The sequence below is a fragment of the Xylocopa sonorina genome, chromosome 8 (genome assembly GCF_050948175.1).
Source record: "Xylocopa sonorina isolate GNS202 chromosome 8, iyXylSono1_principal, whole genome shotgun sequence".
Lineage (NCBI taxonomy): Eukaryota > Metazoa > Arthropoda > Insecta > Hymenoptera > Apidae > Xylocopa > Xylocopa sonorina.
Window position 1 is genome coordinate 7,203,019 of NC_135200.1, and position 288,358 is coordinate 7,491,376.

The 288,358-nt window shown below is 43.0% G+C and overlaps 15 protein-coding genes, 2 long non-coding RNA genes, 2 other non-coding genes and 1 pseudogene across 23 annotated transcripts; 12 read left to right on the top strand and 8 right to left on the bottom strand.

Annotated features, from left to right (window-relative positions):
* The first annotated feature begins 80 nt into the window (after window positions 1-80).
* On the top strand, window positions 81-153 carry Trnav-aac (transfer RNA valine (anticodon AAC)). Its single transcript has one exon. It is a non-coding gene; the product is annotated as a tRNA-Val (tRNA).
* Window positions 154-446: 293 nt separating this feature from the next.
* On the top strand, window positions 447-519 carry Trnav-aac (transfer RNA valine (anticodon AAC)). Its single transcript has one exon. It is a non-coding gene; the product is annotated as a tRNA-Val (tRNA).
* Window positions 520-11,878: 11,359 nt separating this feature from the next.
* Window positions 11,879-101,143, bottom strand: LOC143426188 (uncharacterized). Its single transcript, XR_013102125.1, has 5 exons — window positions 101,002-101,143; window positions 96,063-96,163; window positions 67,530-67,593; window positions 14,051-14,179; window positions 11,879-12,233 (listed from the first exon to the last, which is right to left on the bottom strand). It is a non-coding gene; the product is annotated as an uncharacterized LOC143426188 (long non-coding RNA).
* Window positions 101,144-101,922: 779 nt separating this feature from the next.
* On the top strand, window positions 101,923-107,741 carry LOC143426174 (polycomb group protein Pc). Of its 2 annotated transcripts, none has more exons than XM_076899410.1 (5): window positions 101,923-102,475; window positions 103,972-104,015; window positions 104,095-104,218; window positions 104,541-104,978; window positions 105,159-107,741. In XM_076899410.1, exons 1-5 carry the CDS (start codon window positions 102,416-102,418, stop codon window positions 105,792-105,794), a joined length of 1,302 nt encoding a protein of 433 aa, XP_076755525.1. In that variant the 5' UTR covers window positions 101,923-102,415; the 3' UTR covers window positions 105,795-107,741. The 2 variants fall into 2 exon arrangements, with proteins under 2 accessions (XP_076755525.1, XP_076755526.1); XM_076899411.1 differs by having other exon boundaries at window positions 104,556-104,978.
* Window positions 107,742-110,145: 2,404 nt separating this feature from the next.
* L(2)05287 (WD repeat-containing protein l(2)05287) lies at window positions 110,146-117,000 on the top strand. The gene is made up of 15 exons (XM_076899397.1): window positions 110,146-110,501; window positions 110,800-111,001; window positions 111,091-111,269; window positions 111,354-111,473; window positions 111,573-111,760; window positions 111,863-112,021; window positions 112,103-112,296; window positions 112,376-112,560; window positions 112,658-112,821; window positions 112,927-113,113; window positions 113,189-113,367; window positions 113,439-113,611; window positions 113,770-113,955; window positions 116,586-116,704; window positions 116,786-117,000. The coding sequence occupies exons 1-15, from the start codon at window positions 110,371-110,373 to the stop codon at window positions 116,976-116,978; spliced, it is 2,559 nt and encodes an 852-aa protein (XP_076755512.1). The 5' UTR covers window positions 110,146-110,370; the 3' UTR covers window positions 116,979-117,000.
* A 321-nt stretch (window positions 117,001-117,321) lies between these two features.
* On the bottom strand, window positions 117,322-118,658 carry LOC143426176 (uncharacterized). The gene has a single exon (XM_076899412.1). The coding sequence runs from the start codon at window positions 118,616-118,618 to the stop codon at window positions 117,341-117,343; it is 1,278 nt and encodes a 425-aa protein (XP_076755527.1). The 5' UTR covers window positions 118,619-118,658; the 3' UTR covers window positions 117,322-117,340.
* A 467-nt stretch (window positions 118,659-119,125) lies between these two features.
* Ppk13 (pickpocket 13) lies at window positions 119,126-122,086 on the bottom strand. Its single transcript, XM_076899013.1, has 8 exons — window positions 121,728-122,086; window positions 121,401-121,592; window positions 121,128-121,209; window positions 120,800-121,051; window positions 120,499-120,726; window positions 120,109-120,293; window positions 119,871-119,998; window positions 119,126-119,411 (listed from the first exon to the last, which is right to left on the bottom strand). Exons 1-8 carry the CDS (start codon window positions 121,835-121,837, stop codon window positions 119,305-119,307), a joined length of 1,284 nt encoding a protein of 427 aa, XP_076755128.1. The 5' UTR covers window positions 121,838-122,086; the 3' UTR covers window positions 119,126-119,304.
* Window positions 122,087-123,962: 1,876 nt separating this feature from the next.
* Dat (Sodium-dependent dopamine transporter) lies at window positions 123,963-139,776 on the top strand. The gene is made up of 12 exons (XM_076899138.1): window positions 123,963-124,206; window positions 128,203-128,376; window positions 133,081-133,215; window positions 134,227-134,545; window positions 134,873-135,011; window positions 135,716-135,850; window positions 137,613-137,716; window positions 137,985-138,222; window positions 138,503-138,631; window positions 138,719-138,919; window positions 139,039-139,206; window positions 139,469-139,776. The coding sequence occupies exons 2-12, from the start codon at window positions 128,214-128,216 to the stop codon at window positions 139,679-139,681; spliced, it is 1,944 nt and encodes a 647-aa protein (XP_076755253.1). The 5' UTR covers window positions 123,963-124,206; window positions 128,203-128,213; the 3' UTR covers window positions 139,682-139,776.
* A 4,015-nt stretch (window positions 139,777-143,791) lies between these two features.
* Window positions 143,792-145,904, top strand: LOC143426072 (ankyrin repeat and MYND domain-containing protein 2). Its single transcript, XM_076899198.1, has 3 exons — window positions 143,792-144,018; window positions 144,334-144,711; window positions 144,791-145,904. Exons 1-3 carry the CDS (start codon window positions 143,818-143,820, stop codon window positions 145,349-145,351), a joined length of 1,140 nt encoding a protein of 379 aa, XP_076755313.1. The 5' UTR covers window positions 143,792-143,817; the 3' UTR covers window positions 145,352-145,904.
* A 149-nt stretch (window positions 145,905-146,053) lies between these two features.
* Window positions 146,054-148,771, bottom strand: LOC143425781 (carboxylic ester hydrolase-like). Its single transcript, XM_076898774.1, has 8 exons — window positions 148,563-148,771; window positions 148,006-148,306; window positions 147,591-147,788; window positions 147,198-147,376; window positions 146,961-147,126; window positions 146,559-146,894; window positions 146,354-146,477; window positions 146,054-146,258 (listed from the first exon to the last, which is right to left on the bottom strand). Exons 1-8 carry the CDS (start codon window positions 148,761-148,763, stop codon window positions 146,087-146,089), a joined length of 1,677 nt encoding a protein of 558 aa, XP_076754889.1. The 5' UTR covers window positions 148,764-148,771; the 3' UTR covers window positions 146,054-146,086.
* A 2,075-nt stretch (window positions 148,772-150,846) lies between these two features.
* LOC143426044 (aquaporin AQPAn.G-like) lies at window positions 150,847-167,842 on the bottom strand. The gene is made up of 4 exons (XM_076899152.1): window positions 167,510-167,842; window positions 165,419-165,612; window positions 152,216-152,359; window positions 150,847-151,354 (listed from the first exon to the last, which is right to left on the bottom strand). The coding sequence occupies exons 1-4, from the start codon at window positions 167,526-167,528 to the stop codon at window positions 150,956-150,958; spliced, it is 756 nt and encodes a 251-aa protein (XP_076755267.1). The 5' UTR covers window positions 167,529-167,842; the 3' UTR covers window positions 150,847-150,955.
* Window positions 167,843-184,107: 16,265 nt separating this feature from the next.
* On the bottom strand, window positions 184,108-186,427 carry LOC143425991 (uncharacterized). The gene is made up of 3 exons (XM_076899092.1): window positions 186,319-186,427; window positions 184,633-184,765; window positions 184,108-184,193 (listed from the first exon to the last, which is right to left on the bottom strand). Exons 1-3 carry the CDS (start codon window positions 186,412-186,414, stop codon window positions 184,108-184,110), a joined length of 315 nt encoding a protein of 104 aa, XP_076755207.1. The 5' UTR covers window positions 186,415-186,427.
* A 7,668-nt stretch (window positions 186,428-194,095) lies between these two features.
* LOC143426179 (aquaporin AQPAn.G) lies at window positions 194,096-202,215 on the top strand. 2 transcript variants are annotated; one of them, XM_076899420.1, is made up of 5 exons: window positions 194,096-194,290; window positions 199,281-199,538; window positions 200,083-200,367; window positions 200,785-200,994; window positions 201,602-201,705. In XM_076899420.1, exons 2-5 carry the CDS (start codon window positions 199,281-199,283, stop codon window positions 201,638-201,640), a joined length of 792 nt encoding a protein of 263 aa, XP_076755535.1. In that variant the 5' UTR covers window positions 194,096-194,290; the 3' UTR covers window positions 201,641-201,705. The 2 variants fall into 2 exon arrangements, with proteins under 2 accessions (XP_076755535.1, XP_076755534.1); XM_076899419.1 differs by lacking the exon at window positions 201,602-201,705 and adding an exon at window positions 201,776-202,215 and having other exon boundaries at window positions 194,098-194,290.
* Window positions 202,216-203,415: 1,200 nt separating this feature from the next.
* LOC143426166 (uncharacterized) lies at window positions 203,416-208,728 on the bottom strand. Of its 3 annotated transcripts, none has more exons than XM_076899396.1 (3): window positions 208,512-208,728; window positions 206,418-207,621; window positions 203,416-206,330 (listed from the first exon to the last, which is right to left on the bottom strand). In XM_076899396.1, the coding sequence occupies exons 1-3, from the start codon at window positions 208,662-208,664 to the stop codon at window positions 204,052-204,054; spliced, it is 3,636 nt and encodes a 1,211-aa protein (XP_076755511.1). In that variant the 5' UTR covers window positions 208,665-208,728; the 3' UTR covers window positions 203,416-204,051. The 3 variants fall into 3 exon arrangements, with proteins under 3 accessions (XP_076755511.1, XP_076755510.1, XP_076755509.1); XM_076899395.1 differs by having other exon boundaries at window positions 203,416-206,333; XM_076899394.1 differs by having other exon boundaries at window positions 203,416-207,621.
* Window positions 208,729-209,438: 710 nt separating this feature from the next.
* Window positions 209,439-214,357, top strand: LOC143426382 (sodium/potassium-transporting ATPase subunit alpha). Its single transcript, XM_076899820.1, has 9 exons — window positions 209,439-209,738; window positions 210,059-210,371; window positions 210,817-210,945; window positions 211,056-211,462; window positions 211,954-212,223; window positions 212,308-212,622; window positions 212,873-213,281; window positions 213,416-213,704; window positions 213,784-214,357. The coding sequence occupies exons 1-9, from the start codon at window positions 209,439-209,441 to the stop codon at window positions 214,352-214,354; spliced, it is 3,003 nt and encodes a 1,000-aa protein (XP_076755935.1). The 3' UTR covers window positions 214,355-214,357.
* Window positions 214,358-214,706: 349 nt separating this feature from the next.
* Cpap3-b (cuticular protein analogous to peritrophins 3-B) lies at window positions 214,707-217,713 on the top strand. The gene is made up of 4 exons (XM_076898893.1): window positions 214,707-214,863; window positions 216,404-216,721; window positions 216,805-217,201; window positions 217,516-217,713. Exons 1-4 carry the CDS (start codon window positions 214,827-214,829, stop codon window positions 217,631-217,633), a joined length of 870 nt encoding a protein of 289 aa, XP_076755008.1. The 5' UTR covers window positions 214,707-214,826; the 3' UTR covers window positions 217,634-217,713.
* Window positions 217,714-218,999: 1,286 nt separating this feature from the next.
* On the top strand, window positions 219,000-222,413 carry LOC143425856 (protein obstructor-E). The gene is made up of 5 exons (XM_076898902.1): window positions 219,000-219,326; window positions 220,622-220,816; window positions 221,455-221,639; window positions 221,907-222,139; window positions 222,241-222,413. Exons 1-5 carry the CDS (start codon window positions 219,278-219,280, stop codon window positions 222,275-222,277), a joined length of 699 nt encoding a protein of 232 aa, XP_076755017.1. The 5' UTR covers window positions 219,000-219,277; the 3' UTR covers window positions 222,278-222,413.
* Window positions 222,414-235,685: 13,272 nt separating this feature from the next.
* LOC143426383 (uncharacterized) lies at window positions 235,686-240,937 on the bottom strand (annotated as a pseudogene).
* Window positions 240,938-245,025: 4,088 nt separating this feature from the next.
* LOC143425986 (uncharacterized) lies at window positions 245,026-245,327 on the top strand. The gene is made up of 2 exons (XR_013102101.1): window positions 245,026-245,155; window positions 245,259-245,327. It is a non-coding gene; the product is annotated as an uncharacterized LOC143425986 (long non-coding RNA).
* A 1,456-nt stretch (window positions 245,328-246,783) lies between these two features.
* On the top strand, window positions 246,784-249,826 carry LOC143426384 (terpene synthase-like). Its single transcript, XM_076899821.1, has 6 exons — window positions 246,784-246,858; window positions 247,756-247,916; window positions 248,032-248,176; window positions 248,896-249,016; window positions 249,089-249,241; window positions 249,630-249,826. Exons 1-6 carry the CDS (start codon window positions 246,784-246,786, stop codon window positions 249,824-249,826), a joined length of 852 nt encoding a protein of 283 aa, XP_076755936.1.
* Window positions 249,827-288,358: the final 38,532 nt, after the last annotated feature.

Below are 288,358 nucleotides of genomic sequence, written 5' to 3' on the forward strand. Positions count from 1 at the left end.
AGGTAGATGCAACAAGATAGATATCGTTTAATGAATTTAAACAAAAATTCGAACGTTCGCCTGGCGAACGCTAAGCATCAGTTTCCGTGGTGTAGTGGTTATCACATCCGCCTAACACGCGGAAGGTCCCCGGTTCGATCCCGGGCGGAAACATTTTTTGACTCCATTCCTTTGATTTTTCCATTCCTTTTGACGATATAAAATAACAACTGTTTCAAAGATGTATGCAAACGGCGAACACTCTAAGCTCCTTGCGAATCATTCCTCGTGGACTGTGATCATTGATAACTTTTAATTTTGAGAATTTCACAGTTTATCTTGCGCTGTATAATATTTAAACTTTATCGTTCAACTTAGAGTAGCGCATTTTTAAATATTTCTTGGAACATCGCGATATGTATTTAAGGGACTATGACTGCTAAATATGGAAAATCGCCTGCAACGTAGTTTCCGTGGTGTAGTGGTTATCACATCCGCCTAACACGCGGAAGGTCCCCGGTTCGATCCCGGGCGGAAACATTTATTTTTGCATCAAATTTCAAATCGCAAGAATCACCAACTTTATCCTCACGCTCCACTAAAAGTAATGCTAGAAACTCGTGCAATTCTCTGATATTCTCCAAGAAAAATTTTTTAAAAACCCCTTCCTTCGATCAATAACTAATTACAATACCTTCTCCACAAACATTCGCATGCCAATTTCATTCTCAACCAAAAATCCAAGCAAATTCCCATCGAGATCGCATTCTCATTCGCAACATCGATCGAACAACCCTTAATCGGCGAGTAACATGGAACGCCATTGAAAAAACCCACCCCTCGATTCCGTCGTGGAACTGGGACTGTCGTAGTCCCAGTTACCCTCGAAAAATCGGGACGAATCGCCAAGAAATCTGAACGTTTCGCGTATCTGGAGGATCGCGCGACATCCGGCAGGGAATTCGAGCCCGCGGATTATCCGGGACGGGAGGACGCGGCGAGTACAACGGGTGGTGGTTTTCGAGGGTGCAGCAGGAAAGATATCGGAAGGAAAATCGGGCCGCGAGCCAACCAACAGCGAATCAGCGGGCAGAGCCGCAGCGTATCGGGGTCACGGCACGTTATTTCAAGACCTCTTTCGCTTCGGTGCCGGCTGCGCGATAAAAGAGAGCCCCGCGATGATTAACTGGTGGCCAGGAAAACTGCTGGTAGACCGTGTAGAACGCGGGCAAAAATCGGAGAGAAATGATCGAAACGGATTGAAAGGACGAACGTTAATTGTGTTTTCATTGATTCGCTGGACGAGAGAGCCGGACGAGCGTGCGAGAAAGGGTGAATCGGGAGATAAGAGCACTATTTAACTTCATATTTCGGCCTGTGGACATCGTACGAAGCGTCGCACAATTTTGTGCAGTGCACTGCGTTTTGTACGTCCTTTAAATTTAAAATCACCGCGAAACTAAAGTTTTATCGAATGGATTCGTAGAAATTCCTAACCAGACCCTTCTAAGTTCATATAAAATGTATATGTTAGGAGTTTAATACGCGGAAGCAGTTTGCTAAGCTCGATTCTTTCACGTTCGCCCCAATTGTCGAGGGGCTGCGATAATAAGCAACGACTCGTTTACCCTCGTACTGCACCGACATTATTGGATAATGCAGAGTGTATCATCCGTTTATATAATTTATAGTGCATAAGCACAGCACGGTATTGTATAATAAAACTAATGTGCAACGGAACTCCATTTATCTGACCTCGCCGAGGGACAAGCGGTTCATACAACTAGGTCGTTCGTGTAATAGAAGTTCATTGATTGCTCTCCTGCTGACACAGCCAGGATTCTTCGTACTGAAATTACGATCCTGCGGTAGACTCAGTCAACCAGACGTTCGACTAAATGGAACTCCGCTCAGATCCAAACGGCATAATGCAATCCAAACTCCGAAACCTTAAGGAACCCCTGTTTCTTTGCTTCGTCAAAGAACTCACCCCTTCTTTCAAACCATCCACGCGTCTCTAAAATCAATGTACACTTGTTTACTATGGTATACGTATATAAAAGCGAGCGGCACGCTCGAAGTTCCTTCGCCAAATCGCGACGAATAATAAAATACGATTTCGAGGCGGGAACAAGGAAAAAGAAAGAGCAAACGGACGGAAATAAAGAGTTTCGCGTTGTTCGTGTCGCCGCAACAACGCGATCGTTATTACTCGGACGAGATTAGCCGCTTTCGCCGTCATTCGCTTATCGATGATCGGCAATTCACGAGCCCGGTGGAGCGTCTCGCCGGCTTATCGAAAAGTAACGCGTTCCCCGGTCTCGACGTGGCTCGATTACGCCTCCTCGGCCGTCCCCGTGGCACCCCGTAAATATCGTCGCCGAGATCTTAATAAACCAGCCTCGGGGACGCGTTCCTGTTTTTATCAATCGAACGACGCGCCAGCCGATTTGTGGAAGCCGATACGACGAAATACGCGGGGACGATTCGTCGCGCGCTCCTTCCCTCCTTCCTCCTGTGTCTCTCCTTTTTTTTCCCTTCTTTTTCTTTCTTTCTCCCTTCGCCCTCCGTTCCGCTTCTTTTTTCCACCGCCAACGGACCGCGATAAAACCGAGCGAATTTACGGAGTCGCGCGTGAAACTCGCCGGTGCGCCGTTCAGGAAGGTGTTGGCGCTGTTACGCCCGACGCGTGAAATAATACGGTCGAAACCCCGTGGTCCCTCGGGAATAATGAGCGGTGTGCTTCGACAGTGGCCACGGAAACCGCGTCGACCAAAGATATCGACGATATCGACTGTCACCAGGTCGATTCGCGTTTAAAATCAGCGACGATTGCTCGTTGAGATCATTTCTCTGGATGTTCGACGATTGGTGCTTTTCTCGAGGAGTATAGGTAATTAAAATGAGTTGTTAGACGGTTCTGTGGCGGCTGCACGGTTCGCCTGGTACCTCGCGTTCGCGAAAACGCTGAAAAGTCGCGGGGCAGAGGAGGTAGGACGTGAAAAAATGCGCGCGACGGGGGAGTTCCGAGCGAGTCCATTTGACGGAGGGATCGAAACGCGAGGAAGAAGGCGAGAAACGGGGCGCAGGGGGCGCGATCGATATCCAGACGCGTCCTGGCCCACGCGTGAAATCAATGCCTGTTGGCGCCGCTGAGGGCCGGTCACCATATTGCGGCCGATTCGAGCCGCGGAGAAGGTCGGAGTAATAAAAGAGCTGGTAGGCGCGGCTGCTCGAACCGGTAGTCGCGTCGTACCGGATGAGATTAGCTTCTCTCTTCCTGTCGTTTCCCTCGCTCGCGATTCTTCTCCTCGCCTCGTCCTTTTTCCGTCCGAGAAGGACCCGAAGCTCAAGTCCTTTGGTCGTCGTTCGCGTTTCGAAGAGGTTCTGCAAGTTCCTCAATGTGTTTCTCTCGTTTTCGTGAAAGTAAAACGAGGGATGAGGATTGTTTAATTAACTGTTCGAACGTCGAGGATTATCTTTGGAATTATTTTATCAGGAAGCGATCGATGAGGCTCGAAGGGATCTTTTATCATGGAACAAAGTGGAGGAGGATCGAGGAACGCTTACGAAGTGATCGAGAAATATTGTTGGTTCCCACTACTCGAAAATTTGTATTATAGAGAAATTTCGTCGGAAAAGCAGCGTGATCGCGTTTATTTCGTCTCAGCTAGCCACTGCTACGGCTGGTACAATGGCGCATCTCGACATAAAACTTGAACGGATCGTGCTGCGTGGCACTTAAGCCGTTAATACGCTCGCTGCGGTCTCAAAGTCGATGCACGGTGAACTTAATGGCCAAAATGCTGAGGTCAGAGCCGCGTGAGCCGCGACGGACGTGTCGAGTCGGGGCAATAAAGTAGTTCCAGGGAGTTTTACTATCGCCAGTAAAACCGCGCGAGATTTACGAATTCAGGAAAGGTTTGGAAAATAGACACGGGGGAATTTTTGCCGTCGCGGTTCTAGCGAGAACCTTCGCGAGGCATAAATGAAGGATCGAGCGGGCGAAGAGAGTCAGCTTTCGAAGAATCCTGTCGCAGACGCGGTTCAATAATTTCGTTCGGTTCGGGTAAATTTCACTCGAAATGGTGGACGAATATTGCGAAAATCTGGAGCAGAACTTGAACGCTGATAAGATTGAAAAATTCAGGAACCGAGAGGAACGATTTTTAATTCCAGAAGGATCACGCGTGCATTTATAGATCTACTGGAACTCGATAAATACCGAGGATCATATTTAAAAGACGGAAACGGGTTCGAAGGGATCGTCTAGCAGCTTTCACGAATTTTTAATTACTCCCAGGACATCGCGAGGCATAGACGCGCATAGACGCGAAACGTCAGGCAAGCACAGACCGATTTCCCTGGCCGGCTGCCAGAGCGTAATGTATTCCTTCTTTTGAAGTCGCCAAAGTCCTTTCCGTTCCCCACGAATCGGCTGGACAGCGAACGATCTTCGTACACGTGAACCATTCCCGAACTCAAATATTTAGCTCGTGGATAACCCTCTCTGATCGTGGAAAGGATATCCAATAATTCGACGATCGTAAAGAACAGCAATGGAGGAGAATATTAATAGAAGCATCCGTCGAGAGTTGGCCAAGCGAGAAACGGAAGCGAACGTTGGCTAATGTTCCAGCAAATAGTGGAATCCGTGTTAACCGCGACGAGTCGCTAACAAATTGAACCCGCCACGGATAGAAGAAAAAGGGGACGGTCGATTTTATTCGACGAGCAACAATGGATTCGAACGAACAGCGAGCGACGTTCGCTAGGTCACGTTCCACAGCCGCCATGTTAACGGAATGCGGCCGGGATTCCTGCATAAATTTCCGAACGCCCTCAACCAAAGATCAACGAGCGTTCGTCACGATAACGCGATGAATACCCATAAACGTCTCTTTTACGCTCCACTAAATCCTGAACACCATTCAATTCGAGACACGATCGTACGAAAACGCACGCGGATTCGTTCACCTGCACAGGTCGCGTCGCTCAAGTTCACGGGAAGAGTACCCTGCAAAAATATGGCATTAAAATCGCTAATGTCTCTAAATCCTAAATCTCGTCATCCAAGATTTAATAGTCCAACTTAAAATCCTAATCTCCTTCGTATCGTTCCATTTAATTATCGATTGGAAACCTTCGCGCTCCCTTCGCGCGTACTAAAACAACGAATCGACAGCTGTAGCGACTATCGATTAAAAACAGGGATCATCTCCAAGTCCAAGCGGATGGATCGTTAAGAAGAATCGTTCGATCGTTGTGCAACGTGCGCGAAGATCGCAGAGGATCTCGAACAAGCGACGCGAGGAGGCGTAAAGGAAGAGCAGTGCGAAACGGTGAGGGGGAGAAATAAAAAAAGGCGCAGGGAGAAACGAATGGAAATGGGCGAGAAATTCGGAAGGGAACACGAGGCGAATAATTAATAACCGCAGGCGCGAGGAAGTGAAGGAATCCTCGGATATATATTCGACGGCGTGGATCCCGAGTTTCGAGGCGAGCGGCCGCGGCGCGTCCGCCGGAACCGGTTTTTTTTACGCTCCCGCGGCGCGCTGAAAATTCTCGAAGCAATGGCGCGTGTCGCGTGACGAGCCGGACAGATAGGCCCGCAAGGCCGCGCGTAATCGCGATTACGTAAAACGACGGATCGCGGCCCGATGTGTTCTACGTAGCCGCGGGACCGGATCCTGCGTTTTCATCGCGCGTTCCTTCGAGCCGAGCGCGGCGTTCGGTACGGCTCGCGCTTGCGGATCGCCTCGATTTCCGATTCTAAGTTCGTCTCAAACTTGAATCTAAATAGTCCCTTGTATCCTAACATTCGCATTCGTTTAACAGGCCAGAGTCGCTTCGAGTGTTGCAAACTACTCGCGTTTCGATTCGTCGATAAAGTCGCTCGAATCGAATTTATGACTGCGAACTTTGGCCGAATTATGTCGCATCTTGCACACGAATTACTCGAATCCACCTCGCGGTTGTAAATCCGCTCGATCCACTATCGAAGTGTGCTCGTTTCAACTGATCGCGTCAGTTCTGATAACTCGAATTCGAGTTGCTCGAAACGAATCGCGCGTTTCGAGATCAGCACCGAATCCATCGCGCGAGATCGCTCTGGAACGTCGTCAGTTCCATCCATCGCGAGGCATCGAATCGAAGGCGAAGTCGAGACGACGATGGCATTGGTTTCCAGTCGGCTCGTACGAGCCAGTCACGGGTTTCGACCAATTAATTCCTCGACGCGACAGCCTTCTCTACGGGAAGAAATCGCTCGCAAGCGCAACCGTGATCGCGCCGCGTCTGAATTCCATCGGTATTGGGGACAGCTGAATAAATTCCGCGGCGATGCAGCCGGTCGCACGCCCACTCGAGCCGAGCGACGCATCGGCTCGGCTGATTATCTTTTAGTAGCCGATAACACCGTGTATCGACATGAGAACGGGGATCTACCGGGTGACCCACGGCACCCAGCGCGAGGATCGCGAGCGGCAACGCCGATAATCGCCCGGACGGGGACCGAAATAATGGCCTCGGCTCCTCCGCTCCAGCCACGTTCCTCTCCGGCTTTTACGACCGTCCCGGACCACCATCAACGTACACAGCCGTTCACTTGCCGTCGAGACAAATGGCCGATTCAAATATCCTTCTCATCCGCTTTCCTCCTCTAATTGCTCCGTATTTTTCCCTCGTTTCTGTGTGCACGTCCTGTGCCCACCGGATGTTCACGCGAACGCGAACTCTCCAAGAAGACGAGACTCTCTTCGCTGCGATTCGATCTCTGAGAATTATTCTTCTACTGGTTTAATAAATATATTCGTGACATTGTTGCTTGGTTCGTTGGTGACGAAACGATGGAAATGGTTACGGTATCTCGAATTCCACGCTATCTAGAGTTTCGTTTATCGCGTGAATGTCAAATGAAGTGGAAGAAAATGTCTGCGAATATTAGCGTACTACGCTCGGCTTCGTGTCTACGCCTCGTTAATTGCAACACTGTGGCCCACTTGCGTGCAACTACGAAGTCACTATTGCAACAGAGTAGATCCATGAATTTCTATCGCGCAAACTATAATCCACTCGACTGTGTACGCGAACTGTTTGCCCTCGAACGAAATTCGAGCGACTAAAACACGCGGTGCCCGCGATATTTTTTCGCCAATTTCAAAGGACACACGTAACAAAGAGTCGTTCGATAAAAAAAACAACACACACACGCACAGTTGTCAAACCATTCACGTCGCAACCATGAAATTGATTTTGTTGTAAAACCGTTCGGTTACTTCGAGCCAGCGGCTCGAGATTAAACGGTGAAAAAATATATCGAAGAGCGCGATGCCAGACGGTTGGATCCGTAAACACCGCCGATCCGCCGCGTAATTTTCTTAACTACGTCAAGATGGAAGATAAGCGGCGATCGCGGCTGTCTCGAGACGCAAGAAAGTGCGACGAAGCTCTCTGTGGCACTTCGACGATCTCAAAGTCCTTCGTAAAGTTGCTGAAAGGCGCAGATTTTCCTGAGAGACGCTCTCGCGCGAATCAATCCGCCTCGTCCATTTTCTGTTCACGCTCGCCACTCGCGGGTCGTGGCGAGCTTTTAAATTTAAAAGAAGAGGGACACGATTTCCTGCTCGAGGGGAAACGCGGAAGGTAATGATAACTTCCGTTCTCTCGTGATAAATCGGCCCTCCAGCCGCCCTTTATGTTTGTACAACAACTCGAAGGGACCGGTTTCCCCGTTTTACGCGTGTTTATTTGTCGCCATCGAGGGTTTCGCGAGGGCTCCGACGATTTATGACGCCACTTGGAGAGGTGCTCTCCTCGTTTGGCGCCGCTCTTTCCAGCCGCGTTCTATCTAATTTCTTCCTTTTTATTTTCTTCGCGATATTACCTAAGAATAAGGTAGAAAGCGGAGTGCATTGTACTCTGACCCGATTGCGATCGGAATTTTTCACCGTGCCGATGGCTGAACCGGGTATCCACGTTTAAAGCGGCTGCGATGAATCGTTTTAGAGACATCGCTACCATAATTCGATAATCGAAATATTTTACAATTATAAAAACGTACACTTTTCACTGTTGGACATTTAATTAGAGAATTAACATCCCATAATTTACTTGACACTCGTAAAAGCTTAGAAACGTTCGAATCGCCAGATTCAAGAACGCTCTCGAAGCAATAGTTAAATCGTTTCTTAAATTTGAACACAGAAAAAATAGACGTTCGATGAATATCGATATCGCTCGTTTATCGAATCCGCGCGAGCCAAGGGAAACGCGTCGATTTTACGCGCGCGTTGGCGGCTCTGTCGAACGGTTATCCATAATGGTAGAATACGGTAGCGCGTTTGTACTTATTTGTCGAGGGTGTCCCGAGGGTTGCCAGGCATTGCTATTCACGAGCGTTTTTCGAACGCCGATCGACGCTATTTCGAGAGGGCGGGAATCCAGGCCGCTTTCGACCGTGACACGCGCATCGTGTTCTCGATTTCTGTCGATGCGTACCAGTTAACTTGCCCTTTTCAAATTAGAATACACGGCAATTGTGTACGCGCTCGCTATTAATTACGTTATCCTTTAATGGAAATCAAATGGATACGCTCGTTACGCGCGTAGACGTTCGAACGAGCTTTAATTGGGTCAAACAGAGCAGCGCGATTTTTAAATACGCTTCGATCGAATCTAATCAAATCGAATCGACTGTATTAAATTATATCGACTGTGGCGTTGAACCGTGAAATTGTTGGGGAATTCAATGTCGCGACTCGCTCTTGAACAAATATCCTCTATCGAACTAAATTATTAACTGTCAAACAAATTCGAGTAATTTTTACCTCTCGCGTTACGGGAGATCAATTTGGAAAAGTGCTGACTACTCGAACGGAAGCGAACAAATCGCGGGGACCGCAGCGAGTCTAATTGAACCGGTGTGCAAAAAGAAGAAAATGATTTCGAGGAAATATGGAGGACGCGCGACCATCAATTCGGCCTTAAAACAGCGGAGCGGCCCGTAATTCGCGAGTGGTGCTCGATAAATTCACGAATCATGGGAAACGACCAATTCTCAGCATCCGGTGACTTCCAATTACGTCGCATTGTGTCCGGGAATCCTCCTCTTCGTTCCCGCTTCCGTACGTCAAAGAAGAGGAAACAAAAAGGGGAAGAGAGAAAGAGAAAGAGGAAGAGAGAGAGAGAGAGAGAGAGAAAAGAAAAGAATTCGATCGCGCGTCCGTATTAGAGGGTTGACAATGAAGACAGGGGGCTGAACCGCTGAGATTTAGGTGCGCGAGACCGTGTGCGTGTGACTCAAGTGGGCTAACTTTTGATGCGCCTTTAAATAAGGGTTCGACACACCTTGTGACACATGTCACTCACGCGGGAATCTGCGAGTCATCCCGGGACAGGACCTGGGGCCATTGTTTCTCTCGGTTTCTCACGTGGAACAAACCGTGTACCGCAGCTCTTCTCTTTTTCCACTTTCGAATCGTTTTACTTCGATCTTCTCAACTTGTTCTTCCGATGTACTCATAAAAATGCGATAGAGGAATGCAAGAGACGTAGCTTCATATTTTCTCGTAATTCACCTCGAGCTTTCAGTTCCACTTTCGAATTCGTAACTAAAGAGCTACTCGAGTCAGAGTTTAATTCCTCGCACTTGAAACTTAGTGATCTTCAAAGTGAGTGATCACGAGGGAGACCAAAAAGTCTCGAGTGAAACGCGCGCAAACGAGCGCAGGAGGGATATCTCGACGCGCACCCTTCGTGTGCGGCGGAGCGCCTTCCGCTCGTTTCTTTCTTCTTCGTTTTTCCTCTTTGCTCGTTTTCTCGTCGCGTCGTCGTCCCTTCGCTCTCTCTCTCTCTCTCTCTCTCTCTCTCTCTCTCTCTCTCTCCCTCTTTCTTTCTCTGCCCTTCGTTGCTCGAGATCTCGCGAGATTTATTAACACGCGTCGCGCCTCGCGGGTATACGCGCGCGCGCGCGTTACGAATTACGGTCGGCTGCGAGCGAGCGACCGCGCGCGCGTGAACGCGCCTCGGACCGCTCGCGCGAGCACTTGCGTCGCGTTATTTGCACACAATGCGACTTATGAAAAATATCTGTATTAAATAACGGCGTTTTCGACGTGCCCGTCTCATTGTTCCCTCGTGGGACGCGGTTAAATCACCGGTGGGCCCGTTCTGCTCCTCGATGGACCCCTCTCGTGACCGTTTACACGGTTGAAGGCGGAGGATCGGTGGACAGCAGCGGTCGTTGACGACCGTTCGATTGCGTGCGGAGAAAAATACACCTCTAGAGTTACTCTATAGTAAAAGTACCTGTGTTCTGTTAGTAAAACGAAAACGGTTCGATTATTCGTCGATATTTATCTTATTCTCTTCAAAGTGATCTTCATTGCAAGCGATGCACATATTTCAACGCTTCTCTCAACCCTTCAAAATACATTTCATAGGCAGATTTTGGAATCGCCATTAGCTCATTCTGTGAATTCCTCTTTATCTCCTCGATTGTCTCGAAACGCTTTTCACGATGAGCGGTAACTTGTGTCATGGGAACAGGAAAAAGTCGCGCAGAACCACGTCAGGTGAATACAGAGCTCGCGGGACGATATTAACGTTGTTTTTGGAGAAAAACTGATTTTGGCAATATCTCAAGCGGGGTTCGTTCAAAATTTTGATCGCAAGGTACCCTCTAATTTTATTATTATCACGCTACAGCCCTCTAACAAGTACCATAAACAGATGTAATGAAAGAGCTGCCCAGAAATGTTCATAAACCAAAGAAAATACGATACCCACCCTGCGCGATGCAAATATGTATAAAAAGAAAAATAGTAATTGACCACGCTGTCCCAACAGAGGATCCTCCGCCCCATCCCCAAGAGAAAAATCCCCTCGCCGCACGCAGGACATTGGGGCGCAATTAGAAATTCCCACAGTGAACAGGGGAGGCCACCCTACCCTTATCCCGTCCGTTCATCCCTCTCTCTCTCTCCCCAACGCTCTCCCATTTTCATTATCTAAACGCAGACTCTGCTCCCTCCCTTCTCCACCGCGATGGCCACTCTTTCGACGTGGCTCTCTCGTAGCGCGTCCACGGCGACTAATTGGAAGCGGACCAGAGCCCTGGAGAACCGCTCTCGCCCGTGGAACGCCTACATCGGGGGCCTCGACGGCGTCAACGCGGGCAGCCGAGAGGGAAAACGCGGCGGGTTTTGTATTTAGCGCGGTGAAACCAGCGGCACCGTTAACGCGCTCGTCTTTGCCGGCGAGGTCGGTTCCGTTACGGCTGCTTTTGTCACGGACACGCTCGTTTTTCTGACCGATAAACGACGGGACCGCAGGGGCCGCGCGCTAGGCTCGATAGAATCGTACGTTCAACCTGTCCACCGGGTATCTCTCCTCGGCTCTCGCCTCCTCTCTCGGCCGGCCAACGCTGCGGAACGGCTCGAGACTTTCGTTCGCCAAACCGATCGACTCCTCGGTGAAATTGAACGTGGAACACGGGGAATGGAGGAGGATGCGCGTTCGATCGCGGCTCGTCGAGCGCTTGCTTTGATGTCGAAGTGTTTTGTTGATACAGAAAGTGCATTTCGACGCGAAGGTGCGTTGGCTGAATTATTCTAACACGATCCGCGTGAAACACAAAATAGTCTCGCTGTTATTTTATTTCAATAACGAAACACGCGTCGTCGTGAAAAAAAAGAACAGAGCCGATCGATCGAAGTTAAATACATCTCACTTACCTCTCGCAACGCGCGACTCCTCCCGCGGAAACCGAACGAAATCGCGAGAGGAAGCGGGCTGGGTTTCGAAAAAATGCCAATTAAAGCTGTACCGTTAAGGACGCAAAAGAAAACGAGACCGTTTCGAGTGCAGGAAGAGGTTCCCTGAAAAATGGCAAAAAACCGAGGGGGGCGTGGCTTAATGGAGAGAAAAATCGGTGGTTATTTGCGACAAAAGCAAAAAGGCGAGGGCATCTTTTAACGTAATAATGAAGGGGTACGCGGTGGGCACCGACAAAGGAGAGTCGGCCCGCCGTCAATAAAACTCCTCTAGTTGAGCGGCGGAGGCCGCTTTAATTAAGCGCATTCGTTTTAATTCGACTTAAAAGCGGCTGTTTAATTTGATTTTTCTGCGCCACGACAGAATACCCTGGCCGATGCACGCGGCCAGCCTTCTTCTTCGGCTCTCCCGTCTCTCGTCCCGTCGCGCTTGACCTTGATTTATTCAATAAATTTCACTGCACGACTCGGCTCGCGTTCCTGGAACCGACAAGAACCGACGCATCAGAAAACAGCGGAAACCTGCCGCCACGAGATGTCCGCGATCGGAATTTTTGCGAACCACATTGTGTCCCAAGAAGAATTGCCCACGGAAAAGGGCAACGTAAGATTAAAATGATCGTCGTCCTTTATACTTCGCCATATCTCGCGAAGCATCCCCTGAGCAGTGGTCACACACATACGAGTGCATCTTTTCGGTGATCAACATCGATGAGCGTCGTCTTCCTCTCCTCTTCAATTTCGTATCGAGGACATCCTGCAACGATTTTTGATACTTATTTCGAGATAAACATTAACGTCCAGCAGGGATATTAATCTTGAGAATTATCTGATTCGATGAGCTTCTGAACAAACGCAGCGTAGTTCCTTAAGACCCCCTTCGTGGTCCTATGGGTGGTCTTTAAGGGTGGCGAAAAGGTCGAGTAGATTCCTTGCTCAGAGGGAATTGGTTCTACAAAAAGATAAGAATTAGTAAAAGACAAGAAATATTTAATTATTGATAACTATATATCCTTCGTTATTCGTAAACTCTTCCATCGATACTCTGTAAAATAAAAGTTTCGCGTACCTTAGATTTCGAAAGGATGGAGAACCAAGTAAGAATAATCGGTCGGCGATAAAACCAGGAATACCTTGCCGCTGGTAATTGAAGGAAATAGAGGAACAGGAATGGCCGCAAATATTTGCAACGCGCGGACGAACGCTCGTAAATACAGAATTAACGCGGGAAAGTAGAACGTGGCGAGATGGAGGAGGGAAGGAAGAGTAAAAAAAAAGTGGAGTAGAGCGAAGTAGAACGTTGTAGGATAAAAAAATTCGCTTCTCGAGGAAGTAGATGCAAAACGGCTTCGCTCTTGGCGAGATGTTACCAATCGGGAGTGGAAAAAAATTGTTTACGGAAGAAACGGGATGGCGGGAGATTGGAAAGTCTGAACGCGGAGCAGCAACTTCTGCGAGAGACTTGCAACGAGTGGAAGGTCGAAGGAAGCGTTCGTCCCCTGGGCAACAAGTTCAAACCGTTCTTAGTACTTATTTCAGTGACAATTCATTTTTTGGAAACGACAAGATTCGCACTGGAATTCAAGAATTTTTGTGGAGATACAATGTTCAAATTTGCCTCGAGACAATGCTGCTTCAATATTCAGCGAATTTGACCATAAAAATTCTTGCCAAGCGGTGAACGACCAGCCGCTTAAATAATAAAAATGCAGAAAAATCCAATAACCAGGTACCAGCGGAACCACCTGTTTCTTAACGTTCCACGCGAGCCAATTTCAACTGCAGCGCGTAGAAAAAATCAATTAGGATAATTACGAACGGAGAGGCAAAATAGGGGATGAAAAATAACGATCGTGACGCTGTCGAAACAAAAGGAACAAGTACGAAAGACGGAGTCACAGAGGAAACAGGAAGAGGAGCAAAAGGACTGCTAGGAGAAAGGATGGTAAGAGCCAGGGGGTGGAGGCACGGTGGGGGTAGGAAAGGTAGGAGAGAAAAGAATTGGAAAAAAGGAAAAAGGGCAGGAAAAAGGAAAAAGTGGAAAGAAACAAAGAAGTGCGGGGACCGCGGGGAAGGAGAACCTCTGGAGAAAGCGAGAGAAAGATGGGAAAAGGGAGCTGATTGGGAAGGGGCGAGAAGAGCAGAGGGAGCCAAGGAGAAAGAGAGAAAGAGAGAGAGAGGGAGGGAGATAAAGAGAGAGAGAGAGAGAGAGGGTACGAGAGAAATCACGCTCTCTCCTACTTTAACACGCGGTTCTTATGAATCGAGGGGAGGGCGTAACCCAGATTACTGCTCACCGGACTATAATATTACGCGAACAGATCGGCCTGAGTGTATACCGGGTGATCCGCGAGAAATACCGCTCCTGGGACCTCGTCCTTTCTATTCTTGGCCAGTGGTTCTCAACGCCTCGTATCGTCGTTCATCTAGAAGAAGATTCGAGAAAAAAAGTTTCATCAAATGTAAATGTAAATCCCTTTGGGGGATCAAAAGTTTCAGAATACTTTTTTAGCGAAGATTATTCACACCAAGTATATGAACAATTATGAAAATTTAGAAGATCGCAAACTTGTTACTCGGCGAATTTTTTTATGTTCGACTCTGTCTGTTCAAAGCGAATCTTTCAAGGGAGAAATCAACCCCTTTTAAGCAGAATTTTAGTTACTTATTTTAAGGGAAAATTGTAACTAATTCAAGTTCGTCGAATTAATCTAAGAAGCTGTTGGAGACTTTCAAACGGTGTCCAGAAGGATTTGCCAACATTGCAGCCGGTTTTATCAGGGGTCGTAAAACGCACTGATACAGAGTATCGTCCTTCGACCCCTGATGAAGCCAACTGCAACGGTGGCGGAACGCTGGGATACTAATCCTCCCGAACACGATCTTACACCCTCGAAAGCCTGGGACAGGGTTGACAGTGCGAGCCGTGAAATCCTCAACAACTACAAACAAAGAATTACTCGATAATAAACTTTCTGGTATGCTTCATTCTTCGAGTATCTTAAAACGAAACATCCCTTAACTCCTACCTACCAAAAAATTAAAAAATCAGTGATCTGATCATGAATGATCACTGTCATTTATGAATCAGTCATTCATAAATCTACAATTTCCAAGTCGAATGCAAACATCGTACACAACAAAGATTATTCTCTGATTCCTCTGAAAAATGAAATCCTGGCCAGCGAGGAAACACCGAATTTTACCAGCGACAGGGCCACGTGTCACAAAACGCCACACGTTCCCCACCTTTGCCCGTGCGAAACAGGTTTCGCAAGGTAGCCCATCCGCGAAATCCTGCTGGCTCACCCGGTGAATACGTATTCCCGAAGGATACGGTTCGAAACGAGACAGAGTGGCCCCTCTCCGTCGGCCTCCCACTCTCCCTTTAGACGATCTCCGTCTCTCTTCGACCAGCAGTCGGTCGTTCAGGTAGTAGTGTCAGAATTCTGGTGCAATACGAAGGGGTGGGAACCCTTGGCAGTCCGAATTCCCAACCCCGGCGCGACCTTGCGCTTGCACATGCCTGCGCGCCACACCAGTGGATCTCCTGCTTCTGCCTCTGTTCACCCTCTCCTCCTCTCTCTCTCTCTCTCTCTCTCTCTCTCTCTCTCTCTCTCTTTCTCTCTAATTCTGTCGGAAGTGTGCGCACGTACACTACCATTCACAAGTATTCGAAACGGCTGGTCAACGTGGTACGTAAACGCCGTAGAAATGTGTGAATTAACGACGAATTAACGGCGATACAGTCAACCCTCTTGTAACGCGATTAATCCGTTAGATTTGTTTCTGTGGGAAATACTGTGACTGAATATGGGAATCTCTAAATTCGCGTGGACAAGCGAATTTCTTCATCTTCGAGATTCTTGTCCCTTCGGTTCTCAACGTGTACCCTTTCGAACTATGCAAGTTTGGCTCAGCACTTTGTGCACACCTTCGATATGTCGCCGCTAAAAGGAGTAACTTGAAAATATACGAAAGTAACAGTCGATTAACAAATCAGTTGCATAATCTTCCACAGTAACGAGGAATCTTTCCACGTTTATCGCGCTCGAGTTGCATCTAATCTTGGACTCGCGAGTGTCCTCGATCGAAGGTAGAGAAGCAAGTGTCCACGGGTATACTTTTGACCGATAGTGTAGAGACGCGGTTGCGTGTGCGATCGCACGCGTGCGGCTGCGTCCGTGTGTGGCACGTATGCACCGCTAAGTATGCACCGCCGCTTGCGTTGGGCATTCCGGCGTGCACTTACGCGCACGTTCGTGCCGGATACGCTCAGCTTGTGCGTCTCGTCTGGCGAACGACTGCAACTCCAGACTGTGTTATGGTTGGGATACTCTACGGAACGGACTCTCTGCAACTTCTGGTGCAACCTCGAGTGTTCCCATTTCGTTGAATATCCTCGAATCAGACTCAACTTCGCCATTCGACAGGGTGGCGAACGAAATATTTCGATGACGAGAATAAAACTAGCAGACCATCCAAATCCAAGATAAATTCGTTCACCAACGACTGACTGAGCGTATAAAAAACGAAAAGACAAACCGTAGAGAGGGACGCGAGAAGATTGAAGAGAATCGCGTGGGCACCCGAAACGCCACGGTCAAAGGTTCCCCAGAAACGGGGCTCGCCGATCAGACGTCCGATCGAGCGTGAATCGGATCGATCGATCGATCGATTGGCGATTCCTCGGCTCGCACCTGACCGGCATGGAACGACGGTGATCGAAACGCGGGCATGCACGCGCCGTTCACGTATATATTCGCCATGCGCAAGTGGGAACGTACACAGACGGCCGCGAGTTGGGTCGCGCACGGCTGACCCAGATCGCGGAGCGAAGCGCGATCGGAACCAAGCCCGCTCTAGATTTCGCCGCGTTCTCAGTCGCCCAGCGCCGCGTGTCATCGCGCGAAATATCGTCCTCTTCGTCGTCGTCCCAACTGGCGATCTCGACTCGTTCGATTTGGGCTTCTCGCTCGTGCGAACCAAGAGCTGGATGGAAGGCACAGATAGCGGCGAGCAACTGCTTCCTTCTGGTTCTTTTTCTGTAACACGTTCACTGCCGCGCCAAAATCACACGTTTCGAGGCGGTTTTAACGATGATATAATAGATACACGGTACAAGAACTAGCGATATCTCGTACAAGTGTAAAACAGAATTTGATTAAACCTTGTCGAGCGAGCGACCCGTTTCGAGCAGCTTCGTCAACGCGTACGTATCGAGAAATAAATCTGCTACGAAAAACCGGCCTTGTTCAATTAAAATCGTACTCACGGCGCCTCCCATCAGACGTCGACGCTTCCTCTCCCGACAGCTTCCCGTGTTTTTCCACGAAAATTTCCCTGTCACCGGGATCAGAGGCGCGCGTTTTGTTCGTGGACAAGCGCGTCGGTCAACGGTGGTCGATTAAAAAATATCGAGAGTCCCGATAGGAGAAGGAGAAAAAAAAGGAAGGAAGAAAAAGCAAAAATAGGGGATGGAAGAGAGAGAGAGAGAGAGAGAGAGTATGGAACGAGGTCGAAGTCGAACGGAAGACAAGATTGATTACCAACCCGGAACGTATGGAGGGTCGGGGACAAAGCGGAGACAAAACAGATCGAAACACCATCCACGGGTTGGGGCGGGTTTCTATTTGAGCACCCTCCGCGATGCTCGAGTGCCTTACTAATTCGATTAAACGTCGCTCCCGACCTTCCGTACCTTCGACACGTGACAGTCTAATTAGCGTGCGATTATTTCTGTAATACGCGTGGGCCGTCGATGTTGCTCCCGTCGCGAAACAATACTGGCACTGTGCCGGTGTTTTCGTCGAATTTTCGTTGCTTTTTCTTTGGGGTTGATACACAGGGGGAGTCGTATAATTGGGGCGGATTGTTAATTAAATATTTGCGCACGCTCGTTTACCGGTAAACACGCGCTCTTTTGGTGTACGGTTCTTTTTTTCACCGTGTAACAGGTCGCTACAAAGGAGCTTTTTCTGCGGAACCGTTAAATGGAAGGTTCGCATGTTGGGGTGGATGACAGGTGACAGGTTCGCAAACGAAATTTCGGTAGTACAAGCAAATTATTTCAGTGATCTTCTGTACGGAAGTTCGTAGAAATGCGAAAGAGGACGCACGCGTTGTTATTTGTATAATTGTGCTCGATGATCCCGTAATTTGCTAATGGTCGCTGGTAAACTAGTCCTCGGAGATTTTGCTGAAAGTTCAGTCTGTTAATTAAAACAATTTTCGAAAATATAGACGCCAAATCCACTGGCAAGTATCGTTAAGAGACACTTTCGCGTGACAACTTGACACATATTCCCCACTTAAAAGTTTAACGAAACTACTGAATGCGTGCACAGAGACTTTCCAATTGAATCAGACTAAAGGTACAGAAATAAATAGTAACACGTTTGAAACGATACACAATAGAGCATCCGATACATTTTTATTCGTATCTGCTCGTGTTTGCCCCTAAATTGATCCCAGAGGATTACTCGAATCCAGAATTAAAAATTGGTATAGAGAGAGAGAGAGAGAGAGAGAGAGCGAATTGAAAAATACCGCGCGAGAGCACACAATTCAGAGCTGGTATAAATACCAGCCGGGTAGAAATGAAATTTAATAAACAAACGCGAAGCGGCTGGATTCGAGGTTCGCTGCGATCAACTGCGGAAAAGTTTTCGCGCACGATGCATCCATGCGTCATATGCAGTGCACCAAGGCCGGTGCATGACGCACTGACGCATTATAACCACTTTACCAGTTAACCCTGCATAACCCGGTACAACTCCCAGGTAACGTTCCAAACGGTCATATTTCGTCTACGTTCCGGTTCGAACCTCAGCGCATGAATCGCACTCCCCAAGTAGAATCGAAATAAATCCAACCCACCGTCCATTTCTCCTCTAATAATAAATCCTCGATATCCCACTTTCGTCGTCCCCCCTCCTTTTTTATTCCACCAATTTTTCATGTAAAATACAATCGTTCCAGCGTTCAAATCGCGTCATCTGTGGGTGATATCTCATTGCGGATGGTTTTGCAAACTGCGCGCAGCGAACTGGAGAATGAAAAAGAGACGCGAAATTGTTGCACAGGCGATTCGACGTTTCGTGTAAATAAAAGCAACTACTTTAAGTTATGCACATGTGTAATCGATGTACGCGGGAACGGAGGATGCGATTTTTACGATGCTCCAAGTGTACGCGTTCGCGTGAAATCGACGAGGAAACGAACAAGTAACGAAGGGACCTCGTTCGCCAAGGAACGAGCGACAAAATCAATTAATTGCAAATGAGAGGCACGCGGCTCCGTCTCCACGGAAATAAAAGGTCGATAATTGGCGACGCACCGCTCGTAATTAGCGGCGCGTGCAAATGCCACATGCAAATAAGGATAACGCGTTTAATCGTCGACGCGCGTTTCCAGCCGATGGATCGGCGAGCAGGGCTGTTGCGCAACGAAACAGCCGATCCTCTGTTCTCTCTCCGCCTCGTTTTTCCTCCTTTTTTCTCTTCCCATCTTTTCCCTTCTTCCCTTCCGTCGTTCGAGAGCGACGCGTGTGCGCCATCGGCCTCGCCCGTCGCTGCCGCTCTTTGTGCTTTCCTTTGTTTGCTCGGAAAAATTGGAAATTTTTACTTTAAACAGAGATCCTTCGGCCCGTTTCCACACCGAGAGATCTTTTTACTACCGCCATTGTGCCCGCGATTGCCGCGTTTCGGTATCGTTCCGATAAATCTGATGAGAAACGCGTGCGAGATACCTGTTTCGAGTACAAAGCAGACACAGAAAAATGTACACGCGAAATTGAATTCTCGTAGGGGTTGAAATTAAAGGCACGCGCGTTTAAAATAACACGGATACGATTTTTAATGCGAGAATTTGCGGCTTCAAGTAGAACGCGAGAGGGGGAAAAGATTATCGCGATGGGATGCGAGGAAAATTGAAAATTCACGAGTCGATACTGGTGAGAGAAATGTTGGACTTAACGGAGCTAATCGAAACTTCGAACTCGAGCAAAGAATCGCCGTGGAATCGCAAAATTACGGGACGTTGCGTTCTCGAGGATCGTTCACAGGTTCAGGGTTTCCATGTTTGGTGCCCGCTGAAGGGAGACTCGAAGATTCGAGCAGCTGTCGTAGAGACATCCTGCACGGGGGCACAGTTGGGCCGCGTTTATGAGTTGGCCACGTAGAAATGGCCGCCACGCTGCCCGGCCCGGTGGGCACACGCCATTTTCCTCGGTATAATAATTATTTACCCGGTGGCGGGCACCCTTTCGTTGCTCGCACGCTACCGCGCTCGATTTGCATTGTCCTTCGAATTCTCGTGGGGCGAGACTGCGATATCGCGAGAATCTTTGGTGTACGTTGAGAGTGTGCGAGAATCGAGTAGAAATTCGATTGGAATTTCCTGCTGGCGATTCTGATGCGACGTGGATGTGGCCAAAGGGGTTGATTCCCGTGACTGAGGTTTTTACAGCGATATTCCGGGCTTTTTGCATATTACGTATTGGAAATGTAAAGGTACGTGGCCATTTCGAAATGAAACAGCCAAGAGTCGCTCTTGAAAGTTAATTTTACTAATTACACACGATGGCGAGGAACGTGTGTGAATATATATACATTGATAGACGTGACACGTTACTACCTTTATAGATGGATCAATTTTATCATATCTACGTGATTTTATAAATATGAAAGTTCATATTTGAATAAAGTAATGAACAATACCAATACCATAGTCTGCATTTACTCTATTCTCAATATCTCGAAAAAACTCCAATTTTTTCAATGTATCATCTTGCACGTGTACATGTCTAGTCAACGTTGAGGAGAACTCGAAACGCAAAGAAGAATCTTGTAAGTCGATCGACTTAAGAAAAATGTCCCAGTCGAAGCGTAAACCCCAAAACAAACCCCATTCCCGACTCAGCCCCGCTTCTAATCTCGTTTCCCCAACGATCACGCGAAACACACCGAGACAAACGCGAAGAAACGCGTTACGACCCCTCTATCCGTTTAACATTAGCCCCTTATCCCATCGAGATAATCCAGATCGCGATCGGAACACGTCTCTGGAATCGAAGGGCAAGAGAGAGAGAGAGTGAGAGAGAGAGAGAGAGAGACGGAGAGGAACGGCCCGCGCGATGCTTGGAATTTAATGGACGGTCCGACCGCTGCCAATTACAGAGGCCACCATTGCACAACGGCTAAATAATAGCGATCGTACGGATCGCTATAATTAATGGGTGTTCGCGGTTTGATCTGCTTATCGCTTCGCCAACTTTTCGTTCCACTCTTCGCGCGATTCTTGCTTGTTCGACGAAATTGGTGTTGAAACGTTTGTTTCTGAAAAATGTTTTCGTTTCCCTGATCGGTACATTTTTTAATGCAGGTTCAAATAGCATTTCACTATCCTCATTCATACATCACTTCTGCGACCGCAAACTATTTAAATCCACCGTATATTCCTTAGTTCAACTCGAAGCTAAAACTGTCAAGATAGTGTCAAAAGACTTAATTAACAATTTCCATGAAAAATTGTGCAAATTACCAAATATCTATGCATAAAGATATTCTGTTATACCATATATCTCCTACTTTTGTTTTCTTTTTGGCACAAGTAAATATATTCCCATATTAAATCCCTGCAACGTGTTCTCCAAAATGGACGCCATTAAGATTCGAACGGTTCCCTAAACAGCGTCGCGAAGAAAATTCCTGCGGATCACGGTTATCACTTCGAAGGGGAGGATATCCGAGAAACGCGCAGAACCGCTGGGAGAACCTCGCATAAACTTCGGATCAGAGTCGAGTTGAAGTTCCTCTTTGAGGGTAAACTGCTGTTGAAACGACGGAGATACACCGAGTTTCGACGTATCCTGGTGTATCCCGCGCGCTGCAGGGGCTTAAAAAGCTCGATCCTCCGCCACAAAGAGGATAAATGCGACTGACAGCCAACGAAGTTCGAGGGGTGGTGGGGGCGGAGGGTAGAGGGACAGGAGAAAGGAAGGAAAGAGAGGAAGAAAGAGAGACGAGGCGGTGGAGGCGTATTCAGGAGCGGCGTGGTAAATAGGTTAAACGGCAGGTCGAGAGGGCAGCCAATTTAAATCACCGCCAATTCCGAGCAGTCCGATTCGATCCGGCTCTGGATCCCTTTGAATCCTCCGTTTCCGCCTTTTTTCACTCCTGTTTCGCTACTCGCGGTGCGGCTGCACGTTTGCTCGCGTTGTTTATTCGTCGTTCTGTCGGTCGCGTATATGTTCGCGTTCGAAATAAACGTAGCGTTCGATTTGTCGTCGCAGTTTGATTTTCGAGCGAATATTTGCATCCCACTTCTCTGTTACATCTAACGTAAAATAATTAAAATAGTTCAGGAGAAGCTATCATTGGGGTATCCTTGACGAGCTCACCAGAAAATGATCAATGCGTTTTCTTTAAAGAATGATTATCCAAAAGTACTCTATCTTCGTTTATAAATTTCGAAGCAGTCCCGTTCGTTGATTAACCGAAGCCAAAGATCGCCGACGAAGAAATTAATCCGAGATTGAAAAAAAAAAGAGGGGCACGGGATAGAAACGGCAGCTCGACCGACGCGACTTCTCGATATCGACTCTGTAAAAAGCGACGACGGGGAGGACGGATAGAGGGGCGTTGGGGAGGAGGGTCGGACGTTGAATACGGATGACGAAGAGGATGAAGAGGCCGGAGGCCCGCGAGATCTCTCGTTGGCACCGAGCCAGCCGTCCTCCGCATCGTCATCGTGTACTTTCCTCGTGCACGCGTAATAAAGATCGTCTTGCCGCTCGAAATGGCTATCCCCGCTCGGGATTTCTGGACCAGGCCGCCCGTGCCACCGACTGAATAGTCGGGGGAACTGAACTCGCGCTGATACTAGCCGCAATTTTCGCCGGGGATTAGGCACGCGAAACGATTTCGATCCGATGAGCGAGTGGGAACTGGGCCACCACCGCGAGGAATCGTTCTTCTTCTCTGCCTTTTTCATTCTCACAGTGGAATTTATGGATCGCGCGCGCCTTTTCATTATGTTCCATCGACTGAAACTAAGCAAACGTGTGCATCGAAATGTTTATACAAAATTGTTTTCTATGGAAAATTGAACGAGTTACGAGTAGTATTCTGAAAGTAAACGATTGCACGTTGAATGAAATTTTAGCGTTTTGCTGGCTTTTTTTCTTCGCTTCGACTTGAAAGGCGATGCGCCTGGAGCCAGAAGGAAAAACGGGGGAACGAGATTTTCGCGAACGTTTACACGGCAGAGATTGGCCGCGCAACCTCTTTCTCGCAAACGAGCCTTTTGTCGAGGGTGAAATTTTCGATACCGCGATCGATGCACCGCAATGAAAATTCCAATCACCGGCTACAGCGACGTATTTTCAATTTCTCCGCAAATATGTCCAGCGAAATCGGGTCATCGAACGACGGGACGATCACGAAGTCAACGTGAACCCTCGCCGCGCGCGGGGAAGGGTTTAAAACGGTCTGGGGTGAATCGAAGGACATAATGACTGGATAATTGTGTCCTGGATAACCGTCAATCGTATCTCCGACGTTCTGCTCGATTGTCGGGTAGGAAATGATATAAAACGAGCTACCTACGTTCTTCGAAATGTATTTCTGAATGGTACGATAATGCGATAATTGCTGTCGGTCGTTAACTATTCCGTATAATGGCTATAGAGTTTACCAGAGATTTGTTAACGATTTAAATATCGTAATCGTAGCGTATTTCGTCTTTTATATTTTCCAATTTCATGCACTTTGGCATAATTTTAGTTTCTGCGTGGAAGATATAATAAATTTTGCACGATTCGTGCAACTTTGTTGTATGAATTATGCTTTAATTAATCCGCGGTTTGTTTGGGGAGGAAAATTGTACGGACGAAGCGGCGAGGTCCGCGAAATATGCATACGTATACATATTACACTGAGATGGATATTGCATAGAAATGATAGGAGGTCTTCTCTACATTGCGAACGAAATCCGGTATCTCCAGGAATCTGTACGAGTTTCGTCTGCATTGCAGCTAGCTTCATCAGGGATCCGATGACGCACTGACACCAGATGTGGTGCTAACCTAACCCAGATCCACGATGAAACTGTAGCTGCAACGCTCGAGCGTACGAATACCCTTTCTAAAAAGGACCCGCTTCGTATTCACCGGTTTTACGGGAAACCGGCTACGATCGAGGGAAGAAACTTACGATTCCATCGATAAAGAGATTCAATTACAAATTTCTGGAAAATTCCTAGAGAAATAGAAGAGAAAACGAGGCACCTAAAGTGTCCTCGGAGTCGAATTAATATCGATCGATGTTCCAAGGACTGCTCTTTTCAAATTCTATCCAATTAAATAGAAAAAGGACCGACGATCCTAATTATTACGTCTAACAGATGACCGTATGATACGAAAGAATTCGAAAACTACCCCTCTTCGCAAATCCTCTTAGACGGATGGAAAAGGTTGGAAATACACGGTGGATATTGAAACGAATTTACATTCTCCTAACGCAACCTAAAAATAGAGGGTTGTTTCACTCCTCGCGCGCTAAGCATACATATTCTTAATTTCTAACATTATTCTTAAATTCTTGCGCATCGCGTTCACGAGCTAACTAATAAATACGAAACCTAAATACCCGCAATCCAATTAGGAGATGAAGATAACAACGTACAACCAACACGTATACTTAACCTGAAAATAGGATTGTGCAGACCGCGCAGGATCCTCGACTTTCTGTAAATTACTCAACTTTGAACGAGCCAAGTTCCAAAGATTCTCAACTATAACTTCTACAGAGTCCATCTTCGACCTGCCCATTAAGAGGATAACGAGGTCGAACAAGTGGCTAATATCGCGATAGGTTTTTCTTTCGACGATTTTGGACGATACACAAGCGAATTACAGTTATAATATAACAGAGAGGGAATATGTGAGCGAGACTGCCATAAATTAATTAATCGAGTCTCCCCTTTCTTCCCTAAGCTAAGCAGACTCTACCCCTATCCCAATTCTCCAATTTCAATCCTGAACGTAAGATATCAAAGAAGATACTCGAGTTGTAACAGATCAGAGCTCGTCTGGGAAAGAAATTAGCGTACAGTATGCAAAAGCCATCCCTGATTTATAGAAACAATGTTCAAACTCGTAAAGCAAACGGCGATCGTAGCCTTCGCGACGGTCACAGCCATAATTTGTGGTCCAAGTACGCCAAAAAAAGGTGCGCGAGACCGTGTTACAAAGAAAGGGACAGCATCCAAGGTGGCTAAGGACGCATTTGGCGTACCCAGAGTACAGCACGTCGAGCGATCGCGTTAAAATGGGTCGTCCGCGTTCACTGCAACGGCGGAACCGCGTCGCATGCGCAGATTCGCGTGCCGTCAGCCGCGCGTACGCGCGCCGGCCAACAATCTGCTTCACGGACATCCGCATAACCGACTCGTTATCGCGATAAAAGTGCTTGTAATGCCGGCGTGTTTAGCCTTCTGCATACCCGCGCGATAGACCCTCTCCTTCGAGGAGCCAGGTAACCACGGCCGTAACACATATTTTCCAATCGAGATTCTGAAACGCTTGCGAGCCTCCGTTCCACGATTCCTCGCTGATAAATCGAAAGCTGGAATCGAACAGTGTACACTGACGACGGGAAGTTGATAATTCGTTGGCGAAAAATTTGTCCAACTTGTCAGAGTGCTTCCAAATGGAGAGCTTTTTCAATGAACGAGGATTCTTTGATACGCTAACCCGTTCCAACATTTTTGGATGGAGGTTTTTTTATGCAGATTCATTAACCTACATCGAGAACTCGAACGAGAGCTTCCGAGTAATTTTCGTGCCTCACTTTTGACTCGTTACTGATACTTACTCATTGTTAACTGTTATTGAAACGAGACGCGGAGGATCGAGCGAGCGGGACTCGTACAAGAACGAGAGCGATCTCGAAGCGAGCGGAAACGCCGTTCATTCTTCAAGTTTTCCGGTGTTTTCGCGTGCTCATCGCGGCAGCGTCGGGTTCGTGGCGTATAAAACCGCTCGGTGTATACGCGGCGCGGATGGGAGCGACAGAGAGAAGAGGAGAGACCGCGGGGAATTATACTTGCATGAGCCAGTCCTCTCCTCCGACCCTCCGGCTCGAATGGTAATTAAAGCGTGCGAGACTTTCTTGCGAGACGCTCTTAATTTCCAGCACCGGTGGGGGTGCGCTTCGGTTCCTCCGCGCGCCTCGAAGGGTGGAAACGATCGAAACGCGTTCCATTACTCTTTTCTCGTGCAAGATTATCGAAAAAGCAAACTTTTCACAGACACGTAAAATTATCGCGATGAGTATTTGTAAAACGCTCAGTGTGCCACAGAATACAATTCAAGAAATTCGTTGCTTGAATCCTCACTAAAAAGGGACAACCATAAACGCCTGTTGGAAATAAAATTAAACAATCATCTCGACAAACGAATGCCACGTCCGAGGCAGAAAAGAAAAGAAACACCTTCCCACAGCACGTTAAACGAAGAATAACTTTCCCTTCCCAAAGAATACGTCTCTTTACGAACGATTCGACTTAATTCCACCGGAGACTCGTTTTACGACAGTTCTTACTGGTTTCCCGGGCGTTTCAGCGCCGCGCGGAGACGAGGATCGTGACTGAGCCGCATTTGCATAATAAAGATCCAATTAGCGCGACGAATCGTACGTCAGAAGAGGCAGAGGCCAGGGGCGAGGAGAGGCGGTGGGGTTGGACGGACGCGAGAGGAGAACGGCAGGACCGGTCCTGCGGCCGGAAGCCTCGAATTTGTTTTTGTTTCCGGCGCGGTACAAAGTTGTACGGCCGCGATCAACAGGTGACCAGTTGAATATCGGCCGAAACGACGTTTCGACGAGCCGAAGGGAAACAACCACCGCGGCGAGGATATGAAACGTGGATCCCGTGGAACACCACTCGCACCACGTATCGATGAGACTTAATTGACATTGACGGATGAAGGATCCTGGCTCGTTCTATCGCCAACGATTTTCGCCTCGAACGTTCCAACGTCGAGAAAAACGGCAGTTGGATGGTACCTAGGGTTTGCGATACCATTTGCGACATTACTTTTACGTTGGAAGACGAGAGTAATCGAGAGTAATCGTAGCTTTTCTGGTATGTTTTTAGATGCAATTAATTATCGTAAATAATCAGTTTGTTGGATATTCAACGCGTGCAGATATCGTGCAATTGTATCTACTGTCGAACAGTCGACCTTGCGCAAAATAAATTTTGCATAAAAATTGCCGCATAAAATTGTTTTCAACGTTTCGATCGTAACGCGTTTCATAGTGTCGCGAAGGCTGGGTTAGGTTAGATAGGTTTAACAGGTTTCACAGGCCGATTGTTACCAGTAATTACCAGCAGTTAGAGGCAGTAGCGAATAATCAGTGGTAGCCTTTAACTGGCTATAACTGCATGTATCTTCGTAGTTCCATTTACATGCTGCCGATCGATATCGAAAAGTTCATTGTGTAGCGAGTTGATTTATGCATGCAAAGAGTTGAATCCTCCGAAGAGCAGCGATAGACATCGCGGTATACGTTTCTATTCGATTTCTACTCTTTACACGTATAGAGAGAGAGAACATGTCTATCAAATTAACGCCATGAATTAAAATAAGATGTACTGGAAATCTGTACGGTTAAAATTCCTTTTAATTGCTTCCGACTGAACGCGGTAGAACCAAAAGTTCATCGAAGCGCTCGAAAAAATCTCTCCTCGCAAAGATCGTGCAACAAGTGAATTTACTTTTCTCCCAACGACTCGTTATTATTCTCGAAATGAAGAACACGCTCGAACCCAGGCTCAACGACAGAAACGCAAGCGAAAAAAGTGTAGACGAGAGCAATAGGAAAGAGCCATAAGCCGCGCGGCAACGGCATATTTTCCACGAGTTCGTTTTACACGGTTTTCACCCCGAAAACATCTGCCAGCGCGATAAACGACCGAGAGGAAGAAAAGCACCGGTGGATCGGTTCGTTACGTCGACGTATTCCGGTCGATCGACTTCCCTTGCACGGGATGGTCCTGGCCGGGGCCGTGGCGGCAGAAATTCCAAGGGACCCGAGAGCACGAGAGACGAGATAAATCACGGTGCCCGGCTGCCTTCCTTTTTAGCTCTCTTTCAGCTCGTTTCTGTCCACGTGTCCGCGCGTGTGTTGTACGCGCGTGCAACCGCGGGACCCAACAGCCCGCTACGCGTCCGCGTACTCGTTGATTTACTGCCAAATACGCCCGCGACGCGGAAATAACGGACGGTGAAATAAACGCCGCGCGTTTCACCCTTTCCGTTCCCCTGTCCACCTTTCTCGTTTCGTTTCTCAAGTTTCTTTCAAGGGGATGAAGATCGAGCGTGGCTCGAATATCTGCTTGTCTGTCGTTCGATGGCAGCGTTTAAATGGACCGCTGGTAACACATTAAGAGATACAAACTCAGGGTAGACTGCCAGCACCTCTCTTCTCGTGGTTAAGGGTTGATTTCGAGTTAAACGATTAATCCAATTTCAAAATCTCCTCAAATTACTCCTCGATCGAAGGTTACCTCGAAAGAAACCTCATTGAAAATGTAGGGGACTATCCGATAACTGTCGTTCGCCCCACCCCGTGGTGCGAGGAAAAATAACCGCGAGTGGGAGAATTGATTTCACTCGCGAGCGGATCGCCACGGACGAAGAGAGGCGACGAAGAGAGCGAGGGCACACCGTGTGGCAGAGAAAAGGAGGGACCGAGGCGCGCGCGAAACGGAGGTGGCGAACGGGCACGAAAGACGAAGAGGGAGTAGGACGGAGGCCAGCGCAGAGGTCCGAGCGTTTCATGGGTGCGCGGTGAGGTCGTGGAGGAGGCACGACGAGCGCGTGAGGGATCGTTCCGCTCGGGAGGGGCCCGCCCGAGGGGCCAGGGGGCCCTTATCGGGTTCTAGGATCGCGAGGCTCTCGCACGTACGCCAACCGCAACCGCTGCGGGTCTGCGAGGGGGACGGGACCGGAATTTTTCAACAACCGTCATTTTTCTTTCCGTTTCTCTCTTCCTTTCCTTTCGTTCTTTCTCCTCGCCACGCCGTCGATCTCCGATCGATCGTCTATCTACGACTAACAATACGCGCGACTGCTACTTGTCTTATCTAGAATTCACGTATCGGAGAGGAGAATTGCTCGTCCAGCGCGAGGTCATCGGTTTTCCCTGACTGATACGTTTCAGATAAAAGTCGCGTTCACGTTTGCATAACTGGATAACGGGAGCGTACAATTAAGGTATTACACAGCGAGCGGTTACGAAGTGTCGCGCGTGTATCACCTTTTAGGTTTAATGATGCAGTGGAAACTGGTATTATTCGCTTCGTTATCATTGCTATTATCGCTAGTTTCATTGTATAGTATACCACCTTTCTCCCCTTCTCTGAGTCTCTCGCATCCGAAAACATTTCTCTCGACGCATCGTGTCCATTTTGCACGCGCAATTCTATCCTGGATCACGCGTGAAACTCCAAATACGGACACGTCGAGGGATCGATTTTCGCTTCGATCGGTGCTAAGCGAAAATTAGCTGGAAATTCCAGGATAGTCAACTTTCGACGGCTAATTAGAGGTTTCCGGGCGGTACGCTTGGGTCGGACGTGCGCGACTGCCCGTGCATCTAATTAGGGGCACGGTGAATTTGGATTAATTAGAACGCGAATCACGCCAAGGAATGTCCGATCCGCGTTGCGGTTATGTAATCGGCGTCGAATGCCCGAGGAGCGGTCCCGCGGTGAGCGAGAGGATATTACTGCTCGATGGGAAACTGCGCGATCGGTTCTACGGGGGCCTCTTTTAATTTAGAAACCGGATGAACAGCCGTACGCTCGATTATTCGCAACGCGCCGCTACTTTTCCTTTCAATTATGAAGATATTAGCGGGGAATTGCGAGCTAGTTAAGCGGTAATCGAGCCTTTGAGGAATGAGCCTTTTAATTTCCGTAAGCGGTGCAATATATTTCGTACGAGCGGACGTTCAAAAAATCGCGGCTTGCGTTTTACTAGCGCGTAATTAAATGCAGAATCCCGTGTAGCTGGTTCGTTTAGTCCCTCCAGCACGTCCCTCCAATCGTCCAGTTATATGTTCAGATTATTTGCTCGAATTGCTTGCAAATAATCGTTTACCATCAAACAGTTTCACTTGAAGAAGTCTAACGAAGCGGTTCTGTAAAGATACCCCTTCAAGCTCTTATATTTCTACGTTCTTCAGGGATAATAAGAAAAATAGACGGAAAAATTAGGGAATCGTAACCTCGGTCTACGCGGTGTACGTCTCTAAGTGCAAAAGCTATTTAAACGTGTCGATATATCACTAAACTTGGACTACGTGAAAGTACATACATATGCGTCAGTCTGATTAATTAGGTCGATATGTAAGTGTATCTCTGCGAGCAATGCGATCGTGTCAGTCAATTATTCTGACAAGTATATACCGTAGTAGTCGCGGAAATTGCTTCACCTCCATAGTATCAATTTTTCATTTACGATCGTACGAGAGATAATCGTCTGCGTCATTAAAAATCTATTGCATATGCAGATCACGAAAAGTTATTAGAAGACCACGTTAAAATAAACGAAAATGCATATTTTCACGAAGCAATGCAATTATATTATCCATCACTGGTCCCATAGCCTCGTGCTAAACCATACACGCGTGAAAAAGTTAAAACACAAGTCGTCAGTCGATCCAAAATCGAACTTGGGTGTCAGTCGATTAAGAAAAGATCGAGTCAGCTGAACGACAACCTAGCCTAATCTCTCTTAGCTATGATCATCGAATAAACTCAATCGAAGTTACTTAAACGTATCTACGATCACCCGCCAATTAACTACATTCAAAATTCCGAGCACTTGGCAAAGAATAGAAATCGAACGGCTCCGCGAGTCCTCGTTTCGACAGCGCTCCTACATCATAGAGCCCATCGAGCTCTGGCTCTCGCTCTCCACCAGTCAGTTTCATCTCCCTCGCCCCTTCAGCGTCACTTCGACACCCTCGTGGAGCCGCTATCCTCGTCCCAGCGTGCTCGTTCTCTTCAGGAACGAGGGTCGTACCCGCGGGTTCCACTCCCGTTCAGCCGGTTCCCTCCTTTGAAAGCTCTCCTCGTCGAACCACGGTTCGTGGTGGCATCGTCCTGCTCGCACCTTGGTCCTGAGTAGCGCTGACTTCAGACGAACCTCGCGAGTCCTTCCGTCCTCGTTTCTCGAACGAGTTTCTTGCGTTGGCGGAGCTCCTTCGTTTTTTACAGGTTCCTCAGCTCCTTTTTTTATTCCTCATCGATCCGTCAGTGGTGGTTTCTCGTGGCTCTATGAAAACGTTTGAGTCTACCATCGTTTTTTAAATCGATATCCCGTTGGTCTTCTCCCTTTGAACCTTGCGCAGTTTTTGTGACGATCCGCGATTCGTTCGTTTTGCGTTTCCATCGAATTTCTTTCGCTCGAGGAAAGTATACGTTGTTTTTTCTTGCGATACGATGGAATAATTACAGTGTTGGAGTACTGATAATTGTGGCTTTTAGGTAACGTATGGTTTCCAAGGAAAAGAAACTACGTGGAGCGAGTTCACGTAGCAGAAAATAAGAATGCTCTTATTAGGGAGTATGTAATGCATTTTCATCGGTATTGACTAAACGAGAATTTGTTTTACTTTGATAGACGAAAGGGGAATAAGTAAATTATGCATAACATATAAAAGTACTTAAGACTAAAAACTAAAGCTAAGTAAAAACTCAAAACTACGCATCCCTCGGCGATCCAGCAGCGATCCAACAGCGATCCAGTGCCAAGAACATAGATTTAACTTAACTTAAACTATAACTCAACCAATGATACAATTTTCAATCCAACTGAAAGTTTCAAAGTCCTGAAAAGGGACTTGGAAAGTTTCGACTGAATTGCAAAAGACTTAAAACTAAGCACGTAGTCCTTAGCTTGATATCGTTTTCGTAAGACCGGTCTCACGAAAACGTTACCAAGGGCCCAGGCCCACCCCGTGGAGGTGACTACGCAGGGACCCAATACTACAGCTCCTGTTAGATTATTAAACTGCATTTAAATTGTATCAATATGATATGGGTAGATGGCACACGCTAGCCAGCTGATAGTCCTTCGCAACATCCACATCCTGAAACCATTATTAACCGTACTAGCCAACAGTTAAAGCCTCAATTTGTTCACTTACCAAGTAGCAAGCAACAGTCGTTCACCACTCCTCTCCACCGTTGACCACAAGTGTCCAGGACCGTCGTTCACCACCCTCAGCTCTTCCACTGTTGGCCACTACCGACCATCAACCTTATCCATTATCTCCACCGTAGTCCACAGTACTCGTCCATTATCGTTCATTGTTATCCACAACACTCGTTCACTATCATCCACTGTCTTCCACAACACTTGTTCACTACCGTCCATTATCGTCGACTGTCATCCACAACCCTCATCCACAACCGGCTACTATTTTTGGTGCCTCTACTATTGACCACCATCGTCCACAGATGACCACAGCCGTCCACCAGTGTCTTCTACCCCCAACCTCGTCCTTGTCACTTCACCATGCCGTTCAGACAGCAAATGATACTATACAGCCATTGCACGACCTTCAACTACCTACCAATGGCTCCCCACTCCAAACCCCCCTTTCGTTATGTCTCAATGCGTAATCATTTATATATTCATTATAAAAGCCTGTAATTTATTAATTTTCATATTTTTTTATTATATCCTTATACTCTTGCCAACTTGTTGCACCGCATACGTTGCACTATGTAGTACATACACGCTTGTGTAGCAATATTATGTAAATGAAACCTATCTATTCTACTAATTCTCTAATTATATCCCCTCTGGCAATCGTTGGTTTTTTTTTTAATCTTCGCTTTTTACTGCTTAAAGTCTATACTGTAATCTCTAAAATCTATGCTAGATTTTGGAGAAGGTATTGTGATTTGAAGGGTGGATGGGATTAGGGTTAACAAACCTTTTCCAAGACTTAGAAACCTCATATTCCATTACAACTAGCATAAAACGCTACAATACTGTACAATCAAATTTTTCTAAATAAAAACGTTATCAACGCTACATAATCTCCGTGTAAATCTTATTAATAACAAATGCGATTCTGGTAATAATTTAGCTCGTCTAAGCGCAGATCTGCTTTGCAGACGGGTCGCAATTTGTGCTGGATTTCTTTCTAACCAGAAACAGATCGATCTCTAATGAACGCGAAACCAGCGAGCAAGCGATCGAGGCAGATCATTGAAACGTCGATCGAATGTAATGAACCGAGACGTTCGTCACTTGGAAACTCATTTGCTCGCGAGCGAACGCTTCGGGCGAGTAGGTAAGCGGGCTCGCGAGTCTACGTGACGATCGCCGACCCGTGCACTGGGTCAAAAGTGCTCTCCCGCCGTCGAGACGCGATGAGTTTATGAATAATAAAAACCCACTGCGGACCCGTATTTTCGGAACCGCGTCGCCCCAGCGAACCACCTTTCAAACACTCTCTTAAACCATTTAAATGAACCGGAAACTGCGATTTCGGAGATCTCGAGGAACCAACAGATACACGCCCACCTCGATTCGAAGTGCGCACCCCTTTCGAGGTTCATTTGGGCGCCATTAAAGACTCACATTGCGGACGAGTACGATCTCAATTTAAATGGCTGCGCGAATGAACCTTCGCTTCTATAACTAACTCCGAATTTTAATTTCGAAGAGTTATTGTAGACCCACGATCACAAGTATCGATTTCATAGATAGCTATAAGAGTTCAATGTGCTCCTTGCTGTTTTCAGAGAAAAATCAGCGAATTATCGCAGAAGATCTGCGAGTCCTTTTAAAAACTCGCAACGTGACGTAAAATAAAGTGGAACATTTCTCGTACGCGTTGAATTATGTTAAAAAATCGGTGGGGACAAGGGAACGGTAGCGGCTAGGTGGCTTGGTTCGAATAAAAAGAGAATCGTCTGGCAAAGTGGCTTGGTCACGTGGTGGAACGGAGGATTTCGCGGCGGCAAGTCGATGACACCTGGATTCGCGACGCACGGGGATCGATCGAAGTACCGTTTCCAGAACCGATAGTCCGCCCGTCACGCTTCGCGATTGTGATTTATCGTCGGCAAACTGTTGCTTGCCACGCTGTCGCGGACACTCGGCTCACGCCGGGACGAGGGACGGGCTCGATCGTACACTGGTTCGATCGCGAACGACACGGATAATTACTTAACCCTGCCTACGGTCTTCGAATCGTTTCCAACCCAGCCAGTGCTCTCCGTCTTTTCCTCTCGTCTCTCTTCTTTTTTCCCTTCCAGTTCCTTTTTCCAGCCTGGCGAGACAGGCGTGCAAATACTGCTACTGTTATTTCTAATTAGAACTGGTCCGACTAATCTGAATATCGACGGATACATACGAACTTTTTCCAACAGCCGTGTAAACGCCGCGTGTACCGTTAATAATTCAATTAGGAGCACGGAAATTTAGTACGCGCGAAGGGAAAAAGTTTCAGTTCAGTATAACGAACGAGAGGGCACGGATACGCGCTGCTGACAGTGGTCTGTGTCGTTTCGAGTGCAACAGGGTCAACGAAATTCAACGATCGCATACGAAATGGAGAATTCTTCGGACACTTTCGCCGGGATTGTTCACCGAACTTTCATTATCGACACGATTTAATATTCCCCTGGAACGAGTTGCCACTTGAAACTTACGTATTCATTTATCTTCTTCGCTTATCGCTCCACTATTGTCTTCGAGCATTGTATCGCAACGTGGATTCGCTTTCACGAAAGTCAATACACCTCGAAACGTACGACGCGATTCGATCACTCGCGCCATGGTTCCCTGAACGCGTTCGCTGTCTGCTGTCGCGGCGAGAATCAGACGAAATTTCGTTCGATTCTAGAAAAAAAATTCGATCTCAATGAACGACAGCGATGCAAGCGTCCCCTGCGCAATTATCGAGGGTTCGATTAAACGCGGAGGCTTCGATCGCGTAGGAACGCGTGCACGCGCGAAATGTTCACCCCCGTTTTAACCGTGGCCGGCTGCTTTATTCACGAGAGATGCGAGATAAGAGGGTGAACAGCGCGCAGCGTGTTCGGGCACGTGAAGGATCCTCTAGCGCGAGCGCAGTCATGCGAATCGAGCAGATAGCGTCATCTGCTCGCACGAACAAGGGATAGACACGCATCCCCAAGGTGGTTGCTCGAGACATTTCTCGCTACCGCAGAGAAACCGCGAAATTAGTCGAAAGAATCGAGTATTAAATCACCAATGAAAATTTGTTAATTTAGAAATGAATGGTTTAAAGATGATAAGACTCCTTCTGGGGTTGAACGTCACAATGCATGCAAAAGAAAGTAATTCTCATTTCTGAAAGTATAACACTTTCTCACAAACAGGGTCTGATCTACCCTTCGAGTAAAGGGGTGAGTCTGTCTTTGTGCAAAGCTGAGCTTGGAGCCGCAAAGCGTCCACTATTGGTTTCCCAAAATATCAGCTGAACTTCCTATCGCGAAAAGAACACCTTTTCGTATCCTGAGAAAGAAAGAGTCAAATAAATATCCTGCCTTTTAATTCTTTGTCGAAGAAAATGGTAGCGCCGTTTCTAGCTTCCGTCGACAATAAACAGTCCGCTAACAAGTCGCTAGCTGGAACTAAGAAGAAAGATAGAAAAGGTCGCGATAACATCAACGTACGCACACGTCCCATTGGCAAGAAATCATTTGGAGACACGGTGAATACAACATCCCGTCCTCGGACGGGACAGCGCGACACTAGAAAGGGTTAAAGGCTCGTGAAGCTGAACGAGGAGAGGGTCAGCGCGACGTTGGACATAAATCTGCTGGCCGTCGTTCTCGGTGGTGGCCACCGCGACCGCGTCGAAGGGCAGCTCTGGGACCGACGAGGACGGTGAAAAAAGGAAGGGATGAAGCGGAAGAGAGAGACGAAAGGGGGAAGCTGGTGTCAGGGAACGGAAGGTAGAAAGGACGGGGACGGCTTTGCGACCGTACAAGCTCTTTGGTGTCATAATTAGGGATGGACGTTGCCTGTTGTTGGAAGCTTTTCCAGTACCTTTTCGTCGGGGACAGTAGGGACGAAATATTTGTTTAGAAACATTATCGTTTAACAATCTTATTGAACATCGCATCCAACTTTTGACAAACTTGTGAAAAAATTGATTCGTTAAAGCATTTTTTTTATCGTTCTATCACGAAGTTAAGTATGGAAAAATTGATCAGACTTCTACACGCTGGAAACATTGTATCTTCGCATTGTTGGGTTTAAAGTAAAGGGGATGATGCATAGTTCGGACGTGTGAATTAATTTATAAATCGCAGAGGAGAGGAATGAAGCGGAATAAAATTCTTAAAGAAAGTACCGTGCATGGCGGTTTGAAAATAATCTGCGATCGTCTTGAATAGCGCCGCAAAATGGAAAGTGTATTGAGTTTGCGGTAATAATAGACAGGCTGAAATAAACACTGCTTTCGGGTGATAATACGAGAGCTAATTAAGTGATTCCGGAAAACAAGCCGCTGCTAATTGCTGCTAATTTCGATGAGGTAATCTGACCCTGACCCTCAGCCTACCTGGCTGATGTGCCACACCGTTCCAGGTGCCATTTAAGCCGCATTTACCCACTGCTCGTTTCGATCCCTTAAAAAGTTACATCAATTATGAGAAGCTGGTGTACGATGAATTCCAACGATCGAAGCCAATTGTAAAACAATGTTTCATCTTAATTGGATCAATACGAAAAGCCTAATAAATGTATTATACAAAGTAGAAGGAACGAAGAACAATGTAAAATGGCTGTAAAAATTACCAACAGTAACGTCTAATTATACGAAGTCTGATCAATCTACTTCCAATGGATAATAATGTAACTCAATTTTACACTTAACAACTAACGCTAGCTTTAAAGGCAAGTTGCAAAAATCCTGTATCCAGCTTGCAGCTTCCACGTAAACTAACCGCGTAGCCCCAAAGAATTAACCCTTCGCGCTCGACGACTTTTTCGGTCGGGCGACGCTGCAACTCGAGACGATTTCGCAAATTAACACACGAAAGTGTTATATCTTAATATATTATCCGTGTTCACACTTTGAAAAACATAATTATCGGAGTTCAAGTTCCGTAGTTTCGTTTGGTGTGATGTTTTACATAAACACTTACCAAGATACTCTGAATTGCTGGAATCTTACTGGTCCATCGCTGCTACTTCCGGATTCACTGTCTATTACTCGAATTTTTCTATTCCTCACACCCGGTACTACATCACTGTCACGAATAGATACCTTTCTGATCGATTCGAAATCAAATTCGTTTTAAAACTTGAAAACGAGTAGCGCGAAACTTGGCGATACGTGTGCTCGCCACAATCGTCGAAACTATACTAACGCTGGATATATTCAACTCGAGGACTACAAGTCGTAGACGACTTTTATCTTAATCCCCAATGTACGTCACAATGTCACTTTCGAACCGAAAACAGAAACATCCTGCAGGACCTTATTCTCGAACCGATGCTTCGCTTCTATGAACTGGAGATAACGAAATTCAGCATAATAAACAGAAAGACACTGTCGCCTCTCGCTCGAGTTGCCATGCGAAACATCGTGACGAGCGAGACTCGCCGTTCGAGCGCGAAAGATTAAGAAAGAAAACCAAACCCTAAACTGCAACCCCATCGAAGAAGCGTCGCAAAAAGCGCAGAGGTGTTTCTCGAACGGAAATTCCGACGCAACGCAGCGACTGCAAGAAACGGAGGAGAAGAAACGTCCTCTGGCTGGAGAGCGCGGACGGCGAGGACAAGTCGAGGGTGAGATTAGGTGAAATCGACGCGCACGGAGACGAGATGAAACCGGAGGCATCCGTACGAGAGAAGGCATCCACGAGACGGACAATCGCGCGTGGATGGAGAAGGATGGGACGAGGGGATCGGTAGGCGCCTGGTCGTTTCGCTTCATAACGACCTTCGGACGTTGTCGGTGTTGCTTTTCCCGACCCTTCGAGGTAAAAGAGAGTCGTCGACTACTTGTCCTACAATGAGGACCGCCGCCACGCCAGGAGGTGGTCCCTGACCGGAATAACGAGCCGAGAAAGACGGAGGCACGCGGTCCGTGGTGTCCTTCGGGCCGCGTCGCCTTGCTCCGCGGACGTCGAGGGGACGGTAACGACCCTTGAAATCGTTTGCACCCCGCCTGAGGTGGGACGCGCCGCTGCAGCTCCTTTTCATTCCGCTCTCATGCAAATCAACTGCATTCTTTTCTTATTTCTCTTCCTTCGCTTTGGAAATACTCTCTCGTTACTTCGTTCGGGTTTCGTTTTAGGGATGATCGAATGCCGCGGGGGTTGGTTCGATGTGCTGGCTACGAACAGTTTTCATTTACCATTCTTTATAAAAGTTAAATAACACAAATTAATACTCACATAGAAGAACTCAGACTTTGCTCAGCTTTGAAAATACGGAATCCTTTGAACGATAGGAAAAGGATTTCAACCGCCCTCCGCAATAATTGCAGATAGTGCAGAGTAATCAGGAGAGGTACCAGCCGATCGCACCTCGCGACGAGGTAAGCGACTGCGCGTCTATAGATAGACACCGGAAGGACGGTGATGTTTCCAGTGCCGCGTCAAAGTGGATCCTCGAGGAGCGCGATCACTCGCGGCGGAAGTCGCGGCGCACACGCGCGTCCGTGTCCCCGTTGCGCGGTGGCTTAACGACATTTCACCGCGGACGTGGCAACGGCGTACATACATTAACGTCCCCGCAGAATTGTGACGGAGAACCCGGGGCGAATTTACGGCCGCGGAGGCACCTAGCCGGCCGTTACCAAAGCGCGAACGAGCCGTTCGACCGCGCCATAACGCCGCCGCTTCGTTCTAAGCGCGAGCGCGCCGCCCCATAACCCGCCGGCCGCGGTCGAATAACTGAATCCCGCGTATTCCGAGAAACGGGGTCAGATAGTAAAACTCCACGCTGAATAATCAACCGGCTGATACCGGACGCGTTTACGCGCGAGCCCGCCTGGCCGCTCCGTTTCGCGACCCGCGAGCCCATTCGAATTTCGCGTCCAAACGTCGAGAAACCGACGCGACAGAATCTCGCACGCTTCTCCGCGTGATTCGTTGTTCGTTTCTTTCCGTTAAAAAATAGTGGAACTAAAATACCTCTGGTATTGGAGTTTTCTGATACGAAATCCCGGAAATTGGCATCTTGGAACGTCAGCGTCGTGATACATTTTTAATACGAGGAATTGAATTAGAAAATTGTAGGTAAAGTTACTAGCGAGTGTAGTCGTTGGTAATAAATTAAAGGAACAGATGTTCCCGTTATTTATTAAGAGGAAATCGTAGATACGCATCGCCATTGCTGACCCAGATACATCCACCCGTTCTCCAGGAGGATGATCGCCAAGTAATTTCGTTCCGCGGTGTCTTTTAGCACCGCCGTTCGCGTTTAACGATATTCTCTTGTTTTGACTGCTAAAACGTAACCTACTTTTGCAATATCGGCACAGCCGTGCCCGGTTAATTATTTAGAACGAGCGGTGCAATTTTTGGAACACCGTCCGCGCGAATGCTGCTGGCTGATCCTGTTTCGAGCGGATGATTAATACTGTTTTATCTTCGTTTCGTCGTTACGATATGGAACTGAAATAACCAACCGATCCAGATGAGACGACTTCCTTTGTAGATGATCGCGTCGTGTATACTAAGATTGCAAAAGTCGAAGAGCATTTAAAATTGATCTTAATTAAACGTCGAACTCGCGATCCTTCTTATCAATAAGATATTAATCCTATTCTTAAAGTAATATATACTATAAATCGATAATACTAGTATGAGACGTTTAATTTATCGCGATTCAAGTTAAAATGATCCTCTCGATCGAATACTTGAATAAATAAAAATGTTACAAGCGATGTAAGGAAAGACTCCGATGTTCGACTAAAAGATGCAACCGAATTTACTCTGCGAGAGATACAAAAATAACTGGTTCCTAATTCATAAGACACGAATTTTAAAGATGCATTCGCTCAAGAATGGATCTGGATAATTGGAGAGGAGCAACGAACCCCGGACAAAAGTATATTTGCAGCATCTGGCGATCGAAATAGACCATAAATTTCTCATTTCTTCGGACAATGCGTCCCACCCGCGCAACTGTCAAAAAGATATTCCCAACGGAGCTGAAAAGCAATACGCGATCAGCCGTTTCGGTCACCGCACTTTTCATTCGGCCATTGATTAACCGACCTCGATCAAATGGGTTTTTAAATGGAACTCGAACGAATACCATTCGTTCTCCTCGTCGAAACGTTCGGTATCACCCGCTATTAACAACGACGGAGAACGTTTCTTGGTACAAAAGTTCAACTATACATTATCGCGTACTTGTCACGCACACGCACCTTTCAATGTTTTTCAGACACTTTGCCAATTGGTTACTCAACAGTGTCGATCGATACGCGCACGCGCTCCTGTGGCGTTCAAGATCCTTCGATGAAAATTCCAAAAGCGAGCTCTACATCCTAACTACCGATAATTAAAGTCAAAATGCTATTTTGTCCCAAGAAAAAAGAAAACCCCGTAAAACATAGGCAGTGTATCTTTTTGTATACAATTATCGTCGCAAAAAGATGATAGAAAATTCTTAAATGCGGTACGTGTATAGTTTGGTAACCAGTTCTAACAGCTCTGGCGTTAATTAATCTCCATGGTTAGTTGACCGTTCGAGGAACGATCGATTAAATGGCCGGCAAAGAAGCGCGCATCCACGCGCATAAAACAGATAGGTAAATACGGCTGGAAAAGAGCTTCCTCGGTGTAAAACCGCGGTCCTCCTGACCTTGTTAGAGCCGCGTCTCGGTAAGATCTTCAGCACGTACGGCAGGTTTCAAGAGCATACTTGCCACCTGGCCAGCCGAAGTATCCTCGCCTCTTCCTTTACCTCTTTTCCTTCCCATCACCGTTCCCGCCGCTGCTTCCTTTCGCAGTTACGCGACAAAAACTAGTCGCATGCTTAGCTAAATGCCCTCCCGTTTGCTCCTTGTCCTTGGCCCTCGTCCTTTCAGAAAGAAGCCGAAGCGTTCGCCTCGGCCGCGAACGGCGTTCCATCGTGATCGACCCACGGAAACCGTCCAACGGGGAAAGGACGAACGAATCCTCGAGGGACGACTTCCTATCGCGTTCTGAACAGCCTTGCGAATTTTATTCAATCAGAAAGTCAACGGGTACACGCGTACGAATTATTTTATGCTGGCTCCTCGAATGTATAATAGTTCTTTGGTGTCTTTCGAAACGGTTGTATCTTGGGTCGCGGCGAAGTCCCTCGATGGGTCTGATCGATTTTAAAGTAACTTATTGTCAGGTTGAAGTTAGCGTTGGTTGAAAACATAGGAAGAATTATAGGAATATGCGTTTGATACGAAGATACGAGTATGTTTGTCAAGACGGTGAAGAATTCAGGAGACTTAATCCCGCTGGCCTCGTTTTCGAACAAGCGTTAAGGCGCGAAGTAAAAGATAACGCAATTATTTTTGCATCAGCCTAACATTTCGCGCGATCGCAACCTGAAAATCGCTGGATAAAAATGAACGCGGTGCTTTCGGCACACGTGGAACCTTAATTATGCGACTATCTGGCATCTCTCGAGTCACGTTCGCCAACAGCATTAAAAATGAAAAACGAGGCTCAGCATCTGCGAGGTTATAGATAACGTTCGAGGCGAGACATCTCGCATCATGAACAAACGAATCTGTTTTCCGTTTGTTCGGACAACCCAAAGCAGCGATCGACGAATTTATCAATCGACAGAGGCAAATATAAACCGCGGGGCGATCGAGATTTATTTCGACAGCCAATTTTTCTAAACTCAAACTATAAAAGTAGATGCACTTTCTCTTAACTCGGTAAACTTCAATTCAAGTACAAATTACAACCTACACGCTGCTCACATTACGCACCCCTAACTCGAAAAATAAAATTTTCAATCGAACGTCAAACGCAATTGGACACAGCAACCAAATCTGCCCCTTAACCAGTTAAGTGCATTCGACGTGTATACTCGTCGTGTAAAGTAAAAAATTACCATTCACTATAAAAACTCGAAATCTCGATAAAATGTAATAAGAATATTATTTGATGGTATGTTCGCTTTATATACGTAGCTTGAAGTTTCGTAAACTATTTTCTTATTTTTCTTATTTACTCTTGCTATCTTCAATTTTTCTTGTTTATGTATTTTATTATTCTTTGACAATTTTCAAGCTCTTAGTAAGAATAACGTATTCAGAAACGAATTGTTAGATTTCCTGTCGAATAAAAAATGTAATCCTTCCTCGTTTCTCGTAAAATGTATAATAGTACTGTTTGTAATACTGTTTTTAATTCCGCACCCTGTGCTGATCTTTTCGAACTAAATTCCACCAGTTAACTGGTTAAGAAAAACCTATCTCTCTCTCTCGAAACTAGCGATCCACGTGAGAACCGTCGATCGAACGTCCGAGTTAAAGGTGAACTTAGCCGGGGAACGAATAAATTCGGACGAGGCGAACAACGGCGGGGGACGAAACCAACGCGCGAGAGGATCGAAGGAGGAAATGGGAACGTTGAACCGTTATGTCCCATCGCGAGGTGGAGTGTACGCTCGCTCCGTGCAGATCGCCAGGTACCGAGGACTGCAGTCCCCGGACTCTTAGGATCGTGACGTAATTCCGTCACACGCCATCAAACACCACCATCGCCGTTTACGCTTCCTTCTTCGTCGCCGGACGGGCAGCGGGCCGAGACGCGACGAACGGACATTAGTTAACGACGAAGATTGATCTGCCCCTCGTGACTCGCGATCTGATGCGGTAGCCGCGCGGCTGACGATTGCTCAGGGGTTGATTAAGGTGTTAATTGGAAGGGACGAGCCGTGGTAGCTTCGCGTTTGAATTACCGCCACGATCGTCGGTTTCCCAGGGCAGAAGCGAAAGATGAAATTAGAATGGTTCCGTCGATCCGTTGGTTTGTCGCTTCAGACAAAATGGTAGACGCGCGCGTGCATTTGTCGCGCGAGCGTGAGAAGAGGCTGAGTGTCTGTAGTTCTTAGAAAAGAATTTTAATTACCCCGTGAGAGTTTGGAGGAGAGAATCATGGTATGCAGGTGGTACAGTAAGGTACTCTTCCGCGTGACGATTATAATAGATCCTCTCGCGGAAGAACATTTTTACTGCAGCAACCCTTGCGAATTCGATTATAAACTGTACGCTCGAAACTAGGGTTTCGTTAATTGAGAAAAGGCCCGTGCGATTCAACCGTAGCGAGAGAACGGAAAAGAAATCGTCGCGGCCACGCGACGATCCATTAAAAAAAGAAAAGAAGCCGGCGTTCCCGGGAGGAATATGAAAAGAGCAGCGGATGCGGTGTTGATAAAGAGGGGAAACGAAGAGGGATGGGAGGAGGAGACATTTTCCCAGTTCAGGTTTTCTTCTCCGGCTAACCAAATCCAGCTGCGTCATCGCGTGATTCTCGTAGGCACAATGGACGGGGCATGTGTCTAATTAGCGGTTGCCAGCGGCGTTCGCGGTGGAAATCGCGCGCGGGGTATATGGCCAGGGGTAGAAAGGGTTACTCTACGTGGCAACCAGCGGAAAAGCCGGCGCGCGATCGAGATTAAGAATCAGAACCGGGTGAAATCGTTTTCTGCTACGTCATCGCGGCCATTGTGCCGGCGCGGTCTTATCGCTTTTCCGAGCGTGTCGCGGCAAAAGCGACCTCGAGGATACGTGCCTCCTCTCTCTCTCTCTCTCTATCTCTCTCTCTCTTTCTCTCACTCGTTCGTGGTACGCGTCTCCATTGTTATTCCGTCTGTGGAATCCACCGTCGTTCGTTTCGTTTCGTTTACGTTACGCACCTTGCAATCGAATTACGAGTGGCGTGCAAGGGGAATTATTCACTATCGGTCGTCACCCAGGGATGGGATCGCTAGCGTCGGCCGTCTTCGTTTTCAATTCGTTCCGATCGACGCGCGGGGGACGGAAGCGCGCGTGTCGGACATTTTGGCGAACGCGACGAACTCTTGGAGGGAAACTCGAACGCTGGATCCGTCGATCGACGAGCTGACGAGGCGAACTGTTGACGGTTCGTTGCTCTGATGTGTAAATCGTGTAGCTAATTTCTATTGGCAGACCACCGATGTGCTAAGAGTTACTCTTTATACTACAAAACTGCAAAGTTATTCGAAAAGCTGTATTATTCTGTATCGATACTTATTAATAGAGATGCAATACATAGAATAAACCGTGCGTTTAATCTTCGCGCGATTCTTGCAAAAAAGACCACCGATCGTCACTTTCTCTAGAGCAGAGCCGCTGAAGAAGGTAACTCAAGTCGCGACGCAAGATAGCCAGGCTCGAAGTTTGTTTTTGTTCATCGAGGAGGAACGCTCGAGGTACGGGGATGGTGGTTCCACCCCAGATGAGCGGATAAAGGGATCGAAGGCTCCTTCGGTGCCGTCGTGCACGGATGGTCAGTGATTCAGTCAGATGTGTCGGTGTGCCCTCCGGAGGTGTGCCCGCGTTCGTAGTCGCAAACGCTCCGTGATCCTCGCCGCGTCGTCCCACGCTGTTTTTCACCACTCGCGACACGAGACGGAGGGAAAATTCACGATAGAACGGGAAATGTGGAAACTGCGGTCCGTGCGTCGGATTTAAAACGGACGCAGCATCGAGTAACGCCTCATTGAAATTTCTACATGTGTAATACAACGCTATTTTTATAATTCCATGGATACGACCCGATTCTTTATACTGTTTTTAGCATTTCAACTAAGCAAAGCTTGATAACAACGATTATCGAAATTAGTCGAGGGTAGTATCTTTCAGATTTACAAAATTATGCTTCGTGGAAACAAGCTACGACGGTGTTAAAAGAACGTTGTACTATACAAAAGCAAGAGGAATTTTTGCACCGTGTTGCAAGAGAGTCGAGTGCACGCGGAACCCCAAATCTATTACGCACCGCAACTACCCTTTCGCAACGCCGCGTCCTGGTATAATCGCACTCTCCTGATCCCGCAGCAGGAAACACCTCGATCCCTCGCAGCCCAACACATCCTCAACCGCTCTGAACGAAAATATCAATCCTCCCGCTTCGAATCAACGAGAGGCGACAAGCGTCTCTGCGTGGAACGAGTTGACACACGATGGTCTAACGAGAATGCATACACAGAGATCCCTGGGTGCACGGGCTCGCATAATAGGGTCGGCGTGCTCGAGGATTCTCTCTATAATTTGGCCATTTCGAGCTATTATACGCGATATATCCGGTGCCACGCTCCCGAGGGGCCGCTTTTCCCTCCTTTTTCCTTTCACCAGCGGCGGACAGCTGCCTTCTGCCACGACACGCGCCGATGCCGCAGCAGCAGCAGCTTGTTCGTCGCGTCCCTTTCTTCGCGGACGGGCTTTCCCCGTACACACGCGCGCGCACACACACACACACGCATACACACCACGGGCTCGTTCGTTTCTCGTTGCTTTTCCATCAGCCGGATTCGTACAAAGGGCTGACGTTGACGCAACGGTACGAGTTTTCAGAAATTTACAGCGAAAATCCGTCGCTCTTCGGTCTTACGTTTCATTCGAATTGAATCCAAGTGTCTCGAAACAAGTTGGTACACGACGCGAGTGCTTCATTCTCTAAACACACTTGAAATTATCCGACATCGAGCGAGAACGAAAGAAAAATACACCAGGATCCAAGCTTTAGTCCCATAAAATACCGGAACCCCTTCTCCGCCTTTCCACTGCTCGAGGCGAGGGTAAAAACCGCGCGAACGGCGTGCAAAAAATTAATAAAACCAGAAACGGAAAGATTTCACGAAAATTCGATTCGTGACGTTTCTAAAATGGCTGATTCAATTATCGCGTTTTTCTGCGCCGATGGCTCGCGGAGCGTGCTCGCTAAACGAGAATTATCGAGGGGGCGAGAGAGGCGAGGGGACGAGGCAGAGGGCCGAAGAGTGGCATAAAGAAAAGAAAAACACACGGGGAACGCGAACCAAGCGAGAGAGAGAAAGAGAGAGAGAGAGAGAGGGATTTCAATGAAGACTCAAAGGATGCTTCGCACGAGAGGATCCGATCTCGAGATCTACGTCGAATCAATGACCGGCTGAGAGGCTTGTCTCAGGAAGAGGGCCCGAAGAAAGACGAAGAAGAGGGTTACCGAAGCGACGAGTCGCGCAAAAACCGACCGAATGAATCCACGAGCCGCTCTGAGAGGCGAGGGCCTCTCTCTGCGCGAACGGATCCGCGGCGTAGAGAAATAACGAAACCAGAAAAGAGACCACGGCGCTCCGGTGCCGTAAATAATTGTTCCGCCGAGCCGTTCCGTTTCGTGGAACGCCGAAACGTTCCGCGTCCTCCCATGGGAAACGGACGAAAACGCGGACGAGGACTCTTCGATGCGCGCTGGCTGCGTTTCAACCCCTTCGAGGAAACAAGAACCTTGTTTCATCCTGCGATTCTATATAATCGAGCGTTCGCCATTGTATATTTTAAATTACGAGCTGTGTGTGTGAGGGAGAGAGAGAGAGAGATGTATGTCATTCCACAAAATTTCTTTGCAATCGTTCGGATCATCGTCGAAAGATCGTTCGATTCGATTTTCCACGCTGTCCACGCTCGACGCTTTCAATGTTTAATGCTCAGCATTGAAACGGTTGGTGGTTCTTCGATTAACCGAGTTGTACGAGCTAAGTGGACCGCGTATTTTCGCCTCGAAGGCGAGACACTGTGTATTAAAGTGTCGCGAGGAACTGCGGCCACTCCTTGCGCTACCGGTCGAGCGACATTATGCTGGCTAGATGTGTCCGAGTATAGGATTACTCAGCGACACCGGAGACTCGTGAAAACCGAGCATAAGGCCTTTAAATCCGGTATCAAGAAGAACCGTGACGATTGCGTCCCTCTTTCTCCCCTTTTCTCTCTTTTCGTCTCTCTCTCTCTCTCTCTCTCTCTCTCTCTCTCTCTCTCTTTACTCGCCTGCTGAATCGCAGCACCGTGCACCGCGCGGCCAGGGTAAACACAGGCTCCTCTCGAAGTCGTCACTTCGCGCTGACTCTCCCCGCGAATTTTCTGCCCGTCCAGGGAATTCGAAAACTCGCTGACTGCGTTCCTTGGTTCGCGAAATGGATTCGTAGCCAAAACCGTCGAGTTCATTTTTCTACGTCCCTCGGGTTTCCAATCCCTTAAGATTATCAACTCCATTTTCCTTCGATCGAAGTTCGAATTGATTTTCCCTCGCGTTTCGAGGCACCGTCGCGCGCCTCGAAACGCTCGACTATTATCTCGCGGATTCGCGGAAGTCAGCGGACCAATCGCTGGAACAGCTTTTCCAGTTCCTGGTTGGCTGTTGCCTCTAGGATACCGCTCGCGAGACAGGCGTCCCTATTTCCCGGGACGCGCGGTCTCACCGTCTACGACTTAACGCTTCGTCCTCTCCCGCATTCCGTGCGCTGCTCTCTCGCAGCATCGGAGGGCCCCCGTAAGAGGCCCGTCTATTTAGTAAGCCGTAAATCAACGCGAGTCGTCTCTTTGACTAACGGCCGTGGCGGCACCGTGGCTCTTTCCAGTCAGAGTCCTCCTCCTCGCCTCTCTCTCTCTCTCTTCGTTCCACCCTTTCCGCGGCCGCGAGCGATCTTTCTCCCGCTTCTGTCCCGCTCGAGCTCGCCGCCAGAGTTCCTCTTCTCGGGATACGAATAGCCCCGTAGGAATCCGAACGATTCGACGCGTCGATACCTGTGGCTGGACTCGCGCGAATCCATTGGGACTCGCGCGCGCACTCTGGGACTGAATGACGCGGGGTCCGATCCCGGGGTTCGTTCTCCTCGAGCAACCACTTGTTGCGTATCCTCGTGCCGCATCGTGCGTGTCCACGTAGAAGACGAGTATCGCGTCGTTTCGTATCGATGTGTACTGTATCTTGTCACCTTCTATGATACGCGAGGATGCTGCGATGGTACGATCAGGGGATACGTATAATTGGCGAGAAATCGTGTTGAAATTATTTTACAGAGGATTACGAATTTGTGACTGTGAAAGGTCTATTTTGAGATTACAGCTGTAGAGATCATTAATAGATGAATAGTAGGGAGTGCATCGAAAACTGTGCTCGTGAAACGAAGCGCTGGGACGACAGGGTGAACAGAACGGAACCGCCAAACTGTACACGGATATTTCCATTGGCAGGCTTGTCTCTATTCAGAGAGTCTGAAAAAGCTTCTGTTTCACCTTCGTACAATGCACAGCGGATTTTCAATAACCGCTCATTTTTTCGAATACCAATGCTACATATTTTTCCTCGTTCAATCTCTGCTAAATTTCAGTTTACACGAAAGTGCGGCTAAACGATATGCAATTTAATACACTCGAACCTGATTATTAGGCGCATAAACGCTGCAGTAAGTATAACGTGTCCACGTGTGGCCGCGTTAATTCCAGTTCGAAGATAGAAAACATCGCGAATTTGAACGGAACGACGAAACGAAGAAAAAGTGGGCACCGTAAGTCGCCCACCCTGGAACCAGTGCGTTCGACTGCGTCCATTAAAGACGAGAAACCTCATACACCGAGCGCGAACCCGATCTATCCACTATCTAGAAAGTAGGATCGGTTCGCGGTAACGAGAGTCACCGACGAGTACGGGAAAGGAGCGAGGAGGAAGGAGCGAGCCAGCTCGGCGATCGGCAAAGGTGAGGCCAGATTCGATCCAGTAATTGCGTAAACGCGTTATCCAAGCCGAGAAAGGTTGGAGGCTCTCTGCAGGATCGTGTAATTAGGATACGCGCAGAAAGTCGAGCCAGCCGTGGGCAGGCACGTGCCGCTTAAAGCCTGTCGCGCACTCGTACGACCTAGAGACGCCATCGAGCGGACCTCGTGGACCCACCAATTTCATGCAAAGTTTCCAGATACGCGTCTGCGTTGCGTATCCTCGTATCGTATCATCAACGAGCATCGTACAACTTCCATCCATTTCCTATCAGGCGTGCGTATCGTCTCTTACGCAGCGAATGTTTAGATTGAGAGATCTAAGATTTACTCTGCCAACGAATAAGTTTGCAGCTCGCAAAATACTATTGCATTTACCAGTGAACGCTTGTCATTAGCACCAATATACGCCAAGGATCTTCAGAGTCGTTTCTATCCAAAAGCTTCCAGACTCGTATCTCAAGCTTTCTCTCAAACGCGATTAAACTCCTTACGCACAGCGAGATTCAAAATCTATTAGCCTGTACATCGAAAACGCTGTTATTCAAAATTTCCTGAACCTATCACGATGAATTGAAAGGCAATGGAAAGGACACAGAATAAGCCTCTAATGTCCCAAACATGAAACGGATCTCGCGAATCTGCTCGCTACAGGTACCCTCCGATCGATCCCCAATACTCCAAGAGGTTAACGCCGTGTATCTATCCTGAATTCCATTCCAGAACCAGAACGGCCACGGTTCGAAGCTTCGTTATTCGTCCCGGAAGACGAGAGCAACCCGTGATTCCTTGGCGGAGAGGAGCAAGGTCGCGTGGCGTGTTGCAGATAGGATCGATCGGCCCGTTCGAGCCGGGCAATTTACGCGACGCTGCCCGAAGCTGGTACAGCATTGTAATGGCTTCCTGGAAAAGTACGTCCACGACGTCGCCGGCCGTGGCCCCGTGATTATTGGCCACGGCTAAACAGGCGAATAATACCCTCCTCGCGGACGATGATTATGCGCGGTGACGCAACCGCCGTCCGATTGCGACAGAACGAGAGGAGTAGGTACTCGCTACGGCTGAGTTCAGCCGTGTCCCGGATGAACGACTGTCGTAAAATCCGTATCGGTTCGAGAACAACTCGAGAATTGTTCCAGCGATTGTAGAATCAAGCATTGTTTCGAATTTTAACTAAGTTTCTAGTTCACGAAATAAGCGTAATTTCTCGTGAGGTACGATCGATGCAACGGATCGATGACAAATGACGAAGGGAACGAAAAAGAAAAGAGGAGTTGTACGCGTTCGACAAGGCCGTCGGGAACAGGTCGAACCAGAGGCGAAGGCGGAGGAGGCAGCAGCGGTGGCAAAAGGAAACGGAGCACTTTCGAATTCCGTGTAGGAACGCGGCGGAGGCCGAAGGTCGAGCCCACCACCTGTTGCGCAATCGACCAAAAGTCACGCACGAGAGGAGATTAAGGGAGGTCTCGAGTTCTCTCGGTGGGCGCGCGCGGATTCGCGGCTTAATTGTCCGGTCCGCGGTCGAGTCGAAGATCGTCGCGTCGATGGGTCCAACGCGTGGAAGCACCGATTGGTCGCTCGGTTTCTGCGTCTGCCAGAGAAACAACCCTCCGCGAGAGGAGTAGTGCGTGTCAACCGTTTGATTCGCGAGCAGGGTTACTCGGAGAGAGGGTGCGTGGGTCGCTGATTTCATTGTTTCGCTGCCTCGTCTCTGAATTTTTAGATCGAACTACAAGAGGCGCGAAGAGAAATCGATTATCAAGTTAATTACAAACGTCAGAGGATCTTAATGAATTCACATGGAGTAAAGGATGTTCATCGACAAACCCTGAAATATTCCCGACAAATTAGAGGCGAGCCACGAGAAGCGAAGAACAACAGACATTAACAAAGAGTTAAGAAACGAGCGAGCAATTCTCTCGCTCCCCAGGAGGGTTAGCGAACGATCTCCTCGCGATTAAAAGACTCTGACCGACCCCCAACCCTAACCCTCGAACGCTGATAATCGTTTTCTACGTTTTATCCGAAAGCTGACGCTGCAATTGCGTGCCGATCGGAAATAAGGCTCCGCTCGAGGACTCTCGAGGGCAACTTCCACGAACAGTAATTAACGAGCGTGGTTAAGGAAGTCGGGAGAAGCGAGGAGGCAAGTTTAGCGACCCTTGGCACGACGAACGATCCGACCAGCCTCCTTTCAACGAAACTCGAACGGATCGGCACAGAATTTCTCTCGAAATCGATCGTACAGACGTTCCAGAGTACGACGATCGACATTCATCGATTCAACTTCGACTTTCTTCGGCTGGCGGTTAGGAAATCCCACGAGCGATCGATCATTATTTATCGCGACGATACGCGCCATGATTTATTGCCACCGATTCACGAAGACACGTCTCGGATCTCCGTGGATTCGACGGATCGATGAAGACGCGTACGGTTACCGATAACGAGGTCCGAAGGTGACTGTCTCCGTTATCGCAGGGTTTATTTATCGATCGGCAAACATCGGCTCCCTACCCGTTCACCAATGTCGTCGCTGAATATCAGGATTATCGAAATAGTTCTATTAACATTATCTGTCCCTAGCCCAAGTGGCAAAAATGGTTACTTTTATCTGTAGATGATATCTGGCTTAATAAGATCGTTATCGCGCAGGTAGCGAACTTCATTTTCTTTCCTTTCTTCCGTAAAATTGTCAACTTAGGCGTAGCGATGTTTATATAGCAGATAATCGATCGAACAGGGGAATATTGAAATGGCAACGGTAGTTACTTTTATCGATAGATAATGTCTAGTTAATGGAATCGGTATCGCAGCGGTAGCAAACTTCGATTATTTTTAATATAAAATTGCAAAGCTAGCTGTATTAACGTTTGTATAACTGATAATCGGCCGAGTGCGAAAGTATCGCGATGGAAACACTTGGAGATGCTATTATTGCAAGCTTGCAACGATTCGCAGCGAGGAGAGGCCCCGCGAGAAATCGCAATCGCGACCATCGGAAACCGTCCCGTTCCTCCGAGTTCCTTCCTACTCGACCCGTCCCGCTCAATTTCTACACGCGTCCCTTTCTCCCAGCCGCATCCGTCTCCTTTCACTTTCGACCAGTTCCCATTGCTTTTCTCGTCCCTGGGCTCGCGATAACACCGAACCATCCGCGGATAACAGAAAGCTGCCAACCAGCGATGGCTGAGAATCGTCACTGACTCGCGAAGGTTGTCGTCAAGCGTTTGAAAATGTAGAATAATCCATTTCTCGAGTGATCATTGCATAAAGACTCAGGGGACAAGAATTATTCACCTTCGTCCAGAAGCCTTTCGTATGATACTCTGATAACTAATAATATCAGCGAATCCAATGATCCGTTTTCAAAAACTGTTGACTTTTGCAACCAATAAAAGCTCTGGATAAATAAATTGATCAAACCTCCATTCAGTTCGGTTCGATTCGATTCGAATACAAAAGATACGTTCTCTGCGTGCATTGAAACTGAAACCGACTGAAAATGAAATATCGAATACAGCGCGACACGCGCGAAACAGCTCGCGCGAAAGTATAATGAAATTATAGCCAACACTCGTTGCTTAATTACGTTTTCGACTTTATCGTTCGATCGAAACCAGCCGCCAATTCGCATTCGAAACGCATCGAAGGCCTCGTCCAGAGAGATTGACACGGGTCCACGAATAAGGTGGCGTGCCTTTCAAAATGGACGACAGCCGGGTCGTAACCTCGCGGACGGATCCGCGAAGTAGCAGCTAAGATACGCATCGCTCTGGCGTCGCTGCCAGCAGCTAGGCTTTCGAGTCCAGCCAGCTGCTCTCCTTCCATCTCGCGTCCAACCGATGCTCTCTCTCTCTCTCTCTCTCCCAATTTTTCGTTACGCAACAGCGCGCACGGTATTTTCCCAGCCAATTCGAAAAGATCGCGAAAACGGGTCAACCCGACTCTTTGATGCTTAAAAAAGGCGGCGATTCGAGAGGGGATCCGGTGGCCGCTGCGTAATATCCGCGCGCGGTTTCTGGAACTGTTATTGCGGGGACGCTGTCACAGTTTTATGGCCCTTTACAGGGCAAATGGGAAATCGATAGACACGTTGTTATTTCCAAACTTGTAGCCGACGCTTCAACGTTTTCACTTCTCTGTACACGATGTTTTACAGCTGTTATATCGACTTCCGTCATTTTATGTTACATTTTTCACGATTTTCGTTCGGAGTTTTTAGAATAAAGAAGCGTTATCGCTTCTCCATAGGTACAGTTGGAAACGCTGTAACGATAGGAGATTCATTTCTCGTATCTTCCGCTGAAGCAGAGAAAGTACAAAGATCACACGTAGTCCGATTCAAAATTGAGGTTTATTGAAATAGACGAATTCTGTAAACCCGATTAACTCGAATTAGATCCTGATCAAGCGTTACCGAGGTATCGAGATTCACGCGAGAGTAAAAAATCGCTTACCAACGAAACAGTCTCGAGTACCTCGGTTGGGAAACTTCTGAAACTTCGTTTTCACCGGCGAGATCGGAGCACGTTTCCACGCTCGGCCCGTTTAAGTTTCAGGCAAAAGGCAGGACGTCGGAACGGGCAAAAAGTCACTGGGACGGCGAGAATAAATTGGATCAGCTCGCGAGGAGCGCCTCTTTTTCGGATAATTACGAATTCGCCTGTTAATGAATTGAGTGCTAAACAAGCGGCGGCCCGCGAGACCCGGTAATTACACGCTCTGTCGCCGTCGAATTTCATTAAGCGGGCAGAAATGCGGAGGGGCGGCGAGGAGGATAAAAAAAAAAGAGGGAAACAACAACGCTAAAAGGAATCGAGCAAGTAATTGAAAAGAGTCGACGAAACAGCGATCCTATCTCGCGGCTTAAGAGAACTGGCTGGAAAAAATTTCACCTCGCGAACGCCTCGTAAATAGAGCTCTAGATGCAATCGTGGGAGCAGCTGCGCGACAATTGATAATCGCCACAAGTCACGTCTCCCTGAATTTGAATTTCTTCGTGTAATTCTTTTCCTGCAATTTTTTTTTAGTCAGAACCGCGGTTGTAACGTTTCGACGATGTACGCGGATATCTATTGTTCCACGTCGAGCGAATGGTAACGGAGATTGATGCACGGAACGGTAATTAGAATACATTTTTTGTGGGCACGCGCTCCAAGTACTTAGGCCGATGTATCCTGTGATTTCTGTTGATTGAGATGGAGTGGAAACTGTTAACAGTTATGTTGTACCACGACAGTTTAGACGCCATTTGTTATTTTGCAGCGGACAGTGGTGTCAGGATTCTTCGATATCCTTCGTATTTTCACAAAGCTACAATTAATTTGCTCCTATTAATCTGAACCCTTCTGGAAACATAAAAAACATCCCAACTAGCAAATTCTACGCATCTAACACCGTGATAGGAACCCAGTTAAAAAAAAATCACGCGAGCATCCGCTCCAGAAAGCGCCAGTCAATTCCATCGCGCTCCAAACTACTCGCTCAGCGTCGAAAGGACCTGAAATCGCGCACCTTTTTCCATCCGTGGTCCCAAAGGCATCGGCGGCGTCTTCGTGCGTCTTCGTGAGACGTCGTCGACGGGATGATCGCAGCTGCCGCAAGGATATATAGGAGCATCTGGCCGTGCCGCGGTCGCAACATCGCCAACCTTGCGGTGCTCCAGCGGCGGCGGTCGCTGAGAAAGAGGGACAACACCGCCGGTGGCGAACAAGAAGGGAAAGGGGAAGAAGAAGAAGAAGAAGAAGAGGCTGACGAAGGCTGACGAGGGAGGAAGGGAGAGCCGGTGCTGCTGGTCTCTCGCCGTGTGCCACGGCGAGGGGGATACGGCCAAGAGAGACGGAGAACGGTGGCCTCTCGAGTGGGCTGTTCTCCAAATAGCCCCACCTGCCCTCACGATGCCAACGCTCCGCTGCTCATCCCCGAACTAACGATTAACCGGCCGCTTTTTGACCCGCGCGGTTCGCGAGCAATGATCGGGACGCGGATCCTTACGGGGCAAGGTGAACCGCGCGAGGGGTTCCGCTGTGGCCGCACCTGGCCCCGGAAACGAACTCCTCTTCAGACGCTGCGTTTAGTCAACCGTGTAGATACGACACACCCTCGTTTTTTTTTCTTTTTTTCCTCTTAAACGGAGTTAACTCTCGTCTGAGTTTTCACACCTCGCGTAGAATTCTACTGTTCCATGGAACACAATCTCTTGATGGAAAAATGGAAGTGCGAAGGGAATGATAATGGGATACTCTTACATGTTTTACGGACAGAGATTTTATTCGTTTAGAAGAATTCGTCCCGAGAGAGGTTAAATCCCTGAATCTAAGTACAAAAGTAACCCTCCTTAATTCTTTAAGAGGGTCAGAGAATTGCTGAAGACCCCCAGTCGCGAGGACCTTCGAGAACAGTGGGATCATTGGAAGAAAATCTACTTATCATACACGTATATCTCGTCTAACGAGATGAATCGACGAAGATGTTCTTTAAAAATCAATTTTCGTCTACTTAGCATTAATACAGTACCGTAGAACGATTGGCCAATTATTGGTGGTTTTTATAAATAAATTTCGAATAAATGTACAAGCGCAATAACAGTATGGCTTTCTACGATGCTTGGGATCGTTTTAATATCAGTCTTTAGTTTCGTACAACAGAAATTCGTCGTACAACGTTACGATTTTTCACCAATCTAACTCATCACGGAATCGAATGTCTCTTTACCAAAAAAACGAGAACGAACTTCGTCTTATCGGAAGATTCAGCGATTGATACGAGACTCCGCGTCAGCCTTCCCACGAGGAACGCGGCGAGAACGAGTGTGCAGTCATTCGACGCGACGCGCTTCGCTCCAACATCGGGAAATTTATCACCAGGCCCATCTAATTACTCGATCTCGCCTTCCCAAAGACAACATTTACCTAACCAGTGGTATATCATTTCTGGTATGAAGATAAGTCAAGCGCGCGAGCATCCTCCGGGTTAGATAATGAGGAATGCACGAGGGCGTAGCGTGATTTATTAATTCGTCGCGAAACTCGACGTCGGATTGAAGGTATAATGAAGGGGGAAAGAGGAGAAAGAGAGAGAGAGAGAAAGAGAGAGAAAAAAAAAGAAAAACGCGGCACAATGAGACGGGTAATTCTGGGTGTCCTAGAAAAGCCGGAGGAGCGCGATGAACTCGGCGATACGTACGTGTCGACCGACGAGAGGCTACAACCTTTAGTTCCCTATCGTGAAAAGACCCTGTTCCAGATACGCTGCTCTTGAATTTCGTACCCCGTTGACGAATTTAGCGATTAAATCTGATCGAGAAAGAAAGCTTGTAAAATACCTCGACGAGAAGACAATATGCGAAAGAGTACACTACCATAGTAAATGAGAGGCTTCGTGCAAGGTTGATCTACACGAACGATTCGAGTGTTCTTAATTTTGCGAATAAGAGATAAAAAAAAGTCATAAGTATCCGGTTAAACAATCTTTTCAGAACGCGAGAGAACGAAATCACCCCGATCGGTTCGGGAGTCCCAGGCTCTCCCTCTGATCCACCCCCGCCGCTCGCCCCGCTCGATCCCTTCCATCTGCGACCTCTATTAAGCGTAATATTCCGCTATCCAGCAGCGATGGTGGATAGTTCCAGTGTATTGGCATGCTGAAATACGGGGCGCGTTCGAAGCGCCGGCAGCCGTCAGGGTATTGATTTACAATGCTTACTCCACTCCACAGCAACCCCCATAACTACAGACCCCTTCTCCGTCCCTCTCTCTCTCACTCTCTCTTTCTCTTTCTCTTCCTCCCTCGAGCGTGCACGTCCCAACGCTCGCGCTGTACCCTTTATCCCTCCCCCTTTTCACCCTTGTCGCTGATTATCCTACTCCGATTCAAAGCGGAGCCCGCGCGATCCCGCGATCCTCCTCGTCGAACCGATACGCGACCGATCAAACCGACCTGCGTACGCGCTCCGGTTGCATTTTCACGGATACACGACGGTTACGCGTACGCACGCGGATATGTGACCAGCGTGGATCTCGCCTACGCGAAATCCTCTTTTTCGATCGATTTTACATCGTCCTCGGAATTCTGCCAAAAACTCGCGAAATCCTCTTGATTCGAAAGGAGTACAAGGGTGTTGGGTGGACTTAGAGATGTCAAACTTGTCTGGTTGTCGGTGCCGTAGCTCGGCGCGCTCGATTCGATTCGTTTCGTTTGATCGACACAATGGCGGAATGGGATACTCTATCTTGTATTAGCATTCGACTGTACGTGGGACGATACCGTTGTACGCGGTGCAAACAGTCTCTCAGATTCTGGCGCCTCTGTGCGAGTCTGAGAGACTGTCGATACACGCGACAGGCATCCATTAAAATAGTTCGAATCGACAATTCTAAGACTACTCAAGGATTACGCGGATGCTCAACTGCTCGTTTGCCACGTAAGCAAGTTGTAAAACTTACGAAATGTCTTCCACTTTACTCGAAAAACGGGGAACACCCCCGCGATGTTACCCGATACCATCGACACGGACGTATCGATGCGAACGTAGGAGAAATACGTATTGAAATCTCGATGAAAATCTGGCCCAGACACCATACTTCATTTCCAGAGGGAGCATACGCGTCCATACGCGATCGTATGCACCCGTATCGCGCGCTTTCATCCGGCGGCGCGCGAATATTGCGCGGATTTGCGTAATCGCGGGCCGCTCGGATCGGTGACGCCAACCTCTGAGGGCAGAGCGTATGATGCGGACGGAATGATCGGAAGCGAATTCCTCTGGACGAACGCGAAATGAATATTTAATAGCGACCACGCTTCGTCTCCTTCCTCCCCTCTTTCGCGCTCTCTTTCGTACGAGGAGTCTTCGTCTTCTTTTTCCTTTTCCTCGTTTTACTCGCGAAACTTGCACGCGCGTCTGTATCGATGTCCCAGTTTACATGCCCGCTTTCTTTCCGAAGCGAGTTAACGTGCGACTGCTCGGGAGCTTACTCGCGGGACGTGGAAATATTTCTTGTCTCGTACAGTCGCTGAATGCGAATGGTGGGATTTCTGTTTCGTTTGCGGCGAGGTTCGAGGACCCGATCGATGGGATCGAATCTGTAATAGCTGCAAGATTTCAGGCTCTCTCGAAGAGGATATCGCGAAGGTTGGGATGTAAGATTGTTCTTCGCGAGAAATACGTTTTCAGTTTTTTTTTTTAAATAAGCACAGCAACCCGCTGCGCGTTAAGCTTTGAATAACATTCTTGACGCCGGTATGGCTGGAACATATTGTATTCGATTTCTTTCAGATGATTACGCGTACCGTGTCCAATTCGTCGGTGCGATTTAGACACGCTATGCTCTCATGAGACAGATAGAGAAAGAGAGATATTCGTTTTGCGTAGTTCTCCATTCTGAGAATGATGATGCGCGGATTTATGTGCGTATTTAACTTTCAATCGCTCGACACGTTACACTGCGAAAGACTTACGTGAACGTGTGCAATACAGCTTCATGCGGACTGAAATCCCGTGACATAGCATTCATCTTAAATTAAATACAGTATAATAAAACATTGATATAATTACGCCACGATTTACAACGAATGCGAATTACAATCACGTTTAACAATGGAGACCTTAATCGCATACACACACGTCCAATAACAAACGCAAGTTTCCAACCTTGACACTAATAATCCACTAAAAGGACCAAAGATACCATTTTTGTTTATCAAAGCCTTTCGCAGACGCGAGCTTTCATTCGAGATTACTTTCGCCATCCGCCCCCGTGGGGGTTGCCACCAGAAAAGGTGGTATATGCGACGCAAAACGGGGTAAAAAATGCACGTGCATTTCCGGACGATTCATCTTGGAATTCACCCGGCGCGTTCCATGCCGGAGCAGCGACGAACTAATAACCCCGCTTCGACGGGGTGATTCGAGAGGTCCATTGTGCGCCAGCTTCACGTGCGACGGGCCAGCGGAACGCGTCCCAAGGAATACGAAGCCTCGAGCACAGAGTGCTTTTCAGAAGGCACTGCAATTCCGTCTTTCGCGGGTGCACCAGTGATAATAGACAGCCGAATTACGCGACCGCTGCGAAGAAGCGTTGAACGGTCGAGGAAAATTTGTCCCTCGTGTACATGTGAACTATCAACTTAATTTCGATCGAACGAAACGAAACCAGTCGAGTGATACGACGTTCGCGTATAAAACTGTTTTTGGTATGAGTCATTGGCAGTTCCACGTTCAAGTATTCCAGACAGGCGACTCGTCTTCGATGGCGCGCGGTTTTATAAACGATAAGCAAATTTTATCGCGAATGGTCGTTCGTCATACATTTATCGTATTTAGATTATAATCCGCGTTACGAATGTGTCTCTTGGTGTTACGAAACGAACGATGATAAGAATTATTCATTAACTGGTTGGATTGCTCGTTGAATTAAAAGCGAACGCGACGGTTACGATGTTAGATGAATGGCAAAGAATCGTCGATGCATACTTCTCAATATTTCATATCGCGTTTTAACAAGATGACACGCGAAACTATCGCGAACATCGATTAAGAAACTAAAAATTCCAGGGATTTCCGGTACACGGTTCACCAACGATCGCGTCTCAAACTATCGCAAATACCCCAGGATCCTCTGTTAAAAGTAATAAAAGGATCGATATCTCCTTTTACAACCTCGAGCCCCTAAAAATACCACCCCATTCCTTGGTTCGTTACATCCGTTAATACACCCTGCGCCAAAAGATCTCAAAGTGGAGAACCGAAATACCGCTTAGAAAAACAAAAGGGGAAAGGAAAAAAGCAGAAAGGGGCAGATAGAAAATAATAGACGACGCTCGCTCAGACATTCATGGATTGAAAGCGTTCGAAGAAAGCTCGCCAGTCATAAATTACCGTCACGCATCCCTCAGCCACGGGCGCTCGACCCGTCTCGAGGTGAACGGCGGCGTTGGTAGACCAGAAAAGAGGAGACAATCGAGGCGAAAGGATTTCCAGGCGGGGGCCCGGGCTCCTCCTCGTACCTGCCGAACCAGATAGTGCCAAAGGTGGTCGTAATAAATATATTTACGCCGACGTCGTCGCCGTAATACCGCAACTCCGCTCGGCCCACGTGGCCGCCCACGCGGGGGGGCCTCGACCGGAAGTTTATTACCCGATTATCCGGCCAGTAACTCATTTTACGCGCGGTGCCATAAAGACACGACCACGGACCAGCGACCGAATCCTGTCTGCGACCCGTGTCATTTCCGCTTTTCCTTTTCTGTAAATATTACCCATCCAGGGGATGTCTGGTAGGCTGAGAGCAGCTCGAGAATAATTTGGGGTGTTGGTACCCGAGGGAGCCACGAGGGACCAGCGGTACGATCATGCACGTATCCCGTTCATCGTTCTAGTGGTCCTTGTGAATGGAAAATTTCTGTGGTGTCTTAGAGCGAAACATTTGTTCGCGTGGCGAGTTATCCTGTGGGCAACTTGGGCGAATGCGCAGAGGATACCAAAGAAAATGGGGTCTCGAATGCAAGATCCAAGATCGAGATTCTACGTTTTTCTCATAATAAGATTTAAGCTTCTAGCGTTCGAGGCTGCAAGATGGCTGTAACGTTTGATCTTTTTCCAACGTAAAATAGAAATGCGGTTCTAGCGAATTTATTATCGTTCTTTCGAAAAGTCGAATAGCAACGTGAGTGCGTCAGTTTTTCGCGTGTTACTGAAAAACGATCGCAAGCATCGATAGAAGAGAGACGTCATCCCACTAACAGCATTCAAGCCGATATTTAGTTGTCGCATGAATACTCAACTGAATATTGCAATTTGAATACAATGCTGGCTAAGTGCCGCGCTGTCATTTACAAATGCGATTATTAGGCAGACCGTCGTGTTAACACTTTAATCGTTACGTCACCGACGTGATCCTTACAGATGTCATCTATTAATTCTAGCGAGGTATTCAATACAATTCTATTCAAATTTCACCGTTCGAGCCGAAGACGCCGCAAAAAAGCTGCCAATTAATTTCCATTAATCGCAACTTGATGCAAATATCTCGCGATAAACCTGCAGTCTTTAGCAACAACCACTTTAGTCTACTCGTATAATCCATTTAAAATATTCAAATCAATACCTCTTCTTGGATCGAACTCATCCTACATCATAAGATTCCTTCACAGGTATTCAATCATGAGTAACATAAAACAGAATATCTACGTAACTACACGTAACTGGCCTACTTAACCCATTGCCACAAACGATGGCTATAGCAGTCTTGCATACTTTCATTAAGAAAAAATGAAACATTATTATACGTAAGTGTACGAGTTCACTTTAATAATCAAACAACGGCTCTTCTTATAATTTCCACTGTCAAACATATAACTGACTTTCAATTCCCCATTGCAGTAACAATTAAAAAAAAAAGCACTGCGTTTCCGGGCACGATTCTAAGGGTTCATCGAAGCAACTGGTAAAAAATCGTCGCCATTAGAGGAAATTACAAGTTGATAGGGTTGCTGTCCATCAGAGGTTTAAAAATACCCCGCATATTTGGTTGCTCGTCGTCACGATCGTTAACACTACCACTGTCATCGTGCATGGTAGTTGTAACACGTGAGGGAATATAGGTGAATCCTACCTCGGTGGCAATGGCTCCCGAGGGAGCTGGCATGTGTGCACGCTCGCAACCAGCGAAACACGAAATTACGAGTATCGCGGTGAACGTCACTGGAAGGAGTCCAGCATAAATTCTTACCTCTCGTTTATTGGGGGATGAACTTATTTGACGAGTAACAGCGTTACGTAAATATATACGGAGGACTGTTCTATGGAAGTTAAAAAGTTCGCTTTCAAATATTTTCGATAGACGTTGTAGAGATGTCGACTTTTTTTAGCTTTGAACAATGACAGTAAACGCTCGAAGATTTATGTTCTCCGAGAAGGGTCCTCCTCTGCCAAGGTACCAAGTACAATGCAATAAAGTAATTTACGTCTTCACAGCAGAACTGCGGTGAAATCATTGACTGAAGAAGATCGGCTTCTTCCAGTCGTAAATCGATAAACGCGCTGTCCGACGCAATTAATGGGCCGAGTTCTTAAAGGGTCCAAAAGAACGAGCTGACTACCGGCGACCCAACAGCAATAAAATCATTCGAGACATTGAAACCAAACGCGATCGTGTCGTTTCTAGAACCAACATTGACAAGCTTCTATCTTTACTTCCGGCAATTATTCGTATTAAATAAACAAACCTGCATGCTATTAATCATTTTCAAATTTGACACGCGATACTTCTAGAACGTTCGATCATTTATATTTGCACAAAAAAAAAGAAAAAATGGAGACTCTCTCAATATTTTTCAGCGCATAAAGGCACTCCCTCACGTACCACAGTTACATTAATACGTGAATACCATATTACATTCAACTTCGATACCTCTTAATCAGTGTACGTACCATAAAAATATATACCTACACGTATTCTATTAACCACGACAGATGCAGTTCCACTTATTTTCTTTCAACTTCGATCAACCGAATCGTCAGCCTCGACGAAGCTGAAAAATAGTCGAGAAACTTCTTCCCGCTAAAATGAACCATAACAAACTTCCGTCCGCGATAATCCCGCAACGAAACTGAAATAATGGCATTAATGGTATCGTTCGAACCAGGCGTTGCCTCGTAATCAGCATTTTCCACCGTGGTCGCGCGTATCGCCTACGATCGCGTCTACCCAATGCGTAGCACGAACCCGGCCCCGTACTCCGCGAGGTGATTAGGCTTTACACGCGAGCGAGCTGTAATCCAGGGACGAGCATGCGGTGAGTTCGTAAGCCTGGGAGGAAAAGGGCGAAACACCGCCGCCGTCGTTGCCGCTGGGAGAAAAGATGATTCGAGCGGGACGTAAATTGAACGGTAGCGGCTACCTGTGCCACTGGCCGGAACGGAAGCAATCAATAAGGCGGCTTAAATTACGGGAGAATCGTCGCCGACGTCGAAACGGGGGTTGAAGGGGGAGTCGGCGGGCCGCGGGGCGAGCGAGGCGAAGCGCTAATAACCCAGATGCAAATTGATAGCGCTCATTATCATAGCAACAACGAGCGTACACGGGCTCGTAAATGCCCGCGCCGCGAGAGGGGCCGCGAGATTTATTTCCCTCGTTTAAATTCCCCCCCGCTGCCCGTCGAAACGGGACGGGAAAACTCGCCGCGAACGCCGGAACTCTCGTTGATCCGCGAGCAAACTTCGAGGGTCTCCGTGATTCCTTGCCCCTTTGCCTTTCTCGATTGATTTCGTTTGATATTAATCTTTGTAAATTGAATATTATCGCGAGTATCTTTAATTTAATCAGGCGTTCCGCGTGGTTGCCAGGCGAAGGGTTGTGTCGTGAAGGAGAGCTTTAAATTCCTACGATGCGAGAGGGTGACCACCGTTTTTCCAATCATCGCTGCCGCATGCTTCGTTTCGTTTTTTACTTTTACCGTTTTTACTAGTGCGCTTACGTGCGAGCAGATATCTCTGTTTATAAAAAACGAAAACGTTCGCGCACGGTAGATATATTTATCAGGCTGATAAATCCATGAAAATGGCCGAGAATGATATTCTCGTTTCCAATTGCACGGCAGGTTTCGCGATCGGTTGTCTAACTCGAATCATAAATTACGTTCAATGGTGTTCTCGTTCGGAACCAGAGGTACTTTATTTATGACATTCAGCCCGAGTTCATTAGCGATACAGCTAGGCGGATCTCAATCGTACGCTCCTTCAACGCTGATTAAGATCTTTATTCCTGCGACTCTATTATTTGCTCCGGTGCTGCATCGAATCAACCGCGTGTTTGCTCAGCTGCGAACAATGCTACACCGTGAAATTTACCGTTCCAATTGATTTATGACAGATACTATTTGCACATTACTGCTCCACGTGTTGCGCAATCCAGGTATTTCCAATTAAAAGTCCCTGTTTCGCTAGAAATCATTTCCTTTACGCAAAACAATGGCAACGCATAATATGTATTATACGATGTCTTATGATTTCGGAATAAATTATCAATTCCCCTCGACACAGTTCGAAGCGGACTCGTAGCACGATCTTGCATTACTCTATCTAATTACAGTTAAATCGGCACACTATCGAGTGCGCTTGCATTCCTTAAATTAAGAGATCTTTACGCGTGTCTAATCATCGACGCGTACCCTTAAATCTCTGCTTAATTGGAACGATAATAATTTAAGAGCAACTCGAATCACTTCGAGCCGACAGATACCAAAATTCCCTTTAGTCACGCGAAACGATCGCGATTAGTTGAAATGAATATTTCAGTGGAAGAAAAAGGAACAGTCGAGTGTAAAAATTCCACGGCCAGTTCCGTTCGGGGCCTATCGATCGGTTTCACGAGGAACGGTAGAAATATCGCGGCGTCTGGGCGGACGTCGGCGTCCCGACGAGGTGTCACCTGTTGAATCCGCTCCGCGTGTTTCCCTGGAAATTGCATGTTGCCACGATGGAAAGAGCGGGTAAAATCGAGAGGGAAATCGATAGCCCGACAGCAATCATCGTCAGCTTCTACGTAACAGACGTAAACGTCTACTCGCCTCTTAACGGTAATCGTATCCATTATAAAACAACTCGCAAAGCAACAATTGTATTACGAGATAATTTGTAATGTAATCGTTTTCTTATACGTACAGAAATTTGCATATCTTCCAGGAAGAATGACGATAGTAATTTTTAAATGCGAACGAAGTTGGAATCCTACGAAGGAATTAAATAACTCCACTACTGTTCGATGAAAGAGATTAGATCTTTTCTATAAACTGTTCGAAAGGGAAGTCAACAGAGGAAGATGCGAAAAGTATCGCCTAAAAGATGACGTCAAGTAGAAAGGAACGGTTAATTAAAGACAGTGGAAACCACGATTTTCGTTCACGTTGACTGAGAGACTCGCTCGTCGATTGGAGTTTCTATTCGGATCGAGAGGGATACGTGAACGCGAATGAAGTACGGATCGACGGCTAGCAACAAGTAGAGATCGATCGGTGAACGAGAATAACGCGAGCGACACGGGGTGCGGTGAACTGTACGGTTAATAATTCGTATCGGTTGTTAATTGAAATTACCAGGTAATGGATTATTAGCAGGTTGTTCGCGGGGACGGGCGGGGAAAATTTGATTAAATGCAACGAAACTTGGCCCGGGAGGGGAACGTTCGTTTAACGAGCTGCGCTCCAATTTGCCGATACCGCCGCCAGTTCAGCGCGTATGGAACCGTTCGCTTTCTTTGGTTAAATTAAGAGCGTATCGGAACTGTAAATATTCAGGGAATGGGTTTATCGCGTGCGTTGCTCTAATGGAGCATGTGGCTTCGCTTCGATGGATTTAAACTCGAATCGCCGAATGAAAGTGGACGTTCGGTATATTCGTTCGACATCATTTGCTCCCTAATATCTAACTTCGTGAAACGTGCCCATCAACGAGAAATCCGAAGACATACCCGAACAACAGAAATAACATACAGATCAACTTTCATTCGTTCCACGCGATACGAAAAATCGCATTCTCGGAGCAACAAGGTACAAACGCGCACGTGCGCAAACTAAAATCGTACAAATACGAAAACCAGGATACAGTTCAGCGAGTATACAAAACTAGAGGAGCTGTCGCGATTTTCGCACCGCGTTATAAGAGTACCGCGTTACGGGAGCACCTCGAGTGCACCTCGCCCTCGAAACAGGACTAGCGAAACTCGGCGGGAGAGAGGAAGAGAGCAACGTGAAAGGAAAGAACCACGCGAGAGAGTATTTACGCGTGCACGCGTGTGCCCCGACATGTATACGCACGACTCAGGCACGCACGATCCTCGGCTACGCGTTCAAACGCTACGCTTCCTCCCCTCCGGTGCGCCGTCAGCGCTACCCAGCCCTCCCCCACCCACAGCAGCCGCGTTCACCGGCAACTTCCCCCCTCCGCGCGCGCGACGCCGCCGCCGCCGTCGCCGCCGCCGCCACCGCCGCCGCCTCCCCCACGACCGCCGACGATCGCCCCCCTCTTGTCTCCGCCTCCTCAGCTCTCTCGTCTGGCTCGACGGCTCCCGAAGCCAGCGGACAATTTATGCCCAATTACACCCTAATTACGGTAATGGCACGACTCCGGTACAGATGGTGCACGGAGTTAAGTAACTGTCACGGGCCACGGGAGCACGGCCTAGCCTCTCTGCGATCGGCCGTTGCGCGGTGCCTAACCGCGCCGCGACGCTCCTACGATCAACGGTTCGGCTCGTGTCCATTGGTAACGCGCGTGCTACGTTCTCAGACACTCGAATATTTTCTAAGAAGTTACAATGGAACGTACATTTCTCTGGAGATCGTTAGTTATCGGTTGAATTGGAGTTTTATGTTGATTACTCGAAAGAACTACCCCTTGTCCGATACTGTGACCGATCGACGATCTATTTGGATAAATTTATTTCTCTGGTAAATGTCTTCTTGTATGGAGAGAAGGATATGTATCGCTGTGGTTATTTCGAAAATAATAGAGTACGAAGAGTAGTTGAGGGAAGATTCGAAATTTGTATTGACTGGTTAACCTGTTCCCACTGCACCCTCTAAGTTACTTGCAAAGCTGTAGAACGTGTACACGGAAGAATCGAAGAGGCGTGATATTAGAAGACTTTTAAAATTCAATCTGTGAGAATAGCGAAGCTACGAGAGACTAAAAAATCAAGTCGAAGGTCTCCTTTAAACTTCCTTGGCGGATATAAAGGAACTTCTCGCGCGGCTCATCGTCGAGTTGCGTCGAGTTCGAGACGCGAAGGACCTCCGATCAGTCAGTTGGTTCTGACTGAACCGAGGCGAAAATTAGTGGAGCCTCCGTGCCCGTAGGAAATTGCCGAACAACTTTCCACGTTATCGCGTTCCCAGCCGGCGATAAGGGACGCGGCGTACGCGCGATCCCCATTATCGAATTCCTGTTCGTCGTCGACGAGGCCCGGTGCTCGCCTTCTGCGCGTTTAATAAATGGTTCTATTTCAGGGAAACGGCCGCCTAATCGAGGCGAACGGACGAGGACGGGAAAACGGGCAAGTAGGTAGTGGACGCGTCGGCGTGGCATGTGGGAAGCACGTGCCACGCGAGGCTCACCTTCGAATTCGAGGCTTCGTCCTGTCTCGTTCCTCGGGCGTCGTTAAAGTCAGTTGGTCCTCGGGACGCGGCCAAACTGAGCCTAACTCCGTGGTCATGCGACATCCTGCGACTTTCCGTAACTGAAAGTCATCCACCCGTGTCGCTTTTTCTGTTCTCATCCGACTTTTGCTACCAAAAGGATCATTTTTTAAGATCGATCGTATTTGGATTCTATGGTAAAGAATATCTTTTTTTGTCGAGAGCTTCCGTTTCTCGTGTACCGTGTACCTCTTCGACATGAAGCTTCTTTGGATGAAAATACCTTTTAACGTTTGTCGTTCAGTTACTTAAGCTGTCAGAATTGACAAAGTTTGGCAGACACGCTCGAATAAAACGTTACTCTTCGCGAATGTCGATATGAGAAGAAACTAAAGTTAGACAGCAGAGAAATATCCGTGTTTCCAGGTCTTCGTAGAAATGAAACGACGCTCGGAATAGTTCGAATTTTTCGAGCACTGATACTTTCCAAAAATTGAGTCATTACGATCGTCGAGCGCTCGATTTATTTTTGTGGTAACCAGGTTCTGGAGCGATGAGAGAAGATCAAATTCTACGGAAATCAGTGTCGAAACGAACGAGGGGTCGTAACGGCAACCAACGCCAGTATTCGCCCTTCGACACTCGTCGATATTTAATGAGACAATCGAGATAAGGGGAATCGTAGCAGGCTGATGGAAAATTCAGTTCACCGCTGTATATGTTGCAGAGATTTTCGTTCGTTGTGAGAAATTTGCAGATAGTTGCTCGTGCGAATGAATTATTTTAAGATACAATAACGACGAAGAATACTAGGAGCTTTTCCAGCAGTAGAACTTACCTCATGTTTATGCGTCTGGTGTCCTCGTTACAGGTATAACCGACGAGACGGAGTAATTTCAATTCTGAAACAGAAGATCAGAGGAATCTGTAATATACGAAACAGTCCAGAGATTGTATCTACTAAACAACTAATAATATGTGTCTCAGCGACTTCAAACGTCATTAACATTTACAGTTTCCCACAATAGAAATCCATTTCGATCTCTGCTAAAAAAAAAACTGCGACAGACGTCGAAACAGAAGGAAGTCGCAAAGATTCCAAACGCAAACGTCTCTTCTTCTTTCGTTTTATACCAAGATCTTACATTTAATAGAAGTAGCCACTCCAGACTAAGATTTTGAAAAGCAATAATAATAATTATCGCAATTCTCTAATTTAATATCCTTCTATCGCGCGATTCGAAGAATGAAAAGCACGAAATCTGTCGCAAAAGATGAAGGACCGATAGCGGAAGGGATTCTGGCGGGCAGCGTTCCAACCGGTTGCTCGTCGAAGAAAACGCGGAACCGTGAAAACAAGTCCCATGGGGGAGCAGCGGCAGTCGTTATCGAGCCGCGTTATACGCCGAATTAAAGGGGTATGGTAAAATACCATGGGGTCGCGGTCGAAGCCACGCCTCGTTCTCTGCTGGCTCTTTCCCTCTCTGTGTCTCTTCTGACCCAAACGAGAACAAAAAACAAAAATACACGCGCGCACACGGAACTCGAAACCATTTGTTTTCGGCGCCGTGACTCTTCGAAACTTCCACAACACACCGGTAACGGTGTAGTGTCCATCTTGCGTGAGTTACGAACAAACTGAGAGCTATAAAATGTAGCACGTAATGAATTTAAGTATAGTTGATTAAGGCACGAGGAAAATTATAATTAATTTGCTTGTGAATGCTATTTTATATGCCATTAATGCATTCACAGCCGGTGATTGCGACGCAAGGCTCTTAATTAGACGTCGTTGATCATTTTCGAATGTTTTTAATTAAATAGCGAAGAGTTCTGCTAACGAGAATAAACATAAAAAAATATTCATTTATCTTGTATTATCATGCCTCTAAATTTGTTGAAATTGACCAATTGCGAGGTGGTACACCAAAGTTATCCAATGCTCGTGTTACGTATTATCTCAAGGATGAGACACACGTGTCTTCGATTAATGAAAGCTTACACGCAGCGTATATTAAGAATTATTATCATTGTAGCTTTGTTACATTTGCGCAACGATTACTTGAAATACGTAGCTCCATTTTAAAAATAATTTCACGTAACGAAACCGAGAGACGTCAGGTAAAAAACGAAGCAGAGTTAAAAATTGACTAATTGCGAAGAGTCATACTTATAAATAGTGGAGGGATGCGAACTTGAAAACGTCCAGAATGAGATAATCTGGATGACACACGCAACGATGATCGTAGAAGTAGCCACACGTCATTGCTTAAAATAAAAACGTGCGCGATCGATTTCGAGGATTAAAAGTAACGCGAATGTTTAAACGAATCAGCGATGAGAAACGTGTAAAACGAGTTTGGTAATAATGCCTGCGCGGTATGATCCGATAATCGTACGAGTTCTGCGAAATACCCAACCTTTGTCACGAGAAACGAGTTAATTTGTTATGCGGGATCAAAGGATTACCTACGCTCATACTTTCGCCCGTTTCATTATCAATTTTAGCAGCTGTGCCTGGCTGCGGTTTCAAATTAAACCCTTCTTCATATTCACTGTCTTCAGGTGTATTACAACAGTCTCTGGACTATGCAATTACGAATTGTTGCATCGACTTGCAACTTTACGCTTTAATAATTTGCTATGAAGTAATTCCAGGGAATGGTTCTTCGTTACATAATTACAGATTCTTGGGAAACAGTGGTTTCTAGGTACAACATATCAAATTCGCCATTTTGGAGCCAAGGCAACTAACTGAAAGGAAGGTTTACAAGTACGATTTTAGGTGAATTCGTACACATCTTCTGTGCAGCTCGAACAACGATGCACAACTCAGTATTTAATTTTCATTCGAACGTCACAATACGCCGTGTAACTATAAAAGAAAAAGTGGCGGAGAAACATGGAAGCACACGCAAACAACGTGGACGATAACTATGGTCCAGCATTCTTCTACAGTAAGTTTCATTTTGTCGCCAAGTAAGCAGCACGCTCCAACACCTCTACAACCAATAATTACACATTTTCTCCGTTCGTTCTGAAACCTATCTGCTCGATTTATCGATCGACGTCTTCGCGATCAGAAGTGAACGGTACTCGATCGATTCGCGGGGGGGAGAAAGAAAAAATCAATTAGACGGGTAGCAAGAGCAAACGGAGAAAGCCGAAACCGCCGAGCCGGTCGGCAATTTACACGTCCGTTCCTTTTTCGAACGAACAAGGCAGGGGGGGGGGGGCACGCTCGTACCCGCGCGATATAATCGATAGCCGCGAAGAGGCCGGCCGATTAAACACCACGGAGCCGCGTCATTAAGATGATTGAGATACAACCGCGTGCGTCCACTCGGGGGCCCTTCATTAGACCGCGATGGAAATGGCAAAGGGAAGAAAAGGGGCGAAACGGTGGAAAGGACGGGGCGAGACCGCGGCCGCTAAACGCGGTTTCGTTTTCTTATTAATCAAAGCCCCCGTCCGCGGACCCTAACGATTGTAATTACGTAATTACGCGCCGCGATGCGAGATAATGCCACGGCTGCGAAACACGTTCTGCCTCCTCGTTATTCTCCTCGATATTCAACATCTTTGGCTCGTCCGAGTGCGCAAAAAATGAGATGTAAAAAAAAAGGGGGAAATGGAGGGAAGAGAGACGAGGTGGAGGAAGGGGAGGGACTCCTCTGCGAGAGCGGAGATTATTAGCTTCGCCGCGCGACGTATCAGCGACTCTTTGTTGGGCACAGATAAAAAGATGCCCCCGTAGTTTTTCCCGGCAATCGCGCGGCTGGCTCATCGCCAGAAATACTTTGGCCAGACTGGTTAGGTCGCACGGGTGAGAATCACTTCTTTAAATTTGTGGAAGGACAACCAAGTACCGGTACCAAGTGCGCTTTTTATCGGTTGATTGTTTGCGTGTCGAGTGGCCCTCGAATTTCTTGCTTCCGATTATTTTACTGCCGTTTAGTTATCTTTTCACATTACTTAACCGTTCCAGCGATATTAAGTTCAGCATAAGCTTTCCGTGGACCTGCAGACACTACTGACAATAGATACGATCCGTCAATTATACATTTTTTGTATTAGGTTTTGGTACTAATTATTCGAGAGACTAAACAGGATCGAAATCAGACGCTTGGAGCTCAAAATGGCGGCCGATATTTCGAAACAGCGAGCCATACAATATACCACTTGACAATAACTTGTACAAACATAAAGACATATTCAATTAGTTATCTTTAACTTGAGAAATCAGAACTCAATTTTATAATCGTCAGGTGATAAAAATTGCGTGACCATTCGACAATTCTTCGATCTTCGATCCGCCATTGAATCGGGCACTGCGAATCGTCGTCATTATCGTCATTCGGAATGGTAAAAAGGAAGCTGAGAAAGGTAATTCGACGCGCGTCGATGGGCTCCGGTCGTCTCGAAACGTTCCCTAAACTACCCCTTAAAAAATTCGTAACGACCAATAGAAATGTCCCATCGAAACGTGTCGCGGGCCCGGCTCGCGATTCAATTGCGCACGGTGGGTCGCGAGAACGCGATCTTCGGCTCGTTTCAGCTCGTTCCACCCCTCGATCGTCGAGGATCGAAAAAGCCAGTAGCGGCACCCGATTAATTCGCGTTTTATCCCGGCAATGATATTGCCCGGTGGCTGGGTCCTCATACGAACGGCGTTGTCCACGAGCGCGGGTACCCGATACGATTAAACCCGGCGACCTTCTTTTTTTCTTCTCCCCCTTAACGTCCCCGCGGTTAATATTAATTGGACAGCGCGTTTAACCAAGCGAGTAGTGGCACTCGCTCGCCTCGCGTTGCCTGGCCCAATGGCTAATGGATAAAGCAGACGAGTTATGCTAATAAGCGTGCAAAGGTTCGCCAGAACGCATGCGCTCCGCTCATGAATATTCATCGCGCTATCTGATTACGTCACTGATTGCCGGTATTCGAAAGTGTTTGCTCGCCAAAGTCCAGTACCAGCGGTATCGTGACGACCGATCATCCGCGGCCGATCCTCCTTTGTCCACGGCGAGACCGTGGAAACTTCTCGAGCCGATTCGACCTGGGAAAACCGACGGAAACTTCTGACACTGATGTTCGTCGATTTGTCGCGCTATGTATTTGGAGCTTTCCAAGGAAAGTTCAGTCGATCGAAGAGATCCTGCAACTTGCTTCGAAATTAACCCTTTGCGCTCGATGACTTTTTCGGTTGGGTCGCGCCGCAACTCGCGACGATTTCGCGCGTACATGAATTTGTATAAAAATTAACACTCGAACATGTTATATTTTAATATATTATCTGTGTTCACATTTTGAAAAACATAATTATTGGAGTTCCAGTTCTGTAGTTATGTACGATGTGTTGTTTTACATAAACACTTACCAAGACACTCTGAATTGCCGGGATCTTGCGGGTCCATCGCTGCTACTTCCGGATTCACTGTCTATTACTCGAATTTTTCTATTCCTCACACTCGATACTACATCACTATCACGGACAGATACGTTTCTGATCGATTCGAAATGAAATTCGCTTTAAAACTTGGAAACGAGTAGCGCAAAAGTTCGCGATACGTGTGCTTGCTACGATCGTCGAAGCTGTACTAACGCTGAATATGTATTCGACTCGAGAACTACAGTCATAGAGGACTTTTATCTTAATCCTCATTCTACGTCGCAATGTCACTTTCGAACCGAAAACAGAAACAGCCTGCAGGACCTTACCCTCGAACCGATGCTTCGCTTCTATGAACTGGTGATAACGAAATTCAGCATAAACAGAAACACTGTCGCATGTCGCTCGAGTTGCCATGCGAAACATCGCGGCGAAGACTCGCCGTTCGTGCGAAAAATGTTAACTAATATATCTAAACTGTTGTTCCAACAGTTTCGTTAGCTCGTAATAACAATGATCCACTTTTTTTCAGACGGTCGAAGTAGTTAAAAATTGATGTTTGGACACTCCTCGTAATTGGGAACTTTAGAAAGTTGTTTCGTCGTGGTAATGGTCTAAATTGAAGGCCCAATATTTGGAGTTCGCTTATGATGAAGGATAATACACGAAGACCGTTTAATTACGGCAATTATAGACGTTTAGGAAGAACCTTCGCCCAAACTTTCGACTTTTATATCGCACCAACCATGTTCCGTTGTTGATTATATCTTTTCGGCGAGTCTAGGTGGAGGATTCATTTTTAGGAGCGTCCGCGCACGTTTGAGTGAAGAGTTGTACTATAACGGTACTCGATAGTCACGCAAGAAATCGCAGGATGCTAGTCAGTTATAGAAACTCGTATACGAAGAGCTTGAAACGATGAACTCGACTTGGAGAAATTAATAAAGGAAACCAAAAAATCATAGAAACGAGCAACATCAAAGAACCCCCTAACAAGCCCTCGCTGACTCGATGTCCTTCCGAAAGATTCTTAAAAATTCCCTGATCCGCTTTCCCCGCGTCTCGCTAAATACGCGGAACCGAGTAGAACAAGTCTGAAGCGAAAAAATCAGACGAATTCGATCGATCTGGGCGTGAAAGTGGCTCCCGCCGTGGCAGAGACGCGTGGTCGTCGAAAATCGCGGGACCGCCGGGTAAACGATCGTCTCTCCGTTGGCAGGGTGCGAAAATAGAAAATCCGATTGGCCGGTGCGAAAGAGAGCGGAACAAAAGCTTCATGCAGAATTCAGTGTCGGCCGCTCCTCTATAATCGGAGCGGAGTATCGATCGGTTACCAGCAGATACACCTGCTCGTGTGCAAGGCTTTCCCTGCGCCTCGTCGTTGCCTCCTCTCTCTTTCTCGCTCCCTCTTGGGTACTCTGACGATTCTCCTCTTCATCCCTCCCTTTGTTCATCCCTCTCGCTCCTGTCAGCTTGCTGGGCTCTCTGTCCGTCTGTGCTCGCGTGTCTTTCTCGTTCTCTATCTCTCTCTCCCTCTGGCTCGTTCAAATTCCCCTCTTCATCCCTCCCTATGTTCATCCCTCTCGCACTCGTCACGTTCCTTGCTTCTCTGTCCATCTGTTCCCGCGCGTCTCTCATCACTCCTCCCTTTCTCACTCTCTCTCTCTCTCTCTCTCTCTCTCTCTCTCTCTCTCTCTCTCTCTCTCTCTTATCCTCTCGCCCTTTCTCTCTCGCTCCCTATTCAGGAATTTCACCCAGGGCTACCTTGTTAATCTCGAGCGCCGACATCGCCATCTTTACGGCGCCAGCCGGCGAGATCGTGGTCGATAGCGGGAAACCCGCGATAATGCACTATCATCGACAACACCTCGTCTATGCTCGATGATTAGAGTCCGTGGAAAGGTTTCACGGGCCCCGGCTGATAAGCTTTCGGGGGGTTTCACCGAGGAATTCGATGGTATTTCGCGAAAGGATCATCTCGAATGGTGGTTTACGAAGCGTCTCTGATCTGCCAGGAGAGCTATCGCGCGATGGACAAGGAAGCAATGAATGTTTGGAGGAAAGTTCGAGAGAATCGAAACGATTCGTCAATCGTACACTACAGATTTATGTGTTTCGTAAGAAGAATTTGCAGGTATTTTACGAAAGAACGATCTTGAATGGTGTTTTCCGCCTTGGCTGATCGCGAGATACGTTCGAATCGCAGGTAGAAGGCTTTACCGGATGTTTAGATCCACGTAACGAAAGTTACATTTGAATATTGTGATTTCTAGCGAATGTCGAACGTTTCAAAGTTATCCAAATATCGGGCAAAGTGTTCGCGTCTACCTACTCGCAGCGAGTTTATTTAACGAACGAGGATAATTTGGTTCTACCACAAAAGACAGCGTTATTCTAGGAACGGCTAACGTCGAACGCGTAGACCGGCTTAATGGAAGTTTAAAACTCCGTGTTTCGCTTCTACCAGCGATCCCATTAATTTCTGAACCGTGGGTCGATGGTTCTCGTAGCGCGATACGTGTCACAATTATCGAACGAAATCGCGGAAAAAGATGACTGAAAACGGGATCTGGTAACTCTTAACGCGGGATTAAAAAGCGGCGAGAAAGCGACAATCGTCGCAAGCGGTCTATCCGGTTGTTAGATCGAGATTTGAAGCCTGATGTTTCGATTACACTTAATTTGAATATTAATTAGTCAACGAGGACGGTGCAAGTTTGTTTTATTGGTTTAATTAGCGACACGTATACGGATATGAATATAATTAGCCACTTTTTCCGCGTGGCCACGTCATTAAACCCTGAACGAACCAGTGACACCTGTTTCCAGCGAGATAACGAGACAAAATTCTACAAACTACACGTCGAGGAGGAAGTAATATCCGCATAGCACTGGTCAATGTGTACAATAGAATACATTACCGTCCAATGATGTTGAATCACTCGAAACTATCAGGGATCTATCGATTAGCGTTCGATTTGCGATCGGGAGTTTCTATAAACAGGTCTGTTATCACAGTTTATCGAGGAACTTCTACTCAGCGGCTTTCATGAGTAAAATTACCATCCTGGCGCCATTACGATTTCCTTCAAGCGCGCTCACCAGAACTATCTAACTGCCATTAAATACGAATTCCAAGACTCCAGACGAGAATTCTACTAATTTAACCGATCCTACAGCTCTGTTCAAGATTAAAGAAATTCCAGGTGATCGTTCGAAGGGGGCTCGCGAGAGCAATTAGGGATCGCGAAAATCGAGGCTCGTCCGCGATCTCGCGAGAACCGCCGCGATCGGATCGGCTCGCATCGACCGTTCGAGGGTAAAACGCGCGATCAACATTACGCTCTCGTACGAGAATACTTTATTATTCTCGGAGGCGGCGCGCGGAACGCGGCGTTCCCGAATTAGAGTCGGTTTTTTTATCCGCCTCGGCCCGACTCGCGGGCCGCCGCACCTGGAGACGTTCCAAAAGACATTCGTTTGCGCGCCAAAATCGCCCGACGCTGTCAACGCCGAGGTGAAATGAAAAAAATCCCAGCCACCGCTCGAAGCGTCGCCGCGACCATCTTTTATTTGCCCGCGCGGCGACGGAACGGCCGAGGAACGACGCGCGTTCCCCGCGACGAGGAACCCGGGAATCCGAACGATTCCTTTTTCAACGTCTGCGTCTCCGCGCTCGAACGGGAACCGAGGATTCGGGGGCCATCTTGGTTCGCCAGATTTTTCTTCGTTCCCTTCATCCGCCCACGTTCATCTCGACTCGATCGATCAGAGAAACAAGATGGAAGTTTGCGCGTTGGTAGATTCAACATCTGTTGACGATGAGTTTGAAATAAACGACGTTGCAAAGATTAAGTGGACGATATTCCACGCGTTAACACAAGAGCTGCCATTACTGTTCTCCTCGAGGACGCCAAGCGGAAAAAAGTACCTAATATAACAGCCAAACTAATTATGCACCTATGCAACCGTCATTGAACGCGAATTCCACGGCTTCGAGGCTAGTGTTTGAAAGATTCAATCGATCGCGTGGCTCGTTTCGCAACTGAAAAACCCCATAATCATTCGTGACTAACTACGCGCCGTTGTCTCACGGTATAAACAGCGTCGGCGATCGGTAACCATCCCGAGCAACGATTCGAATCGGCTTCGAGCAATTAGTAGGTACCCACGGACGAACGATCGGCGAACGATTTCAGATCGAATCTCGCGCCACGAACGCTTTGTCTCGGTTCCGAGAAGAGTTCGGATCACGATGGTAACTCGAGTCTAGGATGAGGACGGGGCGAGGGTAAATTAGAGGCGACCATGCACGGGCATAATCCGTGGTACGTCGAGGAGATCCGGCGACGACGATCGCGAACTAGTGACCGTAGAGGATCGGCACGCGGTCGCGCGCTTTGGTAGAACCGATGATTTCACCGCAATACCATTTCGGTCGGCACGCTGGTGACGTTTCTGACTCGATCGAACGTAGAATTAACCGAGGTGCGCCGCAAAAGAAACCAACAGGCAATGTCCATTCGCGATGTACAGAACTCCGCGAAGTGGAACGTCGACGCGGGCTTGATCGTACTTTCGCTGCGAATACTATTTTATCTGCGGCTGCGATCGAACAATTACACTTATGGGCAATGCCAACCGTTTTTAAATGATCGCCCACGTTTGTTTCAACGACCGATTCGCGAGCTGGCGTATATGACGGCCGATCGTTCGAGCGCACCCGCGTATCTGGTATCTCTACGAGTTGGAAAATGGAGTTGATCGCGACTCCGCGTCGACCTTTGGGACGTATGGCTTTCACGAATTTCGAAATAGAAATGGTATTCGCTATGATTTAACTTTGCCGCTCAGAGAGAATGTCACGGAAACACTTTACACGTTCAGAAGGATTCACAGCTTCCGTTTTTAGATGAATAAATCACGTCCATTGACAATCGAGGGATCTTGAGAGTTTGTGAATAATCTGCAGTTAAATCTAACAAAGAAATAGCAATATTGAATCTCAATATTTATTTAAGAACCCGGGAGAAACAGATTCTGTTTACAATTGAAGCGCGAATGTATAGGTAAAGGCGGGGTTTTAATCGTGTTTCTGGCTGAATTTCACGAGCTCCTTTGTCGCGTCCTGCTAGACGATACTCGGTGGCCCGCGGATCAAAGCATCGGTAACCGCAATTACCGGGAAAAAAACGAGTGGCTGGCTGCGCGTTAATTAAAATGCAGCGTTTCGCGAAGAAGGAGGGCGGACAAATAACTTGGGCGCGAATACCACCGCCGCGGTTCGATTAATAATTAACACGGCCGGGTTTTTCTTCGTCGAGCACCCAGACACTTTTATGCAGACGCGACCGAAATAGGGGCCGATCAAACGGTGACGAATCGGTCCGTATTTTTCCTTCCTACGCTTCGCTAGATTATTCTGAACTCGTCGAGCAAAAAATTGCGTGCAATCACAAATTTTTTATATCGATCGATGAAACAGAGTGCATCATCCAACATCAGTGATCTAACCCTTCCAAAGGATTGCGTTTACGTACGTTCGAATATTTATGTCTCGAACCAAAGTATTATAATTGAATTGTTTCCCAACGCTGTTCCAAGTACATATTTAAACGTTTAAATGGAAGCTGATCCTAGTAAACGAAGAGTTACCAATGCCAATATCATGATTCGGCCGTTCCTTATCCAATTTTCAGCGAACGATTCGGGTTAAATTAAAAGTATATAGAACGAGGCGCGACGAATTTTCAGAACCGACACGCGGATAGGAATCGAACGAAATATTAATTATTAAAGCCCGTCTTCGACCGTCGTAGCGGTACAACAGTTTTTAATTGCTCCTCGTGCATTATCTCGACGACGACGTAACTAACATCCGTCGGCTATCACACACTTCCCATGACGTCGATAAACGTGCATGGTCGGCCGTGTTGCAGAAGAAACCGCATTCCGCTCACCTCTCCTCAATATATTCAAATCTCTTTGCGATTCCTTTCCCTCTTTCAACTTGTCGTTCTCACTTTCGCCAACGTTTCCTTAATTCTCAACCGACGATAGTAGTCGCGAAATATTTTCTCAAGCAAACGCCAGCGAAGCTTATTCCTGTATCTAAAAGCAGAACCATGAAGATACCCAGAAGAATAACAAAATACGATGATGCGCCAATTACTATTCGCGTCCATCGTCGAGGTTTGCTGACAACGTTCGATTACAACGAAATAGAACGAAGGATCGTCGAGAGCGGGCGGGCATATAATTCCGCGTTGCGAATTCGGGAAGCGCCCGCCTTTGTCCGCGAAAATTGTCATCCGGTCCGGGTGGCCATGGTAATTTCCATTCCGTTGTCACGGGCGTATTTTTTCGGCCGTGTCCTGTCGGGGCGCGGCGGCGCAGGGGTTAACGAAACGAAGGGGATCCTGGCGAGAGAGCATCGACGCGACGAAAAGCCTCCGCGGGCCGGGCGAGAGCGCGAGAGCGGAAGTCGGGAATGTGGGGCGGTGATGGGCCGCTTCCGGTGGTCCCCGTGCACGGCTCGCAAGCCAAGTCAGTCGAACTGTGACCACGAGCGTCTCTGTCCGTCGCGTCGGCGAAACCGCAGAGACGTAGGCCCCCGTGTCTGTCTGCTCGTTCCATTAAAGCGGTCACCTTGCTCGCGTTGGTGCCGTATTGGTACCGGAGCACCGGCGCGGCCAACATCCCCTTCTGCGCGCGCGACCATCAGCGTCACGCGTTGGACATGCCTAGGTAATGTCTAGCTATCCTTTCGTTCTCTATGTATTGAAACTATTCTATTTTCGGTAGAAGAAGAAATGGATATCTGCTGGTAATGTATTCGTTACGGAATCTTTTCACAGGAAGAACGAAAATTTTATTCCTCTTCCCCAGATTAATTGTTGAAACATCACGTTGTGCGATGTTCTCAATACGAAATGAAGAAAAGAGAGGAACACTTCTCATTTAGAAGATGTACGTATCTACGCATTGTTTTATACAGGGATGAAATCAGAGAGGAGGACTGACGCATGGAAGACGAGGATCCAGGGAAGTTTCCGCGTCTGCTGGCCGATCCTAGGCGCTTCTGGTCCGAGAAGAAAGCAGAACGGGACAGGAAGAAGACGAGCCGAGACGAGCCGAGCGTTTCCGAGTTACGAGGTTGGAACGAGCGCGCCTCATTGCACGAGGGGGTCACGTGAGCGTCGGGTCACTTAACTCTCGTTCTCTCGCGTGCACCTCGTTTCGGCTTTTCGGTATGCGGCCTGAAGTGTTCCTGCTACAACGGCCACGGTTTCCATCCGAGCACCAAACCCGAGACGAACAAACAACTAACCCTTCGCCGAACTTTGACGACCGGTTAACTAGAGTTCGTTATGTGGTTCACTGCGTGCGGGGTTTTCAATTTCGAGGGGATTGGCAACAGTTTTGCGAAGCAAATGGCTACGTGGATGATGGATCGCATTTGGAAATGTAGTATATATTGTCCTGACCGATTGTAAGTTGAAAGAAGTTATCTCGAAGAAACAGAAAATTTCTCGCACCCTTATGAGTTGCACCCTTAGCGATAGGGTGTGAGTTAAGCAAACGCGACTTTTCAAACTCGTCGCGTCAGAAACGATACAGATAGAAGAGTGAAAATGTCTACGATATCGACAAGAGTTCAACCAAGCATCGACACGCATCGCATTTAGTGGAAGGAACTAATTCGTTCGATTCTTCTAGAATGACCGCAAGAACGACGAATCCAGCCAACACGCGTCCACCAATTCGCTCGTTCCAAAACCAACCAGCCAAAACAAGCGAAAAGAGCAAACGCGAGTCGAAGAAAGGAGAGTAAGAGAGGATCAATGGACCTAACTAAAGAAGAGAAAGAAAAGCGATGGAACAGCGGCAGAGAGAGAAAGAGAGGGACGAAGACAGCGTCAAAGGCCTGCTGTGTTAACTAGAGCAAAACACAGAGGCTGTTTTAAACGCAACGAGAGAGGAAGTCACACACACGCGCGCGCGTACACTGACAAAGGGAGCTTATTAAAGGCGGCGAACAAAAAGGAAGAGAGATCAATGAGCGACCCAGAGAAGGAGGAGAAGGAGGAGGAGGAGGAGGAGGAGGGATGGGAAGGTGAGAAGGAAACGCGAGCGAAAGAAACACGGTGGCTATATAGCCGTGGACACGGAAGGGTAATTATAATCGGTCCCTCTTCTGTCCTGCTCCTATCGCCGGTCTTCCTTGTTCCGCTCGCCCTCCATCGAGTTCCGTCTCCGTCGCTCAAGCGGCCCGCTTGATGGGGGCGCCACGAGCGGAAGAGAGAGACGCCGAGTGGCACTCATAGGAGCGTAACAATGGCTTTCCATGCCGGCTCAACCAACCAGACCACCGACTGACGATCATGACGAATCGTTCCCCATGGGACTACCGGGACCCCGTCGACACCCAAGGCTCGCGCTCGATTTCCACGTCGAGTCGTCTTTAGCCCGTAATCGAGTATCCGCTGATATTAACAATCGACATCCACGATCGCGGAATCGAAATTAAAATAAGGATAAGCGCCTAGTCTGGCGGGAATCATCGATTTCGTCGAACCGTTACCATTATCGCAAGCATCGAAGATGGTGCAAAAATAGAGGAGGTCTACTTTCACGGTAGAATCGTAGCTAGAAGTTTTGCCTCGACTTGCTCGACTTTTGCGCGAAGGTCTTCAATTATAGATAGACTTTGATCTCTCGGCAGATTGCTTTTATTTCGAGGAGGATATGATTCACGAGCTTTATCTTTGGCTGCTGTCATGGAGCACTGCCAGTGATTAGAGGAACGTTTAAGCGTTTCGTATTGGCGAAGTGGTTTCGCGTAGCTCGATCTTGAGCTACCCGATGGAAACCGAGTCGTGCAACGAAGATAACTGGAGGAACTTGGTACGATTCGCATTGGTAAAATGGCTTCGAACCTCTCAAATTCGAACGAACATACGTGAATTCGAGTAATCTGACTGATGCGGATCATTCGTTCATAGCAACCACGCTCTTTTGTCTTTCGTGAAAATATCGGTGAACGAAGAAAAGAAAGCTATCTAGGCACAATCTCTTGGTTCACAAATCTCAGCGAATCATTCGAGGATCCCACAATCTCAGTAATTACACGAGCAATGATCCTGGCCCTCGGTTGGTCCCGGTAACATAAACGCGTGGCGCGACCGTTCAATTGGAAATGATTCTATCTAACGTAATCATCTCATTGGACACCCACGCCACGAATTTGTATTATTAGCAAGGTGACTAATGCTAAAATCACTGTTTACATACGAACAGATATCCGTGAGTAAGTCTGTAAGCTGGGATACTTGCCACGGACGCTTTTATCTTTATGTATCCAATGGAATTTCCATCTCTGCCGGCTACCATGAACCGCTAAACGACGTAGAAAGACACGTAACGTGTCCATGAGATCGTCGACGCGTCTAACCGATCGATCAATTTCGAACAAATTGCACTACTCCGCGACGATCTTCGAAATGGATCTCGTCTCGAAACTAAGAAACAGACACGATCACGCTAAAAGTGACCAAGTTAATCAATTTAACAAACGAACTATCCGAAGATACTACGCGCGATAACGATCAACGATAAACCTTCGTAATTATCGAGTAACTGCGTTGTTTCGCGCATCAGTTTTAATGCCCATTACGCGGTGAAACGAGTGAGATTCACGGAATAAGAATAACAGAATAAGCGATCTCACAGACGGTTAAAGAGAGGCAAGAATCGACGGTGAAGGACGAGGTTCGTACAATCGTTAATGGGGGTTATTACTCGCTGTATAACGTCGTTAAGCGACTATAACGTTCGATGTTTATCGAGCAACGGGACGACTGCTCTTTTTAATCGCGCGTCGGCCAAGATACCGGTCGAAAGTAACACGGATAGACAATAAAGAAGGAGGACCGTGAGGAACGAGGGGGATGGACGGACGTGGAAAGCGCGGAAAAATGTAGCCGTGGAAGCCTCGCGCGGAATAGATACTTATCGCGCGGAGGAAGCCACCTAGAATGAAAGGGGGAAGCCGTATTTTCCAACGATAATGACGGTTAGTACCTAATGCACAAATGTAATAAACCAGTCTGATAATGGTAATCTCGGATGGAATGCGTTTTCCGTTGAATCCCGAGCACGCGTTGGCGAACAGCGCGGGATTATCCGGATTCTGGATTTATCAGGCATCCATTTCGATTATCTAAGTGATGAGTCGATAACGCTGAATGATTCCGACGTGTCGGACGAGGAGAATGTTGGTTAAAAGTGCATTCGATCATTCTATTACTTAATTTACGCGCGTGGAAACTCGTCGCGTTCATTTCGTTGTTTCGTTGTCGAGAACGCCACTCGAGCGCGGGATTGGGGGTTGATAAAGTTGATTCGATCGACGATTGGTAAACGAGAAGCTCGCTTTCGCGCCATGGCGGACTTATAAATCGTAGCTGTACCTTTAAGTACAATACTTTTCAATCTGTTGGCAAATCGATATACGCTTGCCTCGTTTTCTCATTTCAGTAGCCGAATGTCTCGTCTGAATAATCGATACCCGCCGTATTACCGATTTATCGAATCGAATTGGCAATTCGAAAGCTCGAATGTTTTACGCGCTACAGGTAGGAACGACGTTATTGGAGAGAAAGTACCGAGGACTTTCGCGAATTTTATCGCGAATTGCAAAAAGGTAAAAGAAGGATACGCGGATACAACCGAACCCGAACGTACGGCCATGGGCCACGCTTTAATTAAACGCGAAATTTCCTGGCTGGATTAAACGATTTTCATACCCCGCGTACGTATTACCGAAGCTGCAGCGGTTGCCGCTTTGATACGCACTGCCGTTTTAATAATGCATTCGATAGTTACTCCCGAGATAAATTCGTTAGGTTACCTGCTGATTAACTCGTTAACAGATTTTTCGGCTAGAAGCGTTTCCAGCTAAGCTGAATCGCGAGAGGAGAGGACGCGAGTTAATTAATTAAAGTGTAAAAAAAAATGTAACGTGCCAATCAAATGTAGAGCAGATGTTCGGTCAACCACGCGTACTCAATAATCTAATTAAACAAGAAGAAACAGAAAGAAGAATAATTTAACTTTGTTACCGTTAGTACCGCCGAGTGATCGCTATGCAAAAGGAAAAAGGAAAGGCTAATAAATGCAATTAAAGAAACGAAACCTAGATAACCATTTCCCACAAACACGCAAGGCTGTAAATTTATATTCTGGAAACAATTTACATTCCCACGTAATCCTATCGATTCCCACCTTCGTTCCCACACCGTGTACGTTACGTTCCCTGAAACGTTCGGGAAAAACTCGAACGGACAATCCGTCGTCGATTAAAACGCGGATTATTTGCACCGTGCGCCGGCGTTGTTCCGACGACATTTCCATTTTATTAGCATTCGCGTAACCGCGGGTCAAAGGCCTTTGCTCGAGCGGATCGGAGCGAGTCGTTGCGTCGACGAATATTATTAAAAACCATTCCGGCTCATTGATCGTCCCGAACGACGACACATTGTGTCGCCGAGACAACCTGTTCTCTCCCCTCTCGTCTCTAATTCTTTTAAATATGCAACGAATCAGAGGCTGAGCAGTTAATAGCTACGCGGAAAGACTCCATGGTCGATCGAAAGCTTCGAAAAGTATTTCATTCAAGAATGATCATGTTTCAAACAATTCTAAGCGATTTCTAATTGCCTAAAAGTTGTAGATTTAGCATTGTTGATATTGCACAGACAACTTGCGCACGTTTCGTACTCGATCTTTGAATCTTCGTGTTTCATTCTCGCATTTTAGCGCGCGCTCTTCTGTAATTGGTAAAATTTCTTTTAGAAACTTGAAGATTATGAGACGCAGATACAGAATTGGAAATTTCTATTAAATGAGTAATCGCACGGTGCCGCATCGAAGCTACCGCGTCCATTTGAATCCCTTTCGAAGCGACGAATTCATTTTCGAAGCGTTGCTCCCTTAAAATTACGGTTACACGAACGCAATCGAAAATCGAAATCTATCTGGCTGTCGTTTTTAAGCGAACTCTCGTTCATTTTCGAGATAAATGGCGCGGTGCGAAGATTCTCTCAGCCTAACGTTATCTTGCAATTATCAATACGCGTATCGTGTAAAAAAGCGAAGCTGCAAATATTTGAGTGCGCTTCACCGACGAAAGAGATCCTCGGGATCACCGGAAACGCGTTCGTAAACCTCGCTCCAGGCCCGACCAAACGACCAATTATAAATTGGTAGTACAGAAGTGGACATAGTAATCAGGGAAGTGGAAGCTCCGCCCAACAATAACTATGCAACTACTAACTACACGGCGGTATAATAAAGGTGGGCCTTTGTGTCGCACAAGAGCCGTGTTTCACATCGTACCTGGGCGCGCACACCTCGCCAGGATCCTTGACTATTGCGACGTATTGAAATTTCCATGCTTATCTATCGCGTTGCGTGCGTATGAAAACGCCATGGAAAATCTCTCCTTAAACTTTAAGCGCGCGAAACAATGGGGAAGGAAACCTTGAAAGGAAAGACGAATTGCGCGCGCCAGTTCAATCTGTAAAAATAAACTCATCGCCTTTCGTTTCCTGTGCCGATATCGGGGTCCTTGCTCGTAATCCTCATTTGCATGCTATAAAGTATCCGCGCGACAAGAAACGCGTATACGTGCATACGTGGCATAAAAGTGTGCGCTCTGAGCGCAATCTAGTTTGAAAAAAGAAACGAGGCCAAACGATCATCGGGACCGTTCGTAAAAAGTGTGTACGAGTCGATTTGTCGGCGTTCGATCCGCGATCGGGTGCGCTCCAACGATTCGCCAGTCGCCCCTAGTCTTTCTCAAAATCTCCACCGGTGTTTAAGCAAAATTGCACCCGTCTGTGCCAGCAATAGACGCGTTGTTGCATGTCGGTGGCGTAGATCTCGCGGCGTTCCGCCGATCGCGCGGTGAAAGCGAGGAGGACGGACTACGTGACCGGCTCCACGGTGGACGAGGACAAACGGGATACTTTATCGCGGTTGGAACCGACGGAGACAGAAAAACCGAGACAGTCGTCGCGCCTGGCTCTCGACATTTTCTTGCGAACGAACCAGCCTATGAAATATCACTGTTCGAAAATCTGTCCTGTGCTGTGATGATAATATGGCGATCCATTCTTGTATACATCCTCCGTATCATTTTAAGATAACTAACTTCGTTTACAGCATAAAGAACGAACAAACGACATAATAAACTGCATATATCGTTGCACTCCGTACCATAAAATACATAAAAATTGCTCTATCGAACGCAAACTTTGGTCGTAACTAGAAAACGGAGAAGGATTTAAAACGGACCGGTCAGAACCCACCGCTCTATTCCCGAACGTTAACTAGTTTTGTAAACAAACGTACAGGTCCGCGATCGATCGCGTGCAATCGAGGAAGACGAGAGACGCGTCGAGCGAACGGCGATGCACAGACGGACCGCGTGCACACAAGTAAAAGGGTAAAACGAGGTAGATAAGAGAGACACGAGTCGAAGAAGCGCATGCTGCTGTTATAAAGTAGACGAAAGAGAGAGAGAGAGAGAGAGAGAAGGTCGAAGTGAAACGAAGGAGAGAAGGTAACGCGGGAGAGCCAAGAGAGGGCTGGCAAAAGAGCCGAAGGTCTCGCGCTCTCTCGTCGCGTACGCGTGTGCACGCGCGCGCGCGCGCGCGCCCCAGTGAGCGTGCAGCGTGTTCGCGGATGGCTTCGTACTCGTGCGATAGAGACGCGAAAGCGATGGGGAGAGCAAGAGGGAGAGAGAGAGAGAGAGAGAGAAGGAGAGAAAGAGGGAACGGAGAGTGGAGTGGTTTTGCTCTTTTTCTTGTTTTTGCGAAGAACAGACGCGCGCACCGCCGCGATGCACCGACGCGTATATACCCACTCCGTTTCCTAAACTTTCTACGGGCTCTCGGTACGCCACGACCGGCTGGAAAACCGGACGATGCCGGTTCGACGCGACCAGGATCTGGATCTAAGCGATGGGACGCGATCCTCCTATGGTAGAACGCTTGCTTCCAGTGGATCGCTTTCGAATCTTTCGATAGATTCATTTCAGTGGGCATTAAAAAGTAGAATTTTTTCAAATAGAGTAATAATAAATATACGCGTGGTAGAATTCGGCAATAAGCACTGTTTAACGAAGATCATGTACCTCAAATATAATGGTCCTTTTGACCGTCAGGGTACATGGCGCGACTCTGGATTGGGGCGCATCACACTGGAACCTCTTAAGTTCGGCACGATCTTCGTACGTTTGAAACAAAAAAGTTCTGTACGAGTTCGTTAACAAAGCTTCGAAGAAAGGAGATATCTAGCTTTAGCAACATTATATGTGAAATCAAAGTATCGCGTAGACACGCATCGTACACGGTAATACTCTCTGACCTATATAGATACATCGTGCACCTTAACTTCTAGTAAACGAATGACCAAAATCTCTGCATTTGAGTGGTACATTAACAAGTGATACGCGCGAGTAGCATCGAGCACGAGTATACCGCATAGAACCCGGCTAGTCGAGTAACGATAGAAAGAGGAACGCGGACAAGAGAGTAACCAGAAGAGGGCACCAGTCGAGGAGGCGAAGGGAGTAAGAGGGCGGCTCGAGAGGTAGGGGTTAGATCTTGTTACGCGATGGTCTATCCGATGGCTTAGGCCGCTGGTCGTCCTCGCGGAGGCCTAATTCCCCTATAACGGGCGTCGATGCACACGGGATTCCCCTCGAGTGTGGCGAGCGTTCCGCGTCCAGGAATTCCTCGTGGCACCGGCGCGCGGCTGCAGGCGGAAGGGGCTGCGTCGTGGGGAAAAATCGAAGGGAGATCCCAACGGCGGAGAGACGAACGCTAAAAATACACCCCGCGCGCGGCGGTGTCTGGCCGTCGTGGCTTCGATCGGAGGCGACGAACGGAACGCGGTGCTCGCGAAGGAGGCACGCGAGGAGGAAGAGACGCGGATGTCGCGGCCGCTTCGCGCCAAGATCGTACGGTTGGAACGCGGCTGAGAGAAACGCGCCGCGCCGTGCCGCGCCGGAGATCCAATAACGCGCGATTCCTGATAGCGCGAGCCAGGAGGGAGTCGCCGGAAGGGAGAGAAGAACGAAAGGTTCGTTTCACTCGGGAAGGGGATGACTGCGAACATGCCGGGATAGACGACGAAAGAAACGAACGAACGAACGTTAGAGAGAGGGAGAGATAGAGGGGAAGAGAAGGAGACGGAGACGAGTCTCGTTGTCAGTAACACTCCCCGTAGAATACGTAGAACCTCGAACTCGTCTGCGGATCGATACGAGTTCCTGGTGGACTCGCGAAAGGGGGGCTACAGGAGGGGTCTAGGGTGGCAGAAGAGGCAGCGGACGGGGGGAGGGTTATGCCGTTGGTGTTTGTGGGGTGCGGGGGTGGACTGGCACAGGGACGCCTCGGGGGTGTTTCCATGGTGACGGGAATTATCGTCCCGGGGTGGGTGTAGGGTCTACGTCCCTCTCTCTTCAACTGGATCTCTCCCTGCCGTTACACCGGTAACGTACCCTTTTTTTCTCCTTCTTCCAGCGGAACTTTTGATTTTCCAACGCCTGGGTCGCCTTACCGAGGGGAGGGATCGCGGACAAGGAGCGAGAAACGGAGTAACTGGTGAACACACACGGGGGAGACTCGCCTCGAAGGAATCGGATTTGCTCGATGGAATTGGACAGGGGCACCTGTCCGCCTGAGAGTGAAACTGTCGCGAGTTTCTCCTCGGAGTCAAATTTGGTAACGCGTACCCTATATAATGATCGTACGCTACGCCACTCGATTATTAAACGGCGTTACCAATCGTTAAGTCTCTCATTACGATGTTAATCCTAGGGAAACACTTCGCGTAGCGTTAGCTTCTGCCTCGACTGTAAAACGAGCTACCAAACCGAATGAAAATCATTTCGCCACCGAATGCACAAGTGTACGCATTTGCATTAATAAATTTAACAGTCGACCAGCAACTGGCGACAGTTTCAGCACCGAGTGGACGCGTACCCTGAGAGTGAAAAATTCATCAGGGAAGATCCTGCGGACGATGAACGCGAGGGGTTTTCTGGAAGCGCGAATTCGGTGCCGGTAATTCGTTCGAAACAGGTTCTCCTGTGTACGGGCAAAGAAAGAAGTACGAAGGAATCATCGGCGGTCTCGTAAACGCATCCGCGAAACGAAAGAAAGAGAGGGGCAACGAGGATCGGGGGCTTGATGTATCCTCCGCTGGAAGCATCGCTCCGTGAAACGCTAACGATCAACGTAGGAAGATCCCCGGCTCGCTGAAATTCAATTTCACCTACCAGACGGTTGACTATGCAGATCCTCGGTTTGTTAAATCAACGATTAACATCGTTTACTCGAAATCTCGACTGTGAGAGGCGAGTGTTACCCGTTAAACCGAGGAGAAAACCCTTACGCTCGTTCCTCACAGTCGCGGGAGCCGGAAGGCCCTTTTATTCAGCGAGTAACGCGATTCGTGGATCAAACGAGGGAGAAAAGGTTACGCGGTGTTACCCAATGAATGGAATTTCGATTTGAGATCGGAAGATCGAAAGGATCGAGCTGTTGCGATAGTTTTAGGCCGATCTAGAAACGGCGCTCGGAAGGACGCAGTCGAGGATGAAGACGAAGATCGGAGAGACGGAGCAATAGAACGGCGTCTGGCCAATCGAATTGTTCGGGAAATTATCCGATCGAATTCGTGGTCAGCGGGTGGTCTCGAGGTACGATCGAAACCGATGATCTCACCTCGAGATATCGATACTAACGTCGAGGTCGTCGGGTCTCGTGCCGTGGAAAGTTCCACTTGGGCTCGAGAGAGGCAGGAGGAAACCTGCGCAGACGCGGTACGCGATTTCGTACGTCCGCGCGCAGACCGATTCCCACTAATCTGTATCTTCGTCCCTGGCCGAGATATCGAGACGATTCTTTCGGCGGCAGATTCTGTACCGTTTCGCAGTCTTATATTTCAAATTTCGTGAAAATCCGATGAAAATTGCGAAAGTTACGGGGGTTTTCTGTATAACCCATTCGCAGGTCATCCTCGCGCGAAATATCGATTTTGCTCGGCAACTATCGATTTCGCCATGTTCCACGTATCTTTTTAACCATTGCGAACATCATCTCTCGATGATACTTGTTATAGAATTGTTGTAGAAATAAAAAATGAACCGCTGGACGGTCGATGATCGATTCGGACGGCGTGGATAGGTGTTTGTGGCTCGATTTACAAGATCTAGGGTGATATTTGGCAATCCGTATATTGACAAGTTGTCCGAGTAATTAATCAGAGTTAATGGAAGGTTGCTTGTATTTACGGTGGATATAAATCAACGCGCAACGCGGATTCTGTCCGCGAACAAAAGCAGGGTGTGGCGGATTTACGCGAGTTTACGGCTCGAAATCGAAAATAGAACGGCCCGTAAAGGCAGACACGGTTCGTGGCCACCGGTAAACGTGAAATTCAAACCCATAGAACCGTCCGAGGGTTTTATCGGTCGTACGTCGTTCCGCGCTCGAAGATTATCCCGCGTACGTTCTCTCATTTCTTCGCGGGCAAACAGAGAAATTAACACTGGAACTAGCGACAATTAGCGCGCTGCTGTTTGCTCGCCGGAGTCGTCGCAAGCGACGAAATTTCGAGAACATATGCAGTATAAGACCGTAACTCATTCAGAGCAGAAACGAGGACGAAACCCATATACTCGAGGTTCAAAGTAATTCCAACTATTTTGTCGATCGTATACTTTTCTTGCGCTAATCAGCTCGTACTCGCTCAATTACGTATCTAATTTATGAAGCGATATCTATCTGTCGCCTAGAAACTTTCGAACTGTGCCTTAGCTCGTTACACCTACCTAATCCTAACGAATGCGACTGATTTTAATTCGCTACATCCTCCTCATTCAGACTTACGAGTTACCTTCCTTACAAGCATCAGCCTTCTTTCCAGCGAGGTTACTATTAAGAAAGATAAAATCAGAATGTAAATTCCAGGCAAGGCTGTATAACAAAACTAGCATCGAATGATCGTCAGAGCGGCCCATGGCACGAGTTCGTGGTCCCCGAAAGGTTAAGGAAAGAACCACCTTTCGATCGGCACAGAGAAATCCAGATCCACGAACAGGAACAGGAAGAACAACTTCGAGGATAGAGAAGGATGGAACATAGAAAATGGGGGTGGGGGTTGGAGCAAATCAGAGGGACAGAGGGGGAGAGAGAGAGAGAGAGAGAGAGAGAGAGAGAGAGAGCAGTCTCTGCCGCGTTCGTGCTGGGACGTGTTTCGAGGGAAGGCCCCGGAACCTGCCAGGCTAACAAAATGGTAGGACCCACCGCGCCAGGCTCAAAATCGAGCAACAAGTTGCAGGCCGCCTCTGGCTCCTATAGGGTATGCCGAAAATAAACTACGGGCACCTCGTTTCTGCGAAACTATCCAAGTGAACCTTGTAACGGATCGCGGATGCGGTCTTTCGGTCCATTTCTACGGAATCGCCACCGTGTTGCTTCGAACCTCTTCCGTTAACTACTCTATAAAATTGAAAAACGCTTCCTAAACGGGCTACGAAAAGATTTGTAATTATCGATACGTAGTCGCGGAGGACTTCTCGATTATAGATCGAAGAGTATAGCCGCGCGTTCTAACCAGTATTATCGACGATACACTTCGATGAATCATTTCTCTGGCAACCAGTCCGATATAAATCGTTATTAACATCTCGATAATTGCATCGAGACATAGGGGCCGAGCAAACGCGCGATATCGCGAGTGTCCGTGGAAATCACGGTTCCATTGATCGAACGAAATTATTTAATTGCAGAAACGCCTACGTCCAGGCTCGGGGCGCGCTTGACACGAACTGGGTCATGCGTTTTGACTATCGCCGCGAGCTGCAACGTTTCGTCGTCTATCTAATTACCGACATCGTCCGTAGAACCGTGCTGCGGATCGAATTAATGGACGATTCGACGGAAAACGCGTGGAACCGGCATCAGCTGGCGCGAATTACGCGAAAATCTATTCCGTAATTGAGTAACGATCGCGCCAATTAGCGGCACGCTGACCGAACATATCGATGCGCGATCGGCGAATCCGATTACGCGTCGTTCCCGCGAATCGGCGAAATCGAATTTTTGCGTTTCACGAGCAGACCCGACCAGGGGCAAAACTTTCTCTCCCTCTAATTAGGTTTGTGAAAAATGCTCGTTCGATTATAACGCGATACTTATATCGGAGCGTAAGTGATAAATTTCGAGATTAGAAGTGTATTTCGTGAAAGTGGAAGATAAGCTTCCAGAAATGATTTGTAGGCTGAGAACGATGAAAGTAAAAGCACGAATTGTGCGACGAACCGGTCATTAGAGATCCACGATAGATATTATGAACGCTAATTATGAGATTCCTCGACTCATTGATGAAACGAGTATAGGTATCCGTGCGTACAATATCGCTGTATAAAAGCATCCAGTCAGACAAATTTAACGCGTACTCGTTCGAGGAAAAGTTTTTAAGTATCCAGAAGAATTCCATTCTATAGAAATCTACCGTAGAAATTCGTATCTGTTAACAAATGGACTAAATACATGTGTACATAGCACCGCGGTACGAAGAGTGCAATGTATCCAAGTAGATATCGACGAAAACGAACTATCTAGTCCTACAACCTAATCCTACAAAATAAAACCTCTTCTTAAAGAGAAGCATGATTTACTCGAATCGATCAGAGAAGCTGAAATAATCGACAAAATTCTATAACTATTATGTACAGACTAAGATATCTACGACGGTAGTTAAAGCGAAACCTAAATGGAAAAACGACAGAATTCCATCGAATCCTTAACGGAGCAACAATTTCCTCAGAGTCGATAAAAACCGATCGTAGAAATCGTCGAGGCTTATCATCGTGAACGGTTCGCCCCCACCGGATCGGTGGGTGAAACCGTGCTCGAAAGTCGGACGAGTGCCGACAGTTCGATCCCACTCCGATACGATATCTATCGCGTGTCGCGCGTATTGTCTCTGTTTATCGTCGGCCAACAGACGCGGCTGCTCGCGCGACAAAAAGGAACGTCCTCGGCGTCTTCCCACGCGTTATCGCGCGACGCCCGTTTTCGACGCGCCGCGACGTTTGCCAAACAGAAACGTTACGGTAGCGGCCTGCCCGGAAGCGCCTCGCGGTTCTCGCCGCGAACGACGACGAACGTTCCGCCGCGTGATTCTTTTCACCGATTAACGCTCGTTCGCCGCTCAGATACGTATGTACCCAGATAGATACGCGTGGCACATTGATTGTCACATTCTCAGAGGCTACGCAATGTCTGCCTGGCCAAGTAAATTTATCGAAGCTAACGTCCTTGCTGCGAAGTTAGAGAAAAATCGTTTTACTCGGCTCGTCCGCGAGCAAAAGCCTCGCGACGCGCATTAAGATTTGTACTTACATAAGTTACCAGACTAATTTAAGATTATTTCGTCGGTCTGTGTTATTTGTTCGACTCGATGTATTTTTCTGCTCCGTGCTCGGTTCTAACCTTGTACACGCAAAGAAGGGGTCCTTTGAATTTTGATTCGGTGATAGTAGAGCTTGACTAATTGAATCAGGTTCGAGTTGCACAGGAACTACGCTTAAAATGTATGGTATTTTCAAGGATAGTGTGTGCCCACCGGGTGATAAAACGGTGTTTTATTGCTCGCAATCAGGTAAAGAGATAATAACCGCACTGCGCTTGAAACACCGCGTACTTTGTGAGCGGCCTAATGTTTTGTTAAGTTCTATCGGGGAGATTTCAGGTATTATTCATAGTGAATTATAGATGCAATGGAAGCTTGTGATCGCGAAAGATGGTTGATACTTTTGCATTATTTTAATGCCATCGATGTGATCAGAAATTAATTAGTCCCTAAATAAAAAGATTGCAAAGTACATAAACGATGAAGGGAATTTCATAATTTCCTAATTTTGCAATTAAACGTTTAAAAAGCGCTGTACGACGTGTGTTATCAGTCGCACGTAGGACGCATCGACGCCGACGAAAAGTTCCACATTTGAATGTTCTACTTAAGAATTTTTCAAAATTTCTTTAGCAAGAAATGATGAATGCAGCGTAGAAAAGCTCACAAAATACCTAAATTAATTGTAGTTCGTATGACTTGGATATCACGAGCAACGGTTAAGAAATCTTCAGCGCCGATATACCGTACAACGATCAAGACAGTTCTATATGCATTTTGTGCGCCATTATAACCCGCATTACGTAATTTCTGAATGGCCAGCGTGTCTTTATTATATCCTCGCGTTACCAGATGAAACGATACCCTAACGATCAGCAAAAAATAGCTCCCCGTTTAACCTTTTAGACGCTCGATTCAGAATGCCGTTCGCGGCGCTATATCGCTCGATCGGTTGCGAATTAAGAAAAAAAACTTACGAAACGGTGACTGGTAATCGTAATATCGGGCCAGCTGGATCGATTCGTAACAAATCGCAATGATACATCCACTTTCATTATAATATCGGGTACGTGCTTGACAAGCTGCGAAAACATCGTCCCAACGAATTTTATTCCGTTTACTCCCATTATTGTTAGATATTTAACAAAAATCAGTTCGCAGAATCTGATTATTTAACCTTCCAAATGAATTTTCCCAAAGACGAACTCTAATTAATCCACTTTTAATCAAAATCCTCTCAAACCATTTCTTAGGTGTTTCCGCAGTTAAAAATGAACTCTATTACATAAGGAAAATGTAAATCATCGGTACGCCTCGCAACAAACTACCAGCTAGGGGAAGATCTCCGATATACGTTCGTCGTTTACATATTCCCGCAAAAAATACACCGAATCGAACGTACCAAGGCTCAACGCCGTTCGTTTCCAGGCGAACGGCCAAGCAAAAAGATACTACTCGTTCGCCGTTACCTAATCAGCGGAGGCTCTCGAGCGTCGAGAGGTTTTTCACTGGTGCTTGCTCTCTCTCTCTCTCTCTCTCTCTCTCTCTCTCTCTCTCTCTCTCTCTCTCTCTCTCTCTCTCTCTCTCTCCTCTCTTTCTATATACATATATATATATGTCTTTTTCTGTCGAACGCGCGTGCACTTATACGTGGGAGTCGCGGCGTTCCGCGCGAGCTAACCAAGCGCACTTAAAGCCGTCGTCACACGAGGCACGATCCCCATGCCCGATTTGCTGCACGACCGATCGCTTTCGAGATCGGCGAACAGACGAAACGCGTAATTACACGTTAAACATTACGTAGACGTGCAATCACGATGTGTGACAATGTTTAATGCCCGGAAAGAGGTTGTCTTTCAAATGGTACCCTCGCGCGCCCATGTCTACGCGTCATGAGTTAAATTGCGTTTCCGCTTGCGAAGCGCAACTACTGCGGAACTCGATTTTTCGTTAAGTACCTTCGCTGCGTTGCAATCTTCGTTCTTCTGGTCGTGTTTATCGAATTATTCTATAAACTTACAGTTTCCATATAAAAATTGCCGGAAAATTGCATCTATAGATACATACGTGATACGTGTAACCTGTATTTTCATATCGTGCTACTAGTTTGGCGAGGCTTCTGCGATTGGTTCGCGCGCGAAGGATTGATAGAAACAGATGTTGGTCTCGAAGCGAGCGTGAAATTCACGCACGCCAGCCGCCGACGATCAGCACGGAGGGGTCTTCAGCGTGCACAGCAGAATGCAGCAAATCGGATACGTTAGTCCGTTCCTCGTGTGACCAAGGCATAAGCGCCGTGAGACGAGTTCGCGCGATAACACGGGCCCGATAACGCGGCGACGTACGCTCGCTTTACTCGTGTAGCATCGTGGCGACTCTGCGGTGTACGTACTTATGCACGCGCGCGTCTTCGCTTACGTATACACCGTGTCTGAGGATGGGTGGTATAACGATTGATCCGGGACCGATGAATCTGACCCGCGACCTGTTCTTGCGTAAAAACCCTGATCAGGCCGGTGAAACAAATGTAGCGCCATTTTGCATAAAATTAATCGGGAAAATTGAAACCATTCTCGAAATCATTAACGGCGATTCTCGATAGATGTAATCTCAGTACTTTTTGGATTCAATGAACGCGATTGCAATGCGTTTGACTTGCAGTATACTTGGGTAGTAACATGAAGTAGTAAGATGAAACGATGCATATGTAGATGAAACTTATATATAATTCACGTGTTTTTCAATCTGGGGAGAAAGAGGAGACAACCGACTTCGTAGACGTTGAACAAGGTAAGGATTTGAAATTTTAGCGAACGCATATCCTACTTCAACTTTTGTTTAGTCCTTATCGAAAAACGAGAACGCTACACGTGACACTGATACGTAAAATATCCAAATACGCCGTATATCAATGTATCAATCAATACTATTAGGTATATTTGATATTTCAGTTTAAACATTGCCAAGTTTCTTTCACCAGCTTTACCTTCCCTCTTACTCCACTATTTATACGAGCATCCCTATGAATAACACGTATTACATTAACATTAAGATTAACACAAATAACAAGTGTCCTCTCCCACGAGTGCAATTATTTCATACTTTGTTTATCACGGTTACCCACTACGTTCACCTTATTCTGATCATTAAGAAGTATAGATGACAGTATAGGTGACGCGAGGTAAATGATCAAATAGTTTATTCCACGCTAACTAGCTCTATATCGATACACGCGTCAGCTATTTTTTAATCGATGCCTCAAAGATGCAGAGGATATTTTATGTACGCAATTATTTTACTTCGCTCGGAATTAGCTGGACAGTTAGCGTGTTAACCGTATTATTCAAGAGACGCCTGTACGTGCAGGCTCGTTGTCACGCTCGTACACAAGGCGCTGTGCGTCGGTCCGTATAAAGAGCGGTGCATTGCGCCAAGCCTGTACTCCGCGCGCGCTCCCGCTGCTGAATTAATAATCGAACTTACGTGGGTAGCTGCTCGTCTACCGGGTGTCTGCTTGCACACATGTTTAGCCGATCGTCGTCGAAGGTGCGCGCCACTCAGCCACGCCAGCGTCCGGGGAACCACTGGAAAATAGAGCGAGAAAACGTCGAGTTAGTCACTGCAAGATCGAGCCTAGACGGATGATGAATTGGACGCGATAAGAACGGCAGTAAAATTTGTATCGCTGGCACCTTTTCTGGGTAGTTGAGTAGCTAAGGGTGATAAGTAAGGGCTGATACACTGGCGTATTACGTCTGTGTGCCTGCATTGGCGACTGTGAAAGTAACTTGAAATCGAGAATTTTTAAACTATAACACACCTTGTAAAGAAGTTTGGGAAAGTGCAACGTTCTCTGAACAACGCACGCTCGTTGAATGTATGCAAATAGTTGAAAATTAATACGCGTTAAGTGGCATTTCTGTGAGATTCGTATTATATACCACGGTACAGACAAATGTTAAGCAATTCGAAGTGCGCAAAGATTATCCGGCTTCCCGTTACAAGCTCAACTGGCTAGTGGGCTTCAACGAAAACAGATTTCGCTTCACCGGCGTTGCGGAGATATTTACAAATTCATAGAATCGATTGTCACGAACGGATTCCAAACAATGTACGTTATTATTTATAAATATCTACTCGGCCAATTTGACCGGTTTTTAGCGATAGTTCCATTAACGTTATTATAATGTATTATTGAATTCTACTTTAACGCCAAGTTAATGATTAATAGCAGTATCAGTTGGCTTCTCAAAGAAATCCATGCGCGACGGACTCAGCTTAAATTCTATTTAGAAAAGTAATTATCAATAATGTAATTATACTAAATACGTGGTCGCCACGATAATGACAATAAATTAAATTACTGCAGCTAGATATATTTATTCACAATTTTGCAATAAATTTAAGTCCTCCTTCGAAAGTTAAATGCTCGTATACCTTTGAGCGATAGTGTATCTGTAGATATTGATCGTAATATCAAAATTCGAAAATAGAATTGAATGAAGAAAAATGGAAAATGTAGAAAAGGTATAAACCTACATAGAACGATTTTAGAAATATAAAAGATTGGACACCTGTACAATTCCTTTATATATGTATGTAATCCGATCGCCGTGGTTATAGCCAACTGACATGCGATTAATTCTTTATAAATCATCATTTACAAAATGTATAAGCACTAGTAAAAGAAACTGATAATTCGATTTGGTACGGAATAAAACGCTTGAAATTTATCGAAAAATCGCAAAGTTATATAAGATTTAATCCATTTCCCGTTCCGTAATTCGTCAAATGTAAAAAATGCATGTGAATTACACCACACAGATACACAACGACATCTTAGAATAGAATACCACGAAAAATAGTGATGGATAATATAAAAATTTCCCGTTAATTGTGATTGGAACCTTCGAAAATGCTCGTAAATGTCTCCGGATGCGCTAACCTAAAAATGCCGATTATTTGGGAAACTATTTGTCGGACAATGATGGGGCTTACATGGATATACATGACAAATGGTAGAGAATGATGAATGAAAAGTTTCACCTCGATATCGTTATCCGATTCCGAGATATTAAATGGCCACTTTTTCCAACGAACCGCCTGCTCGAACTCGACTCTCCTGGCTTCTCCCGAAGAAACGCGCGCGCACGTCGAATCGTACTTCACTGTATCATAGTTTCTCTGCATGACCATTTCACTGAAATGTAAATGTTTTATTCTGGGCTCATCACCTTCCAACGTTCACTAAGTAACTACTAATTGATAGAAATAAACAATCATCAACTTCGGTCTACGAACTGCACGAGAAACTAACATGGCTGTCATGCGATATTTGAATCAAATCGATACAATATATCGATACACGATTTCCTACCATTCCACGAATATTAATCGATTAAAGACGATAGATTAAAAATCGGTATACAAGATACAAATATCGATTCCTGGTTATTCCATGCAACGCTGCTAAGCTTATTGTTTCTTGATTTACAAAATCCGCCTAAGATTCAATCGATTTCGTAACATTAGCGATCGATAATCTTCGATAAAAGCGATGTTGTGAACGATATGTCGGCCATGTTTGACACGGAACATTTTCCTCTGCTTCTCGATGTGGTTTGCTCACCTGCATCAACTCTTACTCCTGAATAAATGTAAGTAAAACAAAACCTCTTAATCCCTATTTACGATTTCTTGTTAACCTCAAATCTGGTCCACTAACAGGGAGAATGGAATAGATCGTTAACATAATATAGTATGTATGCGTAATGTTCTCATAACCTGCGTATGCATATTCCGTGTATCATCCGGAAACGGTTTCGGATTGGAGATTTTTATGGGGACGCCGACGTACCATTCTATTTAGATCCACGAAGAACGCGCCACGCCCTGCTTTCGACGTTGCCGTGTCCGCGATGGACGGCCCGCATAATGAGAAACACGAATCACTGGCCTCATCGTTCTCCCATATCTTTGGTCGCGTGCGCTGCGGCTTCGTGCGCGTTTGCCCTTGCTTATCGCGTTCTTGCGCAGCTTTAATTAGCTCGCCGCCATCTCTTGGTCACTACCTTACTTCTGCGTACCCGTTCACTCCATTTATTTGTTTTGTAGTCATATCTTCTTGTCTGTAGCCATAAAGACGGTGTACCAGCACGTCAAATTACATACTAGCGATACTTGTACGGATCTTCACAAACCATAGAGAAGGTATTTGTGATGATATGAACATATTTGAAAAATGTATGATTTCTCATCGCTAGAACTTGACATATGCATTTAATACATCCCATTGAAATTGTAGGAAACCGATATTTTATGCACCATTCGAAGTTCAAGACGATATTGTAAGGATCATTTGTATCGTACAATCGATATTTCAAATGCATAGAACTAACAAATCTTCCTATTAGAAACAGTTAAGGTAAGATTTTCAAATTAAATTAACGACTGTTGCGTATCAATATTTTGCGTTCAAATCGTTCCGAAATTCTAAGCAATTCGTGGTATCACTTTTAACAGAAGACTAAAGATGGGTTCGCATTAAGAAGATTAGGGTTATTTTAAAGGCGCAAACTGCAGCAACGACGTTGACGACGAAGAACAAAGGAGAGCATTGCTTATGCGGGGGAAAGAAGGAAAAAGAGGGGACGTGCCATAAGCTGCGTACCCGCGGCACGCCATCTACATCGGCTTTGTGTATTCCATGGTTGCGCAATAGCGCGCGACTCGAGAAAGCTGAGCGCGCGAGACGCACGCTGGCATTTTTGCTTTTGTGTGGCCGGTCACAGGGTTGCGCGGCACCACTTCATACGACAATTGATTGCGCTTCAAAGAGAGGCGAAACTCCGAATCGGAGGACAAAAAGGGAGAAGAGGAAATACGAAGTAGTAAAAGAGGGTACGCAACTCCCATCCCGCGACAAGCCGTTCCTGAGTAAGGGTACATAAGGTAAGAGAGACGGATTACGGAACATTACAGCCAGACAGGGTGAAGGGAGAAGGGAGCAAACGATGGAAGGAGGGCGGAAGATGTGGACAAAGGGACGAAGAAAGGGGAAAGGTGCATGCGATGAGAAAGGGTGGGGAAGAGGAAAGGAGAGGAAGATCGGTCTCTCGGTGAAGAGCGTAGTGGTTATAAAGAGAAGCGGCATCGCTGCACGGCTACTTGGCTCTCCAGGGCCAGGATATTTCAATACCGACGGTGGTCGGCCACCGCCGACGTGGCTACGGAGAGGGGAAATGCTTATGACGATGTGCGCTGGTATATAGGTACATATATATGTAAATGTATATATGTGCTTCCCCTCATACCCCTCTCGAACGTGCCCGCCCTACGCGACAGCATATACGCGATATATATGACTTTACACACCCGTGGGCGTTAAAGAGAAAGAAGGAGACAATCAGAACGAGAGAGAGAACGATATATAACCGGCGGCACGGTAGCGCTCCGCTATTCGGGTTTCCTGCACGAGGGGAAGAGTGATGGGGAGGGAGAGAGTCTGCTGTCTCTGTTTTAACATATACAGAGGGGGAAAGTTGCGGCAAAACGGAAAGGCTGGTATCGAGGGGAATGCAGGGACGCGCGCGGCACGGCGATGGGGACCTCGAACCGAGCCGTCTACCGACAATTGTCCGTGAGCCCGCCTTCTCGACGAGTCGAGGGGAACGGACGTGGGCTGTGCCACTCGTCGATTGGTCGGTGCGCAGTGCGGGGTTCGAAGCGTCGGTGGCGCCTCGGGAATCCCACCAATCGAGCGCCACTGTCGTGGCTTTTTTATCCTGCTATTTACGCCGAAGGACGGAGAAGAGCTGGCTCCCCCATCTAGCTCTCTCGCTCTTTTACTATCCCTCTCCTTTTTCTTCGCTCGACCGCTCTCCCTGTGTGTTCGTCGGCACGGGAGAGGACACTCTCGTTTCGGGATCCGTTGAGGTTGCACACGTTTTCACGAACAGCGCCGTCTGTTTACCGCGACGCGCTTTATTCTACATCGATCTTACTCGATACGGTGTTTTATCATATAGACGAGTTCGCGATTTCATTGGATAATTCGTATAAAACGTCTGTTTACTGTAAAAGCATCGTATGCGACGGCCGATGCCGTGCGGTAGTGTTATGTAGTGTGTGACAGTACGTCGCAAGAGGATACAGTGTTGCCAGATCGTAGGCGCGAATATACGGCAAAAGCGGTATCTCGATCAGTGAAATATCGAGATAGAACTGCGCGTGCGTTTCTGGAAGGACACGGTGATTGATTCGTCTTAACTATAACAGTGAATGGTAAAGGTAACAATAACATTGTGCGTATTGGAATTAATCGGATAGTACGGCGGTGACATTTGGTGCGGCGCTATCGACGAAATAGAGTTGGCAACGTTGCAACGACTGCTCTCGCACACAAATACACGCATACACGTACCTAGAAGGGAACTTGGGGTGGCTGGCTAGCAGGCAGGCGGCAGGCAGGCAAGCAGGCAGGCAGCTTTCTTGTTCCGAGGACGGCGCTCCTGGTCGCGCTGTCTCTCTTTTCTACCTCCATTGCGCTTGCTCTTCTCTCCCCCTCCTTTCTCCCCCTCTCGTCCTCGGTCACTCAATCACACTCTCCTTCTTTTGCTTTCTCTCTTTCTCTCTCCCGTGTGCGGCGCACGTACCGTTGAGAGCATCTCCCTTCCCCTTCGATACTCTTTCTCTACCGTAACCCCCACCACTCCTAACCTCGAGCGGGTCGGGCGAGTCCACTAAGCTTGCGAGGGGAGTTCGGCAGATCTCGGCTCTAGTCGGCCTCGATCCGCAGAATGTGCTAGACGCTGTAAGTCGATCGCTCCAGTTTTCGAATATTCGCACATAGAGAGACTGTAAGGCGTTCACGGGGCCTGATAACCCTATTCCGCATTTCGTACGCGGATCCACAAGTTATTAGTGCCTATATCGACGTTAGTTTTCACCATCAGTTTGGGACGCACTCGATCAGCGTATATCCGTACGACGGCCATGTTTGGTGTTTACGAGGTGAGGGGGAATTGCTGACGTCACGAACCCCGATCTTGCACGAAGGGAGCAGCAGCACCAGCAGAAGCAGAAAACGTGTTGCCGGCCAACACAGACACTAAGCCCGTACACGACTCCGAAACAAGACGAAACGCAGTCGAGCGTACCGAGTGCTCGACAAATATCGTACACGGGATTATTGTGCGGTGAACACACGAAGAAAAAACTCGCGGCGCGCAAACTGTGCCGCTTGAAATTCCCTTCCCGATGGGACGTGCGTGTACGCCGACTTCGCTCGTGTTCGCCGGTCTTGCCGCGACTACTGGCCTTTCAAAAAACATCGGCCGCATTGCCGCTTCGCCGCTGAAATAGCAGCCACTCTAATCACCCGTCGGTCGACACTGATCAGTGCGGAAAACATCGAGCAATGCCGAGTGTTCTCGTATACGAGACAACACGTGCCGCATCTTCCTGCACATGATTATCACCAAAAATGTTTCACACATCGAGGATGCGATCGAATTGATCGCGCTCCAGAAACACGTGACCGTACACCTATTTCACGTTTTCTAACATCGTTCATACTTAAATAACCCACTAGTGTTGATTGAATCGAGTGAAACTACCGTTGCATTTCCTTTCGTGAAACAACAACGATTGTCTCGATTGTTTTATTGTGTTTACAGTGTGTCATCCCAGTTAAATTAAAGGGTCGTGCTCCGATTCAGTGCTCGTACATATGGTGTTACATTATTCTGTGTGGTTTCTCAGTGACACGCATCACTCATTTATCGGATATATTAAGATCTTTCATACCTGTCTAACGAACAAGGATTAAAAACATCATGGATCTGGGTGACAGAGTTTACGCTGCGGAACGGATTACGAAGAAGAGGGAAAAGCGGGTAAGTAAGAGAACTGCGAACCGTCACCGGCAGATAGCGCCACTATATGGAATCTGTTTGTCTATGCGCCGTTGCCGCTTCTTCCCCTCTTCGCGATCTTTCTCTTTCCCACTATCATTCCGACGATTCTGCCCCTCCCGTAGCGATTTCTATCATATACGATGCTCTCGATATCTCTCATCTGATCCGACCAGACGCATTTTATTGCTACGCGACTGTTTTTCACTAAAGACATTTTCGTATATTCTTGTGTTTTCGATACATCTAGCTGTTCATATTTAAAACACACAATTTCGACGTTTCCTGAAAGAGACCATTTTGACAAGATGTGGTATTACTATTTTCGACAACAACAATTCCTCAAAGTAGCGGACATTGGGATTTCGTTTGACTCGTTATCGTCAATCACCTTACTGATACGCTTGTTTCGAAATGATCGCGACTTATGCAAGAATTTGTACGTTTTTACCGTGCCGGTGATCCTCAAAGCACGATAAAGACGCTTTTCGAGGCTGGCAACGTTGTAAATCGACATAAAACACGCGAGACTTCTCAGCTGCGAGCGGCGGCTCATGCGCGATAAACCGACGTGTCCTATACCAGCACAGTTATGTCATTGTTTTCCAACTGTCACACTGGCTGCGCACCTCGACCGGTCGGCACGCTTTCGTTCGTTGGCCGACGGCCAATAGGTGAGCCGTACGAGCGGCTCTCGTGGAAGTCAACGCCGCCCGTTTTATCGACCGTGCGCTCCTACGAGATGGATTCGAAAATCCGCTGTTTGACGCAGACGCGCGAAACAGATCTTTGTGATTCAGCCACATTCTGATGTGGACAACGACGACTGGCGCCAAGGGTCTTCTTACCGATAGACAGACTCATGGCAAAACCCTAGAGCTGTCCCTTATCTTGATTCCTCGCTGCATTTGTGCAACGCATCTGCATCTGTGGAACACTGCAATTCATATTACGCAATTCGGTAGACGATGTGAGAATTTTCTGCATTTCGATCACTATGAGCAGGTGTTAGAGCACTTCCTCTTCTTCCTTCTTCGTTTCTTTTTTTTTTATGCATTGTACCGGAAATGAGGGGTGAATAGAGGAAAGATGTTTCGTTTGGTTACTTGCAGATGGAGGAGCGATACAATTCTTGTATTTTAGTTATCTTTATGATTAACAAGCGTTGAATTTGTACATGTTATTTTATGTTTTTAGTGATTTTTATTTTCACTCATAATATTTAAAACGACACATATATTTATGGGATGTATATTTTTATAGATTAATGAAACATGTAATATTTTTCACAACGTTAGTAGAATATATGAGAGCAAATGATTGTCAAATTATTCAATTTTCAATATTGTAACGTAATAGCGTTAACATTAGCCGAGTAATCACTTCGGGAGATGCATAATTGTCGGATATAATTTCATGTTTTATTATTGTCAACTATGTGATTATTTTTTGTAAATAGACCATTGCTGTTGTTACAGGGCAAAGTAGAGTACTTCGTGAAATGGAAAGGATGGAGCAAGAAGTAAGTGAAAGATAAAGCTGATAAAGTTATTAAAAGGCTCACTAGAACAGATTGAGAATGTAATTTTTCCCCCTTATAGATACAACACGTGGGAACCGGAAGAGAACATTTTAGATGTCAGGTTAATTGAATTATACGAAGAAAGTCAGAAAGGTGGGGATGTTTCTACGAGAAGACCTAGGCGAAGGGATACTAGATATAATGTAAATAAATTATTTACATTCTACTAACAAATAATTTTTTGTCTTTAATTTATGATCACAAATTCATAGAGTTTCGTGTACCGTGCGTAAATATGTTATTAGCACGTTCTCTTTAAATTCGAATTTAAACTTTCAAATTGGAAATTCCAATATTTTTATCGAAATTTAAGAATAGATCGATCGTAGAATACGAAAAAAAAATTTGAAAACTATACAAATTTATTTAATTAATAAATTATTGGAAGTATCAATTATCATTTTCATTTATGTAATGTCTACACAAACTTGTATATTAGAATAAACATCACAACAGTCTGAACAGTGTGTCAATTACCAGGAACAAGTTCTGGCCAACTTGGTTGTGGAGGAAGAGCCAGGTGGCGACGAGAGGGTTGGGGAAGATAGCCAAGACGAGTCGACTACCGGTAGCACTTCTGCTACTCGGTTGAATCCCGTTGCACCTGACGAGGACACGCTTCCGAGTTCCCTCGATGGACACGAATCGCCCACAACTCAAGAACTAGTGTCCGCGTTCAGCGTCGATTCAGACAGCTCTAACAGCAGCGTGGACAGTCCTCTGTTGCCGAGGAGAGAACCAACGGGCACGAAAAGGAAGGCCGAGGTTCTTAGTAAAGAATCGGGAAAAATCGGTGTTACCATTACCACGAGCAGTCCCAGCAGTGGTAGCGGAAGTCCTCCACCGAACAAGATACCTCGGCTGTTGCCGTTGAAGAGCAATCCAACATCTCCCTCTTATCACGTGAGTATTTACTCATTTCTGAGTTAAAAATCGTCAATTTTCGTGGACGTATTCTCTATGAAATTGTGTGAAATCTATTCGATCGTTGCATATTAAATGTCTTTTTAAAACACGTTATATTTAAATATGTATCATTTTATATAAATAGATAAAGACATTCTAAGCATCTCTTGTTTTCAGAGTCACAAGGTTAATGGCAGGAGGCCGTCATCGTCGAGCGTGAAATCGACACCAGAGGAACCGTCGCCAGCAGTGCCGACGACGCCAGCACCAGCTGTCCAAGAGAAAAAACGTGCAGAAGCCGATGTTCCTCACGGTCCTCCACCCTCACTACCGCGTGCACCGCCGGCACCTCTGTCTCCTCAGATAGACACACCTCTGGAACAGCCTACCAAAAAGAGGCACTTGTCCGAACAAAAGCAAGAGAAATCGAACGGAGCTGTGACGGTGGACGCGAACGGTCACAAGTCACCAAGCCCAACGGACTCATACACGAACAACAACAGGTTACCACCGACCGTTGTCAACGGACATCATAGTCATAATAATAACAACAACCATACCAACAACAACAATAACAATAATAACAATAACAACAACAACACACCGAGCGTGAAGCAAACAGAAATTACAAAAACAGATATGTATGTCCCTCTCTCGAGTCCTGGTACGGATTATTGGCACGCAAGGAATCCAGTCGCCGATCAGGTGTTCATCACAGACGTGACGGTGAACCTGAAGACCGTTACCATCAGGGAGTGCAAGACTGAAAAAGGATTCTTCCGGGAGAGGGATCCGAAGAGCGATATCTATTAACGCTTTACTGTGAACTTCTAATTACTGAATCACACACACTTGTAAATATAAATTATTTTCACACGTTGGCGTATTAAAGTCGAGAATAATAATATATATATATATATATTATTATTATAAATATATATATATATATATATTATTTTTGCGGTATTGAGCTCTATATATATATATATACTGAAACTTTTTTTCTAATGAAGTAAAACGGACTCTTTTTGGTGGTTGCGAAGAGAATCGTTACATGTAACTAGTACGAAAAAATTCGCAGTATCCGGTGCGGTTGTACGTTCTGAATGAAGTTCCAAGAACCTCCAGAAGCGAAAACTACGTGAGCCTGAAACTCAATATTTGTCGATATGATATACCGTTGTGGATTTCATTGAAGACTCAAAAATCGAACGGTCAGTTCCAGTGTATCGAACAGAAGAGAAAAGTATCGTGTGAGTCAGCGAATAAATGATAGTATGACTATCGTCTTGTGCGACAACTTTTACGCGTAAAAAGAAACAAACGATACGTTCATGAGTCGTGATATGCACTTGTACATTTTAAAGACGCTTGATAGACCTATTAACACTCTGTACTAAACAGACGAAACAGATGCAAAAAAGATCTGAAGTGAAACGTTTTTAGAGAATAAAATACATTTTCTCATTGATTGCATTTCCGCTTCTAATTAGAATTCTGCAAGAAAGAAAAAAAGAAAATACCGTGTAAATTAGTTAATTTCGAATTTTACTATGATAAAATAGTACAGATCTGGAAAGAAATATTTTTCTAATTCGTTTTTAGAATAATCGAAGCAGCTTCGTAGAAGCGATTTAAGAAAATACGTAAAAAAAAAAAGAGATAAATAAATTTTTCAAATATAGAGATGAAAAAAAAGAAAAGAACTAATACTATCTTGACGACGTATTTCTCAGCATTATGATATTATATTTGTATTTACCGATAAATGTTACTCTGTTTTTTTTCACTTTTTCTTAGTGTGTAATTGTCATGCCTAAAAAAAAAAGGTGTATTTCTTCGTTTGTAGATTTTAGATTCGTTTAGCAACACGAACGCATTATTGATTTTTTCAGGTTGTTGTAGCATCACAAATACACACACATACATACACACAGTTAAGTGCACAGTTACAAACGAAAAGAAAAAAGGGAAGAAATACAATGTATGTTATCAACTGCATAGTACACGATGATTTGTAAAACGTGTTCTTTAATGGTTATCAGTGTTTTTTGTTACGAATTGATTATGTATTGTTTAAACGTGTTAGCTGTTGCATTTTTTTATATTGTCAAATACGTTTTCTTTTTTCTCTTTTCTTTTTCATTCGAATTTAAGGACTGACTGCGCATTATGCGCTTTTTGCGCGCGCGACATTTAATTCCAACGATATATATATACGAATATATCGAAAAAATATTTATGCATATCCCCAAGAGAGCGCCATTTTATTTTTTAAGATGGGTTGTCGAGTGTTTTCACCAAATAGAGATGTTCCTACCTCGAAAACGGTCATCTTGAACAGAGAGAATCGAGTACAACAACCAAATTCTAATGACTTTTAGTCTAAACTTTGATTAATATCACTGAAATACTTCGAGCATCGCGATTTATTATTTAATTTAATTTCTTTTCTTAACAATTTTCGCTGCACCGCACAGTTGACGCGCGTGTGCACCAGTTTCAGAACCAGTAAAAATCCGTGATATAGTTGAATAATCATGTAAGCGTAAAATTTAAAAAGGACAAAATCATATACGTTGCTTATTTATTGTAACTAATATAAAAGAAAGGAAAATTTTTAGGTTTTTACATTCTTAGTGTAGTATTATTAGACTGTGTACGCAATGTGTCCCGTTTTGCGGAAATAGAACGAGCCTCGTTCGAGTGTCTTTTCTTCACTGTCGTACGTAAAAAGTTAAGATGCTTGATCAATATAATTTCAAAAAAGAAAAGCAAGTCCTATGACTCTCAATGAATTGTTAAATATGTACCGCTTAATATGTATATTTCTTTTGTAATAGACTGTGTACGACTGATTTTCAGAGAAAAGCAGAGGGCGACAGCGCGATTTGTGCTTTTAAAAGAGAGAAAAAGGAACGAAATGGGGCTATTTGTGTACATTTAGGTCGCGCGAGTATTTGCAATTTTCACGTTGCAAGTGATTCAATAAATACATGTTTATTAAATTGTTGTGTAATGTAAAACAACACACTCTGTATATTGAGAGAGAAATATTCTGTAAAAATTGTAAATATAGTCGAACACTTACAATTCTATAATAACGGAACAAGTGAGTGAATGAGAGAGAGAGAAAGAGCGAAAAAGTGAGAATCGCGAATGAATGACTAGCTTTAGACCTTTCAGTTATCGTAATTGTAAATAGAAAACGGCAAAGCAAAAACCCCTTTAAGTTGTAAATGAAAAATTCGCAGAACTGCAGGTCTAGAGGAAATCCTTTTTAGCTTTAGAGACTTTGAGATAGACTGTGCGCGTACCTTTGACATTGTTTCTGTACTTATAGAATATTCAGAATCTACTTATAACGATAAAAAAAAAGATGCAAACACACAGACACGGAAAGAGGAAAGAAAAAAGTGAAAGATAATCCAGCGATTATTTTCGCAGGCATATACGATATGTGAACCCCGGTAGTACCAAATTCAAACGGTAATTTTAGTTCTGTCTGGTACAGATTCCTTATATTTCAATAAAATCTTTATTTGAATTTTTGCTCGCGTGCAGTACTTGTTTTCTATCCACTCAAAGCTGAATAATATATGCGCTTTATTTATTAACGCAACCTCGAAGCCTGATCTCTTCATTTTCTAAGTTTTCATTTATGTTACTACCCATGTGTAAAGTTAAGGGAGAATAAAGCAACAGTTACTCGAAAATGTTTCCTCAAACAGAGTATATATGTTATGCTTAAAACTAATGTGCATTCAGATTTTTTTTACCAATTTTCTTTTATCCGTATCAAAATATCATACAGTAAATAAATGAAATTTCCTTAACTTTTAATAATTAGTACTCTAACTTTCAAGAAATGAACATGATCATACAGCATTTGTTTGGTTGATTGAAAATAGAATTACTTTCGAACAATTCTTAGAAAAAAAATAGAAGATCATATACATTATTATAATTAATTTAATTATGATAATAAATTATTAATAAATAAATAAACTTTTATATGCTTTCTTTCTCTCTCTCTTTCTCTTTCTCTCTCTTTGCTGTTACACTCATATGAAAAATTTTACTAAAAGCTAACAGATCATGAGATATCTTTAAAAACTTCCTTATCATTTCTGATATTATTAACTCAGTACAGAACATTACTACAGCAAAAGTATTTAATGGTTAAAAAGCTAAATTGTAAGTATAAAATAGTTCAACATTTATCGAACAAAGTAAGTTTTATATACTACAATAAGACGTATATTTGTTAGCTAATTGTAAAGAAATTCAATGGTTTCAAAAAATTGGAACCACACGCAAACCCATTGTATAATACGATATGTATTATTGAGAATATTTTTAAATATATGGGTGGCACTACAGTAGTAATATATTTTTCGCAACATTTTGGACCTTTAACTTTTGAATGATCGGAAATACTTCCCGCGTATACTGTTCTAATAAAGAACTGATGGCGACATCTGTGCTTGTATCGCTCAAACTAGTCGCATGTTATTTTTGACAGTAAAGTAATTTTCTGGTAGACTGGTTGCGCCATTTGTCTAAAGAGTATTCAAAGCGGTCGCGTACTGTTATCGACTGCGAAACAAATTATTTTTTTTATTTATTACACCGTCAACGTATTGACATGCAAGTACTGTACAAATTCCTAAATTCAATACATTATATAAATCGTGAAAAATTGTCTCTCTGTCATTTTCTTATACAATCGGTATTATAGTTCACAAAATACAAATTTCCATGGTAAGTTCACAGTCATAAAAAGTGTACATGTAGGTGTCACTAATGCACTATTTTAAGTAGCGCATTCGGTAGTTAAAGTACTAGCTTTAAATTTGTAAATAAGGTCACAAAATAACATAATTTATATAAATATATTTGTGTAAATCTGGATGCATATAACATAATAACTTAGCAACAATATGATTGTTATTTTCACTCAAGAATATGCCATTAACTTGTTGCATGAAGTTGCATCGAATTAGGTATTTTTGGTTTGGTTTGGTTCATTTGTTTACTGTTGGAGTATAAAAATATTTTATATTTATTACTTTCTTCCCCCTTTTAGTCGCCTCTTACGACAAGCAGAGAATACTGTGGGTGTATCCTGATCCCCATCATACAGTGATTAGGTATTTTTGTTTTATTCAGTTGTGGATGCCTGGCACGTGAAGTTCGTTTGAGTGTTTAGATACAACAGCGACCCATGTGGTCGGTGTTTGGTTTGGTTAGAATAAGTTCAACACGTGTAATTATCAAAATATAATCTTTTCACCTTTCTTTATCTTCGTGCCTCGTTCATATATGGGGTATACAGCAACGTGTGCAATTATTAGAAACATTAGTTACTCGTCAGTTAAATGACAAAATGCAAATGAAATTGAGTGCGCGGCGCCGATCTACAAACATCGAAGTAGTAGACGTAGATGATTTAGTCCTTACAAGAAAAGGTGGAGGTAGTATAATCGATCAGCGGCCAGTCTTTTCTCACGACGGAGAGTAAGTTTTAATCCAATGTACCTGTCTACTCGGATATGAAATTTGTTTTGAAAGTACAGTGGTTTAGTAGAGCTTTGATTATCCGAACTAATGACAAGACAAAAATAAGTATTTTTGAGTAAAAATTTAGAAATTTGTTGAATATATTAATCTACTGATAGTTGTGTTCCTACTGTAATAAATAAAATGTTATATTTATGTAGAGTAGAATTTTACGTAGAACTGTTATTAGCATTGTTACTATGAATGTTAGTATTAGGCAAAATTGATCTAATAATTTTGCGACAATATATTACAGAACATTGTATATAGTATGGAAACATATTATACGAGCATATAGTACTCAAACCGGGGACTTTGTAAGAGAATTAGAACCAGCAGATTACAGAATAGCTGGATTAATTGTACACCCTGAAAATCCCAACGTGATTATAGCATGTACAGAAAACGGAGAGTTAAATTTTTGGAATTGCCAGAGTGGCATTACCACGAAAAAATTAGTATGAATATTAAATGTATTTTCTAACAATTTAACTTTCTTTGAAGCTTTCATGGAATAAATTTATGATTGTTATTGTTTATTTTATAGAAATTGAAGTTTCAAGAGGAGCCAAAAATAAAAACATTTCACATAGTGACTTACAAAACACACGTCGGACATGAGTTGTCTCAAGTGCTTGTCACTTATGTCTCAAAATGCAACACAGAAATTTATATAGTTTTATTTGATATAGATAATGGAGTTTGTACAAAGTCTACTTGTATACCGTAAGCAGAATATTCTTTTTAATGACAAAATAACTGTATGAAATTCACTATTAATTTCTTGCTTATTCATACTCATTTTTACAGAACAAGTTCGCAAGAATATTATGTAGATATTATTGGAAATCATGGAGAGAATTTAATAGCTCTACTTCATGATGTTGACTTGCACATATTTAATCCATCGAGAAATCTTATCGACAAATTGTATGTATATTTTTAGCCAGCAAAAGATTAAAAACAAATTTTGTTTGAGAATTAAAGCTGTAAAATATTTAATCACTATTTCATTTCATACTCGCATAGACATAAAACAGGTAAAACAGGTAGAATGCCAACATGTATTGCTGGACATCCAGAGGAAGAATGTGTTGCCACAGGAGATACAACTGGTCGTGTGGTTGTATGGAGGGGTTTATTCCAGACAAGACCTTATACAGCTGTTTATCATTGGCATACACTACCAGTTACTGAAATAGCGTTCAGTAAATCTGGTATGCACCATACTTTCATATTTCAATTTATGTCAAATATAAGTTTAGAATTAGATGAAAAATGTATGCTAATAATAATTTCGTATGTTATCAAAATTACAGGTGGTCACATGTACACAGGAGGAGGCGAATGTGTACTAGTAAAATGGGTTTTAGCCAATCCGCACCATAAATCTTTCCTTCCTCGATTACCCGCGCCTATTAAACATCTCACTATTGCTCCAGATAATTTATATGTTGCTGTATCTACTTTAGATAACGGTATGGGTATTCTTCAATGTTATAACATAACTGTCATTACCCTGCAAAGCTTATACTAATATTTTCCACTTAAAATTGCAGGTATCGTGGTTGTAAATCCGCAAAGAAAATTAACTTCGGTGATACAAAATTTTACCTGGGGCGTGACCCTATCTTCTAAAGATTTGTTCCCTGCCGGCCTTATCGTTGATCCACGTACAAATTGTCTAGTTTTAAATAGTCGTACTGGACACGTTCAGTTTTATAATACCCATAAGAAAAGTTTATTATATAATGTAAGTAGCAACAAATAATAAAAAATGCCGCGCAACGTTCACGTTACTATATATGTTATTATACTGTGTAACGTTATAGATAAATATTACGGCTCAAAATTTTTTAACACAAGAGCGCAGCATAATTATTGTAAACACAGAAGTTACAAAAATAGCGTTAAATCACGATGGTACATGGATGGCAACCGTTGAAGAACGGAACGATAAAATATCGTGCATAGAAGTAAGGTTAAAGTTTTGGATGTTCGACAGTAAAAAACAATTGTAAATATGAAATAAACATTTATCTTTTATACATAGTTACCAAAGAATATGGTATTAACGTTAAAATATACTATTGTATTAATTGTATTAACGTTAGGTTTGCATTAAACACGTCAATCGAACTTCCTCACGAGGGCGGTGTTAATGCTTTGCATTTCCAACCGAGTATGATATTCGACGAAGAGGGAGCATTGGCAGTTACAACTGGCAGAGATAAAAAATTCAAGTTATGGCACCTAGTAGAACCGTCGTCTACGTACAGTATGTAAACTTTACTAAGTATTTTATTTTTTTAGTCATGTCATGCATTGCATACTGATAATTTCTCTAAATGATGTATATGACGGTCCTTTAAATTTATTGTAGAGAAAACGAAACATTGGCAGTGTCACAGTATAGGGGATTACAGAAATCTACCTGTAACGGATGCTGGCTTTTCGATAGATGGCTCATTAGTTGCTATTGGTTTTGATTCCAGTGTAACAATGTGGACACCTGATACCTGTACATTTAAGTGTAGCCTTACACATAGTCAATATCAATATCCAGTGACGTAAGTTTCACAAAAAACTATAATAATGATTTTGATACAAAAGTAACATCGGCATTATTATCCGCCTTTTGTTAGACGAATTGAATTTGGGAAACAAGATGCTTGCCATCTTGTGGTAGCTGCTTCTTCTCAACATATCGCGGTTTGGAATATCCTATCGCTTACGTTAGTATGGAGCGTACCTTTGAGAGTCGCAACTCTTACAGCCGATCCGAAAACCACATATATGGCTGTTTTTACCACCGATAATTCGTGTAAGCTTATAAGTTCCCTTGAAAAAGTACTATATTGTATTTGTGTATGTTTGTTAATCTAATAATTTCAGTATTTATATTCATGCCACAAAAATCTACACCGATCTACATAAGGAAAGATGTTATCGAGAGTAATAGTTCTATCTTGGGAGCCGCTTTTGTACCAAATTTGCAACAGAAACAGGATTCTTCGTATAGACAATGGCAACGGAAATCGCAGCTTTTCTTCTTGGATTCTAATCAAGTAATATGGAAGCAATTTTCAATTTTTCTATGGTTTACAACAGAAATAAATGTTTATCCCGCTATATATATTATATAGCTGAATTTATGTTGTAAATCATCATATAATAGAACATTCATATATGCAGTGGTATGTATACTTATGCATTTTGTATGTAGGAATTGTTAACGCTGGAACCAGAATCCGAGGTCACCATTTCGCTCGAAATTTTATCCACGAAAGCATCCGTCCCCACGACCGCCTTTGGCAGTTTGATAGCAACTAATACTACCAAAGAAAGGGAATCAACTACATCGTTCATGCACGAACATCTGGGAGTATCGGGAAAAGGAATGGTGGAAGAAGTAAGTGGATTTAAGTAATTTTGTCTTCCATTACGGAAAAAGTAACCGTAAATCGCCAATTTGCCACCCTATTTTTTATTTTTTATAAATTAAGATTTAAGCATCGCAATGGCTATGAGTTCTTATTGTTAACGCATGCATATTTTACGAACTTTCAAAGCTTTTATACATATAAATCCATAGTAAGAGAAGGATTAATAGATAAAAGCTCATTTAAGATGAGGGGGAGAGGGGAGAGAGAGAGAGAGAGAGAGAGAGGTCTCTTTGCAATAGAAAAAATAATTTTATTCTTATTTCTTTAATTTTGTATTTGTCAGTGTCTCCTTCCTAAGCGGTAATTCCGACAACGACGTACAAGATCGAATTTTATGTAGCGCTGACAATGCCACTGCGGGATCTGCCGCATGTTCTCGATCGCCTGCATGTTATGTATCTTAAAAAAAAAAATAATTGGTTATGTTTAATAAAACTTAAAAATAGGTCTATGACGTAAAGAAAAGAAAAATATTAATAAACTGAACTTGATTCCTGTAACAAGAGGAATTCACAATTCAAATTTGTAAAATAATTGTATCAAATATTTTTAATTTCGTTCAGTTAATTTTAACAATGTTTAAACAAGAATGGAACAACTGAACATCAACCGACTGATGACATTTTCTAGACGTTACCAGTTGCCTTAATTAACAGGCTGACTCACATTTGCATTTTTCAAGACTCATCTGTTCCGTCGTTCTTTTCGTCGCTTCTAATTGCTTAATTCACGGCGAGAATCTACGAGTCAAAGACCCAACCGGTAGCCCACGCGTCGCTTTCAGCACGTGGTTCGGTTTCAAGCAAATTTCGCATCGCAAGAAACGTTTTAATGGTATGAGAAAAAATGACGATGCGAGATATATTTAGGTGGTACCCAACTTTACGTACACAATCGCACAATTTTATTGAGAAGATAAGATTCGAAGCAATACTTACTGCTTCTGCATTGCTGGTAGGGTATGCGGATACAGCAACCCCTAAGAAGAAGACAGCTATAAATATGCATGACATAAAACTCCACGCTGTTAACTTCATTTTTGGAATTCTCGACGACGAACGTCTGAAGCTTCTTCTCGCAATTCCTGTCCAGCAGGAAATTCACTTGCGGAACGTAGTCACCAACACGCTTCTTCTGTTCTTCCTTCAATGGAATATTTGAAATCTTCTCAGTCGCAAACGTCCAAGAATAACGTGGAAGAGTAAAACTCACAGAATTCTACTGCCCTAAGCGTTCAAGAAAATTACTTGAAGAGAAAAATTCTAGTAAAATCACGAAATGTTCGTCTGGGATTCGAATCGTGAATTGTGCCTTCAGTTAAGAAATTTACCTGTTTTTTTTTCTTTTAGTTTCAAATGTATTGAGAAACAAACACTGATCACGGGAATGTTTTCAGAGAAGAATGTTGAAGAAAAGTGAATTTGTTGCTTGATGAAGAGCCAGGAAAGATTGTTCTAGTTAAGCGTTCAACGTAAAACTGACTTTGTGAAGTGGCTTCGCCATGATTTAATATAGAAGCCACTTCTCCGCGCTCCCACCCTCTTACGGCGCGCGAGTTGTCCCTCTGACCTAGGGCATTGCCTTTGATGGAAAAGCTTTCGTCAGGAACCACTCGAGGAAATCGTCACGATATTCTCCAATATCTGTACTATCCGCTCTCTCTCTCTCTCTCTCTCTCTCTCTCTCTTTCTTTCTTTCTCTCTCCTCCCTGCGTGTACGATCATTTGAATCAACACGATAATACTAGCTTGTCTAAAAGTTAAATCTTGTCCTATTTTGAGGCCACCTTTAGCGTCTGGAGGTTAAGAAAATTAAGGATCATCACGAGCCTCTGCGATCCTTAAGGCCGCATGATTATCAGTGGTGGCGTTACGAATCTGAACACGTTAGACAACTAAGTTAAAACTAGATTTTGTACTGTTGTCTGAAAATTTATTAACAACATTTTATTCCGATTTTTAATAATAATAGCTAATTATTATTAGTTAGCTTATTAATAATAGCTAATTCCATTAATTCGCTTGGAATTTTTAGTACTCAATTATTTCAGAAGTTGTTTCGCAATGCTCTAAAGGATATTTTAGTAGTAACTAATTAAATGAAACTCGCCGGAACACTTAGAGGTATTCAGATTTTTCTCCGTAATGTCGCTTGTTTTCCCCTCTGGTCAGACTTGCGTCTTTTCTAGCGACTTTCTGGCGAAAACTGGTATCTACCGAGAAGAATATTCGTGTAGGCTGTAAGAAACGCGTCAACCTAGATCTGAAGTAGAAAATTACAGGAATTGCAGAAATTTTTGTTCGGGGGTGTGCCTGCGTCAGCCTTAAGACTAATTAACTAATCGGACCTCACGACTGCGTCATAATGCTGGTTCAAGTAAACGCACGTCAAACACCATACGCATTTCTTCTAACTAGAATTTTTTATCAACGTGTTCATCGTCAACTACGAGTAATTCTTTAATTTGCGACTGACGTTTTATTCCGACTTCCGTTATTCTACCTTCATTTCTCGTTAGTTCTTCTGACATTTAGAAGTATGGAGTATCGAATAAATTTTAGCTTCAATTTATATTAATGTTAATTATTGGTTTCAGCTGCTCAGCGTATCAGCCCACACTTTGCCGCCCATGAAGATGCTCTGCGCATCTTTCATTACGTCTCTGTTGTCCTCGTCTGTATCAAAAACTCAATCAACAGATGATAAAAGCGACAGGTATTTTAACAAATTATTGCTAGTCTTATAAATAGTAAAAGTTCATAATGAGCAAGTAAAGTTATTTTTTCTTCCTTGTAGGGATGACACAGTTCAGAGTGACGATGAGTCAGCCGATGAAAGCGAAGAAGTTTCGCGACCAAGAAAACGCGAGACTTCGCCGGTGGTTGAAAAAGACGATACAGATGAAACGAAAGTGCAAGTTGTCGACCATAATTGGTCTTTTTTGTCAACTATACTTCCGGATCAAGAAGAAATTGAAATTGATAAATAAGCAAATACATAATCATAGTTATTTTTTATCTACTTTACCTTGAGAAATGTATACTCAGTGTAAAAATTTTAATTCTGTTCATTTACATCCATAAGCTCGAAAGCGTGATAGCTTTTAACATAATTGGCAAAACAACTAATTCAGAAACTCTAATGAATTATTTAAACGAACGCCAGACACGAAGAATTATACCCCTAATTTCATATATTATTTATAATATGTCCCTTGACAAATACAATGTTTATGTTCATACATATAAATATTGTACATATACTGTGAACGTCATGTAATAATTAACACAACTTTTTATTGGAAATTGATCTTAATGTGCACACATATGACTAATAAGAGATTTCTTAATGTTATGTTGGCTTTGGTAATTCATCCAACCGAAAACTGAGCTCAATCAACTCTGTGATAACTTCTGTTAAGCGTCTATTATACACTGGATGATTTTTCATAGATTTCAGTACAACTTCATTTCTATCCTTAAATTCAAACTCGTGGTAATAATCAGAATCGTTCAGCATCTCTGCCTCTTTTTCATCCAACAACACACTCTGAAAATATATAGCTGCGGTGACAACAGCGGCCAGTCTCTGTTCTTCTACACCCTGTACTAGTTCCGACCAAGGTGGCACTTCCACAGTAACTGATTTCGACGAATTCAATGTTTCGCATAACACGCTATAATAATGTTTCAGCATTGCCTCTTCCGAGGTTACCCGAAAATCACGATCGGCGCATAGATACAGAAGCTGTATCACATCGTGCGCCAAAGGAGTATACCTCAACAATTGAAAGTCTACCAACAAACATCTCGGAGGTACGCTATTATCGAACATTATATTATTCGCCCATAAATCACCGTGACTAACGACGTTCCTCTTCGTAGACGACATCTCTATAGCTTGGAATATTTCTTCGCACGCTTTCGGTACTAACCTAGCATCCAGGCCAAGGTGTTCAGCAACAGCAACTATGGCGTTCACGCTTACATCGAACCACATCCTAGTCTTTCCAGCGTGAGAGAAGGCGTTCTCTACGAAGGCGTGTGGATACATCTTCTTTAATGTCTTCCCAAGACGCGCCTCCGCCAACAAAGAGCTCGCGTGTAATCTAGCGATGGTCGTTAAAGCGGATACCATTAATTCCTTATTGAAAAGCTTATCCCTAATCGAGAAGCCTTTAATAGACAAATCCTCGAATACCAAAAGATGCTCCTTGATCAAGTAACAGGTTGCTGTCCATGGTTCGTATTTGTACTCGTGGTACAATTGCGGGACTATATCGTGATAGAATAATCTTTCTTTCAGAAAGACACACTTGTCCAGCACATATTCCGCTTGGGATGGCACGTTATACGGCACAATTTTAACGAAGAATGATAGTATGTCTTTGCCGCTCGCCGTTTTAATTTCCACGCTGAGCCTCTGATGAGATCCGAGGAATCCAAGCTTCGCATCGGAGTAGGATTTTTGGTAGAACTTTTGCACAATCGCATTCCCACCTGTCGCGCGTTTCACTAAAGCTTGCACCTCTTGAAGGGTTAATAGATTCTGGGCATTCGCATTACGATATGGTTGTCCGCCGATTAATAATTCTGGCGCTACTCGAGCTTCGAGCTCTGACTTCGACATGCTTGAGGAAGTATATGGACATCATAGCACTTGCTCCTCTTTATATAAGGATGAATTAAGGTGTTTGTGCACAAGGTACTTTGCTTTCGGATCGTATCTATGATGTATTTACGATGCACTGCCTGTCTTCTCTCGTATGTATATTTATCATCAAATAATGTCGAGATAAAACTGCAACGGGACCCACATGATTTGTATCACAGTATGATTGAACAGATAGAGAATTTCTAATACTGCTCAATGTTTAAGTTGTCATCACACATCTATTTTTGTACTTCTTTGTTTTATGTTACAAATTGTCGTATTCTAGACCGCGAGAAATTTATAAAATAGACTTTACACAGCGGAAAGTATTTGAAAGTAGTTTACACTTTTTATCCTTTTATTAAAAATTTATTGAAAATCTTAATTGTAAAGGATCCTCTTCAAACAAATCATAAATTAATAGAAGACGCACGAGCAATGCAGGTGTGGAAACAATGAGAAGATATCAAAAATTCGCACATGTCTTGTATTTAATTATAGTCAAAGGCAAAACGATGGCACAAATTTATTGAACGGCCTGTTAGTACGGTACACATGTAAAGCTTCTGCAACAGGTAAATTTAACGCTGAAAAATACAACTATAACTGATACCATAAATTAATCTTGGTCTACGTGCTTAATCCTATAATCCATGATGATTTCAGTCTTCCATTATTTTGTCTCGGCGAACGAATAACCAGTAAGGTATTTCAAAGATACTTAAAATACTAGCCCCTATGAAGAGTCCAATCGCGCTTCCAACGGATACTGAAAGTAAATGAGTAAGCAAATTAAGGGAACGTTCAAGAACACATAAAGACATCTGAAATGTTATAAAAGCTCTCTATAAACAAAATTCTATTTTTGCTTATATTTGCTACAAGAAAAAGAAATTACTTAATAAAAAAGATTTTTTTTAACAATCTACATAATTTGATCGATTATTATAATGTTTAATAGAATTATAAATTTAACGTTATTGACCTTTTTTACGATTCACAAACTTATAGGCTCATGGCTCTTATCTTAGCAGGTGTCTTTATACGTTCTCCAATTTTTTTCAGGAGTGACAAAACGTAACTCAAGTTGATAGTGATCATGCTATTGATAATGAGAAAAATGTATGCAAATATTTAACTTCAAACAAAATAGTCTTCTGCTGTCGGCAATGTCTCACTGAAATGAACTACGATCGACTAATTATGATTCTTTATTTTTCCGATTTACCTATGATATCTAACCGATCAGTAACCACGTATCGGCGATATCTCATCACTGGATGTGAAAGCAGCGTAAAGTGGACACGTGCGTACGTATCATCCGGAGCATCATATTCGTAAGGTTCCAATGAATTTCTACAATCCAAAGTATGGTATTATGCATGAAAATATTATATCCAACTAAATCTACAAATAAGACACTAAAAATTGTAATAGCGCAAGCGTAATTTTTTCAAGTATCATACACGCTCAGCTTTGTCCCGTCGCAATTTGTCAGACACAGTTCGTCTTTGATCGAATGCATCGTGATATTCATCTTATTGGCGATTATGCACTGCGTCTCGGTAGCATTGCATACTCTTGCTCCTCGCGGCACGAAGTAATAGAAGTGCACGCAACCGCAAAACTGTATCATCCGTTCTATAACCAGCTGGCAACGAGAAACATAACGTTTAATTTCCACATCAATTTATCAGTATCGTTAGAGGGATATAAATAATAGTTCCTTATGCAGCGATATCAAGTGAAGAATTATGCAAAGTAGTATTCATGGCAAAAGCAAACGGTGGTGATTAAAAATGTAGAATAATGCTGTTATATTTAGGATCACTTCCTTTTTGATTATACTTCTGTACCTCTAGAAAACAAGATTGGCTGCTATAGGCGTCAAACAGATTGTTCTCTCGTACTTCGTCAAAAAAGCGGCATTTCCTGTACGCGATCGGGATCATTCTCACGTTAGCGTCATTAAATGTATCCACCATTGTAAAATCGACTCGAGTCGTTCTACCGCGTTTTATGCGTATGTCGCTTTGCTCTAGATTTTCAAACATGGGTAGCTGCAGATTGTTAAAGACGTGCACCTGAAATCATATCATGTTACTTAAATCGTATTGGCTACATAACTGACTAGTTAAACCTCGTTTAAATACGAACTGTGAATTCTGTAAAAAGGTATCTTCTCATCGCTCCGTCTGCACGAATATCGATGATAAGGTCACCGTACATCACAGTACGATTAACGAAATAATGCACAATCGATTTTCCATCCTTCTTCAAATGGACCGTGTTCATCGCGATGCAATAACCGACGCCTGTTTTCCGTAATTCTTGGAATTCGGTGCAACAGTTGAATTCTACGTTGTTCCATGTACATCTTCCTAAAATTTCTGGACAAGGAATACGCATCTGTAATTAGTAAAGGTACACTTGAAATATGTACGATACGCCAGCAAGTTTCGTCTACGTAATTCAATTCCCTCACCACGTCGTAAGCAAGCTGAAGATCTTTTGGGGATGTTCGTAAAAATTTTGGACTGGAATAGTTCGTAAACAATCCTGGGTTTCTTGAAAAAAAAATCAGATTTGATATTTCAAGTATTTACAATTATACAGAAAGATACGTTTTAAATTATGAACGATGATAAAACTACAATCTGTAATAATTTAATTCTAACTGTAGCATACGATCATGCAAAGCAGCAATAACGATCAATGTCTGTTTTTACGTTTTTACATATGTTTTAAATGGACGTACCCTTTGAAATACTTTTTAATGTTAGTATTGGAAGAAATGCAAAATGCAACAGCAGGAAATGGTGTCTGCCAGTCGGTATAAAACGTCTCGGCAATTAAAGCAACCGGGTAACTCGTAAAATTCTTTAGCACCATCACAATCATTCTTGCACAACCGACCCAAGATAATATACAAAAAATTAACCAGAACAACCTGTAAGTTATGTGTAAGTATATAAAACATCTTACAAATAATAAGCAGTAAAACAATTTCATTTTTTCTTGCATTATTGTCATTATTGTTATTTTTATGAATAATGATAACTTCCAAATATATATACGCGTTTACCTTTCTGTACATGAAAGCTGATCGTCCACCAGATATTTAACACCGTGTATACTACAATTTCTTAAATATTGTTTAATAATTTTCCACCACCAAATCAACGTCCTCTTCATTGCTCTACTAGAATTCTAGACTACCTGATAAAACTGTCTAAACTATTTCTTCACTCGCGTGTACGATTTAGAAATGAGTCGATTTCGCTCGGTGTATGCTACTTTATACATTATACAAGCTTCGATTTAATCTTTCATCGTTTGCATAAAGTTCATGATTATTTTATTACACGGATTGAGTTTTTCATATACATTACTTCAGCAGACACGCAGGATATTGGGTTTCGTTTTCACATTGTTCAGTTTTCATCGAAATGAGTACATATCTTTTACACAATCGAATAGCAAAGATACATGGAACATTTCAAAAGATTCGCTAAAATATTTATATTTATATCTCGTTAATTTCAGTTTCGAATTGAATTCTTTTTCATATGTTTTTCGCGCGTTGATCAAGCATGATCAACGCTTCTCCTTCATTCTCTTTGCTTCTGTCTCTCTCTCTCTTTCTCTCATCTTAATTACAGAATTTAATTAACTTAATTACTGCTGATTGAATAAAGAAATTCCTTAATTTTCATTGAATATTCAGATAAATTATATCTCCCATTTTAGAGGTAAGAGAGAGAAAGACATATAAGAAGTGAAGTGAACTAGTTGTGGAGGTCCATGACTACTATAATTTCTTCTAATTAACTTTCACGTTGATTGCTTTTATATAACAATTTTTATTTAACAAATAACAAGTCTTTAACAAATTAGATAAATTGAAGTAGAAGCTTAGAAAGGTCGGGCATTAGTTCCATTACTTTCTGCAGAGATGGCGCTAGTAGTTCTTGAGTAGTTCACTTCGCTGTCGATAACGATGTGCGACCAGTTTGAGCATTTTTCACAGAGATGGCGCCACGGGTTCAAGAGTAGGGTCGGTAGCAACTGTCTCACTCTTTCTTATAGCTTTCTTATATATCTTTCTCTCTCTTACCTCTAAAGCGGGAAATGTATAAGAAATTGCAATGAAACTAGTGAGATATAGAAGGAAATACAATAAAATTACTAAAATATACAATGAATTATAATAAAACTACTGAGATATACAAGAGCTTACAATAGAACTATTGAAATATACAAGAAATTACAATAAAACTATTGAAATATATAAGAATTTACAGTGGAACTACTGAAACGGACAAGAACTTACAATAAAACTATTGAAACAATTAATGAAACAATAAGTTACAATAAAACTACTAAAATATACAATAAATTAAAATGAAACTAGTGAAATATACATCCCGACAACAGAACATTGTCACAGTAGAAGCATTGTGACATCACTTCCATAGCCATCTAAGACCACACTCATCGATCATTATACATGTTGGCTGCAAGCAGTTACTTGTTGATCGATAATGTTAGTAACCAAAGTATTTAATAGAATATATTAAACGACTTCTATAAAAACTGATCATTCTACTTAAGGAACCAAAGATATATATATATATATATAATTGGCATGAATAATTGACGCGTAACATACCGCACCGAAGGCAAACGAAACCGATGTTTTGCGATAGTACAAATTAAGATGAAAATCGGAAGCAAAGTGGAACAATATTAATAACCCTCAATTATCATGTTAATTGAGTGACATTTCACGATATCGTGCTTCTGTACAAGTTTAACTGTACCATTAGCGTGGCACTCGCGAAAGCGATCGCAGCTCCTCGAAAACGAGAACGCGCGCGGCTTTTCGATTCGCCGCGCGGTTCCGCGCTTGTGCAGACACGAGATCTGCGTATTTGACTTGAACCACGAGAGGTCACGTGACCTTAGCGCGTATATACGTCCGGCTGTCGGCGAACTTCCTCGCTCTTTCTTTCGAACCTTTGCGACGAGAGGTACCCTTTCCGAATTTACAACTCCCAAATGGTCTATCGTCGAGTGAGCGATGTGTAATTGCTTTGAAAGTCTGTCCGCAGAGGGACGGAGCGTTGATTCGCACGACGCCAGTTCTCGCGGACCGTTCCGTAATCATCCGAGGCGGGAGCACTCGCGCGTAGAGTAGCAAATAAAAATAACCGCGCGATCCAACGATTCCTATCGACGCGTTCGTTTTCGAGGGGGCCAGGGAATCGAACGCGTGCACCGTCCGCTGTGTTCGATGCACGCGGATCCGTTCGATCGAACTCGAAGCTGCCACTCGCCAACGGGACCATTTCTCACGCGAAACGGAGAAGAATACTTGGCGGACGATCAGTGACGCGGTAATGGGTCTGACGGACACGAGTTTCGAGGTACTCTTGACCCTGTGGCGGGTTCTCGTCGTGGGAGTCGTCTGGAGCGAAGAAATCTGCGGTCAGTGTTGCGGTGTCTTGCCGAGCCGCACCATCGCCGGCCTCACTCGTTAATCGTTCTGGACGCGTTATTTGGTAAGTGGAATGCAGACGAAGCGAGTATTGCCAATTATGTTTTACATCGAATTACCACTTGTAACCTGATTCATTTTTCTAACGGTGGTAATGCTCTTCATTTATTAGTAAACATGTACGAAGTAAGATATTCGAAACACATGGATTTCGTTGTTAAGGGTAGAAGACATTAGAGAAGCACTTAGTTAAATAATTACTTACGGAAAGTAATAAGTATATTTTACATCGAGAAATAAAGTGTGATCATTTCTATGCTGTAAGATGAACCTAAATTAAAGTGAATAATTATAATTAAGAAACCGGCATTTGAAAAAGATTTATTATCCACGTTATTATCTTCGCCAAAGTCTCTTCACTTTTCCTAGCGATACTCTCACGAGGATTTATTTCGAACGATATTTTTGTTATCTTTTGCAAGAAATGAAATAGGCTTTTAACAGGAATTTCGTTACAATATCAAATCACTGCTATCGTCACCGTGTAGAAGTTTTTAATCCAGTTACGAGTTCCATATGCGTGGATCTATTACCTGCGGTGAACAAGCACGAATACCAACAGAATGTACATTAAGTATTCTTTGAATCTGCAAAAAATTAATTAATATCGAACCTTTGATTAATATTAAACCGTTATTACCTATATACATATATCTTGAGTTTAAAGAAGTGCGATTGAGAGTATAATATTTGTTGTTCGGTTACCAATTGTTGAAAATATAGTTCAAAAATAGAGTTTATTTTCTCTTCTGATGGATTCAAGTAACTACGAAATGATTTCATTTTCACAGAAGTCAACTGGAACAATGTTCGATATGTATGTTTGTTGCATAAATGCTTCTATTTTTCATGGTCGTTCGCGGTTTGAATGATTATCCCCATTCTCAGGTTTCAACCTCTAATTCATCTTTGTGTATCGAATAATTCATTTTAGAGGTGTCATTCGCGGAAAGTCGAAGCTATCGATTATGATTCTTCTAAGAGGTAATAAGTTTTCCTGGATAGAAACAGGTAACAACAATTGTTTACATTAGAAATAGTAAGAAGTTATTATATTCCTTAATAGATAATTCAAAGTGAAATATATGATTGCAACTAGCAATAATTGAAGCAAGTATATAAAGCATGTGGCAAGAAAATATTGGATAATGTAAAAGATTAAACAAAAAGTAGACCGAAAATGTAAGCAATAGAGATTAATTTGAGTAGCGCCTGGTGATAGGCAACCTGCTTTATAGATCTACTGAAAGAGAGGTAAGGGGGACATTATCACACTTTTCCATAATTTTTGACGGATTATTTTAAACATTGTTCCAAATAAAAATTATATATATGTGTACAAAGAGAGATCGGCATGTGAAACATATTCATTTTACATATAATTTTATAAATATATGCTATACGAATAAACTGAAAGAAACTTTTTACAAGTTCACTGTATAATTATTATTTTCTTCGTATCAAATTACTATATTACGTTTCCTATTATACGAAAATATATAATATATATTTAATAATAATAATAAATAATTATCAGAAGATTATCACCGAAGAAAGAAGGTATTATCAGTGAAAATGACTTTAAAGGAAATAATAAGAAAAGTATGATAATGCAAGCAGTGCAGCTAATTGGTTTTGAATATCATCGTGATTTTTCACAGATTTAGCGACCAGTTCTAACCATGATAGACTAACGACGAGTTAATTAATGTCACTAGATTATTCGTTACCTTGAGTGACAAGCCTTCATAATTTGCACATCTTCCCTCTCTATTCCTTGTGGCATCGTTTATATCTTGAAGAACACGCGACAGTCTCTCTTTAGTCGTTTTTTGTCAAATAAATATCTTCAAATAAGCTCTTCTTCGGATCTGAAAGCAGGATACGTGTTTTAGAATTATTTCTCCATCGGGTTGCCGTTTCACAACATCTTGATGCACGCGTTTAGGATTAAGTCTAATTACAGTTCGATTTTGGTTCAATTTACTTTCTCTTTTTATCTGAAAGTATTAAAAAAGTTATTCCGTTTAAAAATGTAGAATACATAAAGTTATTTGCCTCTTAAATACTATCGCAGTTTCATATTTTTGCAGAGCAGATCGATCTACTAGTTTCTTCCATTAAACAATGAAGTATACTTTTGCCGTTTTACAAGTGACTTTGCACATTTGCAATAATCGAGTTTTGAATCATGTCGATGAAATTCAAATACCTCACTGATCACCATCTTGCGGACGAGTGTTGTACCAAATCTAGAAACCGGAAGGTACCTTATTTAAACACCTCAGTCAGGAAGCGAAGTATAACACGCATTAAAATTCTACATACAAATGAAATTCTTTACTGAACGACGCGAAAGAAAGTAGGAATATGCTCTATTAAGTTAACAAACGATATCAACACGACGATACAATAAATCGCATCCCCGAATATACTTTTCATTCATCGATTAATCTCATAAATTGTGGTGAAAACTTTCTCACCCTTTCGCCGTGTGAGCAAAGTGGTTCAAGGCTCACGGCTCGGGGTGTCCCAATATTTCAACTCTTTCGATCGAAACGTAGTGGAGATTTTGGTGTAGCATTTTTCGTCGCGCCTATTCAGGAAAGTGGAAAGAGATAGACAGAGCAATGGTAGGAGAGCAAGAGAGAGAGAGAGAGAGAGAGAGAGAGAGAGAGAGAGAGAGAGAGAGAGAGATGGCGAGAGAGTTCTATCGTCGTTCGGCAATAACCGCCGAATATCAATTAATCGGGTCGATCTATAGACAAGCGTGGATCAGTGCGTGTGACAGAAAACCCCTCGTCGAGAGTCCCCTCGAAGCCGGCACCGCGACCGCCTTTGAAATATACGCTGTTTGTCCGGAACCCGTCACCAGGGCACAATGAGCCTCGCTCGGGGGTTAAGCGTTGTCGCCTGAAGGGCTATCGATAACTTGTCGTCGCCAAATTACACGCGACCGCGCCCGCACGCGCCTCCACCACCTCCATCCGGCGTCCTCTCTTCTTCTACACACCCTTCCAACCACCCACCGCCCTTTCACCTCTTCATCTCGTGTCTGATCTTTCGTCAAATATAATATTCACTCTTAATTATCACTCGTACAGGTTCACAGCAGTCCTGTACAATTTTAATCTCGTTATCGAGTATTCTTTGTAAATATCATTTTTATACGCGATATGCAAATGGTGCGAAATTAACGGTGGATCTTTGAAAGGAATCAATGTTTTGCTATGACGATTAGCGATGTAAGCGTACGGGTGTTATTTAACTATGTATTTCTTAATGTAAATTGCGTAAATGAGAGAAGTGTGTACGAATAATTGAAATGATAGATCCTTGCGAATTATCACGATGGAAATAGGTTTTGATTAAGCATTTTGTTGGAGATGATCTTCGCTGCCTAACGTGCTGGGGAATTAGCGAACTTTCAAGCGCGACCTTTCCAGAAAAAATCACCATGGAACGAGGACCCATTACGCTTGTCAGCTCGATCGTGATACCCCTGTCCGTTCGATGGATCTCGATCTGTTGCCGCGTTTCGTATCAGGATTTTCACGAAGTGCGTCCTTTCCCTCACGGTTTAAATCATCGACGATTATAGTCGTGCAGTCGTGTATATATAAAATATATACGCGCAACTTTTCATATTTTTTCTCACACGACTAACTTATTATTTAAATACTCGTTACCATTTGGTAAATGAATTAGTTCCCCTGCGTTAACGTTATTATTTCTTTCATTCGCGGTAATAAAAATGAAAATATACTTGGCGTATTTTATCTCACCGTCAATTAATTATAATATATTACGTAGATGAAGTAAGATAGCGGAAGGCGTGCACAACCACTGCATCGCATATTTTCCTTTTCCGCGGTAATCTTCTGCTATCCGGAAGTATAGTGGAACAAGCTTTCTCACGAAATATTGTGCCACTTAATGAATATGAAATCAAGAAATTTTCTTCCCACTCTCGATTGAATAGTACTTGTTTCTGACGCAGGAAGACGAGACATGTCGTCGAGGGTGGTGAAGACGCCTCCGAAGTTGAACGGCAGCGTAGACGGCAGGGAGACCTGGTCTGGCAAAGTAGACTTTCTCCTGTCTGTCATCGGATTCGCTGTCGACCTCGCCAATGTTTGGAGATTCCCTTACCTATGCTACAAGAACGGTGGAGGTAAGTACATTCAACTTTCTAACAGTTTTCCAATCTCTCATCAGCATTATATTGTTATCAGACACGTTTCCTCATTAGCATAAGTAAACTGACCATAATCGTGCCAAATTTATAATTCTATAATAGCGACCAAAGAAATGGATTGCAAATAAAAATCATTTTTTTCAAGTATCGTTATGTGAACTTTTTTTTTTGATACTGTACGTTTTTCGTGGATTTTTGCGAGTTTCAATTTCAATTGTATCGTAAGTGAATACGTGAAAATAACTGTCTACGGCTTAATTGTGGTGCTCGAAGTGTTTCATGCAAATGAGATAAGGTATGTCCTGAAAATAGTTATAATTCTTGGTCAGAGCGAAGAGATAAACATCGTGGTGTACGGCAGTCGAGGAAGCCGTAAGTAGATTCAGCCAAGTTGCTCAGCCAACAGTTCTCATCTGGATTTTTAAGTCCGCCGCGTTTATCTGGATCTACTTACAATTAGCGAAATCCCCGTGCACATTTGCTCGGCTGCCCCTGGTAACAATTAATAAATTCTGGTGAATTAAAAAAAAAAGAATTTTTCAGGGGAGATATTACGTGATGATGTAGTGTCTGATGGTGAATTGTAATCATCTTTTTTTTTTTAATTAGACAAAAAATGGATTAAAAGTAACGATTGTTATAATACGAGATAAGATTTGAGACTTAAGAGATGCTACAAATTAGAACAATTTAAACGATTTCCTGTAGCATTAGCCAGTTAAGCTAAGCGTGACTTCATAAATTTCCATAAACTGGAATTGAATAAGTATGAATCGTCAGTTTTTGCGTTTGCAATTGTGTGTTCGACATAGGTGTTTTTAATTGCATTTCTATCACACCATTTGTTAGATTTCTTCTTGATGGTCACTGCATAGTTTCACGCGTGCTTCAGCATTTTTTCTCGTGCAAATTACTCTGCTTTATAACAGAGAATTCATACGTCACGTTCTTCTGGAATGCTGAACACACAAGAATGCTAACAGCGCGACGAATTAATGACGATTAAATTATTTTCTAATTGTATGCATTACACGTTACAACTGACATGTGAATGCTAGAAATCGCCATGTGTCAAGGATTTTTAAATTAGTTTTAAGGAACGTTCCAAAATATTTCTCATAATAATAATGAAATTCCCAAATTGTTTCCTATCAGAAGTAGTAAAAAAAAATCTATCATATTATATAGTATACAAATAACAAGATGTTTATGTAGAGATCATCGAATATGCATCTACGAATTAAGATAAAAATTGTCGGTATCTTCGAAATTTTTAACGCGGTTTATTATTTGAATTGATATTTTCATTTGAACAAGCTGCAATTCGGGCAGACTGCATCTACGTAGTAACGTTATCAGACATCATTTCGCAGCTGCAACGAAGGGATGCATCAAGTAATGCACTCCGGCAGCCAGGCAATACCGCGTTAACCGGTCAGCTAATTGGCATTTACCTCGGTGGAAAATGACCCCGAGATTTAGATTTCACTTCAAGCTTCTTATCCAGGGAAGCGTCTGCAGGACTTGAAATTGGCCCAAATTAAAGCGAAAGAGCAATTTAAGAGTCATGTACCGGCTCGAGAAATTACATCGTTCTACTTAGATTCAATTCTTACCCGAGTTATCATCGCGTTTTCGATTTAGCATTCCAGTCAAGTGGCATCATCTCTTCTTCGATGCACGCAGTATCTCATCATTTTCTTTTTCTGGATAAATCACAAATTTCGTTAGAACGAAAATTATTTTCCCACTCGTAATAAAACGAATAACTTCTTCTGGCTTTTTGATTTTAAGAGTAATTGTACAGCATCATATAGTATACAAATGTATCGTAGGCATATAAGGAAATTTCGTTAACGTTAAGTTTATGTTCGTTAGTCAATTAAAAAATACAAAAAAAACTATTAAAAGCATCGTATGATCTCTTTAAGAATTTTCAAAAAAATTTCTGTTAATATCTCCGATTTCATATAGATAAGAAAATTAGAAGATTTTTCTAAGTAAAACCTGGGGAGTAACGCCAAATTTTTGGCCAGTAGTGAATATTATGATAGAACGTACAAGACAAGACGATAACATTAAATCTCATTCATTTTTAAACGATTATTCCTTAATTAACAACTCGATTACCTTAAACGTTGCCTTAATCTAACTATTCATTAACTTGCAATTCGTATTTCAATTTACCACCCAATCTACCCTTTCTTACTTTTCGAACGAAAACAGAAAAGGCACAAAACAAAAATTGTTCACACTTCTCTAATACATAAAACGCCTTCCTTACGTTCTTCTTTTCAGACACCCACTACGTGTGCACAATGCTAATCACCTCGTCGTTTCATTATCGTGATAGAACGCTAAGTACTTGTAACGCGTAGCAGAATCGCGCAACCTGGCTTCCAAACAGCTAATCGAATAATTTTCAAAATTTTCAAGCACACTTCGACGTTCGCCGCGTAACTAGACCTTCCTTTCGTAAACCTTCTAATAACAACTCTTGCGAGCAACACGCAACGACTTGGACGACCGGACTCGACGACGACGACGACGACGACGACGACGACGACGACAAAGCTATTAGCCACTGTTCCATCGAGTCTCCCGTAGGAATACGATTAGGGCCAGCTATCAGCGATACGGAGGCTCCTCAAAAGCGGCTGCTAACGCAATTAAGAGGAGAGCAGGGCGCGCCATTAGTACCGGCAAGATCGGTCGCTAATTTCCAATTACCTTAATTAATTATAATTTCCCATTCGGGCCGGCCTTTGATCATGGACGTCCGCGGCGCCTCTACCTGCTGCTCTGTCACCATACGCGATCCATTATGTCGCATCATTTCGTCCCGTGTTTCGCGTTTCTTTGCGGAGATTTGCGAATTTCCCGCACCGTTTTCGGGCCATCAACGTGTAGCCAATGTCATTACACGTGATCTTGCAGATCAATCGTATCTGTATTATCGTCGATGAGTGTTCTCGAGTATTTGCACAACGCATAAGTTTTACAAGTTCGTGAAATGTTTACAAATATTTGCTATGTATTTTATTTTCTTGTTTCTACTAACTATTTTTAATTCAATTCGATTGCGTTATACATTTTTTTTATTATTATTGGGGATCTTTAGAATCCTCGCTCTTTTACAGGTATTAAATTCCACACAATGGTGATAATAAAATTCTAAATACATTTAGAATTATCGATTTGTAATTGTGTTAACTGTTCGACTTCGAGCCAGGGTGTCAGACTTTGAACACAGCTATGCGCTCAAAGGACAAAATTAAACGGAAATGTTATCCAACGCAGGACATTTGCTCGTGACACAAGCAAAGTCTTCTCCGGGATAAGTCTCCTCAGATGGTGTACAAGCAATTGCATTAAAAGAGGAAATCAGAATACAAGGACTCTTTGAAGGATCGCTAAAAGATTATCGTGAAGTGTGTTACTATTTAACAAAAAAAAAAAAAAAAAAAAAAATGAATTGATTAAGTAAATTCTATTGTAATTATTTAAATGAAATCGTCAGCTCTCGATATTTCTGATTGATCAGATACAATATTAAAGAAACAGTTTTTTTTTAATTTTTCAATCATTGTATCTTTTATTGTAATTTATATTGAGAAAGAGTATCAGTTTTATTGAAAATTACGACTATGATTCTCGTTTTAATGGCATCGAATTTGTCCGTGACCGAAAAGAAAAAATTAATCACGATATAATCGAAGGGTATAAGGAGAAAGAAATATTCTTTCTTAATGCGATTACGTCTCCGTGGTTACGAACGAGAACTTATCGGGAAAAAACGAGCAAAGAACAAGGAAGGAATGCGCCATCGCGTTTTAAAAGCTCACGTTCGTAAAACGACAATATCCGTGGACATTTGCGATTTTAGAAATTCTTAATTACATCAGGATTTAAAGTCAAATAAAAAATTCATTTAAGAATTATCTCGATACGTGGAATACCATTTATTTCATTCCATTTTCTTCAGTTACTTGTTACTAAGGTTTCAATTTTTATCCTTTTTCTACTGCCATTAAGAAGCAGTCATGATTTTGTTCAGACGTGAAATATTATATAAAAAATTTCCTTGATACTCGCACTTGTTTAACCGTTTGATAAATAAGCTTTATCAAAATCACCATTTTAGCCCATCGCCTTGCTACATTTTCGAAAGTCCGCTATCGAATTACGTACCTAAAAGCACCTTGCTGCCAGCGGTGCTCTAAATATTCTGCAATTCAGTTATGCAGCTAACACGATGATGCGAGTGGTTCGCACATCACTTTTTTCCCCTCGCTCTTCATATCGGCCTCTTGTCACACGGCAGGTGTCATCAAAGATGATAAGAATCCGGATGTTTCCCTCTAAATAAATTGGACCCGTCTGATTTTATCAGAGACACATTAATACAATTTTCCCGTCCCAACTTTCCCTTCGTTTCGTTTCAATTTCTTGCGTTCGATACATTCGACAAAAGTTCCACTCGAAAGCTTCCATTTCGGTGCATTTACATCGCGATAGCAACATTTTAATAACAATTGAAGCATCTATCTTTTTTTAAAGTCTTCGACCATCTTCCAAACAGTTAATCGAGCGATTTTTAACATTAAGAAACTCAAAAGAAAGCAATTTTTATTCGCGTATATAAAATGGTACTTTTATCAATTATTTTTTGGCTTACAGGAGCCTTTCTGGTTCCGTATTGCATAATGTTGGTGGTGGGAGGAATCCCACTGTTCTACATGGAGCTTGCCTTGGGTCAGTTCAATCGAAAGGGTGCGATCACTTGTTGGGGTCGTTTAGTGCCACTCTTAAAAGGTACGTACAACATCTAACGATCTATCAACGAATTCTTAATTATCTCGACAGAGAAATTCGATGAAATTCGAAAACTCTTGCGAATCGAATTGCAACAAAAAAATTAAATGATCGCAAGTTTTTCTTAGCTGCAATTTCGAAGCACTCAAAGCAATGGTGCGCGTCCAACAATGGCGGTAATGGCAGCGCTATGCTACTTTTCTGATTGACTCTCGGGACGGTTCTGGAAACGTTTCGTACCATTTTACCGGCATTTTCTCCGAGGATTTATGCATTAGACGTGGTCGCGGTATATTTTCCTTTCTTCAACGGCGACGACGTCGTGCCGTACGGTACATTATGTAACGCGTATAAATCCAGGGGGATCTGAGGTCGGGAGGACCATCGCCAGAGGAAAGAGCCTCCATTTCCGTCGATTTCCTGGATCGCGCGGCGATTTCGCCACGCGATCATCGGTGGAAACGCAGGGCCATCCACTTGACTCTTGCCTTCCGCGCGCTTTTACCTTTTGATCCGCATCGATGAACGACGTAATTGATTCGCCGCGGAAGACACGGCCTCCCGCGGGATAATGGAATACCTCTGGTCGAAGAATCAGAACATAAGACGCATCCTCGGAGATCTTTAATCCCCTTGAAACGTACCGTCTCTGATCTAGAGCGTCGAGACTTCTGCGATCCTCAAAATTTACTGACATCGATTCGTTCCGATATCTACTTTCTTCATCGAGATTCGATGATTGAACTGTTTTATTTCAGAACTATGGATCGCTATTACTCACGAGTGAATGTTTCATTTTTTCAGACATTAAGAATATTCTATTCTCTCTTTTTCTTTTAATTTAATTTGAAACCATAGATTTTTTAACATTTTCGACAAATCTGCCCAAGTAAATGAGATATCGATCATTGAAGACGGTATTAATGACACGAAACGAGATGTAGTTTTCATATTCCAATGAAATCGTTTTGTTGGAGAATCGAATGGTAACAACAGATTGTCCACACACAGGAATTGGATACGCGGTGGTCTTAATCGCGTTCTACGTCGACTTCTACTACAACGTGATCATTGCCTGGGCATTGAGATACTTCTTCGCCTCGTTCTCCAGCCTTCTGCCCTGGACCACCTGCGACAACCCATGGAACACGCCTCATTGCCGCGCGTTCGACGCGAACGTGTCCTACACGTTCGATGATACGCCTCGTTACGAACCGCTCGATTCTAAGGACAACGGGAACTCGTCCTTAATCGAGGAACGCTTAGACAGAGGCTCCAGTAAAGGATACAACAGCACGTGGTACACCAGTGCCGCGCAGGAGTATTTCAAGTAAGTTTCCAGTGCTTTTTGTCGCAGGGACATTAGCGAACCCAGCGATGTGTATGACACTGTTAAAATCGCATTGCTCAGTGGTTTATGGAAATATCGCAATTTTGTTTGCATTCAATTACTTGCTGATGTTCGAGCTAATTATCTAATGAATTAAATTCGAAAAGATGTTCGATGAAAATCCAATTTTTAATGATACAACTCATTCAGTTTCTGTGATTTATATTTGCGTTACTTTTGTACGTTCTGATGTTTTATTGAAAGATATCACGAAAGATGGAGAGGAGGTAATATTCATGGAAATTAATTCGATAACTTTGTCCGAAGTCGCGCCATTCTTCAACTTCACGAGAGCGAAGGACTACACGATCTTGGGATAATCAAATGGGACATTGCGCTGTGCCTGCTGGTGGTCTATCTCATATGCTACTTCTCTTTGTGGAAAGGCATTTCCACCTCTGGCAAGGTAGAATTCGCTTAAGTACAACCTGAAATTTTTGTAATCAAAGTTATTCAGTAATTAGTTCCTTAAAATTGGTAGTATGGCGTTTGATAAAAAAAAAACAATGGAAAGATATTAGTTTCTTAGAGATAAACATTTGACAAATTTCTTTCCTTATACAAATGATATTAATCTTGAAACTAATTTTAATATATCAATGTATATCTGGGACGCGTGCCTTGGATGCACGCACGTTTAAAGTACGTCAGAGATATCATCTTTTTCCTCAATCTCGCACTCGTGTCTGCACATAAATGCACTATCTGAAGAAATCTGCACAAACATGCAATTCAACGTGCACAGACAGATATGTAAAACCTGTAATTAAATTATATGGAGAAAAATTACATTCGATCGATTGCATGAAGTATTCTTTGCTTGATCTGAAATGTCTAATTATTGCAAGCATCACGTCCGATTTATTAATATACTTTATTATAAATACGTATATAATGTACGACACGTGTCGCATCTGCGATTTAATGTATCTGTAAAACGGTAGAAATATAACCCTTCAATTAATTAAGTTTCCTGTTTCACTGAATATGATGTTGTTATTGTATTTTGTTAGAAATTATAAGAGTGCCACCGCTTAATTGAACCTGTTCAACACCAAGAATCTTAATCGACCGTTGTGAATAGTAAGACAATGTGCTTTTTCATCGCAGGTAGTTTGGTTCACAGCCCTATTTCCTTATGCCGTTCTACTAATTCTACTTATAAGGGGCGTCACGTTGCCAGGAAGTCTGGAAGGAATACGCTACTACCTTAACCCGAACTTTTCTGCCATCACAAAAGCAGAGGTAAGGAAAATAACTTTTTTTTTTATTACTGTTCTACTGAACGTTCTGGATATTATAAATATCAATTATAAAAATCAGCTGATAACTGTATAATTGAATAATCTCTCATAATTGATAGGATAGTAGATTTAATAAATGAATGTGTATATCTTTAATAGTAGAGTAATTAACGTTTGTAGATTCACTTTCAGGAGGAAGAGAACTAATGAAAATGTTACTTGAAGCCTTTCTGTTTCCGCGAAATATAGTTCACAATTATTCCAGATCGATTATGAAAATTTCTGCGTACACGAATTTTCTTTCTGCTAGCTTACTAGCTCTCGAGTTAGTTCGGAGAAGGAACGAGCTTCAAAGCCCTTATACTTTATATGTAAAATAAGTACGATGCGCTCGCGTCCCTAGATCTATATCAAAATTATGAATCTTCCTGGTCGATATTCTTCTTTTGCATCTACACGAGATTTGAAAGCAGCTAGCTTTTTAACAAATTCTCCCAACGTTCATTAAGTCAGTGTTAATCAAAAATTTTCAAGATTATCGAGACCTGTTCGAATCGCGGCGATGGTCCTTGATAAATGTATTACCATGAAACCAGTCTGCAGAAACTATTTAATACAAAAACAGTTTTAAAATTATGCGAATCGTTAATCTCAATTAACGCGTACGATTGAGATCGAGGAATACGAATGGAAATGCCAGAGAATTGTCATCAGCGCCTTTCATAGTTCACATGCCATTACGGTCGCTTTCACTTTCGCGGCCCGTCGTGCGTGCGTCGCTTTACGCCTCTTTGATACGGCGAATCGCCTTCCAGCGGATGAACTCGGCGTTATGAAGTGGCCATTTACAGTGGCCGTGGTGAGGAATAAAAATCTGAAGGGCAGGAAGTTAATGCACCGGCGTAAGAGGGTCGGAAAAATCGGACAGTGTCGCGAGAGAAATGGGTGGAAGGGAGAACGTGCCCAGGTTTAACCGACGACGCTGAAAATGGAAACCCTGTGTACCTGTCATAATGACCATTAGAGGTCGGTCCAGCCACGGGCATGGAACCGCACGTTCGACCCTCTCGGCTGCCAAGCGGAATGCATTTCTCCTCGTCGTCCCTGGATCGGTGGAAATAAATTTTATACGATGACCGAGGAGATTTGTTGATCTCGAAAGTCCACGATTCACGATGAATCACGATTTCTTCTTTGTAGAAAGAGGAATTTCTGTCACGACCTAAGAACGAAGGAAATCGATTTTAGTCTCTGTTCTAACGAGTCAATCGGTTTTGTGTCAACAAAACATTGGGATCGAGTATGTTTTTAGGGTAAATACTTCCTTTTCGAGTTTAGAATAGAAATTGGCTGTCCTTATTGTGGAACGAAATCGAATTGGTTCTGTTTAATCTTCTGTAGTCGAAAATCTCGCGTACTTTTTTGCTTTCATTGTAAAACGTCTTCGTTTTGTGCTTATTTAGGTCGCATCAACTCCATTTAAGTGGTTATTAGCGATAGTTACCGCGGAGATGAGTGATTCGTGAAGTTTTTACGAACTTCATCAAAGATTAACGAGAGATTAAGTAACTTAAAATAATGCAAAGCGATTTGTGATTAAGTTAGCAACCCCTTCAAACTTAATCGAGAATGCATCGCATATATGTCCACGATAGTATAAAAATCCTTAGATATAAATATAAATTAGGATTGTGAACAATTTCGAATTATAAAAAATCGGACGATGCAAAGATTTTCATGAAGAAAACTTACTTTTTGCTCAGGTCTGGGTAGACGCAGCAACGCAGGTGTTCTTCTCCCTTGGGCCTGGTTTTGGGGTGCTCCTGGCTTATGCGAGTTACAACAAATATCATAACAACGTGTACAAGTAAGTAACATACGCGTAATTAAATAAAAAAATATTCCATTTAAACCTACCTTTTGCTCTGCGAATTTTTGTTGGTAATAGTATCTATCACTTTTTCTCTTCATCTGAAACAAATGTCCCATGTAAAAAAAGACCGCATGCACTCTGAAAATGAAATATAGACACACAGATGAGAAAAATATTTGATACGTGCATGTAGACGATAAAATTTTTAAATACAATCGATTTTCGTTAGGAAAAATTGATGTTTTCGTTATACGTTTTCCAGGGACGCCTTATTGACCAGCCTGATTAACAGCGCAACATCGTTCATCGCTGGTTTCGTGATCTTTTCTGTGTTAGGATACATGGCACGAGCAAGCGGAAAGTCTATTCAGGATGTAGCAACTGAAGGACCCGGTCTAGTGTTTATCGTATACCCAGCTGCTATCGCTACCATGCCTGGATCGATGTTCTGGGCACTCATCTTCTTCATGATGTTACTTACATTAGGACTGGACAGCTCGGTACAGCTTTTCCTGCAATTAGCCATCAATTAATAATTATTGCGTGAAAAATGTCAAATACTTTGGAATCTATACACAATATTATTTTTACACTTTTTTATCTCGTCAAGATTATTCTTTAAACAATAACAATTCTTCATATGAATAAAAAATAATACAGCTTAGATGTTGGAAGGCTTAATATTTAATCATGTTGATTGCTTTGATTGGCTTCATCGAAGATTAGAATAAACGATCTAGTTATATCACTTTATCGCTGTAATTTAATCTTTTCTTACAGTTCGGAGGGTCCGAGGCGATAATTACCGCTCTCAGCGATGAGTTTCCAATTATCGGAAACAATCGTGAAATTTTCGTCGCTGCGCTCTTCACACTGTACTTCCTCGTCGGTTTGGCTTCGTGCTCGCAGGTAAAACGACAGAGGTTCTCGTGTTTCCCTCAGTTTTCTCGTAAACACGAACACTGGCTATACTGAAACGATCTCGCGTTTGCACAGGGTGGCTTTTACTTCTTCCACTTGTTGGATCGATACGCGGCCGGTTACTCGATGCTGTTCGCGGTTTTGGCGGAGGCGATAGCTGTCAGTTGGATCTACGGAGCCGATCGATTTTGCGCGGACATTAAAGACATGATCGGATTCTCGCCTGGCATTTACTGGAGGGTCTGCTGGAAATTCGTTGCTCCGATATTTCTCATGGTATACTAATTATATCGCGTGAAACTCTCCATTACATCTTCTATTTTTTTATCTGTGAATGGGTAGTTTTTGAAATCGAATAGACTAAAATAAAAAAATTATTCTCCACATTCTTACAGTTCATCATAGTCTACGGCTTAATGGGTTACGAACCATTGACTTACGAGGACTACGTGTATCCCGTCTGGGCAAATGTATTAGGCTGGTTAATTGCGACTTCCTCAATTGCCATGATACCCGGCGTGGCAATTTATAAGATCATCGTCACGCCCGGCAGTTTCGTCCAGGTAATTTCTTCGTCTCGAGGCAATCGTCTTCGTTCTCGCCAACATTTCCGCGTGCAATAAATCCTGCGCAGAATCCCATAGCGTGTAAATCGTTAAATACAATACAGTATGGCAATATAAGTTTGATAAAATCTATACGATCGTTAAAAGTGCAATTTTATTATACATTTATGCATAAACGTATACGCTTAATATTTAATTTTTTTAATCCAAAATATCCTATCACGATTAACGACGGATTAAACGATCGAATCGATTACAGAGAGTGAGAATCCTCACCACCCCGTGGAGGGATACCCAGCAAAGGAACGCGGACTTGTCTTCAGTGGCGAACGGCGCTGTTCGTCGTAGTTTTATCGGTGAGCAGGACTTAAATCTAACGAAGGAAGAGCAGGAACTGACCAAGGAGCAGACGGAAGTGATGATCCAATCCAGGGAGGGTGTTAACGGAGATCCACCCCCGGAGCCAGTCTAGGACAGTGCGGTTGTGATTTTGCACGGTGCCCGGTTCCAAGTATACCTTTGTTAATACGTATACATACATACGTATACCTTAATAAACACACACACACATATATACAGATATATATTCCATCGTTGGGATGTAGTTTTACGCGAAGTTATTTGCATTGAATCACGAGGATTTCGAACGCACCCACTTAGATTTTACGATGCAACCTATTCCGACGATTCTGTGCACTTTGAACGCCGAGGCTTCGAGACCTCTGCGCGCTGGACTTGATCATTCATTCGACTACGGGAAGAAGCTCTTTCTTAAAGGTGTACCGCGATTTATTAGCGAGAAATATCGTGGTTTCTCTCGTTAATCGCGACGCGTTAAGTCTCCACAGATTTTCGATCGTTCAACCCCCAACGATGCACTTTTAACTACTTTGCTGCGATTCATTATCTGTGACACTATATTTATTTAAGTTAACTTGAATTTTTTATCGATATTTTAGTTTAAAGATTTGTTCGTGTTAGCCAGGAAGGTATCGTTATAAGTTCTTTAAATGAGATACCATTGAGCAAAAAAATGTAGTTTTAAAGAGGCGAGTAAGTTTTACTTTTAACAGATTTATAAAGTCATTGTGGATCGATAGTATAATGGAAGTTTAATACGAAAATAAGATTCTCGATTGCATTGAAAACAGCATCGCAGCAAAGCAGTCAAGTGCGCTGAATGAATAAATGTTTGAAATCCTCTTTTGTAAGATAGATCGATCGCACAGAATGTTTACGTACGAAGTTATTACCGATCTTTGCCTGATTTCTGAGATTTTGTTCTTGAGATTTTGAAGTGTTCGAGAGAGCACGTTGCAGATGGTCCAACCTGTGAACGTTTACAGGCACTATGGAAACCCCTAGGTAAATTCATTGAATAGACGAGTATTATTCTAGATCTAGCGGTAATAAGGCTGTAATTCTCGCGAGCAAGGAAAGTTTCTTGGTCGACAGCTTTAACGTTCAATAACTGACTTAATATTTTATCGATTAGAAGACGTTCCGTTAGAAACGGAAGCGAGGAGACGTTAAGCTCCACACCGCGATGCGAACGTTAAGCCTATGGAATATCGCGAAATAAGTATAGATAGTCGGTAAAGAGAACAAAACTACGATTAGTGATATAAACGACGATACCTCTTGTCTAGTTCGAGGGCATCGGATATTTGTAAAATATACTCCACTCGTCGAGTTACTGATCACATCGTTACATCAAATAGAGTGTCACGATACTCGTTTCGTCCTGAACGAAGGCGTTGATCCTTTGACGGTGAAAAACTAAAACTACACTTATCTTTATTCGATATTTCTCGCATCCAATAAAACAAATTTAATTCTCTCACGAGAATTAATATTTCTGAAGTTAGAAATTATTTTTAACGATATAAATTAATAATATACATTCGATAAATTATATTAAAGATATAGAAATATAGATTATTTACACAAACGTGTGAACTAAATTGGAAAATCATGCAACTACAATTAAAAAAGAAAAATAGGAAGTCTGCAGCGATTAAAGGTTCTGATTCATTGTTCGTCGTCAAAGGGTTTACACGCGTTCCCCATAAATTACACACCCTAAGAACATTGTCGCATCCTATTGTTTCCACAGGACTTTTTCGAGCGCTCTTACACCGTCTGGCTCGACCAGACGCAATATGCTGTGTAGACTATACGCGAATTGTAACCACCGGTCAGGTGTAAAACGCTTACGGTAAACAGTAATAAATTCCAAGAAACATCCACCGCTTTACCTATAAAATATTTAACAGAGGTTCGATTCTGGTCTAAGTCACGCCTGGACGTTAGACACGTTCAAGTGGTTAAAAGTTCCCGATGTAAATCAGAACGATTCACCAATGAAAACGGGTTGCATATAATGTGACACCGATAAGTTACTTTACAGAAGGCAAACGTATCGCTATACGTACGTATAGCTGGTTAATCGTTGAATGTGAATTTTATTTAGAAGTCTCTCGTTGCGGGATGTTTGATTTTTTATAGAATTTTTTACAGATTCGTTTTTTTATTTTACTATCTTCTTATAGGCTCGATAAATTTAATTACTTAATATGATTGATATATATATATATATATTACTTGATATGATACTATTTAATTACTTACGATGTTATGTCTTTTTCTTTTTATTCTACTAATCTTTAGACAGTATTATAACATAATAATTATCGATGATACGATTACTTAAATTTCTTAAGTACGGTAATTTCTAAAGATCTTAAGTACTTCACGGTACTTTTAATTTCCTCGTTACCTCGATTGTAATACAGTGATTTTATAATACTCATATATCCATTCGTCAACGTTATCGCCCCCCCACAAAAAGTATTAAATTCGATACGATAATTATATCTTTTAATTGTCACTAGTAGATGATCCTTCGAAACGATTTCCACAGGATCGCACCCGTCCTTCGTTTCTATCGTTAACGATGCAGTTTTATTAATTTATAAAATGGTAATTGTCTGTCTTCATAACTATAAGAATCGACGATATCCTAAATAGTTGAGTAGATGTTAAGCACTTGAAAAATTATCATCGTAAACTTGTTAGACAACATTCTATGTGCAAACACACATATACATATATATATGTACCATATAGTTTATTGATATCGTTGTTAGATGCAACAGTATGTATGTGTATATACGTAATTATATGTACATCCGTATACGGATGTACGTATACGTATTTATGCATACATACCAGATCAAAGATAAGATAAATGTCTTCTTTAACCCTTTCGCAGTTATGACGGCTGGCCGTTCAATTTTATTTCGTTTCTCTCTTCTGAGTTAATAGTGGCCACGTTATGTTATCAGGATATAATTATTCTGACGCGTGTACATTTGTATAATTCATTATTGCAAATGTCTCATTATAGTGTACTAATTTTACGAGAATCGATACCGATAGAAATAGGTACTAAAACTCTTTGAATATTTCAATGAAATGATTTCTGAAATAAACTCCCTGTTTTTACGTTTACGTAAAACCTTCGAGACAAATGTGCGCTAAAGGGTTAGTTGTTAAGGAACTCGAAGAGAAAGAGTGTCTTGGACACGATCCGAAGAATTTTCTAAACGAAGTTGATCGGAGATGTTTTATTCTTTTGAGAGCCATAAATCTAATTTGGTAATCATTTAGAAAATGTTTTTATACGAACTGAAATTATTTGGAATGAACCACTATTTGTTAATAATTATTTATGTTCCTCTAAAAATGATATTGCGAATTAACGGGGAATTGAGAAACGAGCGATTTATGTCGACTATAAACAATAAAAATGAATAAATAATGATCAAGTCATCTCCTAATGTGCAAGGAATTAAGAAATTTTCAGTTCATATTCGACGTTAAAAACTTATTTAGATATATAGAGAGGTAAAAATATTTTCCAAACGGTTACTGAAATTGCGTCCTTGGAAAAGTAACTCGTGTCAAGATCGTATTCGTATTTAGAAAGCGTTGGGATCGTGTCTTCGACATTTTTTAAGTTCTCGGCGACCGAGAAAATTATTCTAACGTTCGCTTAAGATGAACCATCCTGTACAATTGTATGTTATATTTTATACATCGCATCCGAGCTGCGACTACAGCCATAGGTTGCAGCTCGGGCCTTGTTACTATAATGAATAAATAAATACTCACAAAGATTCGACGAGTGTCTTATCAATTTAACGATGTGTCAATTACTATGAGAAATATTTACATCTTACTACGAAGACAGATGTTAACTTCTTACTATATAACTTCATTTTGCATTAATTTGTCTTATACCCCAAAAACGAAGAATATAACTTTTCTTATCGTATTGCTTTCTGTCTTCTTCAAAAGTAGGTAGAAATAGGTAAAGCTATCTTTCATAAGGCGAAATGATTAAAGTAACTGATCAAGTTCATTCATAATAAGCAAGAAAACTGTATTCGAAGCTGCGACGCGCGATATTTAAAAATCTACTGTGCGGGATAACCCGATTGGAGGGATTCAAAACGTTCTAATCAGGTGTCGATAAAAAGGCTCTCGTCGAGATATTCTCGACAATTCTCGAACCTCTCGTTGTGCTGATCGATAGTAGGAAAAATGGCGTCTGCCGCAGAGAGTCTAACCGACGTACAGAAGCAAATTTTTACGAAAATCAGTAACAATGAGGTGTCCGAGCTCAAAACGTTGTTGGCGGCAAATAAAATTAAAATGGATTTCGTGGATGAAAACGGTATGAGCCCGCTTCAACACGCCTGTTACAAGGGAAACAAGGAAATAGTACAGATGCTTCTGGATCAGGTAGGTTAACTTTTTAACAGTGCGTAAAACAATCGAATTCAAATCAATAGAACATTATTCAAATCAATATAGAACATTATCGTTACGTATTAGAAAGATCAGATCCAAGAAATGTGGTACCCGTGCTTTTTACCTTCCTTTTTCATCCGTGCAATGTGGACCAACAAGTTGTTGCATTAAAGAAATAAAAATCCATTGATTTGAAATGAACATTCTGTTTCGTAATTGAACGTACGATTGCACATTTGTTTTAAAAATTTGCGCGGATATTTAATTTATTACTACTGTATTAATGATGGAAATGTCTCATTGTAGGGAGCTGACGTAAATGCATGTCAACACGAGCACGCGTACACACCTCTGCACTTAGCGGCTCTGAGTGGAAACGCAGAGCTTTGCCATCTTTTAATGTCCTACGGTGCACGTTTAACAGCGACAAACGATGTGGGTCGAACACCTGCACAGATGGCGGCGTTCGTGGGCAATCATAATTGTGTAGCGACTATCAATAATTTCATTCCAAAGGCTGATATAGATTACTACGTAAAACCCCAAGGATTACAGACTGAATCGATGCTCCCACCGCATTTAGCCGATTCTTTTCACAAGTTTATAATGCAAGTCAATGTACATCCTGTACGTGTAGCTATAAATTTACAACGATGCCCGGGCCTATTAGAGAATGCTGTTAAAGTAAGCTTTATATACGCTTAATGCGAAGAGTTTTTAACCAATGTTTCTTTACAAACTTTTTCCGTTCTCTCGTTCTCAGGTACAAAAGGTTTTAGAATCGATGCGTAACAAAGAAATGACACGCGGTACAGAAACAAACGAGGTGATGGCATTTAAATATCACTACCTGAGCTGTGTAGTAGCCGAAGTGATTAAGTTTCAAAAGCAGCAAAAAGCAATGAAAGCCGAGAAATCGGACACTATAGAAGGTTTAATGAAGAAGTTTCTTAAGTGTAGCAAAAGCGATGGAATTCCAGAATATCAGGAAGCTTTTCTTAGAGAGAGCGTGAGAGAATTTCCGTACAGAGAAAGCACACTTTTTCGGCAAATGGTTGCAACTCTTGCGGCTAGCGATCCACCGTCTGCCGTATCGGTGGTATCAGCCGCGATTAACGGTCAGAGAGCCTTTTTAGACAATGCGCAAGTTTGCGTTACGTGCGGGGAAGACAAAGCTAACAAGAAGTGTAGCAAATGTAAAGCGGTGCAATATTGCGACAGGGAATGTCAAAGACTTCATTGGTTCATGCACAAAAAGGCATGCACCAGATTAGGCCAAACAAACACACCAAGTGCGAAGATAAGCGAAGCAGACAAAGAATAAACTGACAGCGTCACGAGGCTACAAAAATCTGAGTGTTAACTAAACACATTAAGAAATACGAAATTGGATTTTAAACGATCGATTTCGATGTGCTGTATGTGTCTATTTAATTTCGTATTGCATTCATTTAGTCGAAAAACTGGAGAAATAGTCCTGTCCGTATGTTTGATATACATTTCTGATTTTTTGTTGGATTTACGAAACTTAATTAACATTTTATATATTACGATACATTTTTATCCTCCTTTCCTCTGTGGAATTCATCATGTACTATACTATGATTAATGTCATCATGTATTATAAATAATGTCGTATAAAAATACTCGGTTAAAATGTTGTTTCCTCAAGAGATTGTATTCTTGCGGTTGTCGTCGCCATAAAAATAAAATATACTTATAAGTATACTTGTATCACCTTAACTTTTTATATTTATTCTCTTAATTTCATGACGCGTGTAGATTGTTTATAAGAGTCTATAAGTGTACATCTAGAACGGCAACAAAATTGCTTTTATGTAAATGTCTCTATTAAAGTTTTAAATACCGTAAACGCTATAGTTGTTATATTTTATGCGACGACATAGGAATTAATATCTACATTTCAATGATTTTAATTCGGGAAATGATCGTTATTAGCGACACGAATTATGTTTAGTCAATAATAATCATTATCGACCATAGAAAGACGATGAAAAGTCTGAAACACAAATTTTTGTCAATCCGCATACCAATCTCATTAAATCGCAAGTTTCTTTCCGTCAAAACCAATGGTATCCCAGAAAATGTTTTGCGCAAAATTTGGATTCGATTCCATCCTCAAATACGTTGGATTAACTATGTGCAAATATTGATAATCGGTGGTATTAGAGCTCTGTGGACGCCACTCAGCCACATTGGCCAATGGTTTTCTAAAAAGAAATGCTCCAAATTATTGTTGCATTAAGATATGGAGACAAAGAGAAGAAGTAAGAACGCACACAATGTACCAATTTAAAGGACTTACCCTTCGATGGCGAACGAAGTATAAAGATCGATCAGAAGTTTTTGCATCCCTAGATCTTCCGGATCTGTAAGATTTGATGTGTCCTTCTCAATCACAAGATTCACGTCATCAGCATGGGCTACTCCTGCGATGCATTAATTTTACACATACATTATTACAATTACACCGTTTCATTATTTTAACCGGGGAACTCAATGGAAATTACCGAGGTTTCTATGAAATTTCGCCATCCATATATCGCGATTATACCTGGACTCATACGTGTAATAATAACTCCACACTGGACTTTTATTAACTTTAGCTTGTAACTTGACAGCTTTCTGCGCACCGACCGCGTACGATCGATCACGCATCATATGTATTAACACCATCACCATGTTCCTGTCAATTTCTTTCGATTCGAAATAATATCTTCGAATTTTCTCGGATACCTGCTCGTGCTGATTTAACGGAATAGTATCGTTGTAGCTGAGCAAGTGTGGCGCGATGTCGTTCCAATTGTCGTTTAACTCTTTCAACAACGTGTCGTTACCAACGAACTCTGCACAAGGAAAATTATTTCACGATGGAAATAAAGCAGATTAAGCTGTGTGTTTATCGATCAAACCTATGGAGTTGAATAATCCTTCCTCGCTAACAGTCCCAGTGACCCAAGGAACGTCTTGAACCGCCCCTGTGCTGATAATCTCGTATGGAGAACGTGTGATGAAAGGGGTTGACGAGTTCTTCTCCACAACTGGTCCGAAAGGAGTCGCAGGGTTGTGCAGCCAAACCTGTAACAGAAATATCGATGTTAATAACGAAAATAACAAATAGAGATGGAATAAAAATTGTTTAAGTTCACTTTAAACTGGCTGATAGCTTCCAATATAGTTGTTGGTGAACGATCTTTCAAACAAGAGATCATTTCAGGGGTAGCATCAGTCGGACATTCCACGAGTGCAGCTAATTTTTTAGCTTTTTCTAGTCCGCGTTTTATTAACGATCTGGGATTGAGCGCTACTCCGCTTATTGATATGCCTCCTGTAAGATAAAGATATTTATTTAGAAAAATCAATTTGCAAATTAATACTAAAATCGATAGATTAATTTAATTTTTAGACTCGAGTGGATATTATCCAGCGAAATTTATTCTCGAGTCAAGAGTTTCTTTGATATTAATAGTTGTACAATAGTAAATAAAGTTCGACGGTCGTTAGTCAAGATGATTAATCGAGTAAAGATATTGTAACTGTACTTTGGAAAAGGCCAGCGCTTAATGGTGATAAATAATGATAATGAACGCTAGCAGCACCCGAACTCAGGCCGAAAATAGTTATCTGTCTGGGATTCCCGCCAAAACTCTCAATGTTGTTGCGCACCCACCGCAGAGCCATACTTTGATCCTTCAACCCCATGTTCCCAGGTACTATGTCGTCCTCTGTGCTAAGAAAACCTGAAATAAAGCGACACGAGCTGTATTTAATCCTTCAATTATTATTGGCTCTTGAAGGTACTTAGAAAATTTACGCTTGTGATACTGTTGGCGCTTAGAAAACTAGGGATGGTGATATCGCGAACGCCCAAAAATTGCAATGGCACAACGCAGAATACAAAGAAATAAATAACATCGCTACCAAACAATTCCAATCGTTCACGTTCATCGTTCTTACCGAACGGTCCTAGCCGATAATTAAACGTGACCAATATGATCCTGCGATCCATCAAACGTCTCTCGTCTAACTCGTTTGCACTACCAAACTGGAAGGCACCGCCGTGTATCCAAAACATCACTGGCAATTGAGTTTCGTTATCATCTCGAACCGACACGTATATGTTCATATAAAGACAATCCTCGCTGCCCAACACGCTATCATTGGTGTGCGGTGCAAGGCTTATTAAGTATTGAACGCAAATGGGACTTTGTGTTTTGGCGGATAATTCGTGTTCCCATTTCTGTGCTGGTTTTGGTGGCTGAAAGTATTCGTAGAAACATGTTAATTAAAAATTAATTCAAATCGAACGATGTTACGTCCTTTAAACCAGCGGTCGCCAATCTATCGCTCGTGATAATTTTTGGCAAACCTCTTTGGTTGTACAGGTAAATAAAAATTGTATAAATAAGGTTTTATAAACGATGAAAATAAATTTTTTTGGAGCTCACGCGAATATTTAGATTGGAAGAATGTTGCTCTAAACTATTTTGTTAATTGTGTTATACTGAATGTACCTCGAATCTGAGTTCTCCAATTGGAGGTTCTGCGTAAGGGATTCCTTCGTAAGCCTCGTATCTTCTACCAATTCGAGACCTTTTGTAGTAACCACTCACGCTTCCCAGAGCTGTCTCAACTTTTGGCACTTGTTCATCTTGCGACGAGAGACTCGCAAGATTTACAAACAGCAAAGCGACGATCAGTCTCGTTCCGAACATTTCAGACGTATGAGACTGGGCGGTGGCGGTAGTTAGTCTCTTATCGAATTCGTCATGTGTCAAAGCAACAAACATATTATCGAATGTAACTTGCCTTTGGAAGAGTTATTGAAACAGAAACGATAACGTTCGAGAGTAGTGTAAACATACGGCCATTGATTTTTTTGGTGTTTTGAAATAATGGTTAGTTAATGAATGCTGCGAAGATCGAGTGCTGAGGATGTTTCACGTGATATATATTTAACAACAGTAAACTATTCGTATATAAATTGTAATAGATATTTCTTTATAAGAAGTACACTTTGTATAATTAGAAATATCTATAATCTCGAATTTCTTGAAGAAGAAATTTCACTTTTAAAGTATTATAGTACATTTAATAGCAATAATATTGTAAAAAAGATCAAGCATTAGAAATTTAACGATAATGGTAATAAATTTCATGCTTTCATTAAAATAAAAATGGTACGTTTATAATATAAGGGATGGATGTAGTAATATAGATGGAAGGTTATAATACAGACCTGGTCCTTATTTCAAAGACGTGTCTTCTTACACATCGGATGTGATAGTGTTGTTTCTCTCTAAATTTCGAAGTAGCGTTTACATTAAAAGCTAAATTTATTCGTGAATTAACAATTTAGCAATTTTTCTGAAATCGTCGTCATATCATTTATCAGCTAGAATAATTTTCAACAGTGGAAGAAAGATCACGATTTATAGATTTATGTACATATAGTGCGCAATATGAATCATATGTATTTATAAGTAGCACCTTACACGCTAATTTAAGTACAATATGTACAAAACTTAAACGAAATATCGATACGGACGATGTACATGGGCGCAGAGTTTTCCTTGTGACAAGTATCATCGATCGAATTGTCAAACAGAATTACAAAGCGTGAAAGTATGATTCGGATGACACGTGTAAGTACATGTATGTTTAGAATAAATTTGATACGTTAAAAGCATTGATTAAAATCGAATAGATCTTACAAATAATTACTAAGTATTAGATCTTCTTTTATCGTAATTAAAAATATCTAGTATCCTTAACGCAATAAAATTATTTAATAACAATAACGTTATAATACTCTCTTAAATCGCTAGATGAAAAGTACATCGATAAGAATTAATAATCGGTAATTACGAACTAGTTACTTGCGTTCAGGACGATTAATTTTCGTTAAAGTGAAAATATGCAATTCACTTCGCTTTATTTTCATTTTGTCTTATCAATGTTTAATTTGTTGTTGAAAGTGAACCGTGTATTTTCCTCTTTAAATCTTAATTGACATTTACCTCCGTTCGTCTTGTAACTTTCGAAATGCGAAAACTGGGAATATACAAAAACGCACCCTGTTTCGTCTGTTGGAAATGATGCGAGAGAGAAACGCAAGAGTTCAGTTTTACTAAACGGCTAATCGTACCTATTAAATACTCGTCAAGAAATACTAAAACTGTACAATAAACAGGACGTCCATTTCCCTTCCAGATCAAAATTGCTCGTTCAGTCATATTTCGATTTAGAAAAATACTCCCTCAACAATTCTGAATATCGATTAGGTCGAATAATATCGGTTCTATCGCAAAATTCACCATAAGAATTCCATCTGATTCGTTTGGTTCAATAATCTCCAGGGTGACGCACGTAACGGACTATAACTATAATCCCTTCCATAATGACACAAATAATTTGTTTAACCTATTAACTGCAAAATTTTGTTGTCAAGATATTTTACATTTTTTAAAAAGTCCCAAATGAGGATTGTAGCAGTTGATGGGTTAATCCATAGGTTCTTAAACAGTCCTCGAACTCTTGAACGACCACGAAAATAATTTTGACATTAATTTTACATCCTTCAACTCTTCGTTTCTATCCGAATAACGGATTTAACAAAAGTCTTACGTGGTTAAGACATTTTAAACTTGTTACTCAACTAGTTATTGGACTTAAGGTTGGGATGAGATTCGCGAAAACAATGTTGCTCAAGAGGGTGTCCTCGAACGTCTGGATTAATCAATTACATTCACCTTTCCACAATGTTAATACTTGAAAAATCATCTAATAATAATTACGTGCCTCGCCCGTGTATACCATTCAATGAATATCAACGTGTTTCTGATTTGAGTAACTTTAAAGAAGACATGCCCGGGTCACAAGTGGTGGTTCACGTTCCACTTGTTCCTTAGAAGTCGTAGGAAGCCTCGTCGTCCTCCTTCTTGCGTCTGAATGCCATTTTGTACACTACACCAGCGACGAAGCCTCCAAGGAGCGGTCCAACCCAATAGACCCAGAGATTCTTCCAGTTGCCGAGGATAACCGCAGGACCAAGCGTTCTGGCAGGGTTCATGCTGCTTCCTGTCACGGGTACAGCAGCCATGTGGGCCACAGAGATGGCCAAACCGATCGCCAACGGTGCCCATCCTCTCGTGTCGGTTCTCTTCGGATCTGTGACTGCATGGACGACCAGGACCAGGAGGAACGTGACGATTGCTTCCATGAAGATTCCTTGGCCGTCTGTGACCGATGCGCCTAGATTCGTCGCGCCTAGACCGCGAGAAGTTATGTCTGATGGGATCAGTACCTGGAAGTGGTTAACGGTTCGTTTGGAAGATGCTCTTAATGTAATATAGGTATTATAAATCTTTGTGTATTTATAATATATCATAAATCGTTTTTCTTTCGTTCAGTTCTGTAGTTATTGCCTCGGGCAAGTAAATAAATTTTACGTCTTGCACGGTAATTATCGTTGCATTCGTTTCTCGATCTTGTACCGTGTACCGATGGTTTTGATAAAAATATTGAAACGATCGTTATTGGCGCAATTGGATCAATCGATGTGTAGGCATTTTCGAAAGTGCGCTTTTACATCAAAGTGACGACGATCGGCGATCGCTTGGAAGTGATTCGACGCTTTATCAGTCGTGTCATTTAATATTTATTGCGCGCAACATTATATCACAGCCGAAAAGAGAAAGAAAAAGAAGAGAGCGATATGCTGGCTCCTTTAGCATCGTGCCGTTTTTATTGGATGATTATAGTTGCATTTCGTTGAATGGGGATCAGGTTTTGGATGACTACAGTGTAGCAACTGGCGGAGTTAATGGCTAACATGTTGCATTATGTAATTTAATGCACAAGTATCCCAGACATATAAGCACGCCGTTAACAGTCACGCTTTATCATCGTTTAAAGATATTTAACCGTTATTAGCCATTATTTAAAGCCACGATTTTCAGAAATGTTTTAATTACAACACGACTGACGTGCGTGTGCGATAGTTTATCTCTGGCAATCGTACAGCAAATTCACACCCAAGAAGATATGAATTAAGTTCTTCGAAAGAAAAAGTGATTCATTACAATGATTTAGTATCAATTAGCAACGATCAGACATCATTTCGTAATTAACTGACAATTTTTCGTTCACAGGATTTCGGGTTTACCTTCAAAACTGCTGATCCAGCAATTGCACCGCAGCATTGACAAACTACATAGCACAGTGACTTCAAAAAGCTGCAGTTTCCACTAACCAGAAGGCCCACTGTTACAGCTGGATTCACGTGGCATCCTGAAACTGGTCCTAACACCTAAAACATAAATATTATGCGTTTAAGTAAGTAGGACAAGAAATATTATAAATTTTAGTACAATCTGGCTATATCTACAAAAGCTATAAAACGATATGAGTTTAGTGTGCAGGTACACTTTATCGTATTAGTTATTATTTTATACATTTGCAACACGTTATTTCGATGACGAAACTGGATCAAATTCGTCCAAATATCCTCCAGGTCCTGGTAACTTTGTATTCAACAGAAAAGTTACATTGACGTCCCGTAAAGGAGCTAAGAATTCTTGCTTGCCGTCAGATCTTCGGATAACCGTGTAAACTTGCATGATTTACTTCGTTCGTCCTATAAGAACAAGTAACGCGTGTGCACGTTACGCGAGATTTCGGCGATACGCTCGTGGCCTTTTAAATCCGCGCCGCGCCTCGTCGGTCCACGGAGTCCCCTAATTCTAATTCAAATTTCACCATTTCTGGGGCATGGCCAACTAGCATGCGCGTCGATAGTGAGATCTCAAGTTTATCTCGAACGATTTCTTAAGGATTTTTCCATTGCCCCATGCAGTCTAGTTTCGACTTGCAAGTTTTGTGCTACTTGTGTAAACACACAGCACGCCTTAAAATATGTTACGCCATGTTACGAGGCCAATAAAAAAGTTTGAAACTTGAGAATTCATAAATCATTGGTATATTATTAATTACATTTGACTTACATTCACCTTTTCAGGATCAACTTATTCATTTAATATCGATAAGAATCCGAAAAGTGAAAAAGAATGGAGAACACAGTAAAAATACACGAAAATCCATAATGTCTATACGTGGTGAAGGGTGTTAAGAGATAAAAGAAAATTTCTGCGAAGTCCATCGCAATTAATTATACTTTCGAACGGACGCGATCGTTCGAAGTTACTTTGCAAATTGTTCGAACGTTCCTGACGCCATTACGCATGCGTTCGCGGTGAGAACAAAGTGTTATCGTTAATGTCCGTGGACCGCTCGTTCGGAAGCTGATGTCATTGTGGTGTCGTCGGAAATCCGCACCGTTTCTCCGCCTGTTCCGTTTCACAACGCGCGCCGTTTTCGAGCCCTTGAATCGCGACTCCGAGTGCCTCGCATGGCAACAGTCGCCCTTAATTCACGTTCGAGGCAATAAACGCGGCCGTATGCGTGCTCCTTTGTAGGCAGTATAAATGACGAACGAGTTTAAGAAAGATTGACGTAATGCGATTGATTTGTGTTCCTTTTTTCTGCGCCGGTAAGGTACGATCCTCTCCGGTGCGAATAGTCGCCCGAATCGGACTCGACGGACGGTGCCAGCGATTTTCGCTCGCATAAAATTAACGAGAATGTCACAATGCACCTATGAAATATTGTCGAATGTAAATTTATTTATGAGATTCCACCTGCGAGATACGAAATAGAAAGAAATGGGTAATTATTAATTCAGGAAGAACGAGAACTGGAAAATCAATTAGCCACGGCTAGAATATTTATTTTTACTTTTAATCCGAAATCTTGCGAACGTAATTTTTGTTAAAGACGTATACTTTTATAATTAGCAAATTTGTTATTTGTTTGGCTCTGGATTCAAATTCATATTCGCAGAAGAATCGTAAGTATGCATAATATTTATCACTGCGTTAATTCGATATTGTAACGAGAGAGGTGATACGTGTTTCTATAAAGGTAGTTACTTTTAGATATCGAAAATTAGCGGCATCTTCATTGTAAAGGTGTTTGAAGATATTGGTTTTTTAAGAAAGCATTCATTCATCCAAAAAAAGAACGTTAATTGAGAATCACGGATGTCACGCGTTTATGTTTAAAGCAAATAAATAAATCAATATTGACTGGTGTATTAAGTGTTAATATATGCAAGCATATTTGCGGATTAGGCGGGCAAGCGAGAGTAAATACGTCGCAGACTCTTTGGCGTCGGCCAGCAGCGCCGTAAATATTTGTAATGGCATTGTGGTAGAAACCAGTTGGAAGAAGATGAGATTCTGAATGAAAACGAGAAGCCGCAGTAGACGCGGATGCAAAAAACTATATTACAGATGAACAGAGAAAAAAAGAAATATTTAAACTCTTACAAGCCCCAACAATATTACCACAAAATACTGGACATAAAAATTCAAAAAAAAATCACGACGAAAAGAAAGAAGAAACGGGCAGGTTGCCTCCATTCACCAGTACAAAATTTTGCGATTGCATTGATATTACCATTTCTATTTTAAATATTCTATCCTGCTATTACGCGCGTCTCTGATCAGAAAAAGCTTTCCACTGACGAAAAAGATTAACATTTAAAAAAAAAGCAGTAAACGCTCATGGTGGCGATCGGTAAGGCTCCGCCATCGACGAGTAGACTCGCGTGGTTCGCAGCGAATGGGCTTAAAAATGTCTGCGGAGAAAATCGGCGAGAATTCGACAGGCGAAATAAAAAAGCGAAAGGAGATGGAAACGCGGAGTGCGGGTGAACGAAGAGAAAGAGAGGGAAGTGTAAATGCTGTCTAAATTGGTGGCTGGTCCGATTTGAGTCCGGTAGAATCGGTGGGTCGACGTTGGGCCCCCGATGCGGCCCAGTTCTCATGCACGTCGGCAAGGTCTCGGCTCGCCCCGGGCGTTCGGTACACATACGCCAGCGAGTTGCCGCGATTACGCAACCCATCTTCTCCGGATCGTACGGTCTTCCCCTCTTCTCGTTCTCGTTCAACATCCTTCCACTTGATCCTCTTCGTTCCCTTCGCCCTCTCCCGTGCGATTCGTCCGCGGTGTTCTTTATCGGCTACGGTGTCGCGCGGTCCCTCCGTGTCGAGCTGGCTGGGCATAAATTTCCGACCACGATGCTCCGAGCGACAATCAAACGGGCAGATATCGACTAATTGATTTTATTAATCACGAGGATCGAGCACGCGTGGCTCTCCCCTTTAGACTCGAGACGGGGCTACGATAATTAACCGAGCCGAGGAGAGTCCGCGCGGCGTTCGCCGGATATTAATTTCAGTCGGATGCGCGCGCGTCCCCGCGGCGAACCGGAGGCCATCGCCGTGGCGCGTGAGCCAGAAAAAAGGAACGCTATCCGGCGCGATTTTTAATTAATAACGTGGACGCCTAGCGAGAGCGACGACCGCGGGCCCTCTCGCGAGCCTACAAACGGGGAAAGTCGTTGCTGAAACTTTTCATCGGGGCACGCCGCGCCGTCCTTCGTCCGCGGCTGGCCCGTACGGTTGTTCCAAGAAAAGCAATAAACGATGCCCAGGCTTTTATTCGCCAAAACTCGCCCGGCTCCCGGTCGAACTTTTCGTGCCCCGTACGCCCTCTCCGTACCCTTCTTCTTCCTCTTATTCCTCCACTTGTTTTTTAAAAAGGGGGCCGCCGCGCGCGCCGCTTATCTCGCATTAATCTTGAATTATTAATTCTGCAAAGTGTGTAGATACCGTAGGAACGTTGCGATGGGATTTACCGGTGGCGAAATAAGCGTTCGAGGAACGGAGGCAGGTAAAAATCGTAAACTTCGAACGCTCGTGAGATCCTGAAACGAGGTCGACGCACTCGCTTTTTTTCATCCGCGAGCCGATCCTTTTTCTTCGTTTCCATGCGGATCGATTAATTTCGCGGAATTTTTTCGTACCGTTGCTCGTCACGTCTTTCCCTGATAATACAAATAATCGCAACGTCTTAACGATAGATTGTGGGAGTCCCTAGAGCGATTTATTAATTGGACAGAAAGTTTTTGGGCAATTTGAAAGTATCGTAATACCATTTCGAGTCCATAGCTTTTGAATCCTCCGCTTCAATTTTAAATAATTGATGTAGTATGTAAAATATTTCCAGACGAGTCGAGTTTGAAATTCGAGATACGATAGGTGGATTTCGCAATTCATTCAAGGATTTAGATGTGGCTGAACATTCTCTTGAATCGCGAGCGTTTATTAAGGATCGTAGAATCTCGAATTAGTTCATAAACCCCGTTCCCTCGGGCTGCTGTGACCCACAGCCTCGGGACACGTTTGTTGCACGTCCGCGGCTCCGATACCTTTGGTCTCGTTCTCTTGAAATGAATTACGGATTATAGAGATTCATTGCGATGTTATACGTGTCACTCTTAACCGTAACTGAAAGTCAATTAATCACGCGCTTCAAAAACTGACAAGTAAACGCGTAATTTGTAAACGTCTTGAGGGTAATTTGAGTATTAAAGGAAAGGATACCACGGGAAATTGATTTCTTTCAAATCGTTGCGTACACGCGCGCTGATATTTTTCAAGCTGTTGCATGTGCAAACAAGCTATTTGTTAAGCGCGATGTACAATGCGTTGATCCTGCGTATTTCTCGCAGGATTACTAACCGCGGATGTCTCAACGATGATTCGCTTCTTATGTTTGAATAACAAAATTTGCGTATCCCTTGCGCTTATTTTATTAGATCAGTGGCACATTGCCACTGTGACGGTGAAAATGGCGCGAGACAAACGAATTTATCGTTAAAAATCCAAAGGACAACAAAATATATTTTTTCTACCTTTCTTTAAACAGTTAAATGAAATTGTTCAACAGAATATTCGAAAGATGCATTCCTCCAAAATCTGCTTCCATATAAAAGAAACTCTAATTGGAAATAAGTAAAATTCGCGGTGCATGGCGGTAGGCTCGCTTCGTGCCCGCATAATTAGGGTGCACGGGTTGCACACGAGCTGGAAGGTTCGTGTATACGATCGCACGGGACAATGATCTTTCGCTCGTGGATCACGTTGCGCAACAGCTCGAGACGAGGGAGCGGTCTCTCTCATAGGACTCCAAAAAGACCTCCAGTGAGATGACTCTAATATTTGCCAAGGAATATACAAGGCTTCTTGCGACAGGATTTATTTTATCGCGGATTTCGGTCGAAATAAGAAACTCGAGACAATTGAAAGTATCGAGTACCATTAAAAATAGAAATTTTCTTTAAATTGTTCTAATAGTCGTGCTCGTGTGTTTCACCGCTGGCAAATTTATTTATTTTGCTTTTGCCAGTAAGCGTCTGTGATAGAGCTGGAATTATTGCTTTGTAGTAACGCTCAACTTCTCTAATATCTCGGCAAAGCATTAAATTTGATCACTAAAAACCATAATCTACGTTTCCTTTGCAGGAACCCTACAAAAACGGATGAAGTTGCAAAAGGTGGCTATTAAATTTCTACGTTTCATCGTAGTTGGAGGCTTCAGCCATTGTTATTTTGCGTTCACTGGTCTTCGTGTCGCAGTCGAGGAATATTTGGTAGAAAAATCGTCGCAGCTGGATACACGTAGGCGATATCCGAATAAAACGTAACAAACGATGGCACACGTTAATCGTTCACTGGCCAGGGAGTATGCGCTAAGGGTTACGCAACCGAAACGCTGCTTATCTGATGCACTGTGCACCGCGCGCGATGACGTTATGCACTTGGGTTAGTTGTTGCAGGTGTTACGCGTTACGCGTCCCTTTTTGTTTCGGCTGACGTGACAGTCCGTAAACATTTCTGTTTTATCTTATCGAGTAACGCTGCGTTCCCCTTTTCTGTCGTTCCTTTGCGCGGCGTTCAGCGAGCCTGTGAATTTAATCGAGGATCTTTTTAACCCTTCCTCTCAGCTCTCTCGTTACGACTTGGAAATCTTCGAAGAATCCATTTGAAATTTTTCGATTGACTACTTTATGATCTCAATTTTAATTATTTTTGTCCGTTCTTAATTGAACTGTAGTTAGAACGGGTTAATTGCTTTAATTTCATTCGTTTATCGACGATAACCGCGATAACGTGACACGCGAAACGTCGAAGGAGCGCACGAAGCCTCGTTTCGAGACTCTGGCTCGCGAAATCGCCCAAACTTATCTTTTTTATCCCGTGGTTCGCAGATGCGGTTACGCAACGCTGCGTCTTCTTTCAACAATTCCTCGTTCGTTCGCGACAAATGGTGCATAATGCAGGGCGGGAAACGTATGATTTGCATTCGAATTATCGCCGGCAACTCCGACTTTTCTGCCTTTCTTTTTCTCCCCTTTTACCATCCTCTTTTGTCTTGCGCTTCCTTTTAGCTTTTTTTTTTCATCTGGCGACCTTTCTTATTATCGAACGCGCCGTATCTCCGCAGAAGAAAAGAACGAAACGGCTTCGAACGCCGCTCGAAAATTGCGCATCGAGATGAATTATTCAAATTTATGCGATAAGTCGCGGATCGTGTTATTAGTCCCGAAGGAGGGAATTTACAGGGCAGTGAAATTCGAAAGAGCTTCAAAACATTGATTTCTTTTGTATACACAACGTTCCATTTTCAATAATACTCCTATTAAACACTATTTCAAACCGCTCGAACAAATTAAAGCTAAAGGAAAAATATCTCCGTGCATCTACCACTAAGAGAAACAAAAAATTCCCAAGATATCCTATCGATTCGAAAATCGCTGAGATCCGATCAGTACGGCTTAACAATTAACGGCTCGACGCAATCAAGCTTAGTCACAGCCGCGCGATCTAATAAGGTCAAAAAGAAACGTCCGGCGAGATTGACGCTCGCTACGAGCTAACTCGACTCTTCTCTATGCAAATAGTGAAGCGCGATCGAACAGAGATGAAGATTAGCTAAAAACGCGATTCGAAGGGCATCCCGTGCACACGTACGAGCACGTATGACGAGAGGAGAGTCACGCATCGGGCGATGATACGTGAGATTAGAAATACCGCGACGTCCGCGAGCGGACGGCTGCCAGGTCGGAAAGTGAAGTATCAAAGGGAACAGAACAAGAGTCGCATTAGTCGATCGGTGGTTCGCGGCGAGTCACAGCGGTCCCGAGTAGGTTGTCGGAGCCTTCGGGGCAGAATTGCACCATCCGGAAAGTTAGACCCCCTTGGGCGAACCAGCGGCCTTATTTACCCTTCTACCAACGCGCCGGCGGCTCTCCCGGGATCAACCCAGCGTCACGTGTAGAACGGCGCACACGCGTCGTCTGCATACGTAACGCGCGAGCGCGTAAAAGGCGCAGCCGAGCGCAAAAATGCGTACGGCCGGCTTTTTCTGCACGCCTAACCGCCAGAACCCGGGCATTTTTATGGTGATACGAGGAACTCGCACGCCGCTAGAAAAGGGAACCATATGTAGATATATATATTGTACTGGTGATTGTTCTAATGAAACGTGACACCTTTTTCTGCTGGTCGATGGACAATTTTCTTTCGACGCGTTGCTCTCTTCGATTGAAGTAACTTAGCAGAAGATTAGGTTCTTTTATTTCTTCATACGATGGCAAAGACGATGGCGGTTTGGCAGCTACTTTCTTTTTTGTAATGGAGAACGTGGAATTGTAGAGGGTTGGTTGAACGAAAAGATTGGAGTAAGATATTTTATTTTTCTTAATGAAGATGCATTGTTGGATTGAATTAACGTTTTATGTTATATATTGTTCTTGTTTATTGGTGAATGAAATGGCATGAAAAGAGACGGTGAAGCTGAGAGTAGTAGGTTGCACGGTGTCTATCAGTAGTCGTCATCAGTATTTGACACTGGCTGACTACTTGCACTAATGTGCGACTGTTAGTTGCAGTTATTTATTAAGAGAATGTTGTTTGTGTGCTACGTGCGCATATATTTGTATTTGTTTAAATGAAATGAGAAATTAGTAATAAAATTTATTAATCTAGTCCGTTGGATTATCACTGTTATGTAGTATAACCATTTTATTCTTCAGAAGTGGCTCCAGTAGATTTCAGTTTATTTAAATTATTACAAAACCTTTTAAATGACTAAAAATGATTAATATAGAGCATATGGGAATTAATTGACTCATAAGTTAATTAAGAAAAATATGTTTCAGGAGTGAGTTGCAGAGTCGAGCAGACCTAATCTATAGAAAGGTAATTAACAACAAATCGAAGCTAGTATTGCAATATTTTCTACCATTCGATATAAACGCGCTTCTTCATTCATTTAACAGATAACGCAAGATGTAATTTTCATTGTGTTTATCATAATTATGACAATGCACAGTGGTATTAATGCGAGTACTTAATTTAGGGTGGTAGGTGAGTCGACGCAATGATTGTGATAAATGATGACAGAACGGGAATTGGTTGAGTGAAACGTTTCGACGTAATTTAACGCAATTTAATGTAATTTAATTGCACAAAATGTTCGCAATATTTCCTAAGTAATTTGCAGGAATGAATTATTTGACATAATGAATTTCTGCATCTTTTCCACTAGTTTGTAGATGTACATGCGTTTGAAAGAAAAATGGTTATGTGGCTTTAATTAATTGTGGATCGAATATTTTCTATCTCATACAATTTTACCAGGCCGTTTCTATTTATTCACTAACAACGTAAAAGTAAACGCGAACTGGTAAATACGCGAACGGAACGAGACCACCTCCGACCAAGGATGGACTAGCTGCAGGAGTATCCACCATTTCGATCGTTATTTCGTCCACTGCCGAGAAAGGCCAAAGAGAGAGAAAGAGAGGTTGAATTAGCGATTCTAACTAACTCGTTAGTTTCTCTTCAGTTGCGTTCGATCACATCTCGAAGTAAATTAGACCAGAATGTACCAAAAAGGACAAGAAAGGATCCAGCAATGCTAATCAAACTGTTTATCATTTTATCAGATATTTCGTTAAAACTAAAAGACTTTGTAATTCATATAGAATTAGGGTAATTTAAATCACTATCTTTTGATGATATCGAAACTCTTCAAAAAAAGCAACCCTTAGAAATTGACCATTTTTACAATTAAATTCCAAATTAAAAATCTAACTATAATTTAACTAAGAAGTTTTGTTAATATCTTTTCCAATTTAAAACGTTCCTAGGTCTCTGTATATCTTCAACATCCTCGTCAAATATCTCTAAGATACCCATAAGACGTCTCCATGCAGTCTACCAATATACTCAAAGCACCTTTTTAGTCTCTTACGCTGATCGTACAACTCTTTCATCAATTCGAACGTTCAATAGATCGACCTCGAAATTTATCTTCCTCCTCGACCAACCTATTGTAGACCCGATTTGTTGTGCAATCTACAGGCTCTGCGAATAAATTCTAAGTCCTCGCAACGACAGCTTTGGACTCGACGTCAGTCATTCAGATTCGCGAGACCCGTCCCAAGCCTGAATGACCTTTTTTTTTCTCTTTTTCCTCGAAATGTCAATGGGAGGAGAGCCAACTCGTTCGTAGCTCATGCCTTCCGGTGAGGATCGATCCGTGGTAGGAGAAAGAGACAGGCAGTCTAGTTCTCGAACGTGGCGGAGGTTCGTGGTGAATCGTGGTGATTTCGAGGACCGTCACCCACGTGCTGGATCTGCCTACGCCTCGTTAAACGATTTTTGCGAACACGTTTCGGACATCTTTGCCCCTCTCGTTTCATCGACGCTGCTTGTTTTAGGGGTGGCTGAGGTAACAAGGGGCAACGTTGTACTCGCGTGAGCACGATGGCTATCGAATCGGTTCCCAAACAGGGAAATGGTAGAAGCTACAGAGATATTTAAAAACCGTGTAACATGAATTTTAAGTATCGCACGAATTCGCAAAATCAGGGAAAAAACGAACTTTCGAGCTGTAGAGAAGAGTTGGAAGAAGATCGCATTGTTTTAGAAAATTTAAGAATTGCAAGTAATAATGGCTATCTTAAACAATCTGATACACGAAAGCATTTTGTCGTTAGTAATATTTTTCATGCATATTTTTCATTTCGAATGAAAAGCTGATCTCGCATCTTTCACGAAAGGTAAGAAAAATGTATGTATAGAATTTGAAAGTAACATTTGGCGTCTCAACGGTGGGTCTTATTACAATTAGACACCGTTTCTTAATTCCTCGATACCAGTGCCGGTGAATGTATTATGTATGCGCGAAAATTGTCGAATTGTCTTCGTTGGCGTGGCGTTTGAGGCACGTTGCGAAAGCCGGTATCGGGCAGAGAGGGAAATAATGTTCCGAAGGAGAATATAGGTCACGTTTCGAAAAGATTTACTTCGTTTAATGGCACATGTTGCGATAAAATGTTGCCCCGCCGACTTGTTAGTACTTCACACTTCAACTTCTCTACCGTGCTGACACGTTGGCCACCAAGGTGCGACCCATTTTCCTCTTCGCGCGACGTGTAATGTACGTTACACTTCTTCTTGGACGGGTAATAAATTGCCAATTATAATATTGAACATTTTACAGGGGAAATTGTCGCTAAATTATTATCTTTATCGCGCGTCGAAAAGTGTGCCTGTAGAAATGACGGCTCTTGAGGGATATCGTTCTCAGAATATTTTATGTCCCGCGCGAGAAATGTTCGGTATCCCCTGGAAATTATCGAGGAAGCAATTAAACGTTCCATACATCATTCTCGTTACCAATCGACGAAAACAGATTTCTTTTATTTGAAATTTGAACCTCACGATTCGATAGAATATTTTCAAACGAATGAATATTCTGAATAAATTGCACATTTTAATATTGAGAAAATTAATGTTTTTTGTATTAACTATAAATAGTTAGATTACTCGCGTTCAATATGTTTCATTACTCGTTTGATCCGCGTATATTTGTCGAGACACGATGCGACGATCGACTTCTTGCTGCTGAGAACTGGCCAAGTTGAATTAAGTTATATAATGCACGTGTAATATAATTAATCTTCTGACTGCTTGTTGTATACAGAAAAAAGTAATCGAAGATTTGCATCGAATTGAAGTTTGCGTAAATTAAGCAATGTTTGCAATATTACGACAAAGATTCTGGGCGGTTGCAAACGTTCTACGGTTCCTTTTAAGCACGAGGTCAGAGTGTTTGTACCTTTCTTTTCCTTCGACGTTTGACTAAAATTTTGCAAAATATTCCTCTTTCCACGTGCACAGAATAAACGATGAAGACGAAGCAACTATGCAGCAGCAACTCGTAAACACTTATGTTTACGGGAAAATAAAGGATGAAATAATTCCAAATATTTCGAATCGAATTTCTTAATTATACCGTTCGTGCAAGCTCGTGTAATTATTGTGCCATTTTTATGCATATAATATATATTTTACTTAAAATTTTGTCACTTTTAGGCGAGTTAATTATCGAGTAAATTCTCTATATAATGTAATCATCATATTCAACTTAATTTCCATCGTGTCTCATTTTATAAACATTTCCTACTATTTTATTATAAACAAATGGAAATGAAATTACAATTAAATACCCGATTAAATTCTATTCCTTTTCGTAACACGCGAAACTATCTAAGAAATAGTTCTACTTTCGTAGCGAGCTTGATCCGAAAGAAGAAGAAACAAAGCGAGAAATAAATCCAGCCCGTGAGATCCCGAGGACCTTGCCCGTTCGCTTTCGTTTTCAGCGATGAATAATTTGCACGCGCGGGCTTATCGAGCCAACAAATTAATTCCCAATTTGCTAATCGACCGGAGAAAAAGAAGAAGAAGAAAAGGAGAAGAAGAAGAAGAAGAAACGCCGCGTACGAATGAACGAGACGATAGCGAGAGTAATGGAGGCGGCGCGTTCGTGAAACCTCGGCTGGCACGACGCTTCGGTAAGGTGAATGGAATCCCTCCTTTCTTTCTGGCCCCTTCCCCCCCTTTACAGCCGCAGGGTATCGGTGGTGCACGATTCTTATGGGACGAGCCGAGAACACGATTACTTTTGTCCATTCAATGAAATCAGATAAATGCGAGGTGGTAAGCGATTTATCACGTGAGTAACGCTCGCCAAGAAAAACTTGAAAGAGCACGACGGTCGGTTGCTGAAATTTTTACGCATCAAATCGTTTGCTCCGTTATCACACGTTAGAACGAATCTGAACGATATTCCATGAATCGACACGAAACTGTGCTATTTCGTTTTCGACTGGACTCACGACGAGGTTTTTGTCCTTTGACTTTGTGCATTAAGTATTTTTATTTCTTTTATCTGGTGGTCTTTCTCGCGAATAGATAGCACGATGGGAAATGGGAAATTTTAGTTTAGAATTCTAATGAATATTAAGCCGCGAATTTGAGGAAGCTTAATTATTAGATAAATGGAACATTGGTTTCCTTTTTTATCTAACACGACTCTCTTGAAACTGTGAGAGATTTTTATCGAATATTGTTCGGCATAAAAAAGTTTATTGTAACCTTTGATACCACTTGTGATCGTATTCGATAGACGAATTTCTTGCTGTAATTGTTATCGATGACTCTGAAGTGGCAACTGTGAGATTATTGGCATTCGAACGTCTCAATTCAGAGTATTTATACTTCAAGTTCCTACTTGTGCAAGCGTGTGCACAATTTTAGAAATGCGATGGACTAACTACACAATTACGTACTATGTACGAGGAGCGTGTCTCATTCCGAAGACTGCTTCCGGGATGCGATGCACGCGCGGTTATTACACGTTCTTCCTAATGAACTCTTGCAACAGATCTTTATCGACATTCACATTTCTCTACGAGCGAATAAAAGCGTATATGTGTTATGTTCCAACAAAGTCTGTCTCGAGATAAAGTGAATTTGAAATATTTTTTTTGAATAATATATAATTTAGAAAATAAAATATTACTTGGAGTTATTTGCGTAGTAGTGTGCGAATGATCAATTGCAACAAAATTTGCCAAGGTCTACTACAAAGAGTAACTATAAAACTACCCTTCCAGATCCAGATAATCCACCAGCTAAGATTCGTGCGATCTACTTAAATTTTTTCAATATTTTTTATGCATGCAATAAATCAATTCAGCTGTTCCAATATTGCTACAGTGCACAGCAGTCTTAATTAAAATTTTAATTGATGATACACGACTATTCGTTAAGATCCTCCTACAAAAAAAAGTAAAGTAAAAAATTCGAAGATCCTTGCTGAACATGACTATAAAAGTATAATATACTACTTTCATATCGCTTTCGAACCAGGAAACGTCGCGCTACCACGAAGACGCTGCACAGTTACGCACCACTCTAAGCGAACTAGTAAAGGGAAAGCCGTGGTTACGGTTTGCGGCGCGATAACAGTTAATTTCGTTGGTTAACTTGCCCAAGAGCCCTCAGCAAACCGTAAATAATGATGTAGAGAATAGGTGACTTACGTGAGCTAAGCTGGCGACAGCGAGACCAAAGGTGAACGCGATGTGCACCACCGTGGGTGGATTGTCCATGTTCCACGTGATGCAGGAGGCGCAGCCGATCAGGACCAGGAGGAACGTTCCCAGGGCCTCAGCGAACAGCATCACCAAAAACTCGACCTTCGTCACCTCCTCGAGGCCGACGAAATCTTTCGCACCTGGACAGAGAATAAAAAAGGGTTAAAGGAAGGGAGATAGAGAGAGAAAGAGAGTGAAATAAGAAGGGACAGATAAACGCGCGAACTGTTCGCGGCTTGTCGAGTGTCTCGTTGCAACATTTTGTTGGTAATTGAATAATACGCGTGGAAGCAAGCGTCGACGTTTTTCCATGCTGTCCGTCTTCATTCAGGCGTTCGAATTCGTGTACGTCGGGTCGAACAAACGACCCGCGGTGAATGCGAATTTTCGCCATTGTCGGGGTTGTCAGCCGTTTCGAGGATGCGACGATTGTTATTTTAATTTCCGTCCCCCTTGGTGTCGGTCTCGCGCGTCGATCGTTCAATTTACATTCGTATCCGCATTTCGACAAACAATACGAGAGTATCGTTACATTGAATTTAAGGTTCGTGCGCGTACTTCGATGCGCTGCTACTTTTTTTGTGCTGTTTGCCTTTCTTTCGTTCTTTGTTTTTTTTTTTTCTTTGGTTTTTGCCTTGGAGAGGATGAGATATCGTTACGTAACAGGAGTTGGTGAAACGGAGATAAATGGAAGTAGATCGTAAGAAAAGGATTTTTTTTGCAATGATAATAGTGCAACGCGAGTTAATTGAATTTATGCCAATCGAGGTTATAAAAATAGATGCAAAAACGTTGTGAAAAAAATAATTATTTGAATATCAAATGGTAGAAAAGGAAATTAAAAGTATTTAATTAGATACTATGTATACAGTGCAGCTTAGATAAGTTTATCTTTTAAGTCGACGGCCAGACCACTGGTAGAATCATTTTGTAATTCTGTACGATCTTTGGGGTTTCATAAACATCGATAAATATCGTCGAATATAGATTATATTTGCAATAAAATAATATCGTTATGTATTACTTTTAAAACTTCCATTTGATCTACTTCATCATCGTGATTGATCGTTACCAGTTTAATCTCGATAATAGAAATCTAGAATACGAAAAAAGGCATTAACGAAGAATAGGAGGGATTACGATGGCGGACAGTCGTCACACTTTCGACTAAGATATCAAAATGCCCACGATAAGAACGCTCGCGTTGCGTTCACCACTTGTGCAAACGTCCGCGGCATTTTCAGTCATTTTGCAACGTGTAATACACCGTGAAACGACAGAAATCTATGACCACTGTAATTTATTATTGAACCAACAGGCTGACACGGCGACATTGGTGCTAGGCGCTGCGGACTATCGATTGTAGTTTTAAAACGTTTGCCACGACGAACGATTGATGCGTCGACGTTGCTCAGGAGGAGGCATTAAAAAAAATAAATTGAACATCGAACGAACTGTTCCTCTTCATTCCCAGGAGAGTTCGACGCATTGGCTCACGGGCGAGAATATAAATTTATGATTCGTAGCATAATATAGACGAAGTTGAATTATAAATTTCGTTGTTTAATAGCTTTCGCCGCAGCGGATGATCATTATGATTCATGTTGATTCCTTAATGAACTGTTCCTGTCAAACTGCCAGAAGCAGAAAGATTCGAGGAGAAGTGCCTCGTTTCATGCTTCGTGTAACAACAAACTATATTTTAAACCTGTGACGGCGAATTTATAAGCGCGCGGCAGAATTTGGCACGTGGCATACATCACAGCCACCGTATATCGTCGCGCGCATCCAACATTGTATATTGTTACACTTTTCTTCGGATAATAAACAGATCGTGGCGCTCACATTTTAAAACAAACGAATCCGCTCATGAAAACGTCGCCACGTTCAACCATCTCTGTATCAACGACACGAAAAATGGCACCAGCAACCAAATGACATCCATCCGACGACACATCCGCGAAACACTTGTCAAACCTCGCAATCTAAACGATGCGAGCCGCTATTACCATCTCGAAATGAAAGTAACAACCGTACCTTTCCAATCCTTGCCCATCTTCTCCTCGACGCAGCCGACAGAACGTTCAGCAACGGAGTACCAGCGTTTTCCACGACCTACCACCCCTGTCCTCGGTTTTCACAACAGTGGAGGGCTTTTCACAACGGCGAGGGGTGATTTCCTCATCGGAACTTGGCTACCACTTCCCAAGGGTATCGATCACCGACCACCGGTCACAAGAAACAATTTCTCCCTTTCTCTCCCTATCTCTCTCTCTCTCTCTCTTCTGCCTCAAAGACAAAAGATTCTTTCGCAACGAGAAGACAATAGCCAGCAACGTATCACCTCGATCGTCTATCGTCTCGAACTATCGGGACTTTGTATCCCACGTGCAACAGGCAACACGTACGACGCGGTGTGTCGGAACGCGGAACGGGCGGCCTGGACCGTGGCGGTGCGAGAACGGAAACGGAAGAGGAGGATGGAAGAGTAGCCGGCGAGAAGAAGAGCGGTACGGTTCCGTGGCACAACGAAATTCGCGATCTTTCGACGTTAACACAGCACGTGGAGTCTCTGGGCTATTGAGTCTGCGGAGCGCGAGTTTCGCCTTCATATATCGCTGTTCTCCACTGGCGTCCTCCCCCCAATCGACACGCGGGTCCCCCCTTTCTCACCTCGTCCACCTCCAGCCTCTTCATCATCGTAGCCCCACCGATGTTGCCCACTAAAAATGTTATTCAAAACGGCCGTACGTCTATTTTGTATCGCGGTCCGGGGACGGAGGATATCTGATCGCGAGCCGCGATCGCGGCCTCCGCGTCCTTGACACGCTGCAGGTTAATTTATTCGCGCGAGCTACTCTAATGGGTCGTGTCGATTTTAATGCCACCGATCTTTCTAGTCGACCGGAGGCAAGACAACGGAGCGAGGCACCGTTTCCGTCGACGAGGTGTTGTAACTGTTGCGAATCGCGGCGTTACGATTCGAGCGATCCCTGCGCGAGATTAAAGATGGCGGCTTCGTTAGGAGAGATTCGAGGGAGACTGGGCCGTTTCAAGTGTTTAACGGAGAAGATGCGAGATAACATTGTGCGTTACGATTTGAGGAAGAAATCGTCGCACGTTGGTGCTCAGTTATGAAAATCACAGTTTTTAATTAGAGAATTTAGCTGATGTGTTCCGAGACGGGTTAAGAAGCGTTTAATAAGGCTTCGTTTCGAATGTTTCCTCTTCCAAGTGGGCAACAATGGACTCGAGATGCTTGACTAACCGTGTGTTTTCTTACGCAGTTAGCGCACCTGCCACGTTAGAAACCGTTTTGCCTCCATATTAGCAAAAACTGGTGACACAATGTCTCGCTTCTAATGGATCCCCATTATATTCGTACGTGGTCATCGTAGAAAACGTCTGCGTTAGTTGAGACTGTTCGATCAGTGGATGATGGAAAAGTGAAACACGTGAAATTTGATTTCGCAGGAAGATGCTCGCCAAAAATCAGTACCGATCGTTATCCGATTACTTAGCGATAGCGACATAGCAATTGCAACAGTGGCTACGAAGCAGGAAATTAATAGAGATTATGGAGCTTACCGAGACTATAAATAGGATTAACGATATAAAAGCGAGGATTTAGCATCCACTTGTTTATCTGCTCGTGTACATGTGTGTCTACACACAACGGGCACGTTGCATGATACAACATAACCGCATGCACGTGACCATGCCATTTTTTCCTTCTAATTTAAATATCCTCGCGTCTGCGCGGGTATATTTCACTCGATCGCGATTAAAGACATTTTATCGTACCAATATACCGCGATCTTCGCAAACTCGAATCAGAGACACATTGTTATAGTTCTCGTACGTTTCTGTTTCGAGACTAATTCTAATATCACGATCGAATCGCTCAGATAACTTATCACTGTTCTAATGCTACCCGTGTTTTGCGTACTTGCGTGACGCAGTGTTGTTCGACGGAAAGTAATGCTCGCTTGTCGACGAGACGTAATCAGAACAGGATTCGAAATGCTCCACTTAAAGCGCGGCTATCTCGAAAAGCAAAATTTCGATTTTATTCAGTGGGTTTCGTATAGAAAATTAATTCTTGTCTCGTTTGCTTTGAATACAGACACACGTCCATGCATGTAATTGCGTAATGGCATTCTAATAAGGAGTGTCGGATTGAACGGTTCTTCTTAAATTGACAGCAATTGTTATTTACGAACGACGCGATCCGTTCAGGCTATTATAAAACACTTTGCTGATATCCTTTTAATTCATCAGAGGACGCGCGGTTACGAAAAACCGGAAAAATACCTCGACTCCTAGTCTACGTTCAGTCACTGCGAAGCTAATGCCTTCGAGATCTTATGATTGTGTTCTGTTGTTTCTTCGCATTACATTCTGATGGAAAAATCGTTTTCCATGTGTAACATTCGTGGAAAGATACGTATTCGTATCAACCATGAAAATAAACAATCGTAACTGTATATAATTGTGTGGTAACACGGTTCGTTATAAATTATTGTTGTTGCTGTAAGGTATTCCATTTTAGGTTAATACTAATATCATTAATATAATAGTAATAGTAATATAATAATAATTTTAGATTAATACTTTCCATCCTATTTTTTTATTTATCTCACGTTTAGTTTTAAGCTAGATGAAGTCGATCGAGGACGCTGCAGCTCGCAAGTTTCGTGAGAATCGCAAGAAATGATCAGCATTCGACTTCGAGGCAGCAACGCGAAACACGAAGCGTACATATCTTCAGAATTTGGTTTCGAATTTATTCCGGTGTTGTTCATCTTTGATTATGTGACTTTACATTGAGCAAATAATGAGTAGTACAGTTTGGATTCTAAAAGTATTTAAGAATGGAGCAAATATTTCGTCCAACTTTAGTTTGGTTTTGTTAGAAAAATTCAGGTAATACGTTAAATATTTACACTGAAACGTACACGCACATCGTGTATTTTCTTATTTGTCTGGAGCTGGCTCACTTTGTAGTTTAACGCCGTATAAAGTTTGACGTCACTTGTTACTCTTTTGTATTCACCGTGGCGCGTTCGACTTGGAGTGCAATTTTTTCAAGTTCACGGGACATTTCTTCCCATTTCAATACGAGAATAGAAAACCGCGTCAGTCTCGTCCCTAAGTGGGACACGCGAGTACACAAAATATTAAAATAATTCCACGAAACTCATATTAAAGTAGTAAAGTTATTTTTTTATGCCAACGTTTGCGAATGTTGGTTGTCCTTAAGATACGACGCGAATCGATTTCAAATGATCGCAATTCGGGTGTTCAGGGTTTATAGCGTGTAATTGCGTGTTTAACAAGGTAATTACAAACCTGAGTTAACAACGGTATGTAAATGTCTCGTTAAAGCGATATGCGCGTGGACATTTTCCCTCCCCCCGTTATCAAAAGCTATCTACGAATGGCGTTGTTCTACCAGTAGATAACCACGCTCGTCGAATTCTTTCCGATTGCAAAACCACGCTGCACCGCAGTCGCGCACGTCCCTCGATAGTAATTAAGCGCTATTAATTGGGTCGCCGCGTAGAGAAATATTTACTGCAAATAGATCGTTCGTGCACCTGTCGCTTTGCTCGTACCGTTTCATCCTGAGAGTTCGACGAATGCTTCTGTGCCGTTGCAATTCATTTCTTTGAGGTTTTATCAAATTCTTGTAGCTACGCATTGGAACATCTGCGATATGGTCGATATTTTACTATAAATATTGCATTTCCCAAGATATACCCCTTCACTTTCTTACTTAAATTGAAATGAAGTCAGAAACTAAGCGTGAAAAGATATTAAAAATTATTTATACAAAGTCAGCTTTTGAAATGACTGCAAACAAATTTTTAAGTACTAACGCAATTTGATAAATTCCTTTCAAAAAAATCGAACACGTGCAAAATTGTCACAAGTATGTGAGAACGATTCGATTTGTTGAAAGTACGTAGTAAGAATTCCGCGCAGGTATGGAAATGTCACGTACAAAAATATTTAGGTTTCTTAAACGATAATTAAGTGTCATTAATTGGCCTCTGCGAACTATCAGCCGGTGGCACACCTGGGTATCTATCCGTTTGCGTCGTTTATAGCTAAGTGAACATGAATGGGCAAGAAAAAGACCGATACTTATGGCGTCTACAGAGTGATTCAAAAGCAGCGACATGTGACTTAAAAATCCTTAAAGTCATGATAATTTTGCGGGTTTCTCAACCTGTTTCACTGCGCCATGCAGTAATTTTTAATTAATAAGGAACTAAGATTGTTAAAAATGTACACATGAAGTATAGTCTTTATATTCATAGTCTATGTAGATAGTTCTTCATTAGAGAACCTGTACATTCGAACGCATACACGAGAAGGGAACCTTTATACCTTGGTTTCGTTTTGTGAAAATAATACAAGATACGTATTTCTAATTACAGGTGCATATACATACGTTACACGCATGAAGATAAGGTTTTGCTGAATAGAAAATCTCATCATTAGAATAACTACTTTCTCGTGTGGCTACAATGATCCACTAACCGAAGCACACCGTGCAATTAAAACTTTTTACTTCGTTAATTATATGACTTTTTTCCAGAAACTATAACTTTGTTTGAAACCCAAGTAACACGCTATGTATTTGCATGTAATCCATTAGTTTGTGATTAAATTACCATTGAATTAATGGTACTGATCTTCTGCTTACCAGATACACGTACGAATAATACCAATTGCAAACTATTAAAAAGTTACCAAATCCTAATTAACATTGTATTATAATACATACGTAAACATATATAGAAATTTATATATAGACTAATAGTACGTAGAAAGAAAGAAATTAGTATGTTTATATATAACAAGAGATAACACAGAGTAAAGTAATAAATTGACTCGTTAAACGTTAGCAATTACTTTACGTTATTTAGACGCAGTACTCCTGAACGTGGCACAAGATAAACATTTCATTCGATAGCAATAAATGCCACTTTAACATTACTTTCATCTTTCATTTCTAAACCGCACCTACGCCGTTACTAATTCAATGTGCAACGAGCAACAGAAAATGTCAAAATAAACGTGACGTTTCCTAGTCGATCTTATCACACGCGAAAGAACATCGCGCCACAAACAAACGTCAATTAAACTACAGCACTCGTCGAGTACAGCTCGACAGCTGGTGTTTTAAAAAATGGCGATTGGCGTCTCGTGGAAGGAGACGGCAGAGGCTGGATCTGCTCTTGAAGGAAGTCGAGCTTCTACTACCCTAATTGCACGGCGATTTTTTGCAATTTCCTTCAGCTTCAAGTATCAAGCACTATTAGCGGCGAATGTCATAATAGTTACAAGTGATCGAATATTACAATAATAAGAACTCTCGATCCTCAGTTGGTGATTTGTAATTTTACGAAGAAACGTCAAATGTTTTATAGGGATCTGAAAAATTGCTACATTGCCTTACAAGAAATGGTTCGCAAGTCTTAAAACAATTAAAAAGAAAGTAAAAGCATTAGGAGATTTGAAAATAAAATGATAAAATTATTTGAAAGCACATTAGTAAATCGAAAAAAAATAGAATATGACATCTTAACTTAAAACAATGGAGATCTATTTAACCAGATCTATTTAACCAGATACTCAAACAAATATATATAGTCAGATTACATTATATCTCGACTTTCCTCTCCTACTCCCCTTTTCATTTCAAACAGGAACCGCGAACGTCCAATAAAAATCGGAAACATCAGTTTCATTCAACTTTAGCCGCAACGAGGAAAGCAGCGATCGCAAGGGCGATTTATTGCCAGGTCGATCGTCCCAGTTTCCAGCCTGCGAACTGTTTCGCGCGGCGATATCCAACGAGAGGGAACAGTTTCTATTCGCACCGGCCGGCGGACGTGCCGCAAAATTGCTACAATTAGATCGTGGGCCGCGATCATTCTTTTCTGCACCGGCTGTAAAAAGCGCGTTCCCGCGAGAACTTTCCCTTTTTCAACGATCCGCGCTCTGGCTAGGACAAACTAGAGGAACACGTGACACGGTGGTTCCCAAGCGGCTAGATCGCGCCGATGGGATCCTGGCAAACGGTTTTATTAATTAACGAAACGGCGAGGAGCGTTTCGCCGCCGCGAAGTTCGCCATAATGGCGGCCAGACGCGTCCCGTTGCACGAGTGAAAACGCGGACAGTGAAACTTCCTGCTTTTGTGAACCGTCGTGTTTTTTTCCTTCAATATTATAAAATGAATCCGGCTGTTCGGCTCGCGAACAGATAGAGAAAGTCGCCTTTGTTCTTAAACGGGCATCTGTTGACGTTTGTTAAAAGCGTACTTACGCCGGAGAAAGGAGGGCTGTCTATAAATATACGATTATGGGAATGTTACAATTTAAAATGCGTGATCCGCGTGCATTAATCTCCGCGACTTTCTGTCGTTAACGAGAGGACGTATTGTATTTAAAGCGGAACGTAACTTGTAGCGCAATCGACGATGCGCCGATACTCGGAGGTAGATAAAAATTCCTGTCCCACTCTTAACGTATGCATCCAATTAACGCTGATGCCTCGATTTTCATTGGCGTGGAATCGAGTCAGGTGAATTTCCACTGATTTACTTCGATGGCGATAATCGTAGCTTTCCAGGAATTCGGAAGTGGTGTTGTAACGGCTGCTGCGGTTTCCGGCGCAGCCGAAATTAGCGAGCGATATAAGTACGATTTCTAAGTAGACGAAAAAAAAGAGGGGGGAAATGATAGTCATGCTTCTAGGAAACAGAATAGGAACTACGGTGTTACGCGAATTTTCACGGGGCTCGTGTGTGAGAACTACCTGTTGGAGGAAGGAAAATTACCTGAACGAAACGCTCGAGCCCACGTGATTAGCTAGCTGAACGAACACGGCTACTAGTTACGTTGCTTGTTACGTGATAATGGTTTTAACGAGCTCCTCCACCAATGCCATCATCCTGCAACAATGATTTTATGCCGAGATTCATTCACTTTCTACGTTCACGCTTCGAACTGTGGTATTAGCAGGTTGTTTATTTCGCGCGGCTGTTTATTTTAGGAATTTTTCATATTCTGAAAATCGTCTGAATCAAATTTGCTGGTCGAAAGACTCAGTTTCAATCGTTTAAGGGCAGATGAGAAGTTCGTGATGTATATGCGCGCTATTCCCGCCGCGGACTGTCTGACCATGATCTTCTCGCACGGCTTGATCTACTTACACGGTTGCTTTAGAGTCACGGAAGCCGCATATCGATATACGAATAATCACGTGATGCATTCTACAATTGCAAGCAGACAGCAATAATTTATGCTGCCCTTTTACATTATAACATATGAACTGTTTGATTAATCTTTGTTTATAAAAATTACGTGGTTGCTAGTAAATCAAATCGTAAATTTATAAATGTGTGTAGCACAAAGTTATTGGTACACAAAACCTGTTCTCATGCTGAAAGAAATGTTGTTAATTTAAGCAAACAAAATATATTTATCCAATTTCAAACATTCTTACTAAAACGAAATCCGTAGTTACATTATTTAGAATTTTTCTTAAAAGTATCGCCTATCAAAACCAAGAAACGAACGTCTCTCGAAAGCGTTACCTCATTTCAAGTGGAATATCTGTCTCGAGTAAAAAATTTGTTTATATTGAATAAATCGTTCCCTGGACGCGGAGTATCGGTGGAACAAAAACCGGCCGCGCGATATTCAACTTGGGGACCCATTCGTATTACCGGACCCTTCGATCCATTAAAACGTGGCTTACGTAACGGCCGTGCATCGCGAAACTAATTAAGGAATTCAAGGGATTCATTAAGATGAACGATACCCCCGCCGCGCGGTGACGTTACGGATCGCCCGAGAGGAACGTATCAATTATCCCCCCGCAGTTCGATGATTTTATTGATGGCAAAAATCATTAATATCCACGACGCGGCCGGCGTCGTCGAGAAAAAGCCGGAGAGGTAGCGCCCGCCAAAGCTGTGGCGCGCCGCGAAACCTTCTGGGCCTGCTGGTTCGGTTCCACGCGTCCCCGGGTGCGTCGTCCTGGAGATATTTTCTCGAACCCACGTTGGACGTAACCGAAACCCGCCATTAAGTATCCCCGGCGCCGCAAAAGGCCGCGAAGCGTAAATGGCCCGGGGCTATTTCCACGCGCGGAAATTACGACCGCCCGGGTGCATAGACAGGCCCGTATATGTATATCGGGGTGCGCGCACCGGCGATACTGATGTCATAATCGAAATGAAAAAGGGGGATGCGATATTTCGGTTTATGGTGAACGAAGACGAATGTAGATCGCAATTTAGGTGTCAAGGTAATCTTCAGTGACGTAATCGAGGTGCATCGTTATGGGTGCGAGCGGCGGCGTAATGGGCTGCGCGCCGCTGCCCGCCAGCGAATCGCTCTTTGGGAATTTCTGATTTTCGTCTCTCGTCGAGGGAAACGATTTTTAACACAGTTGAACTATATTTTTACTAACGATTGCAGCTTATTGATTAATGAATCGGCGGTATATCGAGATTTTAACCTTTGCAATGAATTATTGAACAGTTTCTATTCAGCTTAAAGTCGCTAACGTTGGTAATGATCTAAGCTATGAATACAAACGAGATTTTTCGATGACAATCCGTTCTGCGATAGATATCATCGAGTAAAGTTTCATTTGTACCAGGATTTCAGGATTTTAATTTAATCCCGAGTTAATGAGCATCGCTGCACGACGAGACGGATCCGTAATGGTTGAACGATAGTATCGAGCAATGAGTAAACGAGCAATATAATAATCCTTCTGTATCTGCAATGTTTATCATCGATGAGTCAGCCTGCCGAGAAATTCCCTTCTTCGCATTTCCCAGCGTCCAACTGGCGAGGACGGTGGGGAAAAGAACGAGGAGAAGTACAATTTAATAATAAACCGACTATCGACGGCAATTATCTGCCCCCGATCTCTTACGTGGACGTGAAACAGGTACACGTGCCGCTCCTAAGAAGACGTCAACTTCATCCTGGTAACCGGAGGTAATCGCGAACCTGCAACGTTCGATCGACGTCTGCGATGTTTCTCCACCGAATTGCGTATTTCAATCGTCGAAGACAACACGTACGGCGAAGCAACGAAAATAGTCGATCGTTACCATCGACAATTACCTCTATTTCTATTTTGCCATAAATCACGCGCGAGCATCGATGTAGACGCGGTATGTAAATGCTAAAATTAACGAAAAAAGAAAGAAAGAGGAACAAGATTCGCGTTCAGATCAACTAAAGAAGATCATTAATAACGTTAAGAATTAAATTTACATTCGTCGGCGAATTTTTATTCCACCTTCGCGTTGAATTAATTTTATCTTCAATTATGAAATGACTCAAGGATAGTCTTGGTGTTTGAACTTTTTTTCAGAACGAATTCTAAAGTGTTTGACGTTAAATAAAGATATGAATTGGAAGGATATTGGTGTTTGACAAACGTATTTATATAGTGGAGTGTAATTTACGAATTCGTTTAGTTTTGCTAAAAAATATCATTGAATGGTGTAGACAGAGGGATAAATTAACGCGTTAACGAGGAGCAGAAGATCGCGTCGCTAATTGCATAGAGAACAAAGTGGTCTTTCGCGAGAATATATCTCCCATCGGAGATGAAACAACGCTTTTTTTGCGTCTCCCGGTAGGTAACAATATTCGTTTCTACATATCTTAGCGAGATAAGAATACTTCTTTTATTATTCCCCATAGAATTCTGCAACCTTGATATTTACTTTTTAGTCTGTAATATTCTTGATGAATATTCAGTATGAAAAAAATTCGTCGCTCCTTTTACCTTTATATATATTCAAATCGATTCCTTTTGAAAGAACGTTTCCAGATTACTAGAAAAAACGAATATGGTGATGAAGCATCATGCGACGCCATGGGGCTTACGAAGACTGCAATCCAGAAGGAGACTTTATTTCATATATTATTTTCGATTTTACTCATTTGTATCTCTCATAACAAACAAGTAACTTTCAGAGCGAATTAACTTTTACCAGGTGAATTCATCGGATTAGGAAAGAAAGGAAAAAAAGAAAATTGATGAAAAAAATGTAAAAAATGGTCGCCTCCAACCTTCCAAAGTCTCTACATAATTTACAGAATGCAACTTTAGTTCGTGCCATAATTCCTGGCTAGAAAGAATTCAGAAAAAGGATGGTGCGTTCTAGAATGGCCCTCTTGGATGAATAACATCCAGCGACCAAAGAAAAAAAAAAAGAACTGTGGCTTCGCGATGAACATATTTCACACGGGGTTCCAGTTGGTTGCCTTTCGAAGAATGAACTTGCAACTGAGGAATGTATTCTTCTTCTCTCAGCGACGGATACGGTTTAGCGATCTCGATGTATCGTAAGGTTAAGGTTACATACCATAGCAGTTGCAGAGAGATTGCATATTATGTAAACCTACTGTTGCATACCTAGCCGTTTCAGCGTGTACTTCCGCGAATGTAAATCCGCAGACAAAAGAGGAGAAGATCGTGCAAACAATGAATGTACATCTGAGACAGGATATCAAATAAAATAGTTACTCTGATGATTCAATGGTACCAAAAATTCGAATTTTATGTCTGAAACAGCATATCTTTTACGTGTAACACGTCCTACGATACTTCAGCACTTTTTTTAACGCGTTGAACTGTGCGATGGCTATCAGCGATCGGAGTGCACCAACTACTTATAATTACAAAAGTTGAATGAAAATTGACAGATAACCTGTTTTCAACGTCATCGTCGATTAGAGGATGCTTTGAAATAAAATCTGCGCTATTGAACGATTAAAAATCTTGCTCAGACAAAAAATGAAAAATTCATTTCTATTCGTGGCGTCCTGAGGCGGAACACGTGATCCTGACGCGGCAGTTAACGTGCGAATGATATATTATGGAGTGTCATATCAATTAGTACGTAATATATAACGTGGAATATGGAAATTCTTCATAACTATAACAGCACGCTACGATCCTAATTAACATTTTAAAACATCTCTGCTTAATACCAGCGCGTTGTACGAATACATTTCAAAGATCGAAACCCAAGATTTCAGGATGCACTGTAACATTTTAATATCGCATAACAGAGGATAAATGATTAATTGAACTTTCCACGAGCGACATGTTCGATCTGCCGAGGTTTACACGCGCGTAAAGCCAAGGTGTCACGCATCGTCGAAAGTTTCGCAACGAAAGAGACGAATCCGCATGACAGAATGGTGTCCTTTTTCACGGGTACTTTGCACGTCGCGTAACACACCGCAGACAGGAACGAAATCGACGAACGTCGAGGGGAAATCTGTCGTGTAATTATGCGTTTCGACCAACGGAGCCGGTTCGGAGCACGTGCTAAGTTAATCGATCCAGTTAGCGCGAAAACTGGACGTTATAGCTGCCTTTTAATGGCCAAAGGAAAAAGGCCAACGCGGGGAAGTTCGTTGAAACGTCCACGGACGAATCATCGTGGCGTTTTAATTTTGCCTTCCGGTCATTGTTTATGCTTTTTTCTTCTCGCCAGTTTCAAGCTGAAGATCTTTAGACTTCATTCAATCGAATGAACGAGAGATGTTTCGCGAAAGGAGGTAATAAATTACGTTTTTACACCGGTTTTTTAATATTACGAATAGAACTTTAATCTTATGCGTGCCTCTTGACAAGGAAATACTCGTCTTTAATTATATTTCTTGTAATTCTTTGCGTATATTAGTTCTGTAAAAAGAATTTTAATGACACGTAGATCCTTTGAAATGTATCATTCTACCAATAAACTAATCTCATCAATAGTTTACGAATAAAAATTTGGAAAATATCAGTTCGATCGTCTAAAATGATAAATTCGATGAATCAAATAAAAATAATAAGCATGAAACTTTAAACTCTGCCTTTTTCAAGTCCGTTGCTACGAACATCTTCTGCATTTTCCCAAGGTACATTCGAATACACGTGTACAACATCTCAGCAGATTTCCAACTCACGAAGTCACGATTTAATAAAGTCTTCAAAGTCTCTGAAAGTCTCGTCGCAGACGCACCATTACATCATTCTCTTCCTGTTAACTATTTCCGTACCGTTCTTTATTGTTGCTCAGTCTGCTATTCACCATGGATCAGCACGCGTTCCAATACTCGTTCAGTATGCATTCCGAGTTTCGTCGTACCAGCCTAGTCGTTCCTACGATTTCCAGCGTTAAGTATCATCGGCTCGTTAAGAGACGCAGCCGTCTTTTTAATTCATCAACGTGTGCAATTTTGCAACGTGTTTTCACGCTCGTTGAGTCACGGAGAACATTATCTATTCTCTGGGGTTACTCGTGGCCTACGCTCGTTTCCACTGTCCCGCAATCATTTATCACCATTTATTCCGTACTCGATCTTACAATGGCGTTATTAATGACGCCGCTAATGGAGAGTTTCAATGAAATTATGCTCCTCGTCTGACACACCACCGGTGGAAACGTGCTTCCTTTCTACGCGTACAAAAGGGATACTTTTGGTGATCGCCAACGTGGGGCAATGAAACAAAATTTTTGCCAAATAAATCAACGTAACGCAAAGTGAGAGTAAGAACTGAATATTTCTAGATCTTCTACCGTATACGTTCATTTCAATGGTTAAACAGAGAGTGAAGAATGAGGCGAGACAAATCTTTTTAGAATTATGTCGATCAGTGTTTCTCTTATTTCTATTCGTCCCTGATTTTTGTTGTAATTTTTTTTTTATTTTAAGACACCGAAGGGAATTGTTTTATTCGCGTGCTGAAGCCGAAGACACAAGGTGAATTTTGTTAGAAGCAATTTCTTGTCTCGTTTTAGTAAACTGGAAGATATCGCAGCAGATTCCTTGAAAACAAATGTTAAGTACCACAAACACGTAATGTTTTCAACGACGAGATCACGTAACCCGTTAAATTAAATGTCACCAAGAAGAGGCAAATATGTTAAAAACAATTTCTCACGTATAATCATATAAAATATAATAATATCATGTTCGAAACAATTTTTTCGCCCTTACAGAGTTTCGTTGACATTCACCATAAATAAGTAGCATATATAGCTGTTTAAAAAAGTGAAAGTATCCTTCACATGTCCGACATACCTTCACTTACGAAAAAACTATTTTCGCCAACGGATGGGCCCTTTTGTACTGTGCAATTTTGTATGAGCAAAAATTTCTGTGACACTTATAGTTTCAAAAATATTTGAGGTGCTTACAGTTACTGCCTCACCTTGTATATAAACTTTTATTATTACTCTCCTGAAAACTACAAGTAAATCTGCTAAAATCGGTGTCACTTGATTTAAGTAAACAACTGCCTCTAACAATACTAATAAATATTTACTCAAATCAAAGCATCGCAGTTCGCCAAAATAAAAATTTATTTACTCGAATTAGCGTGGTATCTAATCATTTGGATCGGCTAAGCTAACGTGAAAGAAGCGTACGCTTAGTCGAATTAAACGGTTCGAGTTAATTTTTTTCAGTGCAAGGTCGGTTTGCACAATGCTTATCTAATATTGTCGTGTTTGCAAGTTTAATTTGCCAAGATCCTCGCAACGAAGAGGAACGCTGCGTGCGGATCCATCAGGATTTTCATTGGCCGCTAATTTGTCCCACAAATTCGGCCATCGGTTAACATCCTGTCGCTAATTCACGGAAATTACCCTGAAATTTGTAAACTATTTGCAGACGCGACGCGATCGTTACCGGCGATAACGTTAAGTTAAACAGGGCATTAAGTCGAGTTAAGAGAGATTAGTGCACCGCGTTACATCAACCCGGCGCAAAAAGCTTCTGGTAGGGAGTGAATCAAGCTGAATAAATGTATGAGCAAGCGGACAATTATTCCACGAGCAATTTTCTCAATTACAAATAACTACTTTTGCAGTATAATACCGTCATGGTTCAAGTGCCATGAAAAAGTACCATACAACTACCGCGGTAACTATTTCTCTCCGAGTATCCTTGCGTACTCGTTACCAGGTCCTGCATTTCTTTTTCGTTGCATTCAAGTTTTAACGAAACGCTATTATTAAACGGCAATTTGGCTTTCGAACCCTTCCACGGGGTTAATCTGACTGTAATCCTCAGGCAGGAAAGCTGTATTCCCCTTCCAAGTGAATGAGAAGTTGCGCGCAGCGACGCGGAGAACGCAACTCTTTAAAATTAGAAATTTCGCGCGGAAACAAACGCTTCGTGAGATATTTTTGTAAACGCATCGCAGATATTTTTCTTGCCACGTATTCGTATAACGCAGCTTGTATATTGTGCGTTGGCAACAGATTAAATGGTCGGTACTTAAATGAACTTCCTCTCACTACTTTATTACCCGAATGGTCGATATAAAAATAACCATTCCAAGTCGAAGAATAATTACGTTTTTGACCAATCGTAGTTAGATACTGACCGGGAGATTAGAATACCGACTAGTAGGATACGAACTTTGTACATTTCCATGTTACGAACTTACTTAAAGAGCGTCATTCACTCGCTGCAAAAATAACGATGATCGCAGCAACGCGAAAAGGGTGAACAAATAAAATTTGTGAATTCCTTTAAACTCCCGCGAGTAAAGATACAGAGGTACGAGACGACAGATCGAACCTAACCGTTTATTTTTTCCTACGTCGACTGCTGTTCAACGTCCACCCGCGCGTCGTTGATGACTCCATTATGCGATCGCAGTAATTGGCGGCGAGATGAAAACGTCGCGCGATTCCCTCGTTAGGGAAACGACCACGAACGAGTAACGAGCGGCGGGCGTCTGCGGAATTCCAAGTCACGTTCAATGAATTTTGCTTAACGCTCCGAACTTGTAAACGCGCGTGTGAACGATGGCAACGGTCTTGCGCGAGCAGAGTCGCTCGCGTGCGACTCGCAATCAAAGTCAAGGTGAAATCTGGAAATTTCCAAATGCCGGCTGAATCACGCCGCTGTACCAGATCTCCGTTTCACGGCGGTGATCGGAGAGATCGGGTCGGGACATCGTGGCTTTCTATGACCATCGTGACAGACACGTATCGAGAGAAATCAATGTTTCACCGTTTACTCGGTTTGGGAAAAACGTCGCTCGCAGCGCAGCTGTTGAGTGAGTTTATCTCGCTGTGAGTAATATGTTTCAAACGAGTGCTATGAAATAAAAGTCTCAGAAATTCTTCCAATTCTTCGTAGCAAAATTCCTTGTTCTTAGACTCGGAAGGATATCTGTCGCGAGTCCTCTTCGAGTCCTCTTGCTTGGGAAGAATAAGGACGTAAAGTCTGCACGTGGTTTTCTTCACTGCCCTACATTTAGGATTCTAGTTGGGAATTTCAGTAGTACAAGTCAGAGATGTGAGAAATTGAATTAGACTGCGTACGCGAGTCGTTTGTAATTTGTCTGAGGTTGTTGTTAAGATGTCGTTTGTTCTGAAGTCGAGAAATATGGGGAAGTGCGGAAAGGTAGAGTTTTATTTTGAACGCTAGCTGATAGTGATGAACTTGGAACGTGTCGCGTCTGACATATATCATTGTGATTCACTAGCCTTCGCGCGCATCAATTTGCCTTTCTTAGGATTACTCGTATTGTTCGTATTTGAATGTTTTGAGCAGAGTTCTAAGTAGTTTCGCGTTATATTAAGCTTATTGTGTGATTTATGATGTAATTTAATCAGGCGAAATTTATTTCTGATGCATATGTTATTCGAGACCTCCGTGATTAATGATACATTGTTGTCGTCTGTTTTCCATTCTCTTTCTCTCTTCAAACTATGTTTAATTTTATTTTGACACGTGCGTATATCCGATGTATTCATAAGAAACGTATTTCTTATTCATTTCTGTATTAAATATTCATATTATAATACTTTGAAAATAATCAACCAGAAGTAACAGATGATAATGCTTAATAGTTTCTTTCTTTTATCTAATTTATGTAGCATTATAGTTACTAACTTGTGTCTAGTTCGTGAACTTTTGATTTATTCAATTCAATGGTAACGTACACGCACGCATTTGTAATGAAAGAGCACTGGCTTAACTTCGAATAAATAGATGTTAATTTGGAGTAATTAAAAGGTAATTTCATGTTAATGCAGACGTCGCTGCATTCGAGGTTGCCAGCCATAGTAAAGTTTCAGATCGTTCAGCACCTACACGAATCTAGAGGGTTCATTGCAACCGATGTTTAACAAGCCTTTGGTAGATGTTATCGGCGTCTCGCATTTGCATACATTAGCATTTTATCATAAACAACAAGTGAGTCGCAATCTATCGAGAATACCTCCAGTTGATTTAAAATTAACCGCCCGCTTATTACCGCTCCTCTGTCGATACATCGGTAATTAAAGACAATTCTTCTCATTTGCAATAATTTTACATCTTTCGTCTATAATCGCGGGTATAGCATAAATTATGCGGATGTAAGCTTTCGAATATTAAAAATCTAAATAGACTTGCGCAATATCATACTTTTTATACTTACACCTCGCACATATTTCCTTCTCTAAATATTCTTTAATACTTTAAATATTTTTAAATTTATTTGAAATTTATTCGCACGTGTAAAACGAAACCAATACTCTAGATATATGCTCTTGGACTGTTGTTGACTTAAAAATTGTCACGTCTGACAAATCGTATGGAAGATTGAAGACTGTGCCAACGTTACTTTTGCCATGAACCTTGTATCATCAGCAATTTTAATGACTATTTGTTCGGATAAAAATTTAATTTTAATTACAGGAAGGGAAAGTACACGACACGAATTATTTATGGTAATTTAAAATTCCAATTTATGTATATTATATTACGAAACGCGTGGCCATTCTATTTGCACTCGTCAATACAGATTTAACTATCTGCCCATCAAACTCAACAATTATTTTCACTTGTGCTTTTCCACACAAAATTATATATTTATAATTATCTCTGTTATGTCGCTCAGAATCGGCACGTGAGTTATACGTTCATATCGTGCATCAGGTTTCCACAGCGAGGCGCGCAAATTATGAAAGAGCCTGACACGATATTAAATAACCCTGATGTAACCGCGCGCACAATGGGATAGCGCACGTGGCGATGACTCAAAAATTGAAATGCGTGATTACGATGGAAAAGTGATTAGAATCGATGAGTATGTACTTACGATTGAACCTATCCTGAATCTCCTCGTCATCCTTTACGCTTGCTGATGCATGACGCTGCTGGGGCCTCTCTGTGTCGGTGAGTCCTTCCGGAAACACGGTGGAGACGTTCATAATTCCACTCGATTTGTGGAACTGCAAATAACATACAAAACGTGTTATCAGAAATTTTTTAATTAATATCAAAGCCTTACTTAATCCATCTTTACGAGAGTATTCGATAAAGATCGAGCGATGCAACGTTCTTAATTGTAAAAAGTTATCCTGAATGTAATCTCAATTTAAAATTCGCCTGCTAATGGATCACGCTTTGATCCATTCTTTATTCCTGCGGCGTATGAATTAGTAATCGCGTTTAATTACGTGCAAGTATACCGACTAACATAGGTATGCAACGAGGAAGCGTAGCTGAGACTCATGGCTGCGGTCGAGGTAAATTGTGCAACGCCCGGAATGAAGAGAAATTTGAATGCCTCGCGGGAAGAAACGTTCAGTATCGCGGTCGGATCTTCTTTGCCTGGTACTGTTTCCGGATCGCATAGGTGGTATCGCTAATTCGACGTTTAAATTCGATTTATTAGCGTACCGATTGGCAACGTGTTGCAAATGTTAGCGGCGATTTCCTATATCGAAACGATCTTTGACTGAGGACGCAGGTGGGGTATCCATGGTTCACGGAACGGTGACTAAGTGAAACTATAAAAAAAAAAGGGAAATAAAGTTGATTCCTGTTAGAGACATTTCTAATGGCCTGCAGTTGTTGTTCTATGAAAACGAATCACAAATGAAAATTAAATTCTGTGCAATGCTGTTACGATAAAGGATTCATTCGAATTAACAAATCTTTCCACTGTCGACATGAAATGGTAATATTGTATTGACCGTTTTTTTTTTATAAAAGTGTGTGAAGTTCCTTTGACGAATGATTGAAGATCTTTGAATGGTATTTGAAACGAAAAGAAGGGAAGAGTTATTTTAATTAAATTTACAAAATTCTCGAGACAGTTGAGAATTTTCTCGGGCATCGCATGCATTTCCATTATGACCTGAATCGAGTGCGTTTATACTCTCATGGCTTACATTCTCGAGACAGCGTTTGATAAAATCGCGGCTATTCTTATCAACGTATCATTGTCATGTTGTACACGTTACACTTTCTAAAGAAAATTAAACCGGATGAACGAAACTGAATGTACCTTTTACAAACAATAAAGAGCCCAACGTAACATTAGCATGATCCCATAATGTATCATTTCCAGTGTTGATCATTTTCCAGCTGAATTGTATGTTATTATTTCTTAACCCAATTCGAGAGATTGAAACAAGTGTTTTTAAGAGTCTAATCAAAACTGATTTGTACAATAGTTGAATATGTCGATGAAGTTTGCAATACCAACAATGGACAACCAATTGGACCATGTGTGGACAAATGTCTTAAAATCTATAGTTTTTTTTATATTCCAACTCTATTCAGTTCCTTCTAATCTGATGCGTCACATATATATGACACCTGGACTACAACATGTCCTAAATATAACTACGTAAAATCTACTCCAATTGGTGTCAACGAATCCCGACAAACATCACGAACTGTGGTCCCAATAGAAAAAGCCTCAAACAACAAAATCTTGAACCTTTTCTGCCACTAGATCCGGGTACCAAACGGGTCGAAGAAAAATGGCACTCACAGATTCGCTCGGCAGCTGCTTGGCCGTCTGCTGTATAGTCCAGAACTCGTGCCAGAGGCGCAGATAGGAAGGCCTATTGCCCACTGAACGTTGCATCCCCCGTTCGACTCGCAGCACAGAGGCGATACTCTCTTCACCCTGTTCTCGAAGGCACGTCCAGCGGTAAACGTCGCCACTGCGCACTTCGTCCGAAACACGTGTCGGAGTTTAGGCCGGGACGGACACGCGACGAACACCGTGAATGGACGGGCAAAGTGGCTCTGGAGTCGCGGCCTCCGCGGGAGATCTTCGCGAATCGTGGACGTGGCGTGACCGACAGGGCAAGATCTCGTGTGCACGATGCCCTTGATAACAACCCCGCAATTGCACGGCACAGGGGTTGGCCAGAGAGAGCGGAAAACATCGCGCACCGTGTGATCAATCTTCCCTGGTACGATAATGAAACGTGTTCTACTAGACTTACGTATGTCCGTCTCAGCCCCGGACTTATCCGGTGCCATCGTCCGTGTCTCACTTCCTTGATGCCTCTAACGAGTACTTGGAAGCGTTTCCTTGATGGGTACAGAGTGTCCCATGCGACTGGTAGACAGATGACATCCTTGTACCTGTTTACATATTAATTATTAGTAAAAATATGTTCGCGTTGGGGCTACTGTTTCGCAGCAGCGAGAGCATTTTAATTAAGCGTTTAATAAAGGAGATCGATATATTCGTGATGTTTCGACATTAACTGCGACGTTGCTGTGATGACAAGTTTATATTTATCCGCGCAGATATTGTGATACGTGTTAGAAAAAAGTACATAAGTAGACAGTGATACATTGGTTTGACGTGTGAAATAGTTTTTATGATAATTTAATAAGAAATTTCGTTGCTCTTTAAAAGCACGCTGACTCACGCTACATAAAAATGGTACCGATACATGCACGTGTCTACATCATCTAATTTCGTCTCTCGCTATTTAATTCCATCCACGATCACACTAAGAGTACCCCTCTGGTCCCGATTCTACAGAACGCCCAGTATAAGCACGTGCAAATAAAAATGCACCACTTCAGCTAATTGCCTGGTTATCAAATTGCACGGAGGTACTCTGTTAATTGCGTTTCAATGCAATTAGCTCACTTTTATCTGGCGTCTATATTTCTTCTACTTCGCTACGAAGTTGCACGTGAACACGTACCTACGAACGACGACGCGAACACTTAACTGCGACTCGAACGATGATAAAACAGAGTCGCCTTATTTGCTCCCTATTTTTTTTTAACTCGATCGAACTATTTTTTGAACAATCAACAGCCCACGGTAGCAGCTGGTTCCTCGCGCTTTAAGCATCCGCGTGAACCGATGGAAATTTGCATTCAGCGATATCAAGGATGGCGATAAGAAGGCTCGCTCGAAGGTCGCCTCCGATAATGTGTTCGACCGCAACTTCCGGTCATCGTCTGCAACGGCCGTCTAACGGTTCCCAGCGGTCGACGAAGATCGTCGCGGATGATACGAATTCGCAATTGGGTCGTTCCCTCTTCGCCTAGGCTGTTCCTCTCTGCAAGACGCCTCGATTTCGACCAATTCGCGATGGATTTATTCGCGGGAGGATCGAGCGTAAAAAAATAGGAATAACCATCGCGATCGAACGTAAATAATTCCTCGCGGCTTTAAACCGCGGCCTATATCGGGGCACCGTTAACTGATATTACAGCAATGGTGGGCTCGCGTGCAGATAAAACCGCGACAATTAGCATACGTGAGGTCAGTCGATGGATTCGATGAGAAAGAGGCGCGATGGAACGTCACGCCTGCAGTGTCTCGCACTCGTTTCGACGTTCTGCACCGAAATGCAGGAGCGTCGCAGAATTGGTTCGCTGTGGGGAAACGTGGAGCTCTGTCTATGCGCGAGAGCTCGTATTTTCTAATGGTAAATCCATTTCGGTGATCGTCACTGTCGCTGAATAATGGAACGCGATAATTTAAGGTAACCATCGCTCTTTCGCACTCTATTATTCCGCTCCGCCGTGATATCGTTGGCCATTATCAGTTATCGTGACACAGGATGCATGAAGTTCCGAAGAAAAATATACGAGGCATAATTTATGCATCGTATTTCGTACAAAATTATTTACGAACACAAGCCATTCCAAATAATTCGCAATAAAATTATTCCACTTCGAATTTACATACTTTTCGTGAGATTGTAGTTTGATGTTTAAAAATATGTGACATTTAAGTTCCTCGAATTAATGAGCCGGGGTAAAGTTCATTAAATGTTTATGTTACGGGAAATAGTATACCGTGTGGAACGCTGTTTGTTAGCACGAAAGCGGTACAAGAATTTTCCGTATGAAACATTTGATCGATAACGCAAATAGAGGAAAATTAACTGGTTGTCAATGTTGCTCGCAGCAAAGTATATATAAAACGTTGTATCGATGTGTATTTATTTCCCATGACGCAATTGCTTATCGCAATGGTTTCTGCACAGGATATCACGGCGACTGCACAATTAAACTAGAGTTTTATGCTCATACGTTACCCTTCGCGCGTTATCGTATTCTTTTATCAGTATCAACAAATAGGGTGTGCTAATGGTTCGAAGTGTAATTAAAAATGGAGAATTAAAAGAAGGGAATAAAAAGAAATTTCACTGACAGTAACATTCCTCTAATGATAAATACTTCCCATAAGTCGCATCTAACGATAAATCATACGATTCCATCAACGTTTATTTCCAATTGTAATTAAATCCAGAACGTTTCACAGTCGCTCGGTTTCTTCGCGTAGAAGAAATCAGCGACGACACTTCGCGCGAAGATTAATGAATCCGTGGCTCTAAAAGATTGCAGTTCGTCAAGGACGACACGAAAGGTGTTCCCCGAGTAAGTGCATGTACGAACGCGCTAAATCAAGAATCGAGGAAGATTAGGGTGTGTTTAAGGCGAGGCGGATGACTTTCATCACCATCGTCTTCTTAATGCCCGACACGTAACGGCGCCGACGCTATAAATTTCATACCATCCAATTAGACGGACCGCATCCATCGAGAGCGAAATGGTACCGCGCGAACAATGCCCGATTCTCTTCACTTCTGCTCTGACGAATGAATTTTAACCAGACACGCGAATTATCATTATGATTTTTCTCGCGTTTGTCCAATTGAAACGTTGTTACCCAAATATAAACATCACAATTATTCGTGTACGATTATCAACGATTTGTTGTGTACGAATAAATATAGAACACACGTGATGAAAAAATATGGAAGACACGTTTAAATTAAATGATATTTAGAAAATAAATCGAAGCTCTGATTTCATCTTTTAATTGTAATAATGCAAATTTAAATTTGTGTAAATATCTATGGTCTAATTGTAGGTAATATCGAAAATGAATGAACATTCATTATACGAGTGACACGTGAATTACAAGCGTGAAATTACACACGACTCGTTTCGATTAAATAACACGGTCGCTTCAACAATGTCGAATCACTTGAATAGTAATTAACACTCGACCAGATCGCCTTTAAATTTGTTGGATCAGCCTAGTTCCTCAATTAAACAAATAATTTTTCAATCGCACTCTTTCATCTATCAGTATACACATCACACAAATTTCTACGTCAAAAGCAAAAGAAGAACCAAGAATCTAAATTAAGCTCTCTGTAAACGTGATTTCAGAGCAGCGACCACGAAATTTTGACGAAAAATGGCCGACGTTTACTCGAAGCCACGTGGTTCATCGACATCGAGGAACAGTTAGACTTGAATGGCAAAAAGCGTTTTCAAGGGGAGAAGATAATTGCCAGTAATGACTTACGAGCGTGCTATGAGAACGATTGTCCGGGTAGAATGTAGAACACAAGTAAAATGGGGCTACGTACGCGAAGAGATACGTTTATATCGAACGCAACGACTGGTACCGCGGAAAAACGACAAGACGATGGACACTGTTGATAGTGGTGAACCCGTGAAAGGACCGCTAATGACGAGGATAATCCTGTTATGCTATTTCCAGGAACGGGCACGGCCTTAATACGTCTGCGTGTGTACGAGGTCTACGAGAGATAACCAGGGCTTCCGTAGACCACTTGGTATCGAGTTTTGAGACCGCTACCACTTTGGTAACCTTGAACTTTACCTCATTGTGGACGAACAGAACTGTGCGAGGTTTCGTGCCACGATTTTAGAATGGAGCCGCGTGTTACTTAAAAAATTTGACTATCGTTATGAATTATGTATTATATTATTTGCTTGATGTGTTGATAATTGCAATTAATTGTAATTGAGAGTCTAGTTCTTAATTTGTGATAGAACTCGCTTCTGTTGAGTTGTATAGATATATTATTTTTCGAATATAATAGCGTGTAATTGTTTCAAAGTAACTCGAAATTGAGGTAAATGATATGTTGTTACTTGAAATCATTCTATTTAAGTAATGGCCATGAATTCTTCTGTTTTTTTTTTTTTTTTTTTTTTACTATACAACACAGCATCGTTAACGCTATTTAATTATGCAGTATATTATATTTTAATTATTTGCTAGGTGCCAGGGAATGAAATTTGTTTGCCGTTGTGGTGCATTAAATAATATGCCTGTCATCCTGTCGCTCGGTCGTAGAAATAAAATTTAATGTTTCTTTTATAGCTAACCACTCAAGCTTAATTACCATAACGCAGCAAGTTAATCTCGTTAATGGAGCTGATACATGAACGAATTAAGTCATTCTCAAGTAGAGAATCGACGGAGGCGTGCAGTGCTGCATTTAGAAATGCAAATGAACCACTCGATCAATTTGTAACATTAAGCGATTCATCCTGTACGATCACTTTTATATCCGATTGTGATTGATTGCACGAATATTCCGCGTCTCAAAATCGTAACATTTTATTCGCTGTAATTTCCGTTTCTCTCATCGAGCCTATTAAAAAAGGGAACCGTTTCCTATTTAGTCTCTCGAGACTCTGCAATTTGTAACATATCTTAGAAGCTTCTTGAACAGAAATTGTTTCATTTTAAGAAAATCGAATTTCGACAGTTCTTAACGTTTTCCTTTTTTTATTTCCTGTTTTGCAAACGTTATGCAACGATACTATTCACACTTGACATTGTTCGTCTAGCAACGGATACGGATGGCTTCTATGCAAACCGTTAAATCTGCAGCTAATCGTCGTGCACGTCCGATTAGATGTCAAGATAGAATGCTGAACGAATAAGGGGGTAAACGTAGCGACCTGTCAATCCAAGAACCGCCATAATACGGTGCCAGGGAAGAATCGTTGCATACAAATTGCATTTCGTTTAAGCCGTCGAGAGAACTTAAATTTAAACAACCTGAACACGCTTTACCAATGCGAACTTATCATTTTTCTAACTTGAAACTGTAAGTCTCTTCCATTAACTCTTCGCATTTGAAAGAAAAAGTAACCAACAGTAATTTGTCAATACAATTTACCAACAGAATAATCGAAGTTATCACGACTTCTTTTTATTCTTACATTATAGACTGAAAATTGTTTACATTGTTCTCATTGAGGAGCCCTCAAGTTTGAAGAGAAATTTTACATTGGTGCTCTCGAGTGCAAAGGGTTAATTACTTACTTTATTTCTGACAAATTTGTTGAAGACTCGAGCACGGCGCAGTCGTAGATTCGTTCAACGAAATACGCCACGAAGATTAATCAGAAGCACTAATTATTCGTTTGATAAGCTTAATTAATGGATATAGTAAATCGCAGACATTTTCCTGATATTTTAAAGATACCGTCGGGAACGTACAAGTACCTTTATCCGTGTAATTGCTCGGCGATGGAAAAAATAAAGTTCCAAGTTCCTCTTTCTTCGAGCGTAATGGCAAATACATACCTCGCTACGTTCTGCATCGGCTGTTGCGCGCGGAAGTCAGCGCGTCTCATTGGCGACTTGTGCTTCCGTTTTTCGACTGGAAAAAATTCCCTCGTGTTCATAAAACGTTGCACGATACATTATACGATTATTATAAACGATCATGGATATTAGCAGCGTACAAAAATTGAATAGAATTTTCGTAAATAGTATTCTTGTACCAACGACCACAGTTTATCGAAACGAAAATCGAAACGAATGGCGTCAGCAGAATTTTTTATACTTCAAGCGAATATAATTAAATGGATCATTTTTTATTTAATTATCATTGATAAATTCAAGCGATTTTACGCGCAACGATATCGCATACATGCATTCATTGATTTATATTCGCGCTGTTAGTCGATTCTCTCGTAGAACCGTGCCTCGCAAGAAGTTGCTTTCATTTTTCCTTGTTGCACCATGAAGGACGTAGATTTTATTCTCGTTCCGTTTAATTATCACGGTATAAGGAGTAGTAGAAATAACACGGTACAAATAAAGTAAAATCATCGGGAGATAGCCGCGCCTTTTGCCATAAACAAATGTTTAACCGTGTTTACTGGCGGATTCGAGTATAACAAACCCGTTATCGCGCAACAGCCGGCGTAAGTAATTTCAAATGTCTTTCGTATCTTCCGTTCCAATGTTTTAAATCATAATATTGATCGATCTATTCTTCGCCTCCTTCCAGAAACTTCTCGATGGTAACAATAGTACAATATCGTCCTTGATACCATAACAATTGAAAAAAAAGACTTAAAAACTGTTGAAAGTAACTAGCTGATGTTTCTTATATTTTTTGTAGTAATTAAGAAGGTAAAGTTTGATCAAAATGACCGATGAAACAATGTCGAGCGATGTAAACAATTATACAACAGTGTAATTCGAATAGTGTGCTGCTTTAACACTTAGCAATTTTCATTGTGACGTGGTATTACAGAAATCAAACAAATTGAACATTACGATGCACTATGTTGAAGCATATCAGACGAAATTAGAACCGATGTCTGCGATCTTGAGAACACGTCATTCTACTTGTTCGTGCAATTATTCTAATCATTTTTATTCACGCTGTACTTATTCGCGAAACAATTCATGTCAAGAGTAATCGAGCGCATAGTAGGACCATGGCGATTACGAGCGACAATTAATGAGATAAACGCATTGCTGATAAGGAAACGGTCTTCTTTAATCGTGTCGCTCCATGCTTCATCGTTATCTGGCGTGCTGAAGATTTCATTGTGGTCCAAACCGAAACACACAAAACTCGCAACGAGACAGTCGATACATTTATCATTTAACCGAGTCCTATCCAAACGTACCAAATCTACTTTAATACACCAATACTATAATTATTTTACATACTGTACGATGCGAGAAATTAAGGAACGAGTGTTTGAATTTAATGAGATATGGACGTTTATAATTGCGAAGATGTAATCGAATATCGAACATTCGAAAATATACCAAACTTTATGGATAAGAGTCTGTCTGTTTTCAACAAAAATAAAATTAACTTTTCAATTCGCGCAATATTTCAGTTAGCGATTAGTTACAACACGAATCAAGTTTAGGTGAGAGATGGTCGAGCTTCAGAAGAATTCGATAAAAGGCCTTCTGATTAAGGGCGTGGAATGAGAAACGCCACCGCGATCATTCGATTCCCTGAAACCAGAGGGAGAGCGTGTGACCAAATGTGTGACGACACAGGACGACACTGGACTTGGAGTGTGTTTGGTGACCAGACGATAATCAGTATTGGCCTCGCGATCGGTCGTGGCTCGCGCTGCCGCTGCATCGAGGCGACAGCGTTACCTGGAGATCGTCGTTCGTTTTAACCGTGATACCCCTACCCTGGTTGCATCTAGCAGAGTACCAGAACAGACGCAGTTAGATACCTCGACGTGGTACCAGTTGGTCTCTATGCTCGGGCAGCCTCGACAGTTGTCGCTGAGCAACTCAGCCGGAGCGCTACCCACTTTTAGAGCCGCTGTCGCAAAGCTCGCGACAGGACCCGCCGCTTAAATACTCGCGAGCAGCTACTTGGACCCACCGGACCATTTCTGCACCAGCTTGGACCATCTCTAGGGTGAGTTTCCTTAATCTGGTATTAACACTTCGATCGATTTATCCGACTCGATTCGAGGCGTCCCTTTTCGACAGTCCATCGAAGAGCGATCTTGATTGAAGATCGTTCGATTTGCGTGCTATTAGAGATATATGTATGGAGAAGTTTCATTGTCTCGATTATATAAGTTTTTGCGGAAAGTGTAACGTTAGAAGCGTAAAATGGCGGGAATCGAAGACGCAGTGGTATCGCGTCAACAACGATCTAACGAAATGAGAATATTTACTGCAATGACTGTCCCGAACGCGATGATAGGTTTATTTGAAGAAAGTGCAATAGCTGTCAAAGGCATAATACGCGTTGTAACTCATAACGATAACGTGGAAGCGATATATCTCTATTTTTGTGCAACGTCGCAGATATGTTAGAATAACAATTCCTCTCCTAAGATACGATTCTGGTTATTAAAAATTGTAATTTCTTATTGTTCTAGAATACTGTGCACGTTCATTCGAACATGGAAACAGACGCGTTCTACTTCGTCGTAGATATCCGAACGAAAGTAAACGACTCGTTCTGCGCGCGAACAGTAATCAGAATAATCGTAACAGAAAAATGATCTCTGATTGTATCCTGTCCGCGTTGCACAATCCGGTATATCCATTTACATTTTCGCGTATTCATCGTGTAACAGGTGTTCGAAAAGCACGCAACGAAACGTAAGTAACAATGTTCATCGTGGAACGTTGAGACGAGTGGCGCCAATTTCCACGGAATTAGGATTGATGGACTTTCGAAACAAAGAATCGTTGGCCGACACGCGGTGTCGCGCGTTCTCGGAATAGCGTTATGAAAGACAAATAGGTTAGCCAAACAGCAGCGGTCATTTCGCGCGCGTCTTCCAAAAATTACGAAACGTAGCTTTAATAACAAGTTTGCTAACCGTGACAGTAGAACGAGCCTCTGTTAGCTCTCCGTCGAAATGGAATGAGTACATTGCTGGTCGGACTCGGAGTAGCGCGTCCGCAGCTACCGGTTCCTCGAGGCTCTCGAGGGAACTCGTACTTGTTTCGTTAAAGGAACTGTTTTCGTCGGAAATCGAAACACTCGCGAGAGATTTCATAGAAACAACGGTTGTAACAATTTTGCAACACGTCAGAAGAGAAAGCTTGTTCCCTGCTAAACTTCAAACGCCTCTATCACTCGAGTGTATTTATATCATTTGCAATTGCACATACGGGTGGTAGCTTAATAAAAAGTGCCGAAGTAGGGACTATGAAATACCAATATTACTTAAATCTACTTATCATTCTGATAAATCGAGTAGATTTGTTTGATCTTCCCATTGTTTGATAAAAATCACCGACAAGCAAGAAAGCTAGATTCCCGCACCGAACCTCGAACGAGCGTATCGAATCGATACGAAGCACAGTGCAAAGTTGAAACGACGAAAGTAAGGGGAGAAAGAGATGCAGGAAGATAAGGGGAAATATCGCGGCATCTGTACTACGCCGTATATAGGGACAGCGGCCATCATGGTCGAGGAGTACGCGCGGCGATAAATCGCAGTGCTTGTGGCGGGTGATTTATGGAAAATTGACCGGTTCCCGCCGCTTTTGCGATCCGATCGAAGGGTATCGGAAATGTAGACGCGCGGAATTTCAAACGCGGATACTCTCCGCGTAATTACCATTCCTAGACGGTGGAAATAACGAGTTCCCGTTCGCAGCCACGTCTCTCGTATCGTTCCCGTAGATTCGATCGAACGATATCTCCTCTGTAGTCGAACGAACGCGAAACGATATCCCCTCGGACGGCTTTGTACGCGGTGTGTTAAATGCCGATGAAAAATACCGCGTGATTCAACCAAGTCGCACGGAATCTCTGGTAAACCATTTCGCGATGGATTCTTCGAACGTGTAACAGGAAAATTCTGAGGCGGTTTTTAAAACGTTCGATAGCTTTATGGGAACTGTATAATGGAAGGACGGCTGGCGGATTATAATTATGCATAAGTAGGTCGCTGATCAAATCGGTATACGTGGCTCTTGTACAAGTTTGCAGAAGAGGTTCGCAAAAAGTGAGATTAGAGAGGCACGCGGTCTCGATCTCTTCGTGTTTGTTGATTGTAATCGCGTTAATCATCTGTGGGTGGGTCCTTAACGATATAATAAAGAAAAAAAACAAATTGTTAGCAGCTTCTCTTTTATGCGAATTTTATATCTCAGTATTTTTTTTTTTTTTTTTGTAGGCGCGTTTATTGATCTTTTGGAACAAGGTCTTTTTTATTTTAGATGCGATGATACGCGATTTTCGACGCATTATTTTTATTCGCGAAATTATGACTCGCTGGAATCCTGTTGTAATTCAGATTTTCGCGAGTTCGAAGCGGAGCGTCGATTTTTTTCATCGTTTACGATCGCGGGGGAGAAATTTCACTGAGGAAATAAAATGCATTCGATCAGAAAGAAAATAATCTCGAGCTTGTGACATCATCGGGGAGAATCGAGCGCCCCGTGAACTAGCATCGGATTTAAACGACATCTTTAATGACACGCGTGATTCGCCAACCAGATGCCTAGTCGAAAGGTAATCGATTACGGTACCGTTTATGTTCGAGCATTTATTATTTCAGGCCCTAACTGCGCCATTGGTCGTTGAATCTGTCTGAATCGAATGAAATTCGAATTACGTGGAAAATAATTGAGTTTTTTAACTAACAACGAGTCGAACGTGACGTCTCATTGATTCAAACCTTTCGACTAATCGCAATTCCCATTGACGATCGTTGGTTTATCAGCGACGCGTTCTTCCTCGTCCCTCTACGTGACAGATTCGCTGCACGCGTGAAACAATCTGCGCGCTCGTGACACAGCGACGTAGATCAAGTAATTTCAGCGCGTAGCTTGCCAAATCGTTAACGCGACACGTTCTATTCGGATCATCGTTATTTACGCTTTTTTCGAAACATTAACTACGCTCGTCAACATTCTTGCTACAATTATCACGCGCGATTTCTGAAATAGTATCGCTGTCTCAATAGCGAATCGAAGTGCCATTCGACGCAACGTTTCACCCTTTTGGACGATCACAGATGTAAAGCAGTGATTTCCTTCGTATTTAGGTCCACGAAAAAGGAACCAGTACGCAATTAACTTAGTCAGTACGTGAAAGAACGAAGAAACCTGCTATCCAATGCGAACCTCCATAGATAAATCCAAACGAAAAATATGTCACGCGTTGATACTCAAGCGTAGATAATCCCTTGCTTTTTAGGGACAGAAACGCAGATAATCCCTCGCTCTTTAGGAAAATTCTTTTCCTCCCGTCGAAGCAACCACCTCGGAATTCCTTATCTTTTCTATACCGTCGTCAACAGGCTGCAGACGAACCTAATTGACAGACACATCGACGGGCACGGAAAAAGTAGCTGGAAGCGATTAACGCGCACGTGACGCGAGACGAGTCTCGCGTCTTTCCTTCGGATGATCTCACACGAATAGCATCTAACATTGAAACGAACCGAGCGCCACGTTCTCACTGCATCTCTCGAGGCGTATATCGACTCTCGTTTACGATTTCACGGGGTATATTCCTCCTCGTTGTCCCTCGATCGCTCGTCTACCAGCGAGTGGCAGTTCGCGCGCGTGGTCGCCCGCGAGAAACGGGAAGCCGGGGACTTTTATTAGAAAATGGCCTGTAACGAACGCGGCCGGCGTCCGTGGTAGGATGAAAATTAGGAAAGGGTAGAAAATGACCGGCCTAGATCCGCGCGAAGATATTTTTGCGTCGAGAGACGTTAAACTGGACGCGGTTGGGCGTGGGTGACGATTACACGGTGGCTAAGATGATTTAATTCGAGACGATCGGGACATGACATCGCCTGGTAACGTTGCTCGTCGAGGATACGACGATCTGCATGCGTAATGCAACCTGGATGCCCCGGTCGCTCGTTAAATCGACGTGTTTCGTTCCTCCGACGTAATCCGCGTGGACGCTCGCGTGTTGGCGGTAACCGCGCCAGCGTCCTCGATCTAAATCCACGACGCGAATCGACGGAACTGCTAAACGATCGGCTGATTTCGTTTTCCGACGTGGCTTAACGAACGACGGATCGGACACGGATCGTCGATGCTGTGGAGTTCCTTCTCCTTTGACGATCGATCGATTTTTAATTTTTTGCGATTTCGTAAAACATGTTACAATTTCAAATATGTACTTTTCATTTTGTTTTGTACTTTTGATATGGTATTCCAGTTGCGTTGAATTTTTAATAATAAATTGTTAATAAAACAGAAGATTGTTGTGGAGCTCGTTGAACGAGTATGGAACAAACCGTAATAAATTAACAACATGTTAGTTTTACGATCATATAACCGTAGCAATAAAAATTGCGCGAGCAAAAAAGCAAGGTTTATCTAACTACGAAATGTTTTTCAACAGAGATACAATTTTAACTCCATGGCCGCTTTCTGTACACAAAAAGTGCAATCTCGTTGTTGGATAACGAAATAAATTCCTTTAAATTTTATTCACGCGCACGAACAGCCGCCACAAAGCTAAGTAGCAAACGAATTAATAAGACAGAAATTAAATGTTGTAACTACGTTCAAAATATTACGAAACGCCCTGTTCGATTGTAAATCGTAACGCAAAGTAACATTTCTAAGGCTGTCCACTTTTTATTCGAGCAATTGTGTTACATTTTCCCCGGTAACGGGATCGTTAACTGTGCCTTGGTGGAAAAAGTTCGCGCAGCCCTTCGACGTCCGTTCCGTTGCCAAGTGTGACACAAGGACGCGAGCGTTCGACGAATTAGTAGTCGTAGACGCTGCGAAACTACGCGAAAAAGTAGCCGTTGCCTCTTATGGACGAAACGCAACGACAGGTTGGAACTGCGAACGCGTGTCCCGTTTTCTTTATTATATTAAAACGCGACGCGGAACGTTCCCGCGCCTATTCACCGCTGCGGGACCAAAATGGCGACTAATGGCGGTGACCTGTTTCGCAGATGGCGAACCTGAAGGAGGTGCTGGGCGCTGGCGAGCTCACCGATAAGAAAGCTGGCCTTTATCGGGCGTTGATCGCGGAATTTCTTGGCACGTTGCTGTTGAACCTGTTCGGCTGTGGATCCGTCGTCACGGGGAACATTGTTGCCATAAGTTTGGCGTTCGGCTTGGCTGTCGCCGCGGCGATTCAGGGGATTGGACACGTTTCCGGCGGCCACGTCAATCCTGCTGTCACGTTTGGGTTAATGGTGATTGGAAAGGTGAGATCTTGTAATCTTCTCTTTGCGATCTTGCGATACTAATTGTTACTTGCCATGACCAATTGCAGTTCCGTGTATAATGTCTGTCTCGCCAATTGTTACCCGCTTGCGAGTAGATCCAATGATCAATAATATGGAAGAATGAAAAGATTTGAATAATTTTTTACTTTGGAATTAATAATGAACTTGATAAATGTTGGACGATTGTAAGCTAGTGGATCATTTCCTATTTATATTCTTACACATATTTCTTTTATTTTATTTTCTATCATCTATTATCATTTTTTGACTTTTGGTAATAATTATGTCAGTACCATAGTTTATGCTTTTCATCACTTATCAAATGTTGTCTCTTAAATTGTTTTACTATAGGTAAAAACCTTTAAAATTTCATTGACAGAAAACTAACGAAATGTTGCTTAACTGGTTTTGGCAGTAAGTCCACGATGTACAGTATTATTTAAGTTTCATAAACGACAGTTAATACTTCAGTTAGTTGTTTCGAAATAATTAATTGTTGAATATTGTTTATTTTATTTGACAGGTTCCAATCATTAGAGGCTTGCTGTACGTTATATTCCAATGCGTTGGCGCAATAGCAGGATCTGGTATATTAAGAGCGCTATCCCCCGAAAGAATGGAGCACGTTTTAGGCGTCGTGTCTCTTTCACCGGGCGTTACCCCGATCCAAGGTTTCGGCATAGAGTTTTTCCTCGCCTTCACGTTGGTTTTAGTCGTATTTGGTGCGTGCGACTCAGCTAAACCAGACAGCAAAGGAATAGCTCCTCTTATAATCGGGCTTTCCGTTTCACTTGGCCACATTATTGGTGTAAGATATACGATCAGCACGTTTTTTCACTTTCCCAACTCTTTCTTCTGCGTTCAATTAAATACTTAAGAGTGTAATTGCGACAATCGTAATCCAATTTTTTCTGGATCCAAATTTGGAAAAATTTTGAGGATATAAGTTCATATTCTGTGATTTGTTCTTTTCGATTTCTGCTCTTTAAAAAGTTATGATTGAAACAAATAAATCGACAAATGTCGCGATTTGGTAAAGGTAGGCCACTCGCTTCGCTGCCTTCCTCAGGCGCGCTAGCACTGACTGACCAATTGTGGCCTATGCAAACAGCACTCCTATTCATTTTAGCTATCAGCCATCACTGATTATCGTTTAAAAACCGCTTAAGTACAACACGAAGATATATACGAAGTACTTTGTCTTTAACCATCGTTTTTCTAACAGGTACCAAGAACTGGCGCAGGTATGAATCCAGCACGATCGTTCGGTAGCGCGGTTGTGATGGGCTTGTTCGATAATCACTGGGTATATTGGATCGGGCCGATCCTTGGTGGAATGTCGGCTGGATTAATCTACACGTCCGTGATTGGCCCCGCGAAAGAAACAGAAATTTCCAGCAGAGTGTACACCGCTGCTGCGACCGATGAGAAAGAGGTACAGTAAATCCAGTGTAACCGTTTGAGTGCCAGGAACTTTTGGAGAAATCCGATTCGAAAAGTGCCATGAAGCACGATGGTGCTTCTCTACAATTTCTAATTTAAAAGTAATAGGACGCGTGATGGTGTTTCTCAATTTTTATGTCTCAAAGTTCCAAGCAGCGCGATGGCACAGTTTTTCTACTTATCAGTAAAAGAATCTTGCGTTACTGTTGCTGCGTCATTTTTATCAATATTCAATACGTAGACAATTTGGCTGTTCTCATCAAGTAGTTGGTACTTTTAATCATTGAACAGGAGGAGCGCGTTGTCTGGCACTCGAACGGATAAACGGAACAAAGTACAATAAATCGTACGCGATACGATTATTAATAAAATATAAAATTCCCCGTTTCAAGTATTTAATCTTCTACTATCATCAGAAAAAATTGACCGAAATATTCTCTAAAAAAAAATATTCCAAATGAAATCACTAGCTTTATGTTATAAAATATTACAATCTTTGAATCTTTCTGCGTTTTATTGCTGTATACTGTTTAAGAATATGCACGATGGATGGTCAGTGTTTGCATTTTTAAATCTTCCATCTCGTGTCTGCCCCACAGAAGTTCGAGTACATAGACAGCGGACGCGATGGCCTTTAAGAAACGACGCGACGACATAAAGAAAGATTCAAACGCGGGAATATCGTTATTATTGTTAATTTTTTTATTTATATCGCTGCGATACGAATAAGACGGACAACGAACGAATCGGAAATAGAAGTATTATTTTTGCAGCTACAGAGTCTTCGGGCTAAGAGGAAAGACAACCCCGCTTGATGTTTTAACCGGCGTTAAACCATCGCATTTCCAACTGACAAATCACCCTTCTGCGAAATAATGAAATGCGCATGGGTTCCCCCGTGGGAAACCTTGGGAATTGATAATTTCATTGTCATTATTTCTAAAACACGACGACCGATTTAAACGCGCAAAGTACACGAATTTTGTTTTATTCGAATTTTCGAATTCACGTGTAGCTGAGGAGAGCAATATTTTCGTCTGGATAACAATAACGAAAAATATTCCAAACTCAAGCCTTTCTCATTATTTGGACTTGTAAAGTGGACGAATATGTGCTTTATAGGCAGAGACATGATAAGTATTAACTAATTTGACTCTCTTAAATAGTCCAACAATATTGATCGCTCTAATATTAATTTTTTTCTAAAAGGAAAGGGATTTTCAAATTTTGCACACTGTTCTATTGAATTTTCATGTATTTCTTTATGGTACTCGTATGTATTTGTTCCCTCTATATTTGGCTACGTGCGTGTACTTCATTAAATCGTCTCCTCGTGTTAGACCATATTATTCGATACATTTTTATTTGATTTTATTTATTTAAAGTCGTATGTTTAATCTCGTGGAGTTTTAGCGACTATTATAACAGAAAACTGTCGCAAACCAAAGATAGATTCTGCCAAACTGAAAGCTTACACGTGTCGACATCTTCTGCCATTTGAATCTACTTATTGGAAAGTGTATGCAACCGAATCGTTGATAAATGATCCAAATTTCATGGTTGATAAACTGTGTAATTTTTAAACAGTACGACTGAATGCAATTTTCGAGATGCAGTAAAACATGCGTTTACTTCCATCTTCGAAACACTCATTTTTTGATAAATACTAATATATGTATATTATACTATATTAATTTTTAATATTTTATTCATCGACATTAACGATTTTTTTTATTATAGATTACAACTATTCCTTTACACAGTTCCGCCATTGAAATGTAACATACATGGTTTAATTTATAAATTTTACCAACGGCGGACTTTCAGTATTTATACATGCATAATCGATATATTTATATGCGTATCCTTATTTGCGAATTTCCAATATTCATTTAACATAATTCATTGTTATATTTTGTATCAGTTATATTTTGTAAACTCATAAGATGTAATTTTCTTTTTATAAATTGTATATTAAATTACGATTGCGTGTGTGCGAAATAATCCATCACACGTGTGTAATCCCGTTTAAATGTATATCTATTAAAAATAAAACGTATACGTGAATATACGCGTTAAATTCAATCGTGCGAGATGAGATATAAATCTGATATGAAAGGTATGGTGATGTCCCTTATTTCATTTATACTACGTATACGGTGAAGGTATATTAAAATAAGCTGACACCCTCGATTTTACATTTACACACCATACTTTTGTATTTGATACATAGTTTCGGATGTTTATAAAATATTGTGTGAATAGCCTATGTATCATTTCCATTCTAATCTGATAAAATTAGCATAACGATTAAATGTTACGGTAAGTTTAAAGTACCATATGTGTTCCAAAATAGTGGAGTCATTTTTGTATAACAATGGTGAGAAACAGTTGTGTAACGTTCGGCAAAGCAAGATAAGATTGGCAATCGAATTCGAAACGAAATTTGAAACGAAGTAAAAAAAACTGACGTATATATATATACACTTGTCTTAAGCCTGGTATATGTATACACAAATACTAAGTCAGATATCTAAAACAAGCATCTCAATTTACAATATCCTCCACTTGAATATTTTACTTATTATCCCATTTTTAGAATTCTTATGAGAAGCATACCCAACAATGAAAACAACAAATTGTTCTCTTATGTATGCAAAACATCATCCGAGTTCTCTATGATTTTTGAAACAGAACTTTTTATACGAAAATGTTTATTACTAGGCACTAACTTATTCTTATACTTTACCGCTATCAATAGTGATTAACATTGTAGGCATAGTTCTACAATTGTCACACAAAAAATTAAGAGAAAGTAAGAAAGTTAGATTTATATACGATAGTAAGATAAACGTTATCTTAAATTTATGTGATTAATTAACAAATGTAATGAAAAACAAAAGATCAAGGAGCGTCATCGGAATTAATTTTTGAATCTATAAAACTATGATTAAAAATATAATTTTGATCGAATTAGAGCTTACAGATTTGAAACCAAAAGCTCTACTTGAAACAGATGTTGTTTTACCATTTCCTTCTATGAGAAAGTTCAGCCCTCCATTTGCTGAAGTTTATCCTCAAGGCTATCTTGACTATCATTAGTGTCATTTAAATTAATTGTGCCACCATCATGGTCAAGTTCAATTACGGAATCTTCTAACTGACTTTTTTGTACCTCCAATACATTATCTGACGGTTCGAAAATATCTGTCGATTCTGAGAGGTCTTGCTCGTCTAATGTTAAGTTCGCATTTTGCTCGGGTTGTTCCAAAACTTGTACTTCATCCTTTAAAGATTCTATTTTCATGTCGCTTGATTCTTGGGAATCTGACACGTTCATAGAGATAGAATTCTCTAATTTCATATCGACTTCTTGTTCTTGAACATCGGCTTCGACGACGCTTTCCTGTTTTACCGGATAATCGTCCGCATTAGACGGGCCAGGTTTTGGTTTATCGTTATAATTCTTTTGCGAAGACTCTCCAAGTACAGATATCTGACTAAGATTGCTGAGAACTGATTCTTGCATTTTGACCACGGAATCGGCTGAATTTAATATATTACACAATTCCCGACTCATTTCCTCAACTTCCGATGTTTCTTCCGTTTTTACCACGATAATTTTCTTATTCCCGTAAACTTTAGAACTGGTTATCATTGGTTTACCTTCTTTTCTGGATGGTGTAGTAGTAATAGGGATTGGTGTTGCTGCTATTGTTGCTACCACTGTTGCTACTGTTGCTGGTACTATCGTTGTCGCTGTTGCCGCGGCTACTAACGCTGTAGTTACAGGAATTGGTTTTGGCGTCGCAGGAGCATCCTTGGATTGACTTTCCACTTGCGTTTCTGTTTCAGTCTTTATTGCTTCTTTTTCTGGTTCAGGATGAACATTCTCTATTTCCATTGTTGAAGCAGTAATTGTTGTTGCAGCTGCTGTTGTTACGGTAGTCGTCACAGGAGTAACCGTTACAGGAACAATCGTTACATCGCTGTCGTTATATTCCTGCTCTTCATCGTACATGCTCTGCTTTTTCTTTACGAAAACTCTTTTCAGCGGTAATTGCTGTTCGTCGTCAGACTCATCGTGTCGTTCCGGCGACATTTCCTCGATTGGCTCGTATTCTTGTTGTTTCCGGGCTTCTAACTCTTCTATCTTTAGGCGTTGTTGTTCCACTCTCTTCTCGAGTTGTTCTAATTTCTCTTTAGTCTCTTGATCGCCTACTATTAACGCAGGTTTCTGTGGGGTAGAAGTTGCGGTTGTTTTCGTTACCGAAGATGATGAACTGGTAGACTGAGATGTTTTCAATTCGAATTTCGGCGATTCGCTTAGTACGGTTTCACTAGTTTTTATCGTAGCTGACGGTTGCCGTGGATCCGTAGATGATTGCAATACAGCTTGAACCAAACTTTGATGCTTGTCAAGAGGTTTCTTGACAACGACTCTCTTTACAACATTACCGGTCGGTAATTTCGCCAATTCCGCTGGATCTATTATCGTACCATCAGGATTCATGATTACCTCTCTTGTAGTATCTCCTTGACGGATGATTCTACGAACAATTACCCTCTTTGTTACTTTGTGACCTGTATTACTCGTCTGAGGAGTGCCACCTGCTCCGTCGTCCTCTTTCAGCGTAGGTGTAGTGGTTATTGTCTCTGTACTACCGCTAGGTTTCCTCACAACGATTCTCTTTATTACTTTGACAGTATTTACTGATTTTGGTGTACCAGTCAATGTTACAGGAGCTTCAGATTTAATGTCTATTACCGGAGTTAAATTTTGCGAACTCTGTCCCTGTTGGGCTCTAGACTGATTTGTAGGCGTGGCCGACTCTTTAGCTTGCTCCTGAACATTTTGATGTTTCAGTGGTATCTTATGTTCTTTAAACACGGACGCCACAATTTTTTGGACTTGCGCTTCTGTTTCGTCCACGCGGGTAGATTTGGTGGGTTCCTCGCTTTGTTTAGATTGCGAAGGTTTGGATGATTGAGACTGATTACTAGTCGGACTTTGCTTTACTTTCGCCTCTTGAACTTCTCTGCGCTGAATAGGCATCAACGTTTTAATTGTCTTTTTAATCATGTTTCCATCCTTGTGTCTTACATATACAACTTGTTCCTTTTGACTTTCTTCCTTCTCCGATCTTTCTGGCTCCTCCTCGCTCTCGGATGGTTTATTTGGTTTTGGTAGCTTCTTCACAATATATGCTGGTGGTTCGTAGTCGTCGTCTCCATCTGAGTACTGTTCCTCCTCTTCGTCTTCGTCAGAATCCAAATCAAGTTTAATTTTATTGTCTGGCTGCAATCCATCCGGTCCCATTTTCTCGCCTGCTTCAATATGTTGTTTTATATGAGTAACATAATCTGCCCTATTTCTGCACGATTCCTGGCATACATCACATGTTAATCCCATACCTGTGCGTTTTGTGTGCGTTAGTTGATGTACTTCCAAGCTCTCTTTGCGCTTGAATGCCTTACCACAATCTTCGCAAACATGACGTTTCTCTACAGAATGTGTCCGCATGTGTCTGGTCAAATGATGAGATAGGAGGAATGAACGAGGACAGAGTTTACATAAATATGGCCGATGACCAGCATGAGTTGTTAAATGACGAGCCAACTTTGTGCTTGTACGGAATGCTTCCTTACAATATTCACAGACAAAAGTTTTGTCCTCGTTGTGCAGCACTTCATGACGTTCTAAGCCTTGTTTGTATGTAAAACGCTTGTTACAAATATTACACTGGAAGGGTTTCTCTTTTTTGTGTACAGAGTCCTCGTGCTTCTCTAGTTCTTCAGTCGTAAAGAATTCACGGTCACAGTGTTGACAACCGTAACGCAATTCATCTCTATGAACTTTCTCATGACGTTGTAATAAGTTCGCTCTTGAAAATTGTTTGTTACAAATAGGACAAGAATATGGCTTCTCTTCAGAGTGCGTCGTCATATGTTTACCAAGATCATACTTTGAGAAGAACATGCGGTCACATTCTGTGCATTTATAATTACGATCACGATGAGCTTTTTGAATGTGCAGAGAAAGAGCTTGCCGCAATGGAAAAGTACGATCACACTGGTCACAAGCATGTACCCTTATCTCACCTGGTTCTAACTTTCGTTCCTCTTTAGCTCTGTTTGTGTCGTGATCTCCTTCGCTACCAGCATTCTGGTCTTCCTTGTAGAAATCATGTTGATCGTCTTTTTCCCTTTGCTTCTCAGCTTGTCTGTCTCTATCTCTATCTCTTTCTCTTTCCCTCTCTCTTTCCCTATCCCTTTCTCGATCACGGTCTCTATCCCTCTCGCGTTCTCTTTCCCTTTCCCTCTCTCTTTCTCTTTCTCTATCTCTTTCTCGTGTCTCTCGTCTTTCTCTATCACCATTGTCTACTCGTGGTTTCTTAGTTCCTTCGCTTTGAGGTCTTTGCTCAGCGGAACGTTTATTGTTTACATCGGGAGGATCATTTGGAATTGGTGGAAACGGTCTTGGTAGGACACCGGACAACGGATAAGCTCTCAACGCTTCGTCAGCCTTTTTACATTGAAGCTTAAATTTGTAAGATCTATCCAGATTCCAACGGCACATGCTACATATCATTTGTGGCATTCCATCGGCTGCGTATACCTTAAACATGTATATCAAAGAGTTAAGAACATGTATATCAAAGAATAAGATACTAATATATTTTTAATGTTAAAATTGCACACTCAAGGCTCGATTAACAGAATATTCGTTCAAGAGAAATATATTGATGTTATAGAAAAGAAATGATAAAAAGTAACACGTAGAAAGTTTATGCAAAACGATAACTTATCATTGATCGAATTCATTCTGAATTAAATGACTACAAATACTAAAATGTGAAATAAGATTAAGTACACGGTTACATTTCCATCAAGATATATCATTCTACATTATGATCCAATGAAAATCCGTTCGCAAGACAAAACAATAAACACGAGCCTCTTCACAATTTTTTATTCCTAAATATCGATAGTAGAAAATATCCTAGCGATTTGTAAATGTAACAAACGACCATTTTACCATCGCAGCGTGTAAGAAAGTTACCAAAGATATACGACTCTACCGCGTCAAGCGTAATCGCGCTAAGTAATTCCAATGTTTGTCATTCCCAATCGTTGTATCATTCATTAGTAACTACGTATCCCTGAATTTATTTATCGCAGAAATGGGCGAACCATTTTCATGCCATCGAGCCATGAGAATTCGTTGGAACGATATCCGCTCGATCGGCAAACGCGACCACTGCATTATCCATTCCCCGTTAACCATTCCTCGTCTATTGGCACAGCGTTCATTTTGTTCGATAAAAAATACCGATAACAACGAATAGAGTGCGACAAAGGCGAGAAGCGTTCACGAACGAAGGAACACGTTGCGTGGCATGTCGCAGGAGCAATTTAGGCAGCACGTCCCTCGTTAGGCTACGATACGAGAGGCGGACAGGGAATGGATCAGTGGCGGTCGATCTCGTCTCGAAGGAAAATAATTACCTCGATGGCGACGCACGACATGATCTGCAGGGTAAGCGGCACTTGGAACGGTTTGCTGTGATCCTTTTCGTAAATGAAGTTAAGCGGCTCGGACTCGGTCAGGCAGAATCTGCAGACCCGCCTGGACCGTAGCGGCGCCGGCCTGTTCTCCATGTTTTCCTGACTACCGTCCGTTCAGGCACCCACAAACCACACACTCACGCGTCCAACACGTCGTTCACCTTACCGTGTCCCCTTGAAACGTCGCCTATTTAGATTTCGTGCACGCCGCGGCGAACGATCGCGATTAGAACGTTCAATACGATCCCGATACGTTGCTCGTTAATCAAAATTCTAAGAAACGACGCCGAGCGTCGGTAAGCGTCGCGTCACGGACGACGAACGAGCGGGACGTGGTATATACCGCTATGGCGCTATTATGGCGGTCCGAAAGACTCGGTTCCTCTGCGTGGCGTCGTTCGAGTTTTCGGACTCGTTCGGCTTCGGCCTTTGCACATCAGCGCCACTCGCGTCAACCTCACCACGGCACTTGTGATGCACTTCCCGGATAAAGTAGAGCACGGTTCGTCTGTTATTGCCCAGTAATTGGCACCGCGCGGTCGGTACTCCATTTCTATTTCTTGTAGACATTTTATCGTGGAACCAGTGAAATTATTCTATCGCGTTTTATTGTATTTCACAAGAGGAAACGTTTGAGTAGAAGATAGCTTAATTGTTGGCTACATCGTAAACTATTTGCTCTTACATCGATTCGTTTATATCGAAGGGCGACACTGCAACGCTTTACGTTACTGTTCGAAAATTCCTGTCGCGATATCTCGATTTTAGTGTCGAGCAAACGTTTGGTTATTTCTCGTTGTTTTCTTTTTTTTTTTATAGAGAAGCCACACTCCTCTTTCGATCCTCTCTGGGTAAAGTTCACGAGGCATGAACCAGTGTTCCAATTGGAAAATACTACGATACCTCGCCGGAGAGAGGCGAAGACGACGGCGCACTGCTACCAATCTGGAATCTCTCCGTCGTGATATCGAAACAGACGTTCACCTCCAACCAGCGGACGATTTATTGCGAGGCCTGCGAACCGATGCGGCGCGTGGCCTATCCACAACTGTTGCACGCGATCTTTTAAACAAAAGCGGCCTGAATGCGCTCACGCCTCCGCGAAAGATCTCCACCGCGTTCAGATTCTTGCGTCGATGTTTCGGTGGATTCTCTTTGCTTATATGGGTATATCAGCACATTCTCTTTTCGCAGTTTATAATTTAATTAGAAAATCGAGACGAATGAAAACACGTTACCCTTTGTCTCGCGCGATTTCCTTGACTTTCTTCAACTCCATCTACATCTAACTTTATCGATGCGCCGCGCTGCGAACGTTATTGCTTTCTAATCCTCTGTAATCAGAGTTCTGTGTGCTTGCGATAAAAGGAATGATAAAGAGTGATAAATCAGAGTTGCGAAATGTTTCAATCCTCTTAATAGCTTTTAAGTAATGTAACAGAGATTACCTGGAGATTAATACGAGATTCTAAGGGATAATCCTTTAGGTGGGCGCTGCATTGTGTTTCTGCAATTATCTCCTGGAACGTGGAACGTACGGAGAGGCTTCGAACGAGCATCTAGGCCTTGGCGTCGTCCTGCTCGCTCTGATTTTGGTCACTGCGATGTTTAGCCACTATCAGGACGCGAAGAGCTCGCGGATCATGGAGTCGTTTCAGCAGATGTTACCACGGAAGACGATGGTCCTTAGGGACGGCGAGAGGAGGCCGCTGTGCGTCGCCGAATTAGTCGTCGGGGACATTGTCCTTTTGGAAACCGGTGACCGAGTACCCGCTGACATTAGGATTCTGGAATGTCAAGGTAAATTCGTATCGCTGTAGTTGCAGCCGTAACTTTCTTATTTCACAACAAAAAAAGCCCTCGCCTTTCTCTTCGTCGATGCTCGAGATATCCGGTTGATTTTGTGGTGGACACTATTTTACAGAAACCATCGAATATCACCGTATTTCAATCCCATCTGAGCTGTACCTCCGTTCCATCGGTCTCGTTACAGCGTACGCTAGATCGTGACACGTGAAACGTTCCATGGACGCTATAAATAGCTGCACTTTCATTTCTGATTAATTGTAATCGATATGTTTTCTTTTTTTAATCGAAGCGTACAATTGAATGTTGAACTATTTCAAATTTTGTAGAACGGTGAGACATACTTTTTATTGTTACGGTTTTGCGAATACCTACTTTATCTTCTTTGGAATTTATCGATTTTCAAGCGCGATTGAAAACCCTCCGCGTTGCGATTAAGGTCTCAAGGTCGACAACGCGTCCATCACCGGAGAATCGATTCCGCTTTTGAGAACGGCGCACGTTTATCCGGCGAGCACCGTGATGGAGGCTAAGAACATGGTATTCTTCTCGACTGACATTGTGGAAGGTAAAACCCGTGGAAACGAGTCGTAGCGGTGGAGCTGTTCGTTTCTTAAGCGCTTCCTACGGTTGCCCAACCTCCGTCTTCTTTCCTATCATCGGAGTTTCGTCAAACAGGCACCGGAAAAGGAGTCGTGGTTGCGCGCGGCGACCACACCGTGATGGGCAGGGTTGCTAAATTGACGTCGAAATTGAAGGCGAGGCCGACGCCGCTCTCGCGCGAGATCCACTGGTTCATGAAATTGATATGCAGCTGGGCCGTGTTCCTCGGTTTGCTGTTCTTCACTCTGTCCACGGCGATGGGCTACGATTGGATCAACTCGATTACGTTCCTGATCGGCGTCATCGTCGCGAACGTGCCGGAAGGGCTGGTGGCCACGATGACTGTCAGCCTCACGTTGACGGCCATGAGGATGGCGAGCAAAAACTGTCTGGTGAAACATCTCGAGGCCATCGAGACGCTGGGATGCACCTCTGTCATTTGTAGCGACAAGACGGGAACGCTCACTCAAAACAAGATGACGGTAAGCTTGCCGGTGTGTTGTTTTGTGAAATTCTTTTATACGAACCATTGATGACTTGTGGTTATCTCTATAACGAACCACAGTTAATTCAGCGAGCTTTAAAAGCGTGTAAAATTGTATATTTTTAATTATATGCAATTGGTGCAAAGTATTAGAGAAAATTGAAGTGATCGTATAATGAGTTTGTTACATTATTATGCCATTACTGTCAACAGTAATATAGCGAGCAATCGAAACGTTAGAGGAAGCATTATAGAATAGATAATGTTAATATGCAATTATGTTTGATTATACACTGCGGATAGGCAGCAAGCGAATTACTGTCGACTCTGACTCCGCTGTTCGTATCCATACTTTGGTCTACGCGGGAAATACTGTCCCCGTTTAAATGTCAACACGAATTTTCTTGCTTGTTATTCTATAAAGTTCTCGTACCGCAATAATACTTTTAATCGGACGATTACAAAATACTTATGTCTCTTGTTCGTTAGGTTCGACACATGTGGTACGACGGTAAATTGCAAGAGGTAATGGCGTCGGACACGTGGCGAAAATACATTAGGAATCCTGGATTTCATAATTTAGCGAAGGTCGCCAGCCTCTGTAATCGAGCTGTGTGGGAGGCTTTGCCAGAAAATGTGGCTGTCCCGCCTCTCAGCAAGAGGAGAATTCTAGGCGACGCGTCCGACGCCGCCTTGTTAAAGTGCATGGAGGCCCTCGTGAAAGGGGGCGCCGAGACGTACAGAAAAAAATGTACAAAGGTGTCAAAGTATGACCACATTACGCATCACAATCGCCTGTTGACACGTAGCTCGAGTAATTCGTTTCTGTTCATGCTTGCACAGGTGTTCGAGATACCGTTCAACTCGACGGATAAGTTCCAAGCGAGCGTTTACAAGTGCGGCAAGAGGCACACGGTTCTCCTGAAGGGCGCACCGGAAAGGGTTCTGGAGCGATGCTCAACTGTGTCACTTGGTAACGAGACGAAGAAGCTGGACGACGACATGATAAACGCTTACACGGAGTCCTGTTACGTTCTCGCGAATAATGGCGAACGTGTACTCGGTTTTGCTGATCTCGATCTTCCTGTCTCTTCTTTCCCGCCTGGTTACGTCTTCAAGGAGGATCCACCGAACTTTCCCCTCTGGAATTTGAGACTAGTAAATCTATTTATATGAAACAAGAGCACAATCGCTGTTCAAAATCGTATTACATTTCACGTTAATTCGTAAATCGAACCTTCCCCACTCGAAAGCTCGATAAGTCAACATTCAAGGCTTTTCTTTTTTCTCTTACGCTTCTCAGTTATCAGAGTTTCACTCGATAATAATTGCTCTATGTTAAATACACTTTGTGTTTAATTACTCTACGAATTTGCGCGAATAAATAAATAATTTTCCTGATTATCAGATTGGACTGATATCGATGATGGATCCTCCGAGGCCGACGGTGCCGGATGCGGTGTACAAATGCCGTTGCGCCGGAATCAAGGTGATCATGGTGACCGGCGATCACCCTGACACGGCGAGGGCGATCGCGAAATACGTCGGCATCATCACCGACGATCATTCGGACGATGGAAGGGAACGCTCGACCGTGGTAACGGGAACGGAGCTGCGCGATTTACAGTCGGACGAGCTTGACCGTATCATAAGACAATACCCGGAGATCGTTTTCGCTAGAACGTCGCCCGTGCAGAAACTGCAGATCGTCGAGAGCTGTCAACGGCTCCACTTGATCACCGCGGTCACCGGCGACGGAGTCAATGACTCGCCGGCATTGAAGAAGGCCGATATTGGTATCGCCATGGGGATCGCGGGTACATTTCTTTCATCGATCTGGATTTCTACTATTACAGTAGCATCGCGAATGATTCGAATTTTAGAATGAAATCAATTATTGTTCATAATTAAATGGCATCGAGTATTTATCTTAGTGGTATCCGACGAATAGGATCAGATGTGACTAGAGAAGTCGCAGACTTAATTCTATTAAACGACGACTTCGCGTCCATAATTACCGGTATCGAGGAAGGTCGGCGAGTGTTTGACAATCTGAAGTCGAGTATTGCGTACACACTCGCCAGCAATGTACCAGAGATAATCCCCTTCTTGGCATTTATTGTGCTTGGAATACCATTGCCCGTCGGTGTGATTTGCGTACTGTGCATAGATCTCGGTACAGATATCTGGCCAGCTGTTTCTCTAGCCTACGAGAGATCTGAATCCGACATTATGCTCAGGTATTGCTCGCGTCTACCACTAATTACTTATATTCCAAATACAATTTAATACCGTTCTGTTCCATCTGATTCGTTGCAGAAAACCGAGAATACCGCACGTAGATCATCTCGTGAGTGGTCGTTTGCTGTTCATGTCCTACGGGCAGATCGGTATAATCGAAACGTGCGCAGGATTCTTCACGTACTTCGTGGTAATGGCTGAGCACGGTTTTCTACCCAGCAGATTGTTGGGTCTGCGACCGTCGTGGGACAGCGTCGTCGTGAACGATCTGAGGGACAGTTTCGGCCAAGAATGGACGTACGAACAGCGGAAGGTTCTTGAATACACTTGCCACACCGCTTTCTTCGTCAGCATAGTGATCGTTCAGGTGGCTGACGCGATGATCAGCAGAACCCGCCGCAACTCGCTTTTCCGCCAGGGCATCAGCAACTGGGCGCTCAACTTCGGCATCATTTTCGAGATAATCGTCGCGTGCGTCGTTTGCTACGCGCCGTACATGGACGAGGTCCTCAGAACGTACCCGTTGATCGTCGATTGGTGGTTGCCAGGCGTCCCGTACGCCTTTATCATTCTGATCTACGACGAGTTACGAAAGCTTTGGATCAGACGAAACCCTGGTGGCTGGTGGGATCGTCAGACTTGCTATTAAACGCGAGATACATCGGTATTAATGTAGATATCTCGTCTGAAACAGTGATTCCGTAGAACGAAAGTCGTCGAGTCGTGTAAGCGCGAATCGAGTCGATGTTGTACCGCGCGATTAATAAAGGAGTATATCCGGAACGTGAAAGAGCATTTAAACGTTTTATTGTAAAAGTATTTAAAGCATCGAGAGCTACCTTGTTCGACGCGCGCGGTTAAACTCGATTCTTTAACGGAACGCTCGTGTCCGCGAGTATGCAGAAGAGCAATGGTTCTCCTTTAGTTCTCTACGCGGTCATCGGGTGTTGTAACCTCGTGAATGGAAAAGTGGGGGATGCATATAAGGCCCTGGGACCCTCTCGATGAGGCCCAGTAGTCTCTAGTCATCAATTCCCTCACGTTCGAAGAACCGTGACTTGATTCGAGAGATAACGAAAAATAACCGCACACCCGTCCGTCTGTCCACGTCCTCCGTCAGGATGAAGACGGAGGTATTTTGTCTGCTTGTCTGTCTCGGTGAGTAATTATTTTCCGCAACTAATTCGATTTCAATCCGCGTCAAAGCGAACGGGTGAAAAACACGTTCGTTTCGCAATTCTATTTTCGCTTGTTAACGTGCTTTATTTAGACGTTAAACAACACCTCGATGGACGTTAGAAACGTAATACCGTGCGTGTACATAGAAATTGGTTCGCGTAGAACGTTCGAACGTAGCGGAATTTCGTCAGAGGATAAAAAGAGATACCGTAACAATGATGATAAAATAATATCTGGTCTGACTAGTAACCTTTAGCCGAGGTATTGTTTTACCTCGTCCAATAACGATGTGGATTTAACTACCGCTTCTGCTGTTATCGTCGCGCACCGCTTGTACCGCTTGACATTTCCTCGCGAGATCTTGTTTCACGAAGATTTCTAACGCGACGCATCGTGCTCGATCCCCGCGCGAAATTATTCACGGCAATATGGAAATCACGCGCAGGATCGACGTGCATATTGTTCAGAATATTCGCCAGTGATTCACCCACGCGACTCGATCGACACGGGATCCTTTCTTGTCCACGGGACAACTTACGCCATTCGCTCGATATTGAGAAATCGGCTAGCGCCTCGCGCTTTTTGTAGAAAGTTTCATTTCTCCAGCGTCAAACGCACTGGCTCGTTGTTCGTCGAACGCGATTAAATAAATAGACGTTTCGATATCGATCGGACGCACGTTCAACTTGGCTCACTTTCCAGTCACGAAGTCACGTGCATCAGCCGGAATTTTCGATTCTCACCGAGGCAACGCGCGCTTCTCAGTTACTGTAAAAAAAAAAAAGAAAAAGAACTAGACTCAATTGTTACTCGGTTGGTAATTAAATCGGCAGCAGATCGACTGCATTTGCGGGGGAATTAATCAGCGATTTCTATTGGCACAGTTCGCGCGGTTAATTTCGTTTCGTACACCTAATCTGAGATCTTTGAAACGCGTCGACGTCTATATAGAGTGTTGGAAAGTTAACAGGTCCGGACGATTAAACAACATTTAAGTTCTGCCCGAGCAGACATACACGGGAGACCGGGCACTTTCTCGCTTTCTTCCGTTCGCGAGGTCGACCGGCGTTTACGTGCGACCGGCGTTTATTCAGGGACGCAAGACGTCGCGCTGCCTTGAAAATACTCCAACCAGTTGACCCTCTCTCGCCATTCACCGCTTTTATTGTCCCCCACCCTTCTTTCATATTTTTTCCACCTTCTATCTCTTTTTTTTTCATCAAATTCATTAGTTATTCCTGGCGGTCGACGCGAATGCATCCGCATTGCACAGTCTCGTTCCACAGCAGGAAAGAGAATAGAAATTCGATTCCAAATTGAACCTAAACATGCAATATTTTGGTAAAAAGATAGCTAGACCAGAGTAACATACTGACAATAATTAACTGTCGCCATCGAGTGTTGATTTTCACAAGAGACCATCGAGTTACCAATTTTTATTCTCAAATAAAAATCGACTCGAAACAGCTGCGATTAACGAGAGATACGATACATATTTCAATAATCAATCATTTTTCAGGCGTGGTCACCGCCTTAACGAGGAAACAAGAGTCGATCGAGCAGAATCGTCGAAAGGCATCGCTACCATCATTGCAGAAGAAGCAACCCTTACCAGAGATAGAAGAGTACGAGGAGGAGGAGGAGATTTCAGAAGAATGTCCCGAGCCAAACGGTTTTTTCCGTGACGAGGAACAGTGCGACAAATATTACGACTGTCGAGACGGTAAAGCAATCGACAAATTATGCCCTGATGGCCTCGTGTTCAACGACTTTAGCCCTCTACACGAGAAGTGCGATTTACCATTTGGAATCGATTGCACGAAGAGGCCAAAATTACGTAAGCAAAAATCGAAAACTCTATTTGACTCCTGTTATCGTCTAAAATGCACGTTATGCTAATCGATACGTCTAAATTTGCAGAGAAACCACAGCCATCCGCGCACTGTCCAAGGATGCACGGCTACTTCGCTCACGAGGACCCCAGGATATGCAACACGTTCTATTACTGCGTCGAGGGGAAGTACAACATGATCACGTGCCCAGACGGGCTGGTTTTCTCTGAGAAGACCGGGATCTGCAACTGGCCCGACGAGGCGCAGAAGAAAGGCTGCGGTTCCAGGGAGCTGTTCAATTTCACGTGCCCAAAGGTCGACGAGTCGGTCGCGGCCACCCATCCGCGGTACCCCGACACGGAGGACTGCCAATACTTTTACGTCTGCGTGAACGGAGAGATACCCAGGAGGAGTGGTTGCAAATTGGGGCAAGCCTTCGACGAGCGTACTGGAAAATGCGATTGGGCGAGGAAAATACCCGAATGGTGAGTCGATAGCTGTGTACGCAACTTATAAATACCTCGGTGTTTCTTGTATACCTTCTTTCGTTCAGAAATCTCTGAATTTTTCAACAGAATTCGCTGCGCGAGTTTGAAACGATTGCAACGAAGCTATAGCGTTTCTTTCGAAAGTAATCGAGGCTGAGTAAATACTTGCGTAGCCACTTGTATTCAGTGATTCGAATAGTTGACGTAGAAAAATAATCGTCGAAAGTTGAACGCTCGTTTTCGATTGTACATCTACAGTTTGATTTATCGTAGAGATTAACATGGGTGTATATTTTCTTGTGAAATTTCAGCAAAGACTGGTACAAGGATCAATTGACTGACGAGGAGTTGGACGCGCTGGAGCATCCACCCCCAAAACCGAAACCATCCGGTGGACACAGTAGAAGGAAAATCTCTAAACCGACATAGTTTTAAGGCTGAACGCGTGCATAGATTTTAGTGTTTATTGACTCGTTAATGATCGTCTTGAAAATAAAACATTTTTAACACGACCACGTTTTTGTAGAGAACCAACGAGCTTGTTTCGCAATTGAAGTTTGTGATTCTATTATTTCCATTCGCGTTGGTGTCTACTCGCAAATCACTATGCAGTGAGTCAGCGCGAGATTGAGTGAAAGTTTTCACTTTTATTTATATTGATAGATATTTTCTGCGAAAACAAAATATTTAACAACGTGCAATTAGAAATACTCGTTTCGTATGCAAGTGCTTACTTAAGTTTCGTGCTTGATCCTGTTTTTTTAATGGCATAAAAAATTGTGCCACTTAACGGCTTCGCGTTTTCAACGAGCGTGTGCATAAAATTTCGTGAGAATATTTTTCGCAAACCGGCTAGATCGTTTATGGTATCCGTGAATACCGGTGCGAGCAGACTTCTTTTCACTTGGTTTAGTAACGTAGATATTCATAGTGCGTAGTGAAAGTATTCGAAGTCTGAAAGTTCGCATTTCACTGGAAACGCTTCCAAAATCTGCTCGATCGCCGCGCGGACGAACGTGCCGAGCTTCCGTGATAAATTCGCGATTATTATTACCGCGTTTTTGCAATTACTGACACGAATCAATTTTATGTAACGCGACGGAGGTGTTATCGCAAAACATCTCTCGTATTTGTTGCACATTTCGTCTCGTGCGGCGTAAAAGTAGCCTTCGCGGAAGAAAGTGCGAACGGAGAATTGAAATCTACCGGTTTTAAGTAACTAATCATTATTATACGCCATCACGATTGTGCAATGCCTCTTAATCGATCTCTGATCTCCAATCGTAATTACATCGTGTGCAACAAAATTGCAAATTTGTGCAAATCACAGTTGGATCGCGTTACTCTACCGTCCCTTCGTTTCGTATAGCTTCGAGCGATCCGCACGCTCAAGAAACGGGAATAAAATAAGCAACCAGGAAGCGGCCCACTGTCGCCGTCAAACAAGAAGAATAATCTTCGTTAACACGATGTAAATGTACATTATCTAATAACAATTAATCCGGCTAATTATCTAATTATCTAATAACACTTGTTCAGCGTCAGAACCAATCGATAACTTGGGCCTGTGAAAAACGGCTAGACGCAGCAGCCACGGTAATTACATCTCCGTTTCGAAACGTTCGAGGAACGCAACGATCGTTCGCAAAGATCGTGGCGATTTGAATTTTTCTCCGGTGAGGAGCATCGAAGGACGTTCAGGTGAGAGTGCCCGGCAAAAAAAGGCAGGAGGAGGATGAACAGCTGCGGTTACGGCAAGAAGCGAGAAAGAAGGGTAAAAGCGCGTGGTCCCCGCGATCAATCTTGATTCTAGACGGTTATCCGCCGATGAAAACGAAGCGAAAGTGGGGAATAGCCCATTCGGTTGTAGTGGGGACCAATAGGGTATACACCGTGGTGAGTTGCCGACGAGCTGCAGTGTTTCGCGGCGGAGACACCATTTCGAAGGGTGATCCAAAAATTCATTAATCGCACCGTCCCTTTGTACAGTGAGCAGTGACTGGAGTAATCCTTTTTATTGGGTCGCGCGATTCGTTTCCGTCCAGAGCCGAGAAAACAACAGATAGGATCAAGATGATCGTAGCGTCCCTGGTAACGATGCTGGCTGCGATTGCTGCGACACGTAAGTTCCACATTCTCTCGATCTCGATCCATTCTCAGTGAGGATCGCGATCTGTAACGTGGACATATTTCCAGCCACGCCGTTCGTTCCTTAACTGTTACAATATGCGTCCCAAGCGATCGGGTCCCATGTTTCGCGTAACAGTGAGAACATTCGCGAGACTCGAGGTACCGCGATCACTTTTAACTTCGATCGATTCGAAAGTGAACATTTACGGTAAAACGGACGCCCTCGTACTCGGTTACTTTTGTATACGTATAAAAAAATTGCGGCTGCTGCTTTTTAAATTGCACGCTCGTATCCTTTTCGAGCACGAGGGCAGTGGCTAGCGTGAGAGTAAATTTACCAGAAATTTGCACCGCGTTGCTCAGGTCTGGAGCAAAAAACGCTACATGCTAATCAGCGAGAAGAAAAAGAATGGTTTCACTGAAACAGACCTCGGACTTTCTCTTCATTTCTTGGCACGCCACGCCGCAGCTTTTAAAACGCGCTACCGAATTTCCGGTATATCGTAATAGCCCCGTGAAACCGGTCAAATTTCATAACTATTTAAATATGTTCAAATCTCTGGGTCGCCCATCCGTGAGAAGGTGAGAGGAGAGGAGAGAGAGAAAGAGAATTGAAAAGAAGAAGAAGACGAAGAAGTGGGAAAGATCCGTTCGTGTCTCTAGTACGTTCCGTGGGTATTCATTTCACCAGGAGAGTGCGTAAGAGACAGTCGAACTGAACTTTCTAAAGCGTAAATGTCAGATCTACTGCTCGCTGGGTTGCATAAGTGTCCGCAGCGGTTATCGTCTCCACGTACATGTATACAGATGTAAAATCGTGAAATTACATAAAGGAATAAAACAATAGCGGTCGAGCGAGGATTAGTGGGACAGAAAGGGATGTTGAACTCGCGTATGCTCCACCATTTCTCGCTGCCGTTACTTTATATGCTTCCCGGAGCGTGGCATTGATTTTCAGTTTATCTTACGAATTAAATCTAACCGCGAACAGATTTAAGGAATTTGTTCCAGTTTCTACTCCTTTTTCGCGCCGCGTCCCCAATTTTTGCCAACCGGAACGTAATTACCGCGAGAACGGTTATCGCGTTCCTTGAACGAACGAAATATAATTATTTTAGACGGTTGATTCTTAAGGTGAATCGAATTACTTGCATATCTGGAGGCAATTGCCGACAAATCGTCGCTACTTAGGTAAACGTCTCGCTGGAGAAAGAAATAGAGAAAATGTCAGAGCGCCGCGCAAAGAGAGTGAACTTTCATTTATGTGAAACTCATTTAACGTTGCAGACGGTGCGTTCAATTGCCCTAGCAAGGACGGACAGTACGAGGACCCAAAGCAGTGCGACAAGTACTACGACTGCAACGATGGCGTGGCCACGGAGAAGTTGTGTCCAGATGGACTCGTCTTCGATCCGTTGAACCGCAAAGTCAACAAGTGCGACCACGTATTCAACGTCGATTGTGGCGATCGTCTCGAATTACGTAAGATTATTATAATTTCATAACGCCCACTAACCGCGAGAGTATAAATTATTTATATAAAACACCAGCGAGCAATTATTATTTCCAAAAATATTTTCAATTAACTTCGATCCTCGAGCGTTTTATTATTTTCCATATATATATATATATATATATATATATATATATATATATATAAACACACATGTGTGTGTTTAGACATTTGAATGTTCATAAATAATAAATTCTATTTTATCTTATTCGTGTTACTCTTGATGATATCTCATATATATATATATCATATATATCATATATATATATATATATATATATATATATATATATATATATATATATATATATATATATGATATATCATATATATATATATATATATATATATATATATATATACATATATATATATATATATATATATATATATATATATATATATATATATATATATTTTTTTTTTTACAACAAATGGATCGAATGTTGGAAACATATTCCCCGGAATAAAACTGAGACCTCCAAGCCGGACACGTTGCACGTGTCACTGGCTTTTGCGGTTAATGTCCTTGACAGACAGGATACGATGACGGCTGGTAACGAAAGTGATTTTAATTCCTGTCGTATTTTTTCATCTCTCGACGCAGAACCGCCTCAGCCAACGAAAAAGTGCCCGCGAAGGAACGGTTTCTTCGCCCATCCGGACCCGTCTGTCTGTAATATCTTTTACAATTGCATCGATGGCGAGGCTATCGAGATTACTTGCACCACTGGACTGCACTTCGACGAATACAGCGGCACTTGCGTCTGGCCTGACAGCGCTGGTAGAGAAGTACGTATCCTTTGCGATTGTTCGTTTCTTTTTCAGCCACGAGTTCAACGATATTAATATATAAATACTGCTGATTAATCGATATATTCCTGCGTCATTAAATGGTAACGGTAATTGAAATTTAGCTATTTTGTAGCCCTTTGAATAATTAGATAGTGCGGTTTGAAACATGGCTGTTATAATATGGAATTCTTTATTTATGTGGAAAAGCTGTTAAGAATTGATGCTGGTTTTGCGTTATTGTTATTTAATTTCATCTGTTTCCAGGGATGCGGAGTGGTGGACAAAAAATTGAAGGATGGCTTCGAGTGCCCTAAGGAGAGTCAAGTCGATACTAGAGGGATGGTCGTGGATCACCCCAAGTTTGCCCATCCGGACGATTGTCAGAAGTTTTATGTCTGCCTTAATGGCGTAACGCCACGCGAGCAAGGCTGCAGCGATGGGACCGTTTATAACGAGGAACAGCAAAGATGTGACGCGCCTGAAAATGTTCCTGGCTGGTACGTACTTGTAGTACGATTAAAGAAAAGAAAAGGGAGAAGAGAGGGAAATTTAGAGTTAAGTGCGTAGTTAATTAATTAATTTCTATCACTTTTTGCAGTGAGGATTGGTACAAGGATGACGATAAGAAATCATGAAGGACCCTCTGAATTCATATGTCCCGCATCGGGATCTCGATATCATCCTGAAATCATGTCATTCTCGTTTAGTGTGTAATCATGTGTGTGTTTAGACATTTGAATGTTCATAAATAATAAATTCTATTTTATCTTATTCGTGTTACTCTTGATGATATCTCATTTCAACGCCTGTCCTCTCTCTCTCTCTCTCTCTCTCTCTCTCCGTTAATTACAACATCGATAAATTATTGCGACGAGGTATAACGTCACCGTGAACATAAATCGTTATTTAAATATTCGCGTCGAATAGTATCGGGAGTAAATGTAGCTGTTTCGATTTTATTCCTTCATCAAGACAAATGAGGAAAGAAATATATACATATATATGAAATGTCATTGAGTTTTCTTTCGTAAGCAGCCAACCGTGTCGACGGTAACTTTCTCTTGGACGTTTTATTATTTTTTGCTCTTCAATTCACCGACTGACGACTTTCGTGTTAATGTACAGTTTATAGAATTGCATGATAATAGTTCATCTTTTTATTTACAACGTTCCTTTAATATTTCATTTCCTGTACTAATTAGAGATTAATATATATCACGTGAAAGATGAAAATTATGTACTACTCTAAAGTGGTAGCAGAAATACCATTTCACGGAATGGATAGAATAGTGTTCTATCACTTGGTAGGATATTAGATTTATTTAGCTTTGATTATAGCTAATTGTTCTTTCTTTCTGTTGCAAGTGTCATAAGAGAGCAGAATTAGAAGAAGTTTGAAAGGTCATTGAGATGTAAGGAATTTGTTAAGTCAGCATTACTTTAAAATTGCAGTGTACGATTAGGAAGAGAGAAGAAGAAAGGGAAGAAAAGCGAGGCAAGCGCTTGTTTTTGATAGCTCTTTTTATATCATAATCCCCTGATATAAATTCCCAAAAATGGACAATTCAGAATCACGCCGTCCGAAATTTTGAATTTGAATTTGAATTTAAGCGCTTTTTTCGTTATACCTTGTCGATAGTAAGAGATCTGTCATATCGTCATAGTGTACCATTTAGTAATTTAATACTATTCAGTAGTATTAAGTAATTATTTTTAGACGTGGAGGGCAGCAAATTTCGCAAAAACTTCTTTATTCACTAAGCTTTCTGATGATATAATCAAATGGTGAAAACTGCAAGTGAACTCTATACGCGTTCACAGAACTCAAAGGATTCATTTCATTTTTAACCCTAAATGCGGCCTTCCACACCTTGTAGGACTTCAAGGAAAATTCTCTGCGATTTTTGCAAATCGGACCTAGGTTTATGCGAACTTTTTTCTTGCTTTTGAGGTCTAGCATCAGCTGTACAAATTTGTCGCACGAGTAGTGAATCACCATTTATATTACACATCTATTCCCTTCCTGACTTCGTTTCCGCTCCTCTTTCCTTCTCTTTGCTTCTCTCTCACATTTTAATTACAGAATTTTAAAGTACTGCTGACAAAATAAAGAAATTCTTTAATTTGTATCGAATAGAAAGAGTCGGATAAATTATATCTCCCGCTTTAGAGGAAAGAAAGAGAAAGGTATATAAGAAAGCTATAAGAAAGAGTGAGACAGATGATATCGACCCTACGCTAGAACCCCTGGCGCCATCTCTGTAAAAAGTGCTCAAACTGGTCGCTCAGCGTTATCGACAGCGAAGTGAACCACTGAAAAACTACCGCCATCTCTGGAAAGAGTGCTGAAACTAATACCCAAATTGTTTCACCCCTTCTCCGAGAGATGGCGCTAATAGTTCTAAATAGTGGTAAATAGATTATAAAGTTTGAGTAAAGTAGATCATAAAGTTTGAATATATTTTATAAAATATATCCAAATATTATAAATTACTTATGAACACATTAAGAATTCGCGATTGATCTATAAAAAATCAATTATGATTATTTGGTATCAGAATTTCAAGCATATGCAATGTTCTTACTTAGTGGGCTATATTATTATGCTATAAAATATTCAAAATTGCTTCTGAGAATGATTATTAAACAAATAACTCATTACTTGTTACATACATCATGTGTTCATAATCAATTATACATAAAATGTTAAATAATATAAATTTATAAAATACTCGAATTATTGTCGTAATAAGGAATTTATTGCAATAAATCTCTTTCGAGGCAAAATTCACACAATATAATATTAAATTCACAATAAAAAAGTTCACATAAACCTAAGACCGATTTGCAAAAATAGCGGAGAATTTTCCATGGAGCCGTACAAGGGTAAGGATTGGGGTCTTTGTTGTAGCTTCTTGCCAGTGACACAGAAATGCTAGGGTTGCGCTAATTAATTTCTCACAACATAAGCTACTTTAATTTTTCAAATGAAAACTACTGTTAAATAATAATACACCAATTTGTTCTACAAAAAGATAAAACTAATAGACATATAAATGAAATAAAACGATGTGTCTGAAAATTTGAGAAAGAACGAGTTCTCTATTTACTTTTAAGACACGAGTTGTGCAGTAATTAGTTCAATTAATTTATACACTCGTATCAAAATTTTCGTTATGAACTGTTGGAAGTTTTAAGGTAGTACAATTCGGTACTGCAGTTCGCCGTACGGACGAGATGCTTGTAATAATCGTGAGCAGCGGATAGAGACGAGTATGACCAATCCAAACTTCCCCAACTGTCTCTTGATTACACCGTATTTGTGTAATTGCACGGTATTCATTTATACGCAATTCAATCTAAGCTGAAATTTCTTGCGTACAACCAAGATCGGTTGGCTCTGGTTTCGCTGCGCAAGAATTACTGAAAGTGCTGTGTACAGAAAAAAGCAGAGGAGGAACTCTCAGCACCGGTTGGATTCAAGTTTAATTGTAATCAAGTCACTTATCAGAATATCTTAAGTAATTATGATAATCATTATTTTCACAGCGGCTCGCAGCTTGATTATCCTATTGCGAATGATTAAAATAATAAAGTCCACGATCACTTATTCGAATCCAACGAGAATACTGTGTTACAACGACTGACGCGTTTATCATAAAAAAAAAAGAAATCCAAAATCGAACAATCGCTAGATTTAAACCTGAGAAATGCTCTTCGTTTGAAGAAAGTCGCACGGTAGTCCAGCTGAACTGATTTCAAAGGGGCGAACTCTCCACTTCCACATCTCTTGATGAAAATTCTTTCCTCGAAGTTCCTTTTACATTCGAGAACCGAGCGAGAAACCTGGACTGGTCGGTTTTTAACTCCCAAAGAGTTGTCCAAACTTTAAACAAATTTTACAGAGTTTGAAAAAAACGTTGCTCGTAAAACTCGGTTTGAAATCTATTTATAGAGAGAAGCCTACGCCTTTACAGCGACTCTTAAAAGGTAGCCGTACGATTTTTGCTGCTCGTTTCATCGCCGTTCGAATGAGAAGTGTGCCCGTCTGTATTAGACCAACCTCGAAGACTCGCACGGTCCCAGTAATCGGTGTTGAATCGCGCTGCAAAGAACACTGCACACACACACACACACACACACACACACGTGTGGACGTATGCATACGTTAAACTCGCGGAAGGACATTCTCACCAGCTATTGGGATAACGTTGAAGAGACTACGGAGAAGTTAGGTGAATAGCTCGAGTGTGATATTAGGAACACTTTGAGGGGTAAAGCTACTTCAATAACAGAACCAGCGAACCCCCAGAAGGTCAATAGTATATGCAAATTGGCTCTCAAACGGTCGGGCAAAGGTTTCCTTTGGTTTTCATTACGTCGTTTAGCTCCGTGATCTTTGTATTTTCTCTCGATCCACCGTGCGAACGTGGGTTAAACTCTGACAAAGATGCTCGCTACTTCCGCGGGACTCTCATTGCTACTTTAAATAAAAACTCATAGTCAGAACGCAACTTACCATATAACTTTCTACGTAACATTCAACATAATGTAACAATAACAACACCAATGTTTGCACGTCAGATTTCGTTCAACGAAAAGAACAAACTACGCGAACCAATGTGTACCTACAATTTACATACGAGCACTCAGGCAGCGTCCCACGCGATCCTCGTCGTCTAATTAAAAAATCAGCGTAGCCAGCGTCGAAACTTTTTCGTCGAACACGTGCAGAGAGACTCGCGGCTTAATTATGCAGCAACCGAAACAATCGAAACCGTGGTCGAGGTCTTGGCTGTGGGAAGTGGCAGGAAAGTTCTCGCCGGCAGGCGTTCCTTCTCGAAAGTTGATTCTATCCCCGGGAACGAGGGCTGATGCCCTCGCGGGAGGGTTCTCGCAGGAGCTTGCGGTAAGTCCCGGGACCATTTTTTAGAATTAGAAGGGAACAGCGGCAGAGCCGATCGGTAATCGATACCCGCGGAGTGCAGGAGCTCGTAAACTGGCCAAACAACGATACGTACAGGGACGATTGGTTTAGCAGCACCGGGCACACGGTTACAGGACCGCGATTGCCGGGGCAGGTGAGCGATTGGCTCGATCCTTCAGGACCTCTCTGCCCCTTCGTCGATTCGCTTCCCTTCTTTTCTGCCCCGTGCCAACCCCCCCGTCCAACGGATAAAGCACCCGGAGTGCCCACTAATCTGGACCATTCTTACACGGTTCCCTCTCTGCATTTAAATTTTAAGCTGGCTGCTCCGACGGATTCGTTACATTTTTAACGCCACCGACTGTACTGCAATTCGTTCGCCTCGTTTTCTTTCGTGTTGCGTTTAGGTTGATGGGGGTTTCCTCGGGTACGCGTCGCCATTTTGGGTCACCGTTACGCTGGCAATTAAACTTTGCATTTCTAGTCGAGTGTAGAATGTGGTTTTTTTCTATTTACTCTCTTAATTATCGGCTAAGAATTTGGTCTTTATGTACAAGTTCTTTTTTGTCGTATTTAATTCGAAGAATCAATAGAGACAGTGAGTCTGGATAAACTCAGTGCTCTGATATTGACTACAAACCCTTCATCGTGAAGTCACTATATATTTCGCTCGTTTATTTGCTCGAACTGAATCTTACTACGGTTTTTTGCTTTCTGGTCGCCAATTCTTCTAGAGACCACTTTGTCTTCCTTTTCAGTACTGCTGGTACATTTATAGAGAAGGGATGACAAAGCTCTGGATTCTAAGAGCGGTTGCAACTGCTCGGTTAACCGTTGTGCAACGAACGTTTGTCTGACAAGAAAGTGGAAAGCTAAAGTGAGGAAGCAGGAAAGAGTCAATGTTACGTTCTGCAGATAAAAATTCTACTTTTTCAAAAGAAGCATTTACCTGCGATCCTCCCATAAGTTCGACTGCAGTAACCTCTAACAATTATAACAGTTCATCTTCTTGTCAATTTTCGACGCCATGAGTCGTTCCTACAGAAGAGATCGCATCACGATATCTCGATAATCGAGTGTACAAACACCACGTTCACCAAGGAAACGACAGTACGACGCGGTTGAGCGTGTCTCGCTGAGTTATTTGCTCGCTGCACTTAACTGCGATTACTTCGAGCAACAGTATCGGTGCATTCCTACCTGCAAAATTGTAGACAGCATTACGATGGCCTCATGTCCCGACAGAATGTCCACGCTCGCGTAACAACTATCCAAGCGTTGTTTGATGAACATTTCGGGGCACTCGCTGCCCCGTCTGAGCGTCGTTTCGAGGGTGGACGGAAATAAGTGGTTTCGCCTATCCGCGTTTGTTCGAGTCAAAGCAATCGCAAGAGGAATTTTGCGATTGTTCCGCAACAGAAGTAACGGCGTACCCGTCGTGGTTTTAGCGCGAGCACTGGCCAAGTGAAAAGTAAATTAGATTACGCGCTGGTACAGTAATTGTAATTTGTTACTCGCGTATCGTTCGCAGCTTGTAATGGTGGACGATTATCTTGCATGTGCGGTACGCGTGCAAGTGAAATTTATACTTCCAGTCGGTTATGAATTTTGCGTGGTAATACCTTTGAAACAGTTAGCGAGCAATTTACCAATTATCCCTCTTTCTCTCTCCCTTTATTTCCCTTTCATACATCCTTTTCATGAGATTAAAATTGTAATCGCTTTAGTTAACCCTTTGTGTTCTCCATGCGAGCACAGTGGCATTAGTATAAAAACGAATGGACCTCTTCGAGTACATTTAAATATCCTCCAAAACAACTTCCATCGCTGAAAATTAAAAAATTGATCGATTCACACTAATCTCCTCAGAACCTAGTGATTTAAGGAAATCAACTTCAGCATGTACTCCGTGCGAGTCTCATCCGTATCCTTCTCAGTAGGTAACCGACTGAAAATTCTCAGTCGAACGCTCGTCCCTTGAAAAAAATTGATTACTCGATTACTCGAAATCAGCTGAAAAGGCTGGAAGTTAGGTGTATTTATATCATCGGAAGCCGTTGCTTCGAAGCGTTCCCGTAACTCGTAACTATTACTCTCGGCTGGAACGTGTCAGTGAATTTCCGTAAGGGGCGGATTTGCCCCGGAAACCGGGCGCGATCCAAAGTTTACGGCGTCAGCGTCGCGGTAAATTTATCCGTCGGGGTATGCAGATTTTTACGGCGGCCAAAAGCCCAGGGAATCGGGTGTTGCTCGAACGGATTCGCAGGCGTTTCATTCGTGCGAGCCGCGCGATTTTCGATTATTTACAGATTTTTCGCGGGCATCAAATATTCAGACGCGATTGATTCCTCGAGCGCGCCTCGAGCTGTGCCCTCGAGCAACGCTCCCTTCCCAACGAACCAAGCCTCGATACAAATGCCACCGCGTACCGGCTGTTACTCTCTCCCCCCGTCGCTATTTTTTCTACCACCGTCGGATCTTTGTTTCCTTAAGCGGTTTTATCGATTACACGTCCCGCGTTGCGTTTCGACAATCGTTTTCCGATATTGACGGGAGTTTTATTTTAATGTAAGTCGCCGCGATATTATTGCGTCGTTGCTGTGGGCTGTTTCGTGCTGTTCGAGTTCTCTCGAATGCGAGCTCGTGAGCTAACTTTTTTATGGGCTAGAGGTAGACACGCGCGGACGTTGAGGGACGAGAGAAGCTATTTTTAACTAATAACTTCGTAGAATTGTTGTACGAGGAATATTTAACATTTCTGTTGATTATTGTAATTGTAGATAAGATTAATAATTAATATTAGTTGATTCAAGATGGCGCCAGGCCAGAAAATGACAGCTCGAGCCGCCACAGTAGATCATGACGAGCCAGGTCATTTTGTACCAGCGAATAAAAATAAATGTATGCTACTTATCGACAGAATGATATAAATTAAAACAGGTTCTTACGTGATCCTTTTTTGTCCAGTTTACTTCGTTCGACTCGTTACGTGCGACGTAGCGTGCTACACGTGTAAGAGAAATATCCATCAAACGCCAATTACGAATAGAAATCTAAATGTAAAAAGAACCAATGACTGTCAATGCAAATGGGAAGGAATCTAACAGACGAGCGCAAGAAAATCCTCGTTCTTAACCACGATGATTAGCTTTAAATGCACATCTCGTAATGTATAATGAAAGCAACGAGCGAACCTTTGGTATCGACACGTTACACGCGAAAAAAGTGATCGTCCGTGTCTCGCGTTGAACGAAACGACCGGTGATGAATCGTTCCCTTTCTTTTCTTTTCCCACGAGCGTCTACGGAATTCAGCTTCCGGCTCGCTTTATTTCGCCGAGCGTTGGCAGCTCTCGTAGGCTCGCTTATTTGTTCGAACTTGCGCCTCTCGCGTAGGTGTTAACTCTCGTCGCGCTCTGCAATTTAGCGTCCCAGCGACGTATAATCGCGTTAAAAGTCGAGGACGAAGTCGGGACGAGGCGGTAATCGGCCGTACTATCCGATAACGAGTTCCGTTCAGCTTCGCGACTGCGCAAGCGACGAAGAAACGGAGAACGAGAGGCGGCGACGCGGTAGAACCGGAGGAACCGACGGGATCGAGAGAATTCTTAACGAACGGCATAATGAATAATTTTGTTGCCACATTTAGAACCCCGCGAGCATTGTTCGCCGTCGTTAGCCTCGTTGTTTCGTTTGCTTTGTCGCGGAATAATAACTGATACGTTGTATCGGGTAGTAGCTGCCTTTGCTTTATTTGGAACCGCGAATATTTAGACCCCAGCGTTATTTACGCAACAGTATCCCGATACTCGAAAGGGAGCATTTTTTAACGTGGCTTTAAACAACCTTTCCACTCGCAGAAATATTCGTTCCGTTTATTGTTCGTGGAACGTAGGGATCAACAATTGGGAACACGGTAAATGGATCTAATAAAATAATAAATATAATAGAGCCTCATATTCTTCCTATTCTGATTCCAGTTCGAATATAATAATATTTCCTAGAAAAAATGAAAAATATATCCTGTCAAACGGTTTATCAAATCGTTGTATATTACATACCCTCATCATGCGTGCATTTATCATGCACTAATTGATTCTGTACGAAAAGTTCGATTACTAAAATTTGTCAAAAGAGAGGACGCATGTAAGGACGCGGTTGCAGATAGAAAATGAGCGACGCATCGAAGCGAGTGGATCGCTGAAGGTGCGCCTTGTCCAGCAAATAAAGGGCGGCGCGAGGAACGCCTTTTCGTTCGCGAGGTTCGTCGAGGGATGTTTGTCCACGGACTCGAGCGGTAGAATTGGGAAACAATCGCGTGGTTGCATGTAATGTAACACGTGCCAGGGTGCATTCTCCCTGGGACGTGTTACTCTTTGTCCCAGGGCAAGTGGGGTGGCTCCTCTTTCCTTCGGGTGTCCCGATCGAGTGGGCGAACCGGAACACACGCGAGTACACAGGCTCCGTATAGGTGGTACTCTTAATCCCTTGAGAGCAAAGACCGGTAGCTAACTCCTGCGAACGCAATCATTTCCAGTGAAGGGAAATCAGTTTTCTGCGAACCCTCTTCTCTTCTCTTCGTTCAGCTTTTTCCTTGCGCTGAACCGTGGCTCTGGATTAGTTACCCCTTCGCGAGGACGTTCTCGAGAGATTACGCGCGGGGTGCAAGTGTAAATTGATGTAACACGCGATGAAAAGATTTTTAGGATCAACTTTTCATGCGACTAAAACTTCTTTAACGATCGATATTTTTCATCTAAATAACAACCATTAGATTGTACCTTTTTCTAACGAGATTTTAGGCTTTTAAATTTTATTTTTGCAGAAATTCGGAGTTTGGACATTAATCTATTTTTTAAAGGTGTCTTCAACGTCTTTTAGAAAGTGATTCAAGTGTTTAGCTATGAGCTATTAGCAACGAGTTATTGCTGGTAAGGCAAAATTAAGGTCTCTTGCAATTTCTTCTCTTGCTTCTTCTTGCTTCCTTCTGATTGCTTCTCTTGCAATTTCTGACCTATTCCTTTCATTACCATGCAAAGCCTGTTACTTACTATTTCAGCTGACCGTGGTAGCAATCTAAAAGACAATTTTATTTCTTCTTCTTTCTCGTTCAATTTTACACACACTTTCCGTTTACTTTATGACACATCAATAATCCAGATCCATCGATAAAAGTTTCGTGCGACTCAACTATTTGTTCGTTACCGCAGTGTGTCCAAGTAATAATGGTTTCTAATGGTCGATCCTCATTACGGCACAACGGTTCGCGGCGTGTTTACTTTTATTAAAGCAATATTGTCCCAGTGCAAACATTTCGGCTGATGGCTGCCGCTAAATTCGGCGCAAGGTATCGCACCTGCGGTGTCGCGTTTTCCATACAAAAATATATATAACGCGGACGCGTGTCGCGGGGAGGCCGTGGAAACCAGATTGTCACCAAACACGTTAGATTGTTCTTTTTATATTTATTGCTGATTGTTCTCTATCGTTCTTCGGGTGTTATCCGGTTAATCGTGTATACGTGGAAGCGATCGCGGGTAAAAACGAGAAAAAAAAAAACGAGACAAAAAAAGGGAACAAGGCGACAGGGGAGGCCAAATGGAACGGACGGTTAAAATGTCTGCCGGAAAGGGGGAAACGAATTTTCGAATGGCCGCCTGGAAGAGTGAAACGGCAACGGGAAATAACGAAGTAGTACAAGCATTAGGATGGAGTATCGTTTCACCCGTCGCGCCACTTTCAACGTCGTGGATAAATGAAAAAAATACGTTCGTGGCTTTTTTCACTTCTGGAGTTACGTACCACTCGAAGAGGACGATGGAGAACGCAGACGAGGAAGTTCGAACGATCCGTTTAGGCGTGCGTTGATGCGTGATCGATAAAGTCTATAAATGACACGTTGTTCAGTATCGAAGGGCGTTAATCAATTTAGCGGCGTGCTGTTTAATTTGCTGCATTGATAAAGCGACCTTGCTGGCAACTTTGTTAATTGAAATTTCTAACTGTTGCGCGGTGAAACCGAAAACGTATACTGTTTTTCTCGATCCGTATGTGGTTTCCAGACGCGTTTTTGTATCGCCTCGATTCAAGACAGTAAACGAATGGAAGTAAATATTTAATGATATTAATTAGGCGCATGTGTTACAAATTAGTGGAAGCTTTATTTAATAGCTTCTGTTCTATACGGAACGCAGAGCTAATTATTAGACAAGACATCGTGTTATTAATTAGACAGAACGACACTTCGGTACTTTGAACCACGTGAATGACAAATGACGTCGGTGAGGTTCAGATCTTGGTTGGTGTTAATCAAGACACAAGTTCTGCTACAGATGCTTTAACGTATTAATCACCGCTATAACTCAACGGTGATTTAATTAAACTGTCATTCGTGAAATATGTAAAATATGCTGTTCACACGTGAGCAAATCAAAAGTTTCAAATTCGAAAGTCAAGTCGACCAGCGAATCGTTAAGCGTGGATAACGGGAGTACTATAACAAAATAGCTGAAAACGGAAAACAAAATTTCCTTAATATCAAACTATTAATTCAATCGAGGAGGAAGTACGATAAATATCGCGAGGGTTGAAAAACTCGCGACATTCCAGGAAAAGTTCGAAGCTTTCGAAGCCCTCGAATCTGGCCTCCATTTTGGTAGCGCGCACAACTTGCGACGGGCCAGGGGTCCTTCAAACACTCCGGTAAAGTCAAATTGGCCTTTCAAGAAACGCTATTAAAATATTAATGCCGCTATAGAAAGCGAGCGACCGGAAATACGAGCACGAACGACCGTCGCGCTTCGAACAGAAGTTAAATTGTATCAATTAATCTAATTATGTTTATCGCTGGAATTTCATTCGTACGGTAACGTCGAATTCGCGCGACGTCACGATTTAATCGGATAATATTTTAACGTGCCAACGGTTTAGCGGATATATTCTAGTTACTGTACAGCAGCTAATAAACAGATGGGGAGTACGCGAGAAAGATGGCGAGACAGGATCAGGCGGAAACGTGGAGCGTGAAAACCGAGGTGTATGAAAATTCATCTCTCGAGGCTCGCGCGACGAGCGTATTTCCGGTCCATTAAACGCGATATCAGCCGCGATCTTTTCGTTTTGCTGGCAAATCTATTAGCAAAATAATCTGGATCCTTCTTGCTCGATTTTCCTCATTAACGACCCGTGTTGATGAGCGTTCTTTTGCGAGGATTACTTTCCGAATGGTTCATTGTTTCCCGCCATTATCTCCATGAATTATTCGACGATAACCCCGTTTGTTGGGCCGTTTCGATGAATTTTTCCGGAAAGTACAACGCGATCGTCGAATTGTGCGCAGGTGTACATTCGTCCGCCGTAACAATGGCTGCGTAGAGTTGGGGTTTCGCATGCTGCAGACAATCGTGGCTTATCGTTGCGAAAAAGAATACTGTACCCGCTCTAAATATGGAATAAAGGATTCATTTCATAGCGTTACTATTATTACACCATGAATCGTATATATTCACAAAAATACCGCATCATGATTGAATAGCAGACTTATTGTAGACAAAGAACAAGCATTTCTCTGTCCCTTTCTGCTGCACTAAAGAATCCTAACTTCCAAACACCATATTCTAAACGTTATTTTATACGAAATCTACTCTAAAGCAGATAAGACAAAAGTAAGGGTGGAAAGAAACGGTAGAACCAAAGACGAACGCAGAAGCACGCGATGAATCGCAGGCGTCGCGAAGTGAAAGGGACAGCGTAATGGTGGTTACGGGGGTAAACGGTATTAACGCGTGGAGGCCAGGGGCGAGGACAAAACGAGAAGTTAGATGACGGGGTCGTCCGGACGTCGACAAAGAAAAACAGGGGCGAAAGTAGCGCGACAGGTAGGCGGGCTCCCGCAGGAACAATTCGAGATGTAAATCAATGGCTGATAAGGGTGGCCGTCCCGCGGGAGAAGTAAGGTCGCCGGATTCCACGCTCAACTAGAAAAGAGGACTGGGAAGCCTGAACGGAGCTTCTACCAGGGAAAGGTGGGTCTTCGTTCCGCGGAAATGCCTCGTTCGAGAATTATTTATCTGCCGACTTTCAACGAAAATTTTCGCCCTTAAGTGGGTTCTGTGTTTCCCATCGTCTCTCTCTCTCTCTCTCTCTCTCTCTCTCTCTCTCTCCTCGCGTCGCTTCTGGTTCCACTATTTTCTGGCTCTGCTTGAAGTCGCGCCACGGAATAGGCTTCGTCCCTGGCTGGAACGCGCCTCGAATCGACGCGTTCGTTGAACTCGAAGGAATCGTTACTGGCAAAAATAAATATCCGTACGCGAAATCTGATGAGTAAACTAAACACGAATCTCGCTACGCTCGCTGGGAATCGCGAAGCTTGTAGATAAATCTCATCTCGTTTTGTTCTGTTTTTTATTTTTCGAGATATTCGAGTCGCTGTAAGGGGGGAGAAGGTATGGGCGCTTCTGCCTCGCGAGAAATTTAACGACCAGGCCGACATCGTTGGATCTATGGAAGCCAGTTTATTTGAACGATCGAAACTTTTCAATTGGCTCTTGTTTACGCGGTTATAAATTTCCCACTCGAAGCGCGTCCCGTTCAGCACCCTGCCCGTTGAACCTTGCTACGAATTTGTGTGCAGCTTATTTCGTAACGAGCGCAAGTCAGACAGAGGTAGATTCATCTTTTTGATTGATAAATTCCACGCGAAAGGCACCCCCGCATAATCGATATCCGATACTAACGACGGCTCTGCCCGGCCAATCCCTCTGACGTCGCATGATACGTCATGGTACAATATCCTGAATTGAACGATTTATTGAACAGGCCTACAACCGCGCAACAGTTTCGCGTACGCGGCGTTCCAGGCTTCGACAAATGTTTCGATCGGGAAACTGGCTGCAAAAAGGCGGAACAAAAAAAAGAGGTGCAAAAAATATGTATGAAACTACCGAGCTCGCACGTTTCTGATATTTTCGTACCTCGCGCTTCGTTGTAATTGTTTGCAAGCTTTTCTACCGTGGCTGGCCATCGATAATATGGAGTTTCTGCGCGCGGCTATGGTTTAATTCTTTTTTACCGATTCCCCTTTGAAGCGTTACTATTATTTTATCGCGGGTCGAACGGTTATGCGCGGTACTTTTCCGCTTCCCTTTTTTCCGCTTTGCAACACTGGGTCTCTTCTTTAACTGGAGAACAATTGTCAGTTACCAACGAACCGTGTTTTAGTATCTAAAACAGAAACGATCATACACTGCAATTATTAACGAAGGCATTAAATATTTGCTGTGTACCAATCAGAGTATCTCCATTTAGTAGTGCTACATCAGGAGACGACACGAAACAAACCGCGCGCGCAAGCAAAGCAGAACTCGAGTCTACGATCTGCGGTTGGCCAGGAAATGAAAACGCAGCGATGCATACTTTAATATTTCAACACCGTATTATACAAGCGGAATCTATGTAAATAATGTTGCTCCTCGAATTTCCCCGGGGCGAAAGGTGAAAAGTCCGTCCAAAAAAGAGAGAGAAAAAGAATATAGGAAGTGGGGGTGGACGTAAATATCTTGTTCTTTAAACGAGTCAGCGGTAACGAGTGAAATCGTTGCTGATGGCTCCATGGAGCATCCGCGTTTCGAGCAGAGAGACATACGGTTCTGGACCGTGGAATTTCACGCGGCAGTTAACGGCTGGTAGATAGCGGGAGCGACGTGCCGGTCAGATAAAACGCAAAACATTGGGGCTGACATGCAATTAGTGGCAGCGCCGACTGCAAATCGTCGTGACGCGGTACCGCGAGATTTACTGTTCGCTCACCCCAGCAATTTCATCCTGTCGGCCCTCCCTTTTTACGTCGCCGGCTCTTTCCCTTCCTCCTTATTTTCCCTCCCACCCCTTCCTCTATTCCGCTCTAATTTTCTTTGTGCCCTTCAAACGGGATCGCGCGCGCTGTTTTATTCGCAGATGCGTTTAAATCCCTTTGCCGCGTTCCGCTACCACCCCTTGTTCCTCCGCGAAGACAGATGAAGAGGAACGAGGGCTTCACCTTTGCGTTGCATCGACGCGAACGTTCATTCGAAGGCTAATCAATTTCTTCGCGAATTACGCGTAAAGCTCCGTTTTTGCCTTACATTTGCTTTTCTCCTGATGACGTGCACGGAGGAGTAGAGTTACGTTCGATGTGTACCAACGTGCCACCCCTTGGCGTTCAGATTGAATTAGTCGAGGATTTTCAGCAACGCGAGATTTTTCTATTAGGATGTACGCAGAGTGTAACAGAAATCGTGGCGTAGCTCGCGATTTTTAGTACACTTTGTACATTCAGGGATGTAAGTTCTTTTCCAGCAGAAATCTCGTTACGCGTGCTCGTGGTGGACGCGATGCGCGCAATGGTAAACCGCTTGCATCAAGAATCAGACTTCATTTGGCTCGATCAATTTATCCTAATGACGCACCCCCTTTACCTACGTCGAAGACATCGTATTACTCTGCATTCTCGTCCGCGCAATATCATTTTCTTTTATTCACGTTTTTCATTGCTCGCCTTCGAGTTCTTCTTTTTTCTTTTTTTCTATTGCTTCAGCCCTTCGCTATTGCGTTTGATAGTTGGTTAGTTATACGCAGCTGAGTCTACCCCCCCGTCGTCCATTTCGATGAACCGACGCTTAAATCGTTATTCCTCTCTTCAGCGTTCAATTAAAGCGGGGATTATCGGTGCTTCGAAAGTTACTTTCGAGTCGCTCAGCCACGGTAATGCGTGTAGAACAGAGTTGGGCCATTGTTCGCGCGGTCTTCGATTTGAAAACGGGGCGCAATAAAATCGTTCGGGAGTGGCGAGTGACATTTTTCTCTCTCTTAGGCGCGTCCCTTTTTCTATTTCCTGGTACATTCGAACGGCTCTATGTATTTAGTTCAACTGTGTATTTAAATAAATTTCATTGTCCTTAATCAGTCACAGCTGTTCATGGAAATTAACATTAAACGCTCATTCCTTCGTATTTTCTTTTTAACTAACCCCCCTTTTTTAAAGTAGGTATATTTCTAAATTAAAAATTGATTATATATACTTACTTCTTACTGTTATTATTGTTTTCTCAGTTTGTTGGTTAGAAGTATTAGAGCGACTGACGCGTACAGGGCTGTTAAATTTCGACTTACTTTACGGGGTGTTTCAGTTTTTACGAGCGGCAATGGATATTTTGTGGCTGACGCTAAACGTTTACAACTAAAGATACACCATCGTTTTTGGTCGATTTTCGTCCGATTCGGGGCTCTACGGTTACTCCTTAAATTTTCTCGCAACTGCCGCTGAACACCCTGCACGTGACGGTCTGTTTGAATGCGGATATCGACCCTGACTGGCTGACGGATCGTTTCTAAGTTGAACGTTACGAGAATTAATCGCGCGTTCGGACGCATTACGCTATTTGATTAATTAGTACGATAATCTCGTTCATTGTTTGGCAACGCTAGCGGCGTTGAAATTATTCAACCGAACGTGCGCTTATATTCTTCGTCATCCTTTTGCTTCGAACATCGCGTAATTCGTACCGAATTCTTCCAACTAGCGTGACTCTTGCAATTAGCGGTCAAATGAATGGTCATTCGATCGATGTTTCTCGTATTTTTATACGAACGATCTTCAATTAACTGTTTCAATTTAATTTAAATAATTGTCTATCATTGTAGTTTCACAATCGAACCTGTTCTCGTGCTTGAGTGTATATCGTTACACGTACAGTTCATGATTTTACTTTTTATATATTTCTATTGAGAAAACAGAAAAATAGCGAAGAAAGAGGAGATGAAGCTACGAATATAAACGCAACGAACCCCTACGTACATCGATGCAATACAATCCCGTCCGATTTCGCAGTAGAAGAATAAACTTTCTTCGTTTCTTCTACGCGAGCAAAACAAAACAGCGTATAATTGTTTTAAACTTCAATGCCTCTAATTAACTTCCAGCTGATTATATTACAACCGAAACGCAATACCATCGATCGTCGATACCATTGTTTGTACTTAAATTATCTCGCAGCCCCCTCTCTCGTTGTTCCCCGTTGTTCCCCGAGTCTTCGTCGATCGGTTTTCTCGCAGGAAACGATAAAACGGGGGCTTCAGATTCGTCGAACGCGACAACGGCCAACTTCGTTAAACGACTCGACCGTGTTTTCGTTAATTATAATATTTCTATCCGAGGATTTCGCAGAAAAACGGATTACGGCTCGCTATGTGAAATCGTTCATTTCCACGAGTTTATTCATTTCTGTTCGTTTTTATTAACACATTCTCATGACTGCGCTCTTCAATTTGCTTGCAGATTTCCCGCGAACTCGTTCGCGTTCGCCAGCCGCAAACAAGATCGCCCAACGAACTAGCGCGATATAAATTACGTTTGAACAGTCTCGACGATGGCGATCGGCTTAAAAGGGCCAATTATTTATTGTCGCGTCGCGCGCGTGCCACCTTTTCACGGGTTATTTATCGAATTATGCGGTGCACGCGTTCAGAATTGAATTTAACTGGGGCAAACGCTGGGAAATTGATTCCCAACCACTTTACCAACGATCTTAAGCTAGACGCGAGCATCAGTCGCGTCCGAGCGCAGCGGCTGGAGGGTGAAATGACATTTTCAAGGGTGGAAGGGCGAAGGAGAACAGCACCGTCGTGGATTCGAACGCGGGGCAACGACGCGTTATCTCAGCTCGATTCTCTCTGTCCCAGCCAGCCAAGCCGGTTCTGTCTATCGAATTTTTCATAAAATGTTGCTAAGCGGGACGAAGTTCCGACGGGAGTTCCCGCGCCGCGGGAAAGTAATTTCCTCCGCCGGTTTTCATGGCCCTCTGTCGCTAACGGTATCGATATCAACGATAAGCTCGAGAATTACTTCGACTCCTTCGAGCTCACCGGTCGGAAAATCAAATCTCGAATTTATTTTGTCCACGAGCTCGTTCCGTTCCTCGCCCCGTCTACCAGCAAAATCAATATTGTAATACGCGAGCAGCGCTGCGAAGGGGTGGGCCGCCACTTTAATCGCGACGTATCGCGTCGGTCTACGGAACGGAATTATAGAAATCGACGGCCGTTCCGGGGACGGGATGACGGAGTTGCCCGCCGGGAAGAAATCTCGTGATTCGTGAAAACGATCCGCTGTATCAGATTCTGGTCACGCGCAATCAACGACGGTTTTTGCCATTTCTCCCGGCTACCTTTTCTTCCTCGTAACTATCGATCGCAGTAATATTGTTATCGACAATGTGGCATGTTCGTTTCGTTGTTCCAAGGATATTCTAAAATTATATACTTGGTATAAAAATAATATTAGCCTCTACTTTGTAGAAAAGAAATTAAAAGCTGCAATATTAGTTACGACAGGGTCGTTAGCAACAAATGCACTATGATTAAGTATCTTCGTGGTCCAGCTTTAAAATTCATGTATATGTACGCAAAGAACAATCTCTTCTGTACTCAGAGCGTTAAACTGTTAGGAGTAAAGTTTTTCTGAGGGAAAAAAATGCGTGGGATTTCTTTGGGACGACTATACGAGGGTCCAAACAGTTTCACCCGGATACAAAGTCGCGCGGCTGTATCCATCACCCGTCGAAGGAAATTCGAACTTCCCTGCGCAAACTTTATCGATGAAAATCAATACTGGTGACTCTCGGATCGTCTCAGACACCGTCATGCCCCGTGTACTCCATTTTCAAGAGGTCCCCCCCCCCCCCTGTAAGAAATTCGCCACCCCCCGAAAGCAGCCATCCATCTCTCCGCGTAATCTCTGCCGGATATCCGGATTCAAAGTCAACTCGCGGGCGATGTAACGCGTCAAACTAAAGGAACGTCGCGGAGCCAGCCAAGAAGAAAATAAACGCTCGCGGAGTGACACGGCTGATGGTCGGTTATCCTCGTCCTTGGCTTCTGTTAACAAGTGCCTCATCCACCCTCGGCTCGTTTCGAGCGTCTCTTTAAACTCGCGCGTAACTGTGACTTCGAGGGAGCGTTCCTTGGTAGCAGACGGAGTAAATCCTGACTTTCATCGTAGAAATCACCGTCGCGCTCTTGTTAAGATATTTCATCGAGTTTAAGCTAGATCCAAACGCGACCGTGGCAATCGTGTCGCGAACGTCATTGGTACGCCTGCTGTAAGCGTCCTCCGCCACGATCGAGAAGAGGATTACTTTAGATTCGCGTGCAAATATAGTCTGGCCAACTCTCCGCGAGCAGTTGGATATCGAATCGAATATGAATCTCATTGCGCTAGCCGTGATCGAGGGGCTGGAGATTGTCCTTGTTTTTTTCTCGACCCTCGTCTCGAAGGGAAAAAGTATCCCTCGAGACTGGGGCCACGCCAGTTTCGTCGAGGATCGACTGCTCATAAAGCGGTCCAAGTTTTCGCAGTTGTTTCCAGCTGTCGATTCAGTGATCACTGATTAGCAGATTTGGTAGAAAGGACGAAATCCATCGTCTGTTGTGCACACTGCAAAGTTTGAAGTAATAAAAGTGTATGTGTTGTACGCGATCGTTTAAGAAAATATTACATTTACAATAAGACACGAGTGTCGAAGTTAGTTTATATACAAAATTTGAAGTGAATTGGATGACATTTGTAGAAGTTAGAGAACGTTCGTTGAAGAGTTGTACTAATAGGAGTTACAAAAGTATTCGAGCGTGCTGCGCTTTGAAAATAGAGTTGGACGAAGTAAAAATTTTCATACTGGCCTCAGTACGGTGTATTAATGTTCCAACATGTTTGTCGTTGAAATATCACCAGGAGAAACTAAAACAATGGCGACCAGGAAATATAGTATCCATTTATGCGCTGAGGTATATAAAATAGTAGATAACACTATCGAATCTGGCGTGCTCAAAGTTTTAAACGCACTGGTATGTCATTACCAGTGACATTCAGATTCGACATGAATTACCTTATAAATACAGACAGTGAATACATGAAGAAATAGTACCGATTGATTGTTACAATAGTTCGGTCGATTTGGACTTTTGTATTTTGATTTCTTATAGGATTACAACTGATTAAACAGGTATCTATTCTCTTAAAAATTAGTAGAAAATTAATTTCTTCGAAGTTTACTGCGAACAGTTTACAAACTAGTAGCATGAATCAGTGAACATAAATTTATTTAGTGGATAGATGCATCACTCTGCTCGCCAATTACTTTCTTCTTACATGCAGTGAATAGTTGGTAAAACGAAATACGTGTGCAAAGTCCGAATCAGTGGGAACGCGGTATTTTATTAGTTTCCAAGGGGCTGCGCAAATCGATCGATCAAGTGGATCTAGCGAGATGCAAAATTCTCTTTGCGCGCAGCCTTACTTTTGCTAGTAATTAACGAAATATAAAGAGAAATTACCCGTTCGACGGAAGGATTGAAGTGCTTTGGATTAAAGGTAAGGTATTTAAATATCAAGGAGCGCTTTGTGGATTGAAGCATTTTTTTTTCTTTTACCCTTTCCCCCGTGGTACTCTTTGGCGCGTTTAAAGTAAAAGTAATGACGACGATGAAAGGAATTCGCAGCGTCAATCAATATCCCGAGGGTTTTGCGGTTTCCACGAGAGAGACTTACGCCGTGTACTCAAAGCCTTGGATCAAAACCGCATTCGCTCTTATTTATCTCGAGCCAGCAATATTAACACACGTATAATTGTCGCTCTGCAAGTACACACTTAAAATCTTTTTTTTTCAAAATTCATTATATGTGCCTCATTGTAATCTTTAAATGTAATTTATTTGAGATACTCATTCATCGAGAGAATATATATTAAAATTAATATAAACTGACTTTAACTATAGTATGTCTGAGATTTTCAAACATTTTTTCAATTAACATTTCGTTAAATTTCTATCAAGTCGTACGCAATCAATGACACATATCCCAACACTTAATAGGATACGTTAAGATTGATTTTCGTACATCCGTGCTTCAACTCCGTCCAAGTTTAATTCCTAAACTCTTCCTCGAGGATCGCGCGATCATTTATATCGAGTATAAAATCTGACACTGTTTCCCGCTCGCGACCAGGCGAGTGAATTCACTGGGCGTGGCAAAAATATCGATACCCCCCGCGTCAATTTATAGCTAAAATCGTAGAACAGTGGAATTCCTGGCCGACAATCCGTCAAAACCACCCCTCGAGCGCGCTCGCCCGTATCGACGCGTCGTAGATCTCGCGGGAGTTAAATTGAGACGCGGCTCAGAGAAAGAACGCGCGCGTGGCGAACGAGAGGAGGACCGATCTAAACATCGAACGGTGCTCGAAATCGTGTTCAATCGACGCGTTCGTCTGCGGAATTTTCCGCGAGTTCGAAGGTAGACGCGCGCCATCCGTTCGACCGAGTTCTTCTCGAAATTTCACCGCGAAACGTCGGAACTTCGCATCGACCGCGTCGAACGCGACGCCCATTGTTTCCTCGATAACGACGATAATGCGAAAATATTATTTGCTCGTTCACACTCGGCGTCCCGGTGTCGTTTCGCCGCGCGGAACGGCCGAATCGCACGGAGACGCGATTTTCGTTCGACGCCGCGCTTTTGTCGCCGATTATAAAGCGTTCCGCGACGCTGCGCCGACCGCGAACGCGATCCACCGTTTCTGGCCAATTAAGGGAAATTAGTTTCTTTCGTCTCCTGGCGAACGGCCGGAAACGGCGAACGTCGTTACCCGCGGATTGATTGAAACAAGATTCTGTTATCCCCTTTGTTGTCTTCACGCATCTGTTGCTCGAACCTGAACGATCGTCTGGACAAAAATGGGATTGGGAATTGCACGAAGAGCCTGCGATCCGCGCGCGGTTTATCGAATTTATACGACGATTGTCTCGCATTTTATGCGAAATGATTCCACGAACTACGAGATCGAGGATACAATGTTTTTTTGTATTTTTATTATAGTTTTTATAGCTAAAAGTAATTAGCTATAAGAAAATGTTTGAAAGTTCATTCTCCACCAGAGAGATAGAAATTTATGCGGCTCGAAGTGAAGTTATGTTGGCGCGATTTTATGTGTAATTTTAATGATTCGTAAATGCTGGTAAAATACGAAATATCGTTACAATACATCGAGGTTATTTCCGCTACCGTCAAGGTTCGAAGTTAATTTTAAAAATAACAGGCAGTTTTTTTATAACCCAATTTAGAACAGTCATACTTGCACAACGTTCGTCTAAGTTTAAATTGTGAAACGAAATATTTTCCTTGTTAATCACTTTTATTTTTATGCAATCACTTTTGCCGCAAGTTTTCCTTGATCTTCTATAAAAATAATGCTACAATGTTACATCTTAACATGGATGTTCACCAAAGTATTTAAAAATCTCTTTTTCCATTTACCCTTTTTACTCTATGGTGTATCAGTTGTACTGAACTATATCAGCTGAGACGATCGCTTTAATTAACACACGAATGACGAAATTTAATATCTTCATTGCATATCGATTATAGTAACCGCAATATTTGCACAATTACGCGATGCCAAACGGCGCAGTACTTCTCTCGAGTCAACCCCTTGTAGGGCTAATTGCAAAAACAAGTACACCATAGAACTAAGACATCATTCGCACACGTGTTCTGCCTGTTTTGCCGCTCTCAATATCACGCGTCTGAAATGTAAAAAGAAAGAACGACGTCATAAACAAAACGGGCGTGGAGGGGTGAAAGTGTTGGAAAAAAAACGTGGAGCACAGAACCGAGTGGCTAGACGCGAGCATGCAAATTCGATCGAATGGAACGAATATAGGTCGTATCGTTAAACTGTACACGGATCGTGGTTGTCGGATAAACAAGTACTCAGAAAGAACTCCAAGTTCCTCTGCGTCGTTCGAGCGACCCCCGTTTCCCACCCCCGCCAGATAATAATCCTATTAATTCGACCGCTCTGGAACTGTTTCTCCCATTACTGGCCCGTGTTCCCGCGTAACGCGCGACCGGCTAGAATAGAATTTCATTTAGGAAATATTGCCAGCCTCCATTTTCATCGGATGGTCCGCGCTTCGAAGCGTTGAAATACGCTCGCGTCGAATTGTAATCGGGTTTTGTTTCACGGCCATTTTACGCGCTACGAGATTACACGCGAGCGAACGGCGAAATCTCGGATACAGTTCCAGTCGTATCGTAATTTAAGAAGACCTATGATCGCAGGACGCGTTTCACATCTCCGTTGATCTCTAATTAACTTTTCAAAGGAAGATCATAGGGGACAGTTGATCGCTTGAATATATCGAATCACTTGGATCGATCGTCTCTTTATCGCCACGTGCTGACAACAATTTCTTAGACACGAATTGTAATTTTATTTTGTAGGACGATCAACTGTAGCTTTCCGTATGCCAATGAAATCGTTGAAATTGTAAATTAAATATGGAAGAAACAGTGAAACGACGTAAGTTTTCGTGACGATTTGATGAACAAAAATCTCGAGAAGCAGTGAACTGCAACAGGTTTCGTTAATAGGGAACAAAGCTTCACGGGACGCGGATACCGGAAATTCAATGGCTGATCAAAAGGACGAGGGACAAGTCGAGGTGCAGCAACGTGGCAAGTGGAACACGTGCAAGTACTATTTTAATAGAATTAGGTATTACCATTACTACATCGCGGAGAAAGTGGACACTTTGATAGGAGTGGTGTGCCTTACAATAATTAAAATTTATTTTTTCTTGATGGGCTGGGACGATCAGTATGCTTTACAAGACGACGAAATGATGAATGTTGACGATTCGATCCATTGACTGTATTGTAAAATTTTATGTTCGAATGTGATATTTTTGATTAAAAATGACGAACGATCGTGTTCGAAGGGGTTGACTGTGAATTTTGTCTAGAATTTGCGTTGGTGTACAATTCGTATAGCTTTAAATAAAACTTAAATAAAACTAAATATGTACATACATTATTCTATTTTTTTGACTTATAACTTATTAGTATTCGTTGGCATTTCTAAAGCCGTGTTCACGGCGATCAAGTCGAATTTATACGTAAAACAAAATATGAAATAATGTTTTGTTATACAGCAAAAGAATTCTCGAACAAAAGTTCTATTTATACGATGTTTAATTATGCTGCTCACATATTACGAAGGAATTAATTCGTAATCGTGAAAAAATATCGATGTGTTACAAATCTGATGCTGATTTGCATTATAAATAAAATTGCTTTAATCAGGAAGGCGAGCAGGTTACGATTTACTTATTAATAATTCATTATACAAATCATTAGAGACAGCAACTTTTATCTCGCAGAATGTATCATTATTCTGCAGAAATATATCGCATATCATGAAAGTGACAGCGTTTCCTGCCGATCGGTCAACGGAACACAAAAAAGTCACATCTTCTGATTCTAAGAGAGCGAAGCAGACACAAGGCCAAGCGAGGTAAGAGCACGTGGCCAATAAGTTGTAATACTGAAGGAAAGGTGGGATCGTTACTGTATTTAATCGTCTCGTTCTATCTCATTTGCTTTTTTAACATTTTTTCCGTTACCCCTTCCAATAAAGTCTGTCACGTAACGAGTGTCAATGTTAACGAAACGAATACGATAGAATGTGCGATAAAATGATGATTCTCTTTTTCCACTCGCCATTTTAGATTGTGAGTCGAGTGCCAGTGTTTTGTTTTCAAGAATACAAGACTGCGATTACATCTGGAACACGTCATGGGGACAAACAAGGCTGATTTAGTATAGTATCCGAACTATAAAATATTTGGCTGAAACGAGGCTGTTTAGGGGTTCTTAAAAGTGAATAGGAGGGTCGTTTTTTTTTTTATGGAAGATGTAAGACTCTGCGCGGGGTGTTCGAAACTCGACGTGTAACGCTTAAGAGATGATGTCTGAGGTGACGTTAAGCAATTTTCTCTTTTCATTTTGTAATGCATGTAAAGCTCGCACGCGGGTCGTCGCTAAATCGTTGGGCTTGTGTTCGTACGACTTCTGTCAACTCGAGTGAAAGTACAGTGTTCAGTAAATCTTCTCAATTTTTAATAATTTACTTTCGTTCCACCGTTGAAAAGCTCTTGAAATTATAGTGTGGGTGCAAGATTCACTTTTTTTTTTTTTGCTAAACTGCTCATATCGTTTCGTTGATGATTTGATCGTGAAAGCAGAACTTTTAGTGAGCGTTCTGTTTCGTGGAAAAATGACCCTCGCTTTCGATCTTAAGGATCTTGAACGCCTCTTCGAACACGTAAATTCAGATAAAAAAAAATGTTGCAGGTTCAAGACCTTAATTTATCTGACGTTATTCGTCTATCGAAAGCCGCGTATACTGAGGAGGAAAAGGTCAGTGTTCGGCGCCAAGATGGGCATGCCACCCACATTGGCGCTGTTCATTAAAGGGGCTCTTGCCTCTTAGTAAATAGCCATTACTTCTGTTCTAGTTCGTAGCAGCGATAATTATTTGCAGTTTTTTCGATATCAGATTTCACTTCTTCGCTTATTATGCGAGAAGGCCCTTCGATCGATTTATACTTTCGTTATACCATGTATCTCATAGTTGAAGTGTCCCTTAAGGTTATCGCTGACTACGATCGTTGATGAAAACCCACGGAATTTCCGCGTGCGTCACTTAAAGGGCAACTCGATGACTTTGGACTTTGGTAGTAATTTATGTTTAACACGTGGATGCAAATTACGTCTATAACCGTCCGATTCTTGGCGATATGTAGGCAAATGACGGCTATAACCGTCGTGCATATTTTAATCAATAAAAAAAGAACATCGTTAGAAGGAAGTGTACTAACACATACACTTGTTAATTAATGAGTAACACATCTGGAAAAAAAGTGATAGCATGCCGGATAGCATATTGGTTGTTTTTTTGAGCAAATGACGATTATAGCTGTCATGTTCACTTCCAAACATACAACTTACACCCGATTTCGAATGGTGTTTTCGAACCGCATTCGAAAAATATGCGTCAACGTGTTAAAGCGGATTAATTAGAATTGACTTAGCGCTCCAGCGGTCAACACGTGTGAATAAATAGCTTTAAACTCGGAATTCTCGGAATCTCTCGGAGTTCCTTCCTCTAGCAGGAAGGTGGGTCCTTTGGCCCTTGGAATATAATTTATTTTAAGTATTGTAATCGGCACACTGTGCGAAATCGGCCATTATGCTTGATTAGGAATCTTGTAGTGGATTTCAAAATATCGAACACGTGTAAACCTTTTTTTACAGGAATTATTGGATGCCTATTATCATACTATTCAAGTACCTAGCTTTGGAAAGGCGTTGAACACCAGATTACCGAAAATTCTTAATCATTGGTTGAAAATACCGCAAGATAAGGTCAATATTATTGAGGATATTGCGCGGCTGATGTTGGCGTCAAACCTTTTGTAAGTTTTCCAGATCCTGACGGTTCACCGTGCGCTTATTCTGATGGCGGAATTTCTCGATGCATCGAATGGCAGACGAAGAGTTCATTTGATCATTCGAATCTGTTATTTGCAGAATGGAGGATATACGAAATGATGCGAATTTAAGGGATGGTATGCCTGTAGCTCATAAAGTTTTTGGTATACCGAGTACATTAAATGCTGTGTATTATGTGTTCTCGATTAGTGTGAAACGGGTGCGCCAGTTAAACAATCCAGAGGTGAAAATAGAAAGTTCGAGTAACACTAGGTTCGCGGGCATTTATCTTGCGCGTCAATTGAACGAAAAAGCAATCTAATCGCACGCAATACGCTTAAAAATGAGAATGAAAATGAGGATACGAGACAAACATTTCTAGAAAGTATATATTGTTCGATACTATTTTAGTACCAGCACTGTTTCAATATTCTACGCGAGCAGCTTGGGTAGCTGATGCGTTCCAATCGCCTTTCAAAACACGACGCGCTTCCGCCTAGGTAGAACATTTTATTATATTCCATCACGCTGTTGGTTAGAATCAAATGGAAAGCACTGGGCGCAGATATCTTCGAAGATTCTGAACAGATGATCGACCACCAGGACCGCCTATTCCCAATTTCATTCAAATTGTGCAGGACCAGATTTTCTTCTCTCTCTCAAAACGATCTAAGAATATCTGTCTCATTCTTGAATAGGATGCGGCATTCTTTTTCTGCAACGTTCTGAATTCTGCCGATTTTCATCCCCAATCCGAGTCACTTCGTTTTCATTCTCTTCAAAGCTCGTGCTGACTGTATTTTTCAAAATTTTATTTCCTCTTAAATGGATGTATGTCAGTAGAAGAGGTAAAAGAAAAAATGCGGATTAAACGTGGCAATTTGACGCAAGGCTCGTAAACCTAGTCGTTATATTATATTTAAAGTTTTGCTCTCTGTTAATATCGATCGAAATTAATAACAGGCTGTACGAATATTCTCAAACTGCTGCATAGAGGTTGACTGCGGGATAGGTATGCATATTTATTGGAAAGACAATTATATTTGTCCAACGGAGATGGAGTTCAAAGTTGCGGCAGTGCAGAGTAAGTCTTTAACAGGAAGCCTCGATCAACCTCGTTAATTAATCGATCCTACTCTTCGATTTCTGTACGTAGAGTGCGCTGTTTTTAGTATGATTGTATCGATGATGCAACTATTCTCTGACTACAAAAAGGATCTTACGATCTTGATTGGAATTTTGGCGTTATACTCTCAGATTCGTAGCGATTACTTGGATTTTTATGCGAAAGAGGTAAATCTTACACTTGGTATTTTATCGGTGTATTCGTTAGTTAAAAATAGGAATAAAATGCCACATAGCTGGAAATCGAAACTTCTTATATTTCTATTTATTTTATGAACTTTTATAAATTCCTGTTATATGACATTTTATGATTATGGTTTATATAAAAATCTGTGTGCAAATTTCGTACAGTAGTAATTCATTTTTCTAGTATACGAACGGCAAAGAATACTGCAGTGATCTTAGGACGGGGTATTTCAACTTTCTCATTGTGCATGCCATTCGATCGACTCCAAAAGGCAAAGAGGTGATGAGTATCCTTTATTTAAATTACTAAAAGAAAAGAAAAGAAAGTAGGCATTTTTATGTAAAATAATATTACTGAAAAATAATTCTTAATTATTGGCATAAAGATATTCTGAAACAAAGACCTAAAGACATCGCGATGCACCAGTATTTTGTTACTTTATTGGAAAAGTATGGAACATACGCTTACACGAGAGCTTTACTCGACGAATTGGATAAAAAGGCAAGGGAAGAAATTAAGCATTTAGGTGGAAATCCTATGTTCGATGAGCTGCTGGACGAACTGCAGAGTTGGAAGAACTAGGGGTGCTTATTGGCAGCAGAGAACGAAAATTGCACTTTAATTCTAGACCATTTCTAGGTTCAGGGGATGTCACAATTCTGTAATGCCAGCAATATTTAACGCAATAATTGGAGACTTTCATTTCTTATGTTTCAACGAGTTTTTAGTAACCAAATTTTAATAATGTCGGGTTATAAGAACCGATGTACGAAGAAGCAAGGCCAATCGCAACGCTAAAATACAATTACGAAGAAGAATAAAGAAAAATTAGTTGCAAAGTATTATTATCTCTGTCACTATTTTATTAGTTATTAATATCCCTAAATTTACTAAAACGCAAACCCTTAAATATTTCTATATTAAAATAAATGGACTTGAGCCACTTTCGAAGTAAATGGCTCACGGTTAACTTGGACTCTCACAGTACGTATCAAATCAAATAAGTGTGTTAATACTTGACGACTAAAGCAGGATGGAAACAACGTCTGAAGGAAATGCTGGTCTCGCGAGGAACCTAGAATTGTCTTACTTCGTTTAAACGTGATTTAGACTACGTCTTCGGGTAGTAGCGTGCAGCGGCGGAAATTTAAGATATTCACGAGTCGATCGTAAAAAATACAGTCCAATCTCCGCGAGGAGTGGCGTTTAATGGAAACCCTTTTGAGGAATTTCTGCTCCCGTACCCGCTCTGCAGAGGTCATTCCGTTTGACCAGAGCTGATCAAGTAGCTACGAACGTTTCGTGCTGAAATTTACAGTTGGCATCTCCCTTTCATCTTCCTCGTTTCCCTCAGCTTCTAAAAAGGGTGAACGCTATGATTGTTACGATTGCTTCAATCTCGACTGATGCAGCGAACTGCTGTCTCGGTGTGTAAATACTTTAGAAATTTTCTAATTAGTTCAGATTAATTGGATTCGAATTCTCAATACTGTATGTGAATCGAAAGTGTAATCGATCATTAAATGTGCTACTGATATAGTTTTGATTTAATGAATATGACATTCAACGTGACTTTAATCGTCCAGTCGCTTGTTTTTGCAATAATTTTTCATCGTTATAAAAACTGATCGATTATTATTGCAAAGCCAGCGGTTTCCACCCTCTTTTCCACGTTTCTACGCTCTGTCAACTAAATTCCCATCCATTCGATCGAGAAATCGAAATTATTCAAATCAGCGTCGACTGGCGTTCATCGCTGTCATTCTAAATTCAAATCGGATCGCTAAATACATGGCTGATACATACGCCGATTACATTTATTGGCGCTAGCCCGTAAATATTCAAGCATTATAATTAACACGATTTTAATATATATATATTTTTTTTATTAAAAAACCCCAAATGCATCAAGTGTTACGTACTGTGTATAATGTATAATAATGATAATACATGTGCATGAATTTTATAACGTGACTTTTAGTACGACTATTCTATGATGTTTATTAATCGAAATTGGTAGATACGTATATTGTTGTATTTGCACCGCTCTTGCATTCTATTGCATAGAATGATGGTGGGCATTAATAACATTCCAGTCATGCGTCGCGTTAATATGTAATGCTGGACCCGCCTATTGAATTATGTTCGTTAATTGAAACTGAATTATCAAGCCAGCTTAGATAATGGACCAAAGGGGATAGACGTTCGGTTTGACACGATTTACTCGTGTGCAACAACCCCAAAACGAACGTTTCATTAATTTAAAATAAATATTTTAATGAACTCCAGGTTCCAGTTTCTCAAAAGAAGTATATTCTTTTCGTTAAACTTCAATATAAAAAAAATCGAAGCCAATGAAAAATGTACTGTTCACATTTATTTCCAATATACTTCCTTTTTTCCCCTGTTTTTTACATCAGCTTTCGACTACACCTTAACTTCCTACACGAAACTGCAAAATTCTAACAACAACTATACCAAATATTCACCGATCTCGCTACCAATCGCGCAATAGACACGTAACGTTCTAATAATAATAACAGCTCCGCGAATAATAGCAGAAGCGAGCACAAATCGCCAGGTTGCTACACAGAACAAATATTTTCCGCTGGTGTCCGTTAAAAAGGACGTGGATGGGGGCCAACGTATATATCCGCAGGCGTGTACCCGTATTATCCGCGGGCGAGGCTCGGCACGGAAGATAACAAAAATCACAACAGGTTGACGAACGCGTCCCGGCCAGATCGGGGCGGCGATGGTAAAAAAGCGATAGCCGTTCGATAGATCAATCAGGAACCGTTTTCAGAATCGGATTTACGCGCGCGGCCCGCTCGCGGCGGCGTGGCCGGCTATGAAAATTTAAGCGAGGCCGCGGACCCGCCGCTCGATAATTTATCAGGATCATTCCCATTCCGCTGGGTGGTGGTGGCTGTGCGCGCGCGCGCGCGACAAAATAGGACGACGTCGAATTTATGATAACGATAACATTGAATAATTCGCGGGGACGATTGATCGCGCGCGCTGGGGCCACCTTTCGTTGCGGCGCATGGCGGTCGCGGCGCCCTTCCGGTTCGCGCGCGGCTCACCCTCCGTCAGAATTAACGCGCGATAAATAAAAATGTGCCGCGCCCGCCTGCCGCGAGATTAATCGCCCTCGAACACGTGGTCTTAACTCTCGGGTAATTAATTGACAGGGGGCAACGTGTCGGTCAACTGTTCGGATTGCCTTGTTCGAGGCCTTGGTTCACCCCTTTCGTTACCATTTGTTTTGGAAATTTACGAGTGAAGGGTTCCTGAGGCTCGGAATTTATTTTTGTGTGTTTAGGATATTTGTGATAGAGTGCAAAGTTAAGAAGTCGCCTTTCGATTGGTTCTTCAACGTTTTCACTAAATACCAATCATTACCGTTTTTCAATTCTTAAGAACCTTCTTCTTAGAGAAGGGTGGTGGTGGTGTTTCTGGTGGCAGCTGATTTTGTCGCTATCGTATTTGGTGACGTAGCGAGATTTCCGCTGGGCCTGATATCTGCGCCGGGTGACCAAGAATAGCTTCACCACAGGCAGGGGACCCTTCGAAAATCCCCGGTTTATGGCTTCTGCATGTGTCATCTAGGCCGTTGGAGAAAGTTAATTATCGCATACCCCCAAAAGCTTAAAATGGTTCCCCTAAAATGGCTGGATTGCTAGTTGTTTGTAACGGAAGGCCTTCTGAATTCCTTCTGTTGTGCCATACTGCTAACCGCTACGCACGGAGTTACGAATCATCAAGATGTGATTGCATGAATGAATTTTGGTATGATGAACCTTCGAGAATTTTTTTATTATTATCAATTGAAGGAGATTGCTGATTGAGGAATATTTGTATATATATGTATGGATTTTGAAAGTAACGAAGGAGTTGAAGAAATAGTTGCGAGCAATTACATCAAATTTTCATTAAGCTACACTGCAGCTGTTTCAGCAGAGAAAAAAAATGATCAGAGCACGTCGTTTCGCACGGGAGGAGTTCTTTAATTCGGTATAAAATGTGAGATTAACCAGGTTTCGGTTTAATGAAAATTTTTGTGGAAAATAATATCTGTTACTTCAGACTGTTTTAGAGTTCCCTAATCTGTCGCGTACAGTTATCATGAAACCAGCTGGCGAAATTTGGACGCAACGAGACGGCTATTTCGTGCTGGCACTTTTTTCTCTGGTGGTGTACGTGAATTCGTAAGTTCCAAAGTTTCTGGTCGCGCGCACAGAGGCGCGTATGCATAATATATAAAAACGCGAGATCAGTCATGGCTGTCAGGCATGTTTCAGTCGTTATTCGCGCGGCACGCAGTTGAGGAATGCGTTCAATTTCCTTTACGTGCCACCTCGAAGCATTTCACCGGGAAGATTCTTCAAGGGGCTTTCGTTTTTCGGTCCACAGAGTTTCGAAGTTATGGTAACCGTCCGGGGATCGTTTAGAACTCATCAATCCGCTCCTAGAGCCACGCTCGTAAACTTTCGAAAGTCGAGAATTTAATAACTCCGCAAATTTCGTTTCACTATCGTGTGCAATCCAATGTTTCGACTGCCATAGGATTCGATAACGTCTCAGCATTAAATGCGAACATCTCATTTCAACCATCGTGCATTAAGAATTAAGAGGTTTCTTATCAACGACGATGCTAAACTTTGTCAGACATTTTGGAAGAGTTGGGCGTTCGATCGAAATAAAAACGAGCGTTTTATTTTTAATTACATTGCGACTCTGTGCGCTAATCGAGCTGCCTGAAACAACAACGTAAGACAAGCGTGGCAAATATACGCTTTATACAACCCCGGGAATCTATTAACGGAACTTGTTATTAAACCCTTGGGGCAAGCAATCTCGCTTAAACGGCAACCACATATGTTCCCTTTCGCGAGTTCACCGCGGAACGTAGCTGCCACGAGACTTACAGCTGAATCTTATACTCTGAACGTAGGAACAAAGCGATTGACATGACCACAGCTGTTAAATTCCAGCTTTAAGTCAGTCAGTCCAACGATTAGCGTGCAATTAACTTTGGCTTAACAAATTAATTTTTTCTTCGAATTTTTCAGACTCGTAAGTTCGTCAATGGACAAGAAATACGTGTAAATCTATGTACATAATAATTGTAACGAAATACACGAAGAATATTAAAGTTGAAGCCAGTGCGAAGACAATTGCAAATATGTCCTCTAATTATTCGATCTTCCTCGTTAAATTAATTAGAACCACACATCTCGATTCCCCAGTAACTCGAATAGTTGAGAATGAACGATGCAATTGTTGTTGAAAATGGCGCGGCGAAACAGGGCGGATACCACGCTTGGGATAAAGCCGTTATCCCCGCTATAGTAATTTCGTCCGAATTCGTTCGGCGGTAGAGTTACTGTGGCTTTTCCTTGGTTGCCAGAAATCTCGAAGTTGCGTATATAACACGGAATAGTTTGTACACCCCCCTCCTCGTTTCAGCCTCGAATACTTTCCGCATAGTTCCGGCGAATTACGCCGGCTTGTACCACAGCCAACAGTGCGATTTAAATAGTTCGAAGGGATTTCTCTTGGAAAAATTCGATAATAGCTTCCATAGCGTTTTCCTATGGTCTGTTCAGCGTTTCGCACCCCTTTTGCTCTCTCTCTCTCTCTCTCTCTCGCGTCTACCATTTCCTTTGATCCGTTCCACGCCCTCTTCCTCTTTCTTCTCACGATTTCTTCTCCATTTTACCTTCTCGAGTCTCCCATCCGCGCTATGAGAAGACAAATCGAGCGACACTCGGGATCCATGGAATTTCAAATGTATCGGAACAGAGGCCAGTAGTGGAAATCGTCGCCATTGTGGAGAACGCGTCGACCGCGCGACGTAACCAGTGACTGATCCTTGCGAGGCAGCGATCGGTTTAAATGGATAAATTTCTCCCCCGAGTGATTTTAGCCGCGTAACCAACGCGGACAGCCCCCCCTCCAGACTTTCTGCGAGCGCATCCCCCGGTCAGGTAATTTTTTTCACGGCACGTCGACCGTTTGCAGGCTGGCTCAAATTGAACTGGGAATTACGCGGCCCCCAATTAAATTCCTCCAACGGCCCGCCAGTGTGATTCGAAATCGATACCGCGGTGGTAGCTCGAGTGACATCGTGTAATAATGTCGATGAGCCGGCTGGCCGGGTACGAATGTGTGGTAGAAAACGATAAAGGCGCGGGGGTGAACACGGGGAGCGACAGAGCGTGAGAGGGTGGACAGGGGGTAACTGGGTCCACTCCATTTTTTGTTCAGCCCCCCCTCGACGGGCCGGAAAGTCGTCACTGTCGAGATGTAAAATGGAAACGTTGTGTAATGGCCTTGTCGGGTTCACGGTTTTTCGGTTCATTGAAAATTTTTAATGCCACTCGCGTCGTTGCTGACTGATTTCAACGTCGAGAGGAAGCTTGTCAAGTATAGAACGCGATCTCGTTTTCGTGGGAGCCGCCACGGGCCCCGAGGGGTTGGAACTTGACGGAGATTTAATAATTTTAATTGTTTACGATAATTAGCTTCTCAGCGACTTCGATGAATTTTGTATGCGTCGTTCGTTTCGGAATTTTGTTTCGCTGGTAAACATAATGTTCCTCGTGTTGTTAGAGTTTATAAACGCTGGATGGCAAGGCGGGGTTGTTTGGAATTAACATCTGTTATTTGTTGGCGAATTAAATTAACATGAAAATTTATTCTGTTTCGCTGTCTCGATTGTGCGCGAGCATAATTCATGGGATGACGAGACTGTTGCACGATGAAAGTAATTTCGATATCATAGGGGTTGATCAGCGAATAGAGTTCAGATATTAAAAGATTCTTAACTTATGCGATGATGATTAATAATTAGGTTGGACGTGCTCGAAATAAAAGGATGTGAATTGTAATGTTTGCGTTTCCCAGGATAATATATATTAATACGACTGTTCCGTATTTCGTAGAATGAATGTTTCTTGTTAGAGCATGATGCGACTCTGTTGAACGGTTCTACTACTAATTTAACTTCCGGCGGTGCGCCAGCGGCAAAGTTAAATCGAACCCGAATGAAGGTCCTCAGCGTGTTTCTGCCGCAAACGACGAGAATTTAGTCGGATTGTTAGAGTGGAAATGCAAGATTCGTTATATCGCGGTGAAAAAAAAGGAAGAAGCAAATAAAAAATGCCATGATATTTCCTGACAAATGTTTTCAACGTTTGCCTTCGGGGTTTAAATAAATTTTACATTTCACGTTTTCGCAGGTTTATCGTTTGACTTGGGCAGCGAGAAAAATTAATAATTGCTAGTGAATAAAAAGATTGAATGATCGAATCGATTTATCATCTATAATGTTAGCAGAAAATTGTTCTCGTTCATACTTAATTATATTTTTTAATTATCGTTTTATAATTTGAATATGTAACATTCAGAGTGAACTATCTGGTTAAATTGCTGTAATAAATGTTAAAATTATTATTAATAATTGTTACAATTATCCTGAGAATTGTACACGTATGTATGTATATTTTAACACATCACATGACTTATATATTGTATGGACTGGTGAAATTATGTGATTTATAGTCTTGACCGTCGTATTTTAGATGAGAAGGGAAGCTTAGCAGGGCCATCAAAAAAAATAAAGCGGAGGGAAACGCTTTTCACAACAGTTCACCGAGCGAACAACACGGAGAGCGATAATCTGCGCGACAAAGGCTTGCTGGACGTATCTCTTTTTAAATGAAAATTCAATTCTCATCAACGGATGCGACTTTCATGCTCGTATGTTTACAGCTAACGATTTTCCTTTGACACAGCTTTTAACACGCGTTCCCCACGCGTCCCGCCGATTTTCCACCGTGTTGCGGATGTCGATAAAATCCATTGCTGATGTTCAACGCGAGCTGGAAAACTAGAAGCAATTTGACCGTCCGCGAATCTTCGCGCCATTCTAAATAAAAAAAAAAAATCTTTATTTAATCGTCAACGCGTTGTTTCTATCAACAAAACAAATTGTACGAACAATTATAAACGATAAGACGAGAAAAATTCTTGGCTGCTCCAGAAATATTGAAATTGTACCGAGATTCCACGTTTTTTGAGTGAAACGCGATCTCCTAATTAGACATTTTTGAAATTTCGATTTTGGCACCGCGCGGATAAATCCGTTAACCGGGTGAAAAAGTTTTGGCACCGTCGGCTCGTAAATCAATGACGTTAATGCCCAGATTACCGCGAGCTCGACTTGTTGGGTGTTAATACAACGGTTGTTGCGATATACGCAATAGGGGTGGCACCGGGGGCGCTTACGGAGAACTTAGCTTGTACGGTTTTCGATGCGAGGGAGAGAGAGAGAGAGAGATTTGCATATATATACAAACACCCACTTTCCATGTTCGTTCATCAGATGAAGCTCGTGTATTCCTAATCGCGCGTGTCTACCTTTACGGGGTTGTTTACGGGCTATATTTCTATTTTTCTTACCAACTCTGCGCTGAAACGATCAAACAGAATTTCATACTTGGCCTCGTTAAGCGTAATATGGACCTTACATTTTACGCGAACTGCTGTTTTTTTTTTTTTTTATTGGATTATCAAATGCTTCCGCGTGTACGTGTGCTGAGTCCTCGCTTGAAATATCAAGCAGGGGTAGTACCGAGTTCGCAGTCGAGTTATCCGATATTTTCTTCTCGCTTCGTGGCACGTAAAATGTTGAACTCTTAATAGAAAATGTTCATTAACAACGCACGAAAATGAGAGAAGTCGCACGGTTACGTTTCGTGTCCTTTTCAGTGGACTTTCCGTCGCGAAACAACCCCCAGTTGGGACACGGAATTAATCAAGTGCCAAGATTTCGCCCCATGCCTAAATAATTGCGCGTGCCTGGCGTCCGAGTCGCGTGCAGTCATTTAGGATTTACCGTGGGTCCGTTTTAATTTTCGCGGGAAAAGCACGGACCGAATGGAAGTAGGAAAAAGGGAGAAAAAAAATGAAGCCAGCCACTGGAATACTCGGCTGTCCGTCTAAACCCAGGAAAATGTCAGTGTTGGCCTCAGTTTCGCGCTGATTGCGTTCACACGAGCGTCTGAGAATTTCGCGATGTACATCGATGGAAATTTTAACTGAGCTTAGCGACGCGCAACAAGGATTCTGATTTGTCTAGATATGGAGGACAGATCCTGTGACTTGCAGGAATTGTAAATTAACTACTACTCTTTATTGCGAAATGATAAGATCGCGTAGAAGGTGCAGTGATTTGTAATTACAGAATAACGTTATTATTTATAGAATTAATTTTGATAGCTGATACAACCATTTCTATATCTTACGATTTGTTGAGCCTTCATATTCTACGATTTTCGTTACGAAAATTTGTATTTCTTATTTCTCTGCAAGATTTCATTACTTTTGTAAATAACAAGTTCTAAGAATAATTCTGTACTTCACATGCAATTCTTTGCGTGAGAATAAGATCGATGTGCATTGAAAATTTTTCATTTAAAAAATATTATTAGACTTAAAGAAGGAAGGTCGAATAAATCGTAAGGGTAGCAGCGAAAGACGCGTTTCGATGATCAGATGTAAATGTGTTTACAGTATCATGCGACGCAATCAATAACACGAGGCAATAATACGTGGAACGCATTAATACATGGGGGACATGTAAATAGCGAGCAATAATTATCGAGCAACGTATTAAAATCAGTTTTAACCGTGCGTATTTGGACAGGTGGAATAAGTTCACTTGATTACGACCCTCTCTAAGGGTGCGCGACAGTTTCGGTCGCTTTCAGAGGCTCGTTTGCAACAAAATTCCAAAGGGCAAAGGAAATTTCTATCAAAGTTTCGAAAACGCACGTAAATTCCGTGCGGATAAAATTATTAACGTTCGATTTAAAAACGGGCGAACTTATACGAGGAATGTAAAATATTGGTTGAAATTTGTTGTATGAAATAAACGAGCTGTTATTAAATATAAATGATGGGAACGTACGATTACACAAAAGCGGTACGCAAAATTATCCTAAATTAATTAATGATGTTGAAGAGGTGCATCACTTAATTTAAATATTTTCCCGTATTATCCGAAATACGAGGGCAACATTTTGTCAGCGAGATGCAAGCAACGAGTAATTAGCAATTACAAAGCGAACTCAGTGCGCGATGACACGTCCGTTCGTTTTTAAAACGAACGAATGAGGCGAGCAAATAGAATTATCAGATTCGTCGCGTTTTGATTAATCGTATTACAAGTTAATCCAATTTTTAATAATCTTGTTTTAAATATCTATACGTGTCCAGTGTAAAAGCAAGATTTTATTGTTTTCATCCGTCCGCGGTGGGCTCGTAAATATTTAACGAAATTCGACAATGAGAAATTTAAATCGTTATTGACATAATGGTGACGCGCTGTACAAAATATTAACAATATTCGTACGCGGTTATTTCACTACGATAATTATATTCACACTTTATCGGAATTTCTAACCTGAAGTATCTTTAAAATTATTATTTAAAGATTCCTTCGTTCAAGCATTCAATTTCTCTAACTATTCAGAATTATTGTTAAACGATTCGCAACAGTAGGCAATATTTGAAAAAATTCACTCGATTCACCCACAAGAAATCAACAATAAAATAGCTATTGCGCGTCCTTCATCCCTTAAAATTAGTCTCGCGTCTCACCGCCCATTAATTCGTCCGCAGAGGTCTCCTTCGTACACTAAATCCGTGGAACCCGTTCCTGTTCTCCGTCGACGTTTCCGCGGCTTTCCTCTCGCGGATCTCGTTCGTCGGGCCAAGGATTAACCGGCGATATTATTCTTCAATTTCGATTAAGCCCCCTCTTCGCGAGAGGGCGACGACTTTGCGGGTTCCCGCCGGATCAGACCGCCGCGAATCGAGGAATGGCGAACCGTGTCAGCCGGATTGATCCCCGCGCGCGCCTCCGAGGAATCTTCGGCTGGCGTGAGTAAAATTTATCCGGGGGAATTTCGCAGGATATTCCTCTCCACGGTATACGGTGAACCTTAAAGAAAACGCCAAACAACGTCCTCGTGCGTCCCGCTTGTCACGTAAATTATAAGAGAGGAGCGATGACCTATAAAGGAGCGCCTCGCTCGGGGTGCAACCGCCCTTCCTCGTGCCGCGTCACATGTCCGTGATCTTTTGAGGGAGATTGGAACGCTCGACTGGCTGCTATTAAAATCATTTCTTATTAGATTTACGGCGACGACGTTGGACGATATCAAATATTTAAGGCTGTTGCGTCGTTGCCCCAGTTTTTCTTCGCCCGCTTAGAGATTGCTCTCGAAATTGATCCTTCGCGTTTGTCGCGCTTTCAATTTCGCGCTTTACTTTATTTCTCCTGACGCAAAGACTTCGTTATCTTTGTTAGCTTCGAGCCTGATATTTTATTCAATTTTAATAGTACAAGAACTTCGTCATATAGATTATGACAATGATTAATCCAAATAAAGTTTTAAATATTTTTCTGAGGTATTTGAATTTTGACTCGCTCGATACTCGACGACTCATCGATATTCTTTCGATCCATCTAATCCTGATTCAAGTTTACACGTAATAATTGTCAACGGTTAGTCATAAAGGATCTGTGCACGGTAGACGATATTTGTATTCGTTAGCAGAGTATCGCGTTTAAATGGTAAAGTACAGGGGTATCAGAGGAATCGCTTCGCAGTTAAGTTAGACGGTCTGATACGATTATATCGGCGTTATTATTCCGTGCTGAACTGTTCGCAGAACTGTGGGGCCACCTATAAGGTATAGGTGACTATTAAACAAGTTAGAGGACACAGTTCGCGGGTCCACCGCGAATTACCAACTCGATCCAAAATGTCAGGCTCGCGGAATTGCCCTCTACCTGTTGTTTTCGCGATAACGACGTTTTCCTTCGACGGTAATTTAAATCTCGATGAAATTCCCCGGGTTCCAGCGGTCGATATTGTCCGATCGGAATTCCTCCAGCATTTTTCTTTCGTTATTAAAAGTACTTTCTATATATAGCCACGTGGAACGCGACGAGGACGGAAATTTATTAATTTCGCGAACGTTCGGCTGATATTTAATTTCAAACTAAAGAGCAACACGTTCTAATCGTATTCGATGTATTCGACTCGAATTTTAAATTTAAATGGGCTGGACAATTTTCTGTGCTAATTATTTCCTGGATTAAGAAACTGCCAGTCTTTAATATTAGATATTTTCCTTAATTTTCATTCCTGATGTAGTAGATTTTTTAAATTAAAAATCTTCTAAGGTAAAATTCTCCTTTAAACGTTCTATCCAAATATTTTTAATCGAACTCGTAACGTTTTACATACAAAATTTCAATATTCTTCTGATCGATCCTCGATCATTCGACTCGAGCAACTTAAAACACGAAACTATTCTAGCGATGTAAATGTACTCTTATTCCACACGAAACGTTTCTTCAAGCTCGTACGCCGCTTCTTATTAGTAGAAATAAAAATTCCAGCATGCCATTCTCCTCTTACAATCCTAAGTATACATCACAGTTCTCAAATACAATCCTATAATACGCTTTACAAAATCCAAAATCCGACTTGTACACGCGTTCACTCGCTCGCAAAAAAAAATAAATAAATATCGCTCGACCACAAAAATCAATTTCCCCGCGCGCAACGTCGAACACGAAACTTCGCAGACCCCTGCAACCCCTTGCAAAACTTCCATAAAACATATTCCCGTATTCTGAACGTACACCAGCGCATTACGGCGCGTGCCACCGTCTGCACGCGGACTTAAACAGCGTTCGAAACGGAGGCACGCGGGAGAGTGACTCGTTGCTGAGATTCCCCGGAAACGTGCGACGCCATGGACCACGCGGACCGTTAAAAGCGCTCGTCGAGCACGCCGCCCCGTTAATAATCGGAATTATATCGGCAAATACGACGACAATGGCGGACGCGTACGCTCTTCAACTTGTCGGCTAGGAATATCGAGGCAGCCGGGTCAAGCGTGCGATGGTCGGTAAAGTGCTATCGATTTCCGAAAACCGCCCGCCGCTCGGTTTGAGGCAATAAAAACGCGGCCCATTCAATAAGAAAAGCGTGGAGGCGAGGTATGGGAGGAAGAAAAAAAAAGAAAATGGAAGCGTGACGAGCTTCGAATCGTACCAGTTACCGGTTACTCTCTGATACTCTGCTCGAGTAAATTCGAACGCCACGCTGGACGCGCTCGGGCACTTCGCGATCGGTTAACCGGGATCAACCGCATTGGAATTTGAATTAAGTCCCGAAACGCGTCTGGACTTCCTGGTGGAAGGTAGCGAAAGCTCGTACGGGGTTCGACGGGGTTTTTTGTATGTTTTACGGGTGCTCCAAGAGGGACGCGGTGAACGGCCGCGCGAATAAAATGCCGCGTGACGGTAAATCGATATTAACCTCCAATTCGGGACGCGGATCGTGCTTTTTTCTTCGAGTGCATCGCCGTCCAGTTTGCATCGGTTCGAGAGAGAAATTTGAATGTACGACGTTACGCAGAGGGCTGGAATAAATCATCCGTCGATTCGTCTACTATGCGCATTGATAAACAACTTATTTCGGCTGTTTTATCGCAAGCGGAAGTGTTCAGTCATCTCTGGAAGGAATCTGAAGAAGTGACTTTGGATCGCGAAACAGTACACGATCGTCTCTTTGGTAACATTTTAAACGGTGATTCCGACAACAAGTGTCCGTCTTCGTTTTCGAGAGACTTTAGAAGTGTAGAAAACACACGCATACTAACGGTAGATGTACACAGAGCCTTCCCATGTTTTGTAATTTCACGAAAATTGATATTTATAAAAGTACGCACGCGATGCGTAAATATATTCTTAAAAAAAAAGGAAGATAGTAAAAGATATACGAGATTTTCTGGGGTAAAAGAGGACAGTAAAAGACGTGGCTCGGGAAAGCCAATAAAAAGCTGACGGTACGCGGGCATCTGCCTTTTCACGCTATTTTATCATTTGCATGGGAAATATACATTTCATCGTCCGCGCTCCATTCTAACCGTTATTTATGAATGCCCGTAACAAGTTATCTCCGTCTTATTATCCCCGCGTCCGCTTAATCCCTTCCATTATAATCGGCGCTGGCGTAGTTTTAGTTTCTTCTCCCTTTCGTGAAACAAAATATCTTCCCGCGCCGTATGGCGCGCGAAGCAGCGCTGCTGGTAGCGAGGGGAAGCAGCCCAGGCGATAATTTGTCGCGGGGATCCTCTACCCGTAGCCCATTCTTCTTTTCTCGCAATTTTAAATGCCCGTCGGACGTATTTCTTGGCGGCTCCCACTGCTTAGGATAATAAATGCTCTAAACGTCAGCTTAAGCTTCCTTCCGTCCGCGCGACTTTTCGCGAGAGGAGGATCAGGCTGGTGGATGCGAGTACGGACGGAATTCGTTCGGATTATAATGTACAATTGTGTGTTTTCGAGGAGAAACGTTGTACAAATAACGTCACGTCGAGCGTTTCGAAGTTATCGCTGTTAAAAGTTATCTTTGTCTTGTTTGAACTCCACGAGATGGTTCGAGAGAACTCTGTAGTCGAGTGAGATGGTTCTTTTGAACGCGCGCGCTTTTAACGGGGACGTTGAATATGATGGAATAAGCATTTTTTGTAAGAGTACCTACGCGTTGATGTTGGATACGGAGAAAAGAGGAAACGGGTGAAATTAGGGTAATTCAAGTTCTGTTTTTCGACTAATTTGAATATATAAGTTATTTTACTGTTGTTTCTGCTGTGCAAATTAGTTTAATTCGACGATATTTTTTTGAACGATAGAAAAAGAGTAAACTGCAATGTTTAAGTCATAAGGTAAATCGATTTTTATGAGAAAAAATGGTATCGTTGTTGGTTTTTTGTTCTAGCGAAAAGTAACGGGCATGGACTCGGTTTAGTCCGGCCCTCAGCTACGGAATTGCATTTTACATTTTCACAAAATCGCTTGACGCCATGGAAATTCCTGTTCAGAACTACAAAATGTGAAATACGGCAGAACGTGACGCGTGCTCAACGAGCTTACTTTATAACTGACGTAAATAAATCTGTCAAAACGTATTGCTCTAAATATTCGCTGCAGACAGATGGATAATCTCCCTCTCAATTCGCAATTTGAATGCGATGCTTTTTACTGTTACCTTCACTCTGTTCTCTTTTTTCTATCGCGGTAGCAACAACGCGTCTTCAAGTTTTCTCGCAAGATTCGACGTGGACGCTGAGTTTAATTAAAAATATTAATTACACCTATCGTGATCGATTTAACAAAATTTTTAGCCACGATTCTCGCACACTCGAGCTTCCTCTCTTTTTATTATTAATTATAAGTTACAAGAGTATTGTATTCAGAAAATTAGAACCCTTGAATTTCCCTGTTAATCTAAAAACACGGTGGATTTCGTTGTTGCTCATCCGCGCGCATCAAGGGCGTTCAGAACGCAGTACAGTTCACATCGCTGAAAATTAATTCGAAGTCGAGGAGCAATCGAGGAACTTGTCAACCCTGCTTGGAATTTGAGAGGACATTTTTCCAAACATGTTCAAATTATCCGAACGATTTAAAACCAACTGTGCAATTTGCAACATCACCGATATCCTCTTCAAAGCAAGAAGAATATTCCCACCTTTCGAACAACAATGATCAGTTACTTACAAAATTAAACCAGACGTTCGAATACATGGAATTACGATTATTTGATGATACAGCACTTCGAAAATTGGAAAATATTACAGTACGCCGAGCTGCACACACCACGCGATATGAAAATTGCATTAAGAATAATTCCCAGGACATCAACAATATTAAACACCAATACCAATACAATCATCCATTGAAATCGCGAGCGCTTTATTACGATCTACCCCTCCTCTAGTTACGAGTACCTTTTTCCTACATAAACATCGACGCCTCAACAAGTCCTGCGTATCTTGGTACTTCCGGTGCTCCTCGCGAGCCATCCTCGTGGTCCCTCGTTTCTCGCATCCTCTCCCTCGTCAAGATACACGAAACGCAAAGAATGTTAAAGAAAGAGAGAGAGAGAGAGAGAGAGGCAAAGGCGCGAGGGGAATTTCTGCACGTGGCACGATCGCGTTTATTCTCTCCGGGTGCTCCCGCAGGACGGGAAACTCGTGCGCGCGAATCCACGGGAATTATCGTGCCGACGATAAATGGCGGCGCGTCTTGCTTTTCCTCGGGCGGCGAGGCGCGAGTGTATCTCGTAAGTGATTTACGTCGTTCCCCAATTTCGGGTCTTTGCAGTAAGTACACTTAGGGACGTTATTCTATCTCTCGCTCTCCGTCGAGCCGCTTGGGTTACCGTCGTAGACGAAGGAGGCGGAGATGCCGGAGGAGGAGGGTGCATTCTGCAGGCTGCTGTTTCGCAAGGACACGAGCGGACGGGGCGCGCAGGAAGGCGGATGGCGGCCGTGATAACGGCCTCGAGAGGAGCCGGAATTGGGCGCGCGGGGGTGGTAGATTGCTCCCACCGCCGTTGGGTTTCTTGTAAGCCGGTAATCTTCGGTAAGTAACAAAACACGTGGCTGAGCTTACGACCCCGACACTCGAGAAATTCTCCTGCCAGCTCTATGCATGCATATCGGTCTGTCGTAATGCGGTATTCGACATCATTCTCGCGCGCGCGCGCGCGCGAGGATTTCGAGCTGACGCGTGGCTCGCGATTCTTTCTCGCAAGCTTCTTGCATTTTCCACCCCCCCCCCCCCCCGTCTTTCGCGACCGTTTTGATGAGTCGAGGGGAAACGCGTCGCGTTTTACGGGAACGAGTCATCTCTGTGGGGATTTTGAAAGTGCCGGAGCATTTCGAGGGAAGATTGAATTTCGTAGAGCCTCGTCGCGGTTTTCGGAAATCGTCGAGTTTCATTGGTTTCTGATAAATTGAATTCCAGAGAAATTAATCGGCATTTTGATTAAAACCAGGCGCGCTAACCTCGCGTCTCGATTCGATTATTAAAATGTACATGAGCGCGGCGATAAATTGCTCCCGTCGCTTTAATTGGCAAACTGCAGCATATTTGCGTAAATAAAACAACGTCGTGTGTATTTTTTGTATCCGCAGTAATAATTAACGGACGCGACCATCGCAAAGGCGCGCTGATTGCGCGTTCACTACTTTGCGAATTAATCCCTTCCAATTCGACGCAGTCGAAAATTGAATGAGTTGGTCAGCCGTTTGCTGTAAACGTTATGAACGTCGCGCGAGAGGAGACTGAAATTTTTCGCCTCTCTGTTATTCGATAAAAAAATAAAAACACGTGGCAATAGTCACACGGTATACATATTCTAATGCAATAGATATTTCCATCCATCAAATATGAACTCTGAGCGTAACAAAATTCAATGTCTCTCAACCCCCCGCCCAAAAAAAAAAATAATAAAAATTCGATTTAGGTTCTAAAAATATGATGTCATCGATATCCTATACTGTTTTTAAATTGGAAGCAAAAATGTGCACAACAAGACTTCGCGCGTCGCTTGAAACTCGAGGAAAGGGTGGTGGACGCTGGTAAAGGGACAGCGTCGGTGGGCGATGATAGGTGCAGCAGTAAATGCGACGGATTATCCGGACCATTGCTTAGTAAATCTAGCAGATCCCAGCAAATCGTGCTCGTCCCTCGGATTCGGCCGATATTTAAACGAGGCGACCGGTCCAGCAACGTGAGCAAGATTCCGCGTATAAACAGTAACGAGTCGCTTAATGAGGATGGTCGTTAATCAAATATCTGGTAACTATCGCATTGTGCTTGTGCTCATGCTCTGAAAGGTCTCGGAGAATGGTAGCGTTTAACGAGTTCCCATGGAAGGGAGGTGAACCCAGACTTCTGAATCGAACTGCGAACCGTTTTAAATTTCCATCGATTCTCATTGAAGTCGGAATTTTTCATATCGCGACAAAGTTTCGCGATATCCTCTGCGTTGGTACCACAAATTAACAAGTTCTTTATCTCGCAAATGATTGCCTGCAAGTATAAATATTTCTATTTACAATATTTATAAATATAAATTTACTTTATTATCACGAAATGCTTCGATCAAAGCTACTCTTCGAGCACCAAACGGTGCTCGAAGCTTTCGAACGGAGCAGTAAAATGCTCGCGACAATAAATCGCGTCACGACACACAAATGTCTGTCGCGCTTCATTAATTTGACGTGTAGCGTACCGATAACATCGCCGGCACGCGTAATCGTCCTTACAGCCCGGTGGATTCGTTCAGGGATCGCTCTGGCGCATTACATGATCGATACAAAGTAACACGGTAATAGCCAAGGGAATAGGCGACGTTGACGGCGAATGGTAAAATAGTTGGATTAAACGCGGACGAGATCGAGACGACGGGGGCTTGGACGAGGCGTGGCCATTAGTATAATCGTTCGCCACCCGCTACATCGACCCGTTGCATACTTCAGCTTCGTTCTCCAACCGTGTCCCTTTTCGCTCTTCCATCCGACCAAGCAGTTACCCCAAAATCGTTCGAAATCTTCTTCGCCCACTGCTACGCGAAATCAATTACGCGTCAGATTACCACGTTTGATTAGATACAGAGTCCTGACGAGGCTGAGCTTAATTTATCATGGTTGTGTCTAACGTTCGAACCGTTTGGTCGTCGACTTTGCCCGTGGCAAGGGTACACGCACGATTTATACCAGCGCCGTCGCTGGAGGCCATCCGCGATGGCCATTTTGGTAGCTTTCGTAGCATTTGATAGATTTTTCCAAGAGATGTGGAATCGTTCGAACGAAAGATAATACGCGCGCTAGTTTATTTATGTAGATTTAGTAGCAGCTGCAATTTTTTCCACCGTCTACGCTGTGGTGGTGGTTTTTCGCGACTCCGTTCTCTGCCACGAACGTTTCGATCGCGCTGTTTGACACGCGAGGTCCCTCGGGACACTTAAGCTCTTTGTCGCGTGAAACGCACAAATGGAATTGTCAAATCGAATACCGTGGACAACGTTTGTTGCTCGCGAAAGGGGTAAACAGCTGTGCTTTAAAATGGCCGCGTAGAAATCCGGATAGAAAATCACAGAAGCTAATTTTGTTATTAATATACGTTCCACGTTTTTGGAATAATAATAATATTCATATTTTTTATGTATTTATGGAATAATAATTGTCTCGCAAGAAGCATTTAAATGGCACTATTTTGGCGTGGAGTTGAAAGGAAATAGCACGCGGAAGGGGACGAAAATATCTTCGCCGATAGCTACAGATCCCATCTATTGTGTCATTCAGAATAATTCTATTTAACGGAAGAGACGGTGGAAAGTAGACAGTTACCTTTTGTTGGAAAATAACCATCGATAACTGGTTCGATGTCCATTGTTCGCGTTCGAAAATTTTCCCAGCATTTTTTCGATGACGATGAACCGCTGCATGAATGGATCCAAGTTTCTTAGTCCATTTTTCAATGGACGCTGATAAAATTCTGCCCAATTGACGTATGCGATAGATCTTTATCGAGCTGCACCGATTTAGCTACGTGACACTTTTCTATTATTCCCAAAACTGAAATTCTGATGGCTGTAGTTAGATTAGACACATTGTCACTTTTATACGTTTGTCACCTGATATTTGCCAATTTGATCTCTCTGGTTATTTCTCTTCTCGTCTCGTTTCTCGTGGCTCTTTTTTCTGTAGCGTACAATTTGGTCGAGCTTTCGCCTTTATTAAAGGTGGAACGATACAACAAACTGTTTCAACATTTTCGACCATTTGTTACAGCGAAACGCTAACGTACTTATACTTTATTGCAGTTTACTGCATTTTCATTTCGAGAGAGAAAATATAATAATTTACGCGAACGTTACATCTCTACAATTGTCTGTGTCACATTTAGTTATTTAACAGCTTCAACTGATGAACTTCCATCACGAATTCCCGTTCCATAAATTCGTGTATACAATTTTTAAACACGTCCAAAAGAAAAATTCTCGCTTTCATTGAAATATCAATTCATTTCGCAATCAAACTAATAACCACAAACATAATAAACCTACATTTAAAATATCAAATAAAAATTCAATAATCATTCACTACGAAAAATCAACGCTCACCCACGACAAACATCCAACGATCGACATCCATTTAAACATTAATTCCAATACTAAAAAGTTCAACGCTCGCCAGCAACGGAATCCATAACGCAACTGTTGTAAAACTGCGAGAAGACGAGAACGAAACGCGAGAGGGGGATGATTTTACTACCGCCGTTTTCGTTCCTCGCCGATGGAAACCGGAAGTTCCTCGCGCTGCGTCCGCTGGAACAACGCGGGTCGAGAGGTTGACGCGAAGTCCCAGCAATTAACACGAACGTTTAATTAAGCATCCCTCCCCGTGGATGCACGTAGACGCTGTTATTCTCACATACCTAAAGCCGAGATATATCGTTACTACTAACAATTATTCTACCTCCCGGAGAGCTAAGTAGAAAGGGAGCGGGTCTGTCTTACGGGGGCGTCGGAATTAATAGCGGGACGCGCGTTCCATCCGGCTTTGTATTTACCCAACTGCGCTTCTTATAAGCGAAGCGTTCGAACGCCCTCCCCTTTGCTAGCCAGCCGGAAACCGTGGTGGAACTTGTGCCGTTCGATGGGTATCTAAACGCTTATCGAATCGTCCGAAATGGTGTACGTAGGTATCTTACTCGACTGCTACAACTTACGAGCCAACATCCACCATCGAAGCTGTGATCAGCGATTTTCGCGACACTCCGGTAGCAGAATAATTTTTTGCCAAAGATGAATGTGTAACGCGAGTGGCCATTCTTTACGTCCAAGAGACAGCGAGTTTGGATAGAGTTAACAGGTTCTCTTTAAGTTGATCGATTACACTTTTGGTAATTTATAATGGTTATTAATTTTCGAAATTCGGGTCACGTAGATATGAACGCGAAATGTAATAAGGTATTAATGAATATATTAATAAAATTACTCGCGACAATGTTTCGCGTATGCGGTTATGCGTACCTGCCGTCGGTTCGTAATATGTTTATATCGACGCGTTCGATAAATAATTTGAAAACGTTAGAGATGGCCGCGTTTACTTGAACCATTATTAGCTAATAAACCGGCGTAATAATTTGTCCGGCGATTATACGTTATATCGTTCGAGCGCGGTTGTATTGTTTAACGTATCCCATTTAATCCGCCATAAATAGTTACGAGTGGCCGTGGCATCGAATCGCTCGGTATTAATTGCGTCGTACTAAATGGAAATAGCGTTAAAAAGTTAGTAATGAAATTAAACCGATCCGGGGCGGCGCGCGCTGTTAATCTCTTACAGGCTCGTATCGCCCGCTTTAATTTCGTTCCACTCAAACGATCGCTTAACGGCTCGCGAACGCTAAAAAGGGTGGCATCCGCAGGATACGCGACCTCGTCGCGTGAAACTCGACGTGGCACGCGTGATTCCGTGGATCGAAGGAGCGTGTCTTTCGCGCGTTTCTTAAACCTTTCTCTAAAACTCTACTGGTTTTCTTTTAAAAATACTGTTTATCGTTCATCGTTTTATTGAAACGATTGTTTTCTTGTCAGCTGATGGTTTGTATAGATCTAATCTATTTCTTATAATCGCGCTCGGTCCATTCGCAATGGCGTCAGTCTCGTAAGCTGCAGTCTGAACCGCCACGGTAGATTATGGTGAGTTTAGTCAAACACAGAGCAGTATCAGATATCATTCATTTGCTTCTATAGATCGTTTGAGAATCTAATTATAGAATCTAATTATAGGAAATAAGCAGTTAATCTTTAGTTAATACTAAAGATTAACTGCTTATTTCCTATAATTAGATTCTCAAACGATCTATAGAAGCAAATGAATGATGAAAAATAATTCTTTCGCTGAGTTTATTTATTTACGCAATATGTAATACGTAGTTATCAGTGGCGCAAGGATTCTAATATAAGTGGGTTAGCGTTCGCCGATAACGACACCGGTGAACCAACTGCGAGGCGGCAGAGAGAACGCGGCCACGATTTGGCGTTTCGATCCCCCTTGATCCTGGTCGATCCTTCAGTCAGATACACAGCTCCGATACGGCCGGATATCCTGTGCGCGTTATGGACAGGCTGATCCTGACACACGATGCGCATTACACGGGGGAACTATTCCCCGTGCTTTGTACAAACGGCCGATGGCCATTCACTGCGATCTCTTACGCGTTCTCAATGAAACTGATTATCGCCAAGTTCGTCGTGAGCCTCGCTGATTAACCCTGCCACTTTAGGGGTTGGATTCGAAGGTCCTGGCTGCAAATATCAGCAAGTATTTTATCTTTTGTAGTTGCAGTTACATTAATTTTCTTGTACCAGATTGCGTACTTGTCTCCTAGTGGAGGATTAATCGTAACTTATTTATTTTTTTACTCGATATTAGTAGAAATTTGTGTAATTTTTTTTAGAGATTGGATTCGAAGTTCATAGCTGCAAAGATCAGCAAGTATTTTATCTCTTCTAATGCAATTATATTAATTTTCTCGTACCAGATTACGTGCTTGTCTTCTAAAGAAGGATTAATCGTAACTTATTTATTTTTTTACTCACTGTTAGTGGAAATTCGTGTTTTTTTTTTTTTTCATAAAGCTGATAAATCGAGGAATTCTTTCGCCAATACATTGTGGGATATTCGAAACGCTCGAATGGAATATATCAACGAAGGAAATGATACATCGCGATGTATTTGGGCAGCTGTCGCGGCAATAATTAATTTTTATATCGATGGTATAACGATAAAATATTTGTGAGAGAAAAAAATGATTAACACTGGAGGAATGGAGATTAATCGGCGATTTTATCGCCCAGCTGTCGCCTCTTGACAAATGAAACAATTCGAAAACACTGCTCGCGCGTCTAATCATCGATGCAGCTGCATTTGGAATTTATAAGCTGGTAATAATTGAAACCTGGTGGCCGTTGCGAAAGCATCGCCATCACTGGTAACGAACGTCGTCGAACCGTGAAACGCGCGAGTCGACCGCGCGTGATCTACTTAGACGGTGTGTAATTCGCAAATGGATTTGAATTTTGATCGCGAAATTCGGCTCGCAGAACGAAATAGACGCGCGCATCGATTTCAATCGCTCCCTACCGCTTTAATATGATATTTAACGTTATGTGCGTTAGCCAGCGTCATCGAGCCAGGCGAATACTTGGCCACGACCGCTCTAATGATAGTAATGTTATATATGTAGCCGGTGTCATCGCGCCAGGCGATACTTGCGCGTAACGTAATTAATATGGTAATCTTATTATTGCAGCGATGTGATTAATGTGACGTTAGTGAAATCCGATTGAGATTTATTAGCTGCAGCATCCAGCGCGAGCATTATCGCGTATCATTCGATTGGTCCGCGTCTCTGCGTCAAAGGAGCTTTAAACAATGCAAACACTTTTTAATTATTCACGACGCTCGTTTCACCTGCGCGCGAATAATTAGCGCAGCCGTGTTACCAGCTGCAGACGATTTTAAATGTCCACCTCGCGATTGCTGACGCCCGATCGTAATTTAATCGCGTGTTCGCCACTTTTTAAGTTTATACTTTTCGATATTATCCTTCTGCTGGGAGTGATATATTTTGTGAGAAGCTTCACGTCGATCGTAATGAAGAATGGTTAAAGGGTTGCAATCGTGAAAGGGTGGAATCGGTTCGCAAAGTTGGGAACTCGTACGCCACGTTTAGAGGCGAATCTAGTTATACATACGTCCATCATCTTTGGTTCTATACAGACAACGCTATGAATTTTTTGCAATCCTTGAAGAAGAGCGATACACTCGATGCAATCCCTTCGTTCTATCAATTACCAGTTTCTTTAGATTATTTAGAGGATCAATTTCTGGCCACTCGAGATCCACAAAGCTTACCTTCGATATCCGTTCGAATATGATATTTACTATGAAAAGGGACGTTCGATTTTATGTTACACCATTCCAGAAAGCAAACTGCCCGCTACGATATTCGTTGCGATACCCGAAGCCAGACGATAAATCGCAGAAAAGTAACGCGAGTCGAGCATAAAATCGCGTTCCTCGCGTAAATTCTCGCTTCTTTCTCGATTCAGTCTGCCCTCTCTCATCCGCGGGGCAGGATAAATCCGTGACTCGTAAATAAGACGACGAAAGCCAGCAGTGGCATTATACAAAGTTACATATTGTTTCATAAAAGCTGGAGAAGGCGTCGTGCGCGCAGGAGGAACGTCGAGGACGACACTTGGCCCCCTGGTGTCGTGCTACGACTACGGAGTATCCTTTTTCCCGAGCCTAAGCGGCGATGAGCAAGCGATAAAGGGCGATTTTACGATAGGCCAGGGAGTAATTCCTTTTTCTCGACCTTTTATACGTTTAATATGGAAAAAGGCGGGGGGTGTAATAATCGCTGCGAAGGGTCGACGCGCGGAATACCCGAAATTCAGGGTCGCTCGATGAATCTTTACGACTTGTTTCGACAGTTCTCTGGACCGTTAGGGATATCGATGGCGCCGAAAATCCCTGTGAAGTGATTCTACGCGAGAACTCGGATAACGTAACTCGTACTGGAAAGTATAAATTGCTACAACCGAATCGTAACGAAACTCTGGCGATGTTAATTGTTTTATGAAATTATCCGCGCTTGAATTCGGTGCGATCCCGAAACGATGCGACGGGGTAGCACTGAATTCATCGTGGAAACTCGTTTCGCGAAGTCCCCGGTAAACAGAACTGAAAATACCCGCTCGCGTTGAAATTTATGCAACAAATAACACAGTTGGGCTTCGCGCAACTGTTTTCGCATTTTACGGGAAAACTGACGCGCATTATAGCTTTAGTGTTACATCGTTACGGGACAGTGTCTCGTTGCGATTCCGTAGTAACGAACTTCAATGGAGAAAGGACGAAGGTGTGCTTCTTTCTTGTAGCTCTCAACTTTGATCATCTGTCGGTGATTTCGTTTGAAGCACTCGCGAGAGGATCGCGGAGTGAATTCTTCGATGCACTTTATTCGATGGTGAGGAGGTGGCGATATGAGAGAAAGAACGCGACGGGTCATCGATGGGCGGCGTAAAGAGAGGATGTAGATAAGGGGTGGCTCCGGGCGGAAAACGAATTTTATACCAGAAAGAGTCGGACGTTAGTTCCGCGACATTGGCTTCGAGATAGCCCCTTTACCAGGTGCAGTTGCTCTGAAATTAAATATTCCCCGCGATCTAATGCACAGGCTCGGAAATGACTCGCGTATGAAGTTCCCTGGCTCGATCTTATTTTTATTAAACGTTCCGTTGCTGAATAATACAGCTGGTAGTGTCTATAAAATTCCTGAGTCGGCGATGAATCTCGATTTCACGATTTCATAGACAGGTACGAGCAGCGCCGCGCGGAATTCATAGAAAACGAGGTTAAGTTAAGTGAAATCAATATGGCGTCCGGGTGTGTAAGCGCCATTATCTTATCGTACCGCACTTTTACGGAAAATTCTATCCGATCTATGAATTTTAATATTCGAACGAACGAGAGACGAGGATTCTAACGCGCGATGAATATCTTTCTTAAATCGTTTCCAAAACTTTGTGATTCGTGATGGAAAATTTTAAATATTTGCAATATCTTGAATCCACGCGGTATGAAAGAGAGGGAGAGATAACTAGTAGTTAATTAGCGCACCCTTTTCATTAAAAGTTGTAAGTTGTAATCTTACCAGCTTTCTACTTTAATATTGTTTCCACAGTATTAAAGTATTCTTTATCTTCTACTTATTCATACTTTAATTTTTATTTGTAACGCAGAACATAATTATACTTACGCTAAGTACTGTGTAATCTTCAACGATTAGTTCAATGAAGAAGATAAATAATTATTTCAGAACTAAGACGTTCCAAATTGAAATATCGAATGTGTTTGCACGTTACGTTTACAGAGTACAACTCTGACAAAATTTGCACATTAGTTTTGATAATGATTTTTACCACTTGTCAGCCTCTTGTTTAACGTTAACAATAACTAACATAATTATTATAAAATATACTTGCTCAAAACAACACGTTTCTGCTTTCAAGCATACCAATAATATGAATTAAATTTGACAAAACTTTCAAGCACCATTACTCCTACATTTCCAACTATTTTTTAACGAGACTAGGCTTATCATAAGCGATGAACCTTCCCCTGTAAAATGATTTTTGTTTCACGTCGATATCTCTACTCGTTCCCGAGATATCGTCGTGCAAAGACGAAGGTGATTTCTAATAGTTTTTCTATCGTTGTCCTTGTTGCACTCGGAAGTCTCGCTCGCGCACTGACCTATCCTAATAGAAACAGCTGAGCGCTAGTCAATGACAATCGACGCGTTAAAGGGTTATTTTACTATTTACTACGCGACTCCAGGAAAAGAAGTGGGTCACGGCGATTTAAACATGGCCGCCCGCCCATTCATTAACTTGGCGCGTCCACGCCGCTCAATCTTTACATGACTATATCTCCAGAACCGTTTGAGATATCGGGATGAAACAAAAACCGTTGTAATCAGGACACTTTCTGCTACCTTCTCAGCTGTTTTTTGTAAAAATATTCGCAAGTCTTTTTGGTATGTAACGTATGGCGTGGGCCACGTGCTCTTTTCTGGAGACTCATTCGAAGTGATATACTTCCTTCACGGTTTATTATCAGGATTTTATTTGCCAACGCTAAATTCATTTTCGTTCCTGCGAAATATCGTATTCTCAGAGATACAAATCTCACATAGAGATGCAAACTCTTCGATTTCTCTCTCTTAATATTAAGCTGGCAGACTTTTAATCCGACTATCTCGATTAGCTCAATCTCTCGATCTACGCATTTTCAGAATCTCATTTTCACGAATTAATAACTACGCGTGGGATGTATTCGAGCACCGTATTATAAAAGTGGATACAATACAAGTGGAGAGGGGAGCACGTAGTGGAACATTCTGCGAAACAACAAAGCCAGCCACCGAATGTACCAAACAGCATAATAATATTGTTCGCGGTGATAAAAAACGAGTTAAACAATATTCATTGGAGAGGCAGGCGGTATAGCTCATCTCGTGTGTTAATTAATGAGTGAAAGAAACTCGCGTAAAAACTTTACCGGGGAACTTTTCATACGCTCGTTTCCCCGAACCGATGCTCCTCCTTTTGCATCATCTTGCCCTCTGTTGTTCCTAATGGATCCATTCGCGAGCTGGCGCTAACGATAACACTGCGCCGTTCTTACCTTTCCCGTGGAAACTGCTTTTATTCCCCCAGCGGCCGCCTGTGGCATCGGCCCCGTTTTACGAGCGAAACAATCACGTTATTCGAATCCTGTTTGCGAGTCGTCAGAGAAGCCGTCAGAAAGGAACCAGACGTCAGCTTATTAACTCTGCCATCTAATATCGAGCACGCAGTCGTTAGCATACCTTGGACCGTTGTACTCGGCACCTAGAAATGATAAGGGAATTTGTTACGTGCGTTGAAAACTGAGCACTGAACAGTCAAAATTCAGACAATGTCCTACGAGAACCTTTCAAGTGTTTCCCATCGTGAGAACACCAAGATCGTGATGTTAACCAATTCGTTTCCACGCGATGCGTGAATATTAGAACGAAAAACAAAAGTTCGACAGTCAACCGATAATTGTAATAAGGCTTCAGTTAATTCTCATACGAGGGTGAGCTTAGGTTTTAAATTGTTCGACGATGTATATCCGCCCCAAAACGCCTCGACGTTACCATGGCCAGGGGGTAGGTTAAGGGATGACAGCGGCAGCAACAGCGGCGGTGTCAGCAGGCAACCTAAAAGGAAGATAAGCAGTTAATCCATTACCGGTTAATTGAAGTGAATGTGAAGTATCTCCAGTCCGCCTGAGTCGCTTCATCCTCGGATCCAGCGGCTGGCTGGCTGGCTGCGGGGCGAGCCCGGCCCCCGAGTTAATTTATAAAACAAAGAGTAACTGTAATTATTATCGCAGCGTCGAACGAGAAAGGATTGAGGTGAAATTGTGGCCAGAGGTGGAGGGGTTGATGGCAAAGTGGTAGGAGGTCGTGGCAGCCTCTCTGCCAATTAAAACTTACGAACTCGGGGCCAGTTTCTAGCTATCTCCGTTCGCCTTCCGTTCGCGCGCGCCACCCCCACGAAGCCAGCCGCCATCGTCTTCAACCCCCTCGCTCGCCTTTCTCTTTCTCGTTTTCTAATCGTTTTCGAGGCTTCCGCACCGCGATTTAGCGCTGTGGCCTATCGATGTCTCGTTATAGTAGTTTAACTTTAATTGCACCCTTCCGCCATTCGCTTAGCGGGCGCTGCACCGCTCGAAGCGTACCCGTCATCTGGTGCTGCGGGCCTCATCTGGAATATCGTCGAACGTGAAAGTTGATCGGATTTTCAGCGTAAAAATTGAGGACGCCCGTCATGAACGAACCCTCGTCGCAGTTAAGACGCTATCCAGCGATTGTCATCGGACTGTAATAACGAGTTTCGAGAGTGGTTTTTAAGGGGAGCTTCAACTTCGACGACAGATGGTTTAATCGAAGATCGGGGAATAAGATTCTTTTTTATTCTCGTTTTTAATTACTCTCGATATAGTTTCTCGCGTCACTTTGGAGTTTTAGCCAGTTAAGTGCGTTTGACGTGTATACTCGTCGTGTAAAATAAAAAATTACCATTCACTATGAATCACGTTGCTAAAAATAAATTCTCTAAACAACAGTTGAATCATAACTGACAGCAGGAGTCTAGGAGACTATAAGAAAAAAATAAATGTATAGAAAATAAATAAACGCGTGTAATCAAAGATTGTTTCTTAAATGTAGAGACTTTATACGTTTCCACGTTTCTAAATGAACGAAATCGAATAGTTAGAGTAAACAGTTCCCGGAGAACAGTTCCATCGCGAAACACTTGCCAGCCGAGCTCGAACCAGCCGGATCCGGGCGTTCACGGCGTTGCGGCGTTTAAATCACAGGGTTATTTGGTCGTATCGTACCGTTTTGAAAGTCTCCTTCGACGTATCGAGAATCGGGAATCGAATGGCCGGGTAGTTCGAGTTATGACCCCATCCGAGCTCCAGGCCTGCTTTTCCACGAGTTTTTCTCCTTTTACTAGAAACTTTTATACTTGACCTTATTGCCTGCCTCCTTTCTTCCTCTCTGTTCCCGACGGAGACGAAAGCGTGAGATCGCTGGAGAAAAAGTCGATCGCCTGGCGAGCCGATAGAAACGGAGGAAAGGAGCCTGCCGGAAACAATGGGAAACGAAGCTTCCGATGGAAGCTAGGAATAAAGGAAATTGTACAATTTATCTGAAAAAACGAGAGAAAGGAACCTCTCCCCACCTCGACGCTGTCAACTTTTAACGCGTACATTTCGCTACTATAAAACAACGTACCCTCGATCATCTTCCCTTCTCGCGTTAAATTTCCCAACAAGTTGGTTCAAGCGTAGAGAAATGTTTTTTTAGAAACTATTTCGAGGCAATTTCTAGGGCACAAAAATCTCCGAGCAAGCTCATAGAAAATTGCGAAACAATTAAAAACGTAGAAATTGGTAATTGAAACGGACTTCGATTACCCAGCGAATTAGCTTGGACGCGATATGGCCGACTGAAAGGAACGCGCAATATCGGAGGCTCTTTTCAAATTACTATCCCAGCGTTCCGCTCGAGGAGCGTTAGGAAATCCTCCGATGCGGCGGAATAAAGTACAAGATCCGTCCATTTCCTTGGATCGATTTCAATAGCGCGGTTGTTGGCGATTCCGCTACTTCGGAATATCGAGCGTAAATCAAAGACACATCCGGTCCCGATTATATTCGACGGTGGCTCCCTCGACAGCGACCGTCCCTTCTGTCTCTCCCTTTTCCAGCTCGCTCTCTCCTCGTCCCAGTTTCGTCTCGGGGATCCATCGTCGGCAGGAAGCAATTCGTAGTTTTCCAATCAGAGAACGAGACAGCCGCGCTCATTTTCCGGGCAGTACGCGACTTGCATTATATCGCGAAACCGGAACCGGTCGATCAGAGGGAAGACCGCCCTTGCAGAAACTCCGAGACGGAGCGCGGAAGCCCCGCGTGTTCCGCTCGTTGCCGTTTCTCGTCCCCCGTTGGGACGCTATCCGCGGATATTGTCTCCATTGTGCCTTTAATCGAGAAAATCAAACTTTTTCCCGCTCGCGTCTGACGTGGGAAACTCTCAATTGGCTCTCCCCGCCGATTAACGTCCGTTGCCGCGGTACAAAAGCGTAATTAATTGCGGAACAGTGGCTAGAGGACTGTTATCGCCTCGATTTTGTGCGAGCTCGCTATCGTTGCTTCTGTTTTATTTATTTTTTTTCACTTTTCTACGTTTTTGGCGATGTTTCTTTAAACCGTGGGGTTATCGTTACGCTTCGCGCGGTGCGCTTCGAAATCGTTCAAATGAAGAGTATCGTATGGGGGTTCGTTATGTTTATCGCTGTTTTTAATTAATTTTTGGAAAGAAGATATTTAAAAAATGTTCAGCAGTTCACTGTGTACATAATCTTGTTTTATACGAAAAGTATAGTTAGCTCAACCAGAAGTATTATAATGAAAATTTTTATATTAAAGGGTTAAACAAATGCTAGTGGTAAGAGTGAAAGGAATGTTAATACCTCTGCAGTTTACTTTGTTTTAATTCCACTTTATGACACTTCCATACGCACTTCCAATTCGTCTTTTACGAGACTATGCCAACATTTGATATCGATATTCCTTTCCCCATTGTTCAGTGGCTAAAGGGAAAAGAATCTCCATTGTCCTTTTCTCGTCGATCGTTCGTCACGGTGATTCAGTCAGGGGAATCGATTTCCAGCTCAGTTCATTTGATAAAAAAAAAAGAGAGAGAGAGAGAGAAGTGTGCAGCGAAAAATCGCAGCTGCCTAAAATGTTGAGGCATCTGCGCCTTGATTTTTCCATGGCGCTCCTGCAATTTCATGCCTGCGTTTCGAAATGGGCCATCACGTTGTCACGTTGCGCGTTCAAAAGGTATAACAATACGCCAATCGCGTTTTCTATTTCCTTTGAACAGTGTCGTGCGGTTTTCCCTTTTTTATTTTTTAAAACTCTATTTCTGAACATTTTTTTCGAGAAATTAAAAGACACGTCGTACGTTTGCTACATTAATTAGTTGCAGTTCCAACGAGAACTTCAAAGGTTTCAGATAATTAGCAATTCATCGTGGAACAAAATTGAATTGAATTGAAATTTAATATTTTATTATCCAAGGATCAAGTTCTTAATTTAATATCATTCCATAGAAGATAGAATTGCGTCGCTTCATGAAATTTTAAGCAACCTCGTACAAGTTTGCGCCACTTGTTGTACCTATATTATTAATATTAATTAATTTAATTCGTACAATTAGTAAACAACGAGCACGCCTGAATTATCCAAAAAGATGTTAAGAAGCACAGCTGAATGTAACAACTTCGAATAAGTAATGATTCGTATTATCATTTAACGGAATCATTAATTCGAACTTAATGAATTGTATTTGCAATATTAAAACGATTGCGATCTAATTGGACGCGGTATGAATTACTTTAATTTTCGTATTCCATAATTTACAATTATAACATCGATATTCTATCGGTCGCATAAATGGAAAATTGAAGTGTTATTCAAGACCATACTTAATTACCTCCCAGGAACCAATCGAATTTAATTAATAAACAATGTATAAGAGTATACAGAAAATCGAGCATCGTTTCATAATTTCATACAGCATATCGATACCTCACTCTCGATTATATCTTTATTATTTAAGATAATCCACAGCTATCCCTCAGTCGATTAATACAAGCGTGTTTCTCATTCAACGTCGAGTCTACACGGCTTCGTCGCGAGCCATTTTGAATTCTGGGACCAAAATCCGGCTTCTGTCGGCAATTTATCGATCTCCGTTTCCTCGGTAATAAAACTTTTAGCAGTAAAGTTTGCGCCAGTAAAAGGCAGTTCACGAAGAAGACGGAACGGAAGGCTGCACAGTAGGTTAAATAAAATTCTCTATACACACGTGCGCGATCGTGAAACTATACGAACGCCACTCTAATTTCACCTTACTACCCCTATCTTATTTTCATTCATCAATCACGTATCTTTCTATACAAAAAAAAATTAGTAGAAAAATCGAAGAATCTTGTTCCATCTCAGGAATATTAAATAAAAAATTCGTGTTCACATTTTCTTCATGAACGTAGGTGTTCGAGCGAACGTCGGCTAAGTAGTTATATAGTATTCACGCGTCCACTGGCTTATGAGCTTTCACCATTAGCGCACGTGCGCTTGATGGACTCTCGAAGTCGTTTCTCACGGGAACGAAGCTTCAACGTATAATTCCGTTAGTTTTGATTTTCGCCACTGTTCCGCCCCTAAAATCGTTCCGTAATATTTCTCGGGGATACGATCCGGAGTTAGACCGTGTGCAGACGGACAGAGGCGGAATCGTGGCGATAAACGCGTTTAGACAGAAGCTATTGGAATTCGAAGTGTTCCATCTCAGTTCTCGCGAATGTAACCTAGTTTTTGGAACTAATGCGCGGCTTGCCTTCGATTATTCTCGAAATTTTCATGTATCGCGCTTTGATCCTACCATGCAGTTCCTCGGATAATCATTGGTTAGATTACTAGTAACGAAGAAAACCAGAGAAAAATATACGACTATTTTTTACTTACAAATGACATCATTTCGTAAACGAAAATTTTTTTCCATTTTTTGCTTAAATGAAAAATATGATGCTCAATGAAATCTCAGTGAGAAGTTGCCCTCACTTTATCTCTACATTGATCAATTATCAAGTGCTATTTAAACTACTCTGAAAAGAGATTCAACATCACTTTGCCGATCGAATCAATAACATTTAACTCGCAACGAAGCCAAAGTTCGAGCGTAACGAACGACAGTTTGCGTAGCTGGCATCGGTCAGGCTAACACGCGGACAGTTTCAATATTTAGTCGGAAAACTCTGGGGCTGTTTCGTTATTTAATCGTTAGCATTCGCGGGGTACGAGTTCGAACGTCAGCACGAGTCATATACTTTGGTGAAACACGGAACGCGCTTCCGTCTGTGCCGAAAAATCCCTGGGGTGCGTCGCTGCGCGAGTCCTCGCGTACGCATCCGGCTAAAACTTGGGAACAGTCGCTGGGAGGTTAACCGAGTAAGTAATTTACACGAGGGGTTAAATAGTTTTGCGATACGGTTCAGCGTTTCTTCGCTTCGTCTCGTGGCCCTCGCTCGTTCTGATGGAAATTAATCGACGAAACGTGCATCGCGTGCCGCGAAAAATCGAGCGTTTACTTCGTTACGACGCGGACGATAAACTGTGTTATTAAACCGTGCTGTTTCAGGATTCTATTTACCCTCGAAGTCTGATAAATCGGGGGTTTCTTGGAACGAGGGACTCGAGAAACGTTTAATTATTCCTGTACACACCAGAGACTCCAATTGTCAATCTATCTTTCAGTTACGTACGTTTTTACGTCGATGGATCGAGTTTTTGCAAGCGGTATACATTTTCAGCTTGCGAGAAGGGAGAAACGAGTCGCGCAACGCGATCTCTGCGATCACGCGAAACGATCGTTTACGATTTTCTTGCGCTCAGAGGGTTAAGAACGAGCGAGGAACAAAAAAAGATTTCCAGGTAATCAATGGGGGTGAAGTTATGCAACGATATTAATCATTTAATCAATTCAAATATTATGAAAAGAGGAACGAATTTTTTTTAAAGTAAATACGAACGATCAGAGTTTGGTAAATCTCGTGTTTCTGATGGACGCGATGGTTCGAAACGTTGCGCGCTGAATCGCATCGCTCGATAACATTGAGAAGATACAGATTCGGGAAATTATAACTATTGATCCCTTCCTCCCTTGTCGGAAAGAAGTCTTTACAAAGTACCAGGAAGATTCCTCGGGACTCTATAACTCTCTTAGATGCCGTGGAACTTGTTCGGACTTTTCTAAAACCTTCTCAGATCTTCCAATATGATCCTCGGATGTTCAAAGCTATCAGGGACCTAGCTCGAGGGACTACCAATGTCTCTGTATTTTCCGTCCGCTGAACGGATTTTTAAATTCCCATAAAGTTTCTTATTCAGTGGACAAAAATAAAATTAGCCTTTCGCGCGCGAATCGAACTCAAAAAATAAGATATAACGTAATTTATGCTTAATTTAGTATAATTAATATAATAGTGTGGAAAATAAATTTTTTGCTTATAACTAGTTAGTATTTAATATCTTAAAAATATAAGAATACGTAGCAGCTATTACCTTCTATACCTCCTGTGCATCGTGAATACATATACATAATTAATAATACCAATATCTTGTGTTAAGTTTAACAATATACAAATATAATTAACGTTCGTAATTATTTTTCCTATTTTATTTCTTGTTATTATTTATAAACAAGATTCGATTGATATGGGATATATTTTAAGTGGTATTTGTTATTTCAAAATTGAAATTACAACATTCGAAGAAACAAAAGAAAATGGACTTGCGCCACTTTCAAAATAAACGGCCCACATAATTCTATTACAATCGCCATATTCATAGTTATGTAACGTTGACATTAATAATTTGTCCATTTCGACGAGACGAAAATAAGTGAATCGATGAGAGTGCATTTATGCAGACGAGTTTCACGCTAGACGATTAATACTGGGCGAGTTTAAACGCGAGTATACATTCTTTATGCGGCGCAATTTGGGGGATCCGGTTAATTCCCAGGAATCCCCTTTCCAAAATTCAGAAGCCGCTATTTCTAATTAACGATACATACACGCGCGAATATCAGGACGTAACGCGTTCACCACTGAAAGGTATTCCACTGTTTCTGCTCAAACGTATCTCCACGTCTGCATGGTAATTAATAAGCATAGCTTCGACTTATTCGAGCGGGGCTGAATAACGCGTTAACCCGACGCGTATTCCTCCGCGATGCGGAAAATCTGCAGATATGCATGCATCCTCGTGTTCGAGGGAACTTTTAAGCTTCCATCGCGAGAATAAAAAACTAATATACGATCTAGTTATCTCACGTTTAATCTTAAAAGTCGCTTCAATCGAAATAATTCTATTTTCGCTCGAGCTATTTCTCAAATAGTCCATTGTCGCTGAAAATCCTCGAACGATACAGCACAATATGAAAAAGAATCCAGCAGGATGCCTCGTTTCAACAAGTCCATCAATCACCCTGGAACCGCGAGCGTCTCAAACGAAACGGTAAACGCGCGCATCGAGCGACATAAATTCCGCGCTGGCCCACAAACGCGTTCGAATGTGACGACAGGCGCGGAAAGTGAAACGAGCTCGTTACACAATAAATAATAAGGGCTCCTGCTCGTTGTTACCAGCGGTTTCGACACGTTCTGCAGGCATTCGAGCAGCCCAGATCCTCCGCTTGGACGATTTATGCCACCCTCCGTTGGTCGTCCAGCGATCGGTGGCAATATAAGTTATCCAGGGCAGAAACTTGCGCGATAAATAATTCCTGGCCAAGGTGTCCGCGTGCCTCGACCCGGAGACGAGGCGAAACACCGCGATGGCTAACGCGGCGGTGTCGAGGGTGGCTCGCGCGCGAGGGGTGGGATCGCGATGTAAGAGGAAAATAAGAAATTCGGTGGGCGAACGCGGCAACAACGGCCGCTGGGGCAATAAATAGGAGGATGGATTCCGCCCGCGATCCAGCAACTTTCCGCGCCGCTTTTATATATAAATAACAGGGAGACGAAGGTGCAACGTCGCTCGTAAAACTGAATTATGTCCCCCATCCCCCACTGCAGCCTCCCTTTCTACGGTATTTTCTATTTCCTCCGTATTTCGCGACCACCCGCTACCGCACCCCTGTCACCGCGTCATATTCATCCGAGATCGTTACCCATTGGTCTCGCGATTGCTTCATCTGCGTTTCGTCCTGGGGTGCAGTTTGGTTTCGATAAATGCGTTCCTTGGGCGAGTCGACGAAAGTGAAATGGTTTGTTTTTTGTGGTATTTCTTGAGGAGGTTGTTTGGTTTCGAATTGTTTTTGTTTTTGGAATTTTTGATCGTTTTTATAGTGATCTGGAGAGAGACATCGTGTGAGGAGCGATTGGTGTAACCAGTGAGGTCTTGGAAGGGTGTCCGGTTCGCTGTACGTGTGATTAATTTCAGTCGGAAAAAGGAGGCCATTATGTATGACAGTGGCCTCGTTGGTGTTCGATGTCGCAGATGTATTAAATTTAACGAACGAAGTTAATTGGGAGGTTTCTGATGTCTTCAGAAATCTTCCTCTCTCTCTAACCCTTTTTCATTTCTGTCATTTCTACACGCTGCAGCTGTTCATCACTACAAACTGTTAACTTTCTTTACAGAAAACACAAGTAAATTCTATAAAAAAAAATTTCCAAAGCTATTTCAATAGAATTTCGTATCTCTAAAACAAGAACGCCACGCAAAGCAACTTTTAACGTTCCAACAATTAAGATTCTAGTAATTAAAAATATCTCGCACAGAACAAGACACAGGACTAAATCTCTTCGATGATCGCAATCGAATAATCAACGAAGATTCCTCTTAACGATACAGACACGAATCCGAACGAGACGACATTAACGACACCCGCCCTCACAAAAATCGCAGCCCCTCGATCCTATCGCTGAAATAGAGGGTCCATTATTATTCATCGAGGGTACCACAGGATTTTTCAGCAGCTCGCTAAAAGAATTTCGTTCGAGGCATACCGTGCAGCTCGAGTGAAGCAAGAATATTTCGCAGACGCCACCCACCCCGCGCGTAATAGATTCCTTTCTCGTTCGCTGCGCGTCGCACCCTCGTCTCACCCTCATCAAGATGAGCCGCGATGCGCGCTGGTCTCGAGCGCTGGAATCACCGCTGTAAAAACTAGTCGTTTCTCCCCTTCGATGCGCTTTTGTCAGTCGAAGATGCGAGGCCTGTGCCGTCGAGTTTCGCCATTGTTTACAGACCCTGAGGCTGGAACGAGCACCGCCGGAAAGTACAGGACAATACGCGGGAGGCTCGTTCGGTGATACGTGTAATCATATTTCGCGGGGGATGCTCCCGCGAAGCTGTCGCGTATCGCAGCGAATCGCGGTTTGCGGCTTGTCATGTGCGAGGCTCTGCGGATTTGTAACCGTGGCATGTATGGTGCACGCTGGTTTTTAAGTATTGCTGTGTGTGTGGGCGAGAATTACTTTCGATGAGATTGACCTTTTGGGTTTCACAACTTTTGCTGCGACCCCTAACGATTTTGCGCGTAAATTAATTTAGATAAAAATTAACATACGAAAGTGTTATATTTTGATATATTATCCTTGCGTTTACATTTTGAAAAATATAATTATTGGAGTTTAAGTTTTGTAGTCGCGTTTGGTGCGATGTTTTACGTAAACGCTTGCCAAGGCGCAATAACAATTCCCAGATTTCAGATCAGACTTCAAATTTTCCAAATTAAATTAATTGTAAGAATTCTTAGACTTCAGATCAGACTTCAGATTTTCCAAATTACAGTCAGTCATAAAATAAACCTCGACTGAAGATGTACACATAAAGAATGAATAACGTTCGACGAGATGCACGTTGGTTATCAGCAAACGATTCCACGTATCAAACGGTGAATTTATTAAATAGAGGGTTTTGCAGAAAATCCCGATATTACCCCGTCCACGTTGATACGGTAACGCGTCGTCCCGGTTTTATTTTCGTTTCTGAGTCCGTCCAGAGCACTGGCGGCGTACGAAGTAAATTAATCGTGCTGTAATTAGGCTGCGCAATTTCCTTGCATAAACGCGGCTCAAAGCTTTCGAAGCTGCTCGACGAGACGTAAACTGTGTGTATTCTGCATACCGCGCCGTTTAATAATAATATTCCACTTCCTTATTTAGAGCGCGCGATTGCCACGGTAATTAGGTGTACGCTGCGAAATGGCCGGTTGTAATTCCGAGAAAAATCATCGCAATACTTTTCTTCCGATTGTCCTTTGTTTTTTTGTTCGCTGCGAAATATCTCGTGCTGAATATAATTCGGTTCTACAGAGAAAGGTGAAACGAATCGATCATTTTTGTACCCGAAACTCACTATTCGCGTATACGATTTCGCCATGTTGAATGTAGAATAGCTTCGACATTGAATAATTTACAGAATGCACTCGCGCAAAGTGTTACGAGTCAGGGAGTTAGTTCGAAAACAGTAGATTTCGCAAATTGTCGCGATCATCGATGGGATTGTTCGCTGACGATCGAAAATATGGCGTCACATTTTTCGCAAACAATTATCGTCGGATCGGAATGAAATTTATAGATTATATCCGATGGGGTCGTAGACGAAACGGCGAACTCTGGAGGGACTCGAAGTTTCCCCTCCGAGAACGGAAATAATCACCCGTCTGAAATGGAGGATATCAGAACGAACTCCTCCACGAACGGTCCCCGTTAAATTGAAATCTCGTAGATCGCCGCGATCGGCTGCGATCGCTGAACTATCACCCCCGTGCGTACCAACTTTGTTATTGCGATTTACTATCCGTCGCCAACTTTCGATTCGCGTTTACGTTCCTGATCGAATCCCAAGTCCTTCCAAGAAAATTTCCTTCCTATTCGATTCAGCAACGAGTAACAATATATAAAACCTACAAAACATTCAAACAATTCAAGAACGAATATCTACAAACAATAAAATTACTTTAATCAAACCACAATTGTTAACTTCACTAACAACTCTAAAGATTCGTTCGAGTCTTCGTAAAGAAATTCGCGAAACAGCGAAAGTGTTCGCGTTCCTAAGGGTAGTTCCACCCTTTCTCTTCCTCTCTCGCCGATTAACAAGGCATTTAGCCCCCAGCAATTTAATCGTCAAAGCGCGTAAGCGTAAATTCGTCGCGATTCTTGAGTAGTCGCGCGATCGTGGAGAACGTAGCCGTGTTGTTTGCAGTAGTTTGATGAACGTCCACGAGCAGAGGATGGGTGGTCCTCCAGTTCGCGCGTGGGCGTCGGAGAAAACGAGCGTGGATAAAAGCGAGGGGGTGAACTACAGCCGGACGGGTTCACCCTTTGAATTAGATGGTACGAGCCAGGCAAGTTCGCGCGTACTTCGACGAACTTGCCAGGTTGAAATCGTTCCGAG

Excerpts from the sequence above, each read along its gene's own strand:
- LOC143426174 (XM_076899410.1), top strand. The coding sequence starts at position 102,416 with ATGGATCTGGGTGACAGAGTTTACGCTGCGGAACGGATTACGAAGAAG. Across the intron at positions 104,016-104,094 it reads TGGAAAGGATGGAGCAAGAA|ATACAACACGTGGGAACCGG; the intron begins GTAAGTGAAAGA and ends TCCCCCTTATAG. Across the intron at positions 104,979-105,158 it reads CAACATCTCCCTCTTATCAC|AGTCACAAGGTTAATGGCAG; the intron begins GTGAGTATTTAC and ends TCTTGTTTTCAG.
- LOC143426176 (XM_076899412.1), bottom strand. The coding sequence starts at position 118,618 with ATGTCGAAGTCAGAGCTCGAAGCTCGAGTAGCGCCAGAATTATTAATC.
- Ppk13 (XM_076899013.1), bottom strand. The coding sequence starts at position 121,837 with ATGAAGAGGACGTTGATTTGGTGGTGGAAAATTATTAAACAATATTTA. Across the intron at positions 121,210-121,400 it reads ATTAAAAAGTATTTCAAAGG|AAACCCAGGATTGTTTACGA; the intron begins GTACGTCCATTT and ends TTTTTTTTCAAG. Across the intron at positions 119,999-120,108 it reads GACGGGACAAAGCTGAGCGT|AAATTCATTGGAACCTTACG; the intron begins GTATGATACTTG and ends TTTGGATTGTAG.
- Dat (XM_076899138.1), top strand. The coding sequence starts at position 128,214 with ATGTCGTCGAGGGTGGTGAAGACGCCTCCGAAGTTGAACGGCAGCGTA. Across the intron at positions 135,012-135,715 it reads GCATTTCCACCTCTGGCAAG|GTAGTTTGGTTCACAGCCCT; the intron begins GTAGAATTCGCT and ends TTTTCATCGCAG. Across the intron at positions 135,851-137,612 it reads CTGCCATCACAAAAGCAGAG|GTCTGGGTAGACGCAGCAAC; the intron begins GTAAGGAAAATA and ends CTTTTTGCTCAG.
- LOC143426072 (XM_076899198.1), top strand. The coding sequence starts at position 143,818 with ATGGCGTCTGCCGCAGAGAGTCTAACCGACGTACAGAAGCAAATTTTT. Across the intron at positions 144,019-144,333 it reads TACAGATGCTTCTGGATCAG|GGAGCTGACGTAAATGCATG; the intron begins GTAGGTTAACTT and ends GTCTCATTGTAG. Across the intron at positions 144,712-144,790 it reads TATTAGAGAATGCTGTTAAA|GTACAAAAGGTTTTAGAATC; the intron begins GTAAGCTTTATA and ends TCTCGTTCTCAG.
- LOC143425781 (XM_076898774.1), bottom strand. The coding sequence starts at position 148,763 with ATGTTCGGAACGAGACTGATCGTCGCTTTGCTGTTTGTAAATCTTGCG. Across the intron at positions 147,127-147,197 it reads AAGCTATCAGCCAGTTTAAA|GTTTGGCTGCACAACCCTGC; the intron begins GTGAACTTAAAC and ends TTTCTGTTACAG. Across the intron at positions 146,478-146,558 it reads GAAATTTCATAGAAACCTCG|GAGTAGCCCATGCTGATGAC; the intron begins GTAATTTCCATT and ends AATGCATCGCAG.
- LOC143426044 (XM_076899152.1), bottom strand. Across the intron at positions 152,360-165,418 it reads CTGTCGCCAGCTTAGCTCAC|GTGTTAGGACCAGTTTCAGG; the intron begins GTAAGTCACCTA and ends TTTATGTTTTAG. Across the intron at positions 151,355-152,215 it reads CTGGATCAGCAGTTTTGAAG|GTACTGATCCCATCAGACAT; the intron begins GTAAACCCGAAA and ends AACCACTTCCAG.
- LOC143425991 (XM_076899092.1), bottom strand. The coding sequence starts at position 186,414 with ATGCAACGTTCAGTGGGCAATAGGCCTTCCTATCTGCGCCTCTGGCAC. Across the intron at positions 184,766-186,318 it reads AGCAGCTGCCGAGCGAATCT|TTCCACAAATCGAGTGGAAT; the intron begins GTGAGTGCCATT and ends TGTTATTTGCAG. Across the intron at positions 184,194-184,632 it reads GATTCAGGATAGGTTCAATC|TCATTAAAATTGCTGATGAT; the intron begins GTAAGTACATAC and ends CCGAACAAATAG.
- LOC143426179 (XM_076899419.1), top strand. The coding sequence starts at position 199,281 with ATGGCGAACCTGAAGGAGGTGCTGGGCGCTGGCGAGCTCACCGATAAG. Across the intron at positions 199,539-200,082 it reads GGTTAATGGTGATTGGAAAG|GTTCCAATCATTAGAGGCTT; the intron begins GTGAGATCTTGT and ends TTTATTTGACAG. Across the intron at positions 200,368-200,784 it reads CACTTGGCCACATTATTGGT|GTACCAAGAACTGGCGCAGG; the intron begins GTAAGATATACG and ends TTTTTCTAACAG.
- LOC143426166 (XM_076899394.1), bottom strand. The coding sequence starts at position 208,664 with ATGGAGAACAGGCCGGCGCCGCTACGGTCCAGGCGGGTCTGCAGATTC. Across the intron at positions 207,622-208,511 it reads TGTCGTGCGTCGCCATCGAG|GTATACGCAGCCGATGGAAT; the intron begins GTAATTATTTTC and ends TACATGTTTAAG.
- LOC143426382 (XM_076899820.1), top strand. The coding sequence starts at position 209,439 with ATGAACCAGTGTTCCAATTGGAAAATACTACGATACCTCGCCGGAGAG. Across the intron at positions 209,739-210,058 it reads GATTCTCTTTGCTTATATGG|GTGGGCGCTGCATTGTGTTT; the intron begins GTATATCAGCAC and ends ATAATCCTTTAG. Across the intron at positions 210,946-211,055 it reads CTCGACTGACATTGTGGAAG|GCACCGGAAAAGGAGTCGTG; the intron begins GTAAAACCCGTG and ends TTCGTCAAACAG.
- Cpap3-b (XM_076898893.1), top strand. The coding sequence starts at position 214,827 with ATGAAGACGGAGGTATTTTGTCTGCTTGTCTGTCTCG. Across the intron at positions 214,864-216,403 it reads TTGTCTGCTTGTCTGTCTCG|GCGTGGTCACCGCCTTAACG; the intron begins GTGAGTAATTAT and ends ATCATTTTTCAG. Across the intron at positions 216,722-216,804 it reads CACGAAGAGGCCAAAATTAC|AGAAACCACAGCCATCCGCG; the intron begins GTAAGCAAAAAT and ends CTAAATTTGCAG.
- LOC143425856 (XM_076898902.1), top strand. The coding sequence starts at position 219,278 with ATGATCGTAGCGTCCCTGGTAACGATGCTGGCTGCGATTGCTGCGACA. Across the intron at positions 220,817-221,454 it reads TGGCGATCGTCTCGAATTAC|AACCGCCTCAGCCAACGAAA; the intron begins GTAAGATTATTA and ends CTCTCGACGCAG. Across the intron at positions 222,140-222,240 it reads CCTGAAAATGTTCCTGGCTG|TGAGGATTGGTACAAGGATG; the intron begins GTACGTACTTGT and ends CACTTTTTGCAG.
- LOC143426384 (XM_076899821.1), top strand. The coding sequence starts at position 246,784 with ATGTTGCAGGTTCAAGACCTTAATTTATCTGACGTTATTCGTCTATCG. Across the intron at positions 247,917-248,031 it reads ATGTTGGCGTCAAACCTTTT|AATGGAGGATATACGAAATG; the intron begins GTAAGTTTTCCA and ends TGTTATTTGCAG. Across the intron at positions 248,177-248,895 it reads GCCAGTTAAACAATCCAGAG|GCTGTACGAATATTCTCAAA; the intron begins GTGAAAATAGAA and ends AATTAATAACAG.